This window comes from Lonchura striata, chromosome 22 (assembly GCF_050655825.1).
Source record: "Lonchura striata isolate lonStrDom1 chromosome 22, ASM5065582v1, whole genome shotgun sequence".
In the NCBI taxonomy this organism is placed as follows: Eukaryota; Metazoa; Chordata; class Aves; order Passeriformes; family Estrildidae; genus Lonchura; species Lonchura striata.
In genome coordinates this window covers 4,181,876-4,417,276 of record NC_140724.1, presented here as the reverse complement: position 1 = coordinate 4,417,276, position 235,401 = coordinate 4,181,876, and the positions used below count along the sequence as shown (strand labels likewise).

The following is a 235,401-nucleotide window of genomic DNA, read 5'->3' as shown; positions in this document are numbered from 1 at the left end:
CCTGATAATGCGTTTTTTATGTGTGATTGGGGCCCTCAGGATAATCCATATGCAATATTTGTGCGGGCCGAACCCAGTGGCCAGGCTGCTTATTCCCATGCATTATTCATTGATAGGCATCTTTGCACATTTGCGTGCATTAACTGTTAATTGAGAGGCATCTGTATCCAAATAGCTACCAAGCACCTTTGCAACATTAAAAAAAAGAAAAACCCAAAAAACCCCCCAAAAAACCCACACTAAAATAAATAAATCATGGTGTATTTAAAAAATAATAATCCCAGAGCCATCTCTCCCTGCAAACCACACCTAAATCAAGGCATTTGTATCCAAAAGGTGGAAAATCACCAAAGCCAAGGTCACAACCGAGCAAAGCCCAGTAATAAATGCACAGTGCAGTGATAAAAGACTCCAGACTAAAAGGAAAAAAAAAAAATAAGCCCGCAGCTTGGCCCTGAAGGATGAGGATGATGTGCTCTGGTAACTAATGAAGGAGGGAGGAATCCAAAGGCAGGGGCTCTCCAGGGGAACAGCCCCACCTCCTTCCCCTCCTGGGATCACCCCCGAGGACCCAAGCAGGGTCACAGCCCTGCTGGTCTCAAGTGCTTGGCTGGGGACTGGAGCCCAACAGATGGCCTCTCAGGTACACACAAGTGCTGTTTTATTTAAGCTTTATAAATATTAATTGCCAGAGCACTGCTGATCAGGCAGCACCGGGGCTGTGGTGAGTGCTGGTGGAGGCTCCAGCAGGAGGGAAGCCTCGGAGTGGCTGTGCTGACACGTTCTGCACTTTGCTGAGATGAAGGCAGTGGCTTTCGGGGACAGCTGGAATCCAGCTCGGGCATCCCTTGGCACAGCCCTGGGAGATGCTCAGATGGCCACAGGCTCTGCGGAGGGGTGGGAAGGATCTGTCAGGAAAGCCAGAGGCCGTGCAGGGATCCAGACAGGAATGAAATCCTGCAGAAGGACTGAACCTCCAAGTGTCTCAGGGAGAGCTGGTAAAGGTCACTCCCAAAGGCTGAGTTTTCCTGCTCTACAGATCTGACTCTTACAATAACCCCACAATGTACAGATAATCTCACACTGAATATCCATCTCCAAGTGCTTCCCCTTCCACAGGCACTCGAGGACACACTCAGGGGTATTTCAGTTATTTGAGGTTTGTGTTTCCAGTTGGGCTCATGGCAACTCTGTTGAAGACCTTACCTGTGTCTGCTGATCTGCTGCTGGTCTCCCGTATCAAACCAAGAATTATTTCAATCACCCAGGGGAAATTCAGACATTCCAAACTGCAAAAAGACATCTTCCTTTGGCTTTATTCTCCTTTTTGGGTATTTCACAGTGTCTGTCTACTAATTCTCTTTTCATGGTCCTTTCATGGACACTGGAAACAAAACAAACAAGGAAGCTATTTTAAAAATCATCACAGTCTGGCTCACTGCAATCCCTAGTCTGGTTCAGCCAGGGGGAGCGTGGCATAAAACAGAGGAATGGGTAAGACAACCTTGCTGGAAAATAACAAATTCCTCAAATATTTCTTCCTCCAGGAAAAGTCTTAGCATGAGTAAAGATGCACCAGCCAGCTCAGTGAGAACTCAGACCCCCAAAATCACTCTGGGTTTGGGACCAGACACAGAAATTATTGCCTACATGAGTCCCATTAAACCTCTTTAATGCCTGACACACAAGCCTTCTTTAAGATTCCAGAATTCCCAGTCAGGTATTATCAAATTTCCATCAACTTGTTATCATAAAGAGAATATGGGATGATGGAATTTATATTTCAATTTGGGTTCACAGCTACATAACACAGAACAATTCCTGAAAATAATTTTTCATATTATTCTAGTATTAAAAATTAACATATTAACATTTAATATGTTAATATGGTAACATATTAAACCAGCAACTGGATATGCCAATGCCCTATGCATGGAAATAACAATATTTTACTGAAAAATCACTGGTAGCTGATAATCCATGTGTTAATAATCCCATAGGGTCTCTATTTTCACTGAGAACAACATAAATTACTTTGAGAATGACACTAACCCTCATTTGAATTTCATAAACCTGGCGTCAATATGAAAATTCCTCAGAAAACTGCTCACACTTGGCCCTACAAAGGTAGGGGAACACTGGAGAAATCCAAACACAACCTCAGAAATGAATCAGGGCAGTTGGAATCACACTGGCAGCTTCAGTCTCCATGGAGCAGCTTTTTATTCTGCTCCCATAATGAGCATTAATTAGTTCTTGCTGTATCAGTTATAGGGGTGTGCAGAACAGAATAAGCTGAGTGCTTATTTGCAGAGAAACCATTTAGCAACAGATGAAAATGGGTTAAATTTATTATATAGTATGTGGATATATTAATTGACAAAAGGAACAAAAGTGGGAAACTAAATAGAAACACTTCTTCAGATTTTCTGAACATCCTTAAACTCCGGACACCTTGGAGCAAGTGACTTCCACCAGGAATAACACCCCGGAAAGTGATGAATAGGGCACTTACCTGCAACTGCAGAGGAGAGTGGCAGAATTGGCCTAATTTAAGATCCTTTTATGCTCCTGCACAAAAGTCCTGAGTGCCATAAGTACTTCCTGCCTTCAGCACTCAGCACCCCATGGGAGGAGACAATCCCTGTCTGGGGATTCGCCTTGGCAGAGAAAAGGAGAAAGGACACCATGAAGATTGCACAATTTTCTTTTTTGCAGAAATAACTTTACACTGAGAGAAAGGAAGTGTGAGCACAGAGATAGGCAGTGCTTGTCAAACAAGGGGGAAATTGTCTCTTTACTCTCATACTGAGACTTCCTTGGAGACTTCCTTTTTCCCTGGAATCTGACGGGAAAAACTCAGGAGCATGGGGCTGGCCCCTGTGTCACACCAGTGGTGATCAGGGATTGCTGATCTCCTGTTCCACCTGAAATCCATCTGAAATCCATCTGAAATCCACCTGAAATCCACCTGAAATCCCAGCTTTTCCGAGAGCCTGCAGTGGCAGGACAAGGGGGAATGGCTTTAAACCGACAGAGAGCAGTTTTAGATTGGAAATTAGGGAAAAAAATCCTTTCTCTGAGGGTGTGGACAGAATTCCAGAGCAGCTGGGGCTGCTCCTGGATTCCTGGAAGTGTTCAAGGCCAGGCTGGACCTGGAGCAATCTGGGATAGTGGAAGGAGTCCCTGCCATGGCAGGGGGAGGCATTGGGTGGAATTTAAAATCTCTTCCCACCCAAACTGTTCTGGGGTTCTCTGATTCCACTCCTCATGAATGAAATATCTAATGGTGCTTTATTCCATTTCTTTCCCACAGTTGCTTCCAAGAGAACAATCAAACTTGTTTTGAATTAGAAACAAGGCAATATAAGCTCTATGTTGCTTTATTTGTCTTCCATCCTTAGGTGAGGTAATCGCTGCAAATCCAGAATTTTCTTCATTATTTAACAATTAAGAACTGAGGCAGAAATTACAGCAGTATATTCCACCATTAAATTGCCATTATTAAACTAAATGACAGCAACTACTTCCAAATCTGGGGCTCTTCCTATTGCAAATAATTAATTATTGTACTTCCAGTGGGTGCAAGATTTATCGTGCAAGGCAGGTTCCCAGTGAAATTTGGCTATTTGCAGAAGCAGAACTCCACTGAGTCAATTCTCCAGTGAAAATGTGCAAAGAAACCTGGCACAGGCCACTGTGGCAGTTGAGGGGATGGCTTAGAGAGCCCCAGCCTGGGTCTCTGTAGGGGATGATCTGTAAGGTGCCTTCCAGCCCAAACCACTCTGATTCTCAAAGAGAAGCTCAGCAAAGCTTGAATAGAAATCAGCAACATTTTAGGAATGCTCAGAGCAAGGATCTGTTTTAGGCTGTGCTGAATTCTGCAACCAGCACTGCTTACAAAATTATGCAGCCCTTAAAAGCATCAACTTGTTGCGAGTGCTATTGCAATAATCTCAATTTCCCTGCCTGGCCAGAAGCTGGGAAAGCCACCTTCCATCTTCCTGTGTGTTGCCTCACAAAAAAGAAATTGCTGCTCCCTGCATCCCACCTTGGCATTTGAATTTTCTAAGGCACAGGCTCATGATCAAGAGGTGGCACTGAATAAATGCCCTTTCCAGAATATTCCTTGAGTATTAAAAATCCAACCGAATCCTAAAATGCTTAATTGGATTGGAAATTGTTCTGGCAGAGCACAAAATCTGAAAGGCCAAGTTGTCCACAGAGAAATCATTAACCAACTTCCCTTTGGGATATGATAATTGCTGGAGTGGCTGACAGCTTTCCTTGGCAGTGAGCACTCAAAGATGAGACACATTATTTCAGGAACATTAAAGACCAGCAGAAGGTCTTTTGATAAATGAATACAGCCCATTCAAATGCTGAGAAAAAGATCATTTTTTTCTCATGGTTCTTTTTATTTCTGTTTATCCTATGCCTCACTTTTCCTTTATATTTTTTTTCCTCAGCGACCTTAGCTAATATAAAGTAGCCCTAGCAAATTTCTGCCACTCGGATTTTGTTGCCAGTGGGTTTTAGTCCATGCAAACAGCTTTGGTCTGTGCAATAGTACAAATATTGAGTCAATTAGCAGAGGATTTTCCAAAGGCCCAAATGGAAATGAGGCCCACAATTCTCAGTGACTTCCAGAGGGAGTGGGAACCCTCATTGCTATCAAAATCTCTCCTCACCAATCCAGCCTGTGAAAGGCACTTACCCACCCTAAAATCAGATTTTTCTCAGCTATTCCTAGGATGATCATTGACAGAAGCAACAGGAATATCTCTGAAGTGTTTAAGACAGAATTTAAGTATTTAAGACAGAATTTCCAAAATTGTTGATTCCCTTGAGATCCGTAACTGTCCTGTGACATTTGGAAGTCCCACCACAGCTGAATTACAGCTGATGGCTGAGATATGCTTCTTCCAGACAGTGTCATTAAGAGAACTCACCCATCTAACCACAAAAAAGCAGCATTAAATATTAACATTTCCTCTGAACTCCTCTCTCAGAATATGACAGCTCCTGGCTCAGCATCCCTGGATTCGTGTGGAGCTGGTACTGGGCAGGAAACAGCCATTGATTTGGGGGCTGGAAATTAGCTGGAGTTTTTCCAGCATTGTCTCAAAAGGACCCGGAATGGATAATGGCAACTTTTACTATTGGAACGTGGCTTAAAATCCGACCTTCCCAGGCAAGGAGATCTGGCCAAAAAGGAATGAGTGAATATCAGTTTTTGTCCGGTATCCTGGGATCTCCTGACTGCTCCCCACCTCCCCAGGTAAGGTCTTCTCACTGCAGACATGCCAGAGCTGTGATCCATGGGATTTCACACACCTTCCGAGTGTTGCATTAATAAATAATGATGTCAAAAGTAATAGCAAGGGTATAAAGCACAGCTTGGCCTGTGAGTGATTCACCTGCTTGACTTTGAGTGCTGGCAGCTCCCTGGGCTCCTCTGAGACAGGGCACAACAGCACTAAAATTAAAAATCACATGTAGATTGAACAGGAGAAGGAGACCAGGTTCATGAAAAAAAAAAATTCTTCTTGGATTAACATACTGCAACTGCATCAGGGTGAAGCCCAGCTTCACCTTTCCTTTCAGCTGCTCTAGAATTGCTCTCTCCTGTCCCTGCTCTTCCCTAGAAATTCTTCCAGCACTTCCCATTCAGAGAAACTGCCTCTCCTTTTATTGGAATAAAAATACTTCAATATAACAAAGTGATAACCTGGAACATCACCTGCCAGGTGATACTCACATCACAGGATGCTGGGCTCAGGGAAGGCTTCCTTGGGCACTGGAGCCAGTCCTGAGCACCCAGAGGCAGCGACAGAACCCACACTTGGTTCGTGTTGCTACAGGACATGTGAAAGCACAAGGCGAGCCACTGCTATTCACAAGGTGAGAAAAAAGAGCCTTTGTGGGTCTCAGATTCAGTCAAAGAGAAACGGAGAGTTTCTAGCCAGGCAGAAGCCTGGGAAAGAGCTGGAGAAGAATGTAAATAATTCTTTATCTCTCTTGTTATTCACATTGGTTATAGTTAAGTTCTATCACTGTGCGTCAAGCACTGTACACCAATGGAGTGAGTTGTTTTCACTTCAGAACAAATGGATTTGGTCCTCACAAAGCTCTGTGCAAAAGAGCAATGTATTTTGAATAAATCAGAGTCTTACTCTCAGGTTTTTTTTCCATTGGTCCAATGGAATTGGTTCTCACAAAGCTCTGTACAAAAGAGCAATGTATTTTGAATAAATCAGAGTTTTACTCTCTGCAGCCTTCTGGTCCGTCTTCTCATTCCCGTCCTGCCTTGACAGCAACAAGCTTTTATTCTCTGACTTTAGCATTTATACTTTTCTAAATTGGATTGGAGGGTGAATGTGCCACCTCTCCAATGACACTGGACAAACTACCAGTACATCAAGTTTCTTCACCCCTATGAAGGAATGCAAAACAACAGGTTTCTTACAGAAAGTTGTGTGAGAAAATTTTCTAACAGAATGTAAACTTAGAAGGCTTTAGAAAAATCTTAACAATCAGGGCGACAGGTTCAGAGTGGAGAATATTCATCACCCATTCACACAGGCACATCCCACCAGCACAGAAATCCTTCCCCTCTCCCTTGTCAGAAGTTCATTGAGATATCTCAGCTCCACAAGTTGAAAGAAAAGAGGGGAGGGCCCATCAGACCCCAGGGGAGGAAGGAATGATGGATGAAAATGGCCAGGTGAGTTCAGAAGCTGTTGCTTGTGCTGATGGTTCTGTGTATCAGCTTCACTGGCTGGAACCTCTACCAGCTCATAGCACAAAAGCATCTTACCATTGAGCTGTATTAAGCAGCTTCACCTCGTGTTTGGGGATGGCTTTAGAGCCTATTTTAAACACAGGACACCTGTCTGCACAGGTAGGCTCTGAGAAACAGCCCTGAATGCCCTGCTGGTTTGCATGCACACAGTCACCGACTGGTGAACCCAGGTGAAGGAGAGGAAAGATGGCTTGAGTCCATCTATAGAGGTAAACAGACTGTCCTGCTTTATTCTGCAATAAAAAGCCAACCAGACACAGTAATAGAGAAGAAATAACTGCCACACTGGAAATCCAATGGCTGTGGCTAAACTGGGCCATAGTGCCAGACTGGTACCAATTCCAACTGGAAAAAATGGGAAATAACTACACAAAACAGATTTTCAAGCAGTGCAACACTTTCAAGTGAAACAGAAAGAATTAAAGCTTCATATATTCATATATGCTTCACATTATCATTGCAGCAGGTCATGAGCTGTATAATATTATAAACATACACAGAAGCAGCAGCCTTTTCCAAAGGTCTCAATCAAAGATTTGCTTGATGATCAGTGTTCCCAGGGAACTGGAATTTGGTTCAAAATCAGAAAGAAGAACAGGGATGACAGTTAAACAAAAACTTCATGCTGAAAAGTTCTTGCTGAAAATTCTGTGCTGAAGATACCAAAGCAAAAATCAAACCAAATCATTAAACCCCATAAAAGGAAAAACTTCTTGTTTCTCTGTTGTTTTCACAAAGATTTCTTCCCTCTCCACATGTGATGTCTGGGAGAGCCAGTGCTAACTGGAAAGACACCTTAGTGTTACTGAATTTTAATATAAAGCTAAGAAGCTCCAGTTTCAAGCAGTGATGTGCCCTGGGCTGTCTCTGCACTGTTCAGGTTCCTCATTTTGCTGACACAGCCTGAAAAGCCAATCAGGCCATGCTGTCCAGCAGGAGAGCCCAGGCCCCTCTGAAATCCTTCATCTCAGCACCCAGCCCCGAAAACCATTTGTCATTTCTGAAAATCTCATCTCATTACATTTTAAACAGTCCCACAGACAAAGGCAGCATTATTGGCCTCACTGTACACATGGGAAATGAGGCATAGAAATTCAAATTCACCTCCAGCCACAGCAGCAGCCTGGGACAGAGCAAGACACTGGGCCAGGCTCCTGTTTTGTGCAGCCAGCCCTGTCTGGGGATCCTCCTCCAGCACTGCTCTGCCCTCACAGCTTCCAGCCCCCCATTTCCAGGCAGGAATAGCATCAGTGATGAGAAAAGGGCCTAAAGAGAGCAACAGCCCTGAAGCCTCAGATCTCTTTGTGCTGCTCTGCACAAAGTCTGGGGCGTTGCTGTTGCTGCTGCCGTGAGCCAACATCCTCATGTTGCACTTATTAAATGAATCTAATCTTATTAAACTGCATTACAGGCTTTTATTTCATAAATCTGTTTGCCTTGCAGATCACCCAGAGAGTTAACTCCTGCCTGGGCTCTGCTTTTCCTCTCCACTCCTGACAAACCAGACATCCCTGTGATTCCACTGCTGCCAAGTTGGAGCACTTGGAATGGGCCACAGGGAGGGTGGGATCATCCAGGATGCTGCTTTAGCATGCCATAAACTTGGTACCAGTGTTTCAAAAAGAGCACAAGTTGCATTCCCTTCAACATGTGCTCTACACATGGAAATATTTGTTAAAAATCACCCAAAACCCCTGTTGGAATGAAAACATGGAGTATCACTAACTCTTGGAGGGGAGCAGTACAGAATTTCTGTTACATTTTGTGCAAAACAGCCTTTACTGGCCTGGTGTGCTGGGATTTTGTTTTAAAGATCTGAGGTCAACTTTAAACAATTTGTTAAGTAAAATTGAACTAATCAAAATGTAAAATTTCAGGTTTCCATCTGATAGGGAACTGCGGGAGTCCAGAGCTTCCCTCTGGCTGCCCTGGCAGGTCTGGGACCTGGCAGGGCTCAGGAACCCCCTGGACAGAGCCCCCAGAGACACTGTCTGTGATCTCTGTCCATGGAAAAGAGTTTTCAATCTCACAGGATCAATTACCAGCTCTGAGGGTTTGATATAAGCAATAATTAAGTGTGGCACGGGTGCAAAAGTAAAATTTTAGGATTCTAGATGAGGGGTCCAAAGGGGACAAGCTGGAGGAAATTGGGTGTGCCTTGTCCTTTTTCTCCTCCTTCATGCCCTCCATGTCTCACTGTGGTGTTGGCATTTTTCTGTTGGTTCAGGCTGGGGACACACTGTCCAACGTAGGTGACAGATATTGGCACGTTCTTGTAAATGCAGCCCAGGGAGTTTCTGGTATTTAATGTTTGTCACATCCCACTGAGGGCAGAGCCCCACACGCTGCCCTGCAGGACAGAGCTGGGCAGGGCAGCAGAACATGTGAGAGATAAACAGAATAAACAACCTGGAAACCAGCACAGACCAATTACGGCTTCTGCTTTGGCAGCGGGGTGACAGACAGAGACTTTTACAATCTCGGGATCATCAATAGCTCAGATTCTGACACACAAATTCAGTCTTCAGAGCACTGGCAGCTGCTGAACCTAGTGGCTCTAAACACCACTGTAAGCTGCTATCTCCCCAGAATACCCACCAGCATTCCCTCCAGCTGTACAAAGCTCCCAAATTTTCCCAAATTTTGTGTGCCGTGGCCGTACGGTTCATCGTGGAGGGTGCAGAGACAAAGGAAGAAAGCACAAGCTCACAAAGGATCCCCCGGCTAAAAAGTGCTGTGCACGCAGGGGTTAAAAAGCAAAGCGAGCTGCGAGGATGTCTGAAGCAGCAGGGCATCAGCTGGAGCCAGCACGGAGCCTTTCCCACTGCCATTCATAACAAAATCAGGAGGCACAAAGTTACTATAGCAATGGCAGCAGAATGCAGCTCTCCAGAGGCCAGAGAGCTCCTGCAGACATTGGGGCTCGGTGTGCCCGTCCTGCAGGGCCGCCAGCTCCCAGCAGCTCCAACACACCCTCCTCTTCATCAAATTCTCACTGCACATTGCTGATTTTAGTTTAAACCTCACTGAAACGAGGCCCAGCTAAAGACAAAGCACAACCATCCACCCCCGTCACTCTCCAGGTGCTGAAGCAGCCAAAAAAGTCACCCCTTCCTGCACAATAAAACGATTTGGCTCACTTTATACAACAAAAAGCACTGGGCAATAGAACCACCACATTTCTCTCCCTCTCAGGATTTTTCATGGAGGTGCACAGAGAGAAATGAAAGAGAAAACAATTTCTATTTCTGCTCCTTGTTTTTCCCATGTGGAATGTGTTTGGAGAATTGTTTACCTGGGGTGAGTGCTTGGTTGGATTCTGGTGAGGATTGTTTGAGCCTGGTGGCCAATCCAACCCAACCCAACCCAATCCAATCCAATCCAATCCAATCCAATCCAATCCAATCCAATCCAATCCACCTGGGGCTGGGCTCTCAGAGAGGGTCACAAGTTGTGTTAAAGTTAGAGAAAGTAGTATATAGTAGTATATAGTATCCTCCTTTTATATAGTATATTAATGTATTTTAGCATAGTTTTAATAAAGAAATAATTCAGCCTTCTGAATTGAGTCAGACATTGCCATTTCTTCCCATTGGGTTCTCCTGCATTTACAACACAGAGCCCTCCCCTAATGCCTTTTTCCAGGCACTTTATCAGCTGTGGATTTATCCCTCTCAGCAGGTTAAATCTGTGCTGGTGGTGCTGTGTTATCCCACCAGTCAGAAATGTGACAAAGGTGTGACAAGGGATTCTCAGGTGTCCAGGACCAGCTCCAAACCTGGCCACGAGGCTCCTGCAGAGCTGGACTCAGTCTCTGACTCAGCCCCTGGCCTTGGGTTTGGCACAGCTTCGGCAGCACCCGGATGGGGCTCGTGTGAAATGAATTCAGCGTTGCTGGGCAGCTCCAGGGGTCACAGTTTCCACGTGTGCTGGCACAAAACTGAGCCCATCTCCCAGCAGATCTGACTGTCCCCACACAAATACGGGAAAGCCCTGGGGAATGCTGGTCCAGAAGGACTGACTGGGACAGAGAGCAGCCCCCTGAGATTGTAAGAAACCCCAAAACTAAGGTCTGGCTCAGATACATCCAGACAAGATAATCTTCCTCCTCCACAGATCATTCCCTAAAATTCTGTATTGATCAAGAGAGATGCTGAAGGGATATTCAGTGAAAAGAAAGACATGATCAGCCAAAGAATAGGAAAGAGGATTTTTCCCATTCAGGGAAGGCTTTGGGCTACATTTCCCCCCTCTATTAATAAACAGTTGCTGTCTGAATTCTGCCAAAAATTCACAGTGTAAAAATGGAGCAGACTGGGACCACTTTAGCCACAAATCTTGCAACCTCTATTTTCATTTCTGGATTAGCAGAGCCAGACTCTTTCACCAGTTGTGAAGCAATGACCATCCATCCCCACCTTGTCCAGCTTCCATCAGCACCACTGATGATTTTGTCTGCCTCAGATGTCTCACCTCATCTTCTGTAATTTTTAATGCTGACCATCCTGCACACAAAACGGGGCGTTGCTGCAAGCACTGATTTCCAAAAGGCCACGTTGCCTTGGTTACCCATTGCCAAGCCTCTCCTAAATCTGCCTTTTCCTTGCAGTGCTCCTGCTTTCCACGTTACTGAGGGATTTCCAGACAGCTGGGCTTACATGAATCAAATACATAAAAAACCTGAGGGAAATGCCCTTGGATGTGCATCATTTGTGAAGCCTTGCACAAATCCCTGACAGAAAGAACAAAACCAGCAGCAGAGGATGTGCTGCTGTTTGTTTGGACACAAAGCAGGTTTTAGAGCACTCTAGGCTCAGCCTGTGTCCTCCTCCCGAGGAGCTGGAGCTGACACAGCTCTGTTGTCCATCAGTGGTGAGAAAAACTAAAACTGGGGTGTCACTGGTGCTGCCTGTGCCCCACAGCCCAAATCTTCACAGTCCAAAGAAGGCAAGGGAGGAAAGAAACCCCTTTGTCCTGATTTTACAGAGGGAGAACTGTCCGATTTTAGGGCTACCAGCAGGTCTCCTCAAAGTGCTGGGGAGTGTTTGGCAGAGGGACTCCCACCAGGGTGGGTTCAGGGTGCTGATCACTCCTCAACAGAGCACAGACCAAAATTACTCACAGAGACTCATCACAGGCTGCTTTTGATAAACAGACACGTTGAGAAAATTTTGGATGTGTCACTGGGTAAACCCAAAGAAGAAGAAAAAAACCAAATCCAACAAAAGCAGCACTCACAGTTTCTGTTCAGTATCCTCCTGTTCCTAGAAATTAGCTATTTTCTGTAGCCATAGTTAAAAATAACACCTGATTAAAATTTTCAACACAGTCTGGGAGAATTGAATCAGAGCTCACTAAAATGTTAATATTTACTGAGGAAGGTCTCTGCATTCTTCTGTGCAGAGAGCAAGTTATATTTGGTTAATCCCGTTTTTGGAAAGTACAGGCAACATTTTCAGCACTGTAAACCAAAGGGTTAATCCTATATATGTTTATGATATTTCTAATTGTCATATCAAGTGAAAATTATTTAAGAATGTGAAATAAATAAGATATCCTGTAGCACTCTTGCTCCACCTATATTGAGTTGCAAAGGCCACCTCTAAAGCTTTCAGTGTTGAATCTTAATTGGATCTTCCAGACAGAAACAATCCACTCCTCACACAGGAGTTCCAGGGAGGAGAAAGAAAAAGAACAAGGAATTTTAATTGTACTGTAATCCTTCCTTCTTGCAAATGCCACATTGCAGGGACCTAACAGACTAGAACCAAACACAAAATTCACTGGGAACCTCTCAAAAGAGAACACATGAAAATCCATCCATAGATAGATCTTCAGGCAGTCTGCCATGCTGTTGTTTAATGTGGGAAGCAATATAAATGAAACCATTTCTCACTCCTAACTGAAGGGGAGAAGGGGAACCAGCCAATTTGTCAGCAGATTTTTGCCTTCATCATAATTGCTGCATCCATCCTTGCTGCCTCTCCATGCCCCACCACAGGCCCTGCTCCACATGTCAGCAGTTCTCACACTCAGCTTCGTTGCTGGGAAAACGTTTCATTTTACAGTTCATATAGCTTGATGAGAGGCCTATAAATAAACAGCATTTTCTGCCCTTGTTGCTGAGCTGCACCCATCAGCTGAACAGTAAAATCACCTTTCAGCGCTGCATTGAGTCAGTGGCTCTCCACTGCGGAGCGTGGATGTCAGAGCCAGCTGAGCCACCCTAAAATCCAGGGAATCTCAGAAAATGGGAAACTGGACAGGACAAAGGCAGATCTGAACCAATGTGGTTACTCAAACATTCTCCCTTTATTTGAGATAAGATGGCAGTTTATATCAGCTTCCACATAGTTTACAGTTACAAAGGCACTCTGATTGGCACGCTAACATTATTTAACTTTTCCTTAAGGTGGCTAAACTTTTCACACTGCAGCTCTGCTCTAATTCATGCTCGGATAGCTCATTACTCTGTAGTTACCTGAACACAATTTCTGACTGAGCCACTTCTAAATTCTCACTGCATCAAAGGCTCCCAGGCCCCACCAAGGCTGCTCATCAGGGCCAGTCTGAGGGGTAGCTCAAACCTCATTCCAAACATAAATCATGCTTTCTGTCACTCACAAATTCTGTAACACACCCTGCACACTAAAACACAACCTGCAGCTCGCCAGTTCCATCAGCAGTGGTCCCAAGGCTGCCAGCAGGCTGCCAGCCCCAATTCCTGACAATCTAGACAAAGATTTGCCGAGAGGATTTTTGATCCAGCTCTGCTGGGCACAAAGATGAGGGAGAGGATGAGGATTGGGGTGCCTTTCTTAGGGAGTTATTGGACTCTGGTTTTACCCACTGCCCAGACCCTGTCAGAAACTCCCACCCAAATTAAGTTTAGCAGAACTATATTAAAAGTCTGGTCTGTGGATTTGTGACCATTTATTTCCTGGAGTCACAGAATGGTTTGGATTGGAAAGGACATTAAAGATCAACCCCTTCCACCCCTGTCATGGGCAAGGACATCTTCCACTATCCCAGGATGCTCCAAGTCCCTGGCCTTGGGCACTGCCAGGGATCCAGGGGCAGCCACAGCTGCTCTGGGAATTCCATCCCAGCCCCTCACACCCTCACAGGGAGGAATTCCTTCCCAATATCCCATCTGACCCTTCTCTCTGGCAGTGGGATGCCATTCCCCCTTGTCCTGGCACTCCAGGCCCTTGGAAAATCTCTCTCCATCTTTTAGGTTCCTCCAGGCACTAGAAGGCCACAATGAGGTCAGCCCAAAGCTTCTTTTCTCCAGGCTGAAAAATCCCAACTCTCCCAGCCTTTCCTTCCAGCAGAGCTGCTCCATCCCTCTGATCGTCCTGGTGTCTCCTCTGTGCTCTCTACAGCACCTGCTCCTCCATGGGGCTGTGGAGGGGACTCCCAACTCTTCCTACAGCTTTAAAGCAAACTTTGCAAGCATCTTTTATTTGTCAGCATCACAACATCAGAGTAAAAGTCCCAATAATTGCCAAGGCAGGGTGGTGTCAGCCCTTCTGCAGGGCAGCCAGGCCTAGGTGGAGCAGTTTAGCTGTGCTGCTGCTCCAGCTTGCAGGAAAGGATGCCTTGGGACTTCAAAGGGGTTTTGTGTGTGTGTGAGGGTGTTTTGCAACCCTTGTAAAAATCAAATTGCATGTGCTCCTTGTGCTTGTCCCTGATTGCCCCAGTTAATGAGTTTTTAGTGCACTGAACCCTACTTAATACATTGCCCAATAAAATGAGAGTAATTAAACAATTATCCAAAAATGCCCAGCTTTTGATCGTTCTTATGCACTTATCCCAGCAGCCAGGGCCCTATCCCCACAAACCTCTCCTTTTTGATGACGTCCTGGACAAAATGAGGGGCCCCTCTGGTGGGGTGAGGTGGCTGCTGGCCATGCTTTGTCCCTGCTGTGTGGACAAACGCTTGGCCTCGCTGCCACTTGTCCCTTGCCAAGCTGCTCCTGAGTCTCCAGCCAGGACCACGCAGTGATGGTGGAATCACAGACTTGTTTGGGTGGGAAGAGACCTTAAAGATCATCCAGTGCCACCCCTGCCATGGACAGGGACAACTTCCACTGTCCCAGGCTGCTCCAAGCCCTGTCCAGCCTGGCCTTGGGCACTGCCAGGGATCCAGGGACAGCCACAGCTGCTGTGGGCACCTGTGCCAGGGCTGCCCACGATTATTCACCTGCACTGACTGGGGATGTATCTTCTCCAGCAAAACTTAGCCCTGCTGAGCTCTCTGTCCACCACCAGCTTGATATTTACACTTTCATTGCAGCTGTCTGTACTGGCCATGCGAAGGGTAAATCCATGGCATGGGGGGTGACAGTCCCCACAGTCAGGCTGAGCCTGCTCCAGATGCACCCCTCAAAACATCATTTGCTGCAATTCATGGAATGCCATTGCTAGCAGAGCTCCAGGAGTGTCTGCTGCTCCCCTATTGGAAATGCAGGCAAACTTAATGGGGAGAAATGACAATGTCTGACTCAATTCAGAAGGCTGAATTATTTCTTTATTATAACTATGCTAAAATACATTAATATACTATATAAAAGGAGGATACTAAAACTACACACTACTTTCTCTGACTCTAACACAACTTGTGACCCTCTCTGAGGATTGGATTGGCCATCGGGCTCAAACAATCCTCACCAGAATCCAACCAAGCACTCACCCCAGGTAAGCAATTCTCCAAACACATTCCACATGGGAAAATCAAGGAGCAGAACTAGAAATTGTTTTCTCTTTCATTTCTCTGTGCACCTCTATGAAAAATCCTGAGAGGGAGAGAAATGTGCTTGCCACATGCCCCCTTGGTGCTTTCCTCTGTCTCCTGCTGCTGTGCTGACCTTGACAGATGCCAAGTCTCTCCTCCTATTTTAGTCCTGAAGCTTCTGACTTTCTTTTATGTTCCCTCCTTCACTTAGGCTGCCCCTCTCTTGTGGCAGCACAGCAGTGATACCCTTGGAAGTCATCCCAAAAGAAGAACTACTGCAAACGGCCATACTTCACTATGGACTCCTCACAGCTGAGGAAAAAAGTATCTTCCTTTATCATGGAACTAAAAAAAAAGAACTAATGCTCCTGCAGGAGCCTCCTATCTGTGAGGAAAAAAAAATCCTTCCACTTTACTGAAAAAATGTTGTTTCATTTCTAGTGGGGAAAGAACTGAGCAACCTCTGAAATCATCTTGCCAAGGCTTCTATACACCTCACAACATATTTATTTCCAAAACACTTTGGGGGTTCAGCTCTCTGCTGAACTCCACAGGGAACAGCAGAAGGTCCACGTGTTTTGCCTGGGATCTTTGTGCATGCTGAAAACATGCAGGTTTCTTCTACATTTTTTGGGGGGTTTTTAGGGTTTTGCTTTGTGGAAAAATAAAACAGCATCTGTATGGCACTCCAACTTTAAAACTTGGGAGGAAGGAAGAGACTAAGCCTTGGATAAAGTAAAGGAATAGAAGGGACTTAAACATTAGAGAAAATATCAAAGGATATCAAAGAAACCTCACTGTAATTTAGGCAAAGATGCTCATAGGAGTCCAGACCATTCCATTTCATTCAGCTATGCCTGGATAAACCTGAATGCATCAGGGTCAGGCCCTGCCAGAACAATTCATCCAGACTCTGAGTCATTCTGCAGTGCCCTGGGTTCCACTTGCTGACAGACACAGCAGAGGCTCTGAGCTGTCCCTTCCTGCCAGCCCAGCCCCATCAGGAGACTGGGAGGCTCTGAAACCTTCAGGTCTTGATCATTCCATTGGATTCTGAACGAAAGCATCCTTCACCCCTGAATTAACACCTCAGCACAGATAAACTCAAGAGGAGCCCAGCCCCAGCCACAAGTCTGGTCAGGGAGCAGCAAGCCAGTGCAAACAGCCTCACATTCCAGACTGGGTGGATCCCCCTGAGTTTGGAAATGCTGGGGCTGACAGCCCGGCAGCAGAGCTGGAGGGCAGCAATTCCTGCCAGCCTCCTTGTTTATCTTTTGGGATTTCTGGGCCAGCAAACCCAGACAGCTGATCCTAGAAATAACAGCTGTGAGCAGCCCAGCCCTCAGCACCACTGCCAGGAAGGGCTCTGCTGAAGATCCTGGTTTTAAAGGGAGGGGGCACAATAGAAATCCACTGTCCAGATGCCCACTCTGACAAGAAAACCCCTTAAGTGTTTACAGCAAGGGTTTCAAAAGGGTTTAGCAATTAAGATTCTCAACTTGAGACGTCTTACAGAGGCCCAAACTCTTGGTGTGCCTGCCTCCAGCAGGCTGTGCATCCAATTTCCTGGCACATGTGAACAGAGGCGTGTTCCACGGCAAGGAAATAAGGGTGTGATCCAGGGAAGGAAGAAGGTTTTGCTTTTTAATTTTTATTTGTTTCCTCATCCTCCTATTGGAGGGATGGAGCAGCTCTGCTGTGAGGAAAGGTTGAGAGAATTTGGATTATCCAGCCTGGAGAAGAGAAGCTTCAGAGTGACCTAGCTGGGGCTTCCAGCACCTAAAGGGGCTGGCAGGAAAATGGAGAGAGACAATTTCCAAGGGATGGAGTGCCAGGACAAGGGGGATGGCTTCAAACTGCCAGAGGGAAGGGTTAGATGGGATATTGGGAAGAAATTCCTCCCTGTGAGGGTGATGAGACCCTGGCACAGGTTACCCAGAGCAGCTGTGGCTCTCTCTGCATCCCTGGCAGTGCCCAAGGCCAGGCTGGAAGGGGCTTGGAGCAGCTGGGACAGTGGGAGGTGTCTCTGCCATGGCAGGGGGTGGCACTGGGTGATCTAAGGGTCCCTTCCAACCTAAAACATTCTACAATTTGTCAGACAGAGACCCCAAAAGAAGGAGGAAGAAGCCACTAAAGAGGGAGCTCAGCTGCAGGAACTTTAAAGCCCTGAGAGACCCTCAGGCGTGGGGGCAAAGCTTGGCTTGCTCTGCTGAAACTGCAGAGAAGTTCAAGTGCTGGCATGGCTCTGCTACAGCCACCTCAAGGAGCTCACCTTCCCCAGCAAACCCAGGGGCAGAGCAGATTCTAACCTATCAGAATAAATCTGCAATTTTCCCTCTAAATTCTTGGAAAATGACCTTTCTGAAGCTGAGCCCTTTTAGCAGTCAGCCAGTGAAAGAACAGCCCAGGGCAAGCTCAGGGCAGCAATTGAGGAGCCAGGAGATGCTGCTGAGGCTGGAGCTGCTTGAAAGCACCTGGGAAAGAACAAACACAAGAAGCTGCTCACCAGATAAAGCCAGGGGACTTCACATCCCTCTTGGAACAAAGCTTGGAGTAGCAGAGGTGGGAGGATAAATACAGCTGCAACCCAGGGAAAGCAACAGCGATGCCTTTGGCAATACAAACACCTTGGGTGATTGCTCCCTGGCCAGGGAAAATAAAATATTCAGAATATTTAAGCATCTACCAGCACCCCGTGAGAGACTAAAGCTCAGCACAGACAGCTAGGAGAAATTTTATATTCAATTTATGTATAAATGGCCTTATAAAAGTCTGTGTTATCCCACCCTATAGTGTTTATAGAGGAAAAATACAGCAAGAAAAATCAGGACCTAACGAGTAACACACAAGGCTGTCCAGGCTGCTGTGATTAAATGCTTTACAGAAGCATCTTAGGCCAAATCCTATTCCTTATTTCCCTGTCTGAGCCTAATGCTACAAACGTGTATCACACCTTCTTCTTTGCGCCAATAACCATGCAAAGAGATCCAGATTTTACTCATTTCATGCCCCTTCATCTTGAGCCAAATCTCCTTGTTCTTATCCTCAAAGAGAAACATGTAGTCTATGCATTGAGGGAAATTTTCTTTTATCTCAAAGCATCCCCATCTCAGGAAAAATCACCACTAGGACTTCAGACTTCCCTTGAAACATTCCAAACAGGAACACTAAAATATCTCCACGGCTGTGTAAAAATACAGTGTCAGTTTTACTCAAGTTATAGGTGATTTTTTTTTTTTTAATAAAAAGCTTTTAAAAACAGTAACTTGCCACTACTCACAAGCCAAATGTTGTCTTTTCTTCGTTACCCAGAATCAACACAAAGGTAATATGATGAAGAATCAGTGTTGATTGATTAGTTTTTCTTTTAAAAATCAAGCTGGGATGAGAGGAAGTCTGGTTTTCCAGGGAAGTTGCTGCTTTATCAGGAAGGGCTGCAGCAGGTCCTAGTTAATTGAGCTGCTGAAAGGTTAATTATCTGTCAGAAAACACATGGGGTGGGGGGAAATCCCTGTGAACAGTTGCTAGGGTGCCAGAGCTCACCCTGGGTCAGGGTGGCTCCGTGTGGTGGAAAAGTCTCTCCTCCACCCCGAGCTCCCAAAGAAAGGCTCAGCAGTCTCTGTTGTTGTGTCTCAAGGCAGTTTATTGCAAGTTATCTAAAAGATTTTCTCCTGGGGCTGCTGTGGTTTGCTCACAGCTCAGGCAGAGGCACACACACACCCTGACATCCTCTCTGACCCCGACTGCTTCTTCTCTCCCTCCCAGGGCTGCTGCTGTCTTTTATATGGTACATTACGTGTTACATGGTTACAGTTTTCCCCAATGCCTATTACCTATATTAAATGGTGCTTTTCTATCTTTTATATGGTACATTACATGTTACATGTTTACAGTTTTACCCAATGTCTATTACCTATATTAAATGGTGATTTTCTATCTTTTATATGGTACATTACGTGTTACATGGTTACAGTTTTTCCCAATGCCTATTACCTATATTAAATGGTGCTTTTCTATCTTTTATATGGTACATTACGTGTTACATGTTTACAGTTTTCCCCAATGCCTATTACCTATATTAAATGGTGATTTTCTACTCTAAACCAATCTGTGAGTGCCAACATCACCAAGAACATGGAGGGAAGGAAGGAGAAAGAGGGAGGACAGGGCAGGCCCAAATCCCAAATCCATCTTAAAACCTCTGACTCCCATGTACAAAATTAAAACAGCAGCCCAAGAAGCAAATCTTTTAGATAACTTGCAATAAACTACCTTGAAACCAGATGACTGAAGACCACTGAGTTTTTCTTTGGAAGCTCGGGTTGGAGGAGAGATTTTTGCACCACACGGAGCCACCCCAACCTAGGGGTGAGCTCTGGCAGCTGGGGATGGAGAAGAGCTCAGAGCTTCAGCAGGCTCTGTCTGAGCTCCAGAGAGGTGGCCGGGGCAGCCCCAGGTTCCACAAAGGACAGTCTGTGCACAGGGAGCCTGAACCACGTCCCTTACCAGTCCAGCTGCTGATATTTCACACACACCTCCTGCAGAAAGAAGCCTTTGCTTGGTGCTGCTGAATTTGCAACTCCCAGTGAAGGGTGAGCACAAACTGGGCTTACTGGGACTCTAACCCAGCCTGTCCAGAAGCCTCAGCTGCTCTTCCTCATGCTTTAAATCAGTTATCTTCAGACAGATCACAATTAGGTCTGACTATACAAGACCTAATTTTTAGCACAATTTTTAGCTGGAAAGAATCCACTGTTCCTTCAGGACCTTTAGAGGAGCGTGGTGTGTAACCCAGCTCGGGGACACTGTCACAGGAGCCCTCTGACAGTACAGCAATGTCACAGCCTACAGGGAGCAGCCAAAACATGAAAGTTCAGCTCTCCTAAATGAGGCCACTCATCCATCCAAAAGCTGCTGTGCCAGGCTGTCAGCAAATCCAGGCAGAGATGGGAACAGCAAATATTTTGGCAGATTTTAGGTTCACCAAAAACCCATAGAAAATCCCTTCAGGAAAAAGGGAAAGCAGCTGCTGGTTGGATATAATGGAAGCTCGAAGGAAGAAAGCAGCCCAGTGCATGTGAAAGTGAATCAAGCCCCATTTCTCTTCAAGTCAAAACATGAAGGTATTTACTGGTATGCTGGAGAAAAACCTTCAGGAAGTTTAAATTATCCTGTCCAACCCATATTCTAATGGCTCTGCCTGACCTCCAGAGATCACTGAGTGTCTGGCTCACAGCCCTGCTGCATGTGATAAAAGCATTTGAGGCTTACCAGCAAGGTTTTCATTGCTCTCCATGGGAGGCCTGGGAAGGCCAAGGGAAAACAATTGTGCCTGGAAAACAATGTACATTTCCTCGCTGATAAGGATGCTGAGGGACAGATTTTATCCTGGGCTCTGTGTGTGCACTGAAAAAACATCAGCCCATGGCAGCATCACTCATCCTGCTTGGAATCACTCACACCCCCTGCACAGAGATGGCCGAGGCTCCACCTCTCCCGTGCAGCAGGATTTGGCACAATCCCACTTTGGTTCACACCTACAAGTTGATGTCACAGACCCACTGCTCTCCAGTGAGGCTCCACAGCATCAACTCACTGCAGAAATGACACAATGGGTTTTCAGATCCTGACCCTCGTGGCACAGCTCATGCAGCGTTTCTGTTGCCTGATTCCAGGGAATAAGCATAGTGTTGTACTAGAGATAAATGTAAAATATTAATTTTATCAAAAACAGAGATTAAAAATATGCCCACTGACTCTGCATGCTGACACATCCAGTTCAGGAATTTAAGACTAAAGACCATCACCTCATTTTCTCCATAAGATGATGCCCAGAAAACCAGCCCATCAGAAATCATGGAGTTCCACACAAATTTGAGTCTCATAGGAATATTCTTACTACAGGAATATAAATTCAGTAATTGCTTCAATCTGGTTTTATAAACTAAGACAGACATAGCATATAATCCAAAAGGAATCACACCAGAACAAGTCAGAGAGCACACATTAGCGTGCAATTGGCTGACACTAAAATTATCTACACTGGCTGAGCATTTGGAAAAAATATCCTTGGTATTTTGGATCATTACATGAAAGGATCATAGAAATCCTTTGCTTTTAACTGAGGTCATTAGCATCTTTCCACAGCATGTTGATATTTCCATTTTACAGATGAGGGCTGAGTCACAAAGACTTTCCTACAGCCAGTATCAAATCAGTGGCATAAAGACACCTGCTGCTTCAAGTACTCATCCTGGAAAACAAACACACAATTCCTATTTTTAGCCCAATTAAAAAATAAAATCCTGAACACTTGGAGAAGATCAAATTCAGCAGAAAGGGGTGGAGAGCAAAATAAACTGTTAAGAGAAAGGGGAAGTTGTGCAGCCTGGGTGGTTTCGGCTGGCAGTGGCTGTGCCAATTATCCAAATTATGCAAATGTGATGCTCAGCTAGGTTCGTACAGCAGCAACAACATACAAGTGCTTTGGGACAAAAAACACATGTTCCCATGTTTTGAGCATTCAGTATCACAAATCCCTGAGCTCTGAGAGACACGGGCTGGGATGGAATATTTTTTTTCCGCCTTTTTGCCTTCTTTTCTTACATTTATTTTATTTTCTATTCCCAAATGCTCCCGACTGACCCAATCCTTCCCGTGCCACTGCATCTCCTTTCCTCATGCTCAAGGATTTCTGGCAGTTCTCCACCTGCTCCTCACAAACCCCAGTCAGAGTTCTGATAGACACGGGCTGGGATGAAATATTTTCTGTTCCACCTTTTTGCCTTCTTTTCTTTACATTTATCCTATTATTTATTCCCAAATGCTCCCGACTGACCCAATGCTTCCCGTGCTTTCCTCATGCATTCAACAGCTCAAGATTTCTGGCATCTCTCCTCACAAACCCCGTGTACAAGTGCTGAAATCGAATTCATCCCCCCTCTAATTTCACATGAACTTCGCTCCGACTGCGTGCTGGGAGGAGCACAGGGGCTCTCCCAGAAGCGGATGGAAGGCAGCACTTTCAGCATCTCTTTTCTCTCTCTCAGACGCTTCTGCCGGGAAAGAAAAGCCCTCCAAGGGAGGCTGGTGTGGAGGTGCCAGGCTGACATCACACATGGTGCCACCGCAGGAGCAGCCAATTGGGGAGGGCTCGTTCGCTGCCGTCCCTCTCACCTAGCACAGGAGCCTATGGGAGAATCTTCCACACGGGCAAGACTCAAGCGTGTTCTGTGATGCTTGGCTTGCCACTCCTCCCTTCTCTCCCTCCCCACTCCCGCGTGAGAACACGCACACACACAGAGCAGAGCCCAGCAGAAAAGCCGTGCACAGCAAATCCCGGGCTCCGAGCATCGGCCTGCAGGAGCTGATTCACAGCAGAGCTTCCTGCTGCTGCTGGAGTCGTACTTTTGGTCAAGGATTTCAGTGGAAGAACCTTCCTCCTCCTAGTTGCTGGTGCTTTTTAACTCGTTGTTATAATAACAGTGCTTTGGGTTTCTATCCCAAATGTGATGAAAGCAATTCAGCTCCAGCCAGAGCGCCCAACCAGGCCTGTTGGGAACGCTTTGTCTTTTCAACGCTGTGAAAAGACAGCAGGGAATTTAAAGGTGAGGCTCAATAGCCTTGAGCTGTGCCAGAGGAGGCTCAGGGTGGACAGCAGCAGGAATTTCCCCATGGAAAAAGGGTGGTCAGGCCTTGGCAGGGGCTGCCAGGGAGGTCTGGAGTGCCCATCCCTGGAGGTAGCACTCAGAGCTCTGGGCTGGGGACAAGGTGTGAACTGGACACAGCTTGGACTTGGTACTCTTGGAGAGCTTTTCCAACCTCAGTGATTCTGTGTTCTGCCTTTCCCTGGATACCCATGAATTTAACTATACAAGACCTGATTTTTAGCACACAGAAACAAAGCCCAGCATCAGACTGGGGCAAACTGCAGTGCTGTGTTTACACCAGAGATCCTCACTGCAGCTGCTGTCTAGGGAGGAAATGGGTACATAAAGCTATTTATGAGCTGAAGCTATTAAAGCAATTTGTCAAAACCCCAGAGATCTCTTCTACCTGTCAGACAGTGCTCTTAAAGCAGCAGCTGTCATTGTCTGCTGCTTCTCACTCTGAAATGAAATGACAATTGGCACATTGTGGGAGCAAGTCCGGGGTGTCTCCTGGTGGTGGCACAGCCTTCCCACGGGAGAGGCGAGCAGCCAGGCTCTCTGGGGGTAGGAGTGTTGGTTGGTAGGACCGTAGGATGGATGGAGAGGAGATCTCTGCAGTCAGGCCTTGGAACATGCAGTTTATTACAAAGGCCGTGGGTGCAGGGCCCTGCTTGGAGCTGCCAGCCACAGCTCGGGGCAGGCTGGGAGAGCAAGAGAGAGAGGCAAGAGCAAGAGAGGGAAGTTCCTGTTACAATACAATAAATCTTCTGTGCTAAATATTCTAATTTTCACTAACCAATCTGGTACAAGATACAAATCCTATAGCATTTACATACAGCCTATAAGAATATGACATTACCATACTGTGTCACATTTTAAACCCTAAAAACCTTTCAGACCCCTTCTGCCAAGGGTGTGCCCTGCCCCTTGGAGCTGTCTGTGAGCAGAGGGTGTTGTTTCATCAAAAGGGGGAGTTTTGATGACTGAACACCCCCAGTTACACACATCAACCATGGAGTAACAGCGACCTGGAGCTCTCCCAGCATCCACACTCGGCCCTCATGGAACTGCAGGGCTCATGGAACCAGGAAACGCACACAAAACAGGGCAGGATTTTCTCTCAATCATCAAAACTCCCCCCGACAGAGCTGGGGACTCAAAGAGGTGTGAGGTGTTGGAGCAGGATGGAGAAGAAGTGTGAAAACACGAGGAAATGAATGTTTCCCAGAGCCCGGGAGAGCACAGGAACGCAGCGAAGCGGGATGAGAACATCCCACCCATGACCTGCACAGGGATTAATGGGAATAATGCAGAAGCAGAAAAGGATTTCAACCAGCAGCAAAATGCACAGGAGGCGTTTTTGTTGTTCCAGGTGCAAAACGAGAATGGTCCCACCAAGCTCCTGCCAGCACCTGAGGGACAACGACCCTGCCTGCTCCTGCCCACAGAATGAGCTGGGAGAACCAGGGCGTGCAGTTTGTGTCTGGAATTTCACCGTGCACTGTTTACATCTTGTTAGCTCATAAGCTCACGTGGCACTGTTGAAATAAATGAGGAATTACTATTTTTTATAAGAAAAAGAGGAGAAAGGAATATGTTTCATTCAAAATTTTGCATATAAAGTTTTCTTCTGTTGATAATTGACAGTCTCCCAGTTTGTATTTAGATGCAGGTTACATGTCAGAAAAGGCTGTGAGAAGATTGGTCTTAAAACAGTGTTTTTAATTAAAATGCTTACTTAGAAGACACAGGAAAATGCACCTGAAAGCCAGAGGCTCCTTCATCTACCATAGAAAGGCATTGTGAGATCCAGGGGCTGAAATTTAAATTTCAAGGGTGGAAAGTGTAGGTGTAGGTTCTGCACAACTCCACACACCGACAGCTTTGCAAGGATGTGTCCTTTTGTGACCTAAAGTATATACACCTTAATACCCTGCAAGAACTTCAACAGCTGTAGGACTATTCTCTTTTTTTGTATAAACACTAGAATAAGGCATTTTCTGGCCTTAAAATTCACTGGTTTGTCTTCAGATAACAAACAGCAAGTTACGCAAACTGCACCACTAAAAAAAAAAATCTAAACAAACTTCCCAGTCTTATCACAAAAACGTGAGGAAACAGTTTAAAATAGAAAAATGCATGTTTCCATACTCTAAATTCTCTGGCAGCAATTCAGAAAGTGAAGTCATGTTTACTTTCCTTCCTGGAAAAGCACCCCTCGCTCTCCCCCTAATGTCAGCACAGCCTGGCTGAGTCAGCTCAGCTCACACTGGGCAGGGCACAGAGAGGGACCCAATGAAGTGGAAAATAATTGAGTTTTCTCTTTTTCACGGGGATGCTGCATCCAGCACCAGGTTTTTCTGGAGTACCTCCAGGTTTTTGTTTTGTTTTGAAAAGTGCTGGTTGATTTATTTTGGTTTTCAAGGCCCAAAACACAAAAGAGTCTTTATAAATCACAAACACGAGGCAAAGATCCTCCAAACACTTGCAGGGAATGGGGGCTTCACTTTCAGATAGAATTTTTACAGGTATGCATACACGCAGAAGTGTAAATAATGTTTTTATAGGAAGTTTTGCCATGAAAATTCAAATGCTAAGCTTTTCATATGTGCACAGTGAAGCCTGAATCCAGTGTAAGGAACACTTAACATCCCCCCCCACTGAACTCAACCACAGAGCACCTGGAGATTCCCTCAGGTCACAGTAGAAGGGAACTTTCCCAGAATCTGAAATTCTTGAACAAGAATGAAAAGAAACTTGAAGACAGTCCTCAACTCCATCAAAATGTGATTTACACTAGAATAATTCCAGAGCAAAGAAAGCGCTGCCTTATGCAAGATGATCTTGTATTTATTCTTTCATTATAACTAAAAAGCTTTTGAAGCAATTCAAAAGTTCAGGCCCAAGTTTCACTGTGAGACCCAGAGAGAGAAACTTTCTTAAAGTAAGGTTTATAATTTTATCTTATTCCTCTGGAAAAAGAAAATCCCATTTACACAAAGTTCTGGATTTACAGATTAAAAATATTGAAAAGAATAACTAAAATGGGTGGTACCAGAAATCAGAATGGTGCTGTTTCCACTTAGAATGAACAAATCTCCTCTTGATACACAGAAATAACCTGTGCTCTTGAACCAAGAACATGGAGGCACATTAACTATTAGGGTTTATGTCCCTTACTCTTTAATCTGCAAATTAAACACAATTAGGAAACAGAAGAGAAATACAAGGAATACAACAGAGTTGACCAAGCACACAAAATCTCAGCAATTCTACTTTGCATTTAATATTGCCACCACATTATTTTCCTTCCAGAGCTTTCTCTGGACAAGCTGCTGGAGGACTTGGAAAAGTTACACAAGGCCAAATAGGGGAAATATTTTTATTAATGCTTCAGGAAATGAAGTGGATGATCCCAAGTAACTAAAAAAAACAAAACAAAAATAAACCCAAGCAATCTTTCAAAAAAAATTATTCCAGTCTATAAACAGCAGCTTCAGTGTTTGTGTCACCCAGAACAAAACAGTTCCATACAACTTAAAAAGCAGACCTGTAAAAAAAGGGAAATAGAGGAAAGACAAAAGAAAGGCGCAGCATGAAGTAATTTCAGACAACCAGTTTTGTGAGAGCTTTAATGGCACAAAATGTTTATAAGCTACAACTTATACATGTAAACTGTATATAATGTTACAAAGTGCTAACTAATTTATGAAGAATGCATAATCACTTTGGCTCAGTTAATTCCAATATTTCAACGAATGTCAACTAAAAACTTGAATTTCTAACAATCTTCAGCTTTCACTTTTGAAAACAGTAAGTAAATATGCATTTGCTGCAGTTAGGTCAGCCTGCATCTTTAATGTGCGAGTTTATGCATTTTTTCTTGATCCTATTTACAAATCTAGGCCAGTTTTCACTGAACGTAAGAAAAATGAAGCCTATTTTTTTTTTTCCAAAACTGTAAACAGGTATAAAGCTTTTTAAACAACATTTATCTTGACAAAACTTCAACTCTCAAGAATTGAAACCCCTCTGTGAATGGTACAACACTCTGTTTCTGTTCATTGTAAAAGTGGAAGTTGCAGATTTTCCCCCAAAGCTTAGAACAGGGTCTCAATAAATACTGCATTTATCCCAGCCGGTGTTACAGTGACCACGGGGCATTCCTCAGCTCTGGCTTTCACAGGTTTTACTCCAAATGGCATTAGTGGTCTTGATACTCCAGCCACAAGCTTATTTATCAGATATTCTGAAGAATTACCTTTTAATTTAGAAAAGTGTCATTTACTGGGCTTTCCTCTTTAAAAAGTACTGCCTACTTAGTAAATATCTCTTTTTCCACTACTCCAGTTTCATACAAAACAAGGTGCTGTGTTAGAAGTGAAAGTGGTCCAGCCTTTCTCCCATCTCAGATTTTAGGGCTGTAAAATGAAGTATTTGATGCTCTCTAAAATGCCCTCACCACGTTCCCCTGCCCGTCCCCACCTCTGGGTGAAACCCAATCTCCACACCCAAAACAGACCTGCACTTGTGGGCAGCTCGAGTGCCACTAAGTATTCACAACTACAGAAAAAAAAAGCAGATTACTCAAGAGGATTTGTTTTTCACCCTGAAAGCATTCTCTGACAGTATTCAGAAGTAGAGAATGAAAATAAATACAGTTAAGCAGTGGATTCATACTTAACTTTTTCACTTCCTGGGAGCTAACTGAAGTTTTTTTTTTTAACCCAAATCTCAGCTGGGATTTATGCATCAATTGGTTCAAGCAATCACTGCTCTATCAAATAATCAACTTTATAAAGTCTGATGCAAGCAAAAAATTATAGGTAGCCATTTTCTCCAAATGGCTGACTAGATTTTCTTATTTTCTACAAATCCACCAACTAAAGTTTTTATTTAAATGAGATTTTTGCTAGTCTAAAAATGAGCAATGGTTCCCTAAATACTTAGTATTAAAGTCTATAACATATTTTCATATATATACATATATATAAATATAAATATATATATATATATATGTAAAGGGTATTCTATCCTTCAGAGTTCATGCTACATGTTCTGAAATCCAATAAAATCTATTTAAGGACAAGACTGTCCCAATGCTTTGTAACAATTTGGTACTAAAGCTTCACATTTTGAAAAGAAGTGTCACTGAAGGAGGACAAGGCTTTATGTTCCCTAAGATAAAAGTTCAACAACATCAGTGAGAAATCTACCCTAACATGAGACATCACAAGTGACTTTCAGGTTCCAAGTATCCCCAAAAAGGAGATTGTACAGTAAACAATGAGAGAGAGGAATATTGAAAATTCATTTGCAGAAGACATTTCAGAGCTTTTACAACTTCTGAACTTTTATGCACCTGCAAGATTGTCCCCCTTAAGGATGAGTCAAACGCTTTTCCTGCTCAAACTGCCGGATCTTCAGAGCTGTAAATGGGTCCACAACAAACAGAATAATTTCCTTTTACACAGAGCCTACCTACACTACAGCTGCTGGGTTTTTCCTTAATTTAGAACTACTTTGAAAAGGAAAATTTCACATTGAAAATTTTCCCTTAAGAAAACAGGTAAAGAAAAAAAAAAAGCTTCTTCACATGCAAACAATGCAATTTTTCTAATATTTCCTAGGTATCAGACAGGTTTTCCTACAAGGAATAAGGAGCTGACTTCATAGAAAAGACAAAATTACAACAGTTACCTAGTATTAAAATATGCTGATGGATTTAGTCATCCTGCTTTAAAATTTAAGCAGTCTTTGCCTCCTGCAATTCAAAAGGTTTTTATTAGCCAATACAAGGGGCCGAGTAAATTCCCCCCAAAAGCTGATTTAAACTGGATCTTTATTGCCAGTGATTTCTTAGTTTATTCCATAACCAGCTTCTTTTTTACAAAAGAAAAACTCCTTCCCACTTCAATCAGTAATTTCCTTCCAAGACTGTTTTATCACCCCCATGCAGTCAACACTCAGACCATGCACAACTGCAACTGAAGTCAGGTTGCACTAAGGAGGCAACAGCATCACTGATAAAATTAAACTTGCTGGTGGCATTTTGCATTGAGAGAAGCCCTTGCAACATAGAGACAGTTGTAAACTCCATCCAGCAACTCTGACGTGTCTTGCAGGCCAAGAGGCAGGGGAATGGGAGAGAGGGAAAGAATGTGGATAGCCAAACACCTCAACAGAGTTCCAACACAATACTGAATTCCAGAGTTAGCAAAAAACCTGGATATGGAAGGAAAGGGTGAAGTCAGGGTCATGCTTAAAATGGTCTCAAGTCAAATGTACTAAATGAGACAGTAACACCTTCACACGTGGGGAACAGGCTGCACTCCCCAGGCTCAGTAAGTGCTGGCTGAAGGTGTGGTCAGGCGTTTCCCAATGTAGATGCTGAAATAAAAAGCACAGGGATATTGAATTGCACAGGAATGCTCCCTGCTTTCCCACTGTCCCCCTCTCTCAAATCTGAGCTCTATCCACAGACTTCTCTTCTATACCCCATCCACACAGCTGCTCTAATCCCTCTCTCAAATCTGAGATCTATCCACAGACTTCTCTTCTATAAAACTGCTTACAGTGAGGTTTTGTGTGAGTCTGGAAGGATCAATGCTCTCAGTACTCACCCAAAGTGGGTTTTCCTCCAGTCCCAGGCTCATCTGAAAACCCCAATCCAAAAGTTTTTGTGTTTTGAGTACCTGACACAGCAACACTCCCAGACAATTCAAGACAAAATCAAGTGCTGCCTACAGGGAGGGGGATGAGATTTAAAACTCTGAGCATTGAGGATCTATGCAAACACAGATCACAAGCAAGATCTAAATAATTGCAAAAGTGCACAATTTTGCTGTAGTACAAATATCTCACAGTACATCCTCACATATTCCATGCTAATTTACTTGACAGTTTACAAGAATTTAAAGAGACACTTGAACTACACCCACAAAACCAAACACAAAACTAAATAAAACCATGTTTTGAGCCCATGCCTTTGCCTCATCCCAGAAATTAAGGTGGATAAACAGAACATAAGGATTTAGACAAAGTGAGAGATTATATTGATTCCATAAGCAATGAAAACACTGCTGAGCAGAGACACAGATGATCCAATTTTTTATCTCTCTTTCTCTAAGTACACAAACCTTGACTTTCAATGCAGCATTAAACTAGAGATTACAGAGTTTGTGCCACACACACCACTTCAGCATCATTATTTGTACAGTGTAGTTTCATACTGGTAAGTAAAAGTTGTTTTTCATCTATTCTAATTTTCCCCCTTATAACCTGAAGTATTTAAACAGAAGGCACATAATCAAATTGCACATGGTACAATTGCAAAGGTTATTTGCAAACTCATCCATGCATATTCAATATAACTTGATTTATTCTGGAAATGAAGCACATTATAGGCTGCAAAGTTCTAACTGTTGCAAAGTTTTCCTGCTTTTGTAAAACTACATCAAGTTTGAGTGAAATCATTACTCTAGAAAAGGTCCTTTTCAGCAGGACCTGACATTCAAGTGGAAAGGCAAAAGCTGAAGTGAGAATTAGGTTCATACTTACCCTAGTCCCAGAGCCAAAACATGAGATATGAACAGAGATGGAATGAAAACCTTAAGAAATTCTGCAGAGAAAATGCCACCTTTTTTCATTGCTCCACTTTTTCTCATACTTAGAGACACTGAACGTTTCGGATGTCTGAAATGGAACTCCCTGGAAGAAGAGGGGGAGGGAGGAAAAATTCAACAAGACTTTTTTGTTTCATTCTCTTGTTTTTTTCTTTTTTTTTTTTTTTTTTTTTTTTTGCACACAATTGCACAGATCTCTGTAGGAACTTTTTTTTTTTTTTAAAGTACAAAAACCGAAACCCGAGATCCCTTACACAGAGTAAGGAATCAAAGATAATAGAGGAGGGATTGTGGAGAGACCACTTACACAGACAGTATAGACACAAAGGGAGCAGGAGCTGCAGAGAGAGGTAGGTCCAAGAGAGGGAATTTCAGGATGTGATTTGTTAGCAAGAGGCCTCATTTTTTGTTCCAAACACAGATACAGAAGTCTGCCAGATTTAGACAGCATCCTCTATTTTAACAAAAATGCTTTGTATTCAAGGATCTCAAGGTTTCCCCTTCCGTGGATGAACATTACATATTTTACATAGAAAGAAAAAAAGGGACAGAGGATTTAGGAGACTTGCTCAACACTCTTCCATTCAATAAGCCAAGACTAAATCCCATGAATCCCAGCTCCAAGTACCCAGCTCTCCCACTAATTATAATTTTGTCAAGAAACCTTGCAATCAGCTTGCTTTGGCTTTGTATTACCTCCAGGTCATTCTGTTGCTATTTTGATTTTCATACTTCATTGTTTTGACCATTTTAGCCTCCCCACAGAGCAATCAATCTCTTCCTAAGATGAACTTACTTTGATTGTGAGACTGTGACGATCCTTTCCTTCATCTATTCATTAAAGCATATTAATATTCATTAAAAACGCAGAGTTGAACTCACTTGGGAGGAATGTTTTCAGGCCTACTTGACCAGTCTGACACCCAGTCTGCAGTTTTCTTCATCACCTCCAATTCTTTCTCTCCTTCTACTGCTTCTTCTTCGGACTGAAACACACGGGGGACAAGCCTTGTAACACTCAATTAGCTCCTCCTCAGGGTGTTAAATTGAGAGTGACAACAGCAGTGACATGATAAGCACCAAGTGGTGGCACCTGATAAACGTGTGAGTGTTCTTGGACTGCTGATTGTTTCAAAGAGATTTGATTTGCCAGTGGAAATCAGGAAACCACAAATTCTATTTCTATATCCAGGATTTCCACATTATTGCAAGCTGTTTGTTTTTTTTTTTTTAACTAACAAAAACAAATTATTATATTAATCCTAAATGTAATAAACCAGAACTGTGCAAAAAATATTTACAAATTGGAAAAAAATTAGGTTGATAGTATTCCATTTAAAGTCCACAGAACATGACTAAGAGCATGGGAAGTCAAATAAGAAGGTTTCAAAACCAGTATTTTGACTTTTTAAGCGTGTTATTAGTCATTTAAAATTTACATAACTTGCAACTAGTAGCTTCTACTGAGTGAATCCCAGATGCAAGAGGGAAAAGCAAGTACTATAACTATACATAAAGATTTAACTTGATATCAATAGATGCAAATATTACCATATAAGAAAAGAAATAACTTAGGAAGAGTAGAGAATATTAAAACAATCTCCTGAGTGACTCTTATTAAAATAAGCCCCTTAGAACATTAAGTGAGAACCACAGCAAACCCAGAGGTAATCAAACGGCACAGCCACAAGTGAGATGCAGAGCTCACTAACACCTTCATTCAAACCCTTTTGGCTCTCAGGGCAGAACTGCAACACTCCCAGGTTTTTGACAAAATTAAATGCAAGCTTTCATTCTTTCAAGAATGCTTTTTATTTATACTGCTGAAGACAGCAAATTTTATGAGATTATGAAAGTAAGAGCTCCTCTCAGTTTGTGTTACGGAGATTACTCACTGTCATGTGAGTGTCTGAACAGCAATCACTGAATATCCTGAAATCCTGTGCAGAAATGTGAACATTTCAAACCCAGCTTTGACACTCAGTGCCAGCAGGGTTACACAGTAACATGACTGCCAGGAAAGAAGCATTTCTCAGCTGTACAGATGGAGACTCATTTTTCCCTCACTCCAACACTATTAATGTCTAGGTCAAATTTCAATTAATACAGAATGTAAGTCTTTTGACACCACAAAAAGCATGTTCTACCCCTCAAGCTTAGATCAAATATCCACAACTTACAAATGTATATTTTAAAAGTTAAGGAAGAAAATACCTGAGAAGTACTGTCTTTACTTGTGTGCATTTCCACATCAAAAGTTATCTGTCCATCATCTTGAGGTGACGGGCTAAAGAAAAATTGATTTCATAATGTCATTTTGTCATCTAAAGAATCATCAGTGTAGGTAAATCTCAGCTGAATCATTTCCTCTTTTGGACATTATTCAGCTGAGTTACAGACTGCACCACCCTCCAGATCCCAAATACCAGCATTAGAAAGTCTTCCCAAACCCAACCCACCCCCTCCAATTTTTTGAAATTTATAATCCTACCTTTCTCGACAGAGTTCACAGTTGCTCCCTAAAGTAAAAAGAAAGCACTGCCCAAAAGTTCAGCTGCTACAGAAAATACGCAACTCCCTTTGCTCTTGTAGGGTCCACCAGTACTGTGCATTCCATGTGGGTTTGTATCATTACAAGTGGAAGCATCACACAGTTACCACGAGCCAGCAGCTATTCCAAATACTGGAGCACAACAGATTTTTCCCTGACAAAAAGCTTTGCCCATCCACAGGACAAAAAGGGCAATAAATTGCAGGCAGAGTAGCCAACACTCCTTTACCTGTCACAGTGGGAACTACCTCTTGAACTGCTCTGTCCTGACTCGTGCTGTGCATCCAGGAGGATTTTTTCCATGTCCCCATTGTGGATGGAGGAGGAGGAGGGGACGTGCTCCAGGCCCCCGTTCTTGCCGTTGCTGTTGTCGTTGCCGTTGCCGTTCATCTGCAGCTCCACCCAGGAACCTGTAGGATTCCACACGTCAGCGCGTGGCCACCCCAGCACTGAACACACCTTCAGTTTATCGAGGGCAGCCAGAGGGAAACAGCAGCATGCTGGCCTCAGATAACACACGCTGACCTGAGCAAGCTCATAAACACAGCACAGAGACAACGGCGCAGGGCTCGTCTCCTTCCAGCAACACAAACGCCCCCAAAAGCTGCCTTAATCCTCCCGAACTCTGCTGCTGCTCAATGTCTCCTTTCTCCCCAGCTATTAATGCTTTAATCAGCCCCATCTCTCTGCAGTTTGGAGCTTCAATTAACTATGGATCACTCCATTACACCTCACCCTGTTCTACATTCCTTTCTCAAACAGAATTTTCATCCCTATGCCCCTACTACAAAATCAACACCCGAGATCCCTTACACAGAGTAAGGAATCAAAGATAGTAAGAGGAGGGATTGTGGAGAGACCACTTACACAGACATTATAGACACAAAGGGAGCAGGAGCTGCAGAGAGAGGTAGGTCCCAGAGAGGGAATGTCAGGATGTGATTACTACAAAACTCCCCTCTGTACAGCTTTATATTCTCCTTTTCTTTACTTCCAAAGGCCTTGGATCAATACCTGATATTTCTATACATCAGGTAGGCTGCCATTCTCAGGTCCCATTCAGCTTGCTTTGCCTTGGCACAGGCATCTCCCATAAAGCTCTGATTCACTGGTTTTCTCCACTTTTTGGTAGTTTTACCTATGGGACATCTGTATGTGCACTGAGATTCAACAAAGAGCAAGAGTGTACCATGGATGACAAGAGCAGCTGCTAAGAAGTTCAAACACTGTGTAGATAAACAGAGGATTTTTATTTTAAAATGTATTTCCCTTATACTTTATGTGCAGATTAACTAAATATGGGAGTGTACGTTCTGATACAATTTTAAGTGATATGTTTTAACTGGAAACAAACAGGTTTTAGAGATACGTATCACCACAACTCCTCTGTAGTTTACTTTAGTCCACCTGAAGGTAGGTGCTTTCAGGGTTCTTTTTCTATTTGGTTAACTATTTTTTACAGTTTGGACATCTTCCCCCAGATGTAAAAAATATCCAAGTAAGAAAAGCAAGCCTGAAGCTACAAATACAACATTTTGAGCATTATTTGTAGAAGTCCTACATTTTAACAATGATTTTTGATTTCTGAAATGCACCTGGGAGTGCCTGCACTAATTTTTTGTAGCATGGTTTTGTCTCTGGGAGCTCCATCAGTGACACAGGAAGGGATGTTTAATAATGAGCCTGTTTTCAACTTGCTTTGGTGAGGAATTCTCCTTTAGTACCAATTATTCACGATGCCATTACAGTGCTGTCTGTGGAAGCACCATGCTCTGGTGGTTCCCAGCCTAGTTTCCCCAGGCTGGATTCACAAACAGGGAATTTTGGGAGCACACAGGCAGCAGCTCAGCACTGCACATTAGGCTTTTCAGATAATCAGATGTTAACTGGGAAGAGGCAGCTTTGCTCAGTCAGCAGCAGACAGAGGCTGTGTTATTCCAGATTGGTGATGATTGCTGCTGTCTGAATTCCTAAATAAAATGGCCAAACTTTTAAGAGCTTCATCGGGAAGGTTGTTCTGCCTTGCAGCAGCAAGAGGCTACACCTGCAAAAAAGCAGGTGGCAAACACAGTTAGCAAGTGGTCAAAAGTTAAGTTAGGGAAAAAAGCTTTATATTCCCCAACAACCACTTTTGGCTATTGGAAAAATCAGGATCTGCAAAGCAATCTATGATCAAAAAAAAAAACAGCAGAGGGCAAAAGCGTGAGGGGATGTGTTCCTCTGGCACTAGAACACCCAGAGGATGGTGATCAGATCTCCTTACTCTGACACACAGCTCCACAAATAAAGTTTTTACTGATTTACCTCGGGCTGACAAATTCCGTATTTATCTAAAACACACTGTGGCCATAGTAGGAAGAAATCCCAAATTCTACTGTGAGTGAAGAGTTCATGGGAGCTGAGCAGTTGACATGAGGAGCAGCACGTTCCCAGCTGACCTCACCTGGAATGACTCAAAATACACTCAAGGAAGAATAATCTGCCATCAAGCTCCAGCACGCCACCCCCTCCCACGGGCACTCACAACTGCTTTGGGACAGGGAGCAGGGAACACCACCGGCTTCAAAGGCTCATGAGAGGGACATAAATCTCTGTTTCTTTAAAGAAATGGACAGGAATGTATTGGAGAATAAACTGCCCCAATAACAGAGAATGGGGTTTGCCCCAAGCTTTTTTGTACATTAATCACCTGCTTCAGAACTTTTAATTTCACCGTATTTCTACTTGATACTAAAATAGGAAATGTGGCAGAATGGAGTGGTAGAATTAAGAGCAATAGAATTAAGAAATGTGGCAGCATCTCCTCCCTTCACAAATCATGTAACACACACTCTTTGGAGGAAAAAAAAAACAAACTGTTCACATTAATGGTATTTTTCTCCAAAATTGAATGTTGGCTTTGCTCTATGGCTAATTATTCCACTATTAATTTATATACATTGACTTTAATTCTACATTTTTCCATAATTTGGTGGACTGTTTAAATAGCAGGAGTTAAACATGTTGGGGAAGACTGGTCTCATTTTATTTATTCCCCCTGATTTCAGCTTGGTGCATGAAGTGGAAATATCAAAGGTAATATATAAATTAAATACCTGTATACATTTTATAGACATAAAAATTCTCCAAGCTACTACCAACTCAGTAGCTTACAAGTAGTTTGAGACATGATCAACCTGAATAAAGGAATAAATATCATGTCTACAATGAAGTACAACTTTAACCAAAAAGGGGAAAAAAAAAAGGAAAGAAAAAGAAAGGCAACTAGACTCCCACAATGCTAATTATTAAGCGGATTTTCCATGACAGCGCTAGACGGGCTCTTGCCTAAGGTGGGATTTCTTTTAGTCAATATGTAACAGAGCTTTATAATAATTAAAATAGAGGAAGCATCTAGAATTCCCAAAGCAAGCAACTTGTGTTTTTTATCTCTATGAACCCAACAAAGCACAGGTTACCAGTTTTATTCTCAGCTCTTCTGCCCTCCAAGTGCTAAGTGATCTTTGAATAAAAGGCCCTAAACACACACAAATGAAACACAGAACACCATGAATAGGTGTCTCAGCTTATTGGCCTGAAAGGTTCACTGAAAAGCTGAGAGAATGGCAGAAATGCACCTCTCCCAGCAAAGCATTGTGCAAGGGCTGAACATCTGAAAGCAGCACTGCTAACTGGGTGCATTTGTTTTGTTGCTAGAGCACAGAGTGTCAAACATTTCCTCTCCTACCTTGTGCTCAGCTCCTCCAGCAATCACTGAGCTGGGTGAGCCTCTACCTGCTGCCCCAGCAGCAAGATCTCCACGGGCAGATCCATCCCTGGCTTACAGAGCTCTCAGCTCTTGTTGCTCCTATAATCCAGCAGACTAATGAGTCTCACAGAATTGCCACATCACCAGAAATTAAAAATGTAAAATATACAGGCATCAAATATGGTCATTTCTGAAGTAAGCATTGACTCAGGCACCTGGCACGTCGCAACTTGGACAGCCTAATAGTTATTTAAGTATAACAGGCCTGAATAATTTGCCAAGATTATTGACTCAGGTGACATTGTTTAAGGTGCCACGGTTATCACACGATGCAGTGTTACCACAACACAATAGCAGCATTATGAAATGGGCACAGTTTATTCTTTCTTTCATACGATTTCTATTGAGTTATGGAAAAGAAACCAACGAGTTTATTTTGCGGTCAGCTAAACTGCATCGTAAACCGCGGAGGTTACAGTTAATCATTAATGCAATTTATTCACCTTTTTTATCCTTAAAATTTAGACATGAAAAGACACAGCGAAGGAGCTGTTAAGGAAGGGAAAGCACTTGCCAAGTACCAGAGCCTACATGATGTGCCTTACTAGTGTTACCCCAGGAACAAAATGCAGCTGATGCAGCTGACAGAGATGCCGGATATAGAGGGAAATTAGCTCACGTCAGTGCTATTGACTCAGCCGCTGAATAAACTCATTCCCACAGCCACGCTCCTCCCCCTACCCCGTTGTATCCCCATCGTCGCCGCTCGGGTAAACTCCGCGTAACCACGCAACGAGCCCGGGCCGCTCCTCGGGGGATCGCCCTCAGCCCCCGGCGAGAGGAGACGGGGCGGGTCCCGCCGGGGGCAGCGCTCCCACCGCGCCCGGAGCATCCACGGCGGATCCCCTCGGCTCTCCCGGCCGCGCTCCCGCTGCCCGGGGCCGAGGGGCTGCCGGGTTGCTCGGTGCTGCTCGGACCTGCACAACAGCCCGGTGCCGGCCCGGTGCCGGCCCGGTGCCGGCCCGGTGCCGGCCCGGTGCCGGCCCGGTGCCGGCCCGCCCCTCACGACCCCCGCCGCTGCTCCTCTGCCCCCCGCGGCCGCCGCCGGGCCATTTATACCCGCTCGGCCCCGGCCATTGGCCCCCGGCGGCTCGCGCGGCGCGCCGTACGCCAATGGCGGCCCGAGCGGGTCGCGGCCCTCACGTCCCCTCCAGGGCCCCCCGCGGCCCCGCACTCACTGTTGAGGCCGGGCTCGCCGTGCGTCCCGTCCGCCGGCGGGTTGTTGTTGTTGTTGTGCTGCGGCTGCTCCTGAGGGCTGGACATGGCGGCGGCGCGGCTAAAGGAGGACTGAGGAGCCGCTGGGGCAAAAAAAAAAAAAAAACAAACAAAAAACAACAAACCCGGACTCCGTTCCGGGCCCGGCCGCCCCGCCCCGCCCCGCCGGGCTGCGCAGGCGCGGCGCGCGCCGCTCCCGCCCTCCGCCTCCATGGCGCGGGCCGGGGGCGCGCACGTCCCGCGCGTGCGCAGCGCGGGCGCTGAGGGGGCGGCGGCGGTGAGGGGAAAGCCCTGCCGGGCCCCAGCCCGAAACCAACGCGGATCGTGCCCTTATTAATTGTGAAAAGTGCGTGATTTGTGATTGGCTTTTGGCAAATGATACAATGAATGTTATATGCGTGATGTTAGAAAGTTAAGCTGTGTTGATTCTCTTAAGTACTGTGTTAAATACAGTTTTAGGTTACAACATAGAAACTCTGCGATGGGGGATTTGTTACAAGCTCAAGCAGGGAGATGAGATAATCAAGAAAGTCTTCGCACAGAGATGGCAGTGAAGGGGCACATAAAAAGTTACGGCCTCCTCATCAGAAAAGACAAACATTCTTCCACCTTCTCTCCGTCTTTTTGGAACCAGCAAGATTAAGGAGAAGAAGTTGACAAAACCCAGAAAAGTTCTTAATTTGCAAGGAATTTATATATTCATGAGATATATGAATATGCAACAGGCTGTTGCTTTTAAGGTTATTCCTTTGTTCACAAGGGATGCTTTTCGTGACTCAGTGTCTGAGAGCATCCATGAAACGAACAGGGTTTATTAATGCCTTTATTCATGTTCAGCTCTTTATTAAAAAGATCAGCTCGGCCCCGCTGTTGTGGCTTTTTGCAGGTAGCCGAAGGGGAGAAGGTGGCCGGGTCTGTCCCTGGAGTCTCCGTGGCACACTGGAGGTGCAGAGGTGTGCAGTTCCCTCTCCTTCCCTCCTGGAAACACCAGGAAAATCTGCCTCGCTGTTCCTGCTTCCCACAGCCCGGTCCAGTCTGTCTACAGGTGGAGGGGCTGCAGAAACATTTGAGATTGAAATCAGAACAAGGAGCTACTTGTGATTTTGAATAAAAAACCCGGCCCAGGTAAGCCAATCCTACTCTGCAACCCTCAAATCACAGGCTAACATGAGCATTTGTCACCCTCATTCAGGAAGCATTTGCCACAACACTTGTGGCATTAATATTTATCAGTCAAGTGGGACTATTAAAATTTTTGAGTCAGAAATAAATTGATCAAGATTATAGAGTGAGTCAATGCAGAGCCAGAAATAGCATTCACAAGGCCTGACTTTCAGCCCTGTGCTCGAACCACTACACAGGTTCCTTGAGGCACTTGAATGATGAAATTAATGTTTGTAATTTGAATACTTGGATGGAAAATGCCGTGACAATGGCAGTGTTGGATGGACACAAAACCACATATTAATAGAAGAGAAACAATGGCCACAGATTCCTGGGAAAAGCTTTTTGTACTGGAGTGCAATACAGAGGTTTTTCTTCCAGGAGAAAAAAAATTTTAAAAAGCCTTTAAGTCAATTGAAATCAAACAATTAAGAAGACCTGTGCCAAGATAATCCCACTGTTTTATCTCATGGTTGCAAGGTGTTCTAAATGTTTGAAACAAGTAAAGAAGGAAAGCTCTGTCTGCCCCTGGATCCCTGGAGGTGTCCAAGGCCACACTGGACAGGGCTTGGAGCAACCTGGGACAGTGAAAGGTGTTCCTGCCCATGGCAGGGGGTGGCACTGGGTGGGATTTAAGGTCCTTTCCAACTCAAAACATGCACGATTCTCAAGTCTAAAATATGCCATGATTACTTTTATTTTCTTTGTTTAGTGTTTCTGTTCCCCAAAGCAGAAGAAGCGCCCTTTCCTGAGCTGGACACATCCTCCCAGCACAAGGGCTCTTCGCCCTGCACACCTCGGCTGAACTCTTGGCACGGCAATAATCCACCCTGAAAACGCTTTTATAGTGTTTCATATTTAGCGACAACTGATCGCTGTTGATTCCGGAGGTTCCTTTGAGGGACAGTGACCACACCTCGCTGTGACCCGAAGCCTCAACCTCTTTACAGCGACGTTTGCCTCCTAGTGGAGAGCCCCGGCTCACAAAGGCGTTATTTCAACCAGCCAGGACTGTTTTCCTGTTCGCAAAGGTTGAGACTGTTAAAATTGGAGGGTAAAATTCACTGTGTAGAGAAATTGAATTCACAGTTTTTATTCTCTCAGCTGTAAAACAAACACTGGTTTTATTCCACCGCTTATCTTTACAAGCCCAAACCAAGTTAAGTAAGATGTTTGCTGCAGGCAAACTGCTCCAGACACCAACAATCATTACACAGCAGCCTCACTCCCAAGAAACCTCGATCCAAGACACTTGTCCTTCCCTTTACAACAGCCAATTCCACGGGAAGGGCAAAAGGAGGCACGTTTTATTTAATAAAAGGAGTGTTTGATAGGAGCCAGGATGTTTTACACCTCTACAGCCCCGAGAGGAAGAGCAGAAGAGCAGCACACAGGAAATCGCTTCCCAGCTCTGCTGTGCCTTAAGAGGATGACAATAAAAATTTCTATCAAAATATTGGTATTCCATCATCCATAGGAGGGGAAATCCCACAGGTTTCTGCTTGTCAGCACTACCTGAGCTTTTTCAAATCGGGCTGATACTAAAAGGATCTGTAGTTAAGCAATAAACGATCCTGTCCTCCCTGAACAGAGCAGGTGCTGCTGCATATCCAGCGTGTTTCCCAGCAGGGAAGTGACAAAGCACTTGAGGCACAGGCCTCTCCTGCCCTGGGCATTGTGTCAGCTGGATAAACACCTCACTCTGAGCAGTAAATAAATAAATATAAATACCTCACTCTAAGCAGTAAATAAATAAACACTCACTCTGAGCAGTAAATAAATAAACACCGCACTCTGAGCAGTAACTGGTGGCACGAGTGGTTGTCACACCGTGGATACAAACCACCTAAGAGGTGGTTGGTGGCATTTCAGTCCCATCAGATCAAGACTGCAGGTAGGAGAATCCCTTCCCCGTGTTTAGTGTGGCATTCAGGGACTGGGAACTGCAGATTTGCACTGGTTTTACTGGGCACTGCAGCTGAAGGCAGTGACTGGCACCATCCCACCTGGGACAGGAACAGGGACACAGTTCCCCAGGCACAGGGAAGAGACCACTCATTCAAAAACTGCAAATGCAGAAAAGGGGAGGGGCAGGAAAGAGCATAAAAAGCATCCTGACAAAGTGTATTCTCTGTGTACTTTTATTAATAAAATATATGATTTACAGCATGTATCAGTGGACAGTGTGCTTAGAGAATTCTCTAATGGACAGTGTGACAGCACAAGCAGGAGGTGGGTTTGGTGAGGACAAGTTAGCAGATGTCATCCTCAGGTGACATCTCGAGGATCACCATCACCAGCAAAGCCAAACCCTTTGCCAAGGCGAGCTCTAAGCCATCCCAGCAGGCCCAGCTGTGGTCCAGCAGGAAGCTGTGCTGGAGTATTGCTCCAGGTGACTGCAGCCAGCCACTCTGTGCCACCTCCACATGCTCAGCTCTGCGTGGGGCTGTGCTTCAGTGCAGCTCTGGGGCTCTGCGTGGCATCCTCAGTACTCTGGCCCTCATCTTCCCAATCCAGCATCAATAAACCTACACCTTCACCAAACATGATTTTATCAGCTCCACAGCAAAAGCATCTCATCACCTCAGTGCCCTCATGGCAAGATAAAGCCTCGGCCCTGGAAACAGCTGCAATGTGATTAACGTTACTCAACGAGTTGTTTCTCGAACTGTTGGAAAGTCTGGTTGCTGGAGTAAAATTAGTCACATGCTACTAAGTAGGAGCAGGGCCCACTCGTTTATTCACCCACTGGAAAGCAGCTGCTGTCCCTGGGGCAGTTAATTTGTTTTACAAGGCTAACAGGTGAAAAAAAAAAGGTAAAATCCTTACAAAGGCTCATGGTCACACATGCATGGTACAAGACAAATATTGTATTTAAGAGAACTGGATTAATAAATATTAGAATTTCTACATTTTCACACCACTGCAGAAGGACTTAAACTGAAGAGTGATTGCAACAGTAGTCTTATTAATAACCTCTAACTCAGCCAAAATTTTACAGCAGAAACAGTATCTCAGTTAATCAAATCATAATGTCATTTTAATAACTACCTCTAAGCCACAGAAATAATTAAATACAGGTAACTCAAAAGCAAAAATTCTCCCAGTCAAGGTAATTTTATCATGAATTCAAACTTCACTGAACATTTCCATGAAGGAGGAGCAAAACCTAAATGCACATTTAGCAAAAATACTGGAAATAAAAACTCATGAGCCTTATAAAGCATCAATATCTAGTTCATCTTTGGATAAGCCTTATGTGCTGAGGAGCTGAAATCTCTCACATCACTATGAACACTTATTTCATGCAGCTTCTGTACTCCACGTATTTGGTTCCTTGCACCACTGAACATTTCTATTAAGTGCAGGAACTTTGTAAAGCCAAAAGCCAGAAGAAAACATTTGCATGGTTAAAACTACATTTCCAGTTAGCAATAAATACAGAAAATAGAGCAGCAGAATGCAGTGCAGGCATTAGCTATGGAACCATGGTGCTGGCTGGTACTACGGAACACCACACAGGAGCTCAGACAACTTCTCACAAAGCCACAGGGGACCTGGTGCTCTAAACAAGGCATTAAAGGTATTTTATCCTAAAACAAGGCATTGAAGAAACCAGGATGAAACTAAACATTAAGACATCAGTCTGAAAAAATGGAATTTAAAACCTGAAGATTCTATTCAAGGACACAGGAAGTGACTGCTCAGATCAAAACCTGACAGCAGCTGTGGTGCCAAGATGGAAGAGGTCATACGCTGGCTGGTGCCCAGGTTACTCAGGAGGAATACAGGTACCTGTGAAATCCCTCCCTCTCTTCATTCCCATGAAAAATAATTAATACTGGTTAAAATAATTACAAAAAACATAATTTTATTTTCATGCATCTAAGGTAAAACACAGAGTATTTGTATAAAGAGGTAGATTAAAAAAAAAAAAAAAGAAAACAGATTCTCCATTCTTTGTCACTTTTATTCAGTAGTTTGTTTTTTTTCCTTATTTTCTCTTTTTTGGTGCCAGACATGGCAAGGAGTGATTACAGTCAACTGTTTATTAAAACATTTGTTGCAACACAGACCCCCTTTACCACTGACCCCAAACGGACCCATTTTATGTGCTTTATTTTATTCTTTTTTTCCATACACCACCACCGAGGCGAGGTGGAGGGGGGATGAAGGGAGAAGGGGGAGTCCAGGAGGCCAGAAGGAGGAATGCTACAAGCCACAGCAAGAATGAGCTGTATTTAATAAAAAAAGGGGACCACGAATGATACAGTAATGAGGTTACACAATTAAATCCCATAGCATGATTGAAGGCTTTCCCTGTGTCTGACGTCATCACAATGGAAGGCATAAAAAGTGGAGTAAACCGATGTTGAGACAGTCCAGTCTAGTCCATTAGGCAAGATGGTGCAAGTAGTCATTTAAATTAAAAAGTGCCCTATCCTCACCTAAATGGCTAGCAGATACGGAGACAACAGAGCCACAGAGCCTTCTCCATGGAGCTATAAAAGTGTGTTGTCATATGGCACATTTTTAAACACTGGAAAGGGGTGCCATAATGGACCTCTCACTTGCTTTTGTTACAGGTACAAATGCTAGATTCAACTATTTCAACTATGCAGGAAGTGACTCTTCAGTTAGGAATGCCAACCCTAATTCATCTTGTCTTGAAATATATACAAGTTGTTTGTGGTAGCTACAGCAATGATGTTCTCCTTGGGGTGCCAGGCTGTATGCAGGATCTTCTTGTTGAAGTCTAAGCTGTCGACACTGATCTCGTCCTTCTTCCTCTTGCCGCTGGCGCAGACCTTGCGCGGCTTCAGCACCGTGCGGGGCTTGTTGTTCTCCCGGGACGCCTCCAAGGTGATGTCTCGCTTGGTGTTTCTGTCAAACATCCTGAAGAAGTTGTTGTAAGACCCTGTCATGACAATGCTGCACAAAGGGGGAAGGAAGAAAGATGTCGTTTAGGAATTCCTTCTCCTTTTAGCAAGCCGAAGGGTCTCAACTGAGATCATGCCTAGTGGAAAGGAGGTGGCCTCACCACACCTGCTACAGCTAAAGGGAAGCAGGTACTGAAATGTTTTATAAATTTAAAACCTCCCAAAAATACCCTTTTTCCTTCCCAGGGCCCTTTGAGGTATTTTGTTACCAAAGCACCTTCAATGTCATTATTTAATTTGCTTTTTACACACACAGAGAGGAGAGATCCAACAAACCCCAAACACATTGCATTTTTAGTGATACACAAGTTGTGCAAATTTAGGTACTAAGCAGCACAATCTAGTTTGTGAAAATCCCTTAGAGTTCCTGATTCTGTAAGAAAAATACACTTACAAGTTTCCTTGTCCTTCCTTTGCCTCAAAAAGTATTTGAGCAGATAGATGCCAGATCCAGCATCAATAAAAGAAAAAAAGAAAAAGCAAAACGTCTGACAGTACTGACAGGGAACCAATGAGCTGCTTTAAATAGTGCAAATAAGCAGCAAGAGCTGTCCTAAGTGGTCACTACCGTGTAAAAAGGAACATTCCTTAAAGGTTTTCCCACAGGTTCCCCTGGAGGTCTGGTGCAGATTCTTACAGTTAATAATGCACATTATAGTCTACTGAAGTACTACAGCGTTGTCCAAAACCAGGTATTTGAGGTCCACGCACATTTGAAGAATAACCTGGACAGATTTGAAGTGCATAGGGATAAGAATTCCACTTGCCTGTCTGATCCATTCCAACAGCATTCAAACTTGTCAAAAATGCAATCGTTCTCATACAGTGAGCAGAGTTTACTTCTGAGGTATTCATGCACCTGGAAAAGAGAGATCAGAAAAACTGAGTGAGCACTAGACTCATACACCTGTGAAACAGCCTTCCAGACTGTTCCAAAAGCAAGGAGCCTGAGACTGCTCACAAGAGTTCTTTCTTATAAAGGAAACAGCAATTTTCAGTGGCAACTAAAAACATTTTATGAAAAGGAAATGTTTCACCTCCTGTTTTCTTCAGGATATAACACAGAACATAAAGACAACCGAAGAGTTGTCATGGTTCTCAAGGCTGGAGATCGCCTCTCCACCTCCCAAATTCCCACTGGGTAAGAGGGAGGCTTTTTCAGCCCCAAACACGGGTTTGGTTTCTGCCACCACCCTGCAAATACCACAGCCTTTCAGAAGGAGTGTGGAATCCCCAAACCTCAAGGATGCTCTGCCTGAATCTACAGACAAAACTGTAACTGCCACATCAAGACTATCAGTAAGACTCAGCCTCTGTCCAGGTTTTTTGATTTCCAACCCACATGATTTTCACCCAGTACCTGGTATGTTTCCACAGGTCTATTTTCCATATTTAAATCCCAGATCTTCACTGACAGATAATCTCTAGTCATCATATATCGACCACTGTGGCTAAATTTGACATCAGATATGGAAGAGATTATTTCAGAGAAAAATGATCTGTTGCTAGGATCTTCTGGTTCTTCAAACACTGCCAGAAAAAAAGACAGGCATTTCAAAAGGTCAGTTTGTGTCTCTTTGATACAACATACACACAAATTACTTTAACATTGTCTCAGTAAGCTTTCTACCTTGTGTTACTCTGTGTTATATAAAATAACTTTTAAGGAGAAACACCTGTAATACAGTTGCCATACTCTCTTATTGTTGTAGCAAGACAAGGTCAGCTTCTTAATAAATGAATTATATGGTAATATGTGAAGTCTTGATTCACGCATGCCAGATTTCCAGCACCAAGTACAGACCAAATGGCCTTTAACCTCCTGAAATCTGCAAAAAGCCATTCCTGGTGTCCAAACAGAATCTGCTACTCATTCACTGTTTTTACTCCAGAAAAACGTTAGTTTAAGATTTATTTCGATTTTAGACTTTAGATCTGTTCAATGTACTACAGGAATCCTACACAAATGCACAAAGACAATTCAGTGTTTGATATACTCTAACAGCAAATGTGCTCAGGCACAGGGAGACACTGACTGCAGCACTCACACTTTGAATGTCTGTCACAGAGGGCTGATGCCCTCATGTCACACAGGCGAATTGTGCCTTTACTGCTGCTGTAGACAAACGTGCTGCAGCTGTTGGGGTGGAACTCTGCAGCTGTGATCACCTCTGTCAGCTCCTCCATGTTGGCAGGCTTGATATCTACAATATCTGCAGCAGCTCGTTAAGGAATTGCCTCCAGCAAAATGGGTTTTTCTCATGGTATTTTTCGGTTTTAGATGCTTTCAGAAATGCTACTTCAGACTTGTGGGACCCAGGTACAACCAGGTAAGAGTCAAAATCAAGCCACACAATTTGTCTACAAAGCAAGGTGGTAACATCACATTCTGAATCAGTTTCCAGGTCATTCTTACAGCAGCAAAAACCTGCTTCAGTTTTGCTCTACTCCTGTAGTAATCAATTTTATACTACAAATTATCTCCTAAGTATTTAATATAGAACTTTATTTTGCTTAAATTATACTTATACTGCTACATTACAAAATGCTATTTTGTATTAAAAATGTGACACAGGTGTGGCTGCTCCATCTCTGGAAGTATCCCAAGGCCAGGTTGGAGCAACCTGGTACTGCCCACCTGGGTGAGCTTTAATGTCCCCTCCAAACCAAACCACTTCTTCTCCAGAAGAAAAAGCCCTTACAATTACTAGAGAGAAGTAACCAGGATTAATGGAGATTAATTCTCTGTACATATACTGAACACTTCCCATGAAAGGAAATAAAACCCAACAGTTTTCCTGCTCCCATCCCACAGAACAATGGCAAAAGGATACTAAAACTTCTGTCTGTGATTTCTAGGTGCCACAGGTTGATCCGCAGGTCGTCTGCAGACAGATAAGTTTCATAGTCACTATTGATGGAGATGGAATTGATGTGATACGTGTGGGCATTGGCAAATATCCTTCGTGGGCTGGCTTCCACCATGAGGTCCATAGGCCTAAACACTGGCACCTGCAACACACAGAGCAGGGCAAGAGTGAGATCCAAACCTGCCACAGACATCAGCACTGCTCAGCACAGTTCTCCAACATCCTGAGCTGGATGAAATACCTTAAAAAGTCAGTATTTCTGCCAAGTGACATCACAGGAAAGATTTAGTTAATGATCTGATAGGGTGGCTCCTCCTGAAGCCATGGGCTGGGAGAGGAGGAATTTGCTGATTGTGAGCTACTCACCCGTAGTGTTGTAACTGTAGTAGGATCCCTATACCGTCCATCCTCCTCCTTTAAATTATAACCCTCAGGTCTTTTGTCCCTTTCACTGATTTTCCATAACTTTATTGTTTTATCTGCAATGAAACAGCCACAGTTTAAAATGAGAGCTATGGAGAGACACCAGTCATCACTGCTGATGCCTTCAAACAAGACAAGGCCACCCACGTGCACCAAAAGAGACAAAAATGCTGCTTGAGGAAAACAAGACAAGATAAAAAGCATTAAAAAACCTCCTCCACAGTTTGTTCTTTTTTTAAGAGTTAGAGCAAGTTTAGTCAGGACAGGGATTGCTATGAATGATTAATGTAAGCTCCGACACAGGGACTCAAATCCACATGAAGGTCTCGCATAGGCTGTAAAGCAGCTAAATCCCAAATACCCCCTCCCTGTGCTGGGGACACCTGTGCCCAGAGAAGCCAGAACCACATCCCCAGATCCTTGCAGTTAAACCCTGCTTGATTCCAGCCTTTTGGAGAGGATTAGACCAAATCCTAATAGCAAACCTAAACAATAGCATGCTGTGGTGCAAAATACTCACCATTTGTAGACAATAAAAACTGAGCAGCATTTTTCTGGGGTAACCACCTAATTTTGTTGATCTTCTCTTCAATTTCTAAACTTTTCAAGTAGTCAAACTCTGGTTCATGGCTTTGAAAGGTACTGTAAACATTGTATTCTCCCCTACTGTGAGACTGGGTTTTGTTCTAAAAAGAGAATTAAATTATCAAGACATGTATACAATGTACATTGGGGTACAATCTGCTTGATTTTCATGATCCTGTCAACCAAATGAGATGAGCATCATCTCTGTTGCAAGAAATTTAATAAAGTTTCTACTATTTTGGCTAAGAAAACATCAGAGAAGAGACAGTTTATGCAGCAGCTTAAGCTTCTAGAAACTCCTCACAGAATGTGAATAACATCTTCAACAAGTTTTCACATTAATGCTGAGCAGCTGAACAAATTAGTATTTTACCTAAATATTTTATTAAAAAAAAAACAAACACAAAAACAAACTACAACTTCTTACATCCTTAATTTTTCCACCTCAGCTGTTTAAAGGGAATACTCCTTCCCTTGCAACACAGACACACAAATGGCAAATCTACTCTCTGAGTACATTCAGCTTTCCAGGCACACTATGGAAATCCCACATGGCACCTCTAAGTTTATACCAGCACCTCCACTATTCTGGTTTATCATCTCCAAAGTCCCCTGAGAGCTTCTGAACTGCTTAAGCAGCTTTTTCTTCCTCATTCTAGCAGGGCAAAAAGCTCATCACCTCTGCTCTGGCATTAGAGTCACCCCTGCAGTTACCTGGCCAGATGGAATTGTTTGCAAAAATGAAAAAATTACACAATTCCTCTTTCCAAAAGCTGTGTCTTAGGCACCAAAATATTGCACTGCATGGGCTGAACCTTGAATTTCATCCACTGGGTGAAGAAAATTGGATCAATTTCTAGTGTAGTACTCCCCATGTCCACCTGTAGTGGTTTCAAGCTGAATTTTGTGATTCTTCCAGTCCCACCCACTGCAGAGACTGCACCATCAGATGCCTTTGCTGTGATATGTTCCTGGCTGGGGACTTTGCTCCTTCCTTCTCTGGTGTCTCATGTCCCTGGGCTCATTTAATCCCTCAGTACCTCACCAAAACACATCTGATACAACCCTTGCTGACCCACATTTGTCACATTCCTTGCATCATTTTCTCGTGCTTCATACCCTGAGAGCTAGCAGCAATTCCTACACTTTAAAGTAAGCTGGGGGTGGGGAAGGGTTAAGGTGGAAAAATGCTTAGAAATCACATTTGGCACCAGAATTCTGTACCACACCTGTCCCTTACAGTGCTTTTCCCAGCCTGGAGAATGGAAGGGACTTTGTTCTAAACCTCAGTCAGAACTAACAAGTGAAGCTGGGTCACTGCATGTAACAACTTGGAAAGGAAATCTACTGTGCTGTAGGAAATGCCTTAGGAAATCCAGGGAACTGGGAACTTTCCTTCAACTCCAGACTTAACATAATGACTGAGGCTTAAATATTCTATGTGTGTATTCCAATAAAACTTTACAGGACCAGAATAATACCTAAACCCAGTAATATGTGAACTCCATCCTTGGGATAAAATCAAAATTTAAACTCTCAGTCTCAGGGTGCTCAAAGGAAAAAAAAAAATAAATTCCAAACAAGTGTTGGCCCAAGCGGCTGATGTTAAATTCCAATTTAGGTAATTGCACAGTGCCTACGCAAATTCCTCCTGAGTTTCTGTGAGCTGCAGTATTCACTTCCTGCCTGGCACTGAGCTGATGTCACTGGCTGCCACATTCCAGCCCGGAGGTGGCAGCAGTTTGGCAGTGGGTGCAGCCACACAGGTTTGCACAGATCTTCACACAGCCCTTGTGAGGGTTTCTCTTCCTGCAGGCGTGGTCTGCAAAGCTCTCCAGTGCAGTGTGGCAGAAAGAGGCACAGAATTCCAAATGAAGCACTTATATTTTATACACTTTCACATATAAAACCTGCTCTAGACAGTTTGTTGGAACAACCAATTACCAGTGCATCAGGGAAGTAAGTCCCTAAAATCAAATCATTCCCTAAACACAGGAAAGCTAAAAAATGCCAAAAACAATTCTGTGGAATTTCATTTGACAACCCAGGTGCTCTTCCTACTCCTGGATCCCAGCTGCTAAGGATGTGAGCTTAGATTATGCTCCAAAACCCAAAGAGTAATTTAAATACAGCTCACCTGAGAGCAGGCAAGGAACTGCTGCAACTCTAAGCTACACAAGAAGATCCTTAAATGCATCAAGCTACAACTCATGAATTAGAAGTAATAAAGAAATAAAAGGAAAACAATAAAAAGCCACAAAATACCCCAAGAGCTGGTGCCACGCAGCCCCACTAGATGTCCCCACTGACCCAGAGACGGTGCCTTGCCCACAGATCAGCCCCTGCTCTGGGAACCTGAAATCCCAGGCTTCGGGACTTTTAAAATGGAAATTGAAGGAAAAACGAAACAAAAATGAACATCTCAAGGCAGTGAGGTGACATCTCTCTGGAATACATTCTAAGCACAGCAGCTTCCAGCTACAGTCTCAGTCTCAGTTAAAATCAGGCACTGCAGCTCACCTGCCCACTGACATGGAGGTAAAGCCTAAAAGCCAAAAAACACTGAGAAATTGAGAAAAGATACCTCTGCTATGGGGATTCAGTGGTTTTACTTGACTGATACCAGAGTGGAAAAGGACATCTGAGGTCGCAGTCACACACTTACTTAAGGGCAACTTTTAATATCCCCAGCTACAGCAAAATCCGAAGTCATCGTCACAGCCAGGAAGAGTCATTGTGCAAGAACCAACTTCAGCTCCCTCAAGGGTCTTTGTGTCCTGCCCCTTTTTGGTTTTCACTTTCAACATTCTTTAGACCACAACCAAAGTGTGTTTAAAATAACTTCTATCAAAATGTTCTCATTAAATTTCAGTATTGTGATCACTTATCACATAGGCATGCACTTCTTGTAAAGGGTTTTATAATAACATCCTCCTTGTCTTAAAAAAGGGAATAGAAAGAACATGTAATACAGTGTAATTAGACAGCACTCACCTCCTGCTCCTGTTGAAAGATGACAACTCTCCCCCCCTTGTCTCCTGTTGCTAACAACTCTCCAGAATGGTTAAATTCTACTGTAGAAATTATATCCGCTGCAGAACAACAAAAATAAATCCCACAGATTAATCATTCTTCTAAATACCAAGTGGCCAAGAAAGGCACAATTTAAAAAAAAACCCAAACCATTAAAAAACATACTTTAGTTGAAGGACATCCATAAAATGAAAGTAGAAGTTTCTTCCAAAAAATTACAGTAGTTTTTTAAACTGTACATTTGAGAAGCGTTTATAGATCACCATGCCAGAGCTACAAGCACGGTGTTGTGCATTACTTTGTTTTTAAAGGTTTAATATCCTCAGCTTCTTAGAACTGATTTTTCTATGCTGGCTCTACTTTAGATAATACAGACTGCACCTTCCTAGAGCAACTATGTACTTTTATTTTTTCAATTTTTCCTAATGCATGATTTAGATACAGTCATTATCTACATGACCTCAAAGCACCTTTTTTTTTTTAAGGTCTCAGTACACAATTGATGACTTAAAGGCAAAAGACATCATGGGAGAAAAGTTCAGATATCTGTGTCTAAGGAATAAACAGCTGCAGAAAACCAGGAACAAACCTCAATAGTCTCCAGAAAACATCAGCAGTTTTTCTGGATGAAGAAGGTTTGCATTACCACAAGTGTTTTTATAGGGAGCACTAAAATTAAATTGTGAATATACACTGACAAGAATAGTAATCCATAGTATCAAACTGAGCTGTTCATACATCAAAAAGGACAAATTACAACTGAAGCTCAAGCCCACCCATTCACATTTCCAAAGGTACAAATGTTCCTTGGACTCCCAAATAGTTGAATCAGAAGCCAAACCATTTTTGAAACACCAAATTGCAACACAACTCTATAAATCTGATTTTCTGCTGGAGAAACTACTTGAGAGTTTTACATGCACAAGTCTTGAGGACATTTCATGCCAGTCAGCTGTAGATAAACAGAATTTTCTGTGGGATGTTTTCTTTTTTCTCCATTGTATTCATAACATTTTAGACTCAAACAAGATCAATACCTGCTTGACTGAGAGCCAAACACCAGCTCCACAGAGTTTTGTATTCTTCAGCACAAACTGCCCTGGAGATTCCCCCACCAACCTTCCTGCCACTGCTTATACAGGCTGGAAAGTCTCCAAACGGAGTTAAGGACAGAAATACAACCTCAGCCTGTACCTCACTGAACCAGGATCCAGATCACACACACACAAAATTTACTAACATAACTCAGCAGTGAGAAGTACACAGAATAATTACTACTGAGAAAAACAAAGGCTTAACACTACAAGCTCTGACAGTCTTGAAACTGATGACAATACAGTGAATTATTAAAAAATCCACTGTGTCCAGGTATGTGGAAAGAGAAGAGCAGAGAAAAAATTGCCTTAGAAGTCTCATATATCTATCTAAGAATAGATGGATAAATTAATCAAAGTACTTATTTGGTGAAAGTCACTGGAAAGTTTAGAACAAGCAGCAACAGCAGCCAGTAAAACCTTTATTTAAGGACAAAAATCTCTATTTTCCTAGGTAAGATGATGCTGTATATTGTATGTAATATTCAAATCTTGTACAACAGAAAGACAACCACTTTCATGGAGATCCCAGACATTCTTGTCTTTTTTTTTTTTTTTTTTTTTTTTTTTTTTTTTTTTTCAGGAGAATCCAAGCTTTCCCCCAGTGATTTCCAAGCTGATAAGGATCCTGCTTCATCACAGACTCAAGTGCACAAACAAACTTTCAGCACCCATATCCCACACGTCCAAGGAGTCCAGCAGGTTCAGGCAGTGGTGACAAGGTACTGAAAACTCACCAGTGCCTGACAGACACTATGCAGATCATTCTAAGTATTGGATCAGTTTTAAATTAAAACCAAATACATTCCTTAGCAGCAATTGCAATTGAAAAAATATTAATTCATTTTAAAACTCAAGATACATCAATAAATCCAATGTGCCTTCCACAATGTAATCTTGGACTGTTCCCTCTCCAAAGGCAAAAAAAAGGTGCTAAAAATGTGACAGAAAGAAGTGATTTCTGCTTAAGTAATCCCAACCCAGGGCCAAGATACAGATTGTACAAATAAATCTGTACTAGAAAGCAAAAAAAGAGTTGTACATTCAAACCCAGTAACGCCCTGTTTGGAATTCCACATTCCCATACCTTCCTCAAAGGAAGAGGCAGACATCAGGGCACTGCTGCTGACCTGGGCAGATTTAAAGGTGTTGGAGAAATGCCAGGGGGAGCTTTTTAACCTCCCCAGTGCCTGGATTCACTTGTGGATTCTCATCTGTGTTAACATCCTCGTTGCCCAAAACATGTACCCATCTTCTCCTTTTTTCCAATGGTAACTGTAATTCCTTGATGATTTTAGCCCTCCAGCATCACAAGAGAGTATCCCCAGCCTGTGCTGTTTTCCCTCCTCTCCCTAGGTGGGAGCCTGCACACACAGAGCTGCTCCTGCTGCCACACACTGGGAAACCATCCCAGTGCCAGGGGCACTGGAAGGGATATTTAAGGGCGAAGCAGGTGTGCAGTGCCCTACTGCCACCACGCTGATGGCTGCTGGAAATAGAATGCATTTCAGTGCCCTTTTCTTCCAGCACAATGTCAGAGATAAATAACCACTGACCCTTTTATCTGATACCCAAAGCCCTCCTAGGCCACAGCGTTATCTGCTGGCCACCGTAAGCTGAAGAGCAGTTCTGTCTCCTGCTCCCCTCAAGCATCTCGGCACAGCTCTGACACCAAGGTGCAGCGTGACGTTGCCAGTGCTGAGGTTTAAAACACTGCATGGCAGCATCAATCACAAGAGATGAAGACATGATTGTGACAAAGACAAAAATCAGGACAGCAAGGTACACCCGCATTCCTGCAGGGCACCTGCAATACCAGAACCAAGTGAACCGGCTTTCTCCTTCCTGCATAACTTGGGACAAAGAATTCAGAGGTTAGTACATCATTTACAAGTATTTCTCTGCACAGATCTATACATTTGTCCTTTAGTTCCATTTAATATCCCTTCACAAACACTTATTGTTGTAGAAATACTTCTGAGACCGCTAAATGCTTTCAAATAATGTTTTTTAGTGACCTGACAGCAAAGAGGTGGTGGGGTGGGAATCACCTGCATGACCTGAAATCTATTTATGAATGAAAATGTTCTGCAGCAGGTTGAGCAAAACACTATGGAAACACAGTGCTGCTGCACAGTTGTGTCTCCACCTCGGAGATACAAAACTCTATAGTCAAATTAAACCACTGATCACAAAAATCTCAAACTAAAGAGAGGTTTATGTCCCTGATCCACCAGCACATGGAGACAGGGCAGTGTCTGCTTCCCCCAGAGCCATCCAAAGCTTCCTACAGCTCTTCCAGATCCAGCAGCTACAATCTGGCAAAGCTTTCCTCTCCTTCTGCACATCATCTTTATTTTCACAACCTCCTCTAAGTTTTTTAAGCTTCAATGAAACACCTTCACTTTTCAAGTGCTCCCACAAAAATCAAAACCACCAGCAAGATCTGGACACTTGACTGGATTCAAACAGGACTAAATTCTTCCATGGCAGACATGGAGACAGAAACCAGAGGAGCCAATAAAAAAAAAAAAATCATAATATGGTGTTTGTCTTTGACAGGGAATAGAAAAAGAATCCAACACATCTCAAAGCTTCAGGTAAGGCTCTAAGGCCACTGGGCCAGTGCACTGGAAAGAGAACCAGCTCAAATTAAAAAAGAAGAAGAAAGGAATCCAACAGATTTCCAATGCCTTTTCCCCTGTTAAAATCAGTGTTTGGAACAAAATACTAAAACACACTTTCACACTCTGGGGGCCCTCCACATGTTGCAGTGAATGCAGAACATGTGCACTGTCACCATCAAGTTTTCTGAAACTTTAAAGAAAGGATTGTGATGAAGTTTTACCACTGTCCAAATGTCTATGGAAAAAGGGAATAAATCAGCTTCATCAATCCAAACCAGCAAAATAAAACTGTAATTCGATGACTTCATTCCAGAAGGCCCATGACAAACCTGAAAAGCAATTTTGTATTAACTTTGTTTCCAATAATATAATAAAGGGGATTTTATTGGTAGAGAAGAGGCTATCTATTTTAATGTTCCATGAACTTTATATAAACTCTGCTTAGAAAACACGCTTGGTAGGCAAAACATGTCACCTACTCTGCAGCAGCGAGTCAATCATGGCAGGAACAAAGAGAGTCTTTATTTCACCAGACCCAAAAGGTTTCTGTGCAAGTTTTTGGAATCACATTGATCTGCTGCCTAAGCAGAGAGCAAGTAAATCAGAGTGTTTTCACAAGTGGAGCAATCTCTTGATGTTCCCAAGGACGGAACAAAGAATTGTAACATTTAAAAAGCATTTTAAAATTATTTAGAAAGTATTGTTTATATATTTTCCCAGTGGCTCAAAACACCATTTCTGTAATTTTCCAAAGGAACAACTCAAAATCGTCTTGTCCATAAAGCAGAGCAGATTATTTACGGGTTTGCAATTCTGTCCTGGGGAGTGAAAACCAAATTTGCTGACCTAAATCCTCAGTTTATCAGCCTGGAAAAGCTATTTTCATCCAACTAAACATCAATCAATCAGTCCAAGAATACTTCAGAAACTGTCTCAAACTAAAAACATGAAGAAACCAACTTTTAGGATTAATATTAAAATCTATGGAAGCTCAAACAGCCTCAAACTGAGGAAGCAACAGAGGAATGGATAAACGTAATGAGACATAAAGACAGTGAAATATTTGAATTTGATGCACAATTGCTGAATATACCTGAGCCACTCTTCCTAGAGAGAGGAAGAATATTTGGCCAGGAGAACCTGCAGATGTTAAATGGAAATCACTTGTGGGTTGTTTGGTCCTTTCCAGTCCAGGCAGAGGCAAAACCTCACTGCTATAAACTACTGAATAGATGGAACTTCCAGAAACTCCAGCTCAAGTCACAGCTAATGACAGAAATTTATGGCTTTTGATTGGAAATCATTGTTTCCAATAATGATTTTGTTTTGGAATTATGTATTTCATCACTGGGAAAAAACCCCAGTCAAACAATGAAGGACACTGGAGAGAAAACAAAAGCTCTTCCAAGGCTTCAAATATTTTGAACAGCTCCACAATGCACCAAGTCATCCCACCAACACCCCACTGCTTGTGATTTGGATTTACTCCTTTATCCAGAGTCCTCAGATATTGTGCATTTATTTCTGAAGGTAGATAGTGCGGTGTTAATCCCAAAGTGAGCAGGAAGGCTGTTTAAACGAGCTTAAGGCAGGTTGAACACATGTCTGTGTGCAGAGGAAAGCTCCCAGCACAGGATACTACAACTTCACACCCCAGGAAAAGAGTGAGAGCAAAATGCCATGCACTGTTTAGTGCTGGTGGTGGAAAAGAAAACATCCCCTGCATTCCAGCCTCATCCCTAATTTAAATCTGTGGAGAGGGGGAAGGGAACACATGGATTGTATGCTCCAAAGTTACCGTGACCAGTTTTACTGTTGACTTCATTTCCCTCTTCTTCATTCACTTGCCTGAAGGATTCCCTGCATTCATTCTGTCTCCCTGAAGTGACTAGGGAACAAATCCAAAGGCAGTTGGGAGAAGTCATTCTTACTGTTCAACTTACTACTTGAGACTTGTTCAGAAGTCCTCTAAATAGATCTCTTTTCTACTAGAGAGGGCATTAAAAATGTATTAATTCCTTAAAATACAGGGACAGGAAGAAATGCACGTAGAGAAGCCAGAAAGGGGTTATTGCCCTTGTGGCAAAAATCCTCCCTCTGTGCCATGCATCTCTGCCAAAGCCAGTTGGCTCCTTGTTCTCTCCCAAGTACCAGCTCTGGAATTCTGCAGCACACAAAGCTGCCCTCCTTCCCAGAGAGGGGAATTTGTCTGATGGCCAACTTGCTTCTCAGTGCTGTTGGCCCTGCCAGGGCAGACACAAACACACAGGAGCCCAGGCTGCAGTTCCAGCAGACAAGACTTAGGCTGGCTTTGCTTTGCAAACCTGGGAGCTGCACAGGGAGGAGGAAGATTTACAGAGTGCTCCTTGGCCCACACATTCACTCCAAGCGAGTGAACTCACTTGAACAGCCCTGGGAGGCTGAAAATTAAAAACACGACCATGGCAAAGTCATAATTCTCCTGCTGATGCTGAAAGCATTTAGTGCTGTTTGGTGAAGATGCACTTCAGAGCTGAGACTCACCCAGTCCTATTTACACCCTTACCCACACGCAGCATACACAAGATACCAGTGGCCAGACAGGGAATACACATAGTATTCCACAGCATAAATTACTCACCTAAGTAAAATAATCAAATACAAGCTTTGTCAAGCAGGCCTAAACCACCACAACTTTGCTCTAATTTCCTGGACTCCTCCCTATTCTTTTTTTTTTTTCTTTAATTCACTCCTTCTTCTCCCTTTCCTTTGGAGAGATACACCAGGGAAGTTCTAGTTCAGCAACGACTTCAACTTTGGATTAGAAAGCTATTATAATTACTCATTATTACTACTACACATTTAATTTTTAATTTTTTAGTTGGTTCCCTAAAATAAAAGTTTGATACTGCTTGATTAAGCTTTTCCTGTTACTTCCTAAGTCACATTAGCATGCCCCATGCCTGCCCTGCTCACTGTGGGCTCTCAGGTAAGCAAACTCTACTCTTGCATGGCAAAGCACAGCTCAGTGTGCCACATCCTTCTGAGATGACTCTTTGTGCTGTCAAATCCATGTACCAGCAATGACAGCAAGAACACTGTGTTATCACCAGCCTTCAGAAGCAGGAGCTGGAATTAGTCACTTTTTTTTTAATGGGAGGTGGAACTGGAGACAAGGGAAAGAATCAGCACTCCAAGATTCCACAGGATTTATGTGTATTAGGATGGTGTAAAACTTACAGCTGAATTTGTAACACCTAGATAATCTAGAGATAATGCAGCTTAATACTCAAGTACAAAACAATGTTATTTTGGTGGTTTCGCAAATTCATACAAATAACTTTTGTTAAGCCTCCTGGCTTCCTAGAAAACACAACAGCAAACTTCCATCCCCTCCCATGGCAGGAACAGCGGCGCCAGCCCTAATCTTGTTGCCATTAGTTTTAAGGAAGGCCAGTAATGCTCCTAAATAGCTTTACTGGGCTCAGAGCAGAACAACTCCAAATCCATCTGTCCCATGCTCCAGAAGCTCTTCCTCCCTGCAAAGCCAGAGTGAGAGGATGGCACTGGATCTGCAGAGAACAGGATTATCTGTGAAGTGACTCAAAAGCTTCTACAAGTTGGAATAGGAACAAATATGCAGATTAAGTGTTTTACAAGATAAGAGTAAAGCAGAGAACAATTACCATCTGCTAATCTCTCATCTGAAACAGCAGCTTCTTATGCATCCAGAAATCTTCATGGGACCTCGAGTTAACTGTGGCATCAAAGTACCATCCTCATTTAAATAGAATTCATAGAAAGCACAATCTATGGTCAACATTACAATCCAGGTCAGATAGGCAGCAGCACACTGCATGTTTTAACTCTTGTGTTTGGCACACACTTGTGCCTCAGTTGGGCAACTGCTTCAACATCTCCACTCAGGGCAAGTTTTCACCACTAAATTTACCATTATTTTTCCACACAGTCCATTCCTGGACCAAGGCAAGAGACCAACAAAGAATTGCACAAACCCAGCAACTCCCTGAAGGAGCAGAAATCACTACAGAGAACACTTACAATCATCTTCAACAGACACTGCCACCACCTCAAACTTCTGTGAACAATGGCAACACATTTCATTTCTGTTAAACAATTTGTATTTTGCTAAGCTAACAGAATTGACTGAGACTGAGCTGAAGGCACCAGATGAGCAAATCTGCTGTGGGGGAAAGCAAGGAACACGCTCGGAAGCAACCACATCTCCAGCTAGCACACTTGGATTTACAAAGGCCATTGAGCCCAGAACCAAAATGCCAATTAACTGCATTTCTGAGTCTCCACAAGCTTCCATCTACAACAAGGCCAGAATCTAACTTTGCTAGAACAGAAAGAAAATTTATTTAAAGCTCAGACCCCTGGCTTCCTGCCTCCATCTATAGTAGGAAACTCAAGTCACCAGTACACAGGACTCCAGACACCTGTGGTGGCAGTGAAAAAACAGAGATGACAAAGAGCAGCACGTCAAAGTACTCTGAAAACAGATGTGCCAGATACTGATGTGTCCCTGCTTCCTACCACTGAAAATGACATAAAATTGCTCCAAAATTTTACCTTTTTGAAAAGAAAGCGTTCACACAGAAAAGTAATACCGTGAGCTTTAGGAAGGAACTTTTACACCCTAAATTAATTTAGAATTGTGATCCACTGTGCAATACCTGTACCATGCTCACTGTAACCACTGGGCTGTAGGTTTTGTTTCTGCTCACCAAGTCTGGCACTGCACTCTGTAACTCCTTTCAGGCCAACTTCACTGCAAAGCTACAGAAGAAAGAAACCCTACGGGGTTAGGATTTCCCAGCAGGAAACAGTCCTGAACTTGAAACCAGTTCACCTGATGAGAGAGTTTAATAGTTTTGGGGCTTTTAACCCCAAATAAGTTTTTATTAGTGAATGTTTCAAAAATTACTGTGAAAAATCCTCTCCTGTTACAACAACAGCAGACAGATGAATGTTCTCTCTATACAAACAAATGCAAAGCTGTTTGATTTCTGGATAGAAACCATTAACCCTCATCATGCTGATTAATTGCTTTCTATTTTTAAACTGTAAGACATGACTGCAGTTCCCTTCAGAACACATGCACAGGAGATCAAGAGGAAAATTCCCTCCTTCCACCAAGCAGAAGAGTATCAACTGAATGAATTTACTTCAAAAAATGCTGCAAACCAGAGTTCCCAGTACTCGTATTGCCCCTTGGCTGGACATGATCTAGTTGGGAGAACAGAAGAAGGCACAAGCAGTCTGATCACATGCAGATAAGCAGGAAAATAAATACATTTACAACAGGCCAGACAAATAAACACCCCAAAAAACTCCTGCTAACTGGGCTGTCCACAGGCAGGCACTGCATATTTAACAGGTAAAGGTTAACCTGGGTCCAGCAGCAGTTGATGTGAAACACGTAACACCCTGGAATCAGCAGAACAGGAGTTGTGGCCCTCGCTGCTGTTCCCAAGTCCTTGGGATCTGCCTCCACCTCGGAGGATGTATTTTACATGTACACCAAGGCAACCTACCCTACAGTCCTTCCCATTCTGGAATTGAGGGGGGTGTGCCTGAAGCTTCTTCCAGAGCTCCACAACTCTGGGAGATTGCTGCTGTCCCAGTAACTCCATGTGAACACTACTGCAAAGTGAGGACCTTACCAGTTCAAGACAGAGCCATTTTTCAACTCAACACAACCTACATCAGCCTGAAAATACTCCAAACTCTATAATAAAGGATTATTTAATACCTGACAAGAATTCCCTACAGGCTCTAAAGACATCCTCTGCCCGGAAACCACACAAAGGAGTTACAGCACTCTGTGAAAGGCAGCTCAACCTCGAGATGAACTGAGGCACCACTCCATTATTTCACTTTATCCTAATAATTTCTAGTCTTTGTAAGAGGCCTCCAAGTTTTCAATTGAGGAATAAATGTGATGAAGAAAGCAACAACCAAGTCAATTCCCTTTTAAATCTTCATTACACAGGTGCTGAGTTTTTCCCTCAAAGAATATCCTAAACAATGTATTCCAGAAGGGGATTCCACCTTACATTATTAGCACTGCAACATATTTAGGAAGGTAACAGAAATACACATACACAGGCAACATTTTGCTGGGGACAAAGAGCAAGTGATGAGCATTTAGTTCACATGTCTTAAAACACACTTCCCAAACTCAAATATTCCTTCAAATATGACAGGAAGTGCCTATTTGCTTTTCCTATTCATACTAATTCAAGTCTATTGTTGGCTGAAACAAAGGTCTTTCAACCTGCATAAACCGTTCCCAGGACATTTGACACCAGTTTATTAATATCATAAACAGGAGAGGCTGGAGTGGCAGAAATCCAGCCCCACTCCTGGTACCCAGCTGAAATCACCTCAGCAAGGAGGGTGAATGTTTCACAGTTTGTGGAACTACAACATTTATCCAGGGCCAGGAATGAGCAGTTGAAGGTCACAGCATCTCCTTGGGCCTCTTCTTTGCAGCTACTGCAATATTACAGAATAATTTATTTTTTTTTTAAGGGCTCAATCTGTCCACAAGTTTCCTCCTTCCAAGCAGAATTGTTCTGCTTTTAAACAAAAAAGTAATTAGTAGTAAATCCAGCGTTTCAGCATTTTTAAATACCAGGCACCCATTTGATGGAAAAACTACTGTAGGGTTCTGTTTCCTAACATCACAAAATTCAGCTGCTGAGAGCTTAAATCTATTTTCAGGTGGGGAAGAGGAAGAGTGGCCCTCCTACTGAGGATGTGTCACACTCAGTGTTGCATCAATCCGCTTTCAATTACAGTGAAAACTCCTCTTCACTCACAGTCTAGGATTACCAAAAAAAGACTGGGAACAGGAGTTATCCAGAGGTTGGATAATGCCACAGTCAGAGGCTATGCACCCCTAAGCACTCCATGAGAAAGGATGAGTTTGATAGGAAATAGGAAAAAAAATAACAGACACATAAAATATAAAAAATATTCTACCTAAGCAACATTTGTGTTAAAATCCTAAATGCATTATAATTCTTAAGTTACTTTGTTTCAAAACAATCTTCCATAAAAATCCATTTAGTTTGGGAGTTACTCATAGTTTCTGTCCTTTGTACAACTGCATACAGATCATACATATCTAATTACAGGGGAACAAAATTAACTCCAGCAGGAACAAACTTCATGCCCACAATTGCTTCATCTGAGATCCCCTCAGGTGCCTGAACGTTCTGTCACTATCACTCACAAAACTGGGACTTGTTGAGCAATAGAAGGAGAACTGAGACAAAAAAACTTATAAATAACAGACTGGATTATTTTTCTTCTAATGCAGCATTTGCCTGGTTTAAACACTCTGGTACATGACTTGTTCCAACATCTTTTCTGCCTGCAGAGCTTTAACTTACAACCTATCATTAAAAGATAAGCAGTTTTGCTCCACCTTTATTTCCAAGAGAGTAAGAACTCAATTTTAGCACTGCTGAAGACAAAAATTCATATTTACTCATTTTTCAGAATAAACTTCATGCTGAAACAAAGAATTAAATGTCTGTTTATGACATTTGTGAGCTGCAGAAAACACCCTTGCTGACCTGGAGATAAAGTGCATCCTAGGAATTTATAAACATTCAGGAGATCTCAACTCCATCTCAAGCCACCACTCCCTGGAAAACTTGTATGCACAGAGCTAAGTCACAGTTCATTCTCTCAAGGCTCCTCAGGGTTTATCCATAATGCTCACACAAGTGCTCCATAATTCTCCTAAGACATGCTTTGAAATGCAAGTTATACAGAGTATAAGGATTCCTCAAAATGCATTAGCAGTATTTGACTGAGTCTTATTGAAGCTTTAAAGCTTTATTTCTTGTCTCTGTGATAAATATGTTGGCAATGTATCTGTTTTGCAAACCCAGGCTAATTACCCCTTGGTAGCAGAAGGGCTTTGCTGGAGTGCAGAGCAGCTTTATTTATACTCCCCAGTTTCTTAGGGAGCTGCTCTCAATGTGCCTACAAAGAATGAAAAAGAATGTTCATGAAAAAATAAATGTGAACAAGCTCATAAATACCACCTAGGCCATCAAAAAGTGTCAGAAGTTCAGCTGTTCTTCCCACCAAGATGGAGAGGGACTATTTACAAAAGCCTGGAGAGACAGAACAAGAGGGAATGGGTTCAATCTGAGAGGAGGTCAAGATGGGATATTTGGAAGAAATTCCTCCCTGTGAGGGGCTGAGACTGAATTTCCAGGGAAGCTGTGGCTGCCCCAGACCTAGAAATGTCCAAGGCCAGGTTGGGCAGTGCTTGGAGCAGCCTGGGATAGTGGAAGATGTCCCTGCCCATGGCAGGGGGTAGCACTGGATGGGCTTTAAGATCCCTTCCAATGGAAATCATTCCAGGATTCTGTGACTCCAAGTTATCAGCACGAAGTCGGTGCCTCTGTCAGAGCTGATTTCCAATTCCAGCCTTGTGTGACCCCACACCTCAGAGCAGGTGCTCCTTCAGCAGAGCTGACTTCAGACACAGCCAAGGCTCTGGAGAGTGAAGATCTCCGAGATCCTCCTGAGACTGCTCAGTGGCCACAGCTGCAGGTTTTTAATCACCATCCCAGAGGAGCAGCAGGTACAGCTGAGAGGTCTGCACTGAGACAATGTCCCAGTGATCTCCTGTGGGGCTGGGCTCAGGGATCCCATCCTCACTCTGACACCTGACAAACACATCTGCTCTGATAACCAGGGGTTAAGGACACTCCAGAGTCCCCACTCTAAGCAGGGATTTCTCAAATGCCAAAGTTATTTTTGTGTTCTTTGACTGCTTTTAAAAGGGGATTTATTCTTTCTTAGGAAAAAACGTTATGAGCAACAGGACCAGCAGAGAATCAGCCCTGTGACCCAGACAAAACACAGAAGTATTTATTTAACTCTTTTCTAATTCACAGAATGTTTACAAGTTTTTCCTCAAGATGACTTACACCAATTACTCACGACAGCTTACACCAATTATAAATGAATGGTCTATAAAATATTACTGTATTACTTATTCAAGTGGGTGTTTACCTACACAGCACTGGGAAATACAGCTCATTTCCCAGTGCAGGTATTAATTCATGTAACAAATATCCAATCAGCATAAATTTTGATGTCTGTTCATGGAAAGAATAAATAATTTTAATTTCAAGTTGTATTTACTTGAACCCTAACCTAATGCTTAATTATTACATAATAGCTTTTATTAAAAAAAAAAATCAGAAAGAAAATTTACTTGCTTCTGCTCATAGTTACTGATTTTTATTATCCTTTTTTCCCCTATGCTCTAGACAGGTGATTTGTGAGTCCGTGGACCTAATTTGATTGGTAATTATTTACTTTTTAATTCCTGCTGACAGCCCCTGCATAAGCCTATAGAAAAATTCCTCACATCCACCATAGTATCTACCCTGAAGTACACACTAATAACAGGCTAAACAGTCCATCAGCAGACCTTACTTCAGATCTTTTCAGGGCTTGTTTGTGTTCCCAAGTAGTACAGAGCTATTTATGGAAAAATCTCTGCTGGAATCACAGCCAGAATTTCAATAGGCTGCATAGCACAGTGCGGCCAGGAGCTGCTGGTCTGTTTACAAATAACAATATATTTGGAAATAACATACTGGGCCATTGTTCTGCACACAGAGAAAAGAAGCCTTCAGGCAATGCCTTTCTTGTCACTGAGAGAGCTACAGACAGAGCTCTGCAATAGCTTCATTTTCTCTTTTTCCTGAAGCCAATCCAGAACACACACTTCAGGTTAAAATTCAGTAATAATATTACTACAAAAAATATCATACTTCAGCAATGCCTTTCAAAATTAGAACTCTGACTTAGTGTGCATTCCTGTTATAGATATAAAAAACCAACTCCTCAAAACTACCCTGCTGTTTCAGACTCTTCTAACACATTCTTTGACCAAAGAATTTATTTCAGGTGCAAAGCTCAGGCCAAACATTTGGATGCTTTAAATCTTGGTGCGTAGAATGCAGGAGGCTGTTGTGGCTCAGACAATGCATGAAGTGCCTCCTTCTAAGCAAAAAAAAAAAGAAATCAGCAATTCCTCTTGCCCAGCAGACAGGCAGGGAGGGAGGGCAGGAGGAAGGGCCACTCTCCAGCTGAATTTCAGGCAGCCTGCCGGGGAGCAGAGGGCCTCTGAAGGTCACAAGTACAACTGAAGTTGAGATAAATACAGCAGAGATAAATAGGCAGCTCTGTGAAGTGACTGGAAACTCAAAATTTCTGATTACCTCCCTCACTCTGGTCACTCATTCAGCTCTCAGTTCCTTTTAACACCTGGTGCATCTTTAGTGGCACCAGGAACCTTAAAGAACACTCTTCCTTTGCCCAGCTGCCTTTTCTTCCCCCGCCCCCCAACTTGGCAAGTGTTTTCCTGTGTTTCTATTCTGGCCCAAGCATACATGCCTCAGCTTCTTTAAAAAAATCATTATTAAACAGAAGCCAATTCTAATTTCTGGCCTGGACTTTAAGATTCCCAACACACGGAATCTTGACAACTCCAGGCATATTTATAACACCTCTTAAAATTATAGATATAGTCTACTAATCAAAGCAAGATACCAACCTTTATTTTTAAGTGTTTCTTTCAAATATTTCTGTTTATAGATCAGGACCTTTTCTGTGGGTTTTGGAAGGGTTGTATTAACAGATTTAAATACATATATATATGAAATTTGTTTATATATGTTTTATATATAAAAAAGTAGAGAGTATTCTGGTAGTGTCCTGCAAGGATGTCAAAGATCATTACAAAAAACTATCAAAGACTTTGGAACCTCATGTTTGGGAAACACCACACAGGTCTCAGGAGGGAAAATAAAGCTGTGAGGAGAACTCACTGGAAAAAAGGCAGAAGGATTATACAAAAAGTTTTAAACTTCTGGGCAAAAAGTCATTCCTGCCAATTTCACATTCCAGTGAAACAGCTTATGAATGTTTGACTATTACCTCTATAAACAGTGACATTGTCTCACTGCTGGGCTATATAATGAACACTGCAGGCTTCAACTGCTGTTTGTTCATATTGATCTATGAGAAGAAATGTCCTCAAATACAAATCTCAGTGCACTGAAAGTAGAATTTCCATGTGAAAGGCAAACTATAAGCAAGCAGGGATCAACTGTGAACATGAGAAGGCTGAGGAGGCTGAATTGTTCCCAATTGTTCCCAATTCCACAGTTTCCCATGTTGCCTTAGAACCATTATCAGCTCTCCAAGAGAAGCAATCCATCCTTTCACTTCTCATCACTTTGACGTAGAACTGCCACCTATCCTACCACAAGCATTTGCTAAAAGTTGGATAAATTAAGTCTGGAGAAGCTGATGAGGAGTAAAATTAATCCAAAAGGAATCCAAGAGATGTAATTTTCATTTGGGTTGGTTTCCCCAGGTGATTCCCTGGAGCTCAGGGATCACCTGGCTCATGGCAGTGACAGGCACTAGGAAGGACCAACAAACAAGTGACAACAAACCTAAATGCAGGCTGGGCTGTAACTGGAATTCTAATTCCTCTTCCCACACCAAGGTCCCACTTCAAAATGAGCCAAATTGGGTCACTATTAAAAAATAACCCAAGTATTATCTCCCCTACTCAATGCACCAAGAACAGTACCAGAAAAGTCAGGGGTTTCTTAGGCAGTTCCACTGGAAAACAGCCCAAGAACTCTCAAACAAGTGTCTTTGAGAGTCATTATATCTTTACGAAAGCCAAAGCTTTATTTCAGTATGCAGTTCTTGTCCACCAGACCAATTCACTTTCAAGTTATTTGAAAATAAATCAAGACCTTGGGATTACATTTATAAGCACTATATACAAATATAGTTCATGACTTCTCAAATCATCATTTAACAATAGCACAAATGACAACTAAAATAACTGCTTTTAAAAAGACCATATCAAAGAATGGTCACCGAAACACTTTTTATAGTCATTAAAAAAAAGGGAACATACAACTACTGGCAATCAGCAAACAAGAATATATTAGAAATTACACTGTATTTAACATATTTTAAGTAAGCAACTATAATATGAAGTCTCAATTACCTTAACTGCTCCTGAATTCATGCAATTATCTTTTCTCAGGTTCTCAAAACCAGAGTGCTAACTGTGTACGTTTAGAGCTCTCTTTATTCCAAGAGCATTAATTTAAGAACTGCAACTGAAAATGCAAAGGGAAACATTTCCACACAAAACACCTTCTATATATTTGGGAAAATCAATCTTTCTTACAATACAACTCCTTTAAACCCACTTTTTCCCGACCCTAAAATTTTCTTCCAAAATTAGATGCAAACAGAACTGCCTCAGGGGCTTCACATGTGACCTAAATATGCTCGTTCCCTTCATGGTGCTATCACTTGTAGATCACTGAGAGGAAAATACATTTTGATAAAGAATGGCTGACAAAATTAATAGCTTCTCCTCCAGTGCCTAACCAAAGAGTGATAAGCTAGGAGAGAAAAGAGAGAAGCTTCCAGCCACTTCTGTTTCTCTCACTGGATTACAGTCATGCAGAGAAGCCTCAAATATTTGTTTTCAGTAATATCAGCTCAGAGTAGCAGAACCTGATAGTGGTACTTAATTTCAACAACCCAAAACCTGCCAGTCACTAAAAACCCAGGCAAGAGCACCCCCACGGACACTGCCCACTGCCCAGAGCAGTGTCCCCCAGCAGGCCTGTGTGGGAAGCCAGACAACGAGCAACACAATATTCATTTCAGGAAATCCTGCTACATACAATTATTAATAAAGTGCACACACACGAGGTATCAATATTTCACCTCTTCAGACTCCTTTTTATGCTTTCCCCATTTTCAAAGCAGCAGGCAATGTCCCATCTATTTCCAGTTTACTGACACGCTGACCTTACAAAAGCAGCATTTAGCTGGTGCATGCTGCAAGTGCATAACTGACCTGTGGCAATATAACAAAGCTATAATTATACGTGCTCCACTCAAGTTTAAAGCCTAGAAAACTGTCCCTGCATTATTATTTTGACCACTGCTTCTTGAAAGAGATTACTCCCAATTGGTTTGGATTAATAAATACTTCCTGTATTTATCTGCTTTCATTTTCATTGGAACAGGGTAACCACTCACATTCACAACCTAAACATCAACCCAAGCCAAGGCTTTTTACTCCTTTAAATAACTTCTTTGAGTGCAAACCTCAGTTTCATGTGATTACTGAACACTGATTTGTGCTGCTAAACTTTTCACTCCATACTAAAAATACTGTACACAGTTATGGTGCTGCATACTACAGAACATTGAAAACAGGAAAAAAGGCCTGAAAAATACCCTTAAGGCAGTTATTAAAACATCTTATGTAATGAAATCATCGTGGGAGCACAGTGTTTCCTACAGATGAAAGGACAAACTGCAGCCTTAACTCGGTACCATCAGTAATTGATGTTTTTGCTCCAAGAGGCACACACAGAGCAGATTTAATTGCATACACACTTTAACAGCAGCTAAAACAAAGGCAGACTAATTCTGCAGCATTTAATGCAAGACAATACATCAATTTAGGTGACAATGAAACCCCAAAGAAGGGATCAATTTTTCAAATCATATTAAGACTTGATAAGACACAACAAGAGAAGATTATCATTTGTCAGATTATCCTTTTTAAGTGCTTTACAATAAAGCAATCAGTAATAAGCCACCTCCCGTTCAACTGGTATTATTTCCTACAACAACTTCAAAGAAACTAACTGCACTGATATTAACAAGCTCATTTTACTAACAGAGCTTGAAACATCACTGAACAAATCCCATTTCCACAGACTGCTTGTGTGGACACAGCAGAAAACCCACTCCATACGTACTATAAAAAAATCCATCACAAAATAAGTCTGATCCTGTAACAGTGATTTTATTGCTGGCCTGCAGATAGCACATATTCAAAGTACAGATCTTGAACTGCAAAAGTTTAAAGTCCTTTTTAGCACCTGATGTTACTCTTCATAGTAGCACAGCACTCAGAGATCAATCAGGATCTCGCACTGCCTTTTTGTGAAGTCCTACAAAGAGACCAATCTTCTTCCACAGCTCCTCCTGTTCCTCTGAGCCACTTGATCACTCTCCACACTGGCGTAAGCACATGAGGAGCTCTGAGCATCACATCAGGCTTCACTTCAGCCAAAAAATAATTCAGTGACAAACCACGATTTTACCAATTTTCAGCTGGATCAGCTTCCCCAGCAAGTTCCCTGTCCTCTTAGGTGAACAGCCATGCCAGCAGAGTGTGAAGGAGTAGCTCTTTAAGGAGAAATGCTGCCAAACATGCAGCTGTGGCCTAAATAGGCAAGTCAGGGAGAACAGAAAGAAGGCGGGGGAAAAGCCCAGACAGTACAGCTTGGAACACCTAGCTTTTAAGTCTTCCTTCAGCTCTGCATCCACTGGGAACTTTAGTCTTCATTTTAGCTCTTTAAAAATACATTCTGTGAAGCTACAGCTACCACAGGACTCCATCCCTACAGTAGAAATAGCCAAATGAGAAGCATTCAGGTAGCCCCTATAGAATGAAAAGCTAAAAAGTTTCACAAAGCTGATTCAGAGCTGTAATCCATCTAGACTGCTGCTGATAGCCTAGCTTGCACTCATTTGTGCTGTGGAGTCTGATGGCTTGATCATTCTAGCAGTGCATTTCCAACACAAAAGCCTTTTTTAGAACTGATTTTTAATTTAAGACAGAGATTCCAAGAACAGCAATGCCTCACAGAAGGGACAGAAAAATCCCTGACTGACAAGCTGAAGTGCCCCTGCTTCCAAACAAGAAAGAGGACTGAATTATTTCTGGGGAGCTGAACAGCCACTGCCTATTTATCTGTCTGCTAAATGCTCTTTGTTTTGGGGGACTGCACACTTTAAATGCACACTCTAGTCCATCCAGAGCAGCAGCTCCTAGAACACAGTAGCCTATTTCTCTCTCTGGATACAGACATTCTGTATTTGAGCTGAAGAGCTCAAATACAGAAGCAGACTCAGGAATACTGAACAGGACTAAAACCTTGGGTCTCTCTTTTGCCATCTACAGCATATTTCAAACTACCTATTACTAGGTCTTGCTCCTTGTAAATGATGTTACCTCATGAGCATAGAGAACATAATCACAGTCGTCAAAAGCCCAAATTAGCTTCCCTCCCACAACTATATTCCAACCTTTCCTCAGCAATATTACTGCAACTTCACAGTCACTCTTATTCTCTAAGATTTTTCTCCTCTCTAATTCCATCAATCCTCATTAAAACAAACAAACAAACCCACAAAGCCAAACCAAAACAACCAAAAAACCCCAGCTTGTGGTAAACAACTTTTTTATAGACATCCTTATTCCTGTCTTCACTTCTCTTTACTCAGAAATAACACTTTTCATGCATTCAAGACAAACTACCATTGATGAAGTAACATCAGTTGCCATTGCTGCTTAGCAATTCTGAAACCTGTCAAAAATAAGTATCAAACTACATTTGACAGACATAACACACCTAGAACCACAGAAAGCATCCCCGAACCAGGGAAATGTCCAATTTCATTTCAAACTTTTACCACACACAAGCCAGGGACAGAATTTTATCTGTTCATCATTTTCAGTCTAAAACAGAGACAGCCATGTTTGGCTGTAAGAGGTCACATGAAGCAAATCCCAGGTAATTAACAAAGCATCACAGAATGCTTAAGCATTAAGTATTAAGCATAAATAAAGTCAGTAATTATCAACTATAGCAGCTATTCAGATGCTTCTTTCAGAGACAATATGGGCACAAAACAATTAAACAACTCATCCAAGATGAGCAGTAATCTCTCAGGGCTAAAGCTTAGGACATAAATTCCTGGCTCCCAGCATTGGACCTGGACTATCCAACTTTTACATATCTTTGAATTCCACCTGAAACACTGAGATAGAGCTGCTTGACTCTTCTCCTTCTGCTGAGCACTTAAACAAATTGACTAAATTTGTTCTGAAGTACAAACTCACTCCATTAAGCCAGTGTGTAGTTTTTAGAGGCAGTTTAAACTCACAACTCTTAGCTGCTCCCAACTGCAGTTGCTATTATGCCACATTCTAAAGAACAGCAAAAGAGTATAACCAACAAAACCACTGCTGAAAATCTTTGTAATCCTTTTCTATAATCATTCCCATAAAGGAAACTTCCACTAAGAAAACTAAGAGTATTTCTGGACAATTAAGTCTCACTTGCAGCAAAACTATGATGGCACAAAAGAAAGAAAACTGCATTACAGACACTTTTGATAACCTAATCACTGAACTTATCAAAAACAAGCACTCTATTTTCCACCCCAGAAGACCTGTCTATGAAACTATAAAAATATGAAACTAAGTAGGGAGGAAAGCTATTTCAGAAAGAGAGGAAGCACAAACTACAACAACATTTGCCTTCATATAACAGACTGATAAATCACTAGAAGGCCAACTTCTGCCATCAATTAAAATTAAGGTCCCAATTTATAATGAAGCTGACACTAAGATTTCAATTTATACCCTGATTTCTATGCTTAACTGTGATCTGACACGGCCAGGCCACAACTCACAAGCAAGGGTAAATTCCATACATACCAATGGAAGAGAGGCTACTTCTGCTCCTCACATTCACATTTTCAGTAGAAAAGCTTTGCCACAGCAGTGACCCAGGCAGGCCCCACATACAAGTTCAGTGCCATCTTTCCCCAAGCTTTAATAACAATTTCCCTCCCTTCTCCTTACATGTCACATCCATCCAGTGGTTGGAAAGCCAGAAAATGAAAAACTGCATATCAGAGTTCATGTTTCAGCCACCAAAGCCACCAAATATCGACTTTGTAACAACCGTGTAGCCTGGTGCAAGTAACTAAAGAATTACAGGCGATACACGGGATGGGAAGGCTGGAGGTCACATCTGACCTTAAATATGCTGGAAGCTACACAATAGCACTCTTGACAGGCTTTTTAAAGTTGTTACAACTGTTACTGTCCAAAATGTTATTCTCCATGGTCCTGTTTTATACACAAAAACACTGCAGGAAGACCACTGGGTTTGTATCCCATGGATTAATGCAATTAAACGATGTAGTTTTCCTGGTTATCACTGCTTTAGCTTAGTTCAAGACCACTTTCCAATGTAAATATTGCAACACTAAGTTACCAACAGGAGGAAAACAGAAAGTAAAACTCCCAATTCTTTCACATTTGTTTTCAGTGAAATTTCAGCATTCCACAACAAACTGCTATCTAGATTTTGAACTCTGCAGCCATTCGAAAATCAGATCTTCACAGCCTTGTACTCCTGTACACAAATTGGTACTGTGCTCACCACAGGTATGACTGGAGTCCAGAGCTGCTCTCTGGCAGATCAGAGTGGTTAAAGAGTCATTAAAGCTTGAGACAGTAAGATTTCCTTGAGCTTTCACAGTTGGCCTGCCCCAAGAAAGCAGAAGGAAAGGCAGGGAATTAAAAAGGTCCTCAGACTGCACTTGCACCCACTGCCAGTTTGTCACTGGGTATTCCAAAAGACCAGAGGCTGCTGCTCCAGTTGGTGCAAGAGCCACACAAGGCTCCAGGTCACTGACATGAACCTTAAAGCCAGAAATATCACTAGGAAAAGGACAAATGCAACCATCCTGATACATAACGCTTCCAACAGAATTACAGCGAGGCATTATGATGTACAACAAATCAATATAAACAACTGCTTTCACCAACTTCCAGCATGGACTGTGGGAGCCAAATACATGGGAATAGGAGAGAAATTCAGTTCAACACACTAATTACAGCCAAGCATAACATCAATAATACTTGGGATCTCTCCCTAGGCAGTTCAGTTTCACACCATCTTACAGTATAATACACATTGGACCTCAAGACTCATTCTAAGTCAGGTATAGCTGACAATGAAAGAAAATTTCTTTTCACTCTTTGGGTCACAGAATCAGAAGGCTATACTGTCTATAACCCAAAAAATGGAGATTCTTACAATGCTGCAGGAACCAAGCTGCCTGGCTTGCTGAAACTGAAGCCAGTTAATTCCCTCAAAGGCTTCCCAGAAGTCCACCCCGGGATTCCAGCAATGCTCAGCGCAGCTCCCAGCCTGGCAGGAGGCACAAGGCTGGCAAGGCACCTTTCATAACACCAAGTGCAACACTTAAAACAGCTCAGCCTGTCCTTCCTTCCTATTTCCTCACTTCTGCATTTCCAAATCCCTGTAAAGACTACTTTTCTATACCTATATATAAGTTCATTACTACTAGAAGCACATCAACGTCTATTTTAATGAAGAATTATTTGCAAGCACCACAACTTCACCACAACCACAACTTCTTCAATACTTGTATTTATTAAGGATTTAGTATGATACATAAATAAAACAAAGGTTACAAAATTTTAAATCTGTCAGGGAAAAAAAATATACCACATTTAACAGCACTTTGAGTTCAAGCTTTAAAATCTACTTCCTGAAGAATTTAAAAATAAACTTGAAACTGTACAGCTTTCTCATTTCCAAAAAACATATTTCAACTTGCAAACAACAGAAGCCTCAGTGCATCGTTTGCCACATGCTGCAGCTAATAAATAAAAACAACTCAGTTATGTTTATACCAATCATTTCTTTTGGCCTTTGGAAGCTAATCTGAACCACATGTCAAGCAGGGAAATAATGGAAACTGTAGTTACTGCTTTTCTAAATATAACATTAATCTCACTTCTATGTCAGAGCATTCAAGATATGCAAGAAAAAGAAAAAAACCCAGGAATTACATAAGTGACAAGGCCAACTACTTGTAAAAGAAAACTTTTAACTCATGATCTTAAAAGCTGCTTTGTTGCAAACAGGACTTTATGGCCAAAGAAATTCAGAAGTCAGGGGACCTCTCCTCGGGAATGATCACAGAAGAGATTCTGCTCTCCAGCACAGAAAAAAGCACCATTCCTCCAATGATCCAAAATCCAAGGGAAAAAAGCCCAAACAGTAGTTTTTGCAGTGAAATTCAGAGGCAGCCATCTTAGTGTAACATGACACTTGTCACTGGCAGCTTAGAAAAGTTTCAGACAATTTCCAGCATTATTTCAAACCCAAACCTGCTCCTTATATACTAAGTAGGCATGCACAAATACGCAGATTTCTTCTGCCTCTTGTTAATAGGAGCTAGAAATGTTGGGACAATTCCTTCATGCAGTACTTAGATCTTCAAAGAGTACAAATATTAATTCTAACAACACCTCCTTGTGGAATTTAAGTATCACATTCCCCATTTTGAAGATTAAGAAAAAACACAAGTCAAAAGCCAAAAAATCAGAAAAATCTTAGCAATCTTAGAAAACAATTCCAGCAAAAATAACTTAGGAAGCCTGAACTTTTTTACAAGAATGCTGAATGGTACTTTCAAATCACAGTTTAAACCTGAATCTGGATATGGGAATACATATGAAATGTCCATTTGCTTTGCTCAACAAGCACTTAGCAGCACTGGGATATTTTACTGACTGCATTCACATCTCCCCACCTAAGGAATGGTTAAAAAGTTAGAAAACAGTAAAAAGTATTACTCTTACCTTCTGCTACATCATCATCTACAGCGCCTTTCACCTGAGAAAAACACCACTGAATGTCATTTCCTCCTCCAGCTCCTGAAAATTGAAAACAATTCAATAAAAACGAGCCCCCCCAAGAGCAGCAGCACAAGCACACAATGGCTCCAGATTGCACATTTCAGAGCCTGTGCACGCCCACTTCCTCAGCAGTGCTGAGGCACAATCACACACCACCCTCCCCACCTTTTTCCTTTGGATATTGTTTTTGTCAGCCTTCAATGCACTGTTTGTCAAAAACAGGGAAGCACAACCAGTGTAAAAGCTTCACTCACTCAAAGCTTGCTGGACTAAGCACCATCAACTACGAATTTAAAATTCAAGTGCAGGAACTGCTGTGTTTCACACAAAACTTTTTCCTACTTGAGGAGTCGGAACCCCCCTAAACACACACACACACAAACAGCTTAAATATCAACTATCAGAGCTGTGCTTTTTTAAAAAATTTCAATCTCCTGTCCAATACAAACCAAGCACACAATTCATTTCCTCCTTTCACAAACCTACTGCACCGACCCTAAGCACTCAAGGCTAAAGAAAAAGAATTTTACCACAATTTTAGAGTCTCTTCGCAGAAGTAATGAAAGCAATTATCAGCCTAAAAAAAAAAGCAGCAAATCCGAGCAGAAAAGCAAACAAGCAATCGGAGGGGGACAAATTCTACTACCATAGAAAACGGATCGGAGAGAAAACTTCAGGAACATTACTGCCTCGGCTGAAGGCAGTGATTCATTTGAACCGTGCCACAAAAACACACACCAAAAATCACCACCCATTTCTTTTGCATTTCATTCTGAGCAAATCACTGCAGGGCTGAGGACATACAGGAAGAGCCAGAAATGGGCTTGCCTCGGTTGGTTGGTTTTTTTGTTGGTTTTTTTTTTTTTTTTTTTTCCCAAAAGCCACTGTCAAAATGGAACTTTTCCTCCACACAACTCAAACCGGCTGAGCAACAGATGGCATTTACACATTAATCCCGAGCTCTGGTAGGGCTTTGGAGATAACAAAGAATACAGGAGGAGACTCTTCCCAAGTTAAGGGGAGCAAAAAAACTCAGAGAGAAGGAAATCAGAGGCCTGAAAATAATCTTTCCAGAAAAGATGAAATATCTCAGAATGAGAAGTCCTGGAATAAAGTACAGTTTGCATTTTTTGCTTGCTTTAAATTCTTCCTTGAAGGATTACAGACATCCAAGATGCACAACCTGAGGAGGTGAAAGCAAGCAACAGAACCCATCTATGCAGGAGATGGCAAAATGCTTTCCCTCCCCCCATCATTCCCCCAAAATCCTACAACCCATTTTCTTCTCTTCAACTTCTTCGTTTGTCATTTAGCGGCTGGCACCATAGCAGCACTTAAAGGGAACAGCTCGGAGAGAATCACTGCTCCTGCTTCTTCGAGCTCTTTTCCATAAAATTTACTTGAACCAAGTTGGCACTTTTCCCCCCCCCACGACTAAAACGGCAAGAGGAGGGTGGAGCATGTGCATATGGTGTAGGGGGGAAAGGCAAAGCACATGCCTCACAAAGCCTCCCATGCTTTGCTCCTCCACATGCAAAGCACTGAAAAGACAATTCACGTGCAGAGGAGGGGGATGAATACATTTCCAAATGAAGAAAATGCAAGGAAAAGTAAGAGGGAAGAGATCCTTTCTGCACACACATTCCCAAGCCTACCAACAGCACCTGGGGATGTGAAATGGGGAGTAAGCAGAGGAAGGAATGGGAAAGAAAACACGGCGAGACCTGTGCTGTTTAATCACGCCCTGTGCCAAATTTCAGTGGCATTTACAGATGCTCAGAGGCTGCTCCCTACAGAAGGGTGCGACTGCAATCTGGACACCGCCTGCACCTGGAACCTCTCTGTACACGGCAGAGAAATAACTACAAGCACCGACCCTAAAGCCTCAAGGGGGAAACTCTTTACCAGAGCATGTGGTGACAGGACAAGGGGGAATGGGTTCAAACTGAAAGAGTAGGTCGAGCTGGGATATTGCGAAGTAATTCTTTCCTCTGAGGGTGGGGAGGCCCTGGCACAGGTTACCCAGAGCAGCTGTGGCTGTCCCTGGATCCCTGGAATTGTCTAAGGCCAGGCTGGACGAGGCTCAGAGCAACCTGGGATAGCAGAAGGTGCCCCTGCCCATGCCAGGGTGTGGAACTGGACCGGTTTTAAGGTCCCTTCCCACCCAAATCTCTCCATGATTCTACGAAAAGGCAGCAGACCCACCCTGCCTGCAAGCTCAACTCCAAAACACACCACTTCTCGCTCCACCTTGCTTCTTCCATGTTTTTTTTTTTTTTTCTTTTCCCGGGGAACGGAGGGAAGGAGGGGTGGGTGGGAGCAAAGCACGAATTCCCACATGAGAGGCTAAAAAAAAAAAAAAAAAAAAAAGCCACCCCACAACCAGCAAGGCGCAAGCGAGTCGGAATAGGAGAGGCGGCCCGGGAGGCAGCGGGGAGAGTCCCCCGAGCCACGCCGGGGCAGGGGGGCAGGCTGCCCTTACCTGCCATGTTGTGCTGGCGATAGCGGCCGCGGCGGGTCGGGCGGAGCGGGCGGCGCGGGCGGGGCGGGCGGCGCGGGGCGGGCGGCGGCGGCGGGCGGCGATGGCGGCGGATGGAGGAGGAGGAGGAGGAGGAGGAGGCGGCGGCGGCCGCGGCGGGGCTGGGGCGGCCCCGCTCCGGCCCCCCCGGCGATGAGCGTCCAAGATGGCGCCGGCAGAGCTGGGGGTGACGTCAGCGCGGGGCGGGAGCGAGCCGCCCTCAGGAGGGCGGGCGGTGCCGCCATGTCCGTGCCTGGCTCCTGTTAGCCCTCATGGCGGGGGTGCCGCTGCTTCAGCTCGGCAGCGATCGGCCGCCCTCAGCCCGGTTCCACTCGCCCTTCAGCGCGGCGTCAGTCACCCCCATGGTGAGGCTGTGTCCCTCATGGCGGGGCTAACGACCCTCGCTCGGCTCAGCCCCCGCCCGCCCTCATGGAGGTGTTACCGCCCCTCAGGCTGGAGCGATCGGCCGCCTCCACGGGGGGACTGCCGCCCCTCAGCGCGGCCCCTGCCCGCCCTCATGGAGGGGCCGCCGCCATCGCCCGCTCCCAGCCCCTCCGTGCTGCGGTGTCCGCCACCACCGCCGCCCGGACTCCCCTGCAGGAACAGCTTCCTTCCTTGACCCCTCTCCCGCAGGCTCGCCCTTCATGAAGCCGAATATCCTGAGCTGGTTGGGAAGCATCCACCAGGATCATCGATCCAGCTGCTGGCCCGGCAGAGATACCACAAAATCCCACTCTGCATCCCTGGGAGTGCTGTTCAAACGCTCCTGGAGCTCTGGCGGCCTTGGGCCGTGCCCATTCCCTACAGGGTGAAGAACATTTCCCTGATAATCCCTCAGGTTGTGCATCTTGCATGTCTGTAATCCTTCAGGGAAGAATTTAAAGCAAGCAAAAAATGCAAACTGTACTTTATTCCAGGACTTCTCATTCTGAGATATTTCATCTTTTCTGGAAAGATTATTTTCAGGCTTCTGATTTCCTTCTCTTTGAATTTCTGAGATCATCTCCCTTTCACTTGTCCTTTGGTTTTGGTGTTTTCCCCCCTCTCTTCCCTTTGCTCCCTCCTGCCATTTGCCCGTGCAGCAGGCACACAGAACCTGTTTGCTTGCGCATTTTCCACCCCCTTGGATGCTTTCCACAACGTCCAGGGCTCGGTCTCTGATTTCACTCTGTTCTCATTGCTATTCCCTGCATACACCGGCCATGCTCCTGAGCCATTTTTAGCCTCCATCCACCTTTCACACTGACAGCCAGCAAGATCCACAAAGAAAGGCTTTCAGCCGAGCCCAGCTTGGCTCAGCTCCTGCTGGCTTGGGAGGGATGGAGGCTCCTTTTTAGCTTGCTGGGTCCCAGTTACTGTCTCATCTGTAGTTAACTACAGGACTGGGATAATTAATTCAGTACAATCTATTTAAGATCTTGTGAAAGTCATCAGTTTCCCTTAAAAGATGTTTGTGCAAACATATTCTTCTTGGGCTGGGTAGATCTTGCTAATCCAGATTTCACTTGGAGATTCATAAGCTCATCCTGCAAACCCAGCGCTGCCACAAACTTGAAATGTGACTTGGAACAAGCCTCCAAAACCCTCCCATACACTGATTTCTACATTTCCATCTCTGAACACCTAAGAGGATGCTTTTATAAATGAAAAGACCATTGAATTGCTTGTCAAGTCCACCATGAAACAGAGCTGTAGGAACTAAATACCACAAATGAATACAAAAAGACAGGCTGCCACCAGAAACCCACAGCTGGCCCAAATTACAAGTTATTTTGGAATTCTGATTTGTCTCTGCATCCATGATAGAAAAAAAATTGCAGAGGCAAATAAATCAATCTTGGAAATAACAATAACATTTGAAAGAACATTCAGCATATATGGGATGTTCTAAAGAATTGCAACTTACCCAGGTTTGGAAATCTCTGTAACCAAGTGTTTTGCTTGGGTTGTTTTGAGAGCAACCCAAAAACACTGCAAGTTTGGAAACAATCACAACGAAAACAAACTCCCTGGTCCCAAGCATCCCAGTCCACATTTCCCATAGCTCAAGAGCAAATTCACTCAATTCTACAAATTTGTGGCCATGTTTACTTTATACCAAATTCAGCAAGAAAGCTGGCATTCCTCTCTTTTCAGAATTCTTTAAATTCTGAATTTAATTAATAAATTAAATTAATTCTTTAAACATACTCTTTTCAACGTAAGCAGAATTGTCCTGCAACTGTTTAGCAGGAAAATTTGCAGATCTAGTCCAATTCATCCATTGTCTTTTGTATAATTACTGCAGAATTTGTACTCATAGCAGAATAAGCCTTGGTTCAAGAACTTTTGTTGTTAAAAAAAAATTAAACAAGGCAAAGAGACCTGCAATTAGCTCTGTAAGAGAAATTAATGAAGCCTTAGTAGAAAGCTTATAATTACAATAAAATTTCTCTTAGAAAATATTGAATATCATGGTGCTAGGAGGATGGATTGTAACTCAAACACTTCAGTTTTTTGTTGTGAACCAACAGCTACAGAAAATAGTGGAGCGTAATAAATAAATAACATTAAATTACAGCCATAGCAATTAGTGAGACATCTTGGGAACCACAACCTTTGCCTGGGTGTTCACTTGCTTGGTAGTTCAGAGGTTCATGCTATGAATGATTGGTTCAAATTAGGCAGTGTGTGTTCCATAGCCCTGATTCAAAGCTTGTGAGCACACACCTGGATTTTTCTGGAGCTTGAGCATTTGTTGAGGTGCTCTGGGGAGATTGTAACTGTATGGTGTTAAATTTATACACAGCCTCCAACAGCACAAAGCTTTAATGGGCATTTATCTACTCCCATCATGCTTTAATGACTAATTCTTACTCTACACAAAAACTCCTTCAGCTGAGACTGAAGATGACCTCTGGGAAGTGGGAGGAACTTACAGGAACAAGGACTCAAAAAACAGCATTTCTGCATCTATTTGCTGTGATATTTGTCAGAAAACTACATAAAGAGCAGTCGGTTCACAGCAGCCTAGACCAGGAGCTGTGGAAGTTAGAACAACCTAAAAATCAAAGTGTAACACATGATCAGCAACCAATAAAAATATATAATAATGTAAAATGACTGATCAAACAACTGAGGCTCCAGCACTATCAGCAACTCATTTTGTATCTGCTTTAGTTTTCCAGTAATTTGACCTGTTAGACAAGACTATAATGAATTACAACAATTTCGTTTAGAAATAAAGGGAGCAATTATCACCAGAATTATCATTGAGATTTAGTAATAGCTGAGCCATGCGAGTCCATGTGCAGGTTAACATCAGGGCAGTGCAATTCCCTACTGTCTGTACTTCATTCTGTTCAGCTTCAAGTGTCTCACAGAGAGGTTTCCATTGTGTTTTTGCAGAGCATTTCAGAGGATAAGAGCCTTAACTCCTAGAAAATGTTTACTAACGTTCGCCCCCCAATTCCCACTCTTAATTTCACATAAACAGCTATTATCAAACCGCCACTGAGCCACATCTTGGTGCTGCTGCAGGAAAGCTGAGGAAAATGTCAGGCATAGCCTGGTTCTGCAATGAGTCTCAGGGAAAATTACCTGTGGGACAAGTCCCAACCCATCCACTCTCCTCACCTACTGCTGTTTGTGGTGCCAGCTGCCAGCCCAGGGCCTCTTCTATGGGCACACAGAATTTCATTGGCTTTTTCTGGCTTTACTCGACCCGATTTCACCTTAAACAAGTTCCATCTGCAAACCCTCAACTGCCGGTGGCCACAATTTTTTGGCTAAAACCAAAGTGTAACAAAAAGTTTAATCATTTCCAGTTCCTGCCACACTGTGTCCTAAACCTGAACACTACAAAGATATTTCTTGTGCTCTATATCACTGGAGCACTTTCAAAGTCACTGGGTTTTATTTTTGGAAAGGAAAGTGTTGAAATTGAAGTTTCTTACATGCCTGAGCATCTGTACTGTTTGGGAAATCATGGCATGCTTTGGGATGGAGGAGACCTTAATGACCATCTATGTCCATGCCCTGGGCATAAAATATCTGATCAGTTACTGGGCAGTTTAGCTTAAGTCTTATCAATGATAAAAAGTGGAAGAGGATAATACATACCTTTCAGTTCGCTTTGCAGCTGCCAGGAATATTTTAGAGACACAGTTCCCAGAAAACCCAACCTAACAACCATCCAATGGCTCTGGAATTGAGAAATTTTCAGATTATATTTTTCCAGGAGCTTTTAGCTCTTGATTCCAGGAAATGTGAAAATGTGATTAAAAAAAAAAAAAAAGGAAATCAAAGGCATTATCTCTTTACATCCGTTGATAGTAACTTACTCTGAGTAGTAACTATCACTCTAGTGTTGCTCAAGTCATGTGTACAAAAGATGACATGTGCAGGTAACTACTATGATTAGTCATTCATTAACTTACTCCTTGGTTTAGGAATTAATTTACCTTTTGGTTTCATTTTTCATTAAAAAGAGCACCATATTTTGAGGTTACTTTTAAAGTGTTTCAAACTTATTTAAGCAAACAAGTATATAAATCAAAATTCAAGTATTTGCAGCTGAAACATTTGTTCTGAAATGTTCTTTTCTTGCTTTGCTTTGTCCCACAGTTCTGGTACCAGATTCGCAAGGACCTGAAGGTAATGCCAGGAATGAACTGAGAAGGGAAGGAAGGGAGGCTGAAATAGCAGAATTAATTGTTCTATTCACATGGCTTTTCTGCTTGGGAATAAGTTCACATTGTAAACAGGAGAGAGGTGTGGTTTGCAGATAGGACAGGAAATCCTTAGTTCTAATCCTTGCTGTGTTGTTGGTTCCCTTGGAGACCTTCAGCAAATGCGTTCTGTCCCTAGATTTTTAATTGGAAATAAGCTGGGGATGATAGACCTTAGCTAGCTCAGAGGAGCAGCTTTTCACTTTCATAAACATTCATAATGTGTTTGAAACCAGCTCCTGGCCCTCAGGCTTGAAACCAACTCATGTCCTGCTCTGAGGGAAACTCCTTACCCTGTCTGCTCCAAGGACCAGGGACCTTTGGGGCTGGAGTCACCACGGGGCTGTGTTCCTCTCACTCGTTCCAGTGCAAAGGAGATGCTTCCCTGGGGACAGAAGGAAATGTGACCTCCTTTTGGCTGGTGTGATTTTCTCTGTCATCTTCTGGGCCTAATACAATCACATTTCTTACCTTTTTTGCCTTGGATTGCACACCTGGGAGTGAGGGTGTCTTAGGGGGAGACTCCACTGAGGAAAGTGCCTTGGGAGGAGGGGCTGTGTCTGACCCTCCTCAGAAGCCTCAGCTCTGGCTGTGGAGTGTTTAGTGGTGTGGCAGTGTCCTGTCCCCTGGGGCCCCACACCCCAGAGCCAGCTGCCTGGCAAGAGCTCAGCCATGTCTGATAGGAAAGGTCCTGGAACCAGCAGAGGACAGTGCTGGGAATCCTGCAGAAGCACAGAGCCTGGAGGTGTGACAGCCCTGCAGAGATTCTCTTTTTTTGGTGCAGATTCTCTATATTGAGGTAAATGATGGTGTATATGATGAATCAGACTTACAGGCTTCTCATCCTGCTTTAATTAGAACTGCAGTGACAGAGCATGTAATAGTAGCATGAAAAGGCTGAAGTCCAGACTCCTGGAAAGTGTCCATACCTCAAGTTCCTCACTTTCGTTTCTCTCTCACTGCTTACAGACACAATTTCAGAGCTGCTGAGCACACACAGCTTGTGCTAGTCCAGAGGAGTGATGCAATAATCTCTAGAACTGAGTGACAATTTTCTTCCATCACATAATGAGAGGAGGAAAACTTGCTAAGGAGTGGTCTGTTACTTACCAAACCTTGTTGGCTTTTCACTTGACTGTAAACATTTTGAATTGTCAAAACTTCTTAACTGTTCCTGAAATTTAGACAACTTTCTCAGTGCTTGTATGTGACTACTGGCATTTTAAAAGGCATTTCATCCTTGCCCTGAAAAGCTTTATTAACTAGGCTAAATCTGAAAGACAATGTTGAGAGCCTAAATAAACTTGGTTTTGTTTTGCCTATCATTTGTCCTGAGCCTGGTATGATAGCCTGAATTTAGCCATGAAGTTTTACACGTGTAGAACCCTATTCTCTTTTATTGCTGAGCTATAGGAATTGTAGAATCAAAGATTCATAGAATAGCCTGGGTTGCAAGGGACTTTAAAGATCATCCTGTGGCACCCCCTGCTATGGGCAGGGAAATCTTCTGGTATCCCAGGTTGCTCCAAGCCCCATCCAACATGGCACTGGACACTTCCAGGGATGGGGCAGGCACAGCTACTCTGGGCAACATTTGCCAGGTCCTCACAAGGAAGAGTTTCTTCCCAGTAGCCCATCTAACCCTTCCTCTGGCAGTGGGAAGCCATTCCCCTTCTCCTGTCACTCCAGCCCTTTGTAAATAGTCTTTCTCCATCTTTTCTGTTGGCTCCTTCAGGTACTGGAAGGTGCAATTAGATCACCGTGAAGCTTCTCTTCTCCAGGCTGGACAATTCCAAGTCTCCAAGCTTCTTCTCCCAGCAGAGTGCTCCAGCCCTCTGATCACCCTGGTGCCTCTCAGGACTCTCTCCAACACCACCGTGTCCTCCTTGTGCTGGGACCCCAGCGCTGGCAGCAGCTCTGCAGGTGGAGTCTCACGAGAGCAGAGTATCCACCTGACTGTCCAAAAGCATCTTTCAGTGTTTGCATGATCTGTTCTTCCTATGCTTTTCCATTCCTTCTTATGTATTTTCTGTATATTCCCCTACTTTACTTTCTCCCCTTCCCCTTCAAAATCCAAACCTTTGTGTGTCAAAGAAGCAAAACCAGGACAAAAGTTCCAGCAAGCCCAGACATTTTCTTTTTGTTTTGACTGCACTGTGCTAGTTCCTCTGCAGGGAGGGGCCAGTACATGCAGAAGACCAAGTAACTCCTGTGTAGTATCCAAGATCAGAACTCTGATCACTGAATTATGTGCTCATGCTTCAGACAATGTCATTCTCAACTTGGCACATGGGAAGCTAATTATAAGAGACCAATGAAAGACACAGTTATTTGTAATTAAGCCTGGCAATATATCACAGTGGTACTGCCACAGCCAAGTGCTGCCACGAAGGAGGAAAAGGGGTCTCTTTCTTCAGGGAGAACTGCAATGTATCCATGATCTGCAGCAGAACATACAGCTCAAAAGAGCTGTGAAGGGAGGACCCCTGAGAAACAGGAAAAGGGCAACTTGTTTAATGTGATTCTTAGTTGGCCAAACCTAGATACTGTTTAAAAATCCTAGACAACAGTAAGTTCTGAATTTCTTTATTGACCTCCTCTCCTTTCCCTTTCTATGCCTGTGTCATTTTTGCACATCACTACCAGGAGTAGAATGAACTTTCCTTTGAGGTTCCCCGTACATACTGGTTTTGACACGATCCTGCTTCTTGCTTTGCCCATAAACAGAGAGACCTGGGTACTTCTATCCCAGGGGGAAAAGCCATTTATTTTTTAAATGGAAAGTTACTTTATAAAAGACTCCAAGAGGGATGGAAAGACAGAAAGTAAAAACTCCTTTATTTATCAATTCATTCAAACTATTCTCGGGCAAACACAAGTGTGCAGAATGCCAAAATTAGGTATCCAGGGGTCTTTGAAAAGAGCCATTCCTATAAACCAGGTGGAATTTAGAATGTGGTCACACAAGGACACAAGATCCAGCTGATAATGGCTAATAAATGCTGCACTGAGCTGCAATAATTAGTCACAGAACATCTGCCCAGCTTGCTGCGTGCAAAGAGAAATGAGTTCAGCTGAGCCACTAGTGCAAGGTGAAACTATTAAAAAGTGGTTCAGGTGGACTCTTTTCACTTTGCTCACCAGCAGATGAGAATTTTTATGGAGTTCCAAGTGTTATTCCCAGCCTTGAGCTGGACCACTGGGTAAAGCTAATTTTCTGCAGTGTCATTGTTTTTATTTTGTGGTCACCTAGATTAAAAGTAAACTTCTCCTATCCCCATTGCTTCAATCAACATGAGGCTTACATGGTCATGGTCTCTATCACTATAAATAAATTCCTATTTCTCTACTTCCACATAGAAACTTTTGACTCAATGATCAATTCCAATCGAGTTTTGTAATAATGGATATTCCAAGAATATTCTGCTGCTTCCAGCTCCAAGAAAATGCAATTGGATTTTGCCTGCACAGAATATTTTGGCCTGGTAAACTCCAGAGAATACACACTGGAAAAGTGGTATTAAAATGATTTTATCTGTGGAAAACACCTTAATCAAAGTTTGCATCCTTCTGGACAGCAGAGAATCCAACCATGAAGAATGTGTGTCACTGAAGAATATGTGTCTTAGGGACCAGACTTGCCAAGTCCTCCTGCTTCCCAAGCTGCTCATTTCTGCTGTTTGTGTAGTACCCTCTCCTCTTGGTGACATTGAATCCAAGGATGAATAACCCTGATGGACAAAACCACAAGGTTAGAATAAGTCAGTTTTCACATTCCATATTTTAACACAGTTGCAAGGAGTGATAAGAAAGTGGGTGGCAAATGAGAGCTGCTCTTTGAAAGTACAGAGATGTTCTCTGGAAAAATCTGAGCCACAAGAGAATGCACATAAATATTCAGTGACAGAAAATTACCCTCTACCCAAAAAGCAAAAGTATTTCTGGTTTGAGAGAAACTTCTTTCCAAAACTGGACAAAGCTCAGAATATTTCCCAGAATTTGGAAGTTCCCTGGACTCTGCAGGGACTCTGGAAACCAAGAAGTTGATCAGTTGTGTTCCTGGTGGTTATACAAGAAAGGCTGCAGGAACAATGAATCAGTTACAGGCAAAATGTGAAAGTTTAAGAACTTTCAGTGCTTCAAATTGAACATCTGGGGCTCAGCAAAACAGTGTTTGGTTTCTTAGAGTGTGTTTGAGCAGCTCTTGTCAATATTGTGAGCACAATAATAAGTTTAATCAAACACATTGATGGCAGCTATATTGTACCATACCTGGATGTTGCTAGTAAAGTCCAGGGTAAGGAAGCAGGGTTTCCACACCTGGAAAAAAAACTAATTATAACATTTCATTTAAAGAAAGGCTGTGATCTCAATGAAATGGTCTAAGATAAGAAGGGGAGGTACAGTGTTTTGGTTTTTTTCTCTAGCAAGGGTTTCCCATACACAAGAGGGTCAATTTAAGTTCTAGTTTAGCTTGATTCTGCCCAAGTTCTTGAACTCAGTCTGTCACACTGGAAACCAGTGCCCTAGATAAATTTGTTGTTGGCCATCAGCAGCAAAAGCTGAATGTCTTTCTCTGTACTTTGCCAAGTAACAACAAAATGGTTTTAAAAGGCCTTAGTTTTTCTACATTGTAGGAAAAAAGAGTACATTTCAAAGGTTGGAAAACTTCCCTTCCCAGCATAAAAATAAAATGTAAAACTTACAAAATCCTCTCTGCCTGCTCTTACCCAACACTATGGAAACAGGCAGATTCTTCAGGGATCCTCAGCAACAAAGTAGTTGTTGCAATCAAAACTTTGGTTTACTTGGACCCTCTAAAAATCAGGTCATTTTGAAAGTCAAGCATCTAAACCCCTCTTCATAGCAGGTTATTTGAACACATTAACCATAACTTCAGTTTAAAAACTTCTAAAAACTTCTGTCCAGCAGAACCAGCCATTAGGGAGAGACCACAGCCCTGACACCTTGCTTCTGCTCTCCTGCTCAAAAAGAGCCTTTTATCCCTTAAGTCACATACATATCCACTTTCATTTTCCTGTTTTCTCTATTTTTTTTGGCCATGTTTTTGCTCAGGGCTCCTCTTCTTGCATCAGCTGGGACATTGCATAATGAGGCAGTTGTTTGCTTAAAGCACTGTATTTCTATTGTTCTCTTGGAATAATGGGGAGACAACTGGACTTTGGCTCTGCCACGAGAAACCAGAAGCTGCAGTGCTCATTTTGCAGCAGCCTGAAATAGATCCTTCTTCTGCCTGCTGCTCCTCCTGGCTTCCCTGTGCAATGCCAGCAGCAGCAGAGCTGTTGCAAACAGCCTGGGTGTAGGACCAGTTTCATGCAGCATTGCCAAATGTGCAGCTCCCAAAGCCTGCCCACTCCTTCCCTCCGAAGCTGGTGGCGTGTTTGCCATCCTCATGGCTTCTGCTGAGTGCTCCAGGTCAAATGGGGCTCCTCTGGAATGAGCACCTTGCTTTTACTTTCCTGGGGATGGGTGGTTGTTTTACCAGGAGAGCCCTGGGAAATCTAAAATGTCTTAAATTGTGGATTCATTGCCCCGTTTCTCCAGAACTGGAATGGGACATAAAGAAGCAATAAATAGGGGATTGGAAAACACTATCCACAGGGCCCAACCTGACATCCCTAACTCTGCATGAACCTGAGGATGTTTATCCAGCACTACTTCCTGCATTTGGAAAAGAGGTTTTGGCCATGAGACAACTCAAACTGAGAGCTCTGTGAGGAGCATTCCAATCCACCAAGGACTTCTGCTGACAGCAGTAATAAACTATCAAACCTTTGTTTTCCCAGTCCCTGATGTTTCCAGGACTCCTAAAGAGGGTACAGTGATGTGCACTGTTAAATATTGTTGTTCCTCATTTTGTTCTGATCCACATCAACAGAATAATCCAGGCGAGTCTTTTCACTTGCACCATGTCAAAAATCACTCCAGAGTTGAATGTGAAAATAAAAACAGTCTGCTGGTCTTGGAAACAAGCTTTATGTCCTAGAAATCAGCAAACAAAATGTTTATATCATGGTTTTAAGCTGAAACTGCCCTTTTTGCTTTCCAAATTTTAATTGTATCTATTGTAGGATCTGCTTCATGTTCCACTGAAGTGCAGCCACTTCTCGGGTAGGTTTTGAAATCTGTTTGGTGGAAAAGATCACAACATGGATCAAAAAGAAACTGATCCTATAGTTTTGTTTTATAGAAATGAAAGGTAAGTTCTTAATTAGAAGATTGATAAGGAGCTTAAGTGATCTAGATTTTGTCCTCTGTTCTTTTTCATGCTTGTTGTGCCAGCTAAGCAAATAATCTCATTTCTTCCTTCCTCTTTTTTCTAAAAGAAGGAAGAATATTGGCTTCTTTAGCTGGATCTATGCTTTTGGACATCTTACTGCACCTAGCTTTCAGAAGCCTGACTTCTTATGGCTACATGAATATCTAAAATTGCTATTTACTAACAAAGACCTGAAAGTCTTTTGGATCTATGTGTAAAATAAATTCTGCATAAGATTTTTCTGTGATCTCAGAAATATTTCTAAAGAACATGAGATGAAAACATCATAAAATGAAGGAGGTCAGGTTTAGAGGAAATATTGGGATGCAATTTTTGCTTGTGAGGGTAGTGGAGGGCTGGGATGGAATTCCAGAGAAGTTGTGGTTCCCACAGCCCTGGAAGTGTCTAAGGCCAGGCTGGATGGAGCTTGGGGCTGGGATAGTGGGAGGTGTCCCTGTCCATGACAGGGTCTAGCACTGGCTGGGATTTAAGGTTCCTTCCAGCCCAAACTATTCCACAATTCTGTGATTCTGTGTAAAACTGGGAAATTTAAGGCAGGCAACAATGACCTTGCGTGGAATTCAGCTAAAAAAAAATGAAAATAACACCCTGAAAAAAATATACAGCTATAAAAATCTCTTTAAAAATACTAAACATGTGAAGGAAAATGAAGCCATCATCCCTTTAAATGTATGTAGAAGGGTTTTGGTCTTTTATCTCTCATCTGGGAAGGTGTTGGGTTTCCAGGGCCGTGCCAAGCTCTTGGCCATGCTGCTGGATGCCCCTGGGCTGAGGGGACACTTGCTGGGTTATTTTTGGCCACATGAGTACATCACTCAATGCTGCCACTGTTTGCAGCTGTGACAAAGACAGGGCTCTGTGTCATAAAATTCGAGTGGATGCATGGAGGAGGGGAGAGGGAAATGAGGAAGACGCGACCCAGACCACGTTTTGCTTACAGCGTTAATTCCTTCTTTAATTAAATAAATAAGTCCAGTCTGTGGAGTAGACAGAACATTTAATTGCAGGCTTGTTGCATTTTTTTTCAATTTGTTTAAAGAAAACAAAAATCGATTTATCATCATCATTCCCCTGGATTTTGCTTGCCTCCCAGAGCACTGATCTGATCGATGTAACAGTAACTGCCCTTTCTAGTAATAGTGGGTCATGGCAGAAGAGATTCCCATGCTTTAGGGAGATTATTCAGAGAATACTGAGAAAATGTACTAAAATAGGAATGGCAGCTTCTTTGGGGTCAGTTTTTAATACAAGGAATTTCAGTGTAATAGTTCAAGAGGTGACGAGACTATGGACAAGAGCTTCACTGGAGGAAGATGTTGGAGAGTTATAAGAACAAACAAAAAATCAGATTTTTCTTAAGTTTTACGAATATCTAAAGAACAAATACAAACTTCCTTTATTTTTAGTGGGAATGGGTGCTCTTTGTTAAAATGCTGTGAAAGAGGAGGGAAACCTAGAGAAAATACAATTAGTCTTCAGATATTTGTAGTAAAACTATTGTCAAAATGAGAATTTACACGAGATTTTCAGTTTGGGTTTTTTTTTTTGTTGTTGTTTTTTGTTTTTGTTTTTGGTTTTGTTTTTTGGTTTTTTGGGTTTCTTTTTGCTAGGTAGGAGCCTCAAAATGCTTCAAATCAAAATTGAAACAGGAACCCAACTCACCCCCTAATTGTGAAATTAGTTCTGGATCCCTTCATAAAGAAACCCTGGACAGACTTGGTTGGGTCCCTCTCAGTTGTGTTCACTTTGTGGAATTTAGTGATTTAGTATCATCCAGGAACACTTCCAAGGTCTTCAGGGCAACTGAGGATTTTTGTCCTTGAAGGTTAAGGTTTGGAGTGGGTACAGTGTCAGTTGTGGCAGGAGATTTGAAGTGAGATTTCACAAATCTTGGATAATTTCTGTTCCAAGTCTCCACTGTCAGTGTGGTTTGTAGAGCAGGGAATGTCTTCAGCCTCCTCTGAAAGGATTGATTTATACTTTTGCCTTTTCCTCCTTATTTTTGGGGATGAAATCAGCCAGGAGAGGGGAGCAAAAGCGTAAGTGGGTGCGGCAGCTGTGACACAGCAGCAGGGAGCTTCCTCTGGGACATTTCTGTACCAGGGTCCTAAAAAAGAGATGAGAAAGGGGAAGGAGGAATTCGGAATCACATGCACATCATGAAGCTGATTAAGCAGCTGAGGAAAATCAGCTTCTGGAGGCTTCTGCTCCTGCTGTGGGGGTGCTGGTGGAACTCTGAAAATTACCTTGTAAATGAGCCTCTGTTTTGGGGTAACCCCCTTATTCTGCCTCTGAAAGTAAAAGCTGAACTTATTGATAACTACAGGCCTGTTAATAGCCATAAATTACCAATCCAGCTCATTATTAAGCCTTGTTTGGCTGGAATTCCTTACCCTTCATTTCTATAAAACAAAACTATAGGATCAGTTTCTTTTTGATCCATGCTGTGATCTTTCCCACCAAACAGATTTCAAAACCTACCCCAGAAGTGGCTGCATTTCATAGCTGGATTTTAAAATTCATCATCTAGGTTTGTATGGCAGCCTGGCCTGGGTGACAGCACTACGGAAATAAAGTCATTATTTCCTAGAAGGTTTTTCCCATAAGGGAGATTCCTGCCGGTGCTGAAGCATCATCCTGCTCTTCTGGGTTTCTCCTAAAATCCTGCAGTAATGCTGCCACCTATGGAAGATTCCCCAGCCCCGACCTTTGCAATCTGCCTGACGCGTTTCCAGCTGTGAAAACAGGATCTGAGTTTGCTCCCCTGATCTGCTGATAAAACTCCCTATTTTCTATCGGATATTTAATCCTGACACAAAGAGGCGCAAATTCGCTTCCTCCCAAATAAATTAGTTTTGAAATTGAAATTGCTTCTGGAAATTGGCCCTTAAGACAATGTTTTTGCTTGACAGCGGCAAGGTCAAGGTCCCAGTGCAAAATATCATTTTAAGTACTGTAAAAACACCACAAAGAGTTAGGCAGCATTTCCAGCTCCTTTTTTTTTTTTTTTTTTTTTTAATGATACAGCTGAGGAAGGTTTCAAGAAAAATTCCTTCTTCAGGGATAAACTTTAGCTTGCTGAATGTATATAATATATTTTCTATTATGTACATGATGGGGAAGTTCATGTGGTATTGGGGCCTTTTCCCTTAAATTTGCATCGTTTTGGGTATCAAAATAGAAACCTGTCAGGAAATGTGCACATTAGGTCTGGGAAGAGGCCACATTTTTGGAGTTAGGAGAAAGGGGAATGTGCCTGACCACTGCTGCAGGTTCTACAGTCAAAAACAGTCTCTTGGCATTAGCATCTGTTTTCCATCCTGGGACTTTCAAGGCAAAAGTCAAGATGCTTAAAATGTTGAAATAAATGTTTAGCAAATGCTGAAAATGTGTTTTTCTCTGCTTACCAGGTGCTGTGGAAATCAACCCCAAAGGCTTGAGGTAAAGTGTGGCTGTGTAGGCACTGAAAGCTGGATCTAATCCAGAAGGAAATCTGCTTTATGCAGAACTGCTCTGGAGTGCTGGGCACAGCTCTTCCCTTTCCTTCTGTATGGAGCATCCCTTCAAGCTGTGCTGCCATTTGTGCTGGGTGCGACAAAAGCCTGGTGTGGAGGAAGGATTTTTATACACCAGCCTCTGAAACCTGGTTTAGATTGAGGCCATTGTGTCTCAACAAATTTCACTGAGTCGGGCTGTAAAATTGGGCTCCTGCTCCAGTGACCTGCAGGACGAGTTGCTACCCCAGAGAAACTGCCTGGTGGAAATGATCTCGTGCTTGAAACAGGCAGCTTGTCCAAAACAGCCAAATTCAAATTCATCAGAGAGGCTCTGATGGCTAACTCCCAAGACAGACAGTAATTTGTGTGTGGTTTGTTTGGGTTTTGGGGATTTTTCTAAGGCCAGCAGCTGTCCGAGTGTTCCCTTATCTTTCCAGGTGATGTCTGACTTGCAGGTGGTGGCACCAGGGTACTGTGACAAGGAGAAATCAGGCTTGAGGTTAAAATATATCCAGTTGGGTGAGGATTGACTTTTGTGGTGCTGCTTCTCTGACTCTGCTGCCACTGTTAAAGTAATTCCATTGTTATGGAGTCATTCTCCTGTGTGGGCCTGGGCCACGTGGTAGGAAGTGTTCCATCCTCTTGGAGAGCAGACAGTACTGATAATCCATCATTCCAAGCAGTAAAATAGTGGCAGAATACTGAGTTTCTGCTCTGAACATAAAGAGCAAGCAAACATTTCTATGAAGTGTCACTTGGGAAGCAAAATGTGTACCTGCACTGCTCAAAATGGTGAGTGACGACTTTATGGGAATCAGTTCGACCTCAAGATGCTGTAAGGAAAAAGAAAAGTTTGGATGGGAAAGCTGTTGGATAGAATATGATCAGAAGAGAGAAGAGGAATCTGTGCTGGAATAACAGTACAAAAAAGGCCTTTTTTCAGGGTTACATGAATGGGAGGTGTTGTGCTCACTGAGTAAGTGTAGCTTTGTGCTGAGAACAGGTATTAATTTGTACTAATAATGGCTAAATAATCACATTTCATTAAATTGCATCAGTGGTACCCTGATAGGGCTATTCAGCAGTGGAGTTTGAGCAAAGTTCCTCAAAAGAGAGCAGCTAACAGCTTTAGGTTGGATCCCTGTTCAAGACATTGGAATTGGCGTGATGCTGTGCAGACCACAAGGTGGTGGCATTGCCCAGGTAAATGGAGCATGAAATATCATGATTTTAATATTTCTGTGTGTTTGAACTGCAGGTTTGTCTTTTGTGCCAGCATTATTATGGGAAAATAAATACCATTTTAAATATTTGACTCTGTTTCATAATTAATCAGGAATGTAAAATACTTTTTTGATGGTAGGGACTTATTTTCTCTTTCAGAACATTTCCTTCTGCTTTCTCCAATACTAAGCAATTTGAATGACATCTACCTGTGCTACAAATTGACTGTGTGCAATTGTGCTCTGAAAGGCAGCTCTGGAAAGTGGGAGAGTAGGGCTGAGTTCTTCCTGTATTATTTCAAGCAAGTGGCTTAAATTTCACAGACCCCTGTTTCTGATCTGTACATTGGGAATGTACCTCTCCTCCTCCTGTTCTTCATGTCACGTGCAGGTGCTGCCTCCCTCACTAGCACCCTCTCCTTTCTTGAGTATTTAAAGTGTAATCCTTGCAGAATCAAGAGGTACAGCCCAAAAACATCTCTCATTTGGTTGTTGCTCACAAATTTGCACAAATGAGTTGAGTGCTGGGGGCTCAGTGCTAGGAGCAGCTCGTGTTAAGGGGGCACTGAGCTCAATTCCTGGACCTGTGCACTTGAAACGTGAATAAGCCTCGACACTCCCACCTTAATAATATTTTAAAGATCTGAATTTTGTGTTTCTACCTGAATTTCCAGGCTTGGGCTGTAGGAAAGGGATGTGCTGCCCCTGTGGCAATGTTGGCAGTGTTCCCCATGTTTATGGTGCTACTAAGGGGGATCAATTGAGGCTCTTGGTTCAGCTACACTGCCTCCTCCTGCTGGTCCCTAATCCATCCTTTCCAAAATCTTTCCATGGCCTCTTTAAGGGCCTTTCTCCAGTGCTGTCAGAGCTGCCTTAGCAGCCTGTTTGCCATCACCTTTCAGCTCACCCCTTCCTCCTGCAGCATCTTTCAGTGCCTGAGGAGAAAGTTGCTTTCTCTTCAGAGAAACTCTTCAGACTTTGCAAAGTTTCAAAGAAGATTGGTGATCCTCTCCCTTTCCTTTTCTAGGAATTCTCTAGATCTGAAGGTGAGTTTTGTAGTAGGATATGAGGGAAATGCAGATCAAAATTCATCTGCTTTGTTCTGAAAATCTTTAAACTTTATTATATGGATTAAATAATAGAACTGTGATTTTATATATTTTACATTTGACTTCTGTCAACGGAATGGATTTCTGCTTTTATACTAACTGCTCTTTTATTCTCAACCTACAGACATATCCTTTTTACTTCCTCTAGCCTGTATTTCTTGAGTTGCACAGAGATTCTGAACTCCTGGATATTTAGAGTTTCTGGGCCACGTTGCACAACACAAGAGAAATTTGCTCTGGTGCTGGGGGTTTTGCTGTGGCAAAGGACAAGGCTGAGGCGTGTTGTGGAGTCAGGGATCCAAGTGCAGCTTTGCTGTTGCTGAAACTCAGGGTGAAACTTCAGCAGCCCATCAGCTCCCTGATTCTCACCCGTTGTACTCATGAACAACAAATGTACCCAAGACCTGGGGACAGGAAATCAGTGCAGGTGTTAAAACACCTCAGATTAACAAATATTTAGTTCCTATCTTACCGAATAATTAGGCCAGGTGTAAAACAGGAGTTCTGCAAACTATTAAGGCTTGTAAATCATATTTCCTGTTTTACAAACAGCGTGGAAGTGGAAGCCTTCCAACCATTGAGAGAACATTTTATCCATAGCTGAAGTTTTACCTGTAGTAGCAAGCTAAACTTTATAATTTTATATTAGAGGTGTACATATGTTATACATGCATACCATGAATATGTAAGAGTGTTTAATGCAGGAAATTCAAGTTTTTAGATGATGCTGTTGACCCAAGTGAATGTCCTTTGTTCATTTAACCAATATTTGGTGGAAAGGTAGAAGTTGTTTTGTTCCCAGCCCACAAGGATGTTCCCTAAAACAGATGTTTGTGTTGTGGTACTTCTTCAATGTTGTTATTTTGCAGGTTATGTGGCAAATGTGCCAATAATTGAGCCCTGGGGATGTATTTGCATGTGTCCATGGATGGCATTGTCCCAGGATTCAGGAGCTCCTGAAATCCAATCCCAGCAGCATTTACCTACAGCAGGGCTTGGTGTTCACTGAAATGGGGTTTGTCAACTTGGGTCTGACTAATGAGGAAACAACACATTTGACTCTTACTGGATTATATAATTTTATTGAAACTACAGTGGTCAACAAAACCAGGGAAAAAGAACCAAGAAATGAAAACCTAAGGGAAAATAGGAAGAATTTAACTGTGTCAGTTCTCCCAAAAACGATCTCCCAAACAGGACTAGTCACTGAAGAAAACTCCTTTCTTTTATTTTTATAGTTTGGAGAATAGAAGTGTTTCTTAATATGATTTATTAGTTAATACAAAGTATTTTGCCTGATTGGTAATGCTGCTTATCCTAGCTGATTAAAAAAAAAAAAAAAGAAAGAAAAAAAAGAATAGCAGTGGAAATGGTAGAATGTGCTTTTTTGCTTTAAAATGCAGGTTGTAACCACTTGGCCAAATGTGCTTAAGCTGAATGCTAAGCAGGACTAATAATGCCCAGAAAAATTCTGCTTTCTTACTTATTTCATCCTGTGGTCTTATTTCTTCTCACTCTCGAGTTCTCTTTGGAGCTCTTTTCAAATTCCAATGAACAGCTTAGCACTGAGGAGCTCTGGATTCTTGGTTTGAGCCTTCACGTGCTGTTTGGACAAAGGATGATAATAAACGTAGGCATTTCTTCATTGGCTTCCCAACCTATGTTCTTGTTTGGAGCTTTGGCAGCTGAACATGTGAATAACAACAATTTCCTTATTAATTAGAAATATGTATTAAAAATTGGGGCAGGTATGTGTGAAACAAATTTCTTCCTTTCTAGTTTTTGGGTTTTTTTTTTTTTTTTAATGAAACTATAATACATTTTCTCTGTGTTTTCTCACTGGAAACCAGTAAGACCATGTAATTCCTTAATGGCCACTGGTCCTAGGCTGGAGTAGGAAGTGGTGGCTGGCTGTGGCAGCTGGCAGGGAGCCAAAGCAAAGTTTGGAGCTGTTTAATACCTGCCAAGGCCTTTTATGGCCTGTAGGCTCTGTCACCATTAACATTATTCATATTCTGCACCAGGAAAACTCAGATGCCATAAAGAATCCTGTGGAATGGCTTTCCCCTCTGGAAATGTGCTGTGCTATTCTCCAGCTTGGGCTTCCCTGCCTGCTCACCTTGAAGTCAAAAAAGAGCAAATCTGGGCTCTGGGGATGCCTGTGCACAGCTCGGGACAAAATCCAATGTTGGGAGTTTTATCCTGGAGTGCAACCCATGAGCATCTCAAATTTTGTAGCTGAAATATTGTGGGATCTTGGGGCTCAAGCACTTTGAACACCGAGTGCTTTCTAGGTTTGAGGCAATGCCCAAATCCAGGGCTGTCCCTGCCCCTCTTTCCTTCTGTCCTGTGGGTACTTGGACTGCTCTGACCAAACAGGACTGCAGTGAAAGGGAAAGTCAATCAACATCAAGCCCTTTAGTTGTTTATTAATGATATTGTGTCATCCTAAGTATTCTGAGGTTGTGTTTTCTCCTCCTGGCTTCGCTGTCTGTGCCTCTGCCCCATCTTCATTCCCCTCATTGTTTCTTCTGAAGTTTGGCTTGTGAGCAGTGCAGTGAAGGAGCTTTATCTCACCTGGGTTAGACCTTGGGTACTAGGATAGTATTAAAGCACAAAGTCAGTTAAAATCATGATAATTTGGTGCTTTGGCCCCCAAAGTGAGATATCAGTGGAGGCAGAGGGCAGATTGAAAATCTTAAAGGTTTGTGACATGTCTTGAAGATGTGTGACAGGCATTTGACCAAGCCAATTGCTCAATCCATCCACAGCAATGGCCACTGAACACTTTTGTGATGCTCACATGCCTCAGGATGATGCTGAGGACAAAAAATAACCTTGGCTGATTCCAAGTCCCCAGGACATCGGTGATAACAAAACAGATGAGCAAATTCAGGAGGTTTCAGAGCACCCTGAGCAGACACAGCTTTGTGGTCCACTTGCATTCTTTGGCCTTAGGGAAGGAAAACAACCTCTGTTGTTCACATTCAGAGCATCTGAAGGCTGGAATATGTTGAAGCATATAGCAAATAATTTCCTTTCTTCCATTCACAGTCTGCAGCAAGATCAGTCCTGGTAAGAACAAGCTCCAGCTTTCATTTGAAGATATTTCTGCAGCCATTTCTGTCTAGCAAGCAGATCTTTCTCTTGAAATTCAGAAACAGAATCATAATTATTTAGTAAAATGTATTATTTTTACTCACCTAACTGATGAAAAGGTAATGGTTTACAACCAGGCTGATCAAATTCTTTTAAGTATCAAAACTGTTTAGGTGTGAGAAACTTTAAAAGCATTGCTGTTTAGCCTGCTAAAATCAGTGATGAAAGAAATGGTTCAAATGGTAAACTGTAATTAAATAGTGCAGAAGGCCTAAAACTCTGGGAAGGTTTCTTACCTTCTGAAAGATAATATTTAGACTATCCTAGATTCCGATGACTTAAATTTTGAGCTTTTGGTTTTGGCATTTTTACTGGTTATGGGAAGCAAACATGGAAAGATCTGACGAGAGGAGCTGGTGTCACATAAAATCAGCTTCCCTGCTTCTGATACAGGTGCAAATCTTCTCAGGATCAGAATCTGGCTGTGTAATTTGGCAGCTTTGGAAGTGCAATGTACTGAGGCAGAAATCCTCTTGGCTTTCTGGAGTGAGGTGTGTTAATAGTTCTGTTCCACCAAATAACCTGAAGTTTTTTTTTGTTTAATGTGCTTCAAAGAAGAGCTGAGCTGTCTTGCCATGGTTTTAAAGCTCTAACTGTAGAATATTAGGCTTTTTAAAGCCTCTTTCTTGTACCTTATGGAAAGAATGTAGCAATAGATTAGATTAGATTTTTTGGGTGTATTTTATTTTAGGTTCTATTACCAGATGCTTTAAAAGAGGCACAGGACAATTTACAAGAGGCAAGTGTTATGATTTTTGACCATCCGAGTGATTTTCTTAATCCCAATGTGCCCCACTTTTTCTATTAATCAAGGGCAAAACTGGCAAATTTAGAATCAAACACAATTTCCATATTTCTGCTACAATACCAGTTTGCACCAAAGTAGTTTTATATCCCTGTCACTCAAGAGTATTCTAGTTTAAATATTAGGTTGTACTTAATGGAAGAACTACAGAAATCTGCAATTCTTATATTCTCAAATACTTTTTAAAAGAAGGGTTTTTGTCTAGCAAGTCGCTTAAGGTTTGCTGACTTTTGAGGTGGTCAAGTGTCCCTGTGGTATCTCTGAGAGTGACTATTCATGTAATTAAAGTGAGACACCTGTTTAGGGCAGAGCTGCATTCAGTTGAGTCAAGAAATCAAAATTAGGCCCTCACTGTGCAGATGTTTGAGCAGGATGTTAAGCGTGTCTGTGTTGTCAAGTAATTCATGTAAGACCACTTGAGTGACTATAGTAGGTTAAGTGCCACTATAATAATGTTTGCAATTCTGGGGACCACTTTTATTTAGTTCATATGTTAATGAATTAATTGAATTCTGATCTTCAGTGTGTCTGCATTTATCCAGTTGCTTGTGGAGACTCTGTTTGACAGCTGGGGTTGGATCCTAAGCACACACCTGGAACTAAAAAGGCTGTGATAACCTAAACTCCTTCCTGGTGAATATTGCAGACAGTTTACATGCAAAGACATATTGAAAAGTTTATTTTGATTGCTTTCCATAAAGTGCAAAATGAGGGAGAGGATCCCAGCACAAATATACACCCGCTTCAAGTATTTTTTCTGAGTGTGGTTGTTGCTTCAAGCCTCCATGTGGTTACAAAAACAAACTTCAGTGCTACGACTCCTCAAATCTGCATTGTAAAATAAAATGGAACATACACTCCCCATAGTAAAATATTATTTGCTAACGTGTTCCAAAACTATGCTAGGCAAAAGGCAGTAAAAGTATCTTTTAAAATAAAAAAAAAAAAAAACAAAGTTGGATATAAAAATGTAGCAGATGTGGTTTTCTGTTCTAGTGAAAAGAAAAACACCTACTTATTGGGCTGAACAGGATACTCAGAAGTGGATCTGATGGTTACAATGTTTTCTCTCTTTTGGGACGGGTGAGGTGGGGAAGACGTTATTAAATGTTTACTTCTGCATTTGCAAGTTTGAAAGCGTTCCTTTGTTCGCTGCCTATAAATACGATCGGTGCAATCTCTGCAAGTGGCAGTTTGGGAGGGCTGATGAGTACGGAGACTGCCTCCAGTAAATAAATAGTGCCTTTATGGTGCCGGGGGAAGGGGGAGAGAAAGAGGCAGACACCAGGTAGGGTTCACAATTTTACAGCTATAAACCCAAGTTTCTGCTTATTTCCTGATGGCGTGGGGAGGCTGTGATGAGGATCTATTGTTTCATGCTTGGAGGTTCAACTTTTTCTAGCAATCAGATGGAGAGTTCTCTTCTGAGAAATGTGTTGATTGTATAAAGCTAGGTTTATTGCTGATTGTATAAAACTAGGTTTATAATAAATATGATGGAAAGCAACACTTTAGACCCTGTTTAGCAGTTTTCACAGTTAAGAACTCAAGCTGCTTTCAGGATTTAGTTGCACCCACCAGAACTACTTCAAATCTCCCCTGTTAAGAAGCATTTTTTTCATTTTGTATGTTTTTCTTTTAGTTAAATGGAAAGTCTTGTAAGTTCTTGCATCGGTTGGAGCAGTTTTCTAGGCTGGTTCTGTAGGCAGTGCTCTGACTGCCCTCCTCACACTCCTCATTCCACAGCTTAGGACTCAGCCTGCTCCTGGTTTTTGTAGCCACATTTCTATCGCAAGCTGCAAGCTATCCCGTGCAAGTAAATATTTTGTTTATGCTGATATTCGGCACTTGAAAATTGTTTTCGGGGACTTCTTTGTTTGTTGAATACCGTTACTATATTGCCAAAAGTGCAGTTGACATGTGCTTGAATGCATGACTCAGAACCTCAAGCTGTTACCAGCTTAATAAAACATTTCTAAAAGGCACATTTATTTTTCTGGTACAGGTGTACTCGAAAAATGAACCTTCCAGTGAGATTAGTGGATAAAGAAGGAAATATATTAGTTGTCCTTCTCCGTTCTGACATTCATAATTTTAACCTACAATTCGTTCCCTTGAGGCACCTGAAGGTTGGTGAATTCTCACAAATTAATAGGAACAAGAATTAAATATTTCCTTGTAAGTGTGTAATCTTTAGGCTTAGTTTAATATTTTTTTTTTTTTGGCTGACATTCTCCTCTTAAACGTTAGAGGAAACAATAGTAGTTTAAGGTTATGCTTTTAAATGGGCTAAATATTATCTTCTATCCATCTTTCTTCCTGTGGGAGTAGCTGAGATGTGCCGAGGAGTGAAAGTTGACTCCGGTGTATGAAGCGACGCTGTTAAAAACCTGCTAACAAAGACGAGCATCTCTTTTTACCACGTCAAATCTGCCTCACCTATCATTTTGACCCCTGCATGTGGAAACGAGTGCGGCAATCTGGAGGGGAATAACTCTTCCTCCAGAAGGAAATGATCAGCGCTCACCGAACCAGTTGCTTTCCACCCTCTCCCCCCCTCCCTCCCCACGCTGTCTCTTTTAGTCCGAGGGAGAAAATCGCTTGAAGCGATTGTCAGAGCGAAACCCGCTGCCTGGAAAGCTGTGGGGATTGGGGGGGCCGGGAGGGACCCCGAGGCCGGGGGATGCGGGAAGAGCCCGGCCCGAGCCCGGGCAGCCGCGGGCTCGGAGCCGCTCCCGCATCCCTCGGCTCCGGAGCCCCTTCGCGAGCTGCGGCTCCCGTTTGTGTCTGTGACCGTACTGCTGTATTGACGGCACGGCAGATGCTCGGCTGGATCTCCCCTCGCTTTACCGGGCTCTGGAAGGTTCTTTTGGAGTTGTTTTCCCTGCCGGAGTTCCGCGGTGCCCTTTACCTGCCGGTGGATACGACTCCCCGAGCCGAACTGCAGAAACATCTAAAGTGTAAATGCAGATTTATCGGCGGTCGCACGGGTATAAACATTGGTGTTTTGTTTTTTTTTGTTGGTCTTTTTTTTTGTTTATTTTTTTTCCCCTGAGTGAATTTGCATCAGAAGAGTCTGAGCTTTTCGCTTGGTTTAAATACAGTTCGGGCTTGAAATGAGGAGTCAAGGTCAGCAGTCTATAATTTCAGAAGTATTCAAGGATGATTCCTGCGTTCTTGCAGCCTATCTGAAAGGCGAGAAACTTGCTTGGGGGACCAACTTGTGTCCCCCAAAGCTCTTCCCCTGCCTGGAGCGTTGCAGCTCCCCCGCCATGGTGGGGAGGGGGCACCCCACAGCCCCAGCTCCCGCGGGGCCAGGGGGGGACGATGCTCCTGCATCTGCGCCTCGAGTGCCAAATTCTGGTGGCAGCTGTTTGGGGCGAAGGGAGCGCTTCTCCCCTGACCTGTGTGGTGCCCTCTGACCCTCCCCGAATCCCTAAAAGCGGGGGTCCCCCGGGGCCACGGCACACGAGTCCCCTTTGTTCGCGGAGCTGGAGCCGCCGGCCGGGGCTGGACCCGACCTTGCGGGGATGGGCTCGGCTTTATCTCCGGGGGAGGTGGTCTCGGGCTCGCAGGGAGCGTTCTCGGTTATGAACGCATCGGCCAAGGCTGCAGCCAGAGGGAATTCCGCCCCCTCCCCTTCCGCCCCTGCCCAGCGCTTAGGAACAAACGTAGGAACGGTCGGAGCGGTATTGCCAGAAATTCTCTTGGTACAAAGAGAGGGCTTTTATTCGAGCAAATGTACCCACGCCTATTGCAAAGTGGTAAAAAAGCCGCACTATAATATGCCTTACCATCGCATATATATATTTACTGTAGTATACTTACTATATATTTATCTTAAATGGTCTGTTTTTTCACTTTTTTTAGTATTTTTAAAAATATCTTGCCCTCTTTGGGCTTTTTAATATAGAGAAATTGCATGTCAGAGATGCTAAGATCATATCTTGAAAGATTAGTCTCCACCCTCTAGCTCCGTCAAAATGCTGGTGCTTTTATCTAACGTTAAAATAACGCCAACCTCGCCTTTTGCTAACCTGGCAAAATCATTTCCTGCATATTTATCAATTTGGAGAGGTGGGTTAGCATGGCAAATTTCCTCGAACAAAGATTGGATGAGATGTATTAGTTCATCCAATACCATGTCTGTCACTTATGTAGACAGAATAAATCTGAGCCCCGGTTTTGCCCTCAATCGTGCCTGAATTAAGGATACATTTTAATGAAAGTTTCATGGGAAGATTTAAATGTGAGGTTCTTTTTGGAGAGAACTGTATAAAACTACGTGAAAATAATCTAGCATTTCATAGGTGGCATTTTGTATCGCGGCTTAACGTGGATGGAAGGAGTTCCGATTTATTCGGAAATGGAAATTATAGTTCTATCCCAATAAAAACAAAAAAACCCAACAAAAACCCAAACAAACAAACAAAACCCTAAACCCCCAAAAACTCAAGCAGGTTAAAGAGAGGAGCTGCACATAAGTCAAGGAAATCCTTGAATCCTTGCACTGTGCCTTTAACTACCGAACATCTGATTCCCTCATCTGGCAGATGGTCTCTGAGCACAGATTTGCATTCATTGTCTTGAAATCTGTTTTCGCCTTGGTGTTATATAGGTTTCAGAGGCAGATCTATACACAGATCAGAATACAAAAGGGACAGGAGGAAAATATCGCCAAGGCAGGGCAGATTAAAAATATAAACTAAAATAAATGCAGAATGGTCCCGAGTCACCGCGGGCCGGGCTGGGAAGTGCTCCGGTTTCCTTTAATGGGAAATGTTGCCTACATGGGATGTTATAAAAAGTTTTAAGGTGAGACCTGACAGCTCTCAGGGTGTAACTTTGGGGTCTGCTGGGTGCCTGGCAGTCTTGGGCTGGCTCTTGCCTTGCAGGCAGCCTCTGCCTGCACCCTCCCCCAGACCCATTTCTCTCCTTCTGAGCAATTTTTTATTTTAAATCCCGCGCCTGAAGCGAAGCGGCGGCTTTGGGAGGGCAGCGCGGTGGGATGGATGGAGATCGCTGCTTTTAGGGCGGTTCGGGGTTCTGGGGTCGGTGTGAGCCTGCCGGGACCCCACGATGAGCCCGAGCCCCGCTGTCCCGGGACGGGCTCGCTCCTCCCGCGCTGCTTTCAGCGCACTCGGCGCCGTGCGGGGCAGCAGCACCGCTCGGGGTGAGGCTGCCGGTCCCTGGCCATACCCCATCGCGATAAACCATCGCGATAAACCCGCTGTTCCCCCGCCTGGACTGCGGCCGGCGTGCTCCTTCCAGCCCGGTCCCGCAGCTTTAGTGCAGTTTTGACATTCTGGGGCAGCGCCGCTCGGTGCGGGGCTGCCGGGCCATGGCGATAGCGCATCAATCGCGACAAACTCGCGACTGCCCTGCCTGCAGCTGTGCCAGGGCGGGCGGGCGCGCTGTTTCCATCCCGATCCCGCTGCTTTTGCGCAGTTTGTGCGGTCTGGGGCAGCGCCGCTCGGTGCGGGGCTGCCGGGCTATGCCCATGACCCATCCGCAGATCTCGATCGCGACATCCCCACCGCGACATCCCCACCGCGACATCCATCCATCCCCACCGCGACATCCATCCATCCCCACCGCGACATCCATCCCCACCGCGACATCCATCCATCCCCACCGCGACATCCATCCATCCCCACCGCGACATCCATCCATCCCCACCGCGACATCCATCCATCCCCACCGCGACATCCATCCATCCCCACCGCGACATCCATCCATCCCCACCGCGACAGCGCCGGCCGCGCTCCTTCCACCCCGGCCCCGCCGGAGTCGCTCGGGAGGGGTGGGGAGGGGGGGCGGGGGCGGAGCGCGACCTGGCCAGACAACCAATCGTGTCGCGAGATGCAAATGAGAGCTCATTATGCGCGCGGAGCCCCGCCCCCGGCGCGCGCCCTGTAACCCATTCATGTCGCCGCGCGGGAACGGCCGGCGCTGCCCGCGCGGGTGGGACCGGCCGCTCCTCGCTCCGCTCTGCCTTTCTTCTGCGATTTACCCCACGGCTGGTTTGTTGTTTTTTTGTTGTTGTTGTTTTTATTTTTCCTTCCTTCCTTCTTCCTGGATTGGGCAGCGATCAATCCTTCTCCCCGTTGTCTGTTTGAGGAACAGGTGATCCTCAGCGCCGATCGGTTTCTGGATGCGGCTCCTTCGTCTGCGTGTGAAGGATGGTGATACCAAGGCGAGACTGAAGCAGCGTAACTTTTACTTGGCAAGAGGAAAAACTTTCTTCCCCTTTTGAAGGCGATAAAAACACGCAGCGTTAAAAAGCAGAAGAAGTTGGTTTTAAAGCTGAACTTCACTTTCGTGGGATTTGTGTGTCAGATTCAAAGGCTGCGCCGGTTTTTTTGTTTGTTTTTTTTTTCCTTCTCCCTTATCTCTCCCCAAAGGAAACTGTTGCTAGTTGGCATAGACTTTTTAAATGTTTGGAATTCAAGATACTTTAGGAAGAGGACCAATTCTGAAAGATAAACCTCTAGGTTCTGAGATGGATTCCGTCAGGTCCTGGGTCAGAAACGTTGGAGTTGTGGATGCAAACGTAGCAGCACAAAGGTAACTGTGACTAATTCTCTCCCACTTTACCCCTGCTTGTTTTTGTTTTTTTTTTTTTTAAGCAAATCTTTTCATTATACCCTGTTGTTTGCATTTGATATTAAATGTATTTTTTTCCTCTCTGTCCCCATCCCGGTCTCCTCCAGTCAGCGAAAAGTGAAGGCTGGGGCTAGAGCTAGGCAGCAGCGCTCCAAAACCGGAGAGCATCGCGAGTCCTAAAACCCAGCGCGGGGCTCAGATGACAGCGAGACGGGATCACCCTTTTCTTTTCTGCCCCAGGAAGATGCGTGGGGCTCTGGATTTGCTGTTCCCAGCGATCCAGGGTTCTCCTCCCTGCTTGCTGGGCCAGGCAGCCAAACAGAAGGGGACCAAGTTAGAATTAACTTAAATGCAGATGTCAAACGCGAGCTCCCCCGGCCCATCTTGTTTCGCTTAATTCACGGTGGGCATTGCCGAAATCTTCAGCCGTGGTTTCAGGCAGAGCAGGGTCCGAGGGAGCAGGGGAGGGCACAGGCACAGCGGATCCCCGCGGGCATCCCGCAACCTGCGGCCATCCCGCATGGAGCACCTGCCCGAGCGAACGAGAGGTCTCTGCCGAGCTGAAATGGCTCTGAACATCCCGAAATTGGGGCCTGGCTCTTTGCTTTCTACTGGTTTGGGAGGGTTATCACCCTTTACGTCCCCTTTTTTGTTTTCTCTTCTCAGCCGGCACAGGACACTTATCCCAGTCTCTTCCCGTTAGGGGTAAGACGGTGAAAACTCTTTTGGGTAATTTTTTTTCCTTGCTTTTTGGATAACTTAAAAAAAAAAGTTAAAAAAGAAAGTAGTAGCTTCGGAGAAGGCTAAATTTGGAACCCCGGGAGTAAGCCGGATTTTATTCAGTATTAAAGACAACGTGAAAGGCATGGAACAGCAGAGGAGACTTCAGATGAAACGGATGTTTTAGAAATAGTACATCCATGCCCCCCACCCACGGCCTGACCTGAGAACAAGGTTTTCCAAGCGCCATGGGAGGAGTTATCAGAGTTTTATGAATGTCGATAGAGCGTTTAATAAATACGGTCGAGGGGGAAGAGGTTTATCCTTGAGGAAACTGAAAGTAAAAGGAAACATCTCCTGACAAGACTCCAATCCACGGAGCGGTGGAGGTACAGCCGCGTCGTGCTGCCTGCTGGCATCGCCAGGTTTTTCTCCCAGATATCCTAAAAAAGCAATAAATCCCAATTTTTACACGCAGAACGAGAGGAATCCCCAAGCTAGGTGCAGTTGTGGCGGATGTGGTGAGTTCACACCGTTCCTCATTGGCAAGGAAAACGCAGGGAAACATCTGTAGTTCTCTGAAAGAGTCAAATACTTTTGCCAGTACTGTGGAGCTATTTTGGGGACCAAAACGCAAAGCTCCTATCTAGTCTGGCACATAGACTTAATCTGTCTGTTAAGTAATTCGGAGGTGCTCATGTGCACCTATTTTCTTCTCAGTAAGTAGAAACTGGCTTTAGGGAGAGGGAACTACAACTAATTTAACAAAGAAATAAAGCTGCAGCGAGGCATACTGTGGGTAAACAGAAGCATTTGGATCTTTCGAAGCCGGGAAATGCGTGGGAAACATCACAATATTTTCTGCAGTCAGGGACAAGATTTTCTCAAGGGTTGGTTAACCCGAGACTAAATTCTTTCAGTTTAAATCAGAGATTCAATTTGCAGGAATCAGTTCGAGTAAGTCAGTGACTAAAGTCAAACTTGGCTGCCGAGGGAAGTGGCTGCTCTGCTCCAAAGTCCTTGTCTCTGCCCAAAACGGGGATGCCCCCGTGCTGACATCCTGCCCGTAGGAAAGATTTTTAGGGTCGCTTGTTTTCTCCTAGAGGAAAAGGGATCAGGATGTGCAAAGAACACTTCCCGAGCCTCTGACACTTCCCACCCTGCAAGCAGCGCTGACAGGCAGGGAAATAAGTGGAGGAAGGAAAACACGCGCTGCCTTTAGCGCTGACTCCCCTCTGTAAATTCGCGTTGTCCTCGGGGTGTGCAGGGAGCGAAATTCGGGTTCCGGTGGCTCGTCCCGTCCCGTCCCGTCCCTGCAGCCGGCGGTGGCGGGGACAGCCGAACGCGCTCTCTGCCTTTGATGTTGTTTTGTCCTTACTGCTGCACAACCTGGTAATGTCTTTGTCTCTCCTCCCTCACCCCATCCCGTGTGTTTCCTCCACAGCGGAGTAGCTTTGTCCAGAGCCCACTTTGAAAAGCAGCCACCCTCCAACTTGAGGAAATCCAATTTCTTTCACTTTGTTCTGGCTCTCTACGACAGACAGGGGCAGCCCGTGGAAATAGAGAGGACAGCTTTTGTGGACTTTGTAGAAAATGATAAAGTAAGGCTCCTTACTCTTCTTCTTCCTCTTTTTCTCTCCAATTTTGGTCTTCTCCCCTCGCTGAGCTGCCAGCTTCTAATACCCTAAAAAAATACAGCCATGGTTTGGTCAGGGTTCAGGTGCTGTGGTAGAGCTGTAACCCTGTGTGTGCTGCTGTAGTTAAAAAGGGTTGGAAGCCTCTGCTCTGTATCACGAATTTCATTCACCCACTAAAACGAGAATAAATAAAATTCATGGGGGATAAATGCACTTAGCTTTTTTTACCTACCACATCAGCCAGGTTTTATTAGTACCTAAACAGAAGTGGAATCTGACCTGATAAATATGTCAGATTATCGTTGAGCGTGGTTATATGTATTTCCTAAGGCTCCAAAGTCAATGGCAGGACTTGAAAAGCATTTGCTTTTGGGTTTTAATTCCATGTCTTGACCACTTTGCAATTTTTTCAATTATTTTCTTAGCCATGAACAAGATTTTTTGAACTGTGAGTTATAAATAATTATCTTACAGGAAATGACATTTTAAAAAGTGTGTAAGAAACATCCCTGTAACACAACCTTCAGGAAACAAATATCAATTTTGACTTAAAGGAACACTATTGCAAAGCAATGAACACAGTAAAATCAGAAGCCATTGTGTTTTCCTGCTGTCAATCTGCTTTATATTAAATTATTTGAAACGTACAAATTCTTCTCAATGTAGTCTCTTGAAAAAGTTGAGAGCATAGTGGCAAAGGAGAGGGAAAGAAGTTCTTGAACTCCTACAGGAAAAGATGTCAGGAGTACTTTGTGGTTTGTCCTGGGTCACTCGGAAGGTTAATACATCCCAATCCGTGGATTCACCTCTTAGAATTTTAATCAACTTTGTTGTCACTCCCATCATGATTATCACCTCTCGCATTTTAAATATGCCAAGTGTAAGTTCTGGAAGGATTTTCTCCCCCCCGCTTCTTTCAAATTCCCTTTCAGGAGCAAGGCAACGAGAAGACGAACAATGGCACACACTACAAACTCCAGCTCCTCTACAGTAACGGTGAGCGCCCTTCCCTGGCACCTCCCGGGGGCTGTGCAGCCAGGCAGGGTCCTGTGATTTCCAAAATATCCCGAAATTCCCTTGCATGAGGCCCCTTCCGTGCAGGGATGGGCCCTGGAGTTTACATGGGCTTGGGAAACAGAATTTCCTGGGATGCTGCGGGTGTCTAACACGGCTCTCAATGGGTTTGTTCTGCTGCTCTTGGGGCAAGATGCCTGGAGAATGTTATTTATCCCGCTCTCCCTCGCTCCAGGTGTCAGGACAGAACAGGATCTCTATGTGAGGCTCATCGATTCTGTGACCAAGCAGGTGAGCAGGGTCCATCTGTGCCACGCTGTCCTGTCCCGCCTCATCCTTCCTGTCTGCTCAACGTTTCCTCGCATGTTTTTCCTCCTCTGCTTCCCTTTGGTCTCTTGCTCAGCTGTATTGCAGACCTATTTTGGAGGGTAATGGCAAACTGTGCTCTTAAGTCTCTTTTTTTCCCTCTGTAGACTGCTTTGTGGCAATATTTATGTAGAGCTGCACATCAATATTGCATATTTATCCCCTGCACATAAAGGGGAAGGTGTTTATTTGCAGGCGATGGTGAGCAGTGGTAAAATCCCTTCCCCTCACCTGTGAATAATCTAAGGAATAAAGAACCCCCGGTGCTCCTGGCTTACCCCTTCCCTTCATTTTTGCAGCCTATAACTTACGAAGGCCAGAACAAGAACCCCGAGATGTGCAGAGTGTTGCTCACCCACGAAGTCATGTGCAGGTAAGGTGAATTCATGAACACATCATTTGTGTGCTTTGCTTCCCAAAGTGCTGGAAGAGCCTCTCCAAGGAAATTTGAACTAGGGAGAGTTTGATTTTGTTGTTTATTTGGTTGTTGGCTCAGAGAGGAGGGTCTTTGTGTAGAAGACTTTCTCTTTATGTGGGTAATGCTTGCTTGGGTTCAAAACAGATATTTGGGGGGAGGTTTCCTGTTTTTTTGCTATTTATTTTTCCTGCAGGAGATTCAGCAACCACACCTGCACTATTTTTGTATAAAATAGGCCTTTACGTGTGTTGTTTAAATCAAGACTTTTATATACTTATTGCTCATAAAATTTCTGCTCACCTTATGAGAATGAATTAATTTATATTTTTTTTTGCCTGGAAACTGCAGGATGTTCTTAATGTAATTTCCTTTGGTGAAATATTTTAATTTGCTTACTTAAAAGTGGCATCATTAATGTTCTTTAATTTTGGGCAGTTCTACCTCATAAGAAAAACCCTCAAACCTTTCCTTTCTCTACATGTTAACAATATTCAGGGGTCTTCTAATTTTTAATTAAAGCAAAAAAAAGGGACACTATTTTTAGCATTTAAATATACAAATTAGAGGTTGAAATGACTTGAGGATGTTTGTAATAACTTTTGTATAAGTCTGAACTTACATGTACCTTATGTATGCATGTCGTGCTTCCATGGTAACTTATTACCTTTCCTGTTCTCGGGTAATTAAATTTTTTAAAATACATATAATAATGCAAACAGTCAATGTTCTTGAATTAAAATGTGCTAAAATGTGCATAGAACGTTCATAAAGCAAGAGGCAAAACCCATTTGTGACCTTTATTATACACAGTTTGTGATTTATTGTAGCAGTGGGAAAGGGTTAAACTGTTGGACTCAATGTTGCTTCTTTTAATGTCGCAGCTTGCTACTTGATTTTTTTTTTTTTTAATAAAAGTAGACTTTTAAGTTAATGTAGGAGTGAGAGAAGCCTATTTGGGTAGAATTTTTATCAAGGGGAAGTCTTAGTTTCAGTACTTATTTATGTCAACGATTCTGTTACTTTTTAATGTAGTATGAATCAGGTATTCAGTATGAAACAAATGCATTGTTTCTCTGTTGTGTGTAGCTCTCATTAATTAAGTAAATTAGCTTTTTTTTTTTTTTTTTTTTATTTTCATATTTATGCCTAAACACAATATATATCACATCTGAGGGATGCATTGGGTGAGCTTTACAAGGGCCCGTAGTGGCAAAGATCAAAGGTGTGTAAGTGACTTTCTAGCACATCTAGACTCATGTATATAATTATATATATATATAAAATATCTGGATTGGTATTGTTGAAAGGTTTCACTGCAACCAGGTGAAAATTAGAGAAGAAAAGTCTGATTTCTTGTGCAATTGGGTTGCAGTTTTTGATAACATAAAGAGCAGTGAGCCCATTTCTTGTCCCCACTCTCCCTGCACAGAGCTCAGTTCTGGTTTGGAAGTTCAAGTATTTCCCACCTTCTCATCCAAATGGACATGTTTGATTTCAAATTAATTTGGGCTTTCCCCCTGCTCCCTGTCCCTACCTTTATAGTATCGTTTATTTCTTTGCTATTTCTGAGCTCCAGTGATGCCTGCAAACCTCCTCTGTGCTTGGTTTAAGGCAGCGTTGCACAAATCTAAGCTATTATTCTGATTATTCTCAGCTCTGCTGCTTGATAGATTAGCCAAGGAAGAATTACAACTCGGGGATGTCCTTCCCATGTAAAACACAGATTAGTGAAGGGAATCAAAAGCACTCTGTAACCTAATGAAGACATTTGATTTTAAATGTCGTGTTTTCCTCAAGTATCTCTGAGCAGGATGCTATGTATTCTGAAGAGGCATTACACATATCACTTTGAATAATGCCAGGGGAATGCCTCCAACTCTAGTTAAACTTGACATTTTATTTTATTTCTTTTAAGTACAATAATCAAATCTTCCTCATTGTCTGCTGCTTAAGTGGCAGCATCAATTTTTAAAGCCTCTAGTTTAGTTTGCATTAGGAACAGTACATAAAATTTTAATGCGTTGTACCCACTCTGCTGTTGAAATTGATGCCTACTGCTTCTGAAAAGGAAAGCAAGAAGGGTCCGTCTGTCTTTCTGCCCCTCTTCCAATCCTCCCTAGTCAAAGGTAGGGTTTTTTGGGGAGGATTTTTCTGTACAGAATCACACATGAAGATATTTTTTGCTCCTCCGAACATGCCCGTCTCTCCCTCAGAGGGTGACAGATGCCTGCTTAGCAGGAAAGTTGTCTAAATATTGATACGGCTGCACCAATCTGTCATAGCCATTGAAAGTTCAGCTCTCAATAATTAGTGCTTTCAGGGCTTCCAGCGCGAGGCTCCATTTATTAATTTCCAATCTGATTTTTTTTTCCGTTTGGAAAAAAATGGAAAAATCTATCTTATGGCCTAATAGGAACAGTTCCTATTAGGCGCGTTTGTGTGGAATAACACAACCCTAAAGGGCTGGAAATCAAGGTAAAAACACCTTCCTGGAATAACTTCCCCCATTCCCATCTTCTTGTTTTCTTCCAATTATTCACGAAGAGGAAACTCGTTGTTATGCTGCTGCCAGCAACCCCCTGCGCCCTCAATGCTCAGAGGGTTAAAAGGTATTATAATTCGAACAGAAGTAGTCTCAGGGCCTACAGCTGGCTAATAACAGAGTTGTATTGAGTGGAGCGAGCCCCACAGCTGTGACTTTCGCCACAAGGCTCGGGCTAGGCGGGAGCTCCAATCAGCTGGGCCAGGCGGCCACTGGGGCCCGTGTCTTTCTGGGCCAGATGGTGTGAATTTAAACACTTTTGTTATGCAATTGCAGGGAGGAGTTGGGCAGAAGAAAACAAAACAAAGGCCACCATGCTGTGAGCTTATTTGAGTTTGAAATTAGAGACAGATTTTTTTTTTTTTTTTAAATTTTTTTTTTCTTTTTGGTGTTGGGGTGAGGGGAGGAAAGTTGAGGGATGAATTTTAAAAGCGTTTTAGTCAAGTAGAAGGAGGGGAAAGATGGAAGGTTGGCTTTGACGTGAGGCTTCTGGGTTTGGATCAGTTTTTAGGGCTGGGTTTGGTTTAACTTTTCTCTCAATTTTAAAATTTTTTTTCTTTTTGGCATTGGGGTGAGGGGAAGAAAGTTGAGGGATGAATTTTAAAAGCATTTTAGTCAAGCACAAGCAGGGGAAAGAATGGAAGGTTGGCTTTGACGTGAGGTTTCTGGGGTTCTCAGTTTGTAGGGCTGGGTTTGTCTCTGGGAACTTTCTGGGTTTGGTTTAGGTTTTTTCTTAATTTTGATTTTTTTTTTTCTTTTTGCTGTTGGGGTGAGGGGAGGAAAGTTGAGGGATGAATTTTAAAAGCGTTTTAGTCAAGTACAAGGAGGGGAAAGGATGGAAGGTTGGCTTTGACATGAGGTTTCTGGGGCGCTGGGGTTGTCTCTGGGAACTTTCTGGGTTTGGTTTAAGTTTTTTCTGGACCATTCTTAACATAAACCATCATTTTCACCAAGTAGACCTAACTAGAGGGAAAAATATAACAACAAAAGGTGTAGAAAATCATCTTAAGCCTTGATATTCTTAAGCAAATGAGCATCTCTAAGTGTGTTCCCAGCCCAACACTGTGGCAGAAATGTAAATGTTGGTGAAGTCATGCCAATAATTTGCTTGAAGAGAATATTGCAGTCTTGATCCTGGACCAGCAGAGTTTGGGGGTTTTGGCTTGGACTGAAACTGGAACCAGTCAATTCTGTTACAGACAGCACTTGTGAAACCAACCAAGTGCAATTGTTACTGCTTGCATAGGGGGTGAACCTCTTGGAAATAGGGATTGAAAATTTAACAGGTTTTTTGCTAAAATGTTGGGCTGAAACATCCTCAGTCCCACCCTGATCTATGTGCAAACAGTAATTCCTTCACTGGAAGTGGCTCTTCTCCCTCATCAAGATTTTTTTTCACATATTTGGGCTCAGAAAGTACCACGGTCAAAGGGAAAAAAGTCTATCACTTACAAAGATCTTTCCCCAACTGATAGGAATGTAGATATCAGTAAAATATTTGGAGAACTTCAGCTGCAAGCCACAGTTTTAGAGGGAACATATTTGAATATTACAAATATAAAGTTCAGAACTGAAATAATAGTGGAAATAGAAATAAAACAAGATGCACTTGTTCCTGAACCCAGCCACATTGTGCTGAGCCTCACAGAATTCATCCCAAAATGTGCCAAGAAGTGGCACCATCCCTGGAATCACTACAGATTTTTGATTTTTTTTGCTTTGTTGTAATGACCTGTAAAGCAGCAAAGATTTTATTCCAAATGTTATTTTCCATTTGTTGCTATACTGGACATGTCAAAGTACATCCCAGACTGATGTTCCTTTTGGAGGATTTTCTGCATTTTGGGGGGATTTATTATAATTTTCTCCTTTAGAAAGCATCTCCCATTTTGGCTCCTGGTATAAAAATACTCCATTCTTTCTAAACACTGATTGGGCAGTGAAATCTATAAAAGATGCACTTAAAATAAAGTTGGGAGAAGGAGGGAGGGTGATGTTCTGTGCTGATGGGAATTACCAGAGCTGCACTGAAGTCGATGGAGCCATGACAATTTACAGCAGCTACGGGGGCTGCCCCAGGGATTTTTAAATATTTAGTGTATCCTTTTATTTTAAAAGGAGTAGCATTGATGAATAAGTGCAGGTTTGAGGCAAGGGGAATGTAGGAATGTTGAACCAGTTAGAGCTGCTATTCAAACAGATCTGCTCCTTCCAGCTCATCTGGCTGGGCAATTCCAGCCCCAGAGCAGGAACTTCCTGGAAACTGGAGGAAATGTTGGGATTTTTCATAGCTGAAAGAGGGCTTTTTGTCTAAATGCTCATTTTAGGCATTTGTAATTAAATATTATTCATATTAAAAAAATCCCCACTTTTAATATTTTATTCTTCCTTTAATGAATTCAAGTATTTTATTTATTATTTATTATTTAATTTATTTTAAAAATTCTTTCTTTTATTCTGCTTGGAATTGCTCCCTAGTTGGGCAGCTCTGGCACTCAGAGTGCTTCAGAATTTTGCAAATGTCTTCAGCACCCTGGTACAAAAAACCACTAAAATTTCTTCATCCATGTGTGTCCATTTGAACAGAAACCTCTGCAAAATATGGAAAATATCTTCGAGAAAGGCATCTGCTCTGGTGACTTTTGAGGGATGTGGGACTTCTGATTGAGACTTTTAAACTTTTGGGTGCCTCCATCCTCCCCATCCCATGTTGGCTTTGACTGGAACAAAAAACCTGAGCATGAAAAAAGTTTAATTTTTCTCTGTTGCTTCAGATTATTAAAAGTGAGGATCCCAGAGCAGGGGCTGTATTTAAAGTTTGTTTAACTCCTGGTGCTCAGCTACTCTTTGTGCAGGAGCATCATCCATGTCAGTGATTATACCAGCGGAAATAATGAACTGTCTTTTGATTTAAAAATATTCATTATTATTTATTATAATTAATATTATCATTGAATATGTATACATTAATACTTAACTTAAAGGGTTTATCACTGGAACAATCGCAAAGGGATTGCAAAGCCAACCTGAAAAACATCTCTTCAGATTCTTTGTAAGACCTAAATATGTTCAGTTTCTGGCTTTTCCTAGAGTGCTGAAGTCACCGTGTAAAACGTAGATATTTAATAATAACAAAATACAGTAATATAAAAAATAATATTGGAATATACCAAACCATTAGGTTGCTTATAGTCAGTTCTAACACCTTTTGGTGGACTTTTTTCTCCACATAACCCATTTGGTCCTGCCTGTAATGACGTTATGACATCTGTTAATCACTTATTAGACCTTTACAAATATCACCTCAGTCTCAAGTGTGGTTCAATTTTGGCTGGGTAATTCAGAATAGATTACAGGGAGCTAAGTGGCAAACTCCAGCTGGAACCAGCCAGGATTTAGGCACCCAATTCCCTTAATTTTCCCTTCTGGAAAGCAGAACTTTTACCCTTCCAGGCATATATTGAGCACTGAAGGTTTTCTGACAGACTTTGAGCTGGTTCTTTCCTCTCTGTTCTTTAATTTTGGTTTTCTTTCCCTCTCCAGTCGGTGCTGTGAGAAGAAAAGTTGTGGCAACAGAAATGAGACTCCGTCCGACCCTGTGATTATTGACAGGTAGGAGATGAATTCTCATTTTCCTGCAAAAGCATCCCAAAATTGTTGTTTTTCACTTTGAATCACCAGAGATTGTTTCTCACTGGTCATCTGTTTATGCCTGCCATTTGGGGACCTTGACAAAATTTATGTTTGTTTTTAAAATGAAATTGTGTTTTTATTGTGACCAAATATCCCACGTGTCCACCTGGAACATTCTCTCCTCAGCAGGGATGGGATCCAACTGGATTACTGAGACAGATAAAGCTCTGAGCAACCTGGCAGCTTCAGTAATGCTCTTTAACAAAAGAGCAATATTTTTGTAGAAATGTAGGGAGAAAGGGAGGGGTAAAAAAGCAAAAATGCAACATTAAATCTGACAGGTTTGGGATTGTGAGCAATTTTATGTAGAACAGCTTTGCGTATTACTCAGTTTCAGTTCCAGGTTTAGGTTCCTTTGCTGTTTTTTAGGTCAATAACAGAAATGGGGAGAACAGCAGTTTGTTAAACCATGAAGTGGCACTGTAAAAACTGTGTGTATTTGGGGGAGCTTAGAAAACTTCCTTGTGGAACTTGCTGACATGGAAGGGTTTGAAATCTGGAGCTCAGCAAGGCTCAGGCAGGGAAAATAAAACCAGGCAGAGCTGCTTCAGAAAGGAACACACACATAAGGGCTCCAGAAGGGGAACAGTAAATAAGGAAAAGCCAGGAAGAAAAAGTTTTCCCCCAGATTATTCTGCAGTAACTGTTACAGGGTTCCTTTCCCTGGAGCAGATGCTACAAGAGAACTGATGCTGGAGTGGATTGGCTTTAGAGCCAGTTTTTTTTTTTTTTTTGCCTATCTGTGTTTGGCCTGTTCTGTCTCCTTTCTAATAAGCTTTATTTGTCACAGTATTTCTCATGGACTTGTTTTGGCATTCAGAGCAGGAAAACTGGTTTGAATAAAGATCTGCAATAATTTTCTTCTTCTTTTTTTTTATCACGGAGTTAATCTAAATAATTTTAGAACTCTGATGAGGTGATGGTTTCTCTCCTTCTCCCTTTACCCCACATTTTCCCCTTTTAATTCTGTGCTCACAAGCTGTGGTTGGGGCCAGAGCTTAAAGCTGCAGTGAAATTTGGGCTCTTTGGAAAGCAGGAGTCCTGGATGTGCCATCTTGACCTTTCCTATGAAATTTCGAGCTTATTTTTGGCTGTGTTGATGCTTGGTATGAATGTGCATTTGGGAACTCTCCAGCCCGAAGTCTGAATTTTCTGGGAAGCAGCTGGGGATGGAAGGCCCTGGATTTGCCCCTGGATTGAGACCTTGACAGGGACAGTTCCTGCCCCAGCTGTATTTGTAATCCCCAGCCATGCAAAGTGAAGATTCTGGTGCTTCACGGGGAGCTTTGGGATCTGCTGATGTCAAATGAAATGGGAACTGTGAGAAAGGACAGGGCTTTTCTTTCTAACAGCTGTGTATAAAATGTGCATCACCAATCACCTGTTGCACTCTAAGATCTCTCCTAACTTAGTCCAGACCTCTCCTGATTTCTTCTGAGCCCAGAACTTTTTTCCTGCCTGCCCTGCTAACAGCAATAGACATTCTCTTGGCGTGGAAGCATCCTCCAGGCTCAGTGTGGCTGTTCCTTTTTGTGTGTTGGTCCTTCCCTTTCTCCATTCCAGGTGAACTCCAGAGCTCAGTGAAGGTAGATGAGGAAAATAAATCAGTGGTGCAGCCTGATAAAGCTGCTCCATTCAGTGTTAAAGGCAGTCACTAAATCAGTTTTAGGCTGCAGAGAGAAGAATTTATCCCAGCTCTGCCCTTCTGTCTGAAGGAGGCTTGGCTTGGTGAAAGAAGCAAAACTCAAAGCTAAATATTTTTCTTTTTTCTGCCACTGTCTGGTGGTGCAGCATCAAGAGAGTGACTCCTCCTTCTGGCAGAGTTATTTCTGCACAGTTATTTCTGTTCCACCTCTTCAAACAGGGCTTGAGGAGTGAGGGATAATCCTGTGTGCTACATCTCCATCAGCACCTAATGCAAGTAAAGTAATAGAGTTGTAAAATAAAGTTACAGAGTTGTGCTGTGCCTGTCTGTGCACAGAAAAATCCTTGGCTTGTCTGTCATCCTCACACACCTCCACAGCCCCAAAGCACAACAGCTCAGGAGTTTAACTGCACACTCCACTCCCCTAAAATGCACCCTATGGGGAAATTTTTTATTGTCTTGCAAACAAGGAGAGTCCTGTGTGCTCTGGACTCTGGGCAGCAGTGCTTTGATTTATTTAGGGGGTCTTTCTGTGCTTCTTTAAAGCAAAACACTTCTGCTTAGGGACTTGGCAGCAGGTGGAATATAATTTCTGAAGTGCACCTTGCAGCCATGTGGGTCAATAAATATGGAGATATTTTCAGCTCAGTAATGCCTTCATGGTGGGTTGCTGTTAATTTAAAATGAACTACAGGTTTTCTTCAAATAGTGATTGAAATACAGGTGTTTTTCCCTGGTGTGAAATGATAGGTGAATGTAAAAATCTGCCATGTACCAACCCAGCTGTAACATTGTCTTGTGTCTCTGGAGAAGGGAAAAAAGGAAAATGGAGAGAGGAGAATTGCAAAAACACCTTTGTGTTATACAGAGCTCTGCCTAAGCAGTATGGGCAAAGCGAAACAGAATTTCCATGGAATAATATTCCAGAATCTTTGAGATTGGAAAGGTCCCCAAGGTCATGGAGTTCAACTGTAACACCATCACCAATATAGTGATTTCCCCTTTATTTGTTTCTCTACCCCCTTTTTTACCTGCTGTGTGCTGGAGGGAGACACAATTCACTGGTGTTCACCAAATGCTGGGGACTTGTATCCCTGTTTAAAAAGGAAGAAATAGTTCAGTGGGAAAAAAAAAATGCCAGCCCCGTTGTGGTTGTTGTTGGGCTTTTTCTTCTCCTTGAAAGAATTCCAAAAGTTCTGATGCTGAATAAAACATTTTTGCAATGACCTTTGCTCTCGGGACTGGATTTAGATCCGAAGGCCCTTGCAGTTATTTTTCCACTCCCTCTTGGAAATGAGAACGTTTCCATCTGAAAGGGAACTTCTCCTCTGAAATTGAGTGTGTGCCCTCTCCTGCTGGCAGAGATCTGCAGGATACATTGGAATATTTTGGTTCCTGTGATGTTCTGAGCCAGAATTCCGGTGTAACTCTGGATGGAATTGGATTTCAGAGTGATGCTTCTGATTTAACAGGGATGGCACAGCTCAGGTCCTGCACTGCTGCTTTTACAGGTGTCCAACATTGGGAATTCCACAGGAACACAGGGCTGGAAGGACCTGGAATTGCATTTGTAATCCAGAAGCACTTGCACTCCAAGGTTTTGGACATCATGAGCCATAATCAGTTCTCCAAAAGTCACAGCAAGCTTTGTGTGCATAACCAGAATTAGTGAGAGCTGAGCTGTTTCTGGCGTGTTCCTGTGGTGGATCCCAGTTCTGCTGGACTCACCCTGGATTTCTGCTTGCCTTTTCAAGTTGGTATCTGTGGGATTGGTTGATTTAAGAGACATCAAAAATAGAAATATTCTATTTTTTCTCCCTTCTCTCATGGCTGAAGTGGTGGTTCTTGATGTTCCCGGTAGTTCCTTGAAATTGGAGAGTGAATTTTGTGTTTCCTTTATGGAAATCACAGACAGGGATGTGAGATGCAGGGTCTGGGGAACTTTTGGATGGAAGGGTGGAAGCTCGTTCCTTTGAACATGGCGCTTCCAACTGAAAACTGTATTTTGTTACACCTGTGCTAGAATGACTCACTTTGTTGCCTTTCCTACCCTGTTTATGCAAATAAAAATAACCTTGCTATTAGGATTAAGAGGTCATGGAAGATGCAAATTAATTTAATTAATCACTTTACTGCAGATTTTCTCTCTCATTGTAGGTGAGTTGTGTAATTTTGGATATAAATTCATCAAGTGGCAATGATATTTTGATTTTTTAGTTTTCTTTGTGTTCCTTGAAGATTCAAGCTCATTAGAGGAGGTTATTTTGTGTACTTGTTCCTCTTAATGCTTTACTGAAGTTTGCTGAAACTGTGGTTTAATTGAAGGCTCTGTGGTACAGGGGAGAATTGATATGACTTTTTTAGGTGAAAATTTTTCATTTTTGGGTTTTTACCTTTTCCCCTCCTCTTTTTTTCTAATGGAGAGAACCAGTCAAAAGAAATTTACATGTAATTTAAATGAAACCTCTTGAACAGTCAAAAGAAATTTTTATGTCATTCAAATGAATATTTTACCTCAATTAAAAAACTGCAAAAGAACACAGTTGAATTTTCATTTTGAAGGATCTAACTTCAAAGAAGTGCAGATTTCTGACTTTTTTTCTTTTTTTCTTCCTTTCTTTTCTCTTTTTCTTCCTTTTCTCTTAATCTCAGCCATCTGAAAAGGGCTTTATCCATGACACCTCCCTTTGGGGTGATTCCAAAACCCACTGGGTAACACGAGGATGTTTCCTCATTGTGGGAGGCAGAACAGCCAGACTGGAGAGGTCTGGATTAAATTCCCACTGACACTGGGTTGCCCTGTCACCTTAAAGTGACACAAATCACTGCCTTAGCTTCCCCATTAACACGTTAGCAACTACCTGGCTGTGGAAAGTGGTTTCAGCCCCCTCAATGGGAGGTTTTGGGGTTTATTTGTCCCATTCCTGGTGCCAGGAGGGTTCAGCATGGCAGAGTTTGATCGTTCCTGTTCTCTGTGGCCCCCGTGGCTCTGCCAAGGCAAAACAAAAATCTGGGATCTGCTGTGGGGTGAAACCAGGGGCTCTTCCCAGCTCCCTGCGTGCCCCAATCCCCCCTTCCAACCCCCCAAAACCTACAATTATCTCTCCCCTTGTCCTAGGGAGTCAAAGTCCTTTGTTCACTGCTAAACCTTGCTCTCCTGCAAAGAGCTGCTGTTGTGCCATCTGTCTCTTTATGAATTTTTTAGTAGACTAGATGTTTGTGGGGAGTCAGTAACTTAAAATTGCACTATCCCAGCCATTTGACAAGTGGTTCTCTTAGTGCCTAATTTGTTTGTTTCTTTTTATTTTCCCCTCTCATTCAGGCAAAAAGAAAATTCTTTACTAGTTTGCTGTCCAAAACATCTTGAAATCTTTGATGTGTGCAAACACTTAAAGCTTGTAAACAGACTAAACTGGAGAGTAGCTTCTGTCATTTAATCTTTTTCAATGAATGTTGACAGACAACAGATTTTCCAGCAAGCTGATGAGTCAGAAGAAGCTTAAGTATATTTTTTTATAAAAATGAAGAATGGACTGGTTGGGTCTGTGGAAGTCCTGCATTCTGCTCCTTTCTCCCCATCACGCTCCCTGTATTTTTGTAGCCATTCACAGAGTCCGTGTTTAATTATGAACATATGTGATTTTCTGACTTTCCTTGATAACACAAGGACACAGTTGCTGAGAATTGATGTGTGGAAATACTCTGGTGACGTGCAGGAGATGCTGTCACAGTGGAGATGCTTTTTGGAGTAACTTGTAAAGTTGCTCTCCCCCAGGACTCTTGCTGCTGCCTGGGCTGGAGGTGCTGCTGCTTCTGGAATGGAGCAAGAAATGAGATGGATTTAAATCGCTGCTGGTTCCAAGCACAGATTACTGGGGAGTTAAACAGAGCTGGAACCTGATTTCCCACCAGTGTTTTGTGCAGATTTTCTCCTGGCCACGTGCTGTCACTGTGGGCATCTCTGCCCTCCAAACAGAGAGATGCCTTTTGGGATGTGTTAGAGGGAACACATGTGTGGAGTGCCCACCAATATTGATCACTTCAGTTCCATTAAATCTATATCTAGAAGATTTAGCTCATGTCCTGAGCTGAGAGCTGCGAGGGAAACATGGCTGAGCCTAAGCGAGGGCACATCATATAATTCAAAGAAATAAAATCTAACTATTGCTACTACTGTCAGCGTTCAGGAACACAATAAATCACAGGATATGATTATCTGCAGGTGCTTCTATCGAGAACTCTGGGAATCAGGGCACAGACCCAAATCTGACTCCCACACCCATTGCGAGCTGAACGTATTTTATATTCTATCCTTATATAACTTACATATTAAGTATTAAACTTATATTGTTCTATTGTATACATTGACATAAGTTTCTCGTGATCTTTTTTAGGCCCCTGACCACAGTTTCTCATGATAATTATATTTAATTACTAAACAATCATCACATCTAACAATTATATCATTTATCATGTACTAGCTACACAGGTGCAGTTCTAGCAAGGTACAAGGCCTACATGTACTTAGGGTATTTATTTTTTCTTTTCAGGGCCTACTAAGCCTAATTTTCCTTTTAACCCTAAATCCCCATGATTTTAAAACCCTTTTACTATCACTACTGCCTGGAAGACTTAAGAAGTCCAATGAAGACAAGACCCAGAGGATTTTAGCAGCTCTGCATAAATCAGATAAACTTCCCTGCTGCTCTAGAGCATCTTGGACACAAGCAAGGATGGATTCCAGACTTGTTAGATTAATTGAGATAAAAACATTGATGGTGCTCGGGCTAAATCCTGCACGAGCAATGCAAAGTTGGGAGTAAAGTTTACACGTGGTGTAGGAGAATCCTTTTCTTTTTAAATTGAGGCTTTTTCCTGTAAATAAGGGAGCATTTGGTCCAGTTTGTGCCCATAAACAGGGAATGAGGAGGTTAAGGGCCTGCTGACCTCAGGAGCACAGAGAGCAGAGTAAGGAGCCATTGGAATCAATGAGCTTGGTAGTAGTGGAAAGGGGAATGGAAAACAAGTTTCCCATGGACTAAAGTACCTCTGGGAATAGAAGCTGAGGATAAATTCGCTGTGCAAACAGCACAGAATAAATTCTGGGTATGTAGAGCAGCAGTGTGTGACATGGGATCTCCACAGCTCCACTCCTTGGGTCTGTGTTTGCCTGGCTCCATCTGCACTCATCAATAAAAATGCCAATATTTCAGAGTATTTGCATCCTAATGAAAGCATCCTCTGTGTGTTTATGACCTGAAATACTCTTCTCACTTTTGCACTCCTCTCAGCCTCTGTCTAGACCTGGTTTTATGGACTTGTCACTTCATCTGCCCTAAGCTTTTTAGTTACTGCCTCTTGCTTTCCTTTTGAACCTTTTGTTTTTCCCTGCATCCCTTCCCTGTGTGCTCCTTTCACCATCTGTTTCTGATGGGATTTCCCATATTTTCTGCCCTGTAAACATCCAAGGGTTTCAGCCTCTCTGAACTGATTTCTTCATCTCAAAGTTCTCCCAATTAATGTGTTCCTGCTTTCAGAATTAAACAATTTGTCCTGCTTGGAACATCACCCCAAATCCTTGTGAAGAGAAGAAAAGATTGAGACTGAAAGTAGATAATGTGCATCTGAAGTTTATTTTAGTTGGAGATGTGATTTTAAAGCTGTGTTTTGCCCAAGATGATGTAGGAGACAGGCTGGAGGACACACTCCACATGAAGGAGTGGAACTCGGGGCTTGAACTCCAGGCTAGATCATGTAAGCATGTCCTGGAAGAGCATTTCCCCTCTGCAGCTGGGATCCACATCCCCACCTTCCTCCCTGGTTTGGATCTTTGATACACTGCTGTCATCCGAGCCATCCTTCTTTTTCATCCTTATTATTTCTCCTTTTCCTCCCCATCTCCTCTGCTGCTTTTCCTCCCAAATAAATGCTAATGTCTCCACGGGCATCCCACTTCCAGCTCCACATTTGGTGCCTTTTCCTCCAAGTGGAGTCCATCGAGCTTGTAAATGGTATTGGATCAGTGAGCCCATAATGAGGCTTCTAAGTCCAAACAGTGCAAGTCTGCTGGGATTTTATTGTTCATAAAGCTCCTTCCCTGGGGAGTGATAGAGCCATTAGGTGTGTGCTGTGTTTAATATTTGGTCATGACAGGAAGCAATAATTTTCTATCTTTTACTGTGGCTCCCGAGTTGTTTTTAAGCAGTCAGCTTATTTAGTCTCAGTGGCTGTGAACCCATTAGGCAAACAGCTCTTCCCTCCATGAGTTTGTGTCTTCCTACAAAGGCTCGTTTCAAGAAAATAAAATAAAATCAAGTGGCAACTGGTTGCCCTGTGGTGGCTTTTAATCCCTTGCCCTTCTCAGTGGCTGTCACTGACAGGAGTTGACATAAGGCTGGTTTCACCAGAAAGTGGCATTTTTCATGCTGAATGAGTTGTTTTTTTTTTTAATTTATTCCAGCAGAGAACAACCATCAAAGCTCCCATGTGCATGGTGTGTTATGGGTTTGGGGATTTCTCTTGTACAAATCCATTATTTATTTCAGTGGAAGCAGCAGGAAGGTTGTATTTAAGTATTCCAGGAGTGTTTTTATATCTATATAAACAGAAAAAAAAAAAAAGAAAACAATGGTTTTGGGTGCAGCCTGTAGGAAGCTTCTCCTCTGACTGTCCTTCCCTTGCATTCCCAATGCTTCCCTCAAAGAACCAGGCAACTTTCTGCATGGAATGTGTGAGGAATTCTGCACATTCTGTGTTCTGCTTGTACCACCAGGCTGCTTTTCAGCCTGATTATTGCAGGTGTTCCCTTGCTCTCTGCTTAGGTCTCCTCCTTTGCTCCAGGGGAGAAGTTTTCCACTTTTTCATTTCCCCTCTGGGTCCTTGTCTTGGATCTCTGCAGCTCAGTGGGAGAGGTTTGTACCAGAAAGGGAAAAAGGAATTGGCTGGCTCAGAGTCCCAGAGCTGTTGTGAGGGCACAGGAGCACCAGGTGGGTTTGCAATGACCAGGAGCACTCAGGTTCTTTTTCCAAACCAAAACTGAGAGGAAGATCCTGGAGTGTTTGGGAAGAGGGAGGGCAGTTCCAGAGGTGCTTAAAGCAGTTGAAAACAGAACACAACAAACACGTGAAACCAGCTCATGGCATAAAGAAATTAAAGCTGAGTGCTGATGTCTTACAAATCATATTTAATTAATTTTTAAGAGGTGTGCTTAGGTTTTCCTACGATAAAAAGTTAATTTAAATGGATCCTGGTTCAGCAAAGCAATTAACACTTTGTATTATCTAGCATCAACATCAAGAAGGGTATATTTAAATAGTTTAAATGAAGTAAGTCCTGAAAAGTGAAACTGAAGACATTGATATTTGGGATCCTGCTTTCTTTCACAGTCACAACATATCTGTAAGAAAATTCAGATCTTCAAGTTGCCTTTTTTAAAAAGATGAAACTTGAGGTTCTTGTGTTGGCATGACTTTAAACCACAAACTGCAGTTTTGGGTGGCTGATAAAGCCGAGTTCTGCCTCCTTCTACACTCATTTACCTTTAGTTTTTCCTGTGGAAATGATCTTGGGATTTATGGCTGCTAGAAAGTTCCCTGGGTCTTCAAATTTGCACGTGCTAGATTGTAATCTGGATTATGAGTGTTTAAATAAAAATTGTAATTTGGATTAGGAGTGCTTAAATAGAAATTGTAATTTGGATTAGGAGTGCTTGAATTTGGTTTTCCAAATCTCTACTCTCTTTGGGAATGTGGGTGCTCAGGACCTGGAAGAAAAGTAACCACAACTTTTCCAGCTGAATCCCTGCCAGTATAAATCCTTCCCCTCGATGCTGACAAAGAATCTGCTCAGTCAAAATTCCTCTGCTAAAGAGGGGAGAAAAAGCTGTGCAGGGTTGTGTCAGTGTCACTTGGTCACACAGAACCTCAAAAAAACCCCCCATCCTCTGGGATGTTTTGGTTTTTCTCTGCTTTTCCTCTTTATCTGAAACATTTCCCAGCATTCCTTCAGGGACATCTGGTTCTCTCTTTTTCCAGCTTTCATTTGGTGCCTTCAGAAAGTGGCACTGTCAGTTCTTTCTCTTTGACAGGACACTGCTTCTGCCCAGCAATTTGCCTAAAATTCAGAAACAAAGGCTGAACCCATTTCTGGGATGGGAGTATGTACCCCTTTGGTTTTATTTTTACAGGGAAATATATATATTTCATATATACATACAATAGAATATATTTCAAATAATGATCTTATGTGTTATTATATATTAAATTTTTAGATATTTTATGATTTACAGACAAATATAACATCTTTGTTTTTACATGAAGTTCATTTGGCTCTTGCTTATATTAATCTCTTTTAGAGTTCTCATATTTTAGGGCTATCCAGGACAACTGTTGTGTTTTTCTTGTGTTTTACCTATTTTTTCACTACCCTTTCTCTCTGGGAAGCTCTGGAATGCAGAGGGTTTGCACAGTGCCTGAAGAATTGGGATCCTGCTCTAGACTGAGTCTGTAGCTGCTTCTTAAATAATGCAATAATTTCAACTTGCCCCTAATAGTGATTACTGCTCTACATGGAAATATGTTTGTTTATTAAATAGACTCAAAAGAAATGTTTATTTTCTCCCCACACCACAGCTGTTTGAACCTTTGTGTGTAAAGTAATTCATAAAACTGAATAACCATTTAAATATTGTTGGTAGTTCCTTAAAAATTGTATTCTAGAATTCTAGAATTCTATTCTAGAATTATATTCTAGAATTCTTCATAATTTTTTTGTATAACTGGAAAAACATTTCTGTAGGTTTTGTCACTTGTTGAAACTCTTTCAAAATAGGAAATTTTTCTTTATAAAACCTGGTTCTATACTCAGCATACTCATGTAGCATTTTAGTTGTTTCACCACGAGAAAGTAATCTCAGGTTAAAAAGTAGGAATAAAATCCTTAATGCAAATTATTCTACTCTTAGGCCCCAAATTATCCTTGCTAACGATGGGGTCTCTTGTTTCCAGACTGCTGCTTCTAATTGATGTCATTTGATCTGATCTGTTTGCTGGGCACTGAGTGGCAACTGGAACATGAGCTGGCTTTTGAAGGGTCTGTGTGAAAAAAATTTACTGCCACGGTGGTGTCACTGCTCCTGGCTGTGGAGGGCAGACACAAAAACTGGCTTTTAGTCCATTTTTGTTTGGCCCAGGTTTCATATCCCCAAATATTTGCTGTAAATGGCAGTACCATCATTGGGACCAGGTGGGACACCTGAGTGTTCTGCACTCAGAGATTCTGTGGGATCAGGGATTCCGTATCACCCCAATAATCCACATGGAAAATTCCCCCTTATCTTGGTATATAAAAAATCCTCTGCCTTATCCCACTGAGAATTTCCCCTGTTCCAAGTCCTGTCTCTGTCTCCTAAGCTGTTTTCTCCTGGAGTTCAGCGTTGTTTTGCCAGCCCACCCCTCCCGAAGCAGGGGTCACATCCACACCACCTCTTTGCTGGTACAAGGAGGCTGCTAAATAATTCACGTGGCCAACTTGATTTCGGGGTCCACATTTGTTTTTTCCACTCTCCTAATCAAGATGCTCATTTAATTCTATTCCAGCACCTGTTCAGCAATTAACACCCTACAATTTGCATCTTACCCTGACATTTGCTATCTTTCCAATTAGTTTTTATATCAGTATAATTAGGTAGGGTTATTACAGTGCATCAAGCAGGGTCGAGGATATTCCCAAGCCTTTAAGCTCTTTCCCAGATTTGTTTAGGGAAGCCACTAAGGGTAAACGGTTGATTAGGATCACTGTTTTTCTTCTTCATTCAGATCAGGCGAAAACTGTTTCCCCATGTGGCCCATGAAAGATCAGGGAAATATGTCAGTCTATAAGAACTAATATTATGTAGTTCGTGACTTTTTGGGTGAATTTACAGGGGATTAGGAGTAAGGGTCAGGCTGTGCAGTCCCTTGCAGCAGTATTTACCAGTAGCCTTCATGATGCTCTTGCTTTATGTTGAGCAACTTGCAAGAACAATTTGAAATTTTAAAATCAATTTTTTTTTTTGAGTTGACATGTGGTGAGTGAAAAATCCAAATTAGAGGGTGACCTGACCATATTGAACACTTGGCTTAATTGGTAAAGACTCTGGGAGTGAAATGACTACTCCTAACACCTTTTAATTTAAATTTCACAGAAGGAAGGTCTTGCTGTTCAGCTGTGATTGGTTTGGTTTGTGGACTCCTTGAGTCAAAAATGGTCCTGCAGCCAATGTGGCAGGGCAGTTTAGGACCTTCCTAAACTTGTTGGACTCCAGCTGATCCCCCTCAATACCCAGTGCTGACAGAAGGGAGAGTGCTGTGTGTGTGGGAAGTGGGACACGAGGAGGGGAGATCTATAGTATAGATCAGAGGGGAGAGGATTTTTTTCTTACCTCACACCACCCCGGTCTACGTGTTCTCCTTTTTTCAAGGTTCAGTTTGAATTCATCCCCCTGCAGCCCCCAAAATCCCCTGCATATCTCCTCATTCTGGAGGTGCACACAAAGGCTGGTATTATCAAGGGGCAGCATTGCCTGTGGCAAGATTGCTGTGAAGGGTGGAATTGGAGGAAGATTCACATTGTGCTGGGGAAAGTGAAGAGTTGGATTAAAAAAACCCCAAAATTGCCAGACTTCATATCTGAATCTGGGTGTTATTCTGAGATTTTCTGCAATGTGCCTTAAAGATGCTCTCCAGACCTTGGCAGGAACCTGCTGGGACCCCAAAGGAGGGATCAGCCTGGAAAGGCTGGAGAGGAGCAGAGCTCTCCTGTGCTCTGTTGGTACAAGAAGTTCTAATGTTTGCAAGTATGCAATGGATTCACCCTTGCCCAACTTAATATTATGTATGGTAATGAGCTTCATCTCTCCCTATTCTGATGGGGTTTTTAATCTCCAGTTGCTTTATATTGGTATCTGAACAGGCTTAGAAAAGTAGCAGGGTGAAATACCCTGGGGAATTGGGGCAGCGAGGAAGAAGTGAGAGGTTGTTTCATGTTGGGTGTAAAGAAGGCAAAGCAGGACACAGATAATGGAATTCACTCCCTCTGCCAATGCACAGAACTGGCCTGGCTTGTCTCCCTCCTCCGCCTGTGAGAGCAGAATCTGACCCAAACCCCAAAGTATTCCCGTTTGTTGCTTGGAACTTTGCATCAGACTGTACTGGTAGAAGTTATCTCCTCAAATTACTAGAACTAAAAAGGAGAGTGTTAAGAAAAAAGAAGGGACAAATTTTTGTGAGGCTGAAAGCTCCACTTGGGGAGAGCAGAATCGACAGAAGCCCCTCAGTGGATGCTGTACCCAGATTTCAGAGCTCCTGCTGTGAGCAGGCAGAGCTGCTTACCTGTGCTGACAGGAGCTGTGGGGTGTCCTTTTCCAAAGTTTTGTCTCAGCCAGGAGCCTTGTTCCTGGGCTGAGCTGTCTGGATAAGAGTGGCCTCTTTATGCATTAAGTCCTACACATGAATGGCTGTAAATGTGCTCTGAGAAATGGGGATGCACAATCTGTATAAATCTGATTTAAAAGGAGGAAGAATCTATATTGAGGAGACTTTTCATGAGATTTTTCAAGCTCTTCTGCTTAGCTGGATGCTCATCTAAGCTAAACCTAGAGCAGCAGAAATTTTCCCTGATGTTCACCCCTGTATCTTCTGTTGTGGAGGACGTACTGGGTAGGTGGGTGGAGGAGAAAGTCACCAAACAATTGCATTTAACAAAACCATGCCCTGTGTTGTGCAGGATGATGCCATTGTCCGATCAACTTGTCTGCACTGCAATCTCATCCTTCATCTTTTCCCCTTAATAGAGTTCAGCTTGGAATGCAAATGCACTTTGTCACTGGTAGGGAAACTGGGTAACACAGAGCCTGGTTACTGTGGGCCAGCAGGACTTTATAACCATCCATCATTTTAGAGTTCTAAAAAGGAACTTCTAATGGAGTGGCAGGAGGTCTTCTCATAGTGACATCAGGACGGGTTCTGGTGGCAGCACTGAAGGGCTGAATTTTACCATTGCTGGCGGCTGACTGTGTCTCAACTAGCAGCTGGAAACCTTTTCTGAAGCTCACCTGCTTATTTATTCACCAAGGTCTTGGACTTCAAAAGGTGAATCTTTAGCTCCCTCATCACTATTTAGACCAGATCTGCCATGCTGCCTAGGAGTTTAAAACAGTAATTATAATCCAAACCTAATGGCTGGCTTGGAAAAATCAGCCTAAAGGCAGCAGTTGATGTTATAGAAATTGCTGGCTCTGAAGAACTTCTGAAAATGAAGCCCTCTCCAGCATATTGCTTTTGAATTTAAGGATTCTGTTCTAGATCATTATATCTAGAGTACATAACATGAGTGACCTTGTTCCAGGAGACAGTGAGATGCTCTTTTATCAGTGTCCAAGGAGAAAATTTAACCTGCAGTGTCTCGAATGTGCTTGTGATGTCCTTCTCTGTGAATCCTTCCGTTTTGGGCAGCTTTGTGAGTGGAATCAGAGTTATAAAATTTGGGTCTTTTCCATCTGGATTAGGTCATCCTGCACACTCCCTGGTGTGGTCCTGCTCAAGAATCTCTTGCTGTATTTTATTGTTAATCTCCTGCTTGAAGAGTTGCTTCCCTGAAGGCAGGTGTCCAACACTGATGGGAGTTACATCCTCTGGCACAGGGATGTGTCAGAGCCTTGACGTGCTGGAATAGGAGAAGAAAGAGCTCAATGAAGTAAATGAATAATCACACTAATGATGTTTGCTAAATCTCTCATCCAGTGCACCAGCCAGTGTAATTGCTTCAGAGGTTTGTGTGAAAGCCAGCAGGCTGATGGAGAAATATAAACAAAATTATTCCCTTCCCTTTACCCCAAACAAGAATTTAGCCATTAATAAGGGCTCTTTGTTTCCTAAAAGTCTAAAAATAGAAGCATGATGTGTGAGCAGGCAAGGTTTGTGTGTGTAATCAGTCCTGGCTGCACTGCCAACTGGATTGAATTTCCTCTATTTGGAGGGATCTTCCTGGGCTTTTGCAGTTGTGTTCATGGAAATTAAGTTTCTCTGCATGAACATCTGAATATTTGTGTTTGAGAACCAGCAGTGATCAGTTTTGAGCTGTTTTTCCAACCCCAGATTTAGCAACATATTATTAAACTGAAATGATGCAAAATTCTGTAAATCCCTTTTTCAGCTTTGAAAGCAAATTTGTGGGAAACAATAATAATAAAGTCTTACATGTTCAAAGTTGAAAGCAAAGTTTAAAATAAGACAGGAATCCTACAGGTTAGGTACCATCAGTAGGGTGTTTGGCTTCTCAGTTTTTCTCCTGTAAATCTCTGGGTAAGCTCAGTGTTTGTAAGTTGTCAGGTACAGAAGGAAGTCGCTGCTGTTTGTAAATAAATAAATTTGTAGGATGAAAGGTCATGCAAAATATTTGGGAGTTGTGCAGCTGGCACTGGGAGCAGCTGCCAGGATTCCCTCCTCAAGGTGTTGCTGTGTTATTTTGGGGGATTTATTTATTTAGGGGGGACAGGGATGGGGGAACCCGGTGAGTGTTTTGCAGCCGGGAGCAGGTGACCAAAATTGATGAGTTGCTTCTGTGTTCTGTGCGAGGAGGAAAAAAACAAACAAACAAAAAAAAACCCCGTGTGCAGGGAGGGCTCTGCCTTTTAACACCTTCCCTGCGAAGCAGGAGGCCGGCTCGGGGTGCTGAATTCGTGTCTGTGAAATAAATCCGTGTTTTGTGCAGCCCCGAGCTGCTCTGCAGGGATGGCTTTGGAGAGCTTTGCTCCCGGAGCAGCCGCAGCCACTAGGGAGCTGTCTTTAGCTCGGATTTCACACTCACCGGCTTTTTCTTCTAGAGTTTGTCAAGCTGGGATGTATTTATAGAGTTATGCCTCGACCATAATAATGTTACGCCTCCCTTTACCTGTTTCCTCGCAGAGATCAGCTTGTCCATTTTTCCTGTGTGCTTCTCTCTGTGCTCGTCTCACATCTTAACATGAGGCTGAGATTGCTGAATTCTGTGGCTCTTCTCAGATTTGGGAGTTGGCCTTCTGTTTTGAACAATAAGGATGGAAATTTCACCATCGCTCCAGCCATTAAGAAAATCTATCCTGTTGGATATGAAGAGATGAAACAGCCCTGCTAATTCCAATGCAGGAAAATATACGGAATTATCAGAAAAGCAGAAGCCAGGGACTCCAGTTTTGATTAATATCTCATACACTTCCACTTAAAAAAGTAATTTAATGTCTTCAATTTTAGCAGACCTGACTGGTTTGAATAGCAAGTCCTCAGATTCTATAAATAAGAGGGAGAAAACTGTGAAAGAAAAAAATAATAAAGAAGTTAATATTTTTCAGTTTACAGCTCTGGTATGGGAAAATTGTGACTTGCATCTTTTGAGCCTGGTCTAGGTCATCACAAACATCAGCCTGGCTCGTTACCAATGACATTTGGGATTGTTAAAGCAGAGCTGCGGTGCCGCAGCTCAAAGTGGGAGTAAAGAAAGTCTGGAAATGTGCTGTGCAATCCCACCTGGGACTTGCAGAGTGCTTGGAGCAGGTGGGAATGCTGTGGCAGAGGAGGCAGGATGTGCTCTGAGGAGGAAGGATGTGAATGCACTGTGACTTCCCAGTGTAAAATGTCAACATCCAGTGCTTGGCTGTGACTGGGATGGATGTCAGGGATGTGCCTGCTCTCTCTTCCAAAGGAGGAATTACTCAATCTGTCCCCTTGTTCCCAGACACCTGATGGGTTTAGGTCTGGAATAGAAAGCTGGAAGCTAAGGGGAGCTAGAGGTAAATATCTGTTTAGATAGAAGGTGGCAGTGTTGGAAATTCAGTGGTGCCTTTCACGCCTTTTAAACAAGGAAGGAAAATCCCTGAACTGAGCGAATACAAGCCTTATTTCTGCTCCATCAAAATACTCTCCCAGCTTTGGATCTCAGCCTAAAATTTGTCCAGCTGGTATATCTCTGTATGGGAAATAGTCCAAATAGGACTGACAGGCAACTGGTGTCCAAATTTATTTTACCAGAGTAACATAACCATAAATAAGTTTTTAAAAAAGTAATACAGTGTCAAGTTGGTTCAGAGAACATGATAGTGGTGGCTTTTCCTTATCAAGCAGAAGATATGGCTTCCCTTACTGACCCTTCTAATTTGCACTTGTTTTCCTGAGGGAAGGTGGGTTTGTATCTGGTTCTGTAGCTGGAGCTGACACCAGAAATGATTCATTTGTCACAGCACCTCCTAAATTCTGTGCTTTGCTCTGGAAAAGCTGCGAGTTGCTCTGTGCTGCACTGGCACCACTGTCCAGCTGGCATTTGGGTTCACTCCCTGCAGCAGCCACGGGATAAACAAGTCCAACGCGGCCATATCTGGCAAAAAAACCCCTGGCAAACTGCGTATTAATTAAACAGCTGATAAAGTTTCATTTGGTTCATTTTCCCTGCAATAAACCACTAATTATGTGGGAATGGGAATGTTTTCTGAGCACAGCAGCAGGATGGGGTTGAAATGGCTGTGAGTGCAAAGCCACCCACACTCTGCTGCAGTGACGGGAAGAGCACAACAATTCCAGAGCCAAGGATGAAGTCAGGAGGAAGTGGTGGGTTCTGCTGGTCAAATCTTTCACTGAATCTCTCTGGTTTCAGCACACAGCTCAGCATCTCTCTGCTTCAGCCGGCAGGAGAAAACTTCCACTCAGATGGATGATAATTAAAATGGATTGGAAGCTCTTTGGAACTTTGTGTTTGCATAATAACTCTAAAAAGCAAGAGTGACAAAATTTTCCTCTCTTAGCAAGAAGCTCTTGGAAGTTGTAAGTGTATTTTCAATTATTGCAGAGAAATAATAACATTTTTTCAACCAGTAAATGACCAATAAAGGTGATGAAGTGTTGTGCTACAATACTTCCTGAATCCTGAAAGAAGCATAACTAATAATGGAGATAATTTATTATGACTGTTTAAGATTATTGTTGGTAGATAGTTTGCTTTTTCCTCCAGATCCCCAGACACTTTTCAAAGATAAAGTTGCAGGATGTGGAATAGGATTGATTAGCAGTATTTCTGAATTATTGAAATTGATACCTTCCATAGTAACAAAAATATTTTTCAGTTAATGTTTCCATTATCAACTTCACATTTTGGAGATCATGTGCTAATTTCAGGACAATTTTCCTAATAAGAACCACTTCCTTTGCAATTTTCAAATTGGGTTAGTGGATTTTGCTTTTGAAAGCATAAAATAGCCACCTCCAAGTGTCCAAATTAATCTGTGACTGGGACTTTGTTATGTGTTTGGAATAGGAGTATGTGGAATATGAGACTCTGTGATAAGGCTGATGTTTAGGGAAAAGTCCACAATCCTATCTTGGAAGGGTTAGAACATTTTTGGTAGGAAGTTTGGGCAATGTTGCTGTCTGAGCTCAGGCCTGAAGGTAGAAGAACAAACTGATGTCGCTTCAAGGTCTCTCTCAGTGCTATTTTTAAAAGATTGAGGGTGATGTAGCCTAAATTTTCTTCAAAAGACAACAACTCTGAGTGTTCCTGCCCTGGTAAGGGCACTCCTGGAAATCAAGCTTTTTGGGATCCATCTGGCAGCCTGTGTTCCAGGCAAGGTATTCCCAGATGTTCCCAGATGTGTGGTAGTTTCATGCATGATTTTCTGTAAGGCAAACCATGTTTTTAGGCCATGTCTTATCTTCTCTCCTCCCCCATCCTCATGTGGTTGTTTCTCCTCTGAGGTTAAGCTACAGTCAGAGAGAATAAAATAATGAATTCAATGAGGAAAAGAAGCTGGGGTTTCTTTTTAGCATTTTGGTTTTATTTCTTTCAAATGACACTTGAGGAGCTGGAGCCTGTTAAAGCTCTCTCCAAGGAGCAAGGATTCTTTTGAGAGGAGAACCATGGGGAAATGCAGCAGCAACAACAAAAGTGCACCAGAATCCCCCAGACCTGCTTGTTCTCCAAAGAGCTCTGGCTGTCCTAATTTACACACCTTGCCTAATTCAGAGCACATGTCTCAGCTACAAGAGGCATTCAGTAGACATGCTGCTGTCTTCCTCGCAGTGGGCCTGCTGTGAGTTTGTCAGCAGTGCTGTTAACAATGACAAAGTAGTTCATCAATGTATTTCTTCCTTTCTTTTTTTTAACACCAATATCCCAGAAGCAGCAAAGAATCTCCTGTGTTGCTCCTGTGCTGTCGCCTTAGGGAGAAACTCGGCAGTAATAGAGCTGCTGCTGGGTGCTGAAAACCTGTTCTTTAATCGAGGAATTGGCAGTTTGTCCTTTAATATCCCTGTCTGTGGGTTGTTCTTGTATCCAGGTGGGATTCCCTGGGCTGCTGGTTGTGTTGGCACAGAGCTGACAAATGCTGCTGGGCCAAGGGATGTTCAGGGCTGGGAGATTAAACACGTTCCAGGCAGAACCACCTGTGCTCCTGCATCATTATTTTCCATCTCTGCTGGGCTTGGAAGGGTCCAGCCTTTGGGTCTGTGCCTGTTCTGTGTCTTCTGTGTGGAGCACAACCAAGTTAGCAAATACTCATGTGAAGACAGGGTCCTCATGAGACAGGAAAACTGGACAGGACAAATGCACATCAAACCAATATGGTTAATCAAATGTTCTCCCCTTATTAGAGAGAAGATGGCAGTTTAGAGATACTTCTATATAGTTTACAGTTTATTCTCATTGGCAAGCCAACATTGTTTGTCTTTGTCTTAAGGTGGCCTAAACCTCACACTATAAACCTGTGCTGCTTCACACCCAGACAGCCCAGTGCTCTCCATCACACATTAATACAATTTCTAACTGTCACAAACTCTTAATTTCTAACTGTGCCACAAACTCTGAATTTCTAACTGAGCCACAAACTCTTAATTTAATTTCTAACTGTGTCCCAGGCTTGGAGGCCTCACAAGGCCCAGATCTGAGGTCTAGACTGGAGTAGCTCAAATCTCATCCCAGACATAAATCGTGCCCTCTCTCTCTCAGAAATGCTGCAACACTCATGGATCCAGGAAGGCTTGGAAATGTGATGTGGAGAGATGTCTGAGCTGGCTCTGCAGGAAATCCAGCTGGATGATTCAATTTCCTGGTGATTTTCATGCCACTGCAATACCCTGAATGCCACTTTATAATCCAAAAATCACCACTTGCACTTACCCATGGACCTCTAATCTGCCCCAAAATGACCACTTGCAGTTTTCCATGGTCTTTTAATATGCCCCAAAATCATAGCTTCCCCATGGACTTTTAAGCTGCCTGTTTGCCTCTGTGGGTCTGATGGGAATGGAATAAAAAATTGTTGAAATTAAAGACTGATAACCCAACAACAAAATCAAATGGAACTGGTGAAAATTTCTGGAAGATTCTGGAAGTCCTTTTAGGAGTAGATTCTGGAAATAGAAGCAGTGGGAGAGAGTAGATAAAGAGTAAATAGGAGTGGATAAGCCAGTCCGGAGCTGGGAGCCATGGATTTTACCTTGTTTCAGTATGAAGGTGTTATCTAAGATTTATCTTCTCAGGCTCCACTGAACCTAGGAGACCCCAGGTACTGACCCTGAGGACTTGGGCACCCACTACAAAGTTTATGGTCACTAAAAAAAATGAATTCCACCATTTTCATGCTGATTTTATGAATTTCTTAATAGTCCTCAGTCTTCAGCTGCCTGGTGGGACTTTTTGAAGGGGTTTGGGATGTGTAGACTGGGAACTGACCCTTTTTAGCTGATAAAGGAACCTTTTCCTCTCCCCCTCCCCTCAGCTCAAGGAGCTCGGTCTGACTCATGTCTGGCGTCTACAACATGTGGTAAGAGTTAAGAGAAAGGAAAAAAAGGAAAAAAAAAGCGGGGGAAGGGTAGGATGAGAGGGTGCCACTGAATTTTTTAAGAGTCCTTAGAATTTATGCTAAAATCCTACAGGGAAGGGGTACACACAAACACACAAAAAGTTTCTGCAAGTTGAGAGCCAAGAGATGTTGAATTTGGATGGAGGGGGTCAGAAAAGACACAGGGTTTGCAGGTAAAAAAAAAAAATGAAGAGGTGTTAAAATGAACATGAAGTTAGACCCTGTGCTTGGTGGAAATAGTCCTAAAGCTGTTGAATTTCCATTGGATACCAGCTGGGGATCTGTTCTTCTCCCAGAGAATGTTTGGGAAGAACTGGTGGAACTCGCCTTTGGCTGCAGTGTTGGGTGAGTGTTTAAGGAAATAAAATGGATTTTGTTCAAGCCAAAGTTGCAGAATCCATGTTCCCTTAATCCCATCTGTATTTTTGTGGTCCCCGTGGAAGGTGGTTTGGAATTATTTCTGAGTGAAAAGATGTTTTCAAGAAAAGATTTGTAGAGCTCAGCTGCAGAAGTCTCAGGCCTGGCTTTGCTTCGTGCCCAGCCTTCCCACTGCCTCGATTCCAAATTGTGGGAATTGCTCTTGAGTCAGGTCTTAGTGCAGATCCTACAGGGAATATCTTAAGGCCACATTTGTTGTGTTACCTCTGTGTGGGCTTTTTGCCTGCCTGTGCACTAATTTGTTGACACAAGAATAGAACCATATTTTCAAGCAGCATCTGCTTGTCTTTCTTCCATGAGTTCTGCATATTTTCTGCTCTGTTTTTCCAAAAGCTGCTGGGCGTACATCCAATAACCTCTCCCCAGCTCTTCCAAAAGTTTATTCCTGCAATTGCCCAAGGGCCTGAATAAGGATGAGAAAAAAAATAGGTTATCTGCATGTGAATGATTGATTGATTGGTTGATTGTAAGAGTGCAATAAAATTGGAAAAGCTAAGCCCTCCTTCCCCAGGAAAATGTGTGATCCATGGAGTCTACAGCCATGGAGTTTTAACAGCAAGGCCTTGGGTGTAGTTTGAGCAGTGCCATACAACCAGTTTGAAATCTGCTCACTTAGGGCTTTGATTTGTGTTTATTTACAGTACATTAGCTCAGATGGTGCCTCTTCTCCACTGCAGAGCTGGTGGAGTGACTCGCAGAACCCCAGAATGGTTTTGGTTGAGAGGGCCCTTAAACCCCATCCAGTGCCACCCCTGCCATGGGCAGGGACACCTTTCACTGTCCCAGGTTGCTCCAAGCCCCACCCAGCCTGGCCTTGGGCACTGCCAGGGATTCAGAGGCAGCCGGAGCCAACAAACGTGCCTGAATTTCACTCACATTATGGACAAAGATGTAGCTCAAATGCAGCTCAGCTGGGTTTAAGCAAAGCTTAGCCCCTTTTACAGGAAGGGAAATGCTGTTTGTTTCCCCTCTGCTACTCTGGTCGGAGAGGAGTACCCCCCAAAAATCAAAATGATGAACTGCTGAGGGCAGAAACTTCTTTCAACCCTCCCAGGTGGGTGTGTGATGACATCTCTCAGCTGTCCCTGGTGCAAGTCTGGTGATAAAAACAAACTGAACAGCACATAAAGTGAGTAGAGGATGAACTTGTGGACCACCCTTGTGCTCTACAAGTTGTGAACGTGGATCATCAGTCTGGAAATGAGATGAACTTGTCATGCAGTGCCAGCTACAGCTCTTAATTGCCCTCTTGTAATGTGCTATTCCTTTGCTCATAGTTTGAGTTATTTCTTTGTTAACCTTTACACAGCCAATAACAAATTAAACATCATTATCTGAGTTTAAAATAGGCTGTAAATCTTGAAGCTCTGCTTGGTTCTCAGGTGCTTATGATGAGGGAGCAATAAAAGGACATTTAATGACACTCACAAACAAATTGTGGGAAGTGTTATAAGCAAAAGGGAGGAAAACAGGGCAGTTCTGAATTGTCTGTGGGAAGATTGGTTTGCATAAGTGATTGATAAGATGGTGCTGATCAAAGTGGGGAGCTTTTAAAGTTGTGGGGAGGTAACATTGTTCCAATGCTCTGAATGGTTTTTATTAAGCAAAATTAAAGGCCTATAGGAACATTTACCACAAAATCACCAAATAACTACCTGCCTTATCCCTGGAAGCGTCCACAGCCAGGCTGGATGGAGCTTGCAGCAACCTGGGCTAGTGGAAAGTGTCCCTGCCCATGGCAAGGTGTGGAATGAGATGAGTTTTAAGGTCCCTTCCAACCCAAACCATTCTGGTATTCTGTCAAATGCTGGATGTGGGCTAAATATTCCTGTGCTTTCGGACTGGGAGGTGGTAGAAGAAGGGTGGGGATGAGTTTGGAAGGTGATTTCTCTCTTGTGTAGAGAGAATGTTTCCTGCTCAGATTGCAGGAAAAGCCCTCCCAGACCCTTGTGTCCAAGCTGTGCCAAATCCCCAGCTTGTCCCCCACCCAGAGCACTGAATGCCACCTCCAGGCTTCCTCAGATTCCTCCAGGGATGGGGACTCCACAAGATTCCCCTTCTCCTCTCCCCTGCAAAAAGTACCTGTAAAACACCCCAGAAATTACTTGACAACTATCAATGGATGTGCAGAAATGCAGTGACAGAGAACTTTGGTGGGACATTGAATTTGTCTGGCTGTGGCCTCTCCTGTACCCAATAATTCAGAATAAACAAGGACCAGCCACCATCTGGTTTCTCTCAGTATTTCATTCACTCACTACATCTGGGAGCAAGAGGGTTAACAGAGCTTTGGTGCATTCTGGGGTTGCAGAGCAAGTGTCTGTGTGATTGTGCACCAGCTAGATATTTTTTACTTGTTTGGAGCACATCCCTTACAGTTTTTGGCCAGTCAGCAAAACCTTTTGGTCTTGTCTTCATTGTAGCTCAGGGGTGGGGACCTGGAACATGGTCTGTGCTGGGAGGCTCCCAGTTCCCATCATCTCCAACCCTTACTTGGATGTATTCCTTCTGTTGTAATTTCTTTAAAACCTGTGATAGAAGGTGTTGTGTGCTGGGCTTCTCTTGGGAAGAGAATTAGAAACTGCTTTTCTTTCTGGTTTCTGCTCTTGGTGGCTTTGCCTTCCACCAGCCTAAGCCAAAGGTGGCAAAAGTGTGGGGAGAGGCCAGACCTGGAGTTGCTCCTTGCTGAGGTCTGGACAGCTTGTCTGACCTCCTGCAGCTCTGCAGCAAACATTTGCTGGTTGTGCCTACAGACAGGACTTTTATTGATTTAATCTTTAAAATATATTTCTTTGTAAAGGCGCTCATTCAGCTTTTAAAATGTTTAACACCTGTTGCCTCTTATTGCGGCTTGAACTGGAAATGCTTTTAGAATATATATTAAAAAAAATCAGTTAGTTTTTGAGCTTTGTGCTGCCTAATAATATGGAGTTTGCTTTTTTACCTGGAACAAAACCTACACAGAGGTTGCCGTGGTTTGGAGATGAGTGAGGAGACCTGAACATCTGAGCCCTGATGTCCCCTCGAGGGGCCAGGAGCAGCTTTTGGAGGGGTCCTCGGTGCTGCCCTGTCCATTTTGGCACTTGGAGAGACTTTGGGAAGTTTCTGGTGCTCGGGGAGGGGGCAGCAGGACCTGCAGGAGAAGGAGCGGGTGTCATGAGAGGTGTCAGAGGTCCCAGAATTGACACACTTGACCCATTTCCCTGCCCCGGAGGGAATTCCCAGGGCTTTGGAGCTGCATCCCAGCCCTGCCCTCCCCTGAGGTGGGGAATTCGGTATTTACAACCCTTCTCTCCAACAAGGGCTATGGCACCTCGGGGACCCATTGGGGAAAGAATGCTGATTCCCTTTATGAATTTTTGATGGGGGAGGAGGAGCAAAGGAGGCCACAGGGGGAACTTGTGAAATGTTAATATTTTTTTTTTCTTTTTTAGTGATGCTGTGAACATCCCCTTTGATTATGTTTGCTAGGATAAACTTCTCTGAATGTCCCTTCTCTTCAATTCCCCCCCTCCTGCTTGCAAAGCAAGAAACGTTAGCCAGAAACTCTAATTTCCATTCCACAACAGCAGTAATGACAGAATTTTCAGCTGCTGTCCTCCTCCAAAATATCAAGATGCTCAGTAAACAGGATATTTTCCTTGAATATGCTCTAAATGAGCCTCCTTTGTTCAGCTTTATTTTGGTGGTCCATGGGGGTGGCACTCCTGGGACTGGGAGTGTCTGAATGTGCTTCATTGCCGAGGAGGAAATGAAGGGTTTGCTTTTATTAGAGTGTATGAATGCACATTACTCAGTGTAATTTTTCTTCTTCCCGTCATCAGCACAAACAAATGTTCACCCCTGCCTTCTTTTTGCAGGTGAAATGTTCCCCCTTAATCACAGAGAGGGTCTTGAGGTTTTTTTTGTGAGGTGTTTTTTTGGGCACATTTCCTTTTTTCTTATCTGTAATTTAATCAAAGCTCTGCAGAAGTAAATCTAATTGTGTGCCTTTCTTTGCTGATTTTGGTTTTGTATTTAATTATAACTTGCAAGGTCTCTGTTGTAACAAAGAGGAACCAGTTTTGGTAAGGGTCCATCAGACAAGGCTTAACAGGGCAAATGGATCCAGAGGTCCATGGATAAGAAAAGACAGAGTTAGATATGGTGAGGGAAGGGAATTGATGACACAAGTGTTCAGACAGTGATTTTGGGGGGAAGAATATAATTGATTTTTGGATGAAAAATGTGTGCATCAGAAAGGAGGTTTGCCTTGATTGTCCAGAGGTGCCATATCCTTGTAGAGGCAGGGGGTGGATGAAAGAAATGCTGTATTCCTGATTCTGGGAGCAGCTGCCCGTCGGAGTGGCCAGGACACGTTTCCCCCACCTTCCTGTGCCCATGGGGGTTTCAGAGGGTGAGGGGTGCAGTGCCCTGGCTCTGGCTGGCACCTCCTGCTGCTGCTGCAGCACCATCAGCCCCCCCAGAGCCCAGAAATTTCAGCTGAGATTTCTATGCTCAGCTGAAATCAGGGCGATTTTGGACTTCAACCTTCAGGCCAAATACTGATGCACTCCTTTCCTTCCAGTGAAAATAAGGATGTGTGATAGATGGCACTGCACGATGCAGGGCCAGGACCAAGTTTTAGGAACAGGCACAGCAGCATCTCCTCTGCTCCCTGGGAGGGACACTGGACATGCTCTGCCTGTCCTCTCTCCTGCAATCCCTACACCTGGGCTGGCTCCACGTTCAGTCTCAGGGTAGTTTGGGCTCTGTAAGTTGTATTTCCCCCTCTCCCTTCCTGTTGTGAGGGCAGGGTGTCAGGCAGGGCAGTTTGGGTGGCCCTTTTTTGGGTGCGGCAGGTTGGCAGGCAGAGCTGGTTTCTAACAGCACTGCTCACCTGGGCAATTCCTGGCTATGTGGTCTCACTGGGGCCTGAGCACTTTGGGTTACACAAAACTCTTCAAGGTAGAATACAAATGTTACATCAAATTAAATGGAAATAGAAACCCTCTCATCCTCATTTGGAGCTGGCTGCTCATTCTGGTTTAATTTGTGTTCTGCTTTCACTCACATTCTACCTCTTCCTACCTTGAATTAAGCTTTTGTGTGTGCTCCTCTTTCTGTCCCCGGAACCTTTATCCACTTTTTTCTTTGTTTAACGAGCATCAGAGCTGCCTTCCACGAGCTGTGAAGTCTCTGAGATGATGCAAAATGATGTGACAGAGCTCTCTGTGAAAAGCTTTGCATGGTGTGCTGCCTTGAGCCTCCTCTCCAGTGCAAGGTGATACAAACACTGCTCTGATCAGTCAGGAAACTCCAAATACAAGTAGGACGTTGAGATTTTGAGATGATTACTGGGATTTTGATATTATTATGGGCTTTTTACTCTGGGTGGGGCAGGTAATAAATGCAACATCGGCCATGTTTTGCTTTTCCTATTGATTGATTCCCAAAACAAGGCGAAAGCAGAGGCAATTCCCAATGTAGCCTCGATGCTGGAGACACTGAAAACGTGTTTAGTTTTGTTCTGCTGAGCAGTCCTGGGGAATCAGCCAGGGTCTGGCCTTTGGGGGTCTTGATCTGTTAGGTCAGGAAAGTGGGAATCAGAGCTATTGGTGTCCTGCCCTGCTCTGAGGGGTGGAGATTGTCTGGGAGTGCGATGAAGAAAAGGGCATCAGGGAATACAGAAGGTCTGTTCTGTGTTTGACTTCAGAGGAGTAAAAAAAAAAAAAAAACAAAAACAAAGGAAAAAAAGAAGAGAGAGAAAGAAAGAGGTCTGGATCTTTGCCTTGGATTTCCCATCTGTCCCCATCTGAAAGATTAAGATGCTTTCTCTGTTTCCCATCAGGGTGTAAAACTTAATGGATTGGATTGGCTGCTTTTTGATGGCACCTGTTAGGTACTGTATTTTCAAGCCTGGTGGATGCTGTGTTCCCTTCTGTAAGATCTTTATCCTCATTGCTTTTTGCAAAGTCAGGAAAACTTTATTTTTGAGTTCATTTTCTCTTCTCAGACTGGTCCTCCATAACTTGACTTTGTTTCAATGTTTTCCTTCTCTAAATCAATCCCAGAGGCAACTGCTACTCGGATGGGGATAGGAAACATCTTGGTGCTTCAGTCTTGGACAGTCATTTTTCTGAAGTGACCAGGAAAAGGGCAGGTCAATGGGGATGAGAGGAGAGAGGCAGATTCACTCCTGGTTCCTCTCTCCTGATTGTTTCTGGGGGCTTCCTCCTTGGAGACAGTGCCACGACTGCTGGGACCTTGGCAACTCCTACAGGGATTTGATATTCAGTTTGCAAAGCAAGAAAAAAATTTCCCTTTCCTACGCCAGCACTTAGGAAATCCTTCATAATCTTTGCAAAACAGGTAGCAAAGTACTCATCTAATTAAGGGGCAAGAAAATTCTTCAAGGTTGATCCTGCAGGTACAGCTCCTGTTTGGTGTGGTGGCAGTGAGACATCGAGCTCAACTGGACATCTGCCCTGCTTCCCCAGGGCTTTGTGTCCCTTCTGCCCCCTCCTCCTGCTCTACAGGGATTATAAATTATTATATCTGCAGAAGTTAATGGGCTCCTTATTGCTAAAATTGCTGGTGGGTGACAGGAAAGCACTGCCCGTGTCGTTGCACCAGTCCCTGTGTGTTGTATTAATTGATTGTAGAGAAATATTGTATTCCAGTGGTTATCAGAGGACAGTGCTTGTTCTACTGGGACCCTTAATTTTATCTGGTGTGGGAGAGAAAAAAAGGGATGAAGTTAAGACTTAATGCTAAAAAGTGGCCTGCTTTCAGTTGTGGATTTTGCCACGAGCTTCCTTGGTGACTTGGGGTTACTCATTTCCACAAAAACTTGGTTTTCCTGTCCAGGAAATGGTTTTTGTAGCATTTTCTTACAGCTCCTCCTTGTCTGAGATTCTGGGGGTCAGTACTCACAGTGTTTCATGGATGAGGAGGATCCTAAATGGGTTTGAAAGTTGATGATTTCGTGCAAATATTTCCCACAGTTTGCTCTGAAAATGATTCAGTGGCTGGAATGCTGCTCCTGCTCTGTTGGGCAATTATTTTAGAGGAGCTGTTGCTGTTTAGGATCTCATCTCTTTCCATTGTAACTTCTTGTGAGTAAACAGAGAGTATTGGCTGTTGCTGGTGGTTATCCGTGAGTTGCTGCTCTGGGTTGTTTTGTTCAGCTCCAGCTTTGGAAATGCCTTTTTTCTCTATTCCCTAATTGGTTATCAGTCAGAAAACAACCCAGCCTTGGGAACATGAGATTTTAATGTGCAGTGAAAAAGTACCTTGAGACTGAAGCCTGTCACTAGAACTCATCTGGAATTGCTTACCATGGAGTAAATTTACTAGAAGCTGTGCTTAATACTGGATTTTAAAAGGTGGCACCTAAAGAAATCCTCTTAATGTCTCAACAAGCTGATGTTGACAAGTTCTTTGCATTAAGGACTTATGGCAAAGTCCAAATCCTTCCTCGGTGTGTTAGACAAATAATTATAGGGAATTTTTATCTGGATTCTGTGCTCTGAGGTATCCATTCATAAAATATTTACAGTAACTGTAGGGAAAGCAACAATCAGTTTGAGGGTTTTTTTCTTCCTTTCTTTTTCTTCTCTCTTTTCAGAACTGTGGGAATGAAACCTAGGCTTTAAATTTTTAGCAGAGACATTTCCTAGGAGAAATTCATTTTTTTCCCCCCCCGTAAACTTTAATAAATGCAAGAAAATATGGCAAATCATACCCAAGTAATCACTGTGCTCAGAGGGTATTTTTTGCAGCTCATTCCTACTTTGTGTCATTTTCCAAAGTCTCATGCCCAGAATGTTATGAGAGGTCCTAAAGATGTCAAGTGACCACTCAGCACCTACCGGGGCCCACAAACCTTTCTGGAAGTCAGCAAGTTCAGCTTTTGGCTGGGCTTTAAGAGCAGCCTGTGCTGGGAGATTGCCAAATTGGCCAAATTATCCTGATTTTGAGTCCAAAGTGGAGAAATAACATGGAAAAAGTGCCTGTGGTTTGGAGGAGCTCTGTTCAATAATGATTTAACCATTTTAACCACATCCTATTAAAAAAAAAAAATTAATTTCTTTGTATGAAGCATGTGATGCAATATTTAATCTCCTGAACATCTCCATCAGAATCATAAATTACTCATAATTTGTATTATTTATAAATGTGTGCATGGTTGTCTATTTTTAAATTGCATATTGGTTTAAACATTATTTAAGACTCTTGTAAAGATTTAAGCCAGTAGCATCAATTAATTATCTGGCTTTAAATTTTTACTTTTCATTGGTAGCTACATAAACTCTGAAAAACATTCCTGAGAAACCATTACTATTTAAATACAATTCCATGGCCTGTTGGTGTTTTTCAAATACACATTAAATTTGTATGGTGCCTAATTCTCTGTTTTGAAAAATAACATTGATGTAAAGTAGTTGAAGGCTTAGGGTGCTTTTTAATTATTTTGGATATTATTTTGTGATAAAAGTAGCAACGTATTTTGAAAACTACTATTTAGATAAATATAAAAACATGCATTGGGTGCCTCTTCTCAGTTATTTTACATTGGAAGTTTAAATGCAGATAGAGATGGAATATTTAAATCACATTACTTAATTAGGGAACATATTGAATGAACACACAACTACATGTGTTAGAGAATGGAAACACTGAATCTGAGCTGGATTCTTAGCTGAGGTATGCAAACAATTCCTTGGGAAAAAAAGGAGGAAAATTTGGTCTTCTACCTATTTGCTTAATTTTTTTTTTTATTTTCCCCAGCAAATTATTTTGCTACTTAATTTATCAAGCAAATGGTGTTAGTTTATAGCCAGGAAAGAGGGAGTCAATGTGAAAAATGACAATCATAACAACAACAATAATAATAATAATAATGATGATGATGATGTTGGACTTGGTGGTTTGGATTTTTCACAGAACCAGAGTCCAGGTTTGGATTATCCAAACATGGGTGTCTTTGTTCCAGATGTTTTCAGATAAAAAAACCTTTCCTGTCCCAGGGCACTTCCAAGAGTTGCTAATTTCACATGATATAAACTGTATAAAAATGTAAAAACTCATAAAAAATGTAGAAATTCTCCCCCAGAAGTGCCACTTTGGCCTGGAATTATTCCTTGGAGCTGGATGTAAACTCCCATTTGTAATTTTTGGGGGGAGGATAGATGTTGGGGTATGACAAAAGAAGGAAAGCGCTGAGGGCAGGGCTCATCCCCAATGGGTCTCGCCCCAGAGCGAGGGGGAGGCACAGCCAGGAGCTCCATTGTTCTGGATGAACTCTCAGCCATCCCCTGGGAATTCTGGTGCCTTGACCTCCCTGACCCTCAAAGTGCTGAGTGGGGAAAATGGGAAGTCTCCACGGACCTCAATATGCACGAGATGTCAGAAAAAATGCAGTTCTTGGAAAACTGTACCTTTTTATTATTTTTTTTTTTTAAACATTGCATCATTGTGCTAATATTACAAGTTTTCCTCCTTTTTTGTTTGGTTTTGTCCCCAAATGTATGTTTTGGGGTTTTTTATATTGTTGTTGTTGTTTTGTATCCCTTCAGTAACGTTCACGTTTTTATTGCATTTTTGGGTGTTTGCAGCTGTTTCAAGAGATGAAAAAATAAAAAAAGTGAGAGAGGATTTTTAAACACATTTACATCGCAAAATTGTGTTGTGCTCCTTCTCCTGCCTCCACCACAGGGCTGGGATCTCTTTTAATAATCTCTTCCCCACATTCAGCCAAAAAATCTCTGCTGAACTTGAGTAAACTTCCTACAGCTCCTTTTGGGCTCATTAAGGGCTGAGCTATATTTCAATTTTGATATTTGGGTGTTTCCTTGGCAACAGTCTTTTTTTTTTTGTTTGTTTTTTCATCCGCACGCAGGGCAGGTTATGGATCCTTCACGTGCTGCTCTGAACTCCCAGGGATTTTTTTGGGATGGGGAGCCCGGGACAATAACGGGGCTGATTGCAGAGGGGCTGCTTGGCACTGATGTTGCAATTTCTGGGTTCATAAGAGCTTCCAGATCTTTTCAGCCAATATTCAGAGATGTGTATGGTGAGCAGACAACTTGCAGAAAGTTTAGTCAACGGTTCAAGATTTCAGTTCCCGAGCCAAGGTTTAATATTTTCCCCTCCCCCTCCTCTTTAGAGGACAGAATTTGATTTACAGTTTCTGTAGTGCACTTCTTCAGGGCTTGGATTTGTGGTTTTTTTTGGGTTTTTTTTAATCTAATTATATATATTTTTAATGAACACACCTGCCCTCCCTCTTAGTTCACTGCAAGTGTATTCTCCCCTTTTCCCCAACGTAATCCATAATGCTGGGCATCATGGATTTAAGAGTTTGAGAACAAAGTTCAAATTAACTTTTCGCTATCTGTGCCTTGGTTTCTGTATCTTGAAGGAAAACCCCCAGATGTTTAGGAGGAACTGAGACTGGATTTTGAAGGGGTTTAAATGATTTGCTGCTGCAAATGAGCCCCTTATCTCAGCACAGATGCTGAGGCAGCAGCCAGGCCAGTCACTGCTCTGGATTTGCAAAATTATTGTCAACACTCCCTGGTTCTTGATGGGATTGCATTACTGGAGCACCTTAATGGAGAAGGTGCACTGGCTTTTTAATTTGAATACTCTTGCCATGGATGATGGGGTTTGGTTTTTTTAAGATGCTGTTCTTGATGAGGTGTAATCGTTTAGACATGCCAAAAAAATTCTTAATTAACAGAAGAAATCAGCAGACATAACTAATATAGTTAAAAATATATGTACTGTATACATCAAATTCTGATATTTTACTGTTGAAACAGGAATAATTCTTACTGTGTCTGGTCTGATACTTGAAAATAAAAATATAGAATGATGCAGAAGAGTAACATCTTTTTAAGGGATACAGGAAAAGCAAAAGGGCTTCTTTCTTTACCATGGTCCCTTTAGACCTTTGTGAAAGTTTAAATCAAAACTGCCTCTGTTTTTCAGCCACTTCAGTATTGTCAAAGCAACGAGGCCCTCACAGAGAAATATCAGGTTTATCATGCTCCACTAGAAAAATAAAAAAATACATTCAGCACTATATCAAATGAGCCTTAAAAAAAAAAAAAAAAAGAATTCTTAATTCCTGCAGACTAAGTCCTTATTTACCTGAGAGACCAAACATCTCCATGGGTAGTTTTCTGGTCTTCAAGGTAAATAATGAACCCTTTACAGAAGTGCTTACTTAACATCCTTAAATGTTGAGCCTCCCTGGCGTACATTACGTGTTTTATGAGGCTGGTAAGAATTGAACACACAAACCAACACTGAAATAACATAGGGAGGGTTATGAGAGTGTCCTTGCACTCCCATCTGTGCACAAGTGGGCCTGAGCCTAAAGATTAAAAGTTCTGGCAGGAATTATTTATAGTTCAGATCATTTTGTCTTTGCCTTTTCTTTTCCATACGAGCCAGAATTTGTTACTATCAGCCTTAACTTTCAATTTCCTGGGCTTTGTCAGCTTAAGCCAGACACTTAACCTCATTCAAAACCTTTTTTATTTATTTAACTTTTTTTCATATTTTATGAAAATTTGAGAAAAAAAAGACTTGGCTCGAACAATATTGAAGAGCAAAGTATTTTTCATTTTCTTGAAACAAAGGGAAGGTGAAAAATGCTCACTTTTTTACCACTGCTCCCCCAGAGAAAAAGGGGAGGTTGAGGCAGGAAAATGGCCTGGCTGTGTTTGCCTTTGCAAACACAATTCCAAAATCCAGATGTATTATGAAAGTCAGCGAGTCAGAAAACTGCAAATATTGCAGTAGACTTCAGCAGCACGAAGGGTTTTTATCTGGGGCTCAGAGGCTGCAACAAAGACAAGATGAGGGTTTATTTTTTTTGGTTCAGGAATCTTCAGCAAGTGGGACACACACACAAACTTATCAATTTTAGTGAGAGATTTAAAATGCCAACCACCATTTGCCTGCAGTAATTTTTCTTGCAAACTGCTCCTTCTGGACTTTGCTACAATATCATTGAGGCTTCATAAATCAAAACCCACCAGTGGTGTTTGCATCCTGCCCTGGTGAGTTAAATGGGGGTTTTTCTCTCAGGAGCCCTTTTTTGAGGGGTGTGAGGCATTCCAAACACCTCAAGAGAATGCAGACAGTAATTTATGGGATAATTTGGGTTGGAAAAGATCTTAAAGTCCATCTTTTCCCACTCCTTGCCATGGGCAGGGACACCTTCCACTAAGATCGGGTGGCTCCATCCAAACCATTATGGGTCCAGTTGAGCTGAAGTATTTTAAGAAGCTTCCTATCAGCTTTCCATAAATATTGGTAAATCTGGAGAAATGGCAAATGAAATAATTTGTTGGGCATGGAGCAGTTTTTACACCACTGGAATGTGTGGGAGAATATCTGTGGAGAAAAAAAATCCTGATTATACATGGACTATAATTGCCAGGAGTTCTTGGAATAAAGACTGGGAAGAGCAGCCATGGAGAGAACACAATTTTGGAGACAGCTCTGGGTTCAGGGGCATCTTGTAGGTTATTTTTGTGGCTCTGAAAATCTGAGGTATCTAAGGATGCGTGTTGAGTCCAGATTTTTTTTTTTAAATAACTAAATAAGTTGGGTTAGAAAAGCCAAGCCTTTGCCTCGTGCATCTCAGTTCTCCACATATGGACCCCCCTACTACCTCTGAATGGAGAAATACAAATATTCCTATAGATTCTGAGGAGAAATACAACTATTACTATAGATTCTGAGGAGAAATACAAATATTCCTACAGATTCTGAGGAGAAATGGACAAATGATGAGTTTTAAAAGCAGATTAATGGTATTTTTTCCACTGCAGTGCTCCCAGCACTCCATTCTGGCTGGAAGGGCTGAGGCAGTGGGGACTGTGGGGCTTCCTCTGGAGTTTGCAGGATTCAGGGATGCACAGCAGGATCCTGCCTTCTGATGAGGGATTTTCCCATCCACAAACTCAGATGGGGCAAAATAACTAAATAAGTTGGGTTAGAAAAGCCAAGGGTTTGCCTCACGCATCTCAGCTCTCCACACAGATCCTACTGCCTTCGAATGGAGAAATACAAATATTCCTGCAGATACTGAGGAGAAATACAAATATTCCTGCAGATTCTGAGGAGAAATACAAATATTCCTGCAGATACTGAGCAGAAATACAAATATTCCTGCAGATTCTGAGGAGAAATGGACAAATGATGACTTTTTTAGCAGATTAATGGTATTAATCCTGCACAGCAGGATCCTGCCTTTCTGATGAGGGATTTTCCAATCCATGAACTCAGACGGGGCAAAACCAATTTCCCCAAACCTTTCCTGGGGATGGAAGTGCTCCAAAAGCATTCTCAGTCTGTGCATTCCATGGAGCTGTGAAAGAAGTGCCCCGGGAGCGGCTCTGTTTGTTGTGGGCTCTTTTATTGGGGAAGGAAAGCAACTCTTCCCGAGGAGAGATTAATTAAACTGATTTTCTGTTACTTGAAGTGCCCCTCCACCTGCTTCTGTGGGACTTGGAGATGCTCCTGCTCCCAGAAGATTGGGAGAGACTGGGAGGAGAGAGTCAGATTTGGATTTTATTCATCCAGGCTCCTGAGTTTTCAGATGCTGTGTTTGGGATTAAACATACAGTAATAAAAGTGGAATTTAGGTGGCTTTCATGGGGAAAATTCCCAAATACGAGCAAATTCTGTATATGTTTAAAGAAATTATTTTTTATCCAATAACACTTTAGATTTTTCAAAATGCTGTGTTTATTGTTTAGTTATTCTTGAATTCAAGCTCAAATTCACAGGTTTTTAAAAGAATAGTTAAACAGTTATATTTTTCTTTCTGTGTATTTTATTATTTTATTTATTTTATTTTATTCTGGGATCTTTATATAGAAAATTGAGGTTGGAGAAGAAGACAGCAAAAGGAATAAAAATTTAATAAAGCACTGTATTTCTCCTTCTTGCCCAACCATAGGAAAAATGTGGGTGAGAGGGTATCCTCAACAAGAAGTTTGTTCCTTTAAATTAAAAAAAAATAGTATTTCACCAGCTCTGATTTTAGAATAAATTATTCCTTGTACAGCCCAATCTTCGGAAGGTATTTCAGTATCATGATGCAACACGATAAGCATTATAAATAAGTATTGTGTAATATTTATTTGTTCTAATGGGAGCAATAATAATTCGGGGAGTGTGTGGCACAGGTGATTGAAGCCACCTGGTGCGATGCTGAGGAACTGCACCGGTGTGATCCTGGATCTTCAGCATCCCGAAATCGTGGAATTCTCCTGGAGAGGTCAAGGAAAGGGCTGGCCTTGCTCTGCTCTTCCCATTCCCAGCTTGGAGGTGTCGGAATCCAGGGCAGCCAGAAGGACGGGTCAGGAACCCCCTGGACAGAGCCCCAGAGACACTGGCTGTGATCTCTGGCCATGGAAAAGAGTTTTCAATCTTACAGGATCAATTACCAGCTCTGAGGGTTTGATATCAGTAATAATTAAGTGTGGCACGAGTGCAAAAGTAAAATTTTAGGATTCTAGATGAAGGGTCCAAAGGGGACAAGGTGGAGGAAATTGGGTGTGCCTTGTCCTTTTTCTCCTTCTTCATGCCCTCCATGTCTCACTGTGGTGTTGGCATTTTTCTGTTGGTTCAGGCTGGGGACACACTGTCCAACGTAGGTGACAGATATTGGCACGTTCTTGTAAATCCAGCCCAGGGAGTTTCTGGTATTGAATGTTTGTCACATCCCACTGAGGGCAGAGCCCCACACGCTGCCCTGCAGGACAGAGCTGGGCAGGGCAGCAGAACATGTGAGAGAAAAACAGAATAAACAACCTGGAAACCAGCACAGACCAATTATGGCTTCTGCTTTGGCAGGGGGCTGACAGACAGAGACTTTTACAATCTCAGAATCATCAATAGCACAGATTCCGACATAAAGGGAGCAGAAAGGAAGTTCTGGATTCATTCCCCAGAGGCTGGGTTGACTCCAGGAAGGAAAGGATTTCCCAAAGTGTGCCAGGACAAGGAGGATTTCCCAGAGGATTTGTGGGTGAGGAGATGCTGCTTTGGGACCCTTCGAAACTGGTCCAGCCCCTCTTGCACAATCCCTGAGGATTTACAGCGTTGGCCACCAGCCAAAGCAGCCCAGGGCAGGCTGCCCTGGCTTTGATGGAGTCCTGTTGTGTGCAGCATTGCCACGCCCTGCAATAAACTGTTAATTACTCTAAAAGCTCATTAACTTGAGTAGTTCCATGTAAAACTGGCTAGGACGCCCCAAATGCTGCCTTATGCAAAATATTTGCAAGGCAGTGTCCTGATATCGAATTGTCTTGCTGGTTCTTGTCCTGTGTCTTTAAAGGAAATGTTTCTCTTGCTTGGGGGTTGTGTGAAAATTTGGGGTGATTTCTTTCTCTTTTTTAAAAATTGCTTTCCTATAGTGCTGCGGCCTCTTTGTCTTCTCATCGGTTCAGCCTCTGCAGCAGATTCCCAGGCTCCTCTTTTCCCCTCTGTTCTCAGCAGTGATTTAATAAATACATTTCAAAATCACTTTTTCCTTTCTCCTGCACGCAGCTGCCAACTCCCACCCCCAGAATGAGCATCTGAATGTGAACTGGATTCACATCCGCAGGCACTGATAGCTCTGATTTCTCCAGAACTTCAGATGATCTGGACTTCTTTATTTTAAACTAATTCCTTTTTTATTTCTTTTTTTCCCTTCTGCCACTGCCTGTGTATTTTGGATCTTGGGTGAAAGTCCATCTCACAGTTAGAATGTGAATTAAATATTAGACTCTGGATAAAGGGAAAACCAAAGTGACCAGGTCACAGTTACCACCAGACACTGTACTGATTCTTTTGCCAAAACCTGCTGGCACTACGTAGAATTCCCTAAATTCCCTGACCAAATTTGCTCAGTGGTACAGTAAATATTTTAGTTCTTGTTGCTTAACATTTAGCAGCAGGATGCTCGAATGCAGTGGGACTGCCTGATGTGTGTGTGCAGCTCTGCTTCCCAGTGCTTGGATATTTATGGGAATTTTCTGCTTCTGAGACCTCAAATTCAATTTCCATTGGCACTGATCTATGGCAATTCCCATGGATTTCGGTGGCACTCACAGCACAGAATCTCTGCACATTTCAGTGGAGCACTGCAGGACAGGGTCTCTGCTTTCCTTCCATGTCCCAGGTTTCTGCAACCTGGCTTTGGACATTTTCAGGGATGGGACAGCCACAGCTTCTCTGGGAATTCCATCCCAACCCCTCACAGGGAGGAATTCCTTCCCAGGATCTAATCACCACGGCTGCAAACCTCAGATTTTCCTCTCCCTGGACTGCTTTATCTGGTGTTATCTTATCTTTACTTTAAACTTCCTTTTGCTTCTTGTATGTAATAAATTTAGTTCCAATTAATGCGTAACAAGGAATTAAATAGCGAAGTTCTTGTCTTCTGTTCATTCATCCCCGTGGCTGTAATGAGTGCAATAAAAATTCATGCAAAGGAAGGAGTGGTTTGCTCTGAATAAACTTGGGACAGAACATGGCCCCAAGATTCCTGCATTTAATGTACTTTTAAAACCTGCCTTTCTAAGCTGGTCCTCCTGCCCCATTGCTAAAAAGCAAAAGCATTAAAGACCTGAATATAAGTGAAGTAATGCAAGACAAGATCTGTCAGCACAGGCTTTAATGTTGCTTAACAAAATATGTTACAGTAAATCTTTATAGACTGTATAAGTACGTCGAGTTCCAACTAAGTAAACCAAAGTAAACATTTCTCTTATGGGAAATTGAATTCCATGTGGTTAGTGCAGAGCCATGATTATTAATTCAGAGGCAATGAGAATATAGTAAACTTATTGACTGTGCCTGAGAAACAATTTAACATCAGGGAGGAAAATGGGGAGAAAAAAATAAAAAGTTTAAACACCAGATAGTAGGAGGGGAAAAATAGAAGTGGTGTTTCTGATCTTTAATTATAAATGAAAGCATTGATGCTGTAGGTATTAAAGGGGCATCAATTATTGATAATGAGCTCGCTGCAGAATTAGGGAGGAATTCTTTGCACTAAAGATCCCACTCTGAGGGTGTGAGCACACGAGTGTGAATTCCCTCTCTGCCTTCCCCAGGAACAGCGAGGCTCTGAAGGCTCTTGGAGAGCAGCCTCAGCTTCATGATGTTCGTTTTAACTTTAAATGATTTTTAATATTCCACATATGGTTTCATGGTTTTAAGCCTCCTCACTGGGAATGAACAAGGCTGTGGTATTATGATGAATAGTGGATCAAGTCCAGGAACACCCACTTGCTTCCCTACATATCAAACATGTGGCGCTCCCATTAAATATGGGAATCTCCCTGGGGATTTGGGTTGTCCTATCTAATCCTGTCCTATTTTGTTCCCCCGACCCGAATTGAGTAGGATGCATTGTTCCCATACATTCTTCTTTTAATTAAATGCAGTAGATATGTCATGTCAATGAAATATTCCAGGTCTGTTTTTACATCTGTAGCCATTTTCTCCTCCTGTACTTCCATCTTGGAAAGAAGCTCTCCATTAAATGCAGCCTTGGATTCGTTGATTGGCTATGTGTGTGTGCTGCCAGAACAGTTCAAATAAAAACCTTAATGTTGATTTTTTGGTTGTTTTTTTTTTTTTGCCTATGTAAAACTAGCCCATAATGTCACAGAGACACTGCTCCTCTGAGGAGCTGGAGCAAACTCAGCCTCCAAATTACCTGTGTTTGTTTTGCCAAGTGGATGGGGTTTGCAGCAGCACCGAGCCTTTCCCACCTTGCTCCTGCTCTAATCCCTGCAGGAATTAGCATGATGGACACTGAACTGGGCTTGTTTTGTAGATTTGCTGCAATAATTTGGTAACTGATCCAGTGGATACAAAGATGCGCCGTTATTTAAAATAAAAACACTCTCTGAGTATACGCCACATGGATTATCCAGGTTTGGAAACTGATCTCCTTTTAAGAACCCAGTGTTCAATTATTATTTTTAAAATGCTGGATTACAGCTACAAATTCTCTGGAGGTTAAACCAGAGCCTTATTATAAGGGGAACTACAAGTAAACATTATTAATTATAAAAAAAAATTGCTTAAATTAGGTTTTTTTCACACCTGCTTCTTTCTTAATTAGCTCGTAGTCCACATATTTCAGTCAGTTGAACTCTTTAGTATTTATTCAAGCATACTTGACATTAACATACTGTTTGATGTTTGATATCCTGAGTTTTTAATTTACCACATGACAACAAATGGTATTTATGAAATATCAGTGAGCTGGAAAAATATCCTGTGTTGCAGTCGTGTGCTGGAGTGAGCTGAAAGCTGCTTCCTCTCAGAGGTTTAAGAAGGGCTTAAATGCACAGAGGGAATTTGTGCCTCACTCTGATACCTCTGGTTTTTATCCTTAGCAAGGTTTCCAGGCTGGGGGGTGCAGAGCTACCAAGAGGGAAGCAGACTTGACCTGGGAGGAGGCAAGAACCACCAAAACACTTTCAAAATGATGTCATAACTCGGAGGTTTCTTACAAAATGGGAATTTGGTCTGACACACGAGTCACCAGCAAAATATGCGATGTCTATTTGTCTGGGCTTATTCATGTTGTTACATTTATTTGGATTATAATTCAATTATTTCCTCATCTTCTGATAATTTACAGCGATATTTATTTGCATCAAAATTTACCAGTTTGTGTCGCAACAGTGCTGGGAGCTGGCGTGGCTCTGTTGGGTGCTGCTCAGTCCCTCTCAGAGAGAGAATTTGGTTTTAAAGCAGATTGTACAAACACAGAGCCCAGAAACCACAGCAGCCAGTGGAACAACTTCCTGAGGGTTTCACAGCAGGGCAGTGGCAGCACCAGGATTAGGATATATTCCCTAAATCCCACTCTGTTATGACAGCATTTCACCATGGTTTACTTATTTATTTTTGAAGTGGGCAAGCTGAGGTTTACAGTGCCCAGCTGGTCCTTGGGTGCAGCGTTGGCTTGGGGCTGGCTGAACCTGAGACAGAATCAAAATTTAACAAGGTAAAAATCAATTTAGATTTAAGTGAAATGTGCCACTTTAAGCTTACTAAATATGCTGTTTAGTCTGGTGACTGCAGCCCTAGATAAACTATCCCAGCTAAAGGAAAAAAAATGCAAATTTCCACACTAAAAGATAAGAAATAAGAAAAACTCCTCAGACCTTAAAACAGACAGGGCAAAGTAATCCAAGATTTATTTCTATACTTTCTAACAAAAACTAAATACAAGTGTAACTAGCTATAAGTATAATGTAAAATCAGCAAAATGAATATGCATTCACCTATTGTGAAATTCTACACATATAGAAATTAGTAAAGATAATAAGAAAAATCAAAATTTCTCAGAGGTATGCATGTCCATTAAAAGACAATAAATCTCGACATGCGTCCACAGCGCTGTAAATAAACAAACCCATTCCCTACAAATCTGTATTAGAATTATAAAGTTTAATTTTTCATCCACGTTTCAAACCCTTCTGAGTGAATAATCTCACATTTGTAATTCTTCAGCTTGTGGCCAAAGATGACGGCGCTGAGCAAAAAATAATTGCCAAAATCTCGATACCTGCTGTGCTGGGCTCTGTGTGTCATCTCTGCAAGGTTGCAGGGCTGGCTGGGCTGGGTGAGGCTTTCAGGGAAGGGTGGGGGAGACGTGAGTAATTCCTGAAATCTGCAGATTTAATTCCTGAAATCTGCTGCAGATTCTCTTGTGCAAGTCTTGTCCTCCTCAGGCTCTTCCCTCTCTGCAAAGTTTTCTCATTTTGCTGAATGGCTCTTGCATTAAGCAGAACTCGGTGTTCTCCACAGAAGTGAGCTGTTAATGAACTTGGCTTATTCACTAAAATATTTCAGAGATCCCAAATGAAAATTTTTGGAATACTAAAACTAGGAAATTCCAAGCCAATTTAAGATTAGAATTTGTCATGATTTTGAGTCTAAAAACTAAATTCTGTCTTAAAATCAAACTCCTTATTTTAAAAGGGGATAATAAAGTACTTCTGCACTCTTAATGCCTTTGCTCCCTGTGAAAAGTGTTACAATTGGTAAACCTCCTTTTGTTTTTGGCACACTGAAACTTCAGTTGTGATTCCGTATTTGTAAAAATGCTGTTAATCACGATGATGACATTTTTAGGGTTTTTTTCTAAGCCATGTGGTTAGAAGATTAAAAGTGCAAAATTTTTGAGGATAAATGTGCATCACTTTTGTGACCCTTACTTCTGGGTCATCAGGAACAACCAGAATTCCAGCAGGGATAGACTTCTAGTGAGGAAAAAAACTGTTATAACACCCTAGGTTCAGGATAATCCTAATTCTTTTAAAAAACTCTTGCTGGTTGTTTTAGCAGACCCAAGTTTACACGTGATCTTGATCACCTGTAAATCACTTTATCTCCAGTCAAGTGGCTGTGTGAACACACCTGTGTTATGGCAGGGACTGGCTCTTTCTGTGCCATTTAAATGCTGGTAATCAATAAAAGGAGGCAATAAAAGAATTTTGTGCTTGCACCTCATATCTCAATGCCCCACACCAGGAGATGCTGCTGGGGTGGGGCAGGGCTGGGCTCAGGCTGTGCTGTGTGACAAATGAAGCATGTAAAGAAATATTAAACACAGAGGTTAGAGAAAATCCCTCATGTTAGAGGAATGTTCTAAACTGAGGACAATCTCTTCATAAGAATAAATGGGAGACAGATGCACGGATTGCAAGGGGCAGGATAAATCGGGTGGAGAGGAAGCTCAGGTTTGATGTTCACACTTGTTAGCAGGTCAAGACAACAGGAGAGGTGATGAAGCTTTATTTAGAGTCACTGGAGCTCATTCATACAAAACTGCATTCTCTTTGCTGGCATCTTCACTCTGCATCTTAATTAATGTGGGGTAAGGATGCACTTTCCTGGAATTGTGGCTTCTGAAAAGAAAGCTGATGTCAGTGGAAGCCTTTCACTGCCCTTGACTGACTTGGTCTGGAAAATGGAGTTGGTTGGAAGCTCTGTCAGAGTGCTGCTGACACACCAATGTGGGTGAAAAACTCTGGGTTTAGGGATTTGGGAATAGAATAATTGCTCTGCTGAGTTCCCAGTCCGAACAGAGAGAAGAACAAGTATTGACCTTGAGAAGGAGGTGGCAGCATTGCAGGAGAGAGGACCAGGAGAGCTCAAACCAGCCCTGGAGTGTTGCTGTGATTCATGAAACCCACACGGCACTTCACACCCTGTTTGGCTGTCTGGTTCAGAGACACACTGAGAAAACAGTTTTTCCAAGGCTTACTCTTATCCCTGGCTGTGTCACTCCCTGTCTGGAAGTTGAAACCTGACTTTATTCTCCTCTTAATTACAATTTGTCTCTGGCAGGTGGACTTGGCCACATGGCTGTTGCCTTTGGGCAAAGCTTGTGGAAGAGCTGTGAGAGGCAGTGTCAGCCCCCAACACTGCTGGAAAATGAGGAAACAGGACCAGAACTGTGAAAAACCACATTGCTTTTAAAATTCACTATCATTACTTTGAATAGAGCAAATAAATAAATTGAAAAAAAGGCAACGTAACGAGGTTTGCAATGTGCTTGTGCCATAAAAGCCTCCAAGCAGGCAAAACTGCCTTTGAAAGCTGAGTTTTAACAGCAGTGCTGCTCCAGCCAGGGCCAGGGAATGTATTGGAGCACAATGCACACTCAAGGCCTGAAATTTTTATTTGTTTCTGGGTGTGTTTTGGACCTAAGAGTTGCTGGAGTTCTCTCTCTCTCACAGGGAGGTCAGTGAGAAGTTTAAGGGACAGAGTGGAATTCTGCCAGCTGCAAAAACCAGCAGCTCCCAACAAAGTGAAGGTCTCCCTCAGAATTAGGTCCTCTCTTATCTCTGAAAAGGAGAAGAAATATTTGAATAATGGTAGTTCACTGTCCAAAGTTCAGATTTACAGTTGTTAGGTTAAAGGGAAAGGCCCAAATCTAGGAAGGGGTGAAGGTTCTGAAAGCTGCAGGTTGAAATTCTGAACTACAGGAGGAAGAACAGAAGGATCTAATTCTGTCATTACTTCTTGGGTGGAGGAGTTCTTTTGGAGAAGGGGTGCTGCAAATAGTGATGCCAGGGATATGAATGTAAGTTTAAAAGTCCTGAATAAAATTGCTTATGGAGTGCTCAGCTCTCATAAGAGTGGAAAAGACTCAGGGAGAGGAGGAGAGGTGTGTGAGGATGCTTTGAAGTGAGAATCCAAGAAAATGTGTTGGGATGGATGCAATGAGCTGACCTGGAGCAAGGAGGTGCTGGGAAGGAGCTGATCTAGAAGAAGACTCGATGATTATGGAAGAAAGGCACAAACCCAGCAGTCAGGAAGGGAAGAGCCAGCCTTTTCCATCTGCAGCTTGAGGGAAACATTTCCCCTGCAACCCTGGTTTGTTCAGCTGCTTTTACCTCAGTTTCTGCTCCTTTCCCTGATCCTCTGAGATCTTTTGGTGCCTGACACCTGCTCAGGGTGAGTGGCAGCACTGGGACTCTGCTTCCCATTAACAACATTTCCTTTATGCGTGAAAAGGGGAGAGACTTTTTACAACCCCCCCAGAACAATTCTGTGTAATTTAGAACCTGGAAAGTTCTTTTACTCTGGACAGTTTTAGTGAGAACTTCAGTTCTGCTGCAGTTCAGCTTTTGGGCTCCACCTGCATGAAACACACCCTTAAAATGAGCCACTGAGTGGATGATTTTTCCTTAAAGACCACAATCCTATTGCCAGATTATTTCACATGTCCAGAGCCAGATCAACAGACCTGTGTAAACAAGACACCACAGACTCTCTACTTGATTTTTTTTTTTGATTTTCAGCCATAAAAAAAAAAAAAAAAAAAAAAAAAGAAGTATACAGAGGCTACTTCAGATTCTGCAGAAGTAATAATAAAACCAGACCTAATGGGTCACCATATGTGGAGAGGAGTTCTCTTGGGTCTTAGGATATACACTTAGAGAGTGAAGTAAAGAAAAGGAAAAAAGCAGTAATATTGGCAACTGTTGTTAGGTAGTATAAACAATAGCCAGCCATTGGCTTGGAGCAGAGGATCAAGTTCCAATAGCACTCAATAGGGAGCCTTCCTTAAAAAATTAGAAGAAGCTGGGTTGGAGCTGGTCCATGCTGGGAATGGCAGAAGAAGCAAAAACAAGAGTAAATGAATGGAAATTAAGCAGCAGGAAATGGGGATTTGGCACAAGGTTGGAATTTGAAACTGCAGAGAGGTGTCAGTGATAAAGGTTGGATAGAATTTCTGGCCAAAAACAGAAAGAAAGAATGCAGATGTGTTCATTGAATAAAGTACAGATGTAGAAACATGGAGAGGGGGGCTGATGGGGAGAGAGAACTAAAGAAAAGGAAAAAAAAAGAAAAAAAAAAAGGGGAAATAATGCTGAAAGTAGGTGCATTCAAGTTTAATGTTTTTTTGGAACAATTTTTCTCTGTGAGTCTGTAGAGAATGACAGCTCAGTTTGAGCATTGCATTCTACAGGGAGCAGATTTTTTGCATTTAACTTATTCTTGCCCCTTGTGTTATTTGGCCCCACATTCCTTTGGACTGTTCCACACCAAGGTGTGAGGTGGGATTGGGGATCTGCTCATTTATCATCTGACAGAATCTCTTCAGGAAGAGGAGCTGATGTCATTGCTGGGACTACACGGGTTGTGTTCTGGACCTCTCCTAAAGAGCTTAAAGGGATGTAAAGTCTTCTGTGCAGGTTTTTATTGGTATCATCATTTTCTCAATTGTTTTCTTTCCTTCCTACCTCTCTACAGTGGAGTATTTATGCCTAACTCCAGGCATATGGTGGCACAATCAGAATTCATAATGTATTATTTAAATAAGCCCACACTGTGGCCATTGACAGTGGCTATGTTCTTGCTAATTACAAAGTAGGCTGATTTGGTTAATCTGTTGTGAATATGAGCCCATTTCCCCCTGCAGTTGGGCAGCCTAATGACAGTTTTGTTTCCCTTTCTGCACTTCATCTGATGAGTGATGCTGTTGTGTTCTTTCCCCAAAATCCTTTTATGGCCCTCTCTGCAGTGGCTTCTGATTTCTTGTGTGGAGGTCTGGCTTCTCCCTGCTCCAGTGACGAGGGCAAGTCCTGTCACTCCTGCTGGACACCCAGTAAACCCAAATCTGGGAGCTTTGGAGGCACTCAGCCATTTGTCTCCTATTGATCTGAGCCCACAGAATAAGAAATCTGGTGTTAGCAGCTTGCCAAATAATCCCATAGCCTGGAGCAGAGCTCAGGGTAGGATCTGGACTTTCTAAACTTTCTAAACTTCAACTATTGAGCCAATTCCTTCAATGCTGTGCTCACGGAACTGGAGCTCAGGGAATAAGCAGTCCAGGGATCAGGCAGTGTCCTCTTTGCAGGGGAGCTGCCTCACCCTGGAGATCCTACAAATGTCATCACTTTTCACAGAATCCCAGAACCCCAGAATCACAGAATAATGAGGTTGGAAGAGACCTCCAAGATCATCAAGTCCAACCCTGACACCACAACCAGACCATAGCACCGAGTGCCAAGTCCAGTCTTTTTTTAACCATATCCAGAGATGGTGATTCCACCACCTCCCTAGGAAGACAATTCCAGTATTTTATTATTCTTTCAGTGAATTTTTTTTCCTAATATCCATCCTAAACCTTCCCTGACGTAGCTGAGGCTGTGTCCTCTGGTTCTGTCAGTGCTGCCTGGTGGGAGAGACCGACCCCACCTGTCTGCACCTCCCTTCAGGAGCTGTGGAGAGCAATAAAGTCACCTCTGAGCCCCCTCTTCTCCAGGCTAAACCCCAACTCCCTCAAATGTTCCTCACTGGTGCCTCACGCCTTGAACTCACAAGTTTAAATCTGTATGAATATAAAATCTGTCACAAGTGTCGTGGTGGATTTCTGATTCTCTGATGAGCCCTGTCCCGTGTGCCATTTGCCAAGCAGAAGTTGGTATTTTGTGTCTGCTCCGCAGTTAATGTTAAAAAATTACCTGCAGGGCTGCATGAGGCCAGAGCTCCCTGCAAACAGCAGCCAAAATGAATGGCAGCCTTTGAGTAATGCTGGACCAAACAATTCTGTGGTTCCTGGGTTCGTGGTGTTAGACCCTCATCTTGTAATTCAATCTGTCCAGGCCTGTCCAGGAAAATTGTTTCCCTACCCAAGGCAGTTGCAAAAAACCAGCTACTGATGTTTTAGGCCTTTCCATGTGTAAAGGTGGATAACCCCCTACAAAGGACTGGTTATTTGACTTTTAAATTCAGTGTAAAGTTCACAAAGAGGACTTAGTGTATTATTGTGGCTCAGCGCAGGTGAGGGAGAAAAGATATAGAGAAGTTGAGTAAGAAGCAAGGCATGGAGAGATTAAAAGGAGAACAAAACATGAAGAGGTTAAACCACTGCTTTGATAAAGATGATAGGAAGTTTAATGGAATTTCATAAGAGAACTACTTATACAAATTTAAATGTGTTCCTGCCCCCTAACCCTCCTACCAAGAAAGATGCAATTCACCCAAGTTACATTGATTAATAAAAAGAAAGCTGTGAAGAGATGTGAAAGCTCCTGTTTGAAGGCTTTATGATGAACTTTCTTGCTGCCCCTCTTCTGAAATGGCTCCTGGTGCTGGCTCAGGCCAGAGCCAAGTTTGAGGTTAAAAGGCCCAGTGTTACTATAAAAGAATATGGAATTCCATAGGATTCCATGTGATGTGCCAATCCTTGTGTTTCCTGGTCATCTGTGTTTTCACATAACCACTGGACAATTTTCTGATTAAACCCTCTAGCATCTTGCTGCTGCTCAGTGAAACCAGCCCAGCCTGCCTGGATTCTTTTTTGACTGACCATTGAAAATCTGTGGCTGGATTGTCCTGCTGAAAGCTCTGGCAGGTGCTGTCAGCCTCAAAAGCTTGGATGAGGGAAGTGAGGCCAAAATATGGACACTTGGATTGTCTCTGAGCTCTCTCCTAGGTATTTGTGCTTTTATATACTTTATATTTTATATTATTTTAAATATTTTATATTTCTACAAAATACTCCAATTGATACCGGTCTGAGACTTCATGAGAGCTGAGATCCCATGATCATGGCAATGAACGAGCCTGGTTTTATAGCAAAGAAGACCTTAAGCAATCTAAACCAACAATAATAAATAAAACTTTCCATATTACTTATAAAATACTAACTTTATCTATTAATAAACTCATTGTAGGTTGTTTGCTATTTTACTTCTAATTTTTGCAGACTAGGACTTGCCCATCTGACTCCAGATTTTATTTTTTACTAAATGGAAAAGAAATTCTATTTTGGCATCTAAGCATCATTTGATATTTAGCTCAAGTAGCTCCACTCCAGAAAGTCTTTATTGTCTTTTGAGCTCTAGAAGGAATTTGTAGCTTTTTCACAGCTGTTGTTTTGCTCTTAACTATGACTGGTGGTTGCACAACATTTCCTTTATGTTTCAGGGTATTGTTGAAAAAAATAAACCTGCAAAATGAAATGTGTTTTTAACAGACACAAAATTTAGAGGAGTTTTATCCCAGTTTTTTTAGCAGCATCTGGCCACCTTCTTGATTCCATTTCTCTATTTCTGCTTCATATCTCACCCCTCTCCCCCCATCCTTCTTTTTATGGAATCTTTTAAGTGTAGATGCTACTTACATGCCTAAACAGCTGTAAAACTACCAGTGCAAACCCCCTGGCAATGCTGAACAGATGTGCAGGGGTGGGATGCACATCTGGGCAGCACTGTCACCACCTGGGAGCCCGGACCCTGCAGCTTCTTCCCTCCCTGGGAGGGCAGAGTGGGAAAGGGCTCTGCTCGAAGGTTTGGCTCCTTTTGCTGAAGCTTTTCAGGGGTAGACTGAGAAGGGAAGGTTTTGTCATGGAATCATGGAATGGTTTGGGTGCAAGGGACCTTAAAGTGCCACCCATGCCATGAGCAGGGACACCTCCCACTGCCCCAAGCTGCTCCAAGCCCCTCCAACCTGGCCTTGGGCACTTCAGGGTTCTGTGGCAGGGTCTGATCCTAATCCTGGATTAAAATTTAGACCAGATGAAAGCAACACAGGAGAAATCCTATAGAAATATGAATGGCAAAACTCTGCGTGAACACAAGGCAGAGATGCCAGAAGATGTAAAATTAATCCTTAAACCCCCTCAAACCCTGAGGCTAGGGCTGATGAGATTATCTTGAAGTATAGAAATATCTTTGAAAGAAAAAAAAAGGCAAGGAAAAAACTCAACAAAGCAAGACACAAAAAGGTGAGAAACAAGAGAGGTGCAGAGGGTTGACATTTAGAAAAACTGCATCTGAAGACACATTTCTGCTTCTAAGAACATAAAACCACACAAATACTAACCTATAGATTATAGTATTTGGCACATGTGTTTTAAGGATAGTCACAGACCCATTGAAGTGCAGCCAGAGAGAGGGTGGGGGACAGCAATCAGGCAGGCAGGAGCTGTTATTTTTGTGAGGGCAAAAATAACTCCTCAGGAGAGCACCAAACCCTTCCCAGCTCCACCAAAATTCACCCCATGAATACCAAAGTTAATGCTGGGCAGACGGGCCTTTCCATCTCTTTCCGTCCACATGGAGCGTGGTGGGATTGCTGGGGGTGTCCTGTGCAGGACTTTGATGATCCTTCCAAAATATTTGATGATTCCATATTTCCACCCAGCCTTTCCACCCCTGTGCTGCTTCCGCACCCTGCATGGAGCACAGGAGAGCAGGTCAAAAGGAGGGGATGAAGAGCGAAGAGAAGCAGCAATTTCTTGGGAAATAAAACAAAGAGGGAAGGGGAATTGTCTTTGCAGATAGAATAGGCCTGGAAAAATCCACCTTGTGATGCATGCTGGCAGGGAAGTGCTGTGGGATGGGGCTGCCCCTGGACGTGGCTGGCTCTGCCATCTCTTCTGGGAATGCCCCTTCAGTGCCCACGGCTCCCTTGTGCCTCTCTGTGCCCACTGTGATGAGCTGGGATATGTTCCCTATCCAAAAGCGCTGCTCCAGTGAGTTCCTGACTCATTCCCTTTCCACAGACTGTATCCCACACCAAAAATGAGTCAGCTCTTGAATGGCACTTCCCACTTTGCAATAAAAAACCTCTTTGCTGCCGAGCAGTGGTTTGTCACCTGTTAATTCATCTGAGAATGCTGGATGGGATCTGTATCATTGAGTGAAAGGTTTTAGCATCCGCTGGAATCAGAAATGTTTCCACAGATCAGATCTTGCTATGTTATGTGCAACTCTGGCTATGACAAAATTGATCTCAGTTTTAAAACTCAGATCTTTGCAATGTGCTTAAAATGATCTGACTGAGCTTGGGTGGTTGTCTTTGAGCTTAATTCCCATTTAAGCCTGAATCATTCACTGGTTTGTCCCCACAGTTTCTGGGGACATACAACTTTCCTGATTTAAATCTATCTCTGAGATTGTTGCCCATAGGATAAATGGGACATGGTGGGACTCACCTCTAATCACGGCTCTGGGCAGTTTTATTTTATTAACAATGGAGGGAGGCCAAAACTCCCAACCTCTGCTTTAAGGTACATGTAAAATTCTTTAAATCCTACATTTTGTGTAAGATGGGAGACTGGCAGGGTGATGACTGGAGAAGGAAGATGGTGCATTTCCACATTCAAAAACAGGACCAGATTTGCAAATAAGGTTGAGAGGATTTCCTGACTTGTGGGGGTGGCTAATGGGGCTGTTTTTGTGTTGAAACTATGAATGAGGATGTGTCTGAGCCACAAGGTTTGGGTTCATTTCCAGATTCACAGGCATGGGCGTTGGGATGTGAGGTTGCAGTCTGAGCTACTCCTTAGGTTGGATCCAGTGAATCCTTGTGTTTTTCTTTTTGATTTTGTTTTGCTCCTTTCAATTTCCAGCCTAAACTGGTGGAGGTTTGCAACCCTTGAATTTCCAGTGTGTTGTCAGGGAAGGCAGAATTGTGCTGGAGCAAAAAATTGTAAATGTCCATCTGAGGAGGGATCTGGGTCCAAGGTGGAGCTCTCCCATGCCTGATGAAACATTTGTAGCTTGGATGTTAAAGCAGCAATTGCATTAAAATTGGAATAATCGCTCCCTGCCTCGCCTCTGCGTGATCCTTGCACATTCCCCCGATTTTGGATTGTGCTGTGCAAATTGCAATTCCTGCTGCAGGGAAGCTCTGAGGCCGAGGCTCTGTGCAAACCATTACTGCCCCAAACACATCCCTGGAAATGCCGCCTGCAGCGGGGACGTGGGATTTGCTTCTTCCCCCAAACTGCAGCTCCATCACATCCCCCTGATTTCAGTCGTTTGGCCAAATGTTTAATTACTGCGATTACAAAAGGGCATCGTGCTGCATGTCAATCATCCTGCTTGGCAAATATTTGCACATAACCAAGATTGAGAAGAAAACAAATATACAGTATGTGCATATGTTCTACTTTCAATGTGAAATACTAATCTTGGAGCCTGTTAATGTGCAGCGAGATTGGAGCAACACTCACAGAGGTTCCCTCTGAACTGGCTGAGAGCTCCGAGCTGGGATGGGCACCCTTTTGTTAGGAATGTTAAATATGAGTTTTGTGACTTTTTTGAAAAAAAAAAACAAAAAAACAAAACCTCCTTTCTCCAAATATTTTGACACTTCTCTGAGCATATCTCTAAATTTTGCATCAATGTAATTTAATTCACCAGAGTAGTAGCTGGAAAAAAATATTTATTTCTTCCCTCTTGGAATTCTACTGAGTAAATATCCATAGGATCCTAGATGCTAAATTATGATAGAACCATATGGTTAATTCCCAATAGAATATAGGACTTCTGAAAAGGAGGATGGTGGCATAAATTTTTTTTCAGTACAACCATCATTGTCTATTTACATCAGTTTCACAAGTATATATTAGGGAAATGAAGCTGTTAAAATATTCCATTTTCTGGGTTTTTTTTTTGTTTTTGTTTTTGAAGGGCCACTGTGGGATGGTGGGAGTTGATTTTGATTCTAAGAGAGATGTTTCTGACAGTCAAGCCTGTGAACAAATATGGAAGAAAAATCTAGAAATGTGTGACTTTTTTTTTTGTTGGCTGATATTTGATTCTCTGTCATATCTAATTTTTTTTTAATCAAGAGACTTCTTTCTGTGCAACTGTTGAAAAATCATCTCTGGACAGTGACACAGTTGCACTCCCACTCCTGTGGCTTTTTCCTCCATTAAAAACCAGATGATGTCATTAGGGTTTCCTTCCTAATTTTCATTTCTTTAAAGTATTTATTTGGTTCTTTTTAGCCAAATCTCTCCAAGATACATCTGGACCTCTAAAATTCTGCACAAGGTTAAGATATGAGGCATCTTGGTATATTTTAAGCCAGGCAGACTTTTTAACAACCATGTAGCTAAACTGATTTATTTTTTTTTTCTTTCTCCTTAATTTCTTTTGACTGTTGTGGGGGGGAGGTGGGGGACGGGCAGGGGAATAAGCAGAGACGAAAGAGAAAAAAAATAACATTAACACAAAGGAGCACTTCTTATTAAGAGTAGGTGGGTAAAGGCATTGGAAAAATAATACCTCAAGATGCATTGAAACATTTTAGGGAATTAGGGAATTCTGATCTCCTGCAAAAGAAAAAAAAAAAAAGGAGGGGGGAGGAGAAAATTAATATTAAAGACAAGCTGTGAGTTTCCATCTGGCCTTGCCGCTTTCGACTAACGCTTCCATGACGGAATTCATCTGTCCATCAACTGTCAAAAATTCTCCTGTCAGTAAATCCCTGGGCACTCTTCCTCCAGCCCACCCCACTTAAAAATATTCCAAGCCACAGAGTCCTCCGAATTCCGAGTGGCCCCTTGGCTCCCTCCCTTCCCAGTCTGCTCCCGCTGCTTCCGAAGTTGTGGCGCCCGTTTGTTTGTTTGTTATTTATTGTTATTTGCTTATTTTGTTTATTTTGCTTTTTTTTTTTTTGGTTGTTATTTACTTCCATCCTCCTCCTTTGGAACCAGGGTTCTGGAAGAGAATGGGGGAGCCCTCAATCATCTGGAGTTAAATTCCCACCCAGATCCTGCCCGGGCTCCGTCTCCCAGGCTGACAGCAGACAGCCCACATCTGTTTTAGAGCACTGAGTGGTTGTGAAGTGTGAACTCCCCACTGTTTAATGTAACTACATGACTATTTAATGTACACAGTGGTAGAGCAGCCCCGAATGCCAAACTGTTGTGACATGCCTGAAGGACATATATAAACATAATATACAGCGGTTTATTGTGACAAAGTGCATCCCTGCCACAGCCAGAGAGGTTTTGCTTTGCTCCTGGGTGGAGTCAAATGGGAGCAGAATACCATTTACCTCGGGTTGTTTTTTTGGTTTGCTTTTCTCTCACTGCAAGCACAAGACAAATATATATTGAACTTATGTTCCTTAAATAGCATCGAGCCTATTGAAATTCTCCTCAAGAATTTTTTTTTTTTTTAGCTGAGGATTCATCCAAATTTGTGTGTTCTATGCTGTTATTGATTGTGGGAATAGGAGGGAAGGAAGCAGGCTGGGAATTTAGACATCTCCTGGACGGCTCCAGCACATCACATGGCCCAAAAATCCCCTTTCATAGTCATGATTAAAGGAGTTACAGCTCCCAAAAATTTGTGGCTACTCTAATCTTAACCAGGGTATTGATTTTTTATTATATTGTCTTTTTTTTTTTTTTACTGAAAACTCAACTGCCTTTGAAACAGCTGCCTGTTGTAGGGTGGGAAGAAAGTGGGAGAAACATAAAATCTTTAAAACTACATTTTATTTCAGTGTTTTTCCTTCAAAAAAGTGTTGGTTACTTGTGGCTTCTGACACCTCATTAATCAAGTGATCAGAATTCTATATTTTACAGCAGCAAACCCAATTAACCTTTGCTAGCTACATAGCAGCCAAAAATAATTTCTAATTGTCAAAAGGGGAAAAAAACCTCACCCAAAACACTGCCCCTCTGAAGCATATAAAGATTTAAAAAGTGAGATTCCTCTTTTATTTTGCAAGCATTTAATCAGAGAGGAATTCTAAACTCTGCATACGTGGGTTTCTTTTTTGAACTTCTGAAAAGAATGAAGAAATTTGCAGCGGGGAAGGTTCAAAGGTTTCACTCTGCTCATTGCAGAGGTCCAGCCCGGCGCGTCCCCAAATCCCTTCGGATGCGGGATCAGGCTCCCCTTCCCGGTAATTCGAGATCCTGGTTGCTAAAAATCCTCCTTTTCCCAGCGAGGATGCTGCTGGGAGACAAAAGATGATGAGAAAGTCTCAGCTCAGAGCGTTTTACTTGGGTGAAAATTTCATTTTAGCCTGTCCAACGCTCTCTTGCAATGAGTTTCCCATCGTGCAGAATTCCCGTCCGGAGCATCAGGGACAGATCCTCGTGGCACTCAAGGAAGGAATTTGTGGGAATCCAGGAATTCCCTCTGGCTGCCCTGGGACCCTGGCAGGGCTCAGGAACCCCCTGGACAGAGCCCCCAGAGACACTGGCTGTGATCTCTGTCCATGGAAAAGAGTTTTCAATCTCACAGGATCAATTACCAGCTCTGAGGGTTTGATATCAGTAATAATTAAGTGTGGCACGAGTGCAAAAGTAAAATTTTAGGATTCTAGATGAGGGGTCCAAAGGGGACAAGCTGGAGGAAATTGGGTGTGCCTTGTCCTTTTTCTCCTTCTTCATGCCCTCCATGTCTCACTGTGGTGTTGGCATTTTTCTGTTGGTTCAGGCTGGGGACACACTGTCCAACGTAGGTGACAGATATTGGCACGTTCTTGTAAATGCAGCCCAGGGAGTTTCTGGTATTTAATGTTTGTCACATCCCACTGAGGGCAGAGCCCCACACGCTGCCCTGCAGGACAGAGCTGGGCAGGGCAGCAGAACATGTGAGAGATCAACAGAATAAACAACCTGGAAACCAGCACAGACCAATTCTGGCTTCTGCTTTGGCAGCGGGCTGACAGACAGAGACTTTTACAATCTCAGAATCATCAATAGCTCAGATTCCAACAGGAATTCTGTCAGCTGGGCTCCTCTGAGTGCAGCTCCCGACCTGAAGTTTCCTATTACACCCAAATATCACCACTTCAGGCTTTTTTTCACTCCTGCACCCCTCAGAATAAACCCATTTTTAGTTATGGGCTGTATTTATTATTTGCAGGGAAATGGAAGTTTTAGAGGCAATCATAGCTAAGCATTCTCTTGGGCAGCTTTAGATTTTGAGTGAAGATTATCTTAAAATGCTTTTTAATATTAATTGAGGGGAAAGATACTCTGATAAGTTTTTTGTAAAGGGGAAAAGTTATCCAAATGGTCCTTAATTTCTTATTATTATTTCTCAAGGGTAAGGACAAAGACTTTGTCAAAATTCCATTGTGGATCTTCACGTATACCCAATTAACCAGTTTTGAGAGAGGGGCCCCCAGAATACAACCTGCTTGTGTACCACACAGCCATCTCCTGCTTTCTTATTTATTTCTCCTTATTTCTCTATTATTTTTATGCATTTATTATTATTTAGTTTTCTTTTTTTTTTTTTTTTGTAATTTAATCCATCAGGAGATCTGAATGCACAGTCTTGCTGAGGTTCAAATTCTTTATGAGCTTATTAATGAGAGTTTTATTGCAATCTCTTAGTTAATGTTGTGATGAAACTTGCAGTCAAAATAGAGCTCAGCTTGGTAAATATTATCATTTATTCCTTCCACTTAGTAGGATTATTGTTTTTTTAGAGAATGGCAGCTTTCATTTTTTTAATACAATCATTGCAACCTAACATTTGATTCAGGCATTTGAATCAAGTATTCAAACATGTGGACTTACCCTCAAGAAATATTTCCCATTCTAGGTATTTTTTCCCTGTTAGATTTCACCAACCACACTTTCATTACATCTCCATCCTCATTTTGGTTGCAAAGTGCATCACGGAACTGAGCACAAAGTGCACCACCAAATTGGACATAAAGTGCATCACCAAATTGTGTCTTGGGGAGGACCTGTGAGCTTGGGGTTGGCTTTCTTTTATTTTGTGTTTTATTTTTGTTTTCCCTCCTCCGCCTGCTGGGGCTGCTCAGTTCCTCACAAGCAGAGGAGTCCCAAACACTGCTGGACATAAAGTGCATCCCCAAATTGGACATAAAGTGCATCCCAAAATTGGACATAAAGTGCATCCCCAAATTGTGTCTTAGGGAGGACCTGTGAGCTTGGGGTTGGCTTTCTTTTATTTTGTGTTTTGTTTTATTTTTATTTTCCCTCCTTTCCATATTCCTGTTGTCCACCTGCCAGGGTTGCTCAGTTCCTCACAAGCAGAGGAGGTCCCAAACACTGGTGGACATACAGAGCATCACCAAAGTGTGCAAATTGTGTCTAGGGGAGGACCTATGAGCTTGGAGGTCGCTTTCTTTTACTGTGTTTTATTTTTATTTTCCCTCCTTTCCATATTCCTGTTCTCCGCCTGCCAGGGTTGCTCAATTCCTCACAATCAGAGGAGGTCCCAAACACCGATGGATATACAGAGCATCCCCAAATTGGACCTAAAGTGCATCCCCAAATTGTATCTCGGGGGACCTGTGAGTTTGGGGGTGACTTTCTTTTATTTTGTGTTTTATTTTTGTTTTCCCTCCCCTCCTCCTCCTGCGGGGCTGCTCAGTTCCTCGCAAGCACAGGAGGTGGCAAGCAGCGGCCGGGGAGAACAAGTCGCGCTTTCCCGGCCCGGCCGCCGCGGGTCCCCGGGCGGAGCGGCCGCACAAAGGCGGCCGGGCCGGGCCGGGCCGGGCCGTGCCAAGCCGTGCCGAGCCGTGCCGAGCCGAGCCGAGCCGAGCCGTGCCGTGCCGAGCCGAGCCGAGCCGAGCCGAGCCGTGCCGTGCCGAGCCGTGCTGAGCCGTGCCCTGCTGAGCCGAGCCGAGCCGAGCCGAGCCGAGCCGTGCCGAGCCGTGCCGTGCCGAGCCGTGCCGAGCCATGCCGTGCCGATCCGTGCCGTGCCGAGCCGTGCCGATCCGAGCCGAGCCGAGCCGGGCCATGCCGAGCCGTGCCGAGCCGTGCCCTGCTGAGCCGAGCCGAGCCGGGCCGAGCCGAGCCGGGCCGAGCCGAGCCGTGCCGTGCCGTGCCGTGCCGAGCCGTGCCGAGCCGAGCCGTGCCGAGCCGAGCCGTGCCGAGCCGAGCCGAGCCGAGCCGAGCCGTGCCGTGCCGTGCCGTGCCGAGCCGTGCCGAGCCGAGCCGTGCCGAGCCGAGCCGAGCCGAGCCGGGCCGTGCCGAGCCGAGCCGAGCCGTGCCGATCCGTGCCGTGCCGAGCCGAGCCGAGCCGGGCCACACGCGGGGCTCCGGGGCTTTGTGCGGCAGCTGCCGCCGCTCATTGTTCCCCGCGCCGCTGCCGCCACCAGCCACTGCCGCTGGCATCCCACCCCGACAGCTGTTCGGCTTTATTGATGCTCTCCTGGAGGAATTCCCAGTGTAAACAGGGAATTCTCCACGGGAACCCCCGTGTTGTAAAAGGGATGAGCTGCATAATGCAAAGATTTAACCACTATTTAAAGGTGTGACACTTGATTGAGAGTGACTTGATTTTTTTTTTTCCTCCCTCTCTCCCTCTCTCCCCAACCACCCTTAACTGTATTTGGCACAAAATGTCTGGGTTGACTCTTTTTTTATTTATTTATTTTTAATTTTCAAATTTTGGGTAGGATTTCTCCTCCTCCTCTTCCTTTCTCCCCCTCCTCCCTTCTTTTGTTTCATTGTCAGGATGAATGAAAACTAGAAAAGGGAGAACACCAAAAATGGAAGACAAAGTGAAAAAAATGCAAAGGTGGGAGAAAAAAAAAACCTGGTTTGTGTGGAGAGGAGTCTGGTTACTCCTCTAAAAGCTGTCAAAGCCCACCTACTCCTAGGACTGACAACAATGGCTTGAAGATCTTCGTGTCTCTACCGAGAATTCCTTCTGAGGGGGCTGGAAACTGGGACAGAATGTTCAACATCCACAGTAATAGGAATGAAAATCATGTACTGAGCCATAAAACCTCTTTATTCCTATCCTTTCTCCCAGTACTTGAAAAGGGAATCCTGTGTGCTTCCATTGTGCCGTGGCTTTCCCCACAGATCTGCTCCCGTGGACAATATTTCACTTACGGGCTATGGCACCCAGAGAGCCGATCCAAAATCCATCCCAGCTGATGAGGGTGGATTTTGGATGGATTCCCATGGAGTGGAACTGGCCCTGGGGCAGGAGATGGGATGCTGAGGATTCAAATTCCCAGTTCCCATCCCCGTTCTCATCCCCATTCCCAGTTTCCCATCCCCAGCACGAGGGGCTGGGAATTGCTCTGTGCTCTCATCCGGAGCTGGCAGTGTTTGGAGTGCCTGATTTGTTTAAAGAAATGTGTGAAAATAAACGGGGATGCTTGACATGCAAACAGGAGGTTCTCTCCTAATCAGATCAAGCAAAAATGGACTGAAAAAAAAATCATTCTACAGAAGTCTTGTAGAATTTTTACAGGATACAAACTGATATTGTTCTGCTGGAATTGCTCTATAAAGCATTGGGTCTCAGGCTGGAGGTCCAGCTGGGGTTCCCCAGGCTCAAACACATGGCTATTTAAATTAACTCTGGATCTGGCCTATAAATCCTCATTCTTCATTCAATTCTGGTGAATTTTATTGTTTTAAGTTGTGTGTTAGGTATAAAAATTTCTGTTATTGAATGACACACAGGTAGAAGAACAAACCCCCAACAGTGAAGTGTAATAAGAGACACCAAACCTGCACTAAAAATTACACAGAAGGAAATAAAATGTTACAAATGTTTAAGGAACAGGAAGAAGGGCTGCAGTGAAGAGAAATCTCTGAAGTCTGAAAATGTTATATTTAAAATCAATTCAAGGTTAGAGTGTGTTAGGCATGGAGAATACTCTGTAGTTATTTTGGTTCTTCCTGGGATATTATCTTCCAGGCTGGAGTTTTTATTAAGTTTATGGCATCACTGGGATGAATAAAGTAATCTCAAACTCACAGCAGAAATGCACAGTCTGCATTGGTTTGGATTAATAAAAATTTCTGAGGTGGTTGTTACGAGGAAAAATCTTAATGAAATGACAACATGAAGTTTTATTGGATTGTCTATAGGATTTCACAGTCAGTTGTGGTTTTATTCCATAATTCCATTGGATTGTTTAAAAAATATTGTGAATCTACTGATAGCATCTAATTTTTAAATTATAATTAAATTTAAATTGGAAAGATCTTAAAGGAATTTCTGTTAGGAATTTCTGGCTAAGTTGTATTAGTGCCTTTTGGAATCCTTTCCAAGAAGGAGTTTGTTAATAAGGAAAAAAATTCAGAAACATCCTCCTTCCCTCAAAGCCAGTAGCCAGCTGAGCATTTTTTTGTGGAGCTGATAGGAAATGTGTGTTGGAAAAGATGATCTTCAAGGTCCCTCCAGCTGAAAGCAGTCTGGGATTCTGTGAAATGAGGGGTCTCAGTGACCAGAGGGATCACCCACAGCCAACATAAGTCCTTAGCAAGGAGCTCCCGAAAAAGTCAGAGTAAGATCAGTTCCTGGAGATTATTTTGAAACCAAAACCAGGATTGTAGGGAAAGAAACAGGAGACTCCTAATGAAGTTACAGAGAGGTGGGTCTGATGGCATTTGTAGGAGTGTCTCTAATTAAAAGATCTCATTTCCCCCCTCACTTCTGCTTCCCCCTTGCTCCTGGGAGTGGAAAATCAGGAGTAAAAACACCAGGGGCGTTGATGGATGGCCAAAGTCGTGGCCAAATCCCACTTCGTGCTTCCTGTGCAGCTCAGACTCAAACACAAAGAGAAGTTGCTACTGGAATTCTCCCCAGCAGTCAATCAAGGCCACGTTTACAATGGAAAATTCGCCTTCCCCTCAGAACAAACCACTGAAAGATTTAAGGATGTAAACAATTCCCTTGTAGGATTTCTCTGGAGCTTGAAGTGATTACTGTTTCATTAGAACCTGCCTCTTGCTGGTGTCCTGAAATGCAGCTTTTCTCCCCTGCTAGGTGTAAATATTTGGGGAAAATATTTTTTTTTTTCTCTAAAAAAAGTTAGCAAACATTCTGTGTATTTGTCTTAATGTGGGAAAAGTGACAGGAATAGTGTGTTTATACAGTTACATGTGTGTATAGCACCTATATGTGTATGAATGCATATTTGCACAAATCTATTTGCATCCAGGTCAAATAACAGCTGTTATTTTTAAGTTCAGCTTTTATTATCAATTTGTTGGTAGATTCAGGCACTATTTAAAACCAAAAAACCCTCCAAACCAGAAACCTACATCTGAGCTTTTTCCTAATCAGTTCCCTCATTTTGCTAATATTCTAACGACTGTCAATTTACTTCAGTGGTGCCATTTGCAGAATTTTCCAATTAGCAGGAAACCTGTTCCACCTTCTCCCGTAATTACAGGGGACTTGCTTCAGATCAGCTGTGGCCAGACAGCATCTGATGCACTTGCCAAAATCCGTGCTCTGTGGTTTTCTTTGTTTTTGTTTTCGTTTTGATTTTTGGAGTTTGTTTTTGTTTTTGTTTTTGCTGCGTGTGTGTGTTTGTGTGTGTGTTTAACCTTCGCATGAGCTGGCACAGATTTTACATCTCTCTTGTAGGCAGGGGTGTCCCTCACTAGTGGCATGTGTCAAAATATCCCAGTTATTCCTGATAAACACACCACACTGAGAACACAAATACCAGTCCAGCCATGCTTTGATGGGGTGTGATGGATGCTTAGTGCCTTGTACTGACACATATCTGTGTACAGCTCTGAAAATCAGGTAAATATTCAGTCTCTGCTGTGTTCCACTCACACCAGATAATTCTATTCAAAAAACATCTATTTGGTCACTTTTTGTCACCTTATCTGCCTGTCTCTGTCACACAATGTCCTGACACTCTCTGATATTACCCCAGCTGATCAAAAAACAATCAACCCCCTTTTTTTTTTTTTTTTTTTTTAGAGCTGCTTAACCAGCTGATATCACAGCCCTAACAATGGAGCGGCAATAACTATTATTGTTACATGAAAAGAAAATATATTTAATAATAAGCTCATTGATTTTTAACAGCATCTCTGTGTTGCCTAATTGATGGGAAGTTGTATGTTTGTGTAGCCAACGGGGGTTATGAATTAAATATGGTCGTCATTCCTTGAGGGATGCATGTCAATGCAAGAAGGATGGAGGATCTACATCTCCCCCAAGCTAAACAATCCCCTTGCAAAAGACATAGGAAAGCCTGGAATGGGAGGAAGGGGGTGGGCAGGGGAAAGGGAATAAAAAGCATCCATCACTGTTTATTAAGTGCTGCTACTTGAAGGTAAAAGGGGTATTGAACTGTTTTCAAACTGGAAGAAATGTAGCTAAACAAAACAGTGATGGTGATATTAGGCTGGTGACAAATTTTATTCATTTGTCCATATTTATTACAGCAGCAGTTTGGAATGATTTATGCCTCTTGCCTCTCTGAGCCTCTCTGCATATGCGTACCCACCAAAATTCAGTGGCTTTGAGTAAGGAAACAAAATTCTTTTGGTGGCAGCAAAAAAAAAAAAAAAAGGGTCAAAGCATCTGGAAGTGTTGGATTTTAAATTTAAGACACTGAAGAGGCTGGTGAGCAATCTTGGTGACAAATAGGCTCATCTGACAATGTCTCAAAGTGGGCACTTGACAGAATCTCTGGGCCCTTGTGCAGACCTGGGCCAGGCTGTGCTTAGTTCAGAGGGACATGGGCTGTGCTGGGGCATGCCAAGAACGGGAGTAGTTTATTTTTTGGAGATTTTAAAGCTGCTAAGCTCCCTGGAAGCCCAAGTTCCCCAGGTGTAAATTGAAGGGAAGCTCTGAGCTCATGACACTCCTGACAAGCAGTGGGAAGCAGAGCGTGGTTCAGTGCTTGGATGAGCCATCGTCTCACTCATGTGTGTACAGTCTGTCACAGGCCCTAAAAACCCCCAAAATGCCCTCCCATGCATTTATTGCTGTGCTTTAATCAGGAGCATTCTGCAGACTGGTACATGTCTCCCCTGAGGTGGCAGCTTTTGGTCTGTAGTGAACGCGATGGTTTTTACCTGCCACTTGCAAAGTTCCTCTTGCCCAAATTTTATCCCATTCCTCCCCCATTATAGGATGATTTTCTGCCTGTTCAGAAGTTCAGCCTGGCTGAAGAGGTCCAGGTTTGGTGGGTATCAGTGGGCAGGAACTATTTGACCATAAAATGAACGTGGAAGGGAAATTACAGCACAAACTTTGCTGTCCCCAAGGAAGTTCTGAGGGCTGCTGGACCATCCAAGTCTGGGTAGGGCTTTGTCAGAAATTCCTGTTACAAGGTCTCTGAATCATAAATGCCATTCTATTGTTTTCTGTCTGCTGCTGTTCCATGGTCAGATCTATGATTTTGCTGTGATTGATGGGAATAATGTGATGCAGAGCAAAATTTGGGGTGATTTATACGTGAAGGACATGGAGTTTGCAACTACAACTCTGGCTGCAGTAGAATATTAAGTCTTAATCATTACAGAATTCCTGCTAACTTTTAGTAAGAAATGGAGCTGGAGTGGTTGTGTTTGTTAGAGCAGGATTTGTTCTTGTAAACAGCTACGGCAAAAACAAAACCAGCACCTCTGGGATGGTAATTAAATGGGCAGGTTGACACCAAGACTGTGGCAGGCAGAGTTTGAAACATTTCGCCCAAGCAGGGAATGCTACAGGAAAATGAAAATCACTCTCCCACCCAGAAAAGGAACAAAATGCTCATGGTGGGAGGATTGGTTCTGAGCAAGCAGGAGGGTTTACTAACCAGGAGAGTCACAGTTTTGAGTCATTTCTTATTGTCAGCTTCACCTCCCACTTCAGGCGCCCCGAGGTGGGAGCAGTCGTTGCTAAAACAAAACTTGTGCTGGATCCAACAAGGCTTTGAGGCTGATTTCCCCTCCTCGTTGGATCCTTAGAGGTTCAGGAGAGGGGCTGCTCTGTCTCCTGCTCGTTTATAGCTGCTGGGACAGTGAGGCCGGCCCCGATCCCTCTTTAAAGCTTCTGGAGAGTGTTTTAGTAAAAATAATTCCTGTCACTGAGAGGCAAAGATGTTCACAAGCCCCCGAGCGTGGCCAGCCCAGGCAGTCACAGCCACAGGGAGCCAAACCAAACTATGGCAGGGAGTGGGAGAGGTAAAGCCATGTAGAAAAACAATGTCACCTTTTTTTCAGAGTTTTGTCCTTTTCTAAGCTCTGGCACAAGCAGTGCCAAGCATAATAACTGCCCTATTATTTTTGCTCAGGTGCTCAGGAATATGAGCTTAACGCAGAAAGAAAATGAGCAGGCTTTTATTTTATTAGAAAGAAATGCTCTGTTGTGTGTAAAAGACACTTTTCCCCTAATGTTTTACTTGATAATGGGTAAGTACAAAGTAATTATGTAGGACAGATTAAATGGTTCCTAATGCCTCATTTCAAGAATTGTAGTGAATGTTTTCTTAAGCATTCCTCCAAATTGGTGGTCTAATTAAGCAACAAAAAATTATGTTGGCATTCACTGAATTATTACGAAACCAGAATTTAGACAGAAACTATTCAATTTTTTTTTTTTTTTTTTTTTTTTTTTTTTTTTTGTGGAAGGTAGGAAAAAAGAGGACTGGAGAAGGGAGGGATTTGGGATCTATTATTAGAGGAACTAAAAATTTTTAAGTGTCCTGGCAGAGATCAGAGACTGCCTTGGCATTCCTTGGTTTGATGATTTCTTATGTGTGTGATCAATAGAATTAAACCCCAAGAGCGTCAGAGCTGTGGCCTGTCCTTGTAGGACAAGTATTAAGGGTGCAAGTTTTTTAGTTCATCTATATTAAATTTTTGTCTTCTAGAAAGAGAGATAAGGTTTTGGTTCTGTGTCCCCAAGGAAACACACTTTGCCAAAATTAATGCCTGTGAAGTCACTTAACCCTAAATCTCTGTATTGAACTGAATTTTTGGATGTAAGGTCCCACAAGGCAAATGTTGCTGTAATTGTCCCAGTAAAAAATGATGCACAACTTCCTACAGAGACCCCTTAGATGCATCTCCTGGCACTGCCAGTCCAAACCCAGCTCAGGTTGGGATTTTTGGGCTGTTTGAGTTCACAGCTTTCACCAGAGCTGGAATGGAAATACACTTTGGCATGAAGGAACTTCACAGAGTTCATTTTCTTGGTAGCAAAAAACACCTTTGAAAATCTCCTGGTCGTTTATGGAACATTTCCCCCTCTCCTGCTGGCTCCTTTTAAGATGTATTTTGGGCCCAGTGGACCATAACTCCTGTAAAATTGCTGTTCCACAGATACTCCAGGAGATACTTCCTAACAGCTCCAAAGGAGCTTTACAAGGGATTACATCATGATGTGGAGCATTGAAATCTTTCTGCATACTGGGGGAAAACTCAGTTCTGCAATGGGGTGGAGAGGGAATAGACAGGAGCTGATTTAATGGAGAAAAGTCTTTACCTGCTCTAAATAATTAGAACTTAACAACTTCTGTGTGACTTTACAAAGCTGAGAGTATTTGAGAAAATCAGGGAAAAAACCTGTAAGAAATAGAAAGTTCAATCATCACAGAGCTATCGCCATCCTCTGTTACAGTAGAATTTAAGGAGTGATTTTTAAAAATCAATTTATCAAAGCTACTTCAGACCTGCACATTGTGTTGCTTCCTCTTATACTGGCTTGACTTCAGTGAGGTTAACGTTGGTTTTTAGGAGGTTCAAACTGAAGCAAAATGAGAGGCAAAAATTAGAACAGCAAATTGCAGCGCTTTGAGTAGAACCCACATTCCCTCAGACTGAAAGTTTCACTGTCAGTCCTTAAACCTTAAATCAAAGCAACCCTGCTTAGGCTTAAGTCAAGCAACAACTGCAGCATTCCATTTGAGAGCCTCAGAAACCACCCGTGCTGTTTGATGCGCTTAGTGAGAGGGTCTCCACAGTGAAGAAATGGGAATATTACCTTTTTAATTCTTTTTTTTTAAAGCAAACCATATGAAGAAACAGAGCCTTTTACAATAGTAAAGCTCAGGATCTATTTTCCCTTACGAGTTCAGCGCAGTTTGTGTCAAAACCTTGCTCAGCATGTGTCTGAGTGTCAGGGATTGCAGTGATTTAATGTTTTCCAACAAGCTGCACTCCTTCCTTCCCCTAAGCCATGCTGACAGGGCAGGGACTGAGTCCTTATCCCGGGTCTCATCCTACAAGTTCTCCCTAACGACAGCACGGCTCCCATTAGCCTTCCTTGATGTCTATTTACCAGAGCAGCTCCTCAATTATTTAAAATGTAAACATCTGGATTAAATAAATGAAGGAAACATCCAGCAAATGTTTCAGGCACTCGAGAACTTTTCTCCAGGAATTATGGCTGCAGTAGAACTTGGGAAGGGAAAAAAAAATTTCAAATTTCACTGAACACATCAGGCTCTCATTGCACAAGGGACGTGGGCAGGAGGTCCTAAAGTTGGGAACTGCCAGGAGACCTTTTTTGAGTGAGAGCACATTGTCATGATGCATCTGGAACGGTGCCTTGTTATTTAAGGCATCCAAACAGGAGGATTTTTCAATCAAGAAGCCAACTGTCAGCTGGCAATCTGTGCTCTTGTGGATGTGCGTGTGCCTGCACATGAAACATGCAGTACATGTGCACAGAAATCTGTTGGACATCTCCAAGAGATAAAGAAAGTTGGCTTTTCTCCCTGAGAAGTCTTTCACCACTCAGTTAAGTGTGGGTTTGTGTCCAGCTTTGTCACTGCCAGACTCCGACAGAGCCTCATCTCTGACTTTTACACCAACCTCAGCCCCTGGGATCTCCACACACTGGGGAGGAATTGAATTCTCAATTCAATTGACAATTGAGGAGTTGAATTCTCAACTCACAGGATTTGAAGTGAGTGAAGAATGTGTTTGGAAACATCTAGAGACTTCACATCAGCTCATTAATTTGGTGATGAAGCACAGCCTTGCAGGAAGTCTTCCCTTAATGGAGTTAAAGCCAATCCCAAACAACCCCATGTGGGAATGAGCAACTCTTGGTTATTTTGGGAGGTTTTTGGGGACTCAGGGCTTTGTCCATCACTGGATGGAGATGAGTGATCAGAAACTGGTTAAAGATAAAGGTTTGGTCACTCAACTTGTCCCAAACTACCTGCAGTGCTCAGCCTCCTGCAATTCCCCACAAGGAGATGCAGAATCATGGAATATCCAGAGCTGGAAAGGACCCACTGATATCCAAACACAATGTTTGTGTTTGCACAGACCCCCAAAATCCCACCCTGGGCATCCCTGGAGTGGTGTCCAAACCCTCCTGGAGCTCTGGCAGCCTCGGGGCCGTGCCCATTCCCTGGGGAGCCTGGGCAGTGCCAGCACCTCTGGGGGAAGAGCCTTTCCCAAAATCCATCCTTTCCCAAAATCCAACCTTTCCTGATCTCCAGCCTGACCCTCCACTCCCTGGGCCACAGAGAACAGAGAGGAGCTGCAGACCCCATGAGTCTCCCCTCAGCCTCCTCTTCTCCAGCTGAACAACCCAATGCCCTCAGCTGCTCCTCCTGTGCCCCTCCAGACCCTTCCCTATCTTTGTAGCCCCCTTTGGACATTTTGAGTCCAAAGCTAGGTGTATAACCTGCTTTAAAGAATGGCAGGGACTTGCTCGTGTACCAGAACCATGGCTCTGGAGATGCAGATTCTGTTTCTGCCTCAGCCATGTGACCTATGCATCTTTGGGCCAATTCATCCAGGGTTTAAAAAAAACCAATAAGTGCAGGCAGAAACGTGGAGGGAAAAAATACAGGCCTAATCCTGATTTTTTTATTTTTATTTTATAACTCGTTACATCTTTTCTGTCTGCTGAGTTGGGATATTGGAAGATAAGAAATGGAGATGGATGAGGCAGAGATTTGTTTTCTTTGTTCCCCTCTAACTTCCTTTGTCACCTGGTGATGTGTCCAGTGGCTATTAAGAAAACAACATCTATTGGGGCTGTCTGTAAATTTAAAACACAGAATTGTTCGAGTTGTTCCTTGTTCAGTCCTTCAGCCCCGTGGTGATTTCATGATATTGCTGTGCATTGGGAGTGGACTGGTTTCCAAGAGTGCAACTTTTCTGTATTTTTAATTTCAAGAGGATATTTCTTCCCCCAAAGAGAGGCCTTTGTTCAACACGTGCCATTCAAAGCACCTCTCTGCTCTGAGGAGGTTCTGATGAGTTCAAGCACAGCAGAATAATTTCCTGTCTTCCCTGGGCCAAAAGGCTGCTTGGTTTGATTTTTATTTTTAAAAGAGAGTGATTTCCTATGAACTGTCCAGTAGGAAATACTAGAAAGAGGCTTGGTTGGCACACAGTGCCAACAACTTGTCCTGCTTAAGCTTTTATGTTTTCTGTTTATGCAGAACCTAGGTCAATTTAAATTATGTATTTATCTGAAGAAGAGCACTTGTCCAAGTTAATAAAAAATAACAAAAACTTCAGGCAGAAGTGTCTGATGAGGATGTTACATGCATTGTTTGGAGCAGACAAGCCACACTCAAAGACTTGAAGTGGTTCAGCAATTTCCTCAGATAAGAATTAATTTTTTTCTCGCTTCCTTTGTGGTGAATCAGGAGGCCTTGTCACAGATTTTGCTTACTCACAGTTGAGGCAAACTCTGGGTGATGTTGATGGGGCTGAATTTGAGGAGGATTGAGGGGAAGACAAAACAAGGGGCAGTAGGGCTGAAATACTACATCCCAAAGTAGGTGAATAAATACAGGGAGTGAGGCTCCAGACAGTGTTTGTAAATGAAATATTATTGTGGGCACCCTTGTTTGCACAATATTCTGTGTTGTTTTGGATCTCTCCCTTTCCCTGCGTGATTATTTTAGGAAGATGTATTTTAGATCTTAACACTGGGCTGTTTTAAGCACAAGAGTTCTTTGTGCACCAGTTTGTGGCCTCTATCCCAGCCCATTGAAGGCTGCTCTGGCACGTGCCCTTCTCTGCAGCCCAGCTCTCCAACATGAAAACACAACCCTTCCTTTTAATCAGTCGAGAGCAAATCCAGGGCTAATAGCACTTAATTGTTTCTCTAAAATGCTCTCGGTTGGTTTTGGCAGCCGGGATGAAAACAATTCCAAATCCCATCAAAGGGGCTGCTCCACACCCGGCATGTCCAGGGTGAGGGGTTGAGAGACAGCGGGAGGTGGCATCAGATCCTACACGAGGTTCTGTCATCCTGCCCTGCTCACTCCGTGCTCTTGGAAGGTCTGAGGGGTAAAAGCAAAAGAGAAAAAAAAAAAAAGGAATAAAACAGACACAGAAAATCTTGGTCCATGCCCCTGAAAATAATGTGCTGACGGTCTCTTCAAGCACACACCTCTATTAATCTTGACTTTCTTGAAGCCTGCCCGCTAGTTTGAATTTGTATGCGACATCAAACATACCTTTTCACATATGTTCTTTCCAGATTTTTTTTAACAGTTACTTAGCAGTTTATAGAAGGAAGTGAATGATCTCATCAAGCTGCTTAGAAATTAAAAAAAAATCTGTGCTTATTAATTATGCAGGATTAGTCTAATTATAATTCAGCAAATTAATTAGCGACAGAAGGTGTTCTGAAACATTGGAGTACATTTGCATGTTAAATGGAGAGGCTAGTCTGTAATATATGTAAATTTATGCATGGCTTCATAGTTTAATTTAAAAATTTGCAGCTGCATATGGTATGGGAGCAGGTGAAAAGTCAGTTTTAGTTTAATGATGCTAACAAACATTGGATGCTGTCCTGTCTTAGGGAAGGAATGCGCTGAATGCACCCCTATCTGCCAATCCATAAATCTGTCATAGGAATATAATGTTACACCAGTGCTCGGATTCAAGGTCATCTGTGCCTAGACCCAGAAGTACAATAGGTGCAAATCCACCCTCTGAATAGCCCTGGAGAAGGGAGGAGGCAGAATGTGCCTGGATCCTGAGCTCCTGGGATGGAGATCTGCCTCTTTAGCAAATGAATGCACGTTTATTCCACACCAAGCCGGTTTGGGGACAGATCCCTTTACAAATGAGGGAGAGCTCTGACCTGAGTGAAATCCACTCTGGCAGGTGTAAAATGGGATCCCGGCCCCGGCTCCATCCCTAGTGTTCCCATCAGCTCTGTGATCTCCTGGAGTCGCTGGGAAGTTCTTTCCAAGTTCTGCACTAACTGTGGGGTTGGGAGGTTTCGTGTGCCGGGCTCTGCCATCTGGCAGCAACAGTAAAAACCAGCAGAGCCAGCAGAGAGAGGCCACTGGTGTAATTGGTGCTCACTGTTCAGCCTAGCATGGCTCAGCAGCCTGAGGTTTTGGAGAGAGACGGGCTGGGAGGATGGAAGAGCCACAAGAGAAAGGAATTGTAGGATTCTCTGGGTATGGAAAAAAATGAGTGGGGATTGGCCTCTGTGCTCATTTAACGCCTCTGTCAGCCCTTCTGGGATCTGCAGGGTTTGCAAAGTAGATCTGGAGATAAATTTGCACCTGTGCAGAGCTCTGATACCAAAGATGGCTGGATTTTAGCAGGACTGCAGTGTCCTTGGGCCTGTGTTTGGTGACACAGCCCAGCTCCAAATCTTGTGTGTGTTGCTGATGCTGACAGAAGCGTAAAGAACAAGAATTTGGCCATATTTTCCAAATCCTGCTGGGTGTTACGTGTGGAGGCAACGAGCTCCGTGAAATTGTGTCACTATTCAAAAGAACCAGTAAAATCCCAAGCATGGACTTGCAGGAATGGGATGTGGCTGTTGCCTGGAAAAGCGACCGGCTCTGTGTGATGGGGCAGAATTTCTCTGTGCCTCAACTTCCCCGTCGCTGAGATGCACAAAAGCTTTTCCTCCCTGCTGTCCTTTGTGCCTCCCGTCCCCAGTAACAATTTCACAACGTGGCTGGGCCGTGCCCAGCACAGTTGGAGCCCACAGACACTGTAATAAGCCAGGGAGTATTTTCTGAATCTATCCTCTCCTCTATTACCTCCCTGCCTCCTGACTTTTGATTATGCTCTGGCATTTGGGCCCGTGCCAAGTGGCATGAATAATATGGATCTTACAGGGATAAATAAGCTTTTACCCGTTGTCTTGGAAGTTACTGGAAAGTTTTGGTGTGGGAGGAAAGGGGAAAGCCCAAAGGATAAAGGGGAAACTGCTCAAATTGCAAAGAGTCCTCCAAAGACTTTGTGGAGAACAATTGCAATTACAAACACGCTGTTAGTGCTGTGTTTCATTTTCAATTCGAGCCCATAGAGTTCAATTATTATTTTCATTAATGGTGTCAGGTTTTCATCAGAGTGCACAAACAAGGAGGTTTTCCTTGGAGATTTTGGTTTTTCCCCCCTAGCAAATGTGGCCATGAGAAATAAGTACATTGAACACCGAGAAACGACTGCCTGGGTACCTGGCAGGGCACTCTCCCCCAGCCCTTGTTTCTTGAAAATGGGATCATTTTGCAACAGAGGAAGCATTTATTTACCCCAAAGAGTGTGAATTGCAGTTGTGGGGGTGTGTCCCTGCTCTGGGCAAGGGGGACACAATCTGCTTCAAAGATAAAAATTGCAAAACGTATGGAAAATCCACAGGAAAAAAATACCAAGTTTTCTGACACGTTTGGAGGTTGGGTGACACATTGCAGGTTTGCATTCAGTTATTATTGGTTTGAAACGAAGCTTTTTTTAAAAAAACCCAAACCTTTAGATAAAGGGTGGAGAGAAGTATGTTGTTCTAGGCTGCAGAGAGAGGGGATATTTGAGGAGGAATTGTTTTGTGGCTGGAAGTTGGGCATGGATCCATTGCTGTGGATGTGTGCAATGTTCTCTCTAGATCCATCTGAAATACAAGATAATTTCACCCCATCTTCTTTAATCCATTGCAGAGAGTGTTACCCACCCAAGCATGAGCAGAACATCTTGGCATAGTAAAAAAAAATATAATTAGAGGTGATTTTAAGATGGGTTCTGCCATGCTGTAGTTTTAACGTTGATTTTTAAGTTGGTCAGATCTCTTGAACTCCTTATCCCTGTTTTTATTCCTTTTTCACACCTGTCTCCTACATTGGCTTTTTTGAGCTCAGAGCCAGAGGAAATCAGACACTTCTGCCTTCCCCCAGGTGGCATTTCAGGGATTAGGCCCTAGATAATGTTCCCACATCAAAACTTAGACTTTAAACCTGAAGTCTAAATCGGAGTGAGTGACTGCAAGAAAAGTCACTTAGAAAAAATCTAACCAGACTGCAGGAATTACTTTGAATCAAGGCAAGAGGATGGAGAAACGTTTCTCATTTGCCCCATCAGGAAATGAGGTTTTTCTTGGGTGTAGGAATAACAGGCATAGTGTTAATCTGGTTTCTGGTTTGTTTGGTTGGCTTTTTTGGTTTGTTTTGTTTGGGCTTTTTGTGTGTTGTTTTTAGTTGGGTTTTTTTTTGGTTGGTTGGTTGGTTTTCTGTGCAACTGGAGTCTTTGTATTAAAAAAACCCCAAGTGACAAATGAGCAGCCAAGTCCTCTTCTCCTGGCCTAGGCTTGGGATCTCATCCTCTGACTCCTGCTCGCTTCTCTCCCAGCGAATCCCTGACAGCCTCAGAAAAGTCTCCTGACCTACATATGTTGGTTTTCACGTTTGTTAAACTGGGTTCACACTTTATGCACAGGAGTTTTGTGAAGATTAATTAGCTGCTGTTTGTGGAGTATCATATAAATACTCTGGCTCTCTGCAATAACCCCACTCATTTCTCACACGGTGGAAGCCGTGCATTCATTTAAAGTGCCTTTGTGCACTGCCTGATCCCACACTGACTGTAACTCCTGCAAAAAAAAAAAAAAAAAAAGGGAAATTTTCTCATCAGCTCCCTAATAATACACCCTGACATAATAGATCGAAATTACTCCAGAGATAAATATTCAGATTACAAGGAAGCCTTCCACTGCGATATTCATTAAAATCAGGATGGTGATATCAAATAAATGCAATTAATTGACTTGAAACAGTGACCTGCAAATCTGGCCCTTGGAAAGGAAGGAATTTGACATTTTGTGGGGCACTGGGTAGGGTCACTTGTCACACTTATCTCAGAGGTTGCCGTGCCAAGACACACACAGGTGAGCTGAGGGAAGGCTCTGACCTGATCCAGAATTCCCTTGTTCAGATGCAGTTGGAGTCAAGCCCTCACTGCAATAAAAACACTTCTGCAGTTCACAGTATATTTTATTTTAATATTGTTTGACTGAGAGTCATAATAACAACTTTTGGTTTTTTTTTTCTTTTTCCCTTTGTGATGTTTTGGAAGCACTGAATTATTTAAGCAGAATTGCACTCTATCTTTGTATTTTCATTAGATTTCGGGATTGCAGGATTTGCTGGTAAGCATAATCAGAATTATCCTAGATGGTAGGTGTGTTCTCATGCCAGAAAATGACTGAGGCTACAATTCCAAATTCCACAGCAACCCCAAAAAGCCAGAATTATTTGCTTTACTAGGGAGAATTTCTAGTCGTATCCAGAATTTTAGGTGCATCCAGAGGCTGTTCCCAACATACAGCCAATGTTGGACCTCCTGATTCTGTACCTCTATTTTAATGAAGCACACAAGGTGGATGGGGGATAAAAATTATAATTGATTGATTGATTTTTTAATTACGCCTTCTGCTTCATGTGGGGCTGAGCTTTAGGACTTCTGCCTAGTCCTGCCGAAGTCACCAGGAAGATTTTTTTTGCTCCAGCAGGATTTGATTAAGGTCAATTTGATTTTTCTCACTGATCTGAGGTGGATAAAGACCCTCAGAGGTGTGGAACATAGATTCTAGTCCTAGCCAGGTACAGAAGCTGATTATTTGGGCACAGACAGGCAAGATGGGGCTGTGGGTCAAAAACTGCTTTGGAAACAGTTTAACTGATGCAAGACCTGCCTTAATTTGCCCCCACCCTTTCTCCATCTCCACACACCCCTCAGCTGTGTTGGAGTCCTCCTGTTGTTTCCCCACCAGGGATTGCTCAAATTGGGATAACACAATTTGCTAAAAATTGGGATAACACAGCTGACTTTGCCCTGAAGTGGAAAAGGGGCATTTAAACTGAATTCCTGGGCTTGGTGGCAGCTCCCAGCAGGAGGAGCAGTGACTTTTAAAACAGCTCTAAAAAGAGGGAGGCAGATCGAAGGCAGCATTTTGGAGACCTCTCAAGTGAACCAATCTGTACCCAGTGAGGTCAGTGACGAGAGAGAGACAACAGGAACAGAAGTCTGTGCTTATATCTTAATTAATTTTATGTCTATGCAGAGTTTTCAGGGGTAGTTATTGAAATATGTTTAGATTTTCCCCCACCACCCTGAAATTTTGAGAGGATGGGCCAAGGTTCCTTTGCTTGGCTGGAGCCAGAGTCACCTGCTAAACTTCCACCTAATTCTGTACTTGCTAAGCACAAAGATTGGCCAGAAACATCAAAATCAGCTAATTTTTTATAGTTCTGGTTTTTTTATTTTAAAATTATTTTTCATGTATATATAGGTTAAGGCCAAAAACTGGCTAAAGTGTCTCATTTAAAGAAATTAATAAAATCTTTCTGCAATTCTCCTGTTACCCCTAAATCAGCTTCATTTAGTGCTAAACCTTCCCTCCTCTTTGCTCCCCCCAAGTCATTTTTATTCTAATGCTGCAATAAATATTAATGCCTTTCCCAGATGCAACATCTTAAAATAAAACCCCACATTTACACACACACATACACGCATATATATGTATATGAGTATATATATGTATATACAACAACCTCCCAAATATTTCATACAGATGCCCACTTGCAGCTCAAATTTGGAGGAACTCTGAAAAAGAGAAAAAGAAAGGTGTGGTTCAACTGGGAAAACAAAAGAAAAAAAGATAAAAATCCTTGTGTGGGCAGCTAAATGAAATTAAATCTAAATTTTGGGGTGATAGGAGGGAAATTGTCATAGCGCAGCATATCCAGTGATCCCCAACAAATCTCTTAGCAAAATAAATTCTGCCACGATGTTTAAGTACTAAAAGAAAACTGAGCACTTTCTGAATTTTGTGGTATCTTAAAGCAGCAAAAATTTCAGCATTTTTGAGCTGTCCATCAATTCCAGAAAGTCGAGGCTCCTCTAGGACATCTCAGAGGGATCCCCAAATTTCCGGGGTGAAATATCCAGGCTGAGCCTGCCCGGCTCCGTGGGTTTGGGTGTGTTTGGTGCAGTTGGGAGGATTGGGAACGCTCAGCGCCGCGGCAGCTCAGGGAATGGGCAAGTTTTGTTTTCTGTGTTTTTTTTTTTCTTTTTAATGGCCATTTCCCTCCCTCACCAGCACAAATCAGCCTGGATTTAATCGGAATCCAGCTCCATTTTCAAGTGTGCTCTTGGTTTGTGTTTGCTGGGGGTCTGAACCCTGATTTTCTGGAGGCATTTTAGCAGAAAAAAGGTGATTTTTGTTCCTTGCCCACGCCGTGTTGCAGAGTTTGCTCCTGGATGCCGTTAAAGGTACATTTGGAATTTTTGCCTTTCTGGAGCTGCCTTTTAGGGGTTGTGTCACTCAGTCCCCCAGGATTTGTCTTCTTCCCAAAATCAGCCCAGCTGACACAGCAAATTCTCTCCCAAACACTTTTCCCTGCTCGTTTTCTTCATTCTTTGGTTCGTGTTGATCATTTTTCTCATCTCAATCAAAAGGGATGCAAGCATTCTAAACATTAAAAAATAAGCTGGCTGTTTTCCTGCTTAATTTATTTTACATTTCCTTGGAAGTAACAACTTGTGGATTTTTTTTTTTTTGTGGTTTTCCTGCAGAATCACCAGCCAGCAGCTCATTGATTTTCATATAGAAGTTCCTTGTCTTGGTTCATTTTATAGTTTGGTTGAATTCTGGAGTTTTCCTTTTCTCTTATAAGCTGTTTGTATATCTGCAAATATTATTTCTTTATATATCTAAGAAAAGGGAAAATAAAAAAGAGTGTTTGTGAGTAACATTTATGCCTCACATTACCCTGTGTCTCCGAGGGTGCCAGCGTGCGGGGAATTTTTCCTTCTGAAAATATTTTTATGTATAAAATTTCACCAAATCTTTCATATAAAAGAGGTCACAAGTTTTAAGCAGGGACTCGACAGGACTTATTTAATAAAATATATTCAGTGCTTCTCTCAGGGCATGAAATCCTGTAGGATTTTTAGTTTGGAAGCCACGGAGGTGCCCAGGGCTCTGTTGGCAGAAGTTGCCCTCTGAGAGGTGAGCACTGACACCCCTTTCCTGCTGAAGGGAGACCTGAAATGAGAAGGAAATGTGGAGAAAATGACACTCTCACCTCGAGAAAACAAACGTTTTAAAAAATATCTAATATATTTGTGAGATATTTAAGGGAATAATAGTTAAAATTTTAATTTAAAAGGGTCCCTGGCCAGGGTGGATTTTGGGTTTACATGGCACAATCTGTGTCTTTTTTGTGGGTGAGGTTTTCAGAGGGGTTTGGTTTGTTTCAGTAACGCACAAATGGATCCAACCCGTGGATTTTTCTTTGCATTTCGGGGCAGATGGAGGAGAAATCTTGTGGTGGGAGTAGTGCAGAGAAAGTGGCACTAACAAGGGAGAGCAGATTTCTGTGTTTTTGTCTTGTGCTGGGGCTGGTTTGGAGGGTGTTGTTGGTAAACCCAGGAAATATCCATCTTTCTCCTTTAAAGTTCTAATTCAAGGCATGAATGTGTGAGTTCTGAAGGGACTTAGGGACTGCGGTAAAAAATCGTTGTCATAGTAACAGAAAGGGAAATAGGCCTGGCTCACCTGGGACTTTAACTTACTGCAAAAGCAGATTTATTTTTTTTTTTTTAAAGGAAAGCACTCAGCAAGAGAAATAAATAAATAACTTGTTCTTTGTATTCAAAATCAATTCTTCAACTATTTATTTTTTCTTGTATATGACTCTTTTTCTTTCTAAATCTATCTCAAAGTCTTTGATTTATTTTTTTAATTATAATTGTTGCGGTTAAACCCATCTTGTCTGACAAATAGAAATGGAAAGAATCCCAGAGAATATTTTCACTTACAATAGAGGATGCCAAATATTTCTTGCTTATGCCGAAATTTTGAAGATTGTTTGTTTTGTTTTTAATCCAACAACTGTGGCTTTTCACACAATTTCTTTACCTCTGAAATGTCCAGATTAAAGCAGAAAACAAAGGAGTGAATCCTTTCCTCCGTGCATGCGAGACAAAATTTGGTGGAATAGCTTAGAGAAAAATTCCTGCTTAATATTTCTAAACTCTAAAATCTCCATGCAGTATTGGGGAAGACACCAGAGAGGCTGGAGATTCAGCCTGGGTACGTGACAAAATAACTCTACAGAATAATAAAGCAGATGAAGATGGGTGTGTGTGACAGGGCAAAAATAATTGGCATGGGAACTTTGTGGGATATTAATGGGTTTATCTGCTGGGACAGCGTGAGCTGTCATGTTTCACTGGAACTCGTGTTTTCCTTATCCTCCCTCCAAATCCAGGTAGGAACAATCTGGGCTTTTGGCACTTCTGTTCCTCTGCTTTTGTGACAGGAATCTTCATCAGGAAAAAAACATCATCAGGATGAAACCTCGTCAGATTCTTCTCCGAGCTGTGTTTGCTGCTGGGTTTTTCACACGTTCCAAGTCATTCCAAGGCTGATCTGCCTTGGGGTTGCCCTGGTGGTCTTGTGGTTTCCACAATAATATTTTCCTTCTGTATTGTTTCATGGGAAGTCCCTCCAGACAGCCAAAGAAAGAGCTGGAATGTGAGGGAGAGATAAGGAAGAGACTAAAATTGTGTGGTCAAACCTGCAGAGAGGGAGTGGGTGTAGAACAGAGTTTTGTTCACTTACACCACGGTGGATTTCAGTCACACTGGTTATACTTTACCTGTCATTTTTTGCAAATTCCATTTATTTGAGTTTGGTTTGTTTGTGTTTTGATAAATTCTTACAGTCCTATAAGATCCACTATCATGCAAACCACTTCATGTACATTTTAAACCAGAATATAACAACACCTTTTGCTGTGGTCAATAGCAGTGATGTGGTTCTTTCTCTTTCCAGATTCTTCCTAAAATTTTTTCTCAAGTGCAATCAGAATTGCTTGAAAACAGCAGGAAACCCAAGAGATATGAGACGGTTCCAGGTAAGTCTTATAAGGCTCAGCATGAACCTGTCTGCCTCTGTTCTTCTTTTCTTTTCCTGTCTCCTCTCTCCTACCTTGTTCCTAACAAACACGACGACAATCTATGAAAAGCTGTATCAGACAGTGTTAAAGTTTTTCTCCATTTGTTGTGTTTAAACTGTTCTTTCCCCTTTTTCTTTTTTTTCCTTCCCTCTTTTTCCACCCTGAATCCCCAGGGGGAAGTGCTGTACTGTACCAACCAGCAGTGGATATTTGATTTGACACCCTCGGGCAAAGCACCGGCGCATACAGCTGCCCACAGCAGGGATCGTGCTTGTGATATTTAGATGCCTCAGAATTTTTCAAAGTAGCTCAGTACGTGCTACACGAGCAACCTCCTCATTTCCTACCTCTTTCCCTGTTTGGTTTTTTTTTGTTTTGGTTGGGTTTTTTTTTGTTTTGTTTTGTTTTGTTTTGTTTTGTTTTGTTTTGTTTTGTTTTGTTTTGTTTTGTTTTGTTTTGTTTTTTTTCTTTCTAACACTCTCAAATCCTCCCTTCAGCTTCTTTAAAATACAACAAGAAACCAAAATAGTGATGGTCACTTTAAGATCTCACAGCAAAAGCAAACAAGCCCGGTGGGACTCTGACCCAGCTGCTTTGCAGGAAAATCTGCAAAAAAAGAGAGGAGAGGAGAGGAGAGGAGAGGAGAGGAGAGGAGAGGAGAGGAGAGGAGAGGAGAGGAGAGGGAGAGGGAGAGGGAGAGGGAGAGGGAGAGGGAGAGGGAGAGGGAGAGGGAGAGGGAGAGGGAGAGGGAGAGGGAGAGGGAGAGGGAGAGGGAGAGGGAGAGGGAGAGGGAGAGGGAGAGGGAGAAGGAGAAGGAGAAGGAGAAGGAGAAGGAGAAGGAGAAGGAGAAGGAAGGAGGGGAAAGGAAAGGAGAGGAAAGGAGAAAGGGAAAGGGAAAGGGAAAGGGAAAGGGAAAGGGAAAGGGAAAGGGAAAGGGAAAGGGAAAGGGAAAGGGAAAGGGAAAGGGAAAGGGAAAGGGAAAGGGAAAGGGAAAGGGAAAGGGAAAGGGAAAGGGAAAGGGAAGGGAAGGGAAGGGAAGGGAAGGGAAGGGAAGGGAAGGGAAGGGAAGGGAAGGGAAGGGAAGGGAAGGGAAGGGAAGGGAAGGGAAGTGGGGCTGGAACTGACTCTGGGACAAGGCTGAGGCACAGCCATGAATTCAGGGGTTGGGTGTACCCCAGCTTTTCTGGGTGACCTTGGATGAGCCATTTTCCCTCTCTTTTCATCTCTGATTCCCAATGGTGTTGCTGACATCAGTTTCCTTATTTGTAAATGGAGTTGAAACTCCAAAGGAGTTTAGAGAGTTGCTTCAGACTTTCCATCAAAATGTGTTCTCATAGAAAAATGATTTTTATTTTTCTTCTGCTTCTGCTAGCAGTGAAAATTTAATAATTAAAACAAAGTTTCAACTTTTACAAGAAATCCTGCAAAAGAAAATCTTCTGAAAGCTCAGAAAAATTAAAGAAATGCAGGCAAAAAAAAAAAAGTTTTATTAGCTTTTTGTTTGGAGTATGAAGAAATTTAAAGAAAAATTCCTGACCAGCCTAATTTTTTTCACCAGTAGTTTAAAGAGACTGCAGTGACTTCTTCACTCTGTGTTTTTTAGAGATGATAAGACATGAGAAAAAAAGAGGTGCTCATTGTCAGGGAATTTATACTGAGTTTTTTTTCAAGTGGCAATTTCCATAAAGAAAAGAACCAGCAGCTAGTTATCATATGCCAAGAATGCTAAAAAATCTGGAAAGCAAAAGAAAACCTTTTTTACAGCATGTAAACACATCTTGTTGGCTTTTGGAGCCAGCAAGAAGAACTGATTGTGGAATGTCAGGAAACATAAATAGTCTCCTTTTTTTGGGAGCTTTGTTTGGAGTTTGTAAAAAATCGTGCCCAGGGCTCTCCTGATTTACACCTGGGGACCTGAGGCACTGCCATAATACACAGAATATTGGTTGTAACTGCCAAAAGAGAGATTCTGGACCCAAACACATGGGAATGTTGGAGAGATTCAGCTCTGATTTCAAACCCATGCTGGCTACTCCCAAAAAATCCTCAAATCCTTGATTTCCATCAGATGCTGAGCTGAAGGAGGAGTTGGGGGTGGGGGCAGAAATCTCTCAGTGGTCTTAGCATTATTCTTGGTGTCACCTCACCCAGACAGGGACGTGACAGAGCCCAACAGCCTCAGATGTCCAAATCCTGCAGGATCTGGTCCCATGGATGAGGATGGAATTCCTTCGTTCCTCAGCCCATCCACCTGGCAGCTCTCCTGCATGGGAGAGAGCCTGGCCTTGCTTTTCATCTCTGTACCAAAATCAGCATTTATTGAGGAGAATGGGCTGGGGGAGACTCCTCTGCTGGGTTTTGTGCCTCCAAACATGCCCGGCTGGGAAAGCAGAGCCATGTGAAGCTCCAGGGTTCTGTTTCTCCAGGATAACTTCGACTCCTCCTGCACGTCCAGTCAATGGGAGCTCGTCCCCTTCGAGTCTCAGTGTGAGAGTTCAGTTCAGGCCCCCAAACCAATATCAGGCTTTAAAACCACTAAGTTCAGTTTACTTTTTATTAACCCTCTCCCAAAAATATCAACCTTTTCTCAGAATGAAAACCTTTGAGACAAATGGCAGAATTCTTGAGGTTTTGAGTGAGAGCAGGATCTTCATTCAAAGCTGGACACATGGGTTGCTGAGCTTTGCTCTGGGCTGCAGAGGTCAGTGGGGATAAAAGAAGATACAAAAAGTGGCTCAAATTGTTAAAATTTGACACCATGGCAATAACAAAGCTCCGTGTTCCAAAGGAAATTAGCCATGGTGAACAGTAAGGGCAATAGGCAAAGATAGCTTGTTTTCTGTCTGCTCCTGGTTTCTGAGGGTATCATCATTACTTCCCTGAACAAAACCAAAGCTAGAAGTGTTCTTAAACACTCCAGTGGCTTCTGGACACTTCTTCTATTTTTGTTGATTTTTTTTGTGTGTGTTTGTTGAGTTTTCTGTTTTAAAATTTTGATAAATTCTTTTTGCTTGCTGCTTGTTGGAGATAGTCTGTCAGCAACCCTGAAAGTCAAAAGTAGGGGAAAAAAATTCCTTTAAAATAGTAGTGGTCTCTTTGCACACTTTGGATATGTTAATTTTCATTGTAATTGTTAATATATTCACCAGGCAAGGTAATGAATGTGTAGAGTTGTCTATTAGGTTTGAAGGGATATTTGTTCATCCTGCCAGTACAGAAACCTGTGAGCAGAGTAAAAGCAGAGTCAAAAAACCACAGTGCAGTAGAGTGGCTTATTAATTTTATTATTTAATTCAGTTTTGGGCCATAGCTATCTCTGCTGGTTTTTCCCCAAAAAATTATTTGTGCAGCTGTTGTTATTAAGTTCCTCCTTTCCCAGACGCTTCCAGGCATTTCACTTTCCTTATGCAAACAGAATTCTGCAGCAATGCTCATCCAAATGTTTTAATTCCTATCCATGTTCTTCTGCAGAACTAAGTATTTTCATTTTTCAATGGAGTAGTGCTTGTCAAACCTCCAGGAAACATCAGGATTCTCCTTTTCTTCTGTGGTTATTCAACAAAAGAGCAGAGAAAATCCTTCTATCAAAGTTCTCATTTAAATCACTACTGAAACCTGGGCCTGAAAGGGTCTCGTCCAGCACCATTTTTGCTCTTTAATGGAGCCTGAATGGAAGCCCAGACCTGAGGCTTTGTTGATGAGATAAAAATACAAATAGGAGACGTGGAAATAGTGCCTTACAATGCATCCTACTGAGTTTTCCAGCACAAGCCATGGTTACTCATAACTGGAAAAGTGTCAAGCTAATGCTTCTGATTAAAGATGGGTGTGAAGTTGCACAGTTTGGGCTTGGTTTGGCTCATCCCCAAAGTTCCAAGGCACTGGGATCCAGTGTCCAAGCCTGGCTCCAGCCTCACTTCCCGAGCCATTACATGATTTAGATATTTCATACTATACTGGTAATGTATTAAGACAAATTAAATGTTAGGTTTCACGTGTATCATTAAAAAAAAAAGGGGGGGTGGGGAGAGAAAGGGGAGGAAAGGTTACATTAACATTGTGTTGTAAATTTAACGCAGCTCCAGATGCCTGAAAGTTGTGGGGTTTTTTTACTATAATTCTTCAGTTTGGAGAGCAACACCAGCTGCTTTGTGATCCTCTTGCCTTCCTTTTTTAACCAAATGCAATGGTTTTGTGCTGTTGAAAACTATGTTTTACATCAGAAGTTAAGGAATGTGTGGTCATTATTTTAGTGAGGTTTTTTCCCCCTGTAGTAACATGATTTTATTGTGAATCACTACTTCAATGCCTGTCAGTGGCTAAAGTAGGGAAAGGGACTCTTTCAAGAACTAAATGAAAGAGAATATTTCTAGAACTAAGGGATACTTGCATAGTTACTTGATGGCCGCCCAAAACCCACAGAGATTGAGCAATATATCCCTGTGAATGTAACTGAAACAAATATTGGTTGTTTATCAATTAAAATATTTCCAAATAAAGCTGGTGGGTGGAAAAGTGAGGCAAAAATCATCCTAAAATTACTTATTCAAACACAGGGTTTGAGTTCAGCTCCTCTGCAAATTGAAAGTACATAGGCATTGTTAGTCAGGGCTGTGTTCTCAGTGAGGGATCCTCCCAGGAATGGAACTTAAAATAAAAATAAAAACCCCAAAAATGATGCCCTCCATTTAATGAGGAATTCTCCTGCAGAACTTGATTGAAGCCCAATGATACTTTAATGGTAATGACCGGTGTGTGAAGGGGGATAATAATTCTGGAAAATTAAGATGAGGCTTTTCAGCTGAGATGCTTCAGCTGAGACCTGGTGCTCACACATTAGGCTCCTGTTGATTGGGAATTCTGTTTCCTCCAGGAGCACAGTGATTAAAAAGGTCCTGGGTGATTAAAAAGTGCCAGGGAGGGATATGAGGCAGCAGACATTGGTTCTAACAGTGCTCAGCTTTGAACCGATGTCCTTTTTTAGGAGCAAAAAGTAAAGGTCAGCAATTGCCCTCTGTTTTCAGCAGAAAACATGACATGGAATGTTTCCTGGCAGGTACCCCCCCCTCCTCTAGATGCTCTAGGGAGGAAGAGAAAGGAAAAATAACAAGGTGCACCCCTGGGGAGGTTTCCTTCCTGACCTCGGAGTGGTTGGATCAGTTCATCATCAGGCACATGAGCAGAGCTGGCTGGGGCTGGGGTTTCTCCCAGCTCGCTCTAACCCAGGGCTCGGAGGGGTCTGTACCACTCAGGGAAATGGAAAATGATTAAGAGGGGTGGGATGATGTTGGGAGTTAGGAGTGTAGGCTGTAGGAAGCAAAAAGGATGGCAAGGATAGAACATCACTGCCCTAAATCGGAGTCCTGGCCAGGCTGGTGGGGAAGGAATGTGCCAGAGACCCCCGTGGTCAGGCTGGGATATGGCTAGGGATCACTGAACTGCTGGTAGAGGTGAATGCTGCATGGAATAATCATGATGGGGGGCTAATTTCCCAGGCAGAGATTTTAAAACAAATGCAGCTGGTGTCAGCAGAGCCTGGGCCTGTTACTGGAGGGGGCAGATTTCTTCATCAGGTACCGACTGACCCAACAAAAGGTGATGATGTTTTTTTAGATTCTGTGTGAGTAAGGGAAGGAGTGACTCAATTGCAAGAGAAAAAAATACTCAAGGAGCTTAACGTGCTCAGATCTGAAGGCCAAATATCCATGGGGAAAGACAGTTCCCAGAGTGATGTCTCATCCTTTAAAAACAAACCACAGATGAGATCCACTCAGTCTCAGACTGCCAGCAGGAAGGAGGGGGATTTGTTGCACTGTGATTTCTTGTTTGGGTGCAATACACTGGATTAACTACAGTCAAAGGAGAGCAAAATGACTTTGGAACAGGTGCAGGAATGGGTCATTAAGGGGACAGGGGCTGGACAAGGGCATGGATCAAATCCTTGCACTGAGGAGGGGTGGAACTGCTCTCTGAAATTACCCTCGGGAAGGTCAAGAAGGGAAAGAATAATTTTAAAGGTAATGTTAAGTATAAACTGACTAGGAATAAATTTAGGCTGTAAGCCATAAATTCCCTCATCACCAGGCTTTAAAACAAGACCAGTGTCAAAGGCAGAAGGTGGAAATTGTTGCAAATGATTTTATGGAAGCAGCTCCATGGTTTGCCTGTGGATAATAGCAGCAGACAAGGTGTCAGTGCCCCAGGAGTGGTGTCCAGCCCCTGTCCCAAGAAATTTCAGATTCCCTGGGGTGAAGGGCGAGTGCCCAGCTTGCTGTCAGCTCCCAGTCTGCAGGCTCAGGGTCCTGGAGAGGATTTCCCAAAAAATTCCATGGAAGTTTTGAGCAGAGTGAGGCTGCTGGCATCTTTCACATTGTTTATCTTATTCCTCATCCATCTCTGAGGCAAACCCATCAAATCCAGCCTCTCCTCCTGTGTTACTGCCTCAACCAAAATTCCTGTTGACATCAATGGGAGCCCTATCCAAGTCCAGGCAGCAGGATGAGGTCGAACATCTTTCCTTCCCCTCAGCTGGAAAACAACAACAACAGCAATAATAATAATAATAATAATAAGAATAAGAATAAGAATAAGAATAAGAATTTTAAATCCTCATAGCAGTTTTTTTTTTTTTTCGAAAAGTTAAAATAACATGGTGCTGTGACTAGAGAGTTACAAGGGAAAGTGCATCAGGAATGCAATATTGTTTCCAGATGTACAATGTCATAAAGAATTTTTTCCACACTTGGAATGGTAACAGGAATTTTTTGAGAGAGATCATTTACACAGTGATGAGATATGTTACATGTAAGTAAATGCCTGTATGCCTGGAATGTTTGTACCATATGTCTAAATAGGTGTCTGGGACTGATACAGATTTTATATCTGGGGATGTGAATGGATTTGCATATCTGTGATTTGAAGAGCAGCACACTTTAGAATGTAAAAAATACTGATATTACATAGCTGGGGGAGGGAAATTTGTAATACCCAGGTGAAGGTTTGTGAAGAAACACAACCCCCTGAGCTGTGCAGGGAGGGGAAGGAGGGGCAGTGCAGCTCAGAGAAGCCGAGTTTCAAGTGCTAAAGACACTAGGGCTGGATGTCACGGGAGGTGAACCCTCCGTGTGGGTTCTGAGCCAGGATTGCATTACAGAAATCCACCTGGGAAACAAAAATAATGTGGAGATCCAGCTCCAGCATTTCTCCAGGACTGTGGGAGAATCGCTGCTTTATGGCTCTGGCCTCTCTGCTGATAAGAAAACCTTTGCAGATTGGCAGGGAGAACTCAAGGAGTGTGAAAACAGCTTAGAATCCTGAATTCCCCCAGTGCTCTGAGGGAGATGGGATCTGTGCTTGGGAGGATGAAGAATTAAAACATTGCCCTCTCTATTTCCTTCTTGCTTGCTGTGCTCTGAAATCTCAGCAGAGGTGACAGTTTGGTCCAGCTTTTGGGTGGCACAAAGTCTGAAGTTTTTATGCTGTCTGTGCCTAAAATTTGGCCCTCAGCCTCAATTACCCTGGTAATGGCCTCCCTGACCTATTTTGCTGTTCTCAGATCATTTCCCTTAGATTAAATTTTGCATTAGCAAATGGTGTTAGGTAAAAGATCATCCACTGACAATAGGCAAAGAAGCCAAATTGTCATACACAACAAGTGGTGCCATCAGGGCAGGAAAAGAAAAACTCACCAGAACCATTTGCCAACACTGTGGGCGAAAATCAGAATTTAAATCCCCAGGGAAGTTTTCACATCACCTTTCATCAGCACTAAAGACAGGGCTTTTTAAAAAGGGCTTTGACTATTTTACGATGTTGGGCGAACAAGTGTTGTTGATAAATACGTGTTCAGGAGGGTATTGGCAAAAGTGCATAGAAATGGTTAACAAGGTAATGGTAAGAAATGTTGACCTTGATTTGTTTGGCTAAGATGTAAAGATTTTTGAAGGTCAAAGGTGTTCTTGTGTAGTGTTTTGGAGTCTAACTGTGTCTGACCCTCTAACATTAAGCTGCTGTGGCCTGCAGTTTTGAAGAGTGAAGCAAACCAGGGGGAAAGAGGGAAGGGGGAGAGAACAGGAAATGGAGTGAGGTGTTTCAGGAAGTTGTCAGGAGTTGACTGATTGATTCCAGATGGAAAGGGTCACCCTTCATGACCCAGGAAATACTCACTGGGGGAAAGCAGTTGGCTTGTGAAAGTGAAGGGCCTGGGAGTTAGAGACCATGGTGGAATGCACATTCCTCCTCCTTTTATCGAGAAAACATTGGTTTATAATCTCCAGAATAAAACAATTGTATTGTGATCTCCATCAGGCAGGAGGGAACAGCTGGGGCAAAGTGAAGAAATTCAGTCATTTTGATGTCCACGATCTCACGTGTCCTTTCTCCACACCATGGGTGAAGAGTTGGGTGGTGGTGGTGTAGCAATGACAAAGATCTCTGCCAAAATTCAGATTACAGCAAAAAGGGTCCCAAATTTCGAGAAGGTTCTGCTCCAGATCTGAACTTTGCATCTCGTCCTGTCCATGAGGATGTTGTGTTTATTTACCCTGGATCCCAGCCTGTGACAGGCCAAGTGGCTCTGGCCCTCCTGTCATGGATGGGAGAGATGGATAAAAATGGGACTGCACGTGGAGAGAGGTCTGGAAGTGCATCTTCCATTCCTGCTGGCCAAGGGAGCAGAGGATGCTCAGCACGTTTTCTGGACTGGTTCTTGCCATTACTCTGCCATTGCTGTGGGGATCTGTACATCTCCTACCAAAATGTGGCTCTTGTGCTGTGCACAGCCCAAGAGGTGATTCCAACACTGACCTCTGCTCTGGGACAGTGACAGGATCCAGGGAACGGCTGGAGCTGTGCCAGGGAGGGTCAGGCTGGAGATCAGGAAAGGCTGGATTTTGGGAAAGGCTGGATTTTGGGAAAGGCTCTTCCCCCAGAGGTGCTGGCACTGCCCAGGCTCCCCAGGGAACGGGCACGGCCCCGAGGCTGCCGGAGCTCCAGGAGGGTTTGGACAGAGCTGCCAGGGATGCCCAGGGTGGGATTTTGGGGTGTCTGTGCAGGGCCAGGAGCTGGACTGGATGATCCCAGGATCCCAGTGGGTCCCTTTTCCACTCAGGACATTCCATGGTTCCATTCTATGTGTGAACACTTGAAGCCTGCCTCTGTTCTCTCTTCCTGCGAGCAGGTGGGTGTGCATTTATCCCACTCGTGTAAGAGAGCTCAGAGATGTCTCTATTCCATAGTGTAACTGTATATACAAGACACACTTTTTATTTACATTTGGTTGCAATTTAAACACTTGTCATAAATATTTCAGACACTGGAATAATTCAGGCCTATTCCCCTTTGCCACAGCGTGTTCTGGGCTGGCCAGTGAGAGACTAAAATTTATTTCCATTGTTTAAGGGAAAATAATGAAGTGCATCTGAGTGGGCTCAACTATGTCATGAGGGAAACGTTCCCTTTGGATGGAGTCACACCCCACCCTAATGGGAATGAGGAAATCAGTTGGCACACGAAAGCAACACATTCTGTGACAAGAATGCTTGAGAAATATAAGAGTACAGGATGACAAGAGCCTTTTGGAATGAATTAGAGCTGTCTCGAGAAAGAAAGTATTCTTTAAGCTCGCCTAAGCCCGGGGAGGGCAAGGTCTCTCCTGCTCTGTGCTGGATAGAGTTTTATCAACAATTAGAGCTTGACATTCTCTTACCTCGGCTGTGACATCTGAGGCTGTGAAAATCCATGAACACATCCAGGGTTTGACTCTCCATGGCTGTGCATTACTGTAGGTGTGGCAGTGGGATGGAATTAAGCTCATTTACACGAACTAATGGTCAAAACCACTCTGTCAGAGGGCAGCTTCTTTCAGGAGTTAAAACACTGTTTGTTTTCCCCAAAAGTTTGTGGTTTGAAGTCACACATCTTTCTGGATTGGTGGGATTTAAAGCATTGGGTACTAAAAAACTAAAGTGGGGTTCATTAATATATACAGTTATTTCCTCTAAGAATTCAGATTGGAGGCCAGTCATGGAGACTGAGGCTCAAAACCTGAGGCTTGGTTTGGAGTGCTCAGGCTCAGATGATTTTTCAGGAGGCACCATCCACTCACATGTCAAAACCAGGCATGTTATTAGGTTCTGTTTTCAAGGAGTTTTCATCCTGCAGGAGTTGGGTCATTTTACAGTGAGGCTTCTGTGCAGCCTGCAGGATGCTGTGTTAAATGCAATTAATGCACTGAGTGAAGTCTGAAAATATTTTCTCCCTTTCTTAAACCCCTGTAAGGCATGCTGCCATTTTACCAAACAAGGTTTAGCTGAACTGAATAATTAATCCTTAACAAGTTGAATTTCAAATCAACTGTTTACCTGGCTGTTTTTTTCCTTCTCTTTCTAAATATCCAGGTGGTGCTATCGACAACAGTGAACGTGGATGGGCATGTGCTGGCAGTGTCTGACAACATGTTCGTGCACAACAACTCCAAGCATGGGAGGAGAGCAAGAAGACTCGACCCCTCGGAAGGTGGGAGTTTTGTCTGGAGACCAGAGCAGAAATTACCCATTCTTCCATTTCTGTTTGTTTTCAGGAGGGAAGGAGAGCTAAGGGGGAATTGCAGAGCCTCAGGGGGTTTGGGGAAGGCAGAGGCAGGAAAACAGTGTCTACTGCATGCAAAATATGATCCTCCTCACATCTAAGGGACTGACTCCCCATCCCCCTGCAATTTATTAATTAGTATGTACTGCAAAGATGAAAAACACAGAAACACCAAGTATTATCTAAATTTCAGCCCTCTCATTCAGCTGGGATAGATTTGATTTCAGGCAAATTAGGCAAGATGACATCTTATTTAAACAGAGCTGTTGCAGCACAAGATGTGTATGAAAAAGTGTCACTGGTTCCCTTAAACAAACTGTGCACGGAGCCTAACGATGCGCAGAGGGAGCTGACACTAATTGATGTGAGTTTGTTTGGCTAAGCCAGACTCATGGCCAGCTCCAGGATGGGTTGGGGACTGTATTCAAGCAATTACAAATTCTTGTATCTGTTAAGTTTCAAAACGTTCGGCCCCTCCTCTCCCTCTTCGTTCCCGAAACATTCCACCTCTGGCACGCAGACAGTGCTCAAAAATGACTGGAAAATGCTGGGAAGTGCTATCAGTGCCTGCTTTTCCCTCTCCTGCAGCCACTGAAAGTGAGAAGAGCTGGTGATGTTAGTAGAAAAGACAAGCAAGGATATTATTTCATTATAATGTTTTGCTGCCCCACTTCTTAACTGTGCCCTGTATCAGCCTAAAAGAAGAATTAATGAACTGGAAGAAAATGATTGAATCAGTAAAGAATTCAGAGTGGTGTTAATTCTCCCCCAGCGGGCAGTGAAATGGTAGAAGGAAAATCCCAGGATTCCTAGCCTAGGAAGCCATCCAGTTTTTCCTTGACTGATTGGATGTGATTGACTGGCTGTTCAAAGGAGTCTCATGTTTTTGGAGCACTGCCAAAGTTCCCCTCCACCTCTGACCCTGTCAACATTGGGAATGGAGTGATGGATTGACTTTGGTTATGGCCTGGAAACCATATTGGGTTCCTGATGGGATGCATAGTCCATAGGCCTTGAACATATGGAAGAGAAAATAAAATAAAAAAAAAAAAAAAAAAAAAGAAAGACTCTATAAAATCAAGAAAATTATTAGAAATTGTCTCCTGATATGAATTGGAGGAGACATTTGATATTCCCATATCTTCTTTTACCCATTGATAAACGTAATGAATGTGACTCTACCTTTTTTTCCACAGGGTCTGTGTCTGTGGGATCATATTCTAATCAGGGGGTGTTATTTTGTTTTTTTAAAGCAGTCTCTGCACAATCATTTAAGCATTTCATTTTTACACCCACTACAGTTGGCCTATTAGGCTTTAATGACACAATGTTAAGTGCCAGTAATGAATAGGCAAGTAATTAACACTTGCGAGGCAGAAAACACTCCTTTATTTATTTATTTGTTTATTTATTTATTTATTTATTTATTTATTGAAATACTGGGGTTTGTGGAGTGGTGAGCAGCCTTCATGGGTGAGTGGCTGGAAGGGACTTGTCCAAGGCCTCTGCTAGCAGTGGGAATTCAGGAATTCCCAGGTGTGGATGGCTGGAGCTGCAGCTCTCAGCTGCAGTTTTGCATCACTTGGGATATTTGATGCTCACAGGAATTTATCCAGGGATTTACACCCAGGCCTCAAAGCAGCTGTGGGGGGATGAAAAAAGATACCTTGAAGAGATGTTTTGATGTCTTTATTTATTTTGTGCAGCCACGCCCTGCATCAAAGCCATCAGCCCAAGCGAGGGGTGGACCACGGGGGGAGCCATGGTGATCATCATCGGGGACAACTTCTTTGATGGGCTGCAGGTGGTGTTTGGGACCATGCTGGTGTGGAGTGAGGTGGGTATAGCTGCCCCTCTGCCCCTCAGCTGTGGAGATTTCCCTTTTCTGAGCAGGAACGGGGTTAATTCCTGTTCCTATTCCATGGTGCTGTGTGAGGTGGGACACAGAAACCCGCGTGAAGGGAATCCATGGAATGTGTTTTCTTTGCTCTGTGATATTATTGAATGATACCCAGAATGGAACGGAACAATTCTAGGTGTCTATAAAATCAAAGAAATTATTAGAAATTGTCTCCTGATATGAGCTGAAGGAGACATTTGATGTTCCCATATCCTTTTTTACCCACTGATGAACTTAATGAATGTTACTCTACCAATTCTTCCACAGGGTTTATTATTTACACAGGTTTATTTACATAAGCAAAGGAAGAGAAATAAAGAGGGGGTTTAAGTTTGGGAAGAAGAAAAAAAATCCATCTGGGCCCAGGATTAAGCCATGAATTAAACAATGGGCTTAACAGTACAGATTTCTTGATGCCAATCCATCCTAAAATGTGTGATCCTCTCCCTGGAGGCTAGGATCTAAACCAGGTGTATCCCTCTGCTGACCTATAGTGATAATTTAAAAAAAAAAGAGTTTTTCCTGAGGCCTGTGATGGCAGGTCATGGGGCAATGGTTTTACAGTGAACAAGAATAAAGTTGGAAATGAGGATGACATTTTTTATGGTGAGGCCCTGGTACAGGTAGCCCAGAGAAGGTGTGGCTGCTCCGTCCCTGGAGGTGTCCAAGGCTGAACAGGACTTGGAGAAACCCGGGATAGAGAAAGGTCCCACTGAGGGTGGGACTGGATGATCTTTAGGGTCCTTCCAACCCAACCTTTTCTGTGATTTACTCATGAAGTAAAAGAGCAGAACTGACACCTGATGGTGCCTCTGCTGTTGCCCTTCCCAGCTGATCACGCCTCACGCCATCCGCGTCCAGACGCCTCCCCGGCACATTCCCGGCGTGGTGGAGGTGACATTATCCTACAAATCCAAGCAGTTCTGCAAAGGAGCACCAGGCAGGTTCATTTACACAGGTGGGTGCCTGGGATTTGGGCTGCAGGAGCTGTGTTGGTGATTAATTAATTAATTAATTAATTAACCGTGTTGCTTGTCGAAGGCCACTCTCTCAGTGGTAACATTTGGGGGTGTAAGGAGGAGGTTTCCTAATTTCCTGCACATTAATATTTTTCCCAACTGCTGTCACAGCATGGGTCTGCCTACAGAATATGCAACCAAATATTTATGCTCAACCTGATTATATTTGATTTTTTTCTTTCTTATTTTTTCTTTTCTTGGAAAAGAGTCACACTAAGATCATTTGAAGAAGAAAATGACAGACTGTTGGAAAGATGAATATAAAAATTCAGCTGTACATTTCAAGGGTAAATCTAACTGGCACAGCGAGGCTGTTAAGGGAGCTTATCTGTGTCCTGTAATGTGTCTTCATGTCGGGCTTCTGCAGAGTGTGCTGTGCTGGCACTGCTGAGCTTCTGGGGCTCTCAGTGTCTCCACTCCCAAGTGCTCTCACTCAGGGGTGCTGCAACTCGGCCATCAGCCTCCTCTCCTCGCCAAAATGGGACGTGTGGACTTTTCCATAAGGTTCCCACCTGGAAAACTTCCTGCAGAGGGAAGCCAGCAGGATTCTGTAGACTTGTAATGATGTGCTGGAGAGTACAGCAAAAGCCAGACAAATGGCTCACTGGAGGGCAATGGCAGCTAAAGCTGGCTGAACCAACTTCAGCAGCTGAAGTAAGAGATGAAATACTTAAAATGAGAGATAAAAGCCTGTTTTTAAATCACCACATAAGGAAGTTCGCTGTGATCTCCTTGCTTGGCTTGGCCAGGAGAATCTGGCTAAAAATGAGGAACAGGAGCAATGGACTAGCCCAGAAAAAAGCTTTAATAATGAAAATAACAAAACGTGACAACCACAGGTTACAGAGGCTAGATTCCAAAGACCCGTGGGCAGCCAGATACAGGGGCATCTGAGGGCAAAGGTCCAATCCTGAATGTGAACTCAATACATGACCTTACAAGAAAAAAATTCCTGAACCAATGGAAAAAAAGAACAGGAAACTTGAGCAAATATAGGATAGTCCTGTTTGCAGACTGGCTCCCAAAAACTCACAGTTCTCACTGTGACCCAACTAGGTGTCCCCCTCAGTATACTGTCCACCACAGCCTGAGATCAAAACCTTCTTTAAAATCATCTGAGGTAAAAATCTCAACAGGATGAGATCCCACAGCCTCACCCAGGCATTTAGTCCCTGTGTGTGCCTTCATCTGGTGAGGATACAGGCTGCACACACATCCCTGTTCTGAATTGCTTTCCCTTCATCAGCTGCTCCTGGAATAAAAAGACATTTGTTCTCTGCTGCTAACCTTGCTGTAGCCTCATATTCTGCTTTTAATACGACACAAATTCAAATTCTTTGCTGCTGTAAGTGGTTCCATTATAGTTCCCCTGGTTTTAATAACACACCAGTTTATGCCAGCTGAGGGCACGTCGTGTAGGCTTTCGTAGTTCAGCTTTGATCACAGCCCTGCATTTACTTTGTCACAGGGATGCTAACCTGGAAATGTGTATATCAGGGAGATTTGGAACATAATTTTCCTTGCTGAGCAGAAATCCTCCAGGGGTTACCTTGTCAGAGCAAAGCAATATAAACTCGTCTGTGGGAGAGGCTGGGCTCTGGTTTGTGCTGCATCAGCCTCTGTGCCAGGATCCAGGCATGGGAAGGTGCTAAATCTTGTAAGGAGATTGGAGCTCTTGTTTTCTGCTTGTGAGAAACAACACTTACAAGGATGCAGAGAGCTCTATAAATTGGAAGAGCGAGTTCCCTTGGACAGAAAAAGCTGAGATGATGAAGCATTTCCTGCTGTCACTGCTTTAGCCTGTGAGAAACATGGGGAAATAGAGAATTCCAGGATCTGAGGGGGCTGACAGGAAAACCAGAGAGGGACCCTTCATCAAGATCTGCAGTGACAGGACAAGGAGTAATGGATTCAAACTGAAAGAGGAGAAATTCAGGTGAGATTTACAGAAGAAATTCCTCCCAGTGGGAGTGGTGAGGACCTGGCACAGGTTGCCCAGAGAAGCTGTGCCTGCCCCATCCCTGGGAGTGTCCAGTGCCAGGTTGGACAGGGCTTGGAGCATCCAGGACTAGTGGAAGGCATGACTGCCCATGGTGGCAGGGTAGAACAAGGTGATTTTTAAGGTCTCTCCCAACCCAAAAAACCCAAACCATTCCATGATTCAAGCTTGATGCCACAGGTGCCTTTTCTCTGTTAACACCTTAAAGGTTGGGCAGCCCAATGCCAAAACTGCTCTCCCTGTGCCACAGCTTGAAGGGTTCAGGATATTTCTAGAGATCTTCAGACTTTGATTCTCCTGACTTTGATCTAGAGATCTCCAGACTTTGATTCTTCACAGGTTTTCCCTGTGCTGTGCTTTGTGGGGTAAATCCAAGGTGAGCTGCAGAGCTGATGGTTCTTTTGGAATGATCCAAAATATCCTGAGCACCTCACAGGAGAACCATCTTCTGTGCCAGGAGAAGAACAGCACATGGACGTGCCTTTCCCACATCTCCCAGGGTGGCAGCAGCACCAGTCTGATGTGCAAGTCAGGATAGTTGTGTTTAAGATGAAAACAAAGGTTTTGAGGGGTAAAGAACATCCAAGAGGAAGCACTGTCCAGACTCTGAGGCTCACACAAATAAAGTCAGATAGTTGGTGACACATTTAGATCTGTGCCTACTCTTATGCAATAATTCTGTTGTTAAAACAGTTGAGAGGTTTACAGGCTCACTGATAATTTAGTTTATTCCCTAGGTGGCTTTTCTTTTTGTGCATAAATTATATCATGCCATACCCAGTTTTTTAAACTGTTTTGGGAAGTTTAAATGACCCCTTGATCCTGAAACTCTGGATTTGAGGGTTGCCAAAGGGATTTCGTACCTGAGCCTGTTTTCTGAGGGGTTTCATTTCAGATATCTGATTTCTAGGAAACAATGAACAGCCTGCTTGTGTGTCAGACCCCTTTATGGTCTCTGAATCCATGAACATTTGGATATAATTCTGGCATATTTCTATGCAACATACAGATAAATCACTCCTGAGCCAGCAGCTCTTTCCTCAGTGGAAGTGGGATTGTGGGGAAGCTGCTTAAACTTGCTGGTGAATTCTTCATCTTTGGCCTTCACTTGGGAAGGTGTCATTTATTCCTCCAATACTTGGTACTGGTTTTTCGCAGGATTTCGTAACAGAGATATTTTTGTTCCATTAATGAGTAAAACCAGTAGTGGGCAATTTTGTTGCAGGCTGTACAGAAAACCTTTGTGCTGAAAGACAATGTACACATTGATTCAGGATGGCTGAGCCCTGTGAACAATTCAGCATTGCTGGGAAATGATTTGCTGCTGTTGATCTATCAGGATGAAACTGTCCATGTCAATCCATTGGAAAAATGTTCGTTGAATAATAGCCAGCTTCTTCTTCCTGAATTAGCATTTTGCATATTCCCACTAGCTATTTCTAGTAACTTTATATATATTTGAACCCCTGTATATTTCACATGTTTGGGTTCCTATATATTTCACATTTCTTTAGCTTCAGATATATCACTTAAATGAATAGGTTTGTGATCAAGAAGAGAAATGGCACATAATGATATTTAGGCTCTTGAGAGAATTGGCCTCTAATTCTCAGGATTATTGGCAAAATAGCCCACCCCCAAAAAACTCTTCTTCCCAAACGGGATGTAGATTCTGTGGCAGTTGAAATGTGTATTATTAAACTCCTTCAGCAAACCAGAATGGCTCCCAGTGGAGAGCAAAGACATTCTAAGTATAGCCAAGACTAAATTCTCAGGTCTGGGTTTTCTCTGCTCAATTCCCACTTGATTATCTCCTGTAATATTTAAACTTCATGCCATGCCATAATTATTTAATAAAAAGTAAATATAAAATGTATCTCAGTGGAGAATGTGACCTTTTACTTTCATGTTGTTATACTAAAGGCAGACAGGGATAAACAGGGAACAGGAATAAACAGGGAACTTGGATCAGTGTAAAACTCTGTCTCACGTGGTGGGTTCTTCTCCTGGTGCAGAAGATGGTTCTCCTGTGAGGTGCTCAGGATATTTTGGATCATTCACTAAGAACCAACAGCATCTCTTTAATCAGGGTTTTTCAGCCATGCCAGTGACAGTGCTAGTTATTTAAAAAAAAAAAGATATTTTTTTTTCCCTCCCAAAAGAACCACAAATGGTACAAGAAGGTCTAAGCCAGCACTGATTGAGGGTAATGCTAAAGGACTTACATATGTTACTTATTAAATGTGTCATGAAATTCTTTGCAGAATCCTCAGCATGAATGTGTCATTTCTGTTAAAATGTGCATTCTGAAGAACAAGGGACCTCAAAGAAAAACATCCCTGTAACAGTGCTGGTGCTCAGTGGCACTGCTGAGGTGTTAGAGGCAGGCAGAGCCTGAGCACAGAGAATGCTGTAAGCTGACTTTTGGGTTCTGCACCAATTTAAATTAAAGTTTGAATAATCAGAAAATTGAGTATTATTGCTACGATTTCCTAGCAGAGACTAGAAAAGTGTCAGAAGTTTTCTGAAATCATCAATGATGCCAGTAGGGCTCTGCCAGCTATTGCTAACTGAGGATCTGGGTCAAAATATCCTGGTTTATCCACCAGAGATTAAGATCATTACAGGGAAGTGGCAGAGTATGCAGAACACACAACTGGGGAAGGGAATGTGTCTGATGAATAACTGTGCCCTACTTCGGGACTGCAAAACATTGGGGGCGTGTGTGGAATGTGTTTATTAGAGGAGCAAACACTCCTCTGATAAACTGCCTGATTTCTGCCTGCGCAACCAGCAGGAGAAGACCTGTTCTGCTGTGTTCTTGTCTCATAATTTGCTTTCTTGCTGTCATGGTTTTGTCCAGAGTGAAACGTACATCCTAAAAGGAATATTTTGTGACAGTGCTGCTGCATCTTGCAAATTATTCATTCAGCCTTTGATAGAGGGTGAGAATTCAGCCAGGGAAACAGGAGCAGCTTTGAGTGCAGAAGTCATGATTTCTTTGTTGCCCTATTGAGACAGAGCCATATAAAAGTACATGTTTAGATGCAGCCATATAAAAGTACATGTTTAGATGCAGCCATATAAAAGTACATGTTTAGATGCAGCCGTATAAAAGTACATGTTTAGATACAGCCATATAAAAGTACATGTTTAGATACAGCCATATAAAAGTACATGTTTAGATGCAGCCGTATAAAAGTACATGTTTAGATGCAGCCATATAACATGGTGGGGTTTGATGTTTTCTTTCCAGCTTTAAATGAACCTACCATAGATTACGGCTTCCAAAGACTGCAGAAGGTAATCCCAAGACATCCTGGGGACCCTGAAAGATTAGCTAAGGTAAAATAATTTTAAGCATTTCATTCAGCCCACCAAATGTGTTTTTTCACTTCTAATTCATAAAAAAACCCACAATTATACCTTAAATGACAATCACATCTGAATTCAACAATTAGTTGTAAGCCTGGCAAGAATGGGACTGTGTAGAACACACAGCGATTTTTGTATGTTAGAGTTCAAACAGTGTCTGTGTCATTTTGCTGCTAAACTGAGCCCAGCGAATGTCCCAGTTCCTTGTCCTTGTGCTGTGCCCTGTCCCTGGTGGCACATCCCTGAGCCCAAAGCTGTGAACACGCCAAGGAATGTGTTGAATCCTACACACGTGCGAAAGGATCCATGGAAATCCCGGGGGAGCGGGGTCGCCTGGGATTTGTCCCCGTTCTGGCGCTGCTGAGGCGGAGCCGGTTCAGGACGCTGGAGAGCTCCGGGCCAGGAGGAGCCCCGGCACGGCACGGCACGGCACGGCCGGGACCAGCCCCGCTGCCTCCGACGGGACTCGCGGTTTTGGGGGGCGGCTCCGACCCACCGGGACGGCTCAGATGCCTCCGGTGCCTGGCGAATAACACCTGAACACAGCACGGAACGCAGCCGGGCTTAGAGCGACCGCACTAACACTGGAGTCACTGGAGAGAATACTAGCTCATGGCTTAATTTGATTTATTTAATTCCTCTCTTCTCTTCTCTTCTCTTCTCTTCTCTTCTCTTCTCTTCTCTTCTCTTCTCTTCTCTTCTCTTCTCTTCTCTTCTCTTCTCTTCTCTTCTCTTCTCTTCTCTTCTCTTCTCTTCTCTTCTCTTCTCTTCTCTTCTCTTCTCTTCTCTTCCTCTTCTCTTCTCTTCTCTTCTCTTCTCTTCCTATTCTTCTCTTATTCTATTCTATTCTATTCTATTCTATTCTATTCTATTCTATTCTATTCTATTCTATCCTATCCTATCCTATCCTATTCTTCTATTTATTGCATTTATTTTTTAATTTTACTTTAGTCTAGTCTAATCTATCCTGTCTTATTCAATTTTTTATTTTATTTATTTTCTCCTGTTCCAGTTTATTTTGCCATTTTATTGCTGTTTTTAATATTTATTTGCTGGATTGTATTTTATTTATTCCATATTTATTTAATTAATTGTAATTTGTATTTATTTTTATTTATTATACATTTATTTTGTTTTTTTTTTTCTTGGTCCTATATTTAAAATTTTATTTTATTTATTATATATTTCTCTTTTTTGTTTGTTTTCTTTATTTATTGTATCTTTATTATATATTTTATTTATTTTATATTTATATTTATATTTATATTTATATTTATATTTATATTTATATTTATATTTATATTTATATTTATATTTATAATATATAATATGTAATATGTAATATGTAATATATTATATATTATATATTATATATTATATATTATATATTATATATTATATATTATATATTATATAGAATATATATAATATATTATATACATATATAATGTATATTATATATTATATATATTATATATAGTATGTATATTATATATATTTTATATATTATATATATCTTATTTATTTATTTATTTATTTATTTATTTATGAAATATTAATTTTATTGACTATATTTTTGCCATGACACCACCTCTCTCTTTCCGTCTGCTGCACAGGAAATGCTGCTGAAAAGAGCCGCTGACCTGGTGGAAGCTTTGTACGGGACGCCCCACAACAACCAGGTCAGGCTGCCCCCCGTGAGGCAGAGTGAAAATTCAACAGGGTAGAAATCCATTTAAATTTAAGTAAAATGTGCCACTTCAAGCTTGCTAAATATGCTGTTTAATCTAGAACTGCAACACTAGCGCAACTACCCCAGCTAAAAAAAAATAATGCAAATTTCCACACTAAAAAATAAGAAATTAAAAAAAACCTCCTCAGACCTTAAAACAGACAGGGCAGAGTGACCCAGGAGTTCTTTCTGTACTTTCTGACAAAAACTGAGTACAAGTGTAACTAGCTGTAAGTGTAATGTAAAATCAACAAAATAAATATGTATTAACCCATTGTGAAATTCTATGTATATAAAATTAATAAAAGTAATAAAAAAAGATTAAAAGTTCTCAGAACATGTCCATTAAAGGACAATAAGTCCCGACATGTGTCCACTATAAATATACATAAATAAAGCACTATATATAAATATATCATTCCCTACAAATCTTTATTAGAATTGTAGGGTTTAATTTTTCATCCGTGTTTCATTATGGCGAGCCAGTAAACCAATACGTAACATGCAACCTAAAAATTAAGTCTACCTTAAATGTCTTCCAAAAAAGACTTTAAAACCACAATAAAAAAAACCAAAACATTCCAAATACTTCTCACCACCCTCACCACAATCAAAATTAAAAAGCAAAATACGTAAATCCACCACACTCAAATAAAGCCAGCCCCAAAAACCCCTTAGAAACTAATACGAAAAACCAATAAACTAAAACTTAGTCAAACAAAATAAATATATTGTAGCAAAAAAAAAAATTGCAATTTTATTTATAAAATTGCTTTATATAGAATCTACATGCTGTTTGGGAAGAGGAGTTTTTTGGGGGTGGGCTATTTTGCCAATAATCCTGAAAATTAGAGGCCAATTCTCTCAAGAGCCTAAACATCATTATGTGCCATTTCTCTTCTTGATCACAAACCTATTCATTTAAGTGATATATCTAAAGCTAAAGAAATGTGAAATGCATAGGAATTAAAACATGTGAAAAATAATTAAAATCCTAAAATACTTCTATCCAAAACAAGACTCAATAGCCTTAGTCCCAAGTTCTAATCAGTATACTAAAAGAATCATTATATGCCATCTCTCCTCTTCATCAAAATCTATTCATTTAAGCGATATATCTAAAGCTAAAGAAATGTGAATTATATAGGAATTAAAACATGTGAAAAAGAATTAAAATCCTAAAATACTTCTATCCAAAACAAGACTCAATAGCCTTAGTCCCAGGTTCTCATCAGTATACTAAAAGAATCATTATATGCCATCTCTCCTCTTGATCAAAATCTATTCATTTAAGTGATATATCTAAAGAAATGTGAATTATATAGGAATTAAAACATGTGAAAAAGAATTAAAATCCTAAAATGCTTCTATCCAAAACAAGACTCAATAGCCTTAGTCCCAAGTTCTCATCAGTATACTAAAAGAATCATTATATGCCATCTCTCCTCTTGATCAAAATCTATTAAGTGATATATCTAAAGCTAAAGAAATGTGAAATATATAGGAATTAAAACACGTGAAATAGAATTAAAATCCTAAAATGCTTCTATCCAAAACAAGACTCAATAGCCTTAGTCCCAAGTTCTAATCAGTATACTAAAAGAATCATTATATGCCATCTCTCCTCTTCATCAAAATCTATTCATTTAAGCGATATATCTAAAGCTAAAGAAATGTGAATTATATAGGAATTAAAACCTGTGAAATAGAATTAAAATCCTAAAATGCTTCTATCCAAAACAAGACTCAATAGCCTTAGTCCCAAGTTCTAATCAGTATACTAAAAGAATCATTATATGCCATCTCTCCTCTTCATCAAAATCTATTCATTTAAGCGATATATCTAAAGCTAAAGAAATGTGAATTATATAGGAATTAAAACATGTGAAATAGAATTAAAATCCTAAAATACTTCTATCCAAAACAAGACTCAATAGCCTTAGTCCCAAGTTCTCATCAGTATACTAAACCTACACTAAAATCTCCATTAAAATGACGAAGTTGAAGTTTTCATCCGCATTCCGCTCGTTGGCAGGACCTGATCCTGAAGCGCGCGGCCGACATCGCCGAGGCGCTGTACAGCGTGCCCCGCAACCCCGCGCAGATCCCGGCGCTGCCCAGCTCCCCTGCCCACAGCTCCATGATGGGCATCAACTCCTACGGCGGCCAGCTGGGCGTCAGCATCTCCGAGTCGGCGCAGGGCAACAACCAGGGTGAGCCCCGAAGCGTTCCCTGCAACCCCAACCCAGCCTTTCCCTTGTTATAAATGGATGTCCAGCCAAATTAAAATAGAATATTTATTTTTGCAATCAAAGTCTAGCTAGACAGACACAAGGAAAGAACAGAGCCGAGCCCGGGGTTGGCACCAGGAGTCAGCCTCAGCAGAGGTTTTCCTCCATGCCCACACCTCCATCCTGGCACCAGCGGTTTTTATAGGGAAAATTCCACCTGAGGCCAAGATTTCACCAGTCAGGATTTTCTTCCATTCAGAGTCCATGGGTTAATGAGATTTTCTTTTTTTGGTGATGAGGAAGAACAATTCAGTGTCTGGAGTTGGTGAATCCCTTGATAAAATTTATGGGAATGCTGCATTCACATGGATCTGCCCGAGGATTTCCATGAGATCCATCTTGGGTTGTTTATGCGCCTGGGGTCCCCGTATCTCTCCAGACATGGCCCACCTCCCATCTCCTGGCCAAGTCACATCCTTTTACGTGTAAATCGTGTTCCAACATACACCAGGTTTCTCCTGAGAGGGTTGGGGCACTCCTAATACATTGGATCACTTCAAAACGTTGGTTCAGAACTTAAAATGCAGGAAAAAACATTGAATGTAGCAGTGTTGCCTACATCTGGGTTTCTATGATGTTTATTTAAGCAGGGGATGAGCAGGAGGAAGCTTTGAGCCGCAGAGCTGTTCTGAGATGTGTTTTATTTCCAGGTTACATCCGTAACACCAGCAGCATCTCCCCGCGGGGGTACTCGTCCAGCTCCACCCCTCAGCAGTCCAACTACAGCACCTCCAGCAACAGCATGAACGGCTACAGCAACGTGCCCATGTCCAACCTGGGCGTGCCCGGCTCCCCCGGCTTCATCAACGGCTCCCCCACGGGATCCCCCTACGGACGTACGGCCCCGCGCCGCGTACCCCGACCCCATCCCGCCCCCAAACCCCACACCTGGCTCTAGCACACGCCAGAGCAATCCCTGCTTCAGGGCTCCGTGTGGAGGAAAAGTCTCTCCTCCAACCCGTGCTCCCAAAGAAAGGCTCAGCAGTCTCTGTTGTTTGGTTTCAAGGCAGTTTATTGCAAGTTATCTAAAAGATTTTCTCCTGGGGCTGCTGTGGTTTGCTCAGAGCTCAGGCAGAGGCACACACACACCCTGACATCCTCTCTGACTCCTCCTCTTCTCCTCTTCTCCTTCTTCTCCTTCTTCTCCTTCTTCTCCTTCTTCTCCTTCTTCTCCTTCTTCTCCTTCTTCTCCTTCTCCTTCTCCTTCTCCTTCTCCTTCTCCTTCTCCTTCTCCTTCTCCTTCTCCTTCTCCTTCTTCTTCTTCTCCTTCTCCTTCTTCTTCTTCTCCTTCTCCTTCTCCTTCTCCTTCTCCTTCTCCTTCTCCTTCTCCTTCTTCTTCTCCTTCTTCTTCTCCTTCTTCTTCTTCTCCTTCTTCTTCTCCTTCTTCTTCTTCTCCTTCTTCTTCTTCTTCTTCTTCTTCTTCTTCTTCTTCTTCTTCTTCTTCTTCTTCTTCTTCTTCTTCTTCTTCTTCTTCTTCTTCTTCTTCTTCTTCTTCTTCGTCTTCTTCTTCTTCGTCTTCTTCTTCTTCTTCTTCTTCTTCTTCTTCTTCTTCTTCTTCTTCTTCTTCTTCTCTCCCCTGCCCAGGGCTGCTGCTCTCTTTTATATGGTACATTACGTGTTAAATGTTTACAGTTTTTCCCCAATGCCTATTACCTATATTAAATGGTGATTTTCTATCTTTTATATGGTACATTACGTGTTACATGTTTACAGTTTTCCCCAATGCCTATTACCTATATTAAATGGTGTTTTTCTACTCTAAACCAATCTGTGAGTGCCAACATCACCAAGAACATGGAGGTGAGGAAGGAGAAAGAGGGAGGACAGGGCAGGCCCAGATCCCAAATCCATCTTAAACCCTCTGACCCCCATGTACAAAACCAAAACCCCCCTGTACAGCACTCAGAAATTCTTCCCTCTACTTTGTGACTACTTCTACTCTAATATCTAAACTTTTGTGACTTCTTGTTCTTCCTGTAAGGTTGGTGAATCATTCCATGTTCAAACCCAAAATCACAGCTATTTGCAGCTGCCTGCCAGGGTCTTAAATGCTTCTGACCTGGGCCTGGAACCTCCAAAAATGTCTGAGGGACATTTGGATTTCCGACAAGCGCACATTTGGCTCTCCTTGTGTTTGGGTGTCATGAGTATAAACTAGAAAAGGCTCCTGATTTCTGAGTGTTGATGATTGCTTCTTATTTCCCTCCTTTTTTTTTTATCCTTATGCAGATTCCCCTCTTCTGGAACTTCCATAAGAAAAGGACCAGGTCTTTTTCATGTTATTGTGATTTCAAACTAATACTACCAAGAGACCTGGGAATTCACATGAAATATTGTTATTTATTCCTCCTTTTGTTGAGGAATGGGTGATATTGTTCTGGAAGCTCAGCAAACAGTTCCTGGACAAGTTATTGGAGAGAGAAAGGGACTTTTTTTCTTGCAAGGCACTTCTTTAAAAAGTAGCCAATTTAGAGTAAAATCTAAGCAGCAGCTTGAAACCAAGGAAAATTAATTTTTAAAAAACTGGGGAAGACACAGGATTTGCCAACCTTTCTAAATTGCAAGGACACTGATTGGACAGGTCATTACAGCTCCTATTGACTCTGGTTTTCCCTTGATAATTTTCAATTTTCTGGCACTCTCACCCTTAATTTTGAAGGAATTAAGCATTGTTTTTTTCTGAACTATTCAGTTTAACTCCCTCTCTACTTCAGACTTACTCTAATTCTACTCACTGAGAGAAGGAGACCTCCTTTGAGAGGTAAAACAAGGAATGAGATTCCTGAAACAGCTTTACCGAAGTTCTGATGAGAAATTCCTTTTTTTTCCCTTTTGGCAGTGATGTCTTCAAGTCCAACAGTCGGCTCCTCCAGCACTTCTTCCATCCTCCCGTTCTCCTCCTCGGTGTTCCCCGCTGTCAAACAGAAGAGTGCCTTTGCTCCTGTCATCAGACCCCAAGGGTCCCCCTCTCCCGCCTGCTCCAGTGGCAACGGGAATGGCTTCAGAGGTGAGGAACGTGTTCCTGATCATTCCCATTCAAACTTCCATTTGGGAAACGCAGCCACCGCCAGTCGTCACCTCGAGTTCCATCACGCGGCTGCTGCAAGGCTCAGGAGTGAAAACCTGCCCCAGCCCAGCTGGATTCAAGGATTAATCCAAGCTTTTAGGGGCTAGGCAGTGATTTCCACAGGAAGGTTCTGACCCAATGAGTCTCCACCCCAGAGTGGTTTGGGCTGGGTAAGGACCTTAAAGATCCAGTTCCAACCCCCACCATAGGCAGGGACACCTTTCCCTGGAATATTCCCCTTTTGTGGGGAATGACTTCTCCTCAGGCTTGGGGGGCTTGTTAAACACAGCAGAGTTAATCCCCAGCTCTGTCCAGAACACAAACCTGCTGCAAGATTTAGGCTCAGCCCGGGAATTGAGCCCCACAGCCCATTTACAGCCCTTTTAAAGGTGATCTGTGAAACAAATGTGAGCAGAAAGATAAGAATGGAAACCTGCACTGAATTCTTGCTTTAACAGGCTGGGGCAGGGGGGGAAAGTGTGTGCAGCACATAAATATGTTCCAAGTCTCCATAAAAAATGCCTTTATAGGGCCTGGGAAGTCATCTGGCTCCTTCAGACTTCACTAGAGATAGCCTAGGAAACACAGCTCTGGGAATTGAGCCGTGCCAAGAGCCAGTGGTAATTCCAAATGAGCCCCACAAACAGCACCTGTTTGGCTGGGTGTGATATAAACCCTGAGCTGGGCCACAGGAACCTGCAGAAAGTGTGATTATTTTATGTAATAAGGAAATTCTAAGTATGCTGAACAAAAACAGTAACATTTTTAAAAGCTAACTCAGAGAATTCTGAAACAGCTTCTTCCTGTGCCCCAATTACAAGAAAATCCACACTTTCCTAAGATAATTTTCTTCCCATGAATGGCTAGATCCATTGATCTCATCGTGTGAATGCACAGATTTAAGTCTGCCTTAAACTTGTCTAAGTTTTATGTAAAGAAGGCCTAAATACGAAACCTAAATATTAAGGAGTTACCTGAGGTGGTGCTAAACACAAATCAGAGAGAAAACCACTCAGGCTGCTTCTGGGAGACAGAAAAAGTACAGATTAAGAAACTACTGAAATATTTTAATTAATAATTTTCCTTAAGGTAACACTCAAGGCTCTGCTTAGAAGGAGCTTCTCTCTCTTTCAACCTATAAAGGAATAAAGTACTAGAGACCAGCTATGCCATTTGGTGTATACAATGTATATTATCCAGTCTAGAAATCAGTAATCAATGAGAGATTCTAAAAATCGAGCTTTAATATTAAATATAACAAAATCTCAAAGCTAAAACTTGACATCCATCCATTTCTACCGGCCAAAGTCCAGTCCTGAGCTGGTCAGGATTAATCTGTGAGTTAAGGTTGTGAATAATTGCTGAATTAGCAAAATCAGAGATAAATGGATACAGAATTTATTAACCACATCCCTCTCTTTGTGGGATTTCTGCCTGTACATCAACACAAACATAAGTATATTCACATGCTACAACTGTAAAATCTAAGGACTGGTCAGTGACACAGCAAGAAGAAACAAGGTTTGTTATACCAGGTCCTGGTAACTATTGAACTCTTCCAGCCATGGATGCAAATTCCAGCTGAAATATTTAAATTGATGCAAGCTGGGGAGCACATGCTTTGGAAAAGATCCAGGTACACACAGCCTGATATCCAAATTAACGTTCCCACAGTGCTGACAGACAGATGTGGCTAAAAAGTCAACAGGAGGCTCCCAAAGAGGCTTCTTGCCTGGACTGAGGCAGTGGGAGATGGATAATGCCCTCTGCCCCTGGGGCTGGAAACCAGGGGTAGGTGTGCTGGGCATGGAATCTCAGATTTATTTCCTTGTCAAACTCAGGCATCCCAAAATGCTGCTGGAGAGAGAATAGCAAAAGCACAGGGCAAGCAGTGAATATGTGCAGGCCCCTTTCCAAAGCCCATTAATTCTGAATTTCCCCACTGATAACATGTGGAAAACATCTCCTCAATATAATAAAAATAATAATATATATTATAGAATTAGATATCTACATTTAGAGGATGATAATTTCTTCTTCATCATCTTCTTTATCTTCTTCTTCTTTTTCTTCTTCTTCTTTACCAGCCCCTCAAAGCATGCCACCCTCCTTACAGGTAGCAATGAAAATCTAGATTAAAACTTCCATATATGTTAACCACAGCAGTATTTAAGCCTGAATTAAAGCCAGTCCAAACAGGAGCAGCTGTGCAATCTTCATTCTCAGATTTGCATTGCCATTATTCCAGCAGTTTACAGGGAGGGTTTTTTTTCCAAAAATGTATTTTAGGAGGATTTGCTCCCTGTGAGGGCAGTGAGTGGCTCGGATGGAATGCCCAGAGGAGCTGTGGCTGCCCCAAACCTGGAAAAGCCCAAGGCCAGGTTGGAGCACCCTGGGGCAGTGGGAGCTGTCCCAGCCCATGGCAGGGGGTGGGTGAGATCAGCTGGAATCTCCCTTCCAACCCAAACCATTCCATGATCCTGGAGTTCAGCAGGAATCCCCTTCCCAGTTCTCACGTTTGAATTGCAGTGAGTCCTTTTCCACTCCAACACAGTTTTCCAAAGGCCATTTGTACTCACCAGGCTTATGATCATTATTAATTGCAGCCATTAAAGGTGCCTATCACCAGATCATCATGGTGCTACCCATCTTTGATTATTTATTTATAAAAAAATTCTCCAACCCTGTGACAATTTTAATCAAGTGTTTCAGCTGATAATTGCAAGCTGTCAAGGTTAATACAATAAGGCTCATCTCTAATTCTTTTTCCATTTCCTTCCAAGAGAAAAAAAAAAAGACCCTCTGGGATAATGACTGGTGGTTGCTATATTCCCAACTCATCAGGGAGTGTCCTGCATTGAACCACCTTTATTGAAAAGTTACATCGATTCAATATATAGTAATACAGGCAAAAATAATTACAGCTTTGCTAGCAGTGTAAGACCTTAATCCAAACCTCCCAAACATTCAATAAAAAGCGATCCAGGCTGGGAATAGGCTTTTGACAGTGCAGCCCCAATGGGGAGTGGAGGTGGGGTGGAAATGGGCAGAGCAGGGTGTGTGAAAAGAGAGAGAAGCCGTGAGATGAGCTGGGGAAAACCAGGTGAGAATTCCAGCCAATATTCCTCCACCGACTCGTGCTTTGTTGCAGGAGGAGGTGAGGCTGAAAATGAAATGCCAGTGACACAAATCAGCCCGTGCTTGTATTTTCTGTGTTAAGGAACCTGCTGTATCAGATCATGGAATCACAGAATCCCAGGGTCATTTGGACTGGGAGGGACATTAAAACCTATCCAGTTCCACTCCCTGCCACCTTCCACTATCCCAGGCTGCCCCAAGCCTCATTCAACCTGGCCTTGGACACATGCAGGGATGGAGCAGCCACTGCTTCTCTGGAAACCTATTCATTCCAATAAATATATTATTTTATTATTACTATCTCTAATCCTACAGTAAAAAAATGTGCTTTCATTTAAAGTTAAGCAACTTCCCAAAATAACGCCATCTACACGTTTTCTCAAAATATTTTTGAAGAGACGTAGCAGAAAATCAGGTTTAAACTTTGCTTTGCTTTGCTGGAAGTTTCCCTTGATTAAAAAGAGTGAAAATACTGTTAATAAAAGTAGCACCACAAAAAAAGCATTTATGTCGTTAAGGACTGACTCTCTTGGGAACAGAGCTCAAACTACATTGGCAGCAGCCCCTGAATGGCTGCAACTCAGCTGTGCTGAGCTGTTCCAGGGGTGCAGCCCCTGTGCCCAGACATCCAGCAGCCAAAAATCTCATCACCCATCTGTGCAGGGTTCCTTTTCTTGCTTCGGGCACAGACCCAGCCAGGACACCTCAGACAAACACTTTAAACTCCTGGAGGCAGCCTGGGTGATCTTGCCCGGAGCAGAGCACGAGGATCTGCTGCCCTGGGACACCTGTGGGATGGAGCCAGCACAGAGGGCTGCTCACCTCTCCCTCCAGCCCAGCAGAGCCCGGAGCAGGGCAGAAATCCAAGGCTAAATCAAATTTTCCCTTCTAAGGACAGAAAGGCAGGCATGGGGTCAATACCCATCTCTCCGTGTTGCTCTGGGACACCACCAGTAGGATTATTTTTGGGGTTTGGGGGTGAGGAGAAGGAATGGAGCAACATCCTTGGTGTCATTAGAAAATCTCTCTTCTAATGCACCCACACATATCCCAAAAAGAGGCATGAAAGTGTTTACCTGCTTTATTTAGGTTTGAAAATACAACGAACCGCAGCAAATTCCAAAGCAATTACAAAAGGTATCTGCTGACTTTGGGCTGTTGGGTTTCACTTTCCCTTTCAGCTATCAGCTAAAATTGGCAGGGACCTTAGCCCCAGCCAGTAAGAAAATATGAAAATATTTATTTTCCTATTGTATTAAATCACAGACCGTATCCACAGTTGTTTAAAAACACAGCTCCAGTAACAGACTCGTGTTAGCTCAGGAACTTGCCCAAAGCACTTTTTGAAACCCTCTCAAGGAAAGGGTGAAATGAATTCTCAGTGGGACGGGGCTTTAAACACACCAATAATTCCACAAATTTCAGTGAACGTAAATCTTTGCAGGATTAGGACCTTGCAGTGCACCGAGGCCCCTTTGAAAAGGTGACTCACTCATTTGTTATATAAATACATCTAAACTCAACTTACCCCTCAAAACCTTGGGGAGCAGCACCGGTTCCAGGCAGCTCCAAAAGTTGCTGCTGTGGGTTATGAGGAGTAGAACTGCAATTAAAGGCAGGAGAGTGACTAATAAATAATTTACATAAGCCCAGAGTTCTGGGAGCGTGCCAGGTAGAGCTGCAGTGACTCAGACACGTGGGGGAAACAAAGTGAGGAAGTGAGGCTGTTTCCACTGGAAGCAGACTGGCAAAACCCAGCCCTGGGCTGATTCAGGGCTTGGAATTCCCTGGCTTGGAATTGTCACTAGCACAGGGGAGTTCCCTTTGCTTCCACCTTTCCTTGCTCCCAGCCCTTCCCTGCAGATGAGCAGGGTGGGTAGGGAGCAGAGACCCTGCTCAGTTTTGGTTTTTGAGGATGGTTTTGAGTGTTCAGCTTGAGCAGTCTGAATTTGGGGACAGTTCTCAGCAATGTCCACCGCCAAGGACTTCTCTCCAGAGATAAGAACCCAAAAAATGGGATGGTTTTTCTGCAAATGCACATGAATTGAATTAATCCTCTCTCTTTTCCATCCATTTAATAACCCTGGTGGGCCTGGGATTTTCACAGAATCTGAGAACCATGGAGTGGTTTGGGAAGGGACCTCACAGCCCATCCAGGGCCCTCTGCCATGGCAGGGACATTCCCACTGTCCCAGGTCGCTCCAAGGACACTGCTGGGGATCCAGGGCAGCCCCAGCTACTCTGGGAATTCCCTCCCACTCCCTCCCCACCCACACAGGAAGAAATTTATTCTTTTTTCCCCTGGAACAGCCCTTTGCCCATTGCCTGTGTCACAGTCATCCCCCACAGTTCTCACTGCAGCACCAAAAGACACAAAAATTCAAATTTAACCTCAGATCAGGCCCTTCCTGTGATTCCTGACTGCTCACAGGAGGGCAAAGGGCTCTAATATATTTTGTTCCATAACATTTTGCCACAATTTCATCTTTTTCACTTTTCTTTTTCAGCCATGACTGGTCTTGTCATTCCCCCGATGTAAGGAAGGGGCAGCTTTGCTGCTCTCCCTCCCTCTTCCATTTTTTCCTCCTTTTTTTTTCATTTTTCTTTTACAGCACAAAACTACTTATTGTGATGGACCACTAAAAAGAAAAAAATAGCACTACAAGCTCTTTTTTGGGGAAAAGCCAGGCCCAGGAAAAAAAGGAACATTTTTTATGGATTGGACGAGATAGAAGTCTGCATCATTTACCTGATTCATATTTCTGACACAACCACATCAACTCCTCAACCATTGGGAATGAAGAATCAGCAAGAGCCAGGATGAACAAGAGTTGGCAGAATGGAATTAGAAATGCAAAGTCTTTCCTGGAAAACACGAAAACCTTCCTAAGATTTGTAAAATATTCAAAGGAAAAAAAAAAAAGAAATTGGCAAAATGTTTCAAGGTTGATATTTTGGATACAATTTGTTTTACTTTGTAGGGGTAAAAAAGTTGAAGTTTCTATTTTCTATGGAGCCTTTCGGATATTGATTTAGTTTATGCAGAAAACAATTCAACAAAACAGGGTACCAGCATGAAAGAATTTCTAGGACAAACTGACATGAATGATGGAACTTTGGTGTATGTGTGTATTTGCTTATAGTTTAACCTCTTTAAAAAAATGTAAGATGTTTTACAATTATTTAAATAAATAAACTTGTAAGTTATTGTATGTAGAGGTAGAAATTAAACCCTGTTTTGGATTTTTTCCTCCAGTTGTACAATGAAGACAGATGATGCAAAAATGTAGTGATAAGTTTGAGATATATTATTACTGCTGCAATTGCTCCTCACTTTTCCCCCCCTCTTACTGAATTCATGTGCAAGGATGTATAGGATTCTTTCTGATTAACAAAACCCTCAGAAACTTTTACCTACATCGTGGTAAACAGCTCATGTAGGATTTTTTTCACCCTCCTCACCTTTCCCCATTTCCATTTTGTGCTTCAATTAAAATATTCAGGTACTAAGATTAACTGCTAAGTCTCCAAGACCCAGCTGACGAGTGAGTGGCACTTAGGGATTTGAGTGAGTCGGATTTTTCATGAGGTACTGAGTATATTTTATAGATTCGATGTATGAATTATGAGGGGAAGGGTTCTCTGGGGTTTTCCATGTAGTTAGAACACCTTAAGTTCAGTTATGCTTCATATTAAGGGTGCATTTAAAAGGGTGAACATGTATTTGAATGATTTATGCACTTTTATCCTGAGTCATTAAAAATGGTAAGTATTTGCCAGTTGGATATTGAAGTTCATAGAGGTAATCAATGCTTTGAATTTTTCTGCATTTTAGCCTAACATAAAAATTTAGTTCTCCTTTGCATCTCCTCTCCTGGAATTGGAAGGCGAGGACAAGTCTGATAAAATAAATCATAAATTATCCAACTAAACCAGAGAGCACTCAAAAGAATTTGGTTGTTGGAAAGCCATTTTTAGTGGGGAAAAAAATAAACACGAGCTACACTACAGAGACTGCCCTAAAATCCACACAATTAATGGCTGCATGGACAGCTGCTCCTATGGAAGCACCTTGATATTAATCAAAATCCCTAAATCAGTCCCCAGGATCTGAACTTATCCATTTGCCCAGTAGTTTAATGGATGGGTAAGGAAAATTGTGTTCTTGGTGATCTTTAGGGACGGTAGAAGTTGAGCTGGGCTTGGGATGGTGAAACTGGGACGACTCAAATGGCTGAGCTCATCTGGAGCTGTTGTGGAGCTGATTGGGATCAGGAAGAGCCAAAACTTCTCTCTGCAGGTGCTCAGCTGGATGGCGATGGAGGAGGGGGATGACCTGAGGGACCCTCACCTGAAGGACAGGGTTTGGGCGCAGGGCAGGAGAGCAGGGCGTGGAACAGAAAATCCTGGGATGAGGGGTCGGAAGGGACCTCAAAGCCCACCCAGTGCCACCCCTGCCATGGCAGGGACACCTCCCGTGCCCCAGGCTGCTCCAGCCTGGCCTGGGCACTGCCAGGGGTTGAACAACACTTCCAAGGGTGGGACCAGGTCCTCCAGGTTCCCTTTCCTGGTGCAGGGCTCAGTTCAGTTTCTGGGATAAATCCATCCACTGCACGTGGAGCTCCAAAGGAGGGACCAGATTTGGAGACTCCGACTGGGCTGCTCTGGCCATTCCCAAAGCAAGTCCCACGTGTTGGGAAGGATTTTGTGTTCCTAACTGTGCTGTGAGGTTTGGCAGGGTCTTCATTTGGTGCCTCCTCAAAGCCATTGAGTCCCATTTTAAAATGGTGGAAGTGGGGGGTTAATTTCTTCTAAAACTCAAGGCCCAACTTATAAATTTTACAAAAATGACAATTTAAGGAGAGATTTGGTGGGAATAATGCGAGTTTAAGGAACATGGATATAATTAATATTTCACAGTCAGGCTACTGAAACCGTCTGAGTTCCACAAAAAATAAAATAAAATAAATCCCTGTTAGTTTTGGCTGCAGGTTGATTGTCCTTATGGGTCCTCTGCGTGCCCCTCGTGCCACCAAGGATGTGGCAGTCACTGGGGGTCAACCAGCACCCCTGAAACCCAGTGAGCTCTGAAATATCAAAGAATCGTAGATGTTCAAAAGTCTGGAGTTGTCAGTGTAGCTCTGAGAACACAACAGGGTGCAGGGTCTGACCTGGATGTTCCAAACGGCAAAACAGCAACAACAAAACCCCCAAAATATTTCATATATTCTTAGGTATTGATATCCCAGCAGGGCTAAGTAGGAAGTTCAAGTTCTTGTTTGGAATTATGCATTTATCCAGGGATAAAAATGGATTAAGGACTGGAAGAGCTGGGATTAAAACTTCCATAAATTTCAGTGAAAACACATTAAGTCCAAATTCCCAAAATTATCTTGGTGGACCAGGTTCATTCTATCAAATCCCTTCCTCCATTCCCACCTACTAAAAACCCCAAAAAGCTCCAAAGCATGAAAATGGTGAATATTCTCTGTACAGGCTACTTCTAAAATTGATCATCAGATAGACTCAATATTCTGTCTGGCAAATATTCCAGATCAATTGGAATTTCTAGACCACCTGCTGCAGAGCAGCAGTTTGCTATCTTAAATCCTCTTCTTTTTTCTTAACAAATGGGATTTTCATTACAAAATCTCAGTCAGGAAAGTTTCCAATTAAAAGAAAAAGAAAAAAGAGATATTTCATGGGAAAAGCTGGGTTTTGTCCATACTTCTGTTTTATTTTTGCTTAGTCGGCACAGGTACATGAAAGAAAGATCTAACACATCACTGAAACCTTGGGAAGATTCAGGGGTAAAAATGACAGTCTGGCAATAAAAAATTAAATAAAAAAAGGAAAGTTTCTGGAGCACTGAGCATTCCTTTCACCCTTCAGTTATTTTTATTAGTTCTGTCCAGTTGCCCAGTTACCACGAGTCCAAGTGAAAAAGAGAAACCTCCCCGAAAAGCTGCTCCAAGCACTTGCAGAAGAGGAATTGCCTGTGATGATGCAAATGTGAAAAATCTGGTTTGCTTTGAGAAAAAAAAACAAACAAAACAACAAATTAAACCCAGGAATTATTTAGAACTTGGATTTTGTTCATGCAGGGAAATCACGGTACAAGAGATGAGTGTAGATTTAATTGAGGTTTACAGAGAAAAACACCTTGAAATAAACACAATCAGAAATCCTTGGCCACAAAAAAAGGACTTTGGCGGTGGCAAAACGCTCAGCAAAAAGGGAAAAGATGATTCCAGAATTGAAGTGTGAGAATTTTTTCAGTAATGAACAAATCTGTCCTCTTTGAGTGGTCGCTGTTGACAATTCCCTGAGAGTTTTCCTCTTTGCCACTGGGAAGATGAAAGTGTTGCAACAGGTGATGAGAAATTTCATCCTAACTTTGGAAAAGTTAGTTTCAAATATTGATTTAATTTCTCCTAATTTAATTTCTTCCTAATTTCTCTCAGTAGATCATCTTCCTCTCCCTCTTTCTTTGCACACTTCCAATATGCATGGTTTCTCCAAACCCTTCCTCCCTCCTGTAATTTAAATCCTCATTTCTCCCTCCTGTATAGTTTTGGGGTTGGCTGGTTGGGTTTTTTTTTTTTGGGTTGTTTTATTTTTTTTTTTTTTTTTGCTTTGTCAGTTATATACAGTATGAAGTCGCTATGCACAGAGCTTTTGTAAAAATAGCTTTTTGGGTTTTTTTGTTTACTGTTTTTAATGGTCCTACTTATGGAAGAATATCTTGTTTGTAAAATGAGTATGTCTACTTCGGTTTTAAACTTTAAATTATCCTAACAAAAAAAAAATAAAATTTTTGTACTGTAAATAAGGGGGAATTATCTTAATTTCAGTGTTGAATCTGCTTCTTTATCATCTTTGCGGGTCACTCATGGTAACAATAACACTTCAAAAATTGTATAAAATGTTATGTGAGAGTTTTTAAATCAAGGTTTGAAGATGTGCCTGTAAAAACATCCAACCACAATCTGGGAGAGACGGGTTGAGATTATGCTGAGCATGGAATAAGAGGATAATTAATGGTCTTTTCTCACGTTTTCTTTATTACAAATGGACAAGACCTGTGTGAGTTCAGTCCTTTTTTTTTGGGGGGGAAGGACTCAAAGGGTTGGACAGGGGGAATTTGGACACATCTTTGGACAATTCCCCTTTTTGTTATGAGTATACAGGTGTCAAAGAAAAAAATCAAAATTGAAAACTAGGACTGACTGATCCTGGCCTTTCCCTGGACTAAATTTGAGGTCCTGTTTTAGGCATTTTTAATTTGTGCAAAACTCTGAGCAAACAACGAACTGCAGAGGTGAATCACATTGGCTCCCAAAAATAATTTGGATATATTTACTCCCTCTTGTGCAGAGTGCACGTCTCAGCCACAGGGATGGACAAAACAGAGTGCTGAAAACTGCTTGGAAAACGGTAATCGGCCATTTGAACCAGAAATATTCCATTTTCTTCACTGAAAATTACTGGAAAGGTTCAAACAAATGAAATTTTAATGATGAAGGTCACTTTTACTGACATTTTCGACAGAATGTGAGTCAGTATTTAAATTATTGCCAGATGTCAGTGAAAGCATCTGAAAACATGAGGCGCTGTCAGCCCTCAAAAACCGAGGAGAAAATGGAGTTTTTTGGTAACCTGCACCAATTCCTCCTTTCGGGGTGACGTGCAGTCAGCAGATGAGCTTCATCCCAGCTCTGAAACCCAAGTTTTCCACTGTCCCGATGAAAGATCCTTCATCTCCCTTGAACAGAGGCCCATTCTCCTGAAAATCTTACTCAGCTCTTTCTCCCCCGCCAAGAAATCCCAGCAGTGTTTGAAGTGATGATTTTGGTGATAAAACTCCCGGTTCCTGTGAAAGAGATTCTCAGCTCCAACAGGGCCCTACTGTTGTATTCCAGGGAGGAAGTGTGGTGGGCAGATGAAAGCTGGAGATCTGCTGTCCCACTCCTGCTTTTCTTACATCTCCTAAGGGCTCGATGATGGACAGGTACAAACACGAGCCTGGGACGTGTCACCCCCTGAGCAACTTCCAAACCAAATGCTGAGGGAGGGAAGGCGGAGATGTAGGAGAGTTTCAGACCAAAAAAATCAAGTTTTTAACCCAAGCACATGAACAACTCCCTCCAAGCCCAAGTAGCTCAGATTATCTAGGATTATCTGCATAGAAATGTCCTTAAAAACAAAAAAATGCTCTAGGATCATTGCCACAAACTTATTTTATTATCAGTCTTACTCCTAAAAAACATTGTGAAAAGAGGCTTTTTGGTCAATGTAAAGACCCAAAAAGCCTTGAAACCTCTCCACACATTAAATCCTTGGCTCACCAGGTTTTACAGGAAGATCAGATGTTCAGTCTTGCCCCCAAGGCTGCTGCCACGCTCTGGGAAGAGTTGAATGACTTTGGTCACATCAGACATAGAAAGTGGCCCTTTACCAAAGGCAAAGTGAATTTGTAGAGTGCCAGGAAGAGCAAAGGAATATTCCTCCTAAGATCGGTGATAATGGGAATTCTAGGAGTGGCCAGGGATTGTGCAGGTTGTCCTTCCCCAGGGAGGGGACAGTCACATCTGGGCATGGCCAGGCTGATCTCCCTTGGCTCAGAAACACCTTCTAGAACAGCACATCCTCTCCCACCTTATTTTTATTTTTTTGCTTCTTTCCAGGTATTTTCTAGATGGAAAAAAAATTGAATTTTACTTCAATAAGCGATGAAACAAAAGCCACTCCTTCAGCCAGTTGTGCAGGGCAGGCAGGGAATTGCCAGCCCACTTCAAATATTTATCTCTGTGACAACACACAGCTGCTGAGGTGCAGAGATCTGAAGCTTTAATGGCACCACGTTATTTAGGCAGGAATGTCTCATTAACTCCGTGTGCAGGGCTGGCTCAGCCAGCAGCTGGGGAGGGAGCTGAGGTGCCGACAGAGCAGGAGAACAAACACCAGTGGAGATAAGGGAAGGGGAAACCCAACACTTCTCCATCCTGAGGGGGAAGGCACCAAGAAATGTCCCAGGGAGGCAATGGGAGAACTCTGGGGGAAGCACAGCAGGGAAGGGAAATGGGATCTGTTGTGCTGTGTCGGATCCGGGCAAGGTAACAACATGAGAAAACACAAGCCTGGCCCTTGGCATGTCCTTTTCCACAGGGAAACGTGGGTGCAACCCTTCCCCTCCTGGAGGAACAGGAATTGAACCTCCTTAAGTCACCTTTCCCTTGTGGAGGAACAGGAATTGTACCTCCTTAAGTCACCTTTCACCTTCTGGAGGAACAGGAATTGTACCTCCTTAAGTCACCTTTCCCTTGTGGAGGAACAGGAATTGTACCTCCTTAAGTCACCTTTCCCTTGTGGAGGAACAGGAATTTTACCTTCTTAAGTCACCTTTCCCCTCCTGGAGGCACAGGAATTTTACCTTCTTAAGTCACCTTCATTGGCAGAGGAAGATCCTTGGAAATCCAGCACAGCTTTTCAGAGAGGCATTTTACACCGCTTTTACAGTGGTGGTTATTCCTAATTTCATCTGTGACTTTTAAGATATGACTCGGTTATTTCTAAGAGTAACAGAGACAAAAATATTCCCAGCAGCAAGCAGCCTTTTGAGACTGCTTTAGATCAATTTTAAGAGCGTAACTAACGTGGATGAGAAATTCAAGCATCCCTTCTTTTCCCAAAGCTCCCTGGTTTAAGTGGCAGCACAAGGGTGGGGTTTGTGCAGGGTTGGGATGGAGAAGGACTTCTCCCAACACCTCCCTGCCATTGCAGGGACTTGATTGGAATTTACCAGCAGGGTCCCTCTGACACTGCAATTGCTGCAATCATTTCTTTGTCTTTAAAACGCCATATAATTGCTAATGTAATTAGTGATGTATACAGAGGGGGCCCGTGCAATTACCAAGTCCTAAGATCAAGTAATTAATGTTCTGTCAACAAAACAGCAACTGTTTCATTAACAACTGTCTGGGTTTGAAAACAGATCAACTCGGAACGCACCCACTCGGCTGAGCTTGGCAAGAGCAGTGGATTTCAGCCCAAAACACCCCAGCCTGGATCAAATGGGTGTGGAAAAGGGGATTGTGGCAGTCCCACCTCCAGCTCCCAGTTATTCCTCCCCAGCAAGATGAGGATTCACCACTACTGCCCACAGGGGCTCACAGCTTGGTGTCCCAGTTTTATAGATAATCTCAGGTTTTAAAAAAAAATTACAGAGGTTTCTAGGACCTGCAAAGGTTTATTGGATTGCAGGACTTGGAATTTTGGTGAGGTGATTTTGCTGACCTCTGAATTTATTTTGTATACCCAAAGTTTTCTCTATTACCACAACCCCGAGCACCTCCCTCGAAGTGACAGGAGTGGGGTGCCCGCTCTGATCTGATTTTTCACTCCCCTTCCTTTATGAATTTGAGTTTTATAAAGAGATTTTTTCACCTTGTCCTTTCCCTCACAGCTCTTTTTGGAGAGCTCACATCCCTCCAAGTGTTCCCCAGCCCCTCTTTGGTGTCTCTTGCCTGTCTCCTTGTCTCAGTGCTTCCATCCAGAGCCCATTTTTAGGGTGAGAGCCTGAAAGGTGAAGCCTGGAAGGAGCTGTGCTGGTCCTGCCCAAATCCAGCCTCTGCTCTGGCCCCACTGCTCCTGCATCTCTCAGTTTGCTCTTTCGGGAGGGATTCCAGGTCCAACACACACTTGGAGTCCTGATGCATCCCCTCCAATTTCCAGAATGGGAATGGTCCCTGTCCCCTCAACACCACATCTGCTGAGACAGGAGAAGCTCAGTGCTCCACCTCATTCCCTCAGAGGATGGAATTCCCACCCTGCTGAGCCAGGAGAAGCTCAGTGCTCCACCTTGTTCCCTCAGAGGATGGAATTCCCACCCTGCTGAGCCAGGAGAAGCTCAGTGCTCCACCTCGTTCCCTCAGAGGATGGAATTCCCAACCCGCTGAGCCAGGAGAAGCTCAGTGCTCCACCTCGTTCCCTCAGAGGATGGAATTCCCAACCCGCTGAGCCAGGAGAAGCTCAGTGCTCCACCTCGTTCCCTCAGAGGATGGAATTCCCACCCTGCTGAGACAGGAGAAGCTCAGTGCTCCACCTCATTCCCTCAGAGGATGGAATTCCCACCCTGCTGAGCCAGGAGAAGCTGAGTGCTCCACCTCGTTCCCTCAGAGGATGGAATTCCCAACCCGCTGAGCCAGGAGAAGCTCAGTGCTCCACCTCATTCCCTCAGAGGATGGAATTCCCACCCTGCTGAGCCAGAAGCTCAGTGCTCCACCTCGTTCCCTCAGAGGATGGAATTCCCAATCCTCCATCCCCGTTCTCCCTGCCCACTTTTGCAGGACACAGTTAACACAGCACAGGAGCTGTGGCAGCACGGAATTAAGCAGTAGGAGCAAGAGGGATCAACGGGGATTTCCGGGGAGATTTGAAACACAAACAAGCATGAGGAACTCTAAAAGTACACAATTTTTCCTCCCGCTCTGCGCGTGTTGTTTTATTACAGGGTAATTAAAGAACACTTTAAAATTTTGATTAATGGGCTTTTTAGCTTCAGAGAAATCACATCTTTGATGTCAGTTGCTTAAACATTCCGTTTACTTTGCCATTGAGGAATGGAAATAAATAAAGAATGCCGAGGATGCTTTTATCCCCTCCTCCTTTCTACAGGGAAGGTTTGTAACAGTCACATGGATAAAAATGGGATTCATGCAAGAAAAGAAATGTCATCTGAGTCTGAGTGAACGAAACCCTGGTCACAAGGGCCAGCTCTGGTCACACGCAGAGCCACAGTGTGACTCCAGCTGCAGTTGGTGTTTACACAGAATTTGGAGGTTCCCTCCTCTGGGAAGCTCCACACAGCAGCAATAATTCAGATTATTGGATTTTAAAGGGGGTGGGGGAGCAACTGTGGTGATCCAGATCCCAAACCAACACCAGGTGCCTTCACAGCCCATTCCCTGGGGAAAAGACACTTCCCTGGATGGAGGGAACGAGCTGTTCCTGGTCTCTTTAGCAACACCAGCAAATCTCAGGTGCCCAAAGCCTTGTTTGCTGCTTAGTCTGAGGCACTGATTGGAGCAATGCCTCTCCAGGGTGCTTGTTTTTATTTCATAGGATTATTTTTAACCATGGATGAATCTGCACAGGGTGGAGAGTTAAGGAAGAGATCAGTTCTAATTGCCCTTATTTTTCCTTCCATTTAAGATCTGGGCTCCAACACTACCCACAAACCTTGAAAGCCTGAACCCCATCATCTTTATGACAAAGGTTATGGAGGTGCTTAGTCCCATAACAGTATTTTCAGCCCCCTGGCAGCCTATTTAGCCAATATTTTTTCCTTAAAGACTAATTTTCAGCAATTTTTCTCTATTTCTCCTTTGTCAGCCTTTCCCTTTAGATCCATAATAATAGAAAAAGTAAAAAAGCAGGTTTTGGAGTTAGTCTCTATTTAAAAAACAGTTTCTTAAAATATTACTGAAGCTTTATTGGAATTACTTTATATATTTTTGGAGCTCTATTATCAGAGGGGTTTTTTGCATAAATCCGTCCCTGTACACACACACACACACACACACACACACACACACACACACACACACACTTCCAAATATCCGCCTCTATGCAGATTAAAATCATGGATGCTTTTCCTTCAGCTGCTTTTGGATAAAAAAAAGGGAGGAAGGGAAAGAGGGGAGGGGGGAAGAGTCAACTTTAATACTCTACAGTAGCACAACCCCCCTGAGCATAAAGCAGTGCTCAGGTAGACACATCTGGTGAAATGCATCACATCAAATTAGTATCAAGGGCATTGAGATTCTGAGACGACTGGCAGACAATTCCCCTTCTAATGCACTGCTTTGGAGCTCGCTGAGGAAACTTGAGTCCCAAATCTCCAGTGAAATGAGTGATACTAAACATGCCTGCTCAAATACTGAAAGTGAAGATCAAAGACGCAGTGTCCAAATTGGCTTTGCAAACAAAGCAAGCCCGGGGATCCCCAGGAGGACGTGGTGCTAATTTTATCAGATCTCCTTGACTCCTTCCTCCCAACAGTTTGTCATTTAAGAAAAATAATAATAATAATGAGAATGCATTTCTGGCTGGCTGGCGGGAGCCTAGTTGTGAGACAAACAAATGCAGTGCCTCTTAAGGATGTTCTTTGCAAGGCACCTTAATTGAGTAAAAGTGAAAAATGAGAATATTTCCCTCTGAAATCTGCCCACGCCTCGGTCCCCAAACCACACATAGACAAACACATGGGGCCATGAATATTTCAGTACAACTCAGGCCTTCAGATCAATACAGGCAACTCTCAAGTTCTATTGATTTTTCAGAGGTTTGGCTCACAGGGGTGATAAAATATTTCTCAAGTTATGAAACCTGAGCTCGGGAGCTTTGGCTGATGCCTCAGCATTTACCAGACCCATCCCTCTCCCCTCCATGTGGATTTATGACGAAGCAATAAGTCTTGGAGAGGTGGGCACTGCCATCCCATAGGGCCCACTTAAGGTCAAAAAAAAGAAATCAGGGCGGTCCTTCAGGTCACCCAACTTCTGTTTTCTGAGGTAATCATTTATTCTTTCCCCTCCAAGTCCTTATTCCAAGATTCATTAGTGAAATTCCCTTTCAGCGTCCCCTGTAAGCTGTCAGAGAGAAAGGGACACCGAAGCAGACACCAAATAAAACAACTCCCTGCTGAGGCAAGGGACTTAATCCTCTCCATATGGAAAGGAAATACACTTAATTATGTATTTATGCATGTCATTGCAGGCTTATATCTTGTTTCACTTTCATCCACAATGATCCAAACCTATTTCAATATAATGAGTAAACATTTCTGGGTTTACAGTAACAGAAGCACACGGTCACTCACCATTTCCCAACCATTTCCTCGCAGTTCTGTGCAGTTTTTATTTGTCCTGGAGCAGCACCCAGGGAATGCTCTGCTGGACTGTGACTCTAAGGTGTTTATAATCACAAAACCCAAAAGAGCTGGCCCCAAAGAGCTTAAAACTGAGCTGAAAAAGCATTTTGAGAGAGAAGTGGGAATCTGTGGATGCTGCTTGTAATATTCCAGTTATTCCCTCCCAAAATGGGTAACCAAAAATTACCTTTTTAACCCAGTGGGTACCCCAGAGTCCAACACAGTCAGTCAGGGACTGAGCTCATTTGCTGGCCCCACCCTGAGTCCTGGTGTGTGTGAATTATGGATCCTAAGTTGCTTTTTGGTAGTTTAGTAGTTGGAGGAGAATCCTCTCTGTTTCTTTGTTTAAAGATGTTTTGATTTTTATTAATATTAGGTTTTTGTTTTTTTTACCCAAGGAGCTTTAAGGGCCAGGGACACCCCGTGCTCCCTGTTGTCCCTTAGGTGGCAGGACAATGTCCCTTGCCAGTTACAGGGAAGGTTTCAGGGGGAATAAACAGCAGAGAAATGAGACCTGTCCAGATCCACAGGCCAAGGAAAGGGGGGACCCTGAGAGACATTCCCAGAACTGCAGCCTGCAATTAAAAAAGGCAACAGAAAGGATGTTTTCCAAATGATTCACAAAAAAAAAGAGGATTTTTGTGCAAGGGCAAAGACCCACTGGCACAGTAACACTGCCCTGATCTGTGCATGACCTTGAGAGAGCACCTGAATTGTACTGAGACACTCAGAAAAGCTCATTTATTTAGAGACTCTTCCCCAGGAGCCAGAGCTTGGCATGGGAGTCCAGCTCGCCCAATTCTCTCTTTTCCCCTGTGGGATGGTCTTTTATGACTTTCAGGAAGTCAAACACAAAAAAAAACCAAACCACAAACCCTGGGAAAGAGCATCCATCACCCCCCTCACTGAAACACGTTCCAATGGGTTCTGCAGCCCAGCCCGGTGAAACTCTGCTGCTGCATCCCAGGCTGGCACTTCAAAAATGCAAGTTCACATCATCCCATCCCCATCCCCTGGCAGCAATTCCTGGGAAGACTCCTCAGGCAGTTAAAACCCACCTCAAACCCCCACATTGGCCATCTCTAATCCAATTACACTTCTCAAGCTGTTCACTCCCCAAACCCCCTCAAATGCTT

At 42.9% G+C, this 235,401-nt stretch overlaps 3 protein-coding genes and 1 long non-coding RNA gene across 9 annotated transcripts; 2 read left to right on the top strand and 2 right to left on the bottom strand.

The window, feature by feature from the left end:
- Window positions 1-28,956: 28,956 nt before the first annotated feature.
- Window positions 28,957-38,572, bottom strand: BNIP3L (BCL2 interacting protein 3 like). Of its 2 annotated transcripts, none has more exons than XM_021546275.3 (6): window positions 38,354-38,572; window positions 33,597-33,777; window positions 33,031-33,103; window positions 31,699-31,802; window positions 30,752-30,901; window positions 28,957-29,581 (listed from the first exon to the last, which is right to left on the bottom strand). In XM_021546275.3, exons 1-6 carry the CDS (start codon window positions 38,436-38,438, stop codon window positions 29,533-29,535), a joined length of 642 nt encoding a protein of 213 aa, XP_021401950.3. In that variant the 5' UTR covers window positions 38,439-38,572; the 3' UTR covers window positions 28,957-29,532. The 2 variants fall into 2 exon arrangements, with proteins under 2 accessions (XP_021401950.3, XP_085415366.1); XM_085559240.1 differs by lacking the exon at window positions 28,957-29,581 and adding an exon at window positions 29,789-29,934.
- Window positions 38,573-38,611: 39 nt separating this feature from the next.
- LOC146765606 (uncharacterized) lies at window positions 38,612-41,004 on the top strand. The gene is made up of 3 exons (XR_014949855.1): window positions 38,612-38,736; window positions 39,277-39,515; window positions 40,267-41,004. It is a non-coding gene; the product is annotated as an uncharacterized LOC146765606 (long non-coding RNA).
- Window positions 41,005-43,503: 2,499 nt separating this feature from the next.
- On the bottom strand, window positions 43,504-77,417 carry PPP2R2A (protein phosphatase 2 regulatory subunit Balpha). 3 transcript variants are annotated; one of them, XM_085559238.1, is made up of 12 exons: window positions 75,424-75,614; window positions 74,721-74,795; window positions 65,227-65,300; window positions 57,066-57,078; window positions 51,367-51,464; window positions 48,308-48,473; window positions 47,731-47,843; window positions 47,329-47,506; window positions 46,543-46,707; window positions 45,855-46,024; window positions 45,262-45,353; window positions 43,504-44,486 (listed from the first exon to the last, which is right to left on the bottom strand). In XM_085559238.1, the coding sequence occupies exons 1-12, from the start codon at window positions 75,530-75,532 to the stop codon at window positions 44,207-44,209; spliced, it is 1,533 nt and encodes a 510-aa protein (XP_085415364.1). In that variant the 5' UTR covers window positions 75,533-75,614; the 3' UTR covers window positions 43,504-44,206. The 3 variants fall into 3 exon arrangements, with proteins under 3 accessions (XP_085415364.1, XP_077645363.1, XP_021401949.2); XM_077789237.2 differs by lacking the exons at window positions 57,066-57,078; window positions 65,227-65,300; window positions 75,424-75,614 and adding an exon at window positions 77,260-77,417; XM_021546274.4 differs by lacking the exons at window positions 57,066-57,078; window positions 65,227-65,300 and having other exon boundaries at window positions 75,424-75,608.
- A 26,619-nt stretch (window positions 77,418-104,036) lies between these two features.
- EBF2 (EBF transcription factor 2) lies at window positions 104,037-223,612 on the top strand. 3 transcript variants are annotated; one of them, XM_021546271.3, is made up of 17 exons: window positions 104,037-104,121; window positions 104,225-104,665; window positions 106,869-107,025; window positions 107,994-108,057; window positions 108,311-108,366; window positions 108,741-108,814; window positions 114,945-115,013; window positions 191,101-191,182; window positions 201,622-201,739; window positions 203,518-203,648; window positions 204,543-204,669; window positions 209,986-210,074; window positions 211,721-211,786; window positions 213,872-214,049; window positions 214,778-214,963; window positions 216,967-217,134; window positions 222,840-223,612. In XM_021546271.3, the coding sequence occupies exons 2-17, from the start codon at window positions 104,535-104,537 to the stop codon at window positions 222,869-222,871; spliced, it is 1,728 nt and encodes a 575-aa protein (XP_021401946.2). In that variant the 5' UTR covers window positions 104,037-104,121; window positions 104,225-104,534; the 3' UTR covers window positions 222,872-223,612. The 3 variants fall into 3 exon arrangements, with proteins under 3 accessions (XP_021401946.2, XP_085415362.1, XP_085415363.1); XM_085559236.1 differs by having other exon boundaries at window positions 222,945-223,560; XM_085559237.1 differs by lacking the exons at window positions 104,037-104,121; window positions 104,225-104,665; window positions 106,869-107,025; window positions 107,994-108,057; window positions 108,311-108,366 and adding an exon at window positions 108,462-108,503.
- The last annotated feature ends 11,789 nt before the right edge of the window (window positions 223,613-235,401 follow it).

Excerpts from the sequence above, each read along its gene's own strand:
- EBF2 (XM_021546271.3), top strand. The coding sequence starts at position 104,535 with ATGTTTGGAATTCAAGATACTTTAGGAAGAGGACCAATTCTGAAAGAT. Across the intron at positions 108,815-114,944 it reads ACCCACGAAGTCATGTGCAG|TCGGTGCTGTGAGAAGAAAA; the intron begins GTAAGGTGAATT and ends TTCCCTCTCCAG. Across the intron at positions 210,075-211,720 it reads ACCCTGAAAGATTAGCTAAG|GAAATGCTGCTGAAAAGAGC; the intron begins GTAAAATAATTT and ends TCTGCTGCACAG.
- BNIP3L (XM_021546275.3), bottom strand. The coding sequence starts at position 38,438 with ATGTCCAGCCCTCAGGAGCAGCCGCAGCACAACAACAACAACAACCCG. Across the intron at positions 33,104-33,596 it reads GGTAGTTCCCACTGTGACAG|CCCGTCACCTCAAGATGATG; the intron begins GTAAAGGAGTGT and ends ATTTTTCTTTAG. Across the intron at positions 30,902-31,698 it reads CCTGAAAACATTCCTCCCAA|GGAGTTCCATTTCAGACATC; the intron begins GTGAGTTCAACT and ends CTCTTCTTCCAG.
- PPP2R2A (XM_085559238.1), bottom strand. The coding sequence starts at position 75,532 with ATGGGTGGTGATTTTTGGTGTGTGTTTTTGTGGCACGGTTCAAATGAA. Across the intron at positions 47,844-48,307 it reads GTTTTTATTGTCTACAAATG|ATAAAACAATAAAGTTATGG; the intron begins GTGAGTATTTTG and ends GTTTCATTGCAG. Across the intron at positions 47,507-47,730 it reads CTACAGTTACAACACTACGG|GTGCCAGTGTTTAGGCCTAT; the intron begins GTGAGTAGCTCA and ends TGTGTGTTGCAG.